This window comes from Kogia breviceps, chromosome 1 (genome assembly GCF_026419965.1).
Source record: "Kogia breviceps isolate mKogBre1 chromosome 1, mKogBre1 haplotype 1, whole genome shotgun sequence".
In the NCBI taxonomy this organism is placed as follows: domain Eukaryota; kingdom Metazoa; phylum Chordata; class Mammalia; order Artiodactyla; family Physeteridae; genus Kogia; species Kogia breviceps.
The window spans coordinates 72,829,324-73,117,681 of NC_081310.1; the positions used below are offsets into that span (position 1 = coordinate 72,829,324).

Below are 288,358 nucleotides of genomic sequence, written 5' to 3' on the forward strand. Positions count from 1 at the left end.
TGGGCACAGAGGGAAACAACCTCAACCAAATAAAGGCCATATACAAGAAACCCATAGCCAACATCATTCTCAATGATGAAAAAGTGAAAGCATTTCCTCTAAGACCAGGAACAAGACAAGGATGTCCACTTTCACCACTATTATTCAACATAGTTTTGGAAGTCCTAGCCACGGCAATCAGAGGATAAAAAGAAATTAAAGGAATACAAATTGGAAAAGAAGAAGTAAAACTGTCACTGTTTGCAGATGACATGATACTATACATAGAGAATCCTAAAGATGTCACCAGAAAACTACTAGAGCTAATCAATGAATTTGGTAAAGTTGCAGGATACAAAATTAATGCACAGAAATCTCTCACATCCCTATACACTAATGATGAAAAATCTGAAAGAGCAATTAAGAAAACACTCCCATTTACCATTGCAACAAAAAGAATAAAATACCTAGGAATAAACCTACCTAGGGAGACAAAAGACCTGTATGCAGAAAACTATAAGACACTGGCGAAAGAAATTAAAGATGATACAAACAGATGGAGAGATATACCATGTTCTTGGATTGGAAGAATCAACATTGTGAAAATGACTACTCAAAGCAATCTACAGATTCAATGCAATCCCTATCAAATTACCAATGGCATTTTTTACAGAACTAGAACAAAAAATCTTTGGGGTTAACTATTATATATAGAATAGATAAAACAATAAGGTCCTACTGTACAGCACAGGGAACTATATTCAATATCCTGTAATAAACCATAATGGAAAAGAATATGAAAAAGAACATAGGTAGGTGTAACTGAGTCACTTTGCTATACAGCAGTAATTAACACATTGTAAATTTAACAAAAGAAGCATTTATAAAGCACCTAGTGTGTATACACAACAACATGAGAAATATACAGAAGCAAGTATAGTAGGCTGAATAATGTCCCCCAAAGGTAACAGGAACCGGTAATATTACCTTATTTGGAAAAAGGATCTTGGCAGATGTGGTTAAATTAAGGATTTTGAGAGGAGGAAATTCTCCTGCATTATCCGGGTGGATCCTAAATGCAATTACATGTATCTTTATATTAATACCTGTACATGCTTATACAGGGAGGATGAGGAAGATTAGACACATACACACAGAGGACAAGGCAATGTGTAGATGTAGCAGAGAGATTTGAAGATACTGGCCTTGAAAACTGGATGATGCAACCACAAGCCAAGGAACGCTGCCAACCACTGGAAGCTGGAAGAGGCAAGGAACAGATTCTTCCTGAGAGCTTGTGGAGGAAACACGGCCCTGCAAACACCTTGATTTGGGTCCAGTGCTTCTTATTTCAGACTTCTGGCTCCAGAACTGTGAGAGAATAAATTTCTACTGCTTTAAGTCACCAAGTTTGTAATACTGTGTTACAGCAGCCACAGGAACTAATACATCTAATAACAGATTGGTAACAGCCCAACGATCTGGAACAGAGACAAGAATAGGGTGTGCTGACTTAAACACACACACAAATAAAACCAACAATACAGGGTGACAGGGTGAAATGTAATGTTGAAATGCATTAGTATCTTATGGTGTCGATGGCTTAGTTCCTGTGGAATCGTTGGTGGTCTTTCAATGCCTCTAACTCAGCACTAAAAGCTTACCTCACACATGACATCACTTGTAGTGACAAGACCCAGCACAGGACCAAGCAGAACCTCCTCAAGCTTAACAAAGACAAGAGTTGTGTTGGGGCTCTGGGAAGGAAACCATTCTCAGAAATATTGCTGGGACTGAAACTCTTGTCAGGAGTGAACAGAAAAGGAGTAAAGCTGACTTTTTGTTTGAAGTGCCCAGCTGGATAATGTGCAGGTCCAACAGCCTAGGGTAGAGCTGGAGGTTACCCAGCAACAGAGAGGCAAGTGGGCTCCGGGCGGGGTGACCTGGAGACTGAGGAACCCTGCTGAATGCTGGCAGGTTGTAGCTCTCTAGTTACCATCAGAGCCCTGAGGATAGTGATGATTTATTGTATCTTTAAAAGGTAAATATTATTTAATTGTAGAAAGGAAAGACTTGATTGAATTTCATTGGCACTATCAATAAGAACATGAGAAATGTTACCCTAGGTGATGAGAATGAGTAAATCCTCTCAGCATCACCTACCAAGATGACCAACAGAGGTACCCATGGAGGTCTGTGGGTGGACACTCAAAAGGTTGGGGAGGGCTTCCCTGGTGGCGCAGTGGTTGAGAGTCCGCCTGCCGATGCAGGAGACACGGGTTCGTGCCCCGGTCCGGGAAGATCCCACATGCCGCGGAGCAACTAAGCCCGTGAGCCATGGCCCCTGGGCCTGCGCGTCCGGAGCCTGTGCTCCGCAACGGGAGAGGCCACAACAGTGAGAGGCCCGCATACCACAAAAAAAAAAAAAAAAGGTTGGGGATATGTACTTCTCCCCCCAGATGCCTCTACCTCCCCTAAAGAATGATCCATTGTTAATACAATTAGCATCCATTCATCTTGTGATCCTTTGGTTTCTGGATTTAGGACAAGGACTCTGGCTATTGAATTTTCTGCTTAGACGTTGGAAAAGGCAAGGCTTCCATTCAGAACTCAGGAATGGTCCGTGGTACCTTCATAACGTACTTCAAGCAGTCCCAGATTGAGGTCTCTCTTAGCACAAGACTTGTCTCCATGACAGCTTAATTCCTGTTGCCCTCTGCTATTGAGAACAATGTGAGCTATTCCAGTGACCAGTATATTATACCACCTGTGCTTGTGATTGCGTAGCCTGAATTAACCTTCCTGTGATTTAGAACCTGATGGGTCTGAATTTCATTATAGATATGACTTCCACGCTCTTCTTCTCTGCTGGGGCACAGGAATTCACTTGGAGGGATGCTGTAATTACTATGTAGATTGCTTTCCTATCATTTGATTGAAACTTCAGGAAGAAGGAAGGTCATTAATGTAACTTCTTCTTCAATTTCTCATTTTAGGAAATCTGGAAGCAGAGCCAGGTATAATTCAGAATAATTCAGCCCACTGAGCCACTCTCCTTGGAAAGCATAAATAGAGCACAGAAGTTAGTTCTGAAATGGATTGTAACCACGAGTCAGAGAAATTCTCAAAAGACCCATTTCTTGGAAATAAATTTGCCAAATGGAGCAGGATCCACAGCTGCTCTTTAAGGTCTGTATTCCCCAGGGACTGTTCTCACAACCCCACCTGCTTTGTCACCCAGCCAGGGGTGCAAGTAGAGGGAGGCCTTTCTCCATCTCATGGCTGGTGTGAGGGGGGGCACTGCGGAGGTGAGTTTATGGGTCACCCTATGGTTCTCTTTAGAAAGAGAGCTGAAGTTTGTTGTCAGACCCACGAGGAGGAAAGCATGCATTTCCAATGCACTGTCCATGTCCTTCTGTCCCCAAAGCCCACTCAGCGTCAGCCACTAACAGTAAGTCAAGTCTGTAGAAGGCAAGAGATTCGTCAGGCCAATTCTCCACTGCAGCTTTTGGTCACAATACACTGAAGTGGGCATGGCACTGTGATTTCACTTCATTCTCCTCACCCAAGGATGATGTTAAGTACATTTACTGAAATATCAAGATAGAAAGAGATCAGAAAGAATCTAAATATCCAGTAACAAAAACTGGTTAAATAGAGTGCATCTACATAATGGGATACCATATAGCCAGTAAAAAAGAAAGAAGTTGGTTAACATACACTGATATTAAGTTACTTCAGAACACATTAAGTGAAAAAAGCAGGTTGCAGAAAGTATGTATAACAGGAACATTTTATGTAAATACGATACATCCTAGTACATTCATACAATTTTTTCTAGAATGTTCAAGAGTGTCAACAGTGGTTTCTTTTGGTGAGATAGAGATTTTTACTTTTATTTCTTTCTTTATATAATTTTTAATACTAAGCATATATTGCTCTTAACTTTATAACATTTTCCCCAAGTTTTCCTGGCCATCCCTCAGAGGATCTTTCCAGACTCTTCCTCTTGACTCCAGGGTGATCTTCTAGGGTTGTACACAAGCACCCAGCCCAGGGGACAAGTAGGGGCTGAAATTCAGCCTGAGGTGTCCTTGACTGGCTGTGAATCCCGGCACCAGGTTGCATACACACAGAGGCCCATCTTTTCCTAAGTCCCAAAATGCTACCATACGGGCTGGTGGCAGCTCTGCACAGCTCTTCATTTTACCTTTCACTGCTGGCAACTCTTTCTTTGTCACACAGTTTGATTTGGTTCTTGCTCCTAACCTGTCCCCCTCAACTTCAGACCATCCTTCACATCCTAGTCTCCTACCCCCTAGTCTAGGGCTCAGTCTAACTCCAGGCCCACCCACTGCCATGCCCAGCCCTGAACTCAAGCAGCATTCAGGGCTATAAAACTAGCTATGTACACAGAACTTTCTAGGGAGAAAGTTACCTGAAGCACAGGTGTGCCCAGGCACAGCGAGAATTGGGGGTCTGGAGCTCAGGTGGGACCGTTTGTGGCAGGCAGGTGTATGCGTGTGAGGACAGCAGAAGGGCTTGGGAGTGGCCGGAACATTGCTGGGGCCATCTGCGGGCTTCGAGCAGCTTGGCTGGGTGGCCTTGACTCACCTGAAATAAAGTCAGGCGAACATATTCATGTTGCCCCAACTTGTGCATGTGAATGTGCCAATATTTATCACTCACAAAGAGTCAGCTCTTAATCATCCACACAAATGGCAGTGAGCATTGGCACTTATCATTCAAAATAGCAGATGATCACAAAATGAGGGTTTTGGAGAGCTCTCCCTGGAATGTAATTGGTGATTCTTTTTAATGTAGATTTTTTCCCAGCATAGATTTGCTTGAATTACAATTAACTTGTGTTCTCTGTTTCATATCTACTGAATATAGTAGGACTGAAGGAAGATAGAGCAAAACTACCAGAGATTAAATAAATTAATCAGAGATTAAAGATTTGTTTTGGATGATCGGCATGGAAGGGCTGAGTTCACTCTATTTAAAAACATAGTTAGGTTTCTCTCTCTGTTTTAACATAGCAGCCTTTCTGCAAAACTAAATATTCAACCCAAGGTCAAAGAAGCATTTCTTCAAAGTGTTTTCTTATCTTTAATAAAATTCTTTTGTGTGTGTGGTATTAGCAAATATGATTTTAGAAAGCATCCAAAACCTTCTCTTATTTTAGTAGTAATCACTTGAATCTCTAATAAGTCAGCTTGAACCCACTTTCTCTGGTCTAATCTTCAGAGGGAAGCATCGCTGGCTTATGAACTTTTAGGATGTTGGCACTAGATAACACTAAGTAAGGCTTGCTGCATTGTGATAACTACAAACATAAACGGAACTTCACATTTTGCCTGTAGATTTTCAGGCTTAAGGTATCAGGAGAATGGGGTTTTCCAATACATTGATTACATGCTCTATCTGTGTGTGTGTGTATGTGTGTATACTCATCTTTTGTGATAGTTATACCTGATATAGAATATGGGCACATTTTATAAGGTTAACATATCCACAGACCAATACTGTTCCTCACATGACAGAATTAAATTCACATATTAATGAATGGGTCTATCAATATGACCCGTCCTCTAAAAAGTATAAAATAGATCATTGCTTTCTACAACTATCAGAGTATTGAGAAGCAGTAAGTTTTCCTTCTTTCTCTTTCATATTTTCATGGGGTCTCTACTGCCCCACACCCAGCAGTCTATTCACTACAAGTGACCCCAGAGTTTATACCTTGGGAAGGGATAAGCAGTGTCAGCCTAGCCCATATACAGGCACGTGATTCAAATACAGGCGGCAGCTTGGGGCTCACCAGATGAGCTTGTCAGGAGAGAAATGTCAATTTGAGCAGATGTGTTTTCTGTTTTTATAATACAGCTTAGAGAAATGGAATGGTTGTCATAGTGTAGGAGTTTTAGCAAGAGTTTTAAATTCAATAGAGAAGGAACCAAGAGGCACATAAACAAGCAAGGAATGAGAAAGGCATTGCAGAATTTAGCAAGAAACTGATGCTTCCCCCTCATCCTTTACTGAAAAGATTTTTAAGAAGCAGTGATAATAGCTCCAATTGCTGCCAGCAAATGCCATGCAAAGGCAACCAGAGTTATTTTTTTGATTAGAGGAGCCTGGCTTGTAACCAGCTTATTGTTTCATGCTTGAGAATAAGAATGGCAGAGTCAGGTTTGTCTGGGTTTACAGGCAGAATTGGCCACTTACTGGCTAGGTGACCTTGGACAAGAGGTCCATTTCCTTACCTATAAAATGGGGTTAATAATAGCACCTAATAAGGTGTCTAAGAGGATTATGGCTAATTATACATGTAAAGGATTTTGCATAGCACCTAAACACATAGAAAGTGCTCAATAAAAATTTACTCATCAATATGCATAAGTATTTGAAGACAGTATGTTCTCTTAAGTAGGCTAATCCACCTTGAATCTTTTTCAACAAATGCTCTTTTTGTAGGATATATACAAGAAAACGTCAATCAAGCCCAGGTGAAATGATCATAAATTCCAAATTAGTGGTGGCTTACATAAATGTGGTGTGGCTGTTTTCTATTATTTGTGTTAATACTTCCCTCCATTTGTATAGCTAATTGAGAGCTGAATGTAGTCTCCATAAAATGTTAGCGCTGTAATGCCCAAGTGGAACTTATTTAAGGAACAATTATGGCTAGAAAATGGTCTGTAAAAATAGCTCCCGTCCTTGCATCACATTGCTTGTTCCCAGCGGTGCCTTCAAGCCTTTCTGACAAACAGGCCTGCCCCTCCTGCAGACCCAGGAGTTTATTCTGTTTCACACGCCCCAACAAAACTGCCAGCTGAGGTCTAATTGCAGAACCTTCATTACCAGGGATGATTGATACTATAAAAAGAACCCAGCTGAATTTTTCACATCCTGCTGGGTGAGCACAAGGGCGGCTCTTCTGTTCCTGTGCCCCACGCCCCCCTCCACCACCACCACCACCCACCAGCAGTTTTCCTTGGTACCTGTGTGGTCTGGTCTCTGCAGGAAGCTCCTAGCAGTTGACAGATGTTACCTCCCTTCTGCTCGGATCCTCCCTCTGCAGAAGGCGGGCTGATGACCATGATAGGTAGGCCTGGCTTTCCTTCACAGCTGCAGACAGGATCTTCATTTCTTAACCTCCCTGCTTAAGTATCTTGCTTAAGGTCACCTGGAAGTGTGAGACCAGAGGAAGATGAGACATTTCTCCCGTCCCCGTAGGCCTTTGTGACAATGGGTGACTCTATCTGTAAATCAGCCTTTTCCAGTTACATTCTTTCTGTTAGTCCATCATTAAGCATGTGTAAACCTCCTACTCAGTGTTCAGTACTGAGTTAATGACAGTGAAGGGAGATATTCAGAAGCAAGGAGACACTAAGGAATTTAAAACCTAGTTGGAAGGCAGAATTAGGCAGGACTGCTCCTGCTTCAATAGCTAATATCCTTTTTTTTTTGGCGGTGCCCGGGCCTCTCACCGCTGTGGCCTCTCCCGTTGCAGAGCACAGGCTCCGGACGCGCAGGCTCAGCGGCCATGGCTCACGGGCCCAGCCGCTCCGCGGCATGTGGGATCCTCCCGGACCGGAGCACGAACCGTGTCCCCGGCATCGGCAGGTGGACTCTCAACCACTGCGCCACCAGGGAAGCCCTATAGCTAATAACTTTAAGAAGAGAGTGATTTATGCAAATTTTATATAAAGTTTATGAAAAACCATTTTTCCATCTGTGTGTGTGTTTGTGTGTGTCTGAGAGAGAGTGGGGGGGAGAGGACAGAGCACATCTATCAGTATATCTCGAAACAGAAGGACAGAAAAAGAAACGTCTGGAAGGATGTTCACTAAATAAGTTAAGTTGCATCTCTAAGACCTGCATAGCAAAATGCCTGAGAGTGTAGTCTCTGAAGACACGAGGTACATTTACATCCCAATTCTGCCACTGACTGTTACCTTGTCCATGTTATATTTAGCCACTCTGAGTTTCAGTTTTCTTAAAGCGGGATAGTAATTGTTGTAGCCCATAGAGTTCTCATCAGGATTAACTAGAGCATTGTGTAGTGCCTGGTGCCTGGCATTTCAATATAAGTGCTCAATAAATGTAACTGTTTACAGTGATAAGCAATTGAAAGAGAAGAGGATGGGAGGTGAAGCCTTAGAAAAGGCAAGACTTGAATGGGTCTCTGGAGAACAATGAAGATTTGGCTAGCTAGAAGGGAAGGCTGGAGGTGGGGATGTGGGTGTTTTCAGGGTTAGGGAAACATTCTGAGCAGGAGGCAGAGGCAGGAAGGAGCCTTATTTGTTCTCCAAGAAAGAGAAGGCTTGTGTGAAGTGAGAAACAAGGTTGCATAAAAAGGGGACCCGAGGTAGTGGAGGGCCTCAGGGATTTTAGGTGTTGTCCAATAGGGAAAAAAAAGCTCTTGAATGTATTTGAGCCACAAAGAATCTCATCAGTTTAGTGTGTCAGAAAATCACCCTGTCATTGAGATGAAAAGATGAAGTTAGAAGAGGAATAGAGGCAAGATGGTGGCTAAGATGGTGTGATTTTTAATTTTCCTTACTCCCCCCAACAAAAATAGGGATGACCACTAAGATAGCAAAACAGACAAGAAGCAAGCTACCAGACTGGAAGGCAGCAGAGGGAAGACAGTTGTAAGAGCCAGAAAACCTAGAGATTATTATTAAGTACTCACCCTCACAAGGAGGGGATTTCATAAAGGTGTAAGTTTCTTTTTTTTTTCTTTTTCTTTCTTTCTTTTTTTTTTTTTTTTTTTGGTGGTACGCGGGCCTCTCCCGTTTCAGAGCACAGGCTCCCAGGGGCCATGGTTCACGGGCCCAGCCGCTCCGTGGCATGTGGGATCTTCCCGAACTGGGGCACGAACCCGTGTCCCCTGCATCCGCAGGCGGATTCTCAACCACTGCGCCACCAGGGAAGCCCAAGGTGTAAGTTTGACAGACCCAGCTGAGACTGTAAGGGGGGCTTTCAGGCTCTAAACGGTTGTATAGTTGGCATGTGGCCAACTCCCCTTGAGAGGAAGAGTCAAAGTGAAGAACACTTTTCTACAAGATTTCAAAAGAGAAGTTCTCTGAATGGATCATTGCCCGCCCCAGCATTACTGAGAGAAAGGAAAATAGATTGTCAGGCCAGCAGAGAGGGCTGGTGCATTAATGTTATGTGAGTCTAGAAGCCTCGTGTGAGGAGGAGGAAATGGGTGGCCATGGGAGCAAGTTAGACCAAGGTGTCCCTTCCTCCTGCCTTCCTGTCAAGTAAGTAAAACTCTTGATAAAAACAAACAAACAAACAAACAGAAACAGTACCAAGGACAGAAGTATGGGGACTCAGACTATACGGACAAGATCGTCTTATGAGGAGGCAGCAATGGGAGATGGTCAAACCCAGACTCCGATCTATTGCTTCTCTTCCCTGGGGGGGCCATCTCTATCCTCCTTTAAATCAGCAGGAATGACACAATAAGAGGCTGAGTTGAGGCTTCTCTCCACCAAGGGCACATAAACAGACAAATAGCTGACACCTAGAAAGCAAAAGGAAATTGTAGAGAAAAGTACCCTGATAGCTGAGGAATGCAGCCATTAATAAAAGAAAGTAATAAACTGAATTATTCATACTAGATGGGATAGACAGTTTTAAAAAATTTCAATAGATATAATATATACAATCAAAGAGGGACAAATAGTATATTAACACGAATATAACAATTTTTTAAAAGATCAAGTAAACATATCAGGTAGGAAAAATATAACAGTTTAATTAAGGAATTAAAAGAGACAAAAAACAGAATGGATACAAACAAATTTGAACCAGTGAACAAAAGATTAGGTTGAGGAACTATCTCACAAGGCATCAGGAAGAAATAAAGTGAGGAAACATATACTAGAAAAGGTAAGAATAATGAAAGCAAAAAGTAGGGATTTTAACAGGAGTTCCAGAAGGAAAGAAAAAAGTAAACAGTGGGAGATGTGGTAGACTGTAGCACTATGCGGTCCCCAATGAACCATACCTCTCACATTGTAGGGATAGGCCCCCCTCTCACACTGATGCTGAGCTTGATCATGGGCTTTACTTTGACAAATGGGATATCAATAAAGCAAGTAGAGATGTAAGTACATATGCTCGGGGCACATGTGATCATGTGAATTACCCTGATTACTTTGACTAATGTAACATCAGTAAACTTGAAGCAAGCAGAGACTTAAGAAGCACTTGTGTACACTGTCCTGACCATGTGAGGAAGCCTATTCTAGCCTCCTTGAGGATGAAAGACCCCATGATGAGAGAGGCCTAGTCATCCCAGCTGTCCAGAAGAGCCTATTTCCCTGGATTCCCTTCAGCTGAAAGCAGACATAGGAGTTCGCCCCGTGAAACCAATAGAACCTCCCAGACAACTCAGAACCTTAAGAAATCAGTGTTGTTCTTTTAAGCCACTACGTTTTGGGGTAATTTATTATGCATGCAGCAATAGATAATTCATACAGGAGGTATAGATAAATAATGACCAAAAATTCCCAGGGTAAAAGATTTTGGACTGAAATTAAAAATATGAGACTGAAAGGCTGATACAGTGCAAAAAGGATAAGAAAAAAAATTATCTAAGATTTATAGTGGAAGGTAGTAACTTCAAATTCCAAAAGGCAATTCTAAGAGCATGTAGAAAGAGAATGTATATCTTACAAAACAACATGAATTCACTTGACATCAGATTTCTAAACTGTGACCCTGAAATCAGAAGTCAATGGAGTATTCTTTTCAAGGAGAAAAAAAGGACTTCTAACATAGAATTAAACTATCCCATTTAAACACGAGGATTCAATAAAGATATTCTTAGGTAAACAAGGCTACAGGAACTTTAACACACAAGACACACTCCTAAAAATATTCCTGGACCAAAAACTAATGGATTAAGTTAACAACTCAAAAAGTTAAATATAATAAATAAAAACATATATTTAAACAAGTATATATAATATATAAATATATATAATGAAGAAAAAATCTTTTATTTGAAAAAATTTATAAGGTAGACAAACTTCTGGCAAGAGTAATGAGAAAAAAAAGTGAGATGATAAAATAAATAAAACAGAATAATAAGGAAAAAATACCTAAAGACACATCAAGGATCTTAAACATAATTAGAGTGTCATGAAGATCTATATGCTAATAAATTTGACAACATAGATGAAATGGCAGTTGGGGGACTCCTCAGGCAAAATTATTGAGGCAAAGAAGAAATAGAAAATTGGGGGCGGCGGCGGAATGGGCTGGGGCAGGTCGCACTCGCTGCCTTCTCCCCTGAAGAGAGACGCGGGGGGAGGTGGGTGTGGACAGCGGCTCTGCGCTCTCCCCATCGCTCCGCTCGCGCCCCAGCGTAATGAGGGTCATCCCCTCCCCACAGCCGGCCCGGGATGGGGCGCGGGGGCACGGCTGATGCTGGCCCAGGATGGCTCAGACCTGTGAACTACCTAGAAGAAATTGTCTTCTGCCCTTTTCCAATCCAGTGAATTTAGATGCCCCTGAAGACAAGGACAGCCCTCTCGGTAATGGTGAATCCAATTTTTCTGAGCCACTTAATAGGTGTACTATGCAGTTACGGACTGCCAGTGAAAAATCCCAAAATGCTTATTGACAAGGTTCTCCATCTTGTTACATTCCGCTGTGGAGACTACAGGATTTGGCCTCCATGATCAATGAAGAGTATTTAAATGGGTCTGCTGATGGATCAGAATCCTTTCAGACCCTGAAAAATGTGATTCAAGAGCTCAGTCGCCAATTGTTTGCACTTCCCTGAGTCCTGGTGGTCCAACAGCACTTGCTATGAAACAGGAACCCTCTTGTAATAAATCCCCTGAACTCCAGGTGAAAGTAACAAAGACTATCAAGAATGGCTTTCTGCACTTTGAGAATTTTATTTGTCTGGATAATGCAGATGTAGATTCTGAAATGGACCCAGAACAGCCAGGCACAGAGGATGAGAGTATAGACATCTTTGAGGAAACTCAGACCAATGCCACCCGCAATTATGAACCTAAATCAGAGAATGGTGTAGACGTGGCCAGGGGAAATGAACAAGACAGCACACCAGACAGTAGACATGGTGCAGTCAAATCGCCATTCTTGCCATTAGCTCCTCAAACTGAAACACAGAAAAGTAAGCAAAGAAATGAAGTGGACGGTAGCAATGAAAAAGCAGCCCTTCTCCCAGCCCCCCTTTCACTAGGAGATACAACCATTACCATAGAAGAGCAATTAAACTCAATAAATTTATCTTTTCAGGATGATCCAGACTCCAGTACCAGTATTTTAGGAATCATGCTAGAATTACCTGGAACTTCATCATCATCTACTTCACAAGAATTGCCATTTGTAAGCAGTTTTTGGTACAACTTAAAAATATGCATAAATGTATATATATAAGCAACTTAAAGGGAAACTATAAAAACCAATTATAACTAATTGGTTTTTGGTTGTTTATCAGTTCACAGATGAAAGCCTATTGCTAATGATAAGCTCTTTGGGGAAATTTTAATTTGATTAAAAAAATTTTCCTCAATTGTATGAGTTTGGTTCTTTTTTGATTTTTCCCAGTTAACACTCCATTGAGGATTGGCTAAGAGTTAAACTTTTAAGGGCATTTGATTGAGTTCAGATTTAAATATTCAAGATGGAGGTATACATTTGTTTAGCTTTTTCTTTTTTAAGTGGGCTTGGCTTTGGTTTGCTGGTATTATGAGTACAGGTGAACCAGTTAATTACCTGGAGTCCTGTTTCTGCATAAGGCATGACTTATATTTTTAGTTGATGGGGTGACTTTTGCTGAAGGTTGAAATGCATTTTGGGTAAACATTTAGAGTAGCTAAGATGAGAAGGCCTTCTTGGACATCAGTCAGTATTTAAATTAGGCTAATTTTCCTGTACTACCTGTTGTACAGCATCCTATGCTTCAAGTAACTGCCACCATCAGAGTAGTCTCTTGAACCTTTCCTAGTTTTAAATTTTGAAGTGTATATAAATGTGTGGTATGGGTGTATGTGTATAGAAATGGAAAAAAAATGTAATTTGAGTTACTCAACAGTGCTACATACTACTGTTAGATTGTGGTAAATGATAAAGTATTTTAAAAGTTTGATCTTATGCAGAATTTTTTGACTATTCCTAGTTGGCTAAGTGATCAGTTAACTTTTCTTAGCCTCAGTTTAATCACCTTTAAAATCTGATTGTTTTAACTTGATTGTTAAAAGATTCCTTTCAGCTTTAAATATTTGATTCTGATTTTGTTTCTGTCCAGACACATTGTCATGGTCACCTGTAATGTCACCAAAGAGGATCCCATTTCCTCCCAACGTACCTCTGAAATATTATGTAAAGATTTAATCAGAGAAAATTTTATGGTGTGTGATGATAGTTTTGAGTGCATTAAACATTCATTTTACTGTAAAAAAGGAAAAGAAGAAATAGAAAATTGGAATCAAACACTATAAATTAAAATAGTCATCAAAAGCTCTCTACCTAAACACACACACACACAAGTAAATTTTACCAAACTTTCAAGGAATGAATAGTCACTATCATCAAAGATGTTCCAGAAAATTTTTAAAGGTTAAAAACTCCCTAACTCATTTTATGAAGCATATAGGAACCAGGTTCCAAAACTGGATAAGAAGTACAACAAATCTTCTATACCAGTAAGATCCAGCCGAAAAAATAATATAAGATACTATTTACAATAGCCAAAAAGCAATAAGGGAATCTAAGAATTAACCTAAGAAAAAGAACTTCACCAATAAAAAATTTAAACTCTATTAAATAACAAGTGAATTTGCATAAATGAAAAGATATGCCATGTTCATGGATGGGAAAATGCAAAATTATAAAGAAGTAATTCTCCCCCAAAACTATGTACCTAATATAATCTCAGTAGCACTTTCAAAATATTTTAAGATACTAAATGTTATATAGAATAAAGGTCAATAAGTAGTAAAGCAATTTTGAAAATAATGAATAAATGGCAAGAGGGAAGCATGAGAGGAGAGAAGTAGGAGAGGGCTCACTATATCAGATATTAAGTTTATAATATAAAGCTGTAACAACACTATCAACGGATGAATGGATAAAGATGATGTGGTATATATACATACAATGGAATATTAGCCATAAAAAAGAATGAAATAATGCCATTTGCAGCAACATGGATGGTCCTAGAGATTACCATACTAAGTGAAATCAGACAGAGAAAGACAAATATCATATGATATCACTTATATGTGGAATCTAAAAAAATGATACAAATGAACTTATTTACAAAACAGAAACAGACTCACAGACATAGAAAACAAACTTATGGTTAACAAAGAGGGAAGCGGGGGAGGGATAAATTGGGAGTTTGGGATTAACCTAAGAAAAAAGAACTTCACCAAGAAAAAATTTAAACACACTACTATATATAAAATAGATAAGCAACAAGGACCTGCTGTATGACACAGGGAACTATATTCAATATATTGTAACAATCCATAATGGAAAAGGATCTGAAAAAGAATAGATATATATGTGTGTGTGTGTATATATATATATATATATATATATATTCAGTTATATATATAACTGAATCACACTTTGCTGTATAGCTGAAACTATCACAACATTGTAAATCAACCATACATCGATAAAAATAATAAAAGATAAAGCTGTAACAATAAATATATTGATACACTGAAAAAAAAACTCAGTGAAGGTAGACTGGAAACAGTGGGACCAGTTGCAATCTTGGATGATTACAAAAGTGCAGGCAAAGAAGGATGAGGCCTGGCATTATCCTCGTGGAAGAGTAGTGGGAACAGCGGCAGGGGTGGCTATGAGGTATATGTCATAAAAATGTCGGGGGGGGTGCTTCCCTGGTGGCACAGTGGTTGAGAGTCTGCCTGCCGATGCAGGGGACACGGGTTCGTGCCCCGGTCTGGGAAGATCCCACATGCCACGGAGCGGCGGGGCCCTTGAGCCATGGCCACTGAGCCTGCGCGTCCGGAGCCTGTGCTCCGCAACGGGAGAGGCCACAGCGGTGAGAGACCCGCGTACCGCCAAAAAAAAAAAAAAAAAGTGTCAGGAGGGATTTCTGACTGGATGGATATGGGGGTTAAGGAAAAGAGAAGATCGGGTTGTGTGACAAGAGTTGAGCCTGGCTAGATAGACCAGGGATAGACTGTGTAGATCTTTTACAGGAAGTTAATCTCAGAAAGGTTAAGTTTAGGGGCAGCAGAGAGGATGATGAACCAGAATAGGAGGAGACCAGTTAGGCTAACTGGAGAAACACCCATTAAACTGTTACAATAGTCAGGTTGAAGGACTGAATGAAGACAGTGGGAATTGGAAGGAGAAGGGGGAATTAGAGACAGGAGATATTTTAAATGTTGAATCTGAGTGACTTGGTAGATTAGCTGAAAGTGGATGGTGAGGGAAGGGGGTGGTTCAAGGAAACTGAGTTGTCTAGCTTTGTTAGGAGGTAAGTGGCAGCAGCATTAACCAAGACAGGAAATTCGAGGCGCACTGTTTTTGCTAGAAATTAATCTAATTTTGAACATGGAAGTATGGATGCTTCCAATTACACATGTCCAGTAGGTAATTAGAAATGTAGGTTAGGGCTAAGGATATAGATTTGAGAATCACCAGAGTCTGGGAATGTAACTGAAGCCATAGATATGCCTAAGATTTCACAGAATATCAATATGGAAGGTAAATGTCAGGTGGTCGAGTTCTCCAGGAGTCTGTGGTCTAAAGGCGGAAATTAGTTCAGCCTTTCAGAGGTACAGGGAATGCTGGGAAAAGTGAGTCACATTTGGCGACTGCAAGATCACATCTGCTCTCTGTGGTGTGTTTTTCTCACTGACTGACAATCAGAACACAAAAAATATATGCAGCACATCAAACAGACAAATCCACTCTGCATGGATCTGCCTAAATATTTAGACAGCCAGGAAGTGACAGAAATTATTAAGAAATTGAAATTCCAATCACTAAAGGTGATCAGTGAAAGAGAAAACATCTCTCATTCCATCTCGACTGATGATCTCATTCATCATCAGACCAGTGGTTGATTTGTCACATCGAGAATGGGGAAAGGACAGTTCAACAAATGTGGAAGGTTCTCCATTTAACTGATTGTTTATACCTTATCCCTTAATTCTCCTTTGGTGAATTTTCTTCTTATGATGTCCCAACATGAAAGGGTAGCCTGAGGAAGTGAGCAAAGGGCAGGGCATAGGTAGGGTTAAAAGGATATTAAATTTGGCATCAGAAGATTGAGCTCAAGTTCCAGCTCCGCTGGTTCCTCCCTGTGAGACCCAGGCTCCCTGAACCTGTTCTTATCTATAAAATAAGAATATTAATTCCTGACATACCTACCTCACAGTGCACATGAGAGTCAAGAGCTAATGGATGCCAATTTTTGAATTGCATTCTTCTGGGTTCCAGGCTTCCTCAGTGGTCCCTCAGAAGCCACAACTCCAAGGGGGAGGGAGGGGAGGAATTATCCACATGGGCAGGGCTCTGATGTCTTCTGGTCTGGCTACCCCAGAGCTGCTCCACTTTTATCTGCTTTATATCATGAGGTGCCAGAGGACATTTTGTTTGAGACTATGTATCTACTGCTAAAAACATCCTTGAAACTCACCCATACATATGAAAGATCCACACATAAACATGAACTATTATCATTAGAGGGTTAAATTCACTGCCCTGGATAAATGTTGGATGAATAAGAACATGTATCTGAAATTAGCTTTTTGGATTATCTGTGCTCTGCAATTCTGGTATCCTCTCTTGAACTTCATTATCAGATAATTAAGAGTTCACTGTGTGTGAATTTTTATTATAATAATTATAACTTGGCTCCTAGTACTACCCTGAATTACATCTCCTATAACAACCCTGACTTATTTATCTTGATTACATCTGTGGACGGGGTGCTGAGCAGCTGGGCGAGGACTGTTACCATCTTCCATTTTCCTGGTTTAATCACGATTCCCCTTCCTGCAGCCCAGGAATTGTTAGGAAGAGGCAGTGTCCCAGCCTTTCCCCACTGCAGAGACACTATTCATGAGAGCAAACTGCCCCCCAACGCCCAGAGTTCCTGTGAGAGAACTCAATTTCCCTCCAAGTTTTGGCACATTATTGCGCACCATTAGACAAGGCACTATCACAAGGGAGGGTACCAAGGTTGAGAAGCAGAGCTTAGGTTTTCTGCAGGCAGATCATTAATGACTTCCCTCTGGTGTGTCTTAATAGGATTCCCAGGAGCTCAGGCTCTGAATGGTCTGTAGTGCTGATCTGCTGAGGGAAGGGAAATGGGTTAACAAAGGAAGAATTTCAGAGCTGCTCTAGTTTTCAAAAGAGCAGCATAAATCCTGATGGGTTTAGTGACCATGGAAGCCGGAGGTAGTTAATTATTATTCATGGGTAAGAATATCAAGTTACCCACAAGTCCCTCCTTTTCAGCAATAACATCCAAGAAACGCCAGTCAAAAATAAAGGGAACATGTAATTTAAGAAAGCTCTTAAATTCTTAATTATCTTAGCCTCTGAAGACGGCAGGCCTTTCAATCAACATCTCTCGAGGCAGTAGCTTTTGTAGTCAACTTTTTCAAAAATCTGCTTCCACCTCCTCAGGGATGTGTCACACAGCAGCTTGTTCTCTTCAAGTGTTGTTTTCTCTAATGCCACCTGGACATCTAGCCGGGACACCAGGAGGAAGCATTGCAGGTTTTTTTCCATTTCTTCTCAGCCAGAGAAAAGGGAGGATTGGAATAGTGTTTCCTAAAGTCATGTTCAAGGCCTAGGTGGCCTCTGTCACAGTAGGAAAATGAGAAAAGTTTTGGGTCTCTAAATGGGAAGCTAGGAGATCTTATGGAAGCTGAAGGGAAATTCCAGAATCCTTCACTGGCCCCAAGCTGGAGTAGGAAAGAGACGCAGAGCCCCGTTGGCCCCTAGAAGAGCCATAGGATCCCAGCTCCTATTAGCTTGTGAGGTGAGAACAATGATAACTGAAGGGTAGGGAGCAGAGAATATGGTCTACACATCAGAACTCATTTGGGAACTTCCAGAACCTTACCAGGAGATGCTGATTTCTTCCTCAGATAACAGAAGAACACAAGAATTGGCATATGAGCCCCAAACATGATCCACCCAGCCTAGAAGTTGCTTTATCATGAAAACTCCAGAGGTATACTAAGGGAAGACATGCTGGCCCCAAAGCCTCAAATCCCAAATGTTTTCAGTGTCCAGCATGAGCATCTCTAAGAGCAAAGTCTCCATAATACAGAAGAGCTCTTCTGCAGTGTGGCCAGAGGAGAGGAAAAGGAAGCGGGGAAGAAAACCAGTCTTTGTGGAAAATCTATTTTGTACAAGCCTCTCTGATAGGTGTCTTTACACTGAGCACCTTTAAGGCTCCCAACAACCTTACGAATTAGGTATTACTAATCCCAATTTTTTAAATGAGGGAACTGAGAATTGGAGAGGTCAGGCACTGTGTCCAAGGTCACATCAGTAATACAGGGTAGAATGGAGGAGTTTCTCTCTCTCATCCATTTCATTCAATTAACTAATTGCTAAATCCTATCAGTTCTGCTGCTTAACTGAGTCTCAGATCAGTCTCTGGTCTAACTGACCGGTCTTATTACGATGAGTCTAGTTCAGTCTGGACCATTGCAATGCCCACTTAACTGGTCTCCCTACTTGTCTCAATACCCCTGCCTGTCCCCCTGTCCCCACCTCTAGGCCCCCACGTCACCCTCCACTGGCCATATTTTCCCTTCTAAAATACAGAGCTGATCCTGTTACTCTATGCTTAGAAACCTTCCATGACTCTGACATCTACATGATAAAGACCAAACTCCTTTGTGTGACTTACGAGGCCCTCCATGGCCCGGCTCCTGCCAGCTCCTCCAGTCTCTTCTCTGGCCACACCTATTCTAACCTTAAACTCCACATATGTTAAATTTTCTTGCAATTCTCCAACATGCTGTTTCATGTCATGGTACGTGTCCCTGAACTAGGATGCCCTTACCACCTACCCTAGACTGTCTTGGTAAAGTCTATTTTCTCCTTTAAGTGCCAACTTGGAACATCATGTCCTTTGTGAAGCCCTGGTACCCACAGGCTTAGATGCTCTTCCTCCAGGGCAGTAACTTATAAACAGGTCCTTTATAGCAGTGATGACATTATATCATAATTGGCTTTTTAAGGATATGTCTGTATCCTCACTAGACTGAGCTTTTTGTGGACAGGGATTGTGTCTCTTCATCCATTTACCTCTTGTATTTAACAGTGTCTTGCCCATAGTAGGCACTAAATAAGAACTTGTCAAATAAAATGAATTGATTGATTAATGAGGGGAATCTTTAAAAACTCAGAGTAAAAAAAAATGAATAGATGAAATTTAAAAAAAACAGGTTATCTGACTCAAAAGCTGCACTATAAAGGAATTTTGAATCATTACTAAAATGTTATATTTCTTTTGTAAACACAGAAGGAACAAGAACAATAACTATAGAATATACTTGATATGTAAAATTTGAATTTAAAATAGACAAGGTAATATTATTACTCATTTCAATTTGCAGAGTACACACAGATCTGTGATAAATTACATCATGTAATATTTCATAGTTTTCAAAGGATACTTATATATTCTACTTCATTTGAACTTAATGGCAACCCATGGGGTAAAACAGAGGAGGTATTTACTAACCCCATTTTTCAGGTGAGGAAACTAAGGATCAAAGAAGAACTAAGGACACACCCAAAGTCATACAGAGGCAGAGAGAGAACAGAACCCAAGAATTCTGAATGCAAGTTTAGAATTCCTCCCTCCCTACGGGTGTCCTCTGATAGCAGGCTTTGATCATTTGACTGACAGTGAAAATGTACTATGATTTTCTAGTTTCCTATTCTGACAGATTTCTTTAATCCCTTTCAGACAATAGGCAATTGGGTCCCATGCCCCTCAAGACCCAAGGCAGCTAAATTCCTTCAGGGTCAAGATTCTACTCCCTTAATCTTCCTGGCAAACAATTGGCACTGTGATTGATTTGGTGGCCTCATTGTCTCAAGCTTTAGAGTCACCTTTCTGAAGACTGTGGCCAGAGAGGGTATAGGCAGGGCAAGGACAGAGCAAGGGTGGGAACAGAGAGCAGAGAGGTAGTGAAGGGATATAGAAGGAGGCAGACAGACCTAGGGTGTAAAAATTCTACCTCTACCTACTCACTTTTCCATATAGATGTCCAGTTATTCCAGCATCATCCAGTGAAAACACTTTTCTTTCCTCATTGGACTATTCATAGTGCCTTTGACTGTATAATTGGTCTATTCTTGGGTACTCTAGTTGGTTCCACTGATTTATTTTTCTTTCCTAATAGTACTTTGTCTTGATAGTGTAACTTTACTGTAAGTATTGAAGTCAGTGTAAGTCCTCAAACTTTGTTCTTTTTCCGCAATTCTTTGGGCAATCTAGGTTCTTTGTATATAGATGTGAGAGTTTGAGAATTTCTACAAAAAACCTTGGTGGGATTATGTTTGGAATTGCTCTGAATTGATAGATCAATATGGGGAGAATTGACATCTTAACAATATTGAGTCTTCCAATCCTTAAACATGGTACAGCTATACATTTATTTAGGTCCTTTAAAATTTCTCTTTTGTAGTTTCCAGTGCAGAAATCTGACACATCTTTTGTTAAATTTACTCCTAAGTATTATATGTTTTTGCTCTTATTGAAAATGGAGTTAGAGGTTTTTAACTTTTTTCATTTATCAGTTCTACCTACTGAGAGCAAATGTGAATTTACCTTGGGGTTAATAAAGCTTAAGCTTCAGAGTTCTCCCTTGCAAAGATCCTTTGCAAGATCTTTGGAAGTACCCTAGCAGTTTTATAATCATAATTTTGTATTGTTTTTCTTAAATAGGGCCCTTTCTTAAATTGTAAAAAATTCAGACCACACAAAGCTTAGATTTGTCCCCTGTATGATGGCAATGTCCTTGACTTCTCTTAGAGCCTCAGTCCTCTTATCTGTAACGTTGGGATAATGATACCTACCTCCTAGAATTATATTTTTTTATTGTGGTAAATGACATATAACACAATTTACAGTTTAAACCATTTTAAAGTGTACAGCCCAGTGGCATTAAGTACACAATGTTGTATAACCATTAACACTATCTATTTCCAAGAATTTTTCATTACCCCAACAGGAAGCTCTGTATCCATTAAGCAATAACTCCCCATTCTTCCCTCCTCCTAGCCTCTGGCAAACACCAATCAGTTTTCTGTCTCTGTGGGTTTGCCTGGCTTCTTTCACTTAACATAATGTTTTCAAGGTTTCTCCATGTTGTAGCACATATCAGTATTTCATTCCTTTTTATGGCTGAGTGATATTCCATTGCAACATACCACATTTTGTTTCACTGTCCATCTGTTTATATACATTTGGGTTGTTTCCGCCTTTTGGCTACTGTGAATAGTGTTGCTATGAACATTGGTGTATAAATTTTTGTTTAAATGCCTGTTTCCAATTCTTTTGGATATATACCCAGGAGTAGAATTGCTGGGTCATATGGTAATTCCGAGTTTAACTTGTTGAGGAAACACCAAACTGCTTTCCCTTGTAGGGTTGTTTTCAGGATCAAATTAACCAACACATTTGTACAGCTTTTAGTATAGTGCCTGGCACATAGGACTCAATAAATCACTGCTGAAAGATAAAATTCAAATTGTTCACAAGTTATCGGCAATAGAGTACATCTGCCGTAAAATACGTTATGTGTTGGAGGGAACAATTAGTCGCTGCTCTTCATCTTTTCAGGTGGAGGGGCCGCCATTAGAATAACATTCCAAGCCTTTGTTCCATCACTTTTCTTACCCCTTCCAGGAAAAGAGGAGTGACTTTCTATCTGGCAGACTAAACAGGGCATGCTTATGTCAGCCCATTTCACTCTTCCCTAGGGATCTACATGCTTGTAGGGAGCAGGTACTCAGTCTCCTGTACTCTGCCATAAGTTTTAAGGGGCAGGCCCCTGTAACAGATGTCTGAGGCTGTTCAGTTCTAAGGCTGCCATAGCAGGGTGGTGGGTAAACTTAATCTGGGTCATAGTACCAGCAAGCACACTTGCTAACAGACCTAAGCACCTTCTCCAAACACCTTCCTCATGAGTAATAAAGATTTTATTGTTGACTACTCAATCATAAAAAAGAATGAAATAATGCCATTTGCAGCAACAGGATGAACCTAGAGATTATCACACTAATTGAAATAAGTCAGACAGAGAAAGACAACTACCATATGATATCACTTATATGTGGAATCTAGAATATGACACCAATGAACTTATTTACAAAGCAGAAACAGACTCACAGACATAGAAAACAAACTTACGGTTACCAAAGGGGGAAGCTGTGGGGGGAGGGATAAATTAGGAGTTTGGGATTAGCAGATACACACTACGATGTATAAAATAGATAAACAACAAGGGCCTACTATATAGCACAGGTAACTATATTCAATATCCTGTAATAAACCATAATGGAAAAGAAACTGAAAAAGAATGTATATGTATAGCTGAATTACTTTGCTGTACACCAGAAACCAACACAACATTGTGAATCAACTATACTTCAATGAAATAAATAAAGAAAGAAAGATTTAATTTTTGATTTACATTTGCCTGACCCCCGTGTCACACAATTGGTTCTGACAGTGGAAAGGATAAGGGTATTACATACTGCTCCCCCCACCAAAAAACCCTGAACATATCCAGAAAAATTAACAGTCCTATTTCGAATTCCCATGTTCTTCTACCTCAAATATAAGTAGGTTAAAAGACAAACTTTAAATTGAGATCAAATATAATGAGTGATTATTGTGTTTTTTAGAGAGTTTTTTATTCTTGGAAAATTTGGAATTAAAATAGAAAGGCTTTGGACTATTGTGTGGTATTGTTATAGTAAACCTTGAGATAGAAAATGCTTTGCTTGCAATTCTTCATTGTGGAGAGACTTCATTTCAGAATCCCCATATTCTTAAATTAACAGCCTTGAGATGGTATTTGTTTTCATTTTTGCACTTAATAGGGCATAACATCACATTCATTCTTTTTTTTTTCTCCTGGGGTGAGTGTAGGATTGATAAGCAGTGAATGTTTTCTTTTTAATTCAATTCAATAAACATTTATTGAGCACCTGCTATGTGCCAGACACTGTGCCAGGCATTCTGGGGGAGGCCAAGATGAGTAACCTTCAGTTTCATACGCAAGGAGCTTTTAGTCTGGTGGCAGATGAAGGAAGATACTTACATAAGCAAACACATGGCAAAATTCAGCTGATCTGGCTTTAATGGGGTTTCAGCCATTTGGTTTAGATGATTAAAATCAAATATGTCACCAAAGGAAATTGGATTCAGAATTCTTATTTTATTACCTATTCCCATGTTGGTTATCCTCCCTTCTGTCAGGCTAAATTCCTCTCTCCCTTTGGAAAATGACATGTTTCCTATAGCTGCAAACATATCATGAACTATTCAGCAAACACTTTATTTTATCATTATGAACCATCCTTTAAGTAGCTTAATTGTTTAGTTTTTGCTGCTATTTCTCAAGTAGGTAGCAGGCAACATCAGGCTGATGAATGAACAAACTAATGAATAAATAGAATCCTCAGAAACCATGAATTTTAATTTCATCTCAGCTGTATCCCATACAAAATTCCTTTCTCCAAAGCCACCTCCCAGCTCACACTGTCTAAATTCACACGACAAGTAGATTGAAAGGAGTAGAACACAAAGTTATCCAGGGCGTCTATGTCTAGGCAAACCTAGGTATGAACATATCCTGAAGAACAAATATAGGTACAGTCAAGGCCCAAATGAGAAGCAGCTGTAGCTAAATGATTTAGGATGGGGCTTTGAAGCCAGACTGCTCAGGCTTGAATCTTGGCTATTTCACCTATTAGCTGTGTGATCTTGGGAAGGTAAGGTGACTTGATTTTTTCATCTGTAAAATAAGGATAATCACAGTGTCTGCTTAATAGGTTTGCTGTGAGGAATAAAAGTGAGTTAATATTTGTATGCAGGTGGACTGGCCCCTGGCACACGCTAAGGACCCAGGCACATCAGCTGAAACACAGTCACATGTGTGGAGGGATGAAAACACAGTCACAGAAGGAGGGACGAAAACAGTGCCCCCAAAGGACATGAAGAAGGCAGAATGAGGTGGAATGAAGTGAAACCAAAGAATGGGCAGAATGAAGGGAAAGTTATAAGATGGAAAAGAATATGAGGCAAATGCACGGCTCAGAGTGAGGTGATGATCCCATTGCAGAGTGGGGAAAGAAAGGAATGATGCCCTCCTGCTTCCTGTTCTATGTGATCTTGTGCAACTCACCTGACTTCCCTGCACCTCAGACTTTTTCTCTGCGAAACAGATGGGAGGCAGTAGAGTATAGTGGTTAAATACCAGCATCACCACTGACCAGCTATGTGACCTTGGGCAAGCCACTTGACCTCTCTGGGCCTTAGTTTCAACTGTTCCATGGGGATACTAATAGTTCTTACCTTATAGGTACTATGGGATCGGGAAGTGTGTATTTAACTTGAGGTCTCAGGATATGTTTGTATATAAAGGCATTTTATAAACTTTGAAGGGACCCACCCCAATAAATACTAGGAATTATTATGGCCTTCAAATTTATTTACCATTTTTCATTTTGAGAGCACTCTGGCCTAAACATTTTCTTTCTCTCATCATCCAACTGATTTTTGAAACTAATTGAGAATCTCGGTCAGTTAGAGAGATTTCATAGCTTCTCTCTCTCCTGTGGGCTGACTTCCTAGCTAATTCTCTCCCTTTGGATAGCTGTAAAAGCAAGAAGTACTGCCAGGACAGCTCTTATCAAAATATTTTAGCACTTCTGCATCTGGTCCTGGCCATAAAATAGAAGTGAAGAAACACTTATGTAAAGCTTTCAGAGCTGTGAAGGAAAAAGAGAGCTCTTATTTTATTGGCTCTGGTTTATATATCTCCAGGACAGGAAGGAAAAAAAATAACTTAAAAGATTTAAAGCAAAAAGGCATTCAGTGAAAGAAACTTAAAGATATGACATGAGCACCAGCAACTAAGATAAACAAGAGAGGAAAAAAGAGTGAATGTTGTTGAGTAAATTATCTTTCCCCTGGGCTCTGTTCAGCTTTGTGTACCAAGTAAACTAATGAGCTGGGCCTGTGGGAGAACTCAACAATCCATATGCTAACAAATCAGCTTTCCACACAATACTTCCCACCCTTGCCCAACTGCTGCGCTGGCCGCTCACATCCATACCAGCCAGTCTCCCGGGCCCCAAACCTCTTCCTCCTATTTTCTTTTGCAGCTTAATTCTTTCTCTCCCAACCCTTCTCATGATCAAACAGGAAACGGGTAAGACAGCATTCATTTAATATTTATTGGGCATCTACCATGTCCCAGACACTGAGCCAGGATCCGGGGTATGAAGATGAATAAGACAAAGCCCTGCACTCAGAGAGTTCCCTGAGTGATGGGAGAGACAAGTGCAATGCCCGTTGCAAGAACTAGCCTGGAGGGGGCGGTGGGAGATGTCCTGGGGGCACAGATGGGGTGTTATCACTCTCTCTGAAGGCCTTGGAAAGACAAAAGCTTTCACTTGGCATTTCTCATAACAATTGTCTTAGATAGTCCTCATATCCATTATGGGGAGGTACTGTTTTTATCACTTTATAGATGAGAGAACCAAGGTTCAATGTAATTAACTTACTTACTCAAGGTCACAAGTGACTGAATCTAAACATAACAGCAAGGCCTCTGTTTTTTCCAGCAACCTTATGTTGTTGGCATCAGACAGGATGATAATGCTGGTGAGATTCAGAGGAAAGGAGAACGGAAGGAAATCCTAGGTGAAATTGTGGGTAACACGTGGCAGAGAGGGAAGGTAATTGCATAAAACAGGGAAGAGTGAGCAGGAGATTATATGAAGAAAGAGAGAGGAAAATGATGGTGTGCTGAAGCCTGCTCTTACTGACTCTCACATTCAGGACTTTTTCTAGGTGGGTTGCCATACCTTTGGTAGCTTAATCTGCCATAGTGGGAGGGTCTGTAGAACAGAAATTGCCAAATGTTACAAATCAGCTCTTTTTTTCCCCCAGAGAAGCCAGTTTACCAGCACACCATTAGGAGGAAGCTATGAGAGAAAGAGTGAATGGTCATTGGAGAATTTACATGTACATGTCTTTGGCGGGGAAACTGAAGTCTCAAGTGATACACATCCCATCTGTTCACATACCTCTATTTCTAGCGATAAAGAAGAGAAAGCATGGAGAGTGTGTGTAAATGTTAACAGTCTGCTTTCCCCTCTTTAACACACTGCAATAGTCAGAATTACTTGGATTGTGACAGAAACCAAATTCAAACTACCTTGAGCAAAAAAGGGACATTTATTTGATCAGGTCCTCCAACCAGGAAGTCCAGGAAGGAGATGGCCTCTGGGATCCCTGAGAGTTAGGAAGTGTGTCAGTTGCCAGCTCTAGATCTTTTCCTCCCCCTCCATTTTCAGCTTTGCTCTGCGCGTTCACCTAATTCTTTCCAATTACACAGGGGGGTTCTATGCAGAGGAGGTGAGAGTAGGCGAAATCTAGAGTGGAAGTGGTCACAGATATTGTCAAGCTGGCATCATCCCTGCTTGGTGACCCCAGAGGATGGAGACAGTTTTTCCCATCCAGCATCCAGCTCTGTTGGGAACCACTGTGATAATCCTGGCTTAAGTCATATACCCATGTCTGGGACAGTCACTGTGGCCAGAGGAATGGGAGCCTGATTGGCTAGACCTAGGTGATGTGCGCATACCTGAGGCAAGAGAGAGTAAGGTTCTGTTTAGTAGACATACCTGGTTTGGGGTAGGTCAAGTGTCTGCAGTTACCAGAAGAAATGGGAAAGGTTAGTTAAGTGGACCAAATAAAAATATGTCCCCTCTACCTGCTAATCTTATTTTCATAAACATTAGCATTCTGGATCTTTAGGGTACTTAAATGAGGCTCTTATGCTACATGGGGCAAGGACACAATCATTTGACTTCAGGATTATTTCTCTATCAAAGTTGATTTCCAACTACACTTAGAACAAAACTCAAATCCCGTAAGGCCGTATAAAATCTGGCTGCTTGCCTACATCTGCATCTCTAACCTTCTTAACTATCACCCCAGAGCCACCCTGACCTCTTCTTCATTTACGTCGCTCCAGTTACACGGGCTTTCTTTCTGTTTCTACAGAAAGTCAAGTTCATTCCCATCTCCCAGATTTCTAAGCGTTGTTCTTTCTGCCAAAAATGTTCATCCCCTATGGCTGGCTCTTTCTCAGACCTCATCTCAAATATCACCTCTCAGAAGGACTTAACTATCATAGGTAAACTAGCTTTCCCCCCAACTCTAAACAGTTTCTGCCTCTATTCTTTCTTATTTCACTCGCATCTATCACCACCTCACACTTTCTTTTTCATTGATGATTTGTTTCCTTGTTAAGTAACTGTCCTCTCTCTACTAGAACGTAAGCTTAATCAGAGCAGGAACCATGTCTGTCTTATTCACTGTTATGTCCCCCTGCCCTGGCACAGTTCTTCATACAGAATAGTGCTAAATAAATATGTGTGGAATGAGAAAATGAATGAAATTGCATGTATTATGCTACTCTAACCAGCAGAATGAACTTAGGGCAAGAAAAGAGGTTCAAGCTTTGTGTGGTGTTAACTCAGTTACCTTGATACAAGCCCCTCCCATCCCTTGTCTTCTATCTTTATTTCTGCTCCACATAAACTGCTCAACAGTAAAAGATGCTCACTTTCTGACCAAATCTAATGATGTCTCTTTGATTCATTTCATCTTGATCTTTCTGCTGCCTTTGGCACCATTGCCCAACGACTTACTTGATTTTTCTCTTTCTAATTTCAAGTTCCACAACCTGATGCTACTTTCCTTCCACTCCTACCTCTTCTGCCCTTCCTCATCTCTCTTTTGCTGGATCCAAGTCTTCCCATTAATCCTGGACAGCCATCAAATCTCAGTCTGTTTTATTTGCGTATTTATCATCATGTGAACACAGTTCAGTCCAAAAGAAACTTCTAGAAGCCAAAAGATTTACAGGAACCAAAGCTCATTCAACCAAGTAAGAGCAGGAACCAGAATTCACCAGTGTTGTTGATATGAGCCTATAACAATTCTTCCAGGAACTTTAGTGTCGAAATCATTTATATACTGACTAGGAGCATTACTAGGAGAATATCAATCTAGTCACAAAATCTGATGTCAGAAGATATGACCTTAACGAAAAGAAAAAAAATCAGAGATGAGGACAAATATTTATGCCTAAAGTTCTACATCACAGTCTTATTCATAATAAGAAAACACTTGTGGGCTTCCCTGGTGGCGCAGTGGTTGGGAGTCCGCCTGCCGATGCAGGGGACGCGGGTTCGTGCCCCGGTCCGGGAGGGTCCCGCATGCCGCGGAGCGGCTGGGCCCGTGAGCCATGGCTGCTAGGCCTGCGCGTCCGGAGCCTGTGCTCCGCAACGGGAGAGGCCACAACAGTGAGAGGCCCGCATACCGAAAAAAAAAAAAAAAAAAAAACTTAAAAAAAAAATTAAAAAAAAGAAAACACTTGTAAGAAAAGCCAGTATTCAAAAAAAGGGGGAAGAAATAAAGATGTCTTTAAAATCAGATTTTTCAAAACATTTAATGCATGGGAAAATAATCATGTTATATTACTGAGTGAAAATGGAGGACACAAAAAATTTAAATATACATATACACATATATTTGGTATATGTATGTATACATCTATAACTGTAGATATAGATAGAGAAAACAAAGAAGGGTAGATTTATTTATGGGCGATTTTCAATTATGTTATTAGATGTTTTATACTTTTAAAATAGTTTCCAAACTGTCTACAATAAGCAAGTATGATTTTATGATGCCATTAATTTTTAAAAGAACAAATTACTACTTTTCTGTAAATACCTTTATACATTTTTTGCATATATGATATATTTCACAATGTAATTTTTTTTTTTTTTTTTGCGATACGCGGGCCTCTCACTGTTGTGGCCTCTCCCGTTGCGGAGCACAGGCTCCGGACGCGCAGGCTCAGCGGCCATGGCTCACAGGCCCAACCGCTTCGCGGCACGTGGGAACTTCCTGGACCGGGGCACGAACCCGTGTCTCCTGCATCGGCAGGCGGATTCTCAACCACTGCGCCCCCAGGGAAGCCCCACAATGTAACTTTTTAAAACTTGACTTTGGATCATTTGTGAGAAAATTTTTTTCCTTTTTTTAGTCTTTTTAAAAATGAAATATACATAAAGTTCTGCAGGACTATGCCGAACACACAAGTCAGGGGGTTGTCAGTCCTCATATAAACGGGGCAGAGTAACTATAACTACACTATGGCACATGCATCAAATGTCCAGGGTGTAAGGAGGAAGTGGCAGGGGAAAATACAGAATGAACTTTTAAAGTTTCTGTCAGTGAAGCTTGGTCTTGTTTAACTAATGAAGGAACTTGTTTGACAATAGTGGTTTCCTGAGTTTTGTAGGCAAGCTTCATGATGAGAAAACAACTGAAATTACAGATGATGGGATGGATATTTAAAAGACAAAAAGAGGGCTTCCCTAGTGGCGCGGTGGTTGAGAGTCCCCCTGCCGATGCAGGGTACACGGGTTCGTGCCCCGGTCCGGGAATATCCCACATGCCGCAGAGCGGCTGAGCCTGTGAGCCATGGCCACTGAGTCTGCGCGTCCGAAGCTTGTGCTCCGCAACGGGAGAGGCCACAACAGTGAGAGGCCCACGTACCGCGAAAAAAAAAAAAAAAGACAAAAAGAGCTGGTACGTAGAAAACGAGATGCTGATTCATAAGTTGAAATGCATAATTTAATTATTAGAGATAATCACTAAATCTATATCCACTAATGGAATAAAATACAAATTACATAGTCAGCACAATTTAGTGCTTTCAAGCTATGAGGATAATTCAAAACAATAAAGAACAGCTGCTTAGTTAATTGACCATTTCCATTTTTATTAATTGGAGAACTATATGGCAATCATTTAAATTGAAAAGAACTGTATTTGTTGGATAATACATTTAACCATTCCAGATACTTTCTTCAGTGAAATATTTATTTTCATTCTGTTATCAGATTATTTTTATTGTTGGGACTTTTCATGTTAAAAGCCCAAGCAGTACACAGCACCTCTGGTCCTCATTTTCTCATCAGAAAAATAAGGGTGTTGTAACGCTTGTTCTAATACTTCATTCCATGGCAGTGGGGCTACAGGACTTCACAAAGGTTTTACCTCATTTCTTGGAAGTTGATGCTACATAAGAGTGTGATTATCATCTGTATCTTTGGAGTTCCAAATTTTCTTAATCAAGCAGCCTTAGTGATCTTATTGATAAGCTTTATAATAAGCAAATATTGTACACTTGAACTTATAAAATATGTTTTAAAATTGTTTTACTTATTGGGTAGAGTTCCACATAATATTTTGTTGGGAAACAACATGGCTTTACTGTTTTTTTTTTTTTTTTTTGCGATACGCGGGCTTCTCACTGTTGTGGCCTCTCCCGTTGGGGAGCGCAGGCTCCGGATGCGCTGGCTCAGCGGCCCTGGCTCACAAGCCCAGCCGCTCCCCGGCATGTGGGATCTTCCCGGACCAGGGCACGAACCCGTGTCCCCTGCATCGGCAGGCGGGTTCTCAACCACTGTGCCACCAGGGAAGCCCTACTGTTTTAACAACAAAAAAAAATTTGAAAATTTATGAGCTAGAGGAGCTCAAAGCTGTGCTCAGCTTAGACTCTGAGATTATATACAAACAGCATCCCACCCTTCTGGTTTCAAAAAGTATTAGATCTAGGCCTTGCCCTAACCTGGCTCATCACCTTGAACTAATACCCTTGCAGGACCAGGGTCCATTCCCTACACTACTTTTCACTTTAGAAAAATCACTCAAACAATCTAATGGTCTCTTTGCACTTTTAAAACTGTCACACAAGGGAAGAAATTCATGTTATATCATTAGATTAAAAAAGCAGTCTACAAAGAAATATGAATACTTCCTTCCCACTTAATATAAATATATAGCAGAATCTAAGTAGATAAATGCTAGATAAATATAGGTAATATTATTTTTTACAGATCTTACAATGCAACATCACTATTCGAAGCACTTTGTGTATATTAACTCATGTTTTGCCCTCACTCTGAGGTGAATCATATTACTATTATTATCTTTATTTCATGCATGAGGAAACTGACATACAGCAACTAATTATATTACCTACCCAAGGTTATACAAACGCATAGAAAGAAATTTCTGAAAGTATTTGTTCCCAAAATTGTAAGACTATGGATAATGTTTGCACTTTTGCCTGTGTGTAATTTCTCAAAAATAATTTGTATTACTTATGTAACCAAAGGAGAGGTTGTCAGAGTTCCCATGCCCATTTTTCCTGGAGAAGCTCTCATGTGGAGTCTGAGTGATGGAAGAGGAACCCCTGGATCACAGACCCTGCTCTATTTGGGAATGGGGCAATGATCCATTAGGATTTGCAGACAGACCTTTGTTCTGCATAATGCAGGATGGTAGCAATTTTTATTTAGTTGGCAGGAAGTGGTTACGATAAAATGTCCTTGGAAAGAAAACTTGCTCATACAGGTTGGCTCTCTTTTACTAAGAGTGAGTCTTCAACCTGCCCTACCAGGCTGTCAGTGTCAGCCTCAGATAAGCCAGGCTTGCAGAAATTATGTCTTCATCTACTTGGCTGCTCAAGAATTGGGGATCTGGAGCCAGCTTGCGCCAGAATTGTGTTGAACTACTTATTTTTAATTGTATTTATTTGCTTTAAGTCTCTGTGTTTAATTTCTCCAATGAGACTGTGAATTCTTGGATGCCAGTGATGCTCTGGGACCTTATTTTTCCCAGAATGCATTGAGCAAAGAAGGTGTTTGATGAATGGTAGTTAAATTAAATAGAAGCATATATATATATATATATATATTTATATGTGTATGTAGATTTTGGCAATTTGGAATATTTATTTTCTGTATTAAACTAATGGGCAGAACATTGGTAAGTAAATTCATCACTTCAAGGTAATACCTTTTCAAAAAAAGACCACTTGGAAATGAGTTTTCTCACTGGGTTATGCCAGGTCACACTGTGGTGCTGTCAGCTACCTTAGCTACTACCTTAGCTACTGCAAAGGTGGACCCCTCTGATGCATGCTCAATCACCAAAAAACAGAAGGGTCCTTCTCTTCACATCCTCTTCTTCCCTTCGCCTTTCTGAATAATTCAGTCCTAAAGCCATCATGCAGGGCAAAGCAATGTAGACATCAGATGGGTGGCCTACTGTTGGGTGTCAGACTCAAGTAGGGTGAGAAGGGCGCTATTGAGGGAAAGGAGCAGCCAACATACTGGGGAGTTGATCAAATAAATAAATATATTAAAAATAATGAGAGCCAAGTTTCTCACTGTCATATAAGAGACTTAAAAATAAGGTAAAGGAGAAAGAGAATAAACACTGTGGTGTTGAATTGATATCAGAGGCATCAGTGTAAGCTCATAGATTTCAGTAAATATATATAGATATGGAAATCAATTCAAATGCGTATATTCATATACATATGTGTGTATATACTTATATATATACCTATTCTTTACCTAAATATTTTTCTGATATTTTTATATTTTCAATTCCACATTTGCTTTGTCTGGGATTTATTTTTGAGTACAGTGTAAGATGGAGTGCCACATTTTTTTGACCACATAACCAGCCAATTTCATCAACACTATTTATTGAATAATTCATCTTTCCTCATTGACCTGAGACACTTCCATTTCTATATTTTATGTTGACTGTAAACATCTTGAAAAGCAACTCTGATCGTCTCATTAATGATGGAGGAATGCTGACACAGCTCTACTTCTGACATCTTGGGTATCAATGGCCTATTTCCAACTGAGTGTCCAGAAGACATCCTTAAATTCAACACTTCCCAGACTAAACTGACCCTGTTTGTCCTCATGTATTCCTGACATTACCTAACTGCCCGGCAGACTCTCAACTGTGCACTCCCCTCTCACTTTTTGTCTCTTCCTCCTTTTCCTTTCCTCAGCAACTCTCAAGTTTAGATCATCAGCACTTCTCTCCTGAGCTATTACAACTGTTTCTAAATGCTTACCCCTTCTAAGTCACCCTTTGCACTGATTTCTGAATAATGAATACAAATAATGAATAAGTAAAACACAATATTAATAATAATCTGATCCTGTCCCTATAAAATGGCAACTCAAAAACCTTCAGTTTTGTGCACTGTCTTAATTAAACACCACAGTGGAACACTCAAGGCCGCCGTGATTGACATACCAGACACTTTCTTCTGCCTGACTTGCATTCTCATTACTCATACTAAGCTCTGGTGCTGGAATATGCCAAACACTTATCCCATTTTGTGTTGTTTCTTTTTCTCCCCCAGCCTGGAAAATCAAATCTCTTAAAAAAAAAATCTATTCTCTTTTAAGTTTCGGCTTAAACACAGCCCTCTTCCATGAAGTATTTCCCTAATCCTCCAGCTGAAAATCACTACTTCCCACTTGCCTCCAAGGCACTTTGTTTATGCTTATGTGATACTATGCATTTCTTTATGCCTCATAGGTAAGTACTATACACCTTAGTTTTCAGATCCAGATTCTAACCCCTGAAGGCAGGACCACATTTTTGTTACCTCTGACCTCTGCTTATAGCTAACAGTTTTAGCCCACTTCCTTTGGCAACTTGCTAATTGCACTATCTCCCTCCCTCCCTCCCTCCCTCCCTCCCTCCCTCCTTCCCTTCCTTCCTTCCTTCCTTCCGTCCTTCCTTCCTTCCTTCCTTCCTTCCCTCCTTCCTTCAATACTGATTTAATAAGTGGCAATTGCACACCAAGCACTATTCTAGCACTGGGGATATTGTGATTAATAAGACAAAGTTCTTGTCCTCATGGAACTTGCATTACACAAGGATTTGTATGTTATCCAACCATGACCCTATAACATAGGGGCTATTATTCTCCCCCTTTAAATTATTCCTCAAGAATGGCCACGTACTTGGTAAGTGGCAGAACTGAAATTCAAACTCAGGTCTGTGTGGTACCACTTGCCGCTAGCACCATAACTTGATGAAATATTTGGGGAACCGAAAGGTACCTCAAGACGATTAAATAAGATACCTCTTTAGGCACTGACCAGAGAGGAAAACAATTATGTGTCACTGTTGAAAAAGCCATGACCCCCTTTGCCATCTCTACATGCTCAGGAAGTAAAGAGAAACTGAGTTTTACACCCAAATTGGATCCTTGTTCTGAGGGCCCACATTGCTTTACTGCAGAAAATTGAACAGAAAGAAATTCCCATTTATTGAAGTAGAGGCATCTAAATACATACTTTACACTTAAAATCTTCACAAGAACTCTTCAAGGTAGATAGTGTTGTCTTAATTTTTATAGGTGGGGAAATAGACCAAGGAGGGAGCATTTAAATGGCAGTCCACAGTCACATAACTGTTTCTGGCGTTATGTTTTAAATAGAACTTTTATAAGTATATATATAGAGCTTGTATAAATTGAATCATATTTAAAATGTACATGGAAAAGTTTGCGATTTTAAGGACTTCTTTAAAAAGGAACATTATTCAATAAATGGTAACTGGATTTACTGATTTGCCAAAATAAGTTCCAGATGGATCAAAGATATATACATGTAAAACACAAAATCACAGACATCCTATAAGAACACATGGATGCATATTTTTGTGCTTCTAGAATGGGCAAGACTTTAGAAAATATAACACAAAACCCAGAAGTTGTAAAGGAAAGACTGATAAATTTGATTACATAAAAATTAGAGTTTTATATAGCAAACTTCATTCCCTTAAAAAGAAGGCAAAACATAGACCTCATCAAAGAACTACATAGGGGTTTGGAGCCCAAACCTGCTGCTAATACAGGACTGCATGGCCTGGCATGTCTTCTGTATATCAATCTTGCTTGACAACCTCAAGTGATAGTAGACGGCCAATAAAACAGGACTAGAGTCAGTATTCTACATCCTGAATTATTTGTTTCCTTCCAGTCGCAAGTTGCAACTAACTCACAATTTACTACTTGGGGGACTTTAATGTAGGAAAGTATATGATGTGCTGTCTGAGGCTTCGAAAATGGAAAGAATAAATGTGAAAGTGAAACATGTGGCCTGTTTGACAGTCAAGGCTGATTTGACAGATCTGAGTGACCACATCCCTAGAGCTCCTTGTCACTCCTTCCTGAAGAGGGGTCTCAGTCATAGAAGACAGAAGAAAAGCAAGAATGAAAAAGCAGGTGAAGTCTATTTGATTCCTGGTGGAACTGGATTTTCTGTACAAGGTACTACTTTGCTATTGTTTAAAATTGAAGTATAGTTGATTTACAAAGTTGTATTACTTTTAGGTGTACAGCAAAGTGGTTCAGTTAAATATATGTATATGTACCTATATATGTATATATTCTTTTTCAGATTCTTTTCCATTAAAGGTTATTATAAGATATTGAGTGTATATACTGTAGGTCCTTGTGGGTTATCTATTTTATATATAGTAGTGTGTATATGTTAATCCTAAATTCCCAATTTATCCCTCCCCTTCATTCCCCTTTGGTAACCGTAAGTTTGTTTTCTGTGTCTGTGAGTCTATTTCTGTTTATAAGTTCATTTGTATCATTTTTTTTGAGATTCCACATAAGTGATAACATATGATATTTTTAAAAGATATCTGTTGCAGGGAAGCTGTAACTGAATTTGTGACTTGCCTTAGGAAAATTATGGAATTTATTAATTTAGAAAACTAGGAGCTCAGAGGTTTATAGGGGAGTTTCTGTGTGTTTGTGTCCATTTGTATTGGCAAAATGCATATCCTCTATCAAGCTGTTTCTTCAGTATGACAAAACCTGAGCTTATTGCAGATGAGCAGTAGACTTTTTTGGTATAGCTATGCTTTTATTCTTCATCATCACTGAAGTTATTTTCTAATGAGACTTTTAGAATCATGCTGAAGCTTTGTGATAGGAAGATAGCTGTTTAGGGAGGCCATTGACCCATCCCAGCCTAGTCACTTTTGCTTTGTGTCAGAACCTCAGTGTTTGTGGTGTGTGCGTGTGTGTGTGTGTGTATGTGTGTATGTAAGAGAGTTTGAAGAGCAGCACGATCAAAGAGCAATAACACTTTGGGACTCAGGCAGCTTTGTGATGGTATATTCTTCACTGAGTGTTACCCTGGGAAGCTGGCTGAGGGAATCTTCTCCTTCCCACTTCAGAAAGGATTCCTGAGCTGTCACAGAACCCTGAGAATGAGACACAAGATAAGGAGGAGACGAGAGTAAGGTGGATCATCACACCTGGAACCTTGAATAAGAAGGCAAGGGAGAAGAGATTCTCTCTCTCCAAGCACGCATTATCAAGGTGGGCAGAGTCTGAGCACCAGCTTCATTAGTAAGCCAGAGAGGATGTGTACAAACACTCACAGGAATTAAGGGAAACTGCTACAGAATGGAACCCAGGGAAGACTGGACTTAGGGCAAATCAGCTAGGAGAGGGGCTGAGGGCAGGAAGAGTGTGATCTGAGTCACTGCAGTTTGGGTATAAATGTCCATGAAGCCTCACAGGTTGACGAAGTCTGAATATTGTTACATTTTAGGGTTCCTTCCAGGGTTTTATGAATCCTAATGCTGTACACGCATATAACAAGGACTAATTGTTCCTTCTAAGACCTAGAGTGAATTGGTATCTGGAAATAGCAGCGATACTGCAGGAGGCCTCAATAGGTGTGGATCTCAGTTTGTTTGTGAGTGCCAGTGAGTAGTGAGGAAGTTGAAATTACAAACACCTGCCAGTCTTCTCGAAAGATCCTGGAAAGGAATAAAGTGCTTGGCAAGTTTTTTGGAAAGGAAGAGAAAGAAAATGCAGCCTTGCTAGAGCTTAGTTATTTTGCATCCATTGGAGAGATGAGTATTGGAAAGTAGTCTTTTAGCCCTGTCCTCTCTACCTTGAATACTGAGTTTCTGTAGAGACTGAATTTCTTCCTGGATCAAGACAGGCAGTAAATGTCAGATATGACCAGAGTCCTTGGATAAAAGATCACCCAATGGATTTAAAACCTAAGCAGGTTACCTGCTGCCATAGGCACATACCAGCCCATGTTCTGGGACAGACAGGAGTAGAATCCATGGGGGGTGGGGGTGGGTGGAAGCAAAATGTGGTGTGTTCCTCAAGAGTATTACCACAGCATTGGGGGGAAAAATATTAAACTGCGGCTAGGGAAAACCACTTAGACACTGCAAAAATGGCAGGTGTCAGAAGTGAAATAGTAACAGCACCAAACACAGCTATGACAATAGCTCCCATTTACTGCTTACTTACTAAGTGTCAGGCATAGTGAGAAGCACTTGACAAGCATTACCTCATTTAGGAAATTGAGGAACTGTTAATGGAGAGGTTAGAAGCTTGACACTTGATGTTATAGATATCCTAAGTCATGTGCTATTTCAGTAAGTCTACCTAATGTTTGAGAACTCTTGAGCAGGTATTTGGAGGTGTTATCAACTGTAGAGTTACACAGGCAAAATTGCTAAATCATCGGTGAGCCAGAAAAGACAAAAAAAGCTTACTTATTAAAATTGGAGACCCTATGATGGCAATGAAGAAGGTATAGATCAAGCTCTGTGTGAAAAAGTAATTATCGGGGCTGCCTTGAGCAGAATGTGTCCATCAGAACTCTGACTGGCAGTGTAGGAACAGGTTCCTAATTCCCTCCAGCTGCCGAGACTAAGGACAGGAAGCAAGGGGTCACCCAAACCAACTGGGACAGCCATTGAACTACCAGGAAGGCAAAGTCCTGACTAGATCTAGGGCTCCTGAGAAGACCTACAGGTGGCCTCTTGCCAGTCACAAGGCTCAGTCTTCCAAGAAATAATGTGGGGAGCAGTGCTCAGAAAACTGCAAAACAAAAGTGCCCTTTAATGGGTTATTGGTGTAGGGAACGAGGCTACACGCAAGAACACTGATCAGGTAGAAAACCCATCGTTAGTATTCACAAGGTAAAAGCATCACAGAGAGTCAGACACAGCAAAGTGGCTAAGATATAAATTGGTCCTACTCCTCACAATAGCAGTCACTAGGCGTGCAGAGATTCAAGGGTATCAGAGTGGATGCAAAAGGAACAAGGGGGATTTGATGTTAAGTGGTGTGGGACAGAGGATCACAAGCAGTTATTTCCTCTCAGTCACTCCACGACCTATACCCGACTCGCCTCCTTTTACAAGAATTGGGTGGATTAGGATTATGTGGTTTTAGCATAAAGGTTTGACTTTACCCTCTTTGGAACTGTGAGTGCAAGGCTTGAATTTTTCTGAAGGAAAGGAAGAGGTAGGTGTGGATGGCAGTGTCTCTGTGCCTAAAACAAGAAGGTGGGACAAGGAGCGGCTGCATGGACTCAAACCTGCTCCAGTTTATTCAGAGGGATTGCTCTACACTGGGCAGCAGGCTGGAACAGAGATCCAGAAGTTTTCCCCAACCCCTGCAGACTGAAGCCTACCGAGACAGACTCAGGAGGAACCAAAGGCCTCTGCTCTTGAGGATGTTTCAACTGGTTCCCCAAGAATAAACTTAGAAATCTTAGAGAGTTTTGCTGCTGGGTGAAAAGAGAGGTTGAGGAGAATGTTACCCCCTAAGACCAAAATTTTTCTTCCTATAAATGGGACTGAGTGATCTTCAGGGAAAACAGCCAAAAAGAGAGCAGCATGAACCTTTTCCCTTTAGAGAAAAGTTTGCAAAGATTGCATTCCTTGGGATTAGTGAGATCATCTTGAAGAATTCTAAAGAAATGTCAAAGTCTTGAAGTCCTATGGCCTATATTCTTCCTCATGGCAGAAGAGGGAAGATGGGGTTAAAAAAAACACTATAGATTGTAGCAGCCCACTGTCCAGAATACTTGCCCTAGACTGCCTACTGGAACATCAGTGATTTTCAGTGTCTATTTGAAGAGAAGCTTGTCAAAACCCTATGACTAAAGGGACCTAAAAGAGACCATGACATAATCAGTGTATAATTTCAATTGGAGAAATTCAGAAGTAGAATGACTTGTGTCTAGACCTGGATGTTATTAACAAGCATGCTTTGAAAACTAACATATAATACCGTAAAGCAATAAGAAAATAACAAATGTTTATGGAGTGATTCTAGGCTATTATCTCCCAAACTTTAGCCATTCCCACGCTACCACCCTCAACATTTTTGCCATCTCTTTGTGCTTAACTTCACTTAATGTGTTTCTTTAAACCAATATGCACTTTAAACTTACATATACTCTTTTAAAGAAGAGACTTTATAACATGACTGTAAAAAAAAAAAGAAAACACTTGCCATAAATAGGAGGTAACAATAAAAACAAGTACTTATGTAATAGAAACCAAAACAATGCAAACATCTCCAGCTAGATACTACTGCATGCCAGAGGCTCTCAGCCTGAGGCCTGCTCTCTCTTTTGAAAGGGAGATTAGGAAGTGAGAGCTGTACAAGGACCAAATGGAAACTTTTCCCTTGAAGTAATCAGCAGGACTGAGAGAGAATTGGAAAGGGAATAACTTTCTCACTGTGTGATTCAGTGTCATTTAATGTCAGCATCTGGGTACTACTGATAATCCTCTCCCGTGCCACTTAAGCCCAAATCACAGTCTGTGTGCTGTGTACTTTGGGAAACACAGTTCTTGACCCTCCGAAGATGATGTAAACCTCATCCACCTTGAATGGAGTGGAAATACAGGTGGGAATCAGAGAAAGAAGGTATAAAAAAGTCTAGAAAACAGATTAGGAAAATTATGAGGCAGAAACAAGGCAGGAGCAAAAAATGAACCACGATAAGGCAAAATGTAAAAAGAAGTTGAGGGGATAACCTTATTTGAATGTAAACAAAGACGACTAACAAAAGGAAGAAGCAAAGCTCTTTTAAGCCTGAAAGTGGCTACCAAGTGACATCACATCCAACCAACATCCAACCAAGATAAGTATGAGAAGAAATTATCCAAATAAGCATGTGGATTAACTCTGTAGGCCATATCAACTGTCATTCATTGCCCTCTTTTCTTGAGGGGGAGTCGAGATGCTGTGGGCGAGATGGGCTACAGACCCCTCTGACTGCCCACGTTTTTTTGTTTTTTGGCCATGCTGCATGGCTTGTGGGAAATTAGTTCCCCGACCAGGGACTGAACCTGGGACCCAGGGGTAAAAGCACGGAGCCCTAGCCACTGGATCGCTAGGGAATTCCTTGCCCACTGTTACTTCACCACAGGAGGGAACTAGCTGGCTCAAGTAACAGGATGGACTGGCAAGTCAGGTATTTCAGCTACTTCAAAATGGGGGAGGGGGAAGGGTAAGCTGTGATGAAGTGAGAGAGTGGCATGGACATATATATACTACCAAATGTAGAATAGATAGCTAGTGGGAAGCAGCCGCATGGCACAGGGAGTTCAGCTCAGTGCTTTGTGACCACCTAGAGGGGTGGGATAGGGAGGGTGGGAGGGAGGGAGACGCAAGAGGGAAAAGATATGGGAACATATGTATATGTATAACTGATTCAGTTTGTTGTAAAGCAGAAACTAACACATCATTGTAAAGCAATTATACTCCAATAAAGATGTTAATAAACAAAAAACCAAAAAACGAACACATTCTTCATCTCTATCTTCCTCTCTTTCCCCCTCCCCCTGGGGAAAAACGGGAATTTGTCCAGCTGAATCTTACTTCTCAGATAGCTGTTTTGCATGTGGAATGTGAGTTGCTCATCACTTAATTTGTTTTTCTAGAAGGTAATAAAATGTAATTTATAACTGTAGGCTCAGTGGCCAGAGAGAGTAATAAAACTCCAAACCCACTGCATTGGTATTCAATACCTTTAGCCATTCCACTATATAATCTAGTTTATGGCACAGTAAAGATGGGTCACCTGGGGCTCCTATAGTTGACATTTATGCCTCGGAAAATAATTTCTAATGATTGGTGCAGGGTAAATAAATAGAAGACCAATAAAGCTCAAGGTAAAAGATATTTTTATATCATATCAGAAGCTACATGTATGCTAACTAACATAAAAGTGTTTTGTTGCTTTAAAAATTCCACCATCTGGGTTATAACAGTGACTCAACATAATAACCATAAATATGTAATAATATACTTAATATATACATAATATAAGAAGATACAAATATATATACATCTTTTTTGAAAGCTTCAGAATGGTATTTCTCAAATACTGTTCCAAATATGATTTTCTGAATTTTCAAAATTCCTTCCAATTTTGGTTTGTCCTTGCATTGACAGAATGAAGCAGAATGATAAGACTTCCTAGATTTTAATGGAAAATTTAAAAAATAATAGTTTACACTTGTGTAGTGCACTGCAGTCTGTAGAGTGTTTTCCCTACTGATCTTCACCGTGACCCTGTGAGGTAGGTAGACTGTACAGGGGAGTTGACTGGTCCAGCAGGGTTGAGTGACTTAAGCCCACACAGCCAGTAAATGAAACTGACATTCAAAATGAGCGTGGGGCTTCCCTGGTGGTGCAGTGGCTGAGAATCTGCCTGCCAATGCAGGGGATATGGGTTCGAGCCCTGATCTGGGAAGATCCCACACGCCGCGGAGCAACTAGGCCCGTGAGCCACAACTACTGAGCCTGCGCATCTGGAGCCTGTGCTCAACAAAAGAGGCCGCGATAGTGAGAGGCCCACGCACCGCGATGAAGAGTGGCCCCCGCTTGCCGCAACTAGAGAAAGCCCTCGCATAGAAACGAAGACCCAACACAGCAAAAATAAATAAATAAACTCCTACCCACCCCCCCACCACCAAAATGAGCATGGGTTGGGGCAGGTGCATTGCCAGGGGAGGAGAAGCTGTCTCCTCAGAGACCTCACAGGTGTCCTTATTATGAGTCAGCAAGTTGCAAGATCTGTCCCTAGCTTGTCAATGTCCCAGAATTTTGCTCTCAAAGTCAACTGAAGCACCTGCACCAAACCCAGAAGGGACCAAAGTCTACACCAAAAGGCTGGTTTATTTATTGTGAGAAACGTTACTACCATGTGAACCAAATAGCATGGAGGTGCTAGCGCACTGCAGTACCCTCTGCCTGTGGCAAATCATGAGGGATGACAAACTGCAATCATGGGGTTTGGTGATGGGTGTGAAGGGAGGGGAGGATGTTGAGAAACAGGCAAGGAGAAACATGTATTCACACGTACTCACACAATGTGCCCATCATGATTTCTAATTCCATTATTACCAGTATTTATTATCATCAACTGTCCCATTCTAGAAAGGAGGAAATTTAGACACAAAAAGTTTAATTAACTTCCCCAAAGTCACACAACTAGTATGAGAGACAGGATTCAAACCCAGGTCTATCTGCTTTCAAGACTCTTGAGCCTTCTAGAAGGGAATGTGGTAGTGATGATAAGGATGGTGGTGATGGTGGCAGAGCAGACAAGAAAGGAGAGGAGGTGAGGGAAGAATGAGAAAGGAGGCGAGGGGAGGAAAACAGGGAGATGGGGGAGAGGTAGTAGGGAGAAGAGGGAGAGCGAGAGAGTGAGAGAGAGAGACTCAAGAAAAAAAGGAAGAGGAAGAAAAAGAGACAGAGGGGAAAGTGAGGGAGGGTCAGGATATAGCCTCTAATTGAAGTAAATCTCAACATTTCCAGGGACACCTTACCGTAACCCAAGTGTGAGCAATCAGCAGGACAGGATCTAGAGAGTACAGCTCTGCTCCATTTGGGGAGTAGGGCTGTTCTTCTGGGGGCAGAGGTAGGTGAGGGAGTCAGGGGGAGAGCCAGGCAAGCATTGCAGCATGCAGTGCCAGGGTGCACTTCCTCCCATTTGGAGAGGACACTGGACTAATCAGCCATTTGGGGATTTGTAGAACGACCAATTACAAGAAGCAAATTGTAGCCCATATCTCATAGAAGTAACTGCACTGTATCACTAGACCGCTAATTTGGGATCTTGGCCTCACTGTTTATCTTCTACATTAAATGTCTTAACCACTTAAACTCTCTGAGCCTCAGTTTTCCCATCTGTAAAATGGAGCTAAAACTCCTTGCCTGACTTTCCTTATTGTACCTAGCATTTCAGAAGCAATTACCAAGTGCAAGCACTATGCTCAGTGTTCTCTCGACAGCACCACTGTTTTTAGTACTTAGAACAATCTTGTGATTCATAAAATAAATTACGATTTACTTGTTTTATAAATGATAAAGGCTTAGTGAGGCTAAGTATCTTGACTGAGGTAGGATTACTGTAGCTTTGTTATAAAAATCTCAAAGATTAGCTTAAGAGTTCTTTGATTCAAAGAGTAACTTAAAAAAAATTCTAGTCCGTGAGACCACTTGAACCTCACAAGGAGTAAAGCATTTGTTTGATTTCACTTCTAGGTACTCCCTCTCCAGATGGTGTTCTCACACTGGAGCCGAAGCACCTGCTCTGAATTACGGCAGATACAAGTGGGAAAAGAACTTCTCCTAGAGCAGGTTGGGGCCTACAAGCTTGCAGGGAGTAGGTCTCTTTATGAGTAAAACCCCCATGTTAAGGGTCAGGTTGATTTCCTTTAAGTCTAGCCTCCTCGAATGGCAGCATCAGTGAAGTTTTTAGTAGGACTCTTCATACAAAGTGGAAGACATTTAAATGATACCCTCCAAGTTGTAGCCCTCTCTAGAGGTGCCCTTTGATAGTAGAGAATGTCTGCCAGATAAGGAGTGGCTCAGGATTTGGATTTAAAGATTTCAAGAAAACTTCTTGAAATTACTTTTTAAAGAATGACATCAATATCCTATTACAACATATAATTTGATGACCAGTAATAGGGAACACATCTTTTCTCCTTTTGTAATTTTATAGCTTCCACATTAGTTTTTAGAGGTTTAAATATATCATCTCTTCAGGACCCTGTAGATTTTAATTATCAAAGCAGCTACATCTGTTTTTATACCAAAAGCAGAGTGACCTTATTTTATAATGGAAACAAAGCCCAAAGCTTGGTCCCAGCAGCAAGCAGCTAATAGGTCATTCCATAAAGATTTATATATACTTTGTGGACAGAGAAGAAGTTCAAGTAGGATAAGTCAAACTTACAGACTCACTTATCTTTAATCACTTTAGGTAAGTTAAGATTTACTTCAATTAGAGGCTTACAGCCTGGCTAAATGAGGTTTGTTTTTATGAAGACTCCCCAAAACACTGCCATTAAACAATTTAGAGAAGAGTAAATTCAGCAACTAATTTTAATATACCTGCAGGGGAAACAAAAACAACAACCACATTTTCTTTCGTTTTGGGATGGAGGTAGCTTCACTGTGGGTTAGAGAAACAGGCAGTATTTCATAATTGCATTTATACTCCTGCCATAAGAAAATACTCCTCCAAAGTGAAAGCAAAAACTTGGACAGAAATAGTTGGAGGTGGGTATGTGTGTAGGAGAGGATGAGGGCACTCTTTTATTACCTTTTGGATTCAGCAATAGTAATATCATCTATCTTTCAGCTCACTTTAACGCTGTGAAATTCTGGAGAAAAAAAAATCTGCATTTCAAATCCTCAGTCTCCACATCCCTATTGCCACACCTGCTATCCTCTTCCCTCAACAAAAAAAATCTGTTGCCAGTGCCTTTGCTATGATCCTTTCTTGTGTGGATTCTCTCTGGAATAACAGCTAAATCAGGAAAGACCTTGGCCACAGCTCACTGCATCGGTGACCACCTTGAGGCCAGCTAGGGATAGACAGTCTCAGACTCTGGCCAGTTGCTACAGATGTAATTGCTTTGAAAAGCAGGTTCTCGTCACCACTAACCTCATGCAGAAAAATGAAAATGGGAAACGCGGTGATATTCTATTCAGTTTCCTCCTGCTCATTCTAGGTAATAGAACCAAGGCAACGTAGGATTGGACTGAAACGAGGTTTTTCTTAGCAAAGAAACATTCCACATGCAGAATCAGTACAAAATGTGGTTTAGAGAGTATTCTCAAAACTATTAAAGGACCATTCTTCATCTTCCTATCAGTGAGGGTGGGGGTAAGGTGCAGTGGGAGGTGGGGTGGGTCATAAATGGTTGACACAGAGACTAAGCCACAATATTCTTGTTTGTGAAAATAGCATTCAAATGCATTTAAGCTTTACAAATTATAATGTGGTCATTATAGATAGAAGTATCCTTTAAGCATGTTTTGGATGAGATATGAGGAAACGAGGTTGTTATGATGTTTTGAGATCTCTTAGTTAAGACTATTAGAATTTTCTGCAAAATAGGATATCCTTCATCTGCCGTGTGAAGCCCAGAGCACCTATGCTCTGGAGGAGGGAGATCACGAGTGGCTGGGCCTCAAAGTGAGAAAGACACTCAGCACAAGTGGAATGGGAGTGACAGCTTGCTACCAGCTACAGTCCACATCATGTCCCTGACTCAGTGAACACATGTCCTGACTCAGTGAATACATGTCCCTAATAACCTGCCTTATTCCTGGCTCTCTTTCTCCCCCAAAGCTCATGCTGTTGGTTAATCGTCTCTTTCATCTGCCTGAGTGGCTGTGTCCCTCGGTGGGGGGAGCCTGCTGAGGACTGCATGCCTAAATAAATAGGGAGAGAGAGGAGTTACACCGGTGGAATCCTGCCATGAAATCACAGCATTCCCTTCACCATGGGAAGGGCAAGGGCCAGCCTCCCTACAGTTCAGATGTTATGCGAACTAGCAGTAAATATCACCCAGATTCGTCAGACTAAGAGAGATGCTGCTAAGCTCAGGGACCAGAAGAGCTCAGCCTCAGGAAACGACACCAGAATGAAATGGGAAATCAGGATGGAGACCAGATCTGCCCACCCAGTGGGGGAGAAGGCTAGCATCTGCTTTGTTTTGTTTTTTGACCTTGCTACGTGGCATGCAGGATCTTAGTTCTCTGACCAGGGATCAAATGCATGCCCCCTGCAGTGGAAGTGTGGAGTCTCAACCACTGACCACCAGGGAAATCCCAAGGCTAGCATCTGATAAGGCGGTTCAGTGCAGTGGTTATGAGTCCAAGCTGTGGGGTCTGAGAGTCTGGTTCCTACTAACCAACTGATCTTGGGCACATTTCTAAACCTTTACAGTTTCAACGGCAACCTTGAGTTCCTTAACTCTAACAAGGAAATAACTATTGTTCTGAGAATTACAAGAGATGTATGCATTGTCTGTAGTAAGCACTCATTAAATGCTAGATATTATCATCAAAGGCAAAACAGATTTGCAATACATGTAAGTCAAACCATTATACCATACACCTTAAACTTCTACAGTGTTGCATGTCAATTACATCTCAATAAAAATGGGGGAAAACTGAATAAATAAATAATAATACATTATTAAAAAAAAAAAAACAGACACAGATTTTTTCAAATGGCATCTGATGTGTGATTGGTGGTTCTTTTGTCCCTGACCCCGGGTTCTTGAATGGGGAAAAGGGGCACACTTAGCTGGGCTTTAAATTATGTCTTTCACTTCAGTTCTGCAAATGTTGACTTTGTGTTGGATTAATTTCTGTGCAGAGGAGCTGGTATGAAAGTAGGCCAAGCTCTCAGTTGGCCCTTTTTTCCTGCATGTGCTACCTGGCCTCTACAAGTTGTCTAATCAGTATTAATGAGTCAGAATTCATAAATGTCTACCTGAGAGAATGGCAGAGCAGAAACCTCTGACCTTTACATCCTGTCTCCCCTGTTTTCTGGGGTTTTGATAGTGACAATTATGGTCGTAACATCCATTTTTATTAAATAAGGAAAGACAAAATCAGGAAAATGAAAGTCTTGGGTGCACTTGGCTGTGCTGCTTTTCTAAACGTGTGTTAACTATTAATATTAACTTTGTTCTGGGCGCTGTGCCAGCTGTTTTCCTCATGCTCTATCCTTTAGTCATTGCAAGAACCTACGAGGAAGTAATCTTTACAACTTTCCTGAGGATCAGAGAAGTCAAGTAGCCTGCTCCAAGTTTCACAGTTGCAGGTGGCAGAGTCCTAATCCATCAATAGCTAGATCTAACTATCTATTTGCTCCTCAGATATTCTGGAGTGCTTGCTGTATAAATTCTGGAAGATAAGCCATGAGTCCATTCTCCAGCAGTATATAGAATAAAACCATTTGAAGGCAACCTTGTGCATAAATCTACCACCCCCCAACCCCCGCCAGTGCTTTTGACTCAATTTCCCCCTACATCTGCACCAAACAATAGGATGTCTATAAAGCTTGTACCTTCAGAGAAGCAGTAACTGCCTGAACCCTGGCTCTCCAGAAGTGGAGTGGCTGCCTGCAGGTGTGTATGTTTTTCACCCAGGCTGGAATCTTGGTTCCTCCTCAGGGAGCTCCAGAAATCCTCAGCCTAAGGTCGATGGCAGTGACGACGTGGAAGCTTTCTGTTCTGGAGAAGCGTCTTAAGGTTCATTACATGACCACATCCTGCCCCAGGAGATTCTCACTTAGTGGCTTAGGGAAGGGACAAGGCCTTGCAAATTTAAAAAAACCCAAAAACATAAAAACAACAACAACAATAAAAACACCTCCATAGGTGATTATGATTTACAGCTAGAAGTGAGAGCCCCTGGAATTGATTAATCAGATGGGAGTCATTAATATCTCTGGTTAACAGAAAAAGATAAAGAATGCCTGACACCAGTGATGGTGCGGATGATGATAATAATAATAAATAAATTAGTTGAATGAATGAATAAATGAATGCTTCAATGTAATCTTGGGATTTAAATGCTCCCAGACTATTTGGTTGTTTCATTAGAAATAAACATTTCCCTGCCTTTGCTGTGCCACAGTCACGTCAAGAGACCCAGCTGTTTTATGGAAAGTTACAACTTGGGACCTCTGTGTCCCTTACCCATCATTGACTTGCAGCTCTGTGCCCCTTGGTCCATCTTCCCTCCAGGTTTTATTCATATTGCTTCTCGGTGTTCTTTTTTCTATATTTATGCAGTGCTTCATTTGATTGCTTACTTTGGGGTTAGTGGTTGCTCCCCAGCTCTGCTTTCATCTTTATAAGGAATTTCTGCTTCTTCTGTTACATCAGCCTAAATGAACCTGATACCCAGAAGAGGCTGTGACTATCATTTTCCCCACTGCCTATAGGAATCCCTGGTAGACAAGAGAGGAGTCAGGAGAGAATTTCAGTTTAGATGCAGAGAACAACTTTGTATGAAAGAGCAAGACAGCCATTTGAGGGGTCTTCATTTTCCCCCAAGTCATAAAAATAAGGGGACACTGTGGATATTTTGCTGAAAAATGAGAGAAAGCACTAAAGACCTTTCCAAGTTCCTTGTTATTATTGATACATTAACATAATGATTAACATTGCTATTGTGAAAATGATACAATTAGTTTTTTTAGTTTTTTTTTTCTGTTGGGGGCTAATCCCATTTTCAAATCTTGATGTACTTGTAGAGGTAGTAGTAATTTCTGTGTAGTGTGTGTAAATCTTCAGCATTATTCACATCTACTGGCACATCAATTCCTTCCTTCCTTCCTTCTTTGCATATATATTTCCAGGAAGCACAAAGATTTGAAGAAAAAAACTACCACCAACACAAAAACAAAAATGAAAACCCCCTTCAACTTTAATACATATCTGGCTCAACTAGAAATATAAAGAACTATAATTTTATTGATGTGGCTTAATTTTTTTCATGCTGTTTAAAACTAACATGTTACTATAATTTTGAATAACATCAGAAAAGTGTAATGCATCTGTTCTTTCAACTTCTGTTATAGGGAAGAACCCTACATCTTGATAGTGGAATCTCTGATTTTAGCATTTCTGCAGCAAGACAGAGATGTCTATATAGCATGATGGTAACCAAATCAGGTTTTAGGTAGGGTGATACAGCAACTGGCCCTAAAGGAGAAGAGCCCTCTTCACTATTTTGCTTGCACTGCCCTTGAATGCAGACTGCAATTGAAGGAGCAATATTGTCTGAAGTGAACTTGAACATAATGGCTCATAATAAACAGCAGAATCCATGTATGAAATTTAGTGCAATATTAGCCCTCAAATAAGTGTTAACTTTAAAAATCAGACACAAGAAGGGTTTTGTCTTTTCAAAACATATCTTTGCCATCACTTGAGAGGCAATGCTAGAGTCACACATCTCATTGTGGCTCTATTCCTACCAGAAACCTTTTAGTCGGCAGACTCCCAAGCAGATTTCCCTTTAAGGCTCCAAAGGGTTTCTTGGCTGTTCAAGTAGTCCTGTTTCTGTATTATAGGCTCAAACTTCACTCCATGTATTAGAATATTAAATTGAAATTGCACAGCACCTTTGGAACTTTGAACCGCATTTGCATTTTGGAATGGCTGTAAAATAAATACAAAAGCTTAAAATTCATAATTGGAAATCTGTAAGTTCTTTAAACTTTTTTCATGCTTGAAGCTACTGAATAAAGTGTCTTTGGAAAAATAGCTCCTAATTTCCAGCATTTGTTAAGTAACCTCAGTTTGGTTGTATAATTTAACACCCCTCCCAACTTCAGTCAATGCAGAATCATTGTTCTCTGAAAGACAAACACACATTGTAAACCTGGAATTAGTTTAAGGTAATTAATAACAACCAGGAAAAGAAAGGGAGTTATGTGCCATGAAATCTATGACTGTAAAAATTCACAGGTCAACAGATTGGATTTCCTTGTTCTTAAGACCAGCTGTGCACTAAGGAAAGTCATGACTACTTTATTACTGTAGTAGTTAGGCAAATAGGTATGTCTGAAAATCCATTATGTACAAATATGAAAATTTACAATAAAAATATAAATAATCTTAAAGGACTATTATTATTATATGGAAAATAATTATTTAGAATATACACACATTTTTCTGATATTGTTAAAGTGTAATTTTCCCCCAGATGATTGAAACATTCCCTAAGCACCAATAGTTTAAAACAGAATACTTTTTGGTAGACATCTTTTAAAACTGATTTACATATTCCTTGTACATTGAATATAATTTAACTTTTTTTTTTTTTTTTTTTTTTTTTTTTTTGCGGTACGCAGGCCTCTCTCTGATGTGACCTCTCCCGTTGAGGAGCACAGGCTCCATACGCGCTGGCTCAGCGGCCATGGCTCACGGGCCCAGCCGCTCTGCGGCATGTGGGATCTTCCCGGACCAGGGCACGAACCCGCGTCCCCTGCATCGGCAGGCGGACTCTCAACCACTGCGCCACCAGGGAAGCCCTAATTTAACTTTTAAATGAACCAGTTTGAATGTCAAAATTGGGGGGTTGAGAGTTAAGTGGTATAACCAGAAACAAGGAAACAATATCTCTACCTTTCCCTACCTCCACCCCACCCCGCTCCCCCCACCTCCAGCAAAACCCTGCTCTTCCTCCTCACTGCTATGCATCAAGTCTTGTAGGGCACAGATATGGAGGCTATCTTTGATCCCCTCCCCTGCCATTCGATTAACAATGCTATCTGAACGTCCCTTGAAATGCCCACTCTTTTCCTTCACCAATGGCACCACTATAGTTCAGGCCATTAATATCTCTTAGCTAGAGGGTAGGAAGAGTTTTCTAAATGGTCTTCTTGCTTTTATGTGGTCTGACCACCCTGAAGTCCATTCTCCATTTTCTAGCCAGAGTGATCTTTATAAAAAAGGACAGCTCATCTAATCATTACTTTGTTTAGAATCCTTTAATGGCTTCCTATTACTCTCAGAATAAAACCCAACTCCTTAATGTGGCCTTCTTAGAGGCCCTTCATGATTCATTCCCTATTCCCTCTGTTTTTTCTGTTCTGCTTGATCGAGTTGTGTTTGATTGTTAAAATCTCCCACTCAGAGAGTGGGGTTGTCAGTTTCTCTTTGTAATTCTGGTGGTTTTTCTTTCTGTAATTGAAAGCTATGTAATTAGGTATATTTGACTTTTGGTATTGACCCTCTTTATTTGTATTAATACATTTGGTTTAAAAGACTTTTTTTGGTCTGATACTAATAATGCTTCATTGACGTTCTTTTTGACAGTATTTTGATAATTTCTTTTTTTATCCCTTTATATCCAATATTTCTGTGGTTTAGTTTTGTTTTTTGCTAGCGTTACATACCTGAATATTATTTTCAACCAGTCTGATAATCTGTCTTTTAATAAGTAATTTAAATCTGTTTAGTTATTGTGCTTGCTTATATTAGAATTTAATTCTACTATTCTATTTAATTTGTGTGTTTTGTTTGACGTGTCTTTTTCTTCTTTTTTCTCCTTTTCTGCCTTCTATTGAATGATCAGTTTTCCATATCAAATCTCCTCATCCCTTGCTACTCTTCTCTCTGCATGTTTAGAAGCTCTAGATCAGTTTTTTATTAATATAAAATATCTTATAGACAAAGTATTCAGACACAGTTATTATTTATATTCCTCTTCCAAACATGACAAAGACCTTAACATGTTTTAACTACCCTCTGTAACCATTTCCTTCCTTTTCTTTTAAACACTAAAGTAGCTATTATTATTTTTTATTGAAATATGGTTGATTTACAATAGTGTTAGTTTCAGGTATACAGCAAAGTGATTCAGTTATATATATGTATTTTTTCAGATTATTTTCCATTATAGGTTGTTATAAGATATTGAATATAGTTCCCTGTGTTATATAGTAAATACTTGTTGCTTATCTATTTTATGTATAGTAGCTTGTGTCTGTTAATCTCATACTCCTTAAGTAGTTACTTTTAGTTCTACCATCACATTTTGTTAATTTCTTCCCTCACTAGTATCTTTTGTATCTTATGCTTTCCCTCTGGGCTTAATTTTCTCATTGGGGGAAGTACATTCTTTAATAGTTCTTCTGGTGTAGGTCTGTGGGTGGAAAACTCCCTTGCCTTTTATGATTGAAAATGTCTTTGTTTTGCCCTCTCCCTGAAATGGCAGTTTATCTGGAAATCAAATTCTTGGTTGATAGTGTTCCATTCAATACTTGGAGAAAACTCAATTGTTTTCTTGTTTCTGTGGTTCCTTTTGAGAACTCTAGTTATAGTTCCCTTTGTAAATAATCATTGGTTTCCCTTTAGTAACTTGAGATTTTATCTTTATCGGTATGACTGTGTAGTTTCACTATAGTGAGAAAAGTGTTCGTTTACCCTTATTTACCTTGCTCAGTACATATGGTATTCTGATGTTTTGATTAGAAATCTTCAGTCATTTCTTTCTTCTTTTTTAAAGTATAGGTTATCCACTCTTCCTTTCAGTTTTTCCTTCTGGAACTCCTATGACATATGTTGAAGCCACTCAATATAACCCCATGAATCTGAATTACTTTTCACATTTTAAAATCTCTTTATTTTTCTATATTATGTTCTGGGTGAATTCTTCTCAGTGAATTCTTCTATACTATGTTCTGGGCAAATTACTTTTTCTCTTCAACTTTGGCCAACTCCAGGGTTAACCCCATGTATTGACTTTTAAAAAAATTTCAATGACCAGATTTTTATTTTCAAGATTTCTATCAGTTTTTTTGCCATATTTACCTTATTTACCTGTTCTTTATTCAGCTTATCTGTTTTCTAATTTCTTTTCTTTTTAAAATGAGTGCTATGCCTTCATTTATCACTTTGAGAATGCAAAAATATTAATTAAAAAAATCTTTGTCACACAGTACCATAGAGTTAATTTTATTTGGAGTAAGTTCATATTCTGAGTGTTCATTTTGTTGGCAATCTTTCTTAGTATTAGACATCTGAATGTCTTTGGAATTTGGTGGTCAGGCTCATTTTGAGTGGAAAGGTTCTATTTGTTTTTTTCTGTCTTATTTTAATTTAGTGTGCTTTTTTTTTTTTTTTTCCCTCTCACCCTCTCTGTGCTCACCCCTCCGGGCTCAGTGATTTTTGCTTCCACCTGCCTCACTGAACTTCCATTATGGAATTGGGACCACCGTTGGCATTTTGATGCTCCTTCCCCACGGTGATGTTGGGGATATTGCAGAACTAGACACTTGGCCAGCTGCTTGGCTTGGTTCCTGATTCCAAGGCTGGGTCTTTGCCCTTCTGCTTCCCTGGGCAGTGGGTTGGCATCAGTTTATTTTTGGCCTCCTCTCACAAGTTCCTGACTTTAAGAACTAAGCCTGGCTACTGTCCTCCACCCAGTTTGGAGCCTCTTTAGTTGCTGTCACCTTGCAAGAGACACAAATCTTGGCTTTCGAACTTTAGACATCAGTGGGCCTGTGGCTTCAGAGTTGCTAAGTGCTTTCTGTTTCAATTCCATTTCTGATCTATGAAAAGGGTTATTTTGTTTTTGAGTTTGGTTATGTCTTTTTGGCTTTCTCTTTCTATATTTTACCTATCATTACTATTTGTGTGAAGTAAAGTTTGTGGATCAGAGCATGACCTTACTGCACCAACTTGAGCAGAAATCTTTCTATGTTTACCCTTCTGGCTTTATCTCTCACCAACCCTCCCTTTACAATCTATGTTCTAGCCATAATTAATTATTTGAGAGGATCAATATACGTCTCGTCCCCCCCCCCACTGATTTTGAATGAAATAAAACATAGAGGATGGTCAAGTGAAGGTTTTAAAAAAATGTCAGCTCTGTTACAGATAAGCTAATAAAGAACAAGTTCCTAGATCTGTAATCCAAAAGGGCTATGATACTCTCAGCCAACTCTTAACCACCACAAAATTTAGCCTCAGAACAGCCCACCAAAGGGGAATGTTGGGTCTGCAAAGCACACGTTTACCCAAGATTGTTGCACTGGTCTGAGGCAGAAAGGGAACAAGAGAGTGAAACCTCAGTAACTGGCACTTTGTAATAGATTAGTTCCATCCAGTCAAGGACTATGAACCAATGAATGTAATGGTACTCACCAATCAAGTAACTCACTCCTTTGTGTGAAGGATAGTGGTGTAAGGAGCCAAAAGTTGTATTCTAGTGGAACACCCCACTACACACATCCCCACCATGGAAAAACGGGGCCGAGGGGAAGGAGTTGCCACTAACACGTGCCATGCTCTTTCCCCTTCCTGCCATCTCTTCACAAGTTCTTCCCACCTTCGTCACCTGCCAACTCCTACTCATCCTGATGCCTATAATAAAAACAAGAGTTAATATTTACTGAATTCCAACTATGGGGGAAGCACTATCATATACATTATCTCATTTAATTCTCATAACAACTTTATGAGGTATGTATTTTTATTTTAATCTTACAGATGAAGACACTAAGCATAAAGAAGTTTTCCAATGTTTCCAAGGTCACACAGGTAAATGGCAGGGCAGGGTTAGACCCAGGATTCTCTAGTTCCAGAGCCTAGATTCTTTTCATCATATGCAACTGCTTCCCATTTCATTTACCTTTTGATATCTAGAACACAGTATAGCCCTGGCAGAGAGTGGATGCTCAATAGTGTTTAATGAATGAATATATAAATCAGTGACACATATTGTCAAAATAACTGCCTTGAGTGGATTAAACACAAATGTAATATGATGATTTATAAAGAATGCTTAGCCCCTTTGGCATCAGATTGCTCTTTATAAAGGTGGATGTGGGCATCCAATTTTGAAGGGTTCTGTATGGGCTGCTAGGTTTGACCTACCTTTGCTGGCACTTCTGTTCAGCCCTTTCAATTTTAGGTCTTCTCCCCACTTTTGTCCCTGGCCCAAGCCTGTTGGTTGCCTGAAAGAGTGGGCTCCTCTGGTTCCCGATCCTTTACACTTGTGAAACTACAGGTGCTTCACATACTACAGGCAGCCACAGCACCTCCATGCAAAGACACGCTGTGTATTAGTCAAGACTTTACATTGCAAGCCACAGAAACTAATTCTGACTGCAAAAGAAATTTATAGGCTTGTGTAACTGAGAGGTTCAAAGGATGAACTAGCCTTAGATATGGCTGGGTTCAGAGCAGAAGCAGATTTACCATAAGCCCAGTGAAGCTGAAGCTTCTGGCTTCCTCATTGCTTGGCCCTGTCTTAGGCACTGGGAGAGAGTAATGTGTTTCCATAGTCATATGTTTTTCTAAAATTTAAAAATTTCACTTTCCCCCTTCAAGAATATTGGGGGTTTAGGGCCAGACAAGCTATTTATTGGAAGAGTAAAGCAGGGAAGTTTCTGGGTAAGTGGCAGGAAAAAGCAGCTGTGGATGCCTGTGCATATTCTGCTCCCTATGTTGGAACACCACCCTTCTTTCCTGCTGGTTAATTAAAGGCTCAGCTCAGGTGGCACTTGATCTAGGAACCTTCCTTGATGCATGCCCAATCTCCCTCCCCTCACTCTGGTGCCCTTTCAGTGAACCCATGAGCCCCTGGGGCTTTAGTCTAACAGCACTCTTCCCTGTCAGGTAATTGTCAGTGCTCATTTACCACCCCACACAAGACTTTGAGTTCACTAAGATAGGGATTCTGACTTCTCCAAACCTCTAGCACCTAGTAGAGGCTGTATCATACAGTAGCCCTTCAACAAATGTGTCTTTTATAAGCAAATGAGCCTCAAATACTTTGGCTCAGAGAGACAGGTGAAGATTTTTTGCTCTCCTGACTTAACATGGAGCTAAAGTGAGAGTTTCATAACATTGAACTTAGGTTATCCCTGACCTGTAGGAAAAAAGCTTTATAGAAGAATGCAAGAGTGGAAAGAGCAGGGCCAAAGCTTGGTGATTTTTCTACACATTTAGTGGTCATGTCTTTGGGATACTTTGGGAACCAGTTGAAACTAAGAAGGAACAAGTCATATAAGTAAATAAAAAGCCTCTTTTTGCATACCAGCTGTATTTTTTTTCTCTAGCATATGACTTCAGTTTCACTTAAAACAGAGCTAGATCGTGTGAGTGTGTGTAATAGGTGTTAAATTGTTTCAATAATAGGAAAGTTCACGTATGATTGAACAAATACAAATAACTTTTGCATTGTAATACATAAGTGTATCTCAGTAATGGTCCTATAAATCTGAAATACGTCAGGGTAGATTTTGTTTTGTTAGGAGTTGAACAATTCTTATTTCCTAAAATATTAATTAATTTACATGGATTTATAAAAGGGAAATTACCACTTTATCTGCCACTTTGGAATCTTGTCTACACCACTGATCAAAGCACAGCTACTCCTTGAAAATGAAATATTCTCTTTGTACTGTCTAGAATGAGATATGTCCCTGTTACACGTATATATGAAAAAAATATGTATATTTCATATACGTTCTGCTTTCTGTTGATTGCCCTCAGATGTGTTCATCTTGATACAACTGAGTCTACCTATTTGAAATCTGACCTTAACTTTCTCAAGTACCTCTTTAAAAATTATTGATTTAATTATAAAAGTAACACAAACAGAACACATGGGGAAAAACTATATATATTACCAACATCTTAACACAACAGCTATAATCTTTTTCAAATATTCTCTTTTAATTTTTTATATGCATTTTATGTACTTGTAATCATAATTTATGAATACATTTTTAACTTGCTTTTAAAAACCAACAAAACAATACTAATTCTTTTAAAACTCTTTTGAGAGGGACCTAGTCTCTAGAAGAGAATACACACACACACACACACACACACACACACACACACACACACACACATACTTTTTGATGCTGGTGTAGGATTATAATAACTGATAGCATCATCAAGGGCCTTAGAACTGCAGAATGCATTTGGACATCTGCAATAACCTCTAATTTAAATAATATTTTTACTCTCCTGAAGGAAAAATGAATTTTGCAAAACAGACAAGGGCAAGAAAGAGGAAAGGACACAGATAAGTCTTCTCCACTGGTTATGAGTTTGAGCCTGCCTAAGTTATGCTTGTCAACTAGCTTAAGGCAGGTTTCATGATCGATATTTCTGTGATTAACAATTTGGTGTCAACCTAGATAATATTTACCTTTCAAGGCTTATGTAACTTGCTATTTCATTCAGAGGTCAATATTTATTTCCCCTGATCTTTCCATGGAAATTAATGACCTCAGTAGTTGGAAACCCAAGTGTTTCTCTTCCTTTGGCTTACAGAGAGGCTCAGCATTAGAAACTTATTCATAAAATTGGCACACTTTATAAAGACACATTGGGAAGGCAGGGAATTTCTTATACCTACTTTTCACAAGTGTCCAACAAAAATTTCATTTTGGATTGGGCTGCCAGCCTGACTGGGTGAGAGGTGGCACTTAACATTTTTATGTCTTTATTTGGTGAATCAATGACAATGACTTTGGCATATGGTAGATAGTGAGATATGCAGAGCTTCTGGAAATACTGCAGACTGGAATTGTACTTCGAATTGTGCCAGTGAAGATGAGGATTTTTGCTTGATTTTTAACAAAGGCTGACCTTTTGTCCCTGCCGCTGAAGGGACTGCTCTCCAATTCCCAGTCATCACTAAGGACATGTAGAGGCACTGACATCTTAGTATCAAACAAGTGAGAATATCTGTGTATTACACAGAAAGTTTTTGGACTTAAATCACATGGTTCTTAGGATTATGGATAACAGAATCAACTCAGGGTGCTTTTATGCCTGAATTTAACCAACATTGTTGTCTTTCTGGATTTTAGCACCTTCTCGTTCATACTTATTATCCCTTTTATGGGAGGGGTAGTGGTGAGGAATATGATGATGGGAGAACATCTTCCAGAAACTGAACCACGAGGAAGCTGTTGTCCTGTAGGGACATATGGGCTGCTGTCAGAGACACCCCAGCCAGGAAACATAACCTGAAGGTCGCCATTTTATTCTTAACACAGAGGCTGGCACACGGTTGTTGCTCAGTAGAGATGACTCGAGCTTCGGGTGCCCAACGACGTGCACATGGGCTGCAAGGAAGAAGTTGGAGACTCAGTCGTTGAGCCTTAGGGACCAATGGTCCATAATTGAAGACACGATCTCCACAGAGAAATATTAAACGTTAACCTTGGCCGTCAGATCCCTTTAGTCCTAGTAACCCTTGGATTGCAGTGAAGCCTTCGGGACCTGAGCCTCCCCGCCCTCCCCGCCCCCAACCTCCCAAACGCCGGGTCAATCCCACGAACTGGCGATGCCGAAGCCTGGCACCGGTGAAGTTATCAGTGAAGCGCGAACGGTTGACCTTCTCCCATCACGTGCCCAGACGCCGGCTGCAGGACGCTTCCGGGGGGCGCGCAGCCGACGGGCGGGAGGCCGGGCGCTGGAGCCCGCAGCAGCAGCGCAAGGCCGGAGCGCGGGCCGGGCCGGGTGGGGCGGGGAAGAGGAGGGGGCGGGGGCGGTGGCGGCGGCGGGGCCGGGAGCGTGCGCGCGCACCTCACACTCCGCCGCCCGGGGACGCCCACTCGCGAGTCGGTGCCGGAGGCAGGCCCGAGCCCTCCGCCCCACCCCCGCACGCCGGCTCCCCTCAGGAGTGTGCCCAACGGGTGTCGGCAGTCGGCTGCTCCGCGCCCTCCGGCCTAGGGAGCCACGGGACGAGGACCGGGCTGCAGCCCCGCACCGCGTGGACGCGCTGCCTCTCCCGCAGCCGTCGCCGCCACCACCAGAGCGAGCGGCTGCGAGCAACCGGAGGTTGCGCGGCAGAGGCCCCCACGGCGGCCAGGGAGGAAGGAGACGCAGCTGACCTCTGCCCGCCCGAGGCGCAACTGCTCTCGCGAGCCCGGGGCCGCCGCCGCCCCCGGGCTGAGCGAGGAATGAGCAGACGCCTGCCCTGGGTTCTCGGACAGGGGGGCCGCGGCTTTGCTTCTTACCACGCCGTGGGGCCGCGGGGTCTCGGTCGCCGCGGCCGGGCGCGGCGGGGTCAGAGGCAGCCTCGCTGTGGGAGCCGGCGCCGGGGTTAACTTAACCGGCCGCCGAGAGGAGGAGGAGGAGCCGAGCGGGGGCGGCCGCCGCGCCTCCCCTCCCCCCCGCACACGCCGGGGCTTCTCAGTGGCCGCCGAGGAGGAAGTTCCGCTCTCTGACAGACCCGAGCGGTAGCGACAGCGGCCGCGGCTGGGAGGGCGCAGGTATTTTGGACGCGGATGCTCTTCGCGCCAGCCGTCGAGGGAACAGCGTCGGAGCTGTCGCCGGCCCCCGGGGACAGCGTCGGGAGGCGCGGGCGTCCGAGCCCTCCTTCCTGCTTTTCGCCCAGCGCCGCTGCTTCGGCTTCCCGGCGAGGCGGGTGACCGTTCTCCCGGTTGACTGACTTCAGAGGAGCCCCTTGTTTTTCCACCACTGAGGTTCAGATATTCTGCAATCGAAGCATCGGAGGAGCTCAGGTGAACCTTCTACAGCTCCTTGAATCACGTCAGGCTCCCTTTTGGGGCGGGAAACCACGTTGGAGCATCTCCCGGAGGTTCAGGAATGGAAGAACCCACCTTGCATCCTCTGTGTGGTGTTGCTTGTCTGATCTACCCTTAGGAATGAAGAGGAGACTTGTAATCACCCGGTGAGGTACTGAGAGCCAGATGGCAAAGAAAGTATCACAGGACTTAAACTAGTGATCGTTTGGGGGCCACACTCGTTTCTGCATGTAATTGGATGAGCGTGAAAGAGGTGCCCTATTGAAACGCACTGCAGTCCTTTAAGAGGAGGAAAATTGAGTTTCCCCATTTTTGCCAGGATTCTGAAAACTGTTCAATGTATCGTACATTTGATGTAAGATGAGAACTTTATAAAATATTCTGCCCAAGACCGTAAACGATGACTACCCCAGCGCTGCTACCCCTCTCTGGACGAAGGATACCACCTCTTAACCTGGGGCCGCCTTCCTTCCCACATCACAGGGCTACCTTGAGACTTTCTGAGAAGTTTATCCTCCTCCTTATTCTAAGTGCCTTCATCACCCTGTGTTTTGGGGCATTCTTCTTCCTTCCAGACTCTTCAAAGCACAAACGTTTTGATCTGGGTTTGGAAGATGTGTTAATTCCTCATGTAGATGCCGGCAAAGGGGCTAAAAACCCTGGAGTCTTCCTGATCCATGGACCAGATGAACATAGACACAGGTTTGTTTATTTCAGAAGCTCTGGTATTAACATTTGGCAGAGCAAGGTGTGGTTTATTGCATCAAATCTGTCATTTTTTGGCAGTAAAATGTAACTTTCCCTGAGTCGTGAGAGTTGTATTTTTTCACAGCTACTTAAATAGAATCATAAACTGGAAGGACACCTAGAGTCCCATCCAAAGTCCAGCTCCTTCCTTTTATGTAGGAGGAATGTTTGTGCTCAGGGGTGTTGTGTCTGATGTGAACAATTGGGAATGGAGCTATGAAGACTTAACCTGAAGAAATAGTGACATATGCTGCGCCTTCATTTATTAAGAATGTGTTGCATTCATTCATTGTGCCACCCTGTGAAATAGATCCATGGAATCCTGACATCTCTGGGTTTGTTCTCTCCCAGGGAGGGCCCTCATCTCTGGCTGGTAGTTAAAGCTCAGTAGTGAATCTTAGCTTTTTAGGAAGACAAACACAGGCACAATAGATGTGTTTTGGTGCTCTGTGTGGAATCAGTTAAGTTAAAGAGATCACTGAATCTTAAGGCACTCACTTTGTGACTCCTGTAGTCAAGGTTTGGTTATGTTTTAAAATTTAATTTTGCTGTTTTATTTTTTCTAAATGTGAAAGATGGAGTATATCGAATAACTCTTAGAATTTGCTTGATTAAAGGGTTCACATTCTTTAAAAATCAGTAAATCCGAAGTGAACTCTTGGGAGAATGTGGGCAAATTAGGATAAAATGGGAACTCTAGTTACAGTCTCTTTAAATCATTTATGTAATTTGTATCAAAAGAATCTGGGAAAGTAGTTTGCTTTCTTCAAACCTACAGTTTTCTTTTGTTTTTAACCTGCTAAACCTTTCCCCTTTTATCTCTATTTCTTAAAATAATTTTTGAACATATAAAAAATCATATGTTTTAGTTCTGTTCTCAACTGATGTTTTAACTTTTCATCATGCACGAGGTTTGGGAAAAAGCTCGTGTTCAAATGTTATCCTAAGTTAAATACTTTAGAAAAATGCACGGTTGTAATGAGAGCTGGTTTTTCCTTTTTCTCAGTCTAGTTAATTTGTTCTTTGCTTGCTGTTTCTTTGACTATGGGCTGAACCTTATGGAGTAATTACTGCTAAAATTGTTTCATATTCATCTGTAACCAAGTTAATTTGAAATTTTTGTCATCATTTTCAACTTCTGTACTGTTTTCATTTGTTTCTTTTATTTGCCCTTTGCTCTTTGTGACTTCAAGAAAAATCTGATATAATCTGTGAAATAACGTTGCTGAAAAATTAACACTGAAAGTACTGTTTTCCTTGAAAACCTTATTTCCCATGTTATTTATAATAAGTATTTAAAAAAATATGTTAAGACTGACTTTAGAGCTCTTTGAAGCCATGAATTAACTTTATTTAACTCTTATAAGTTGTCTGTCATATACTTAACAATTTACTTTATACTTTGTGTGGTCTAAAGGTTAAAAAATATGGCACTTTATAGTTTAAAAACATTCACATAGAAAAATTCTTCGTTAAGTGGAATTTAAATTTCAAATTTGAGTGAAAATACAGATACGTCCTTTTTTTCACATTTAAAAAAATCTGCTTAAATCTCTTAAAACAAGAATTCTAAAATTTACATAGCCCTTGAATACATATGCTTCTGTTTCGCTGTACAAGACTGTTGGATACTGTTGGATCCCTGAGTTTGTAGTGAGAGATTGGTTATTGAGTTCTCTTAACAAGGGGTGGTGAGTGAGCCAAATTCTGGGATTTGGGTAGTAAGAGTCTGGATAACAAGGGGTACATGTGAGAACTTATTCAAATCTATTTGGTTCCTGAGTTTTGGAAGGCAAGAATTCAGATAGAGTTCAGGTATTGAGGGATCCGTGTATTAACTTTGTGTGTATTTTATGTGGTTATGTAAGTTTATTTTTTTTTAACATCTTCATTGGAGTATAATTGTTTTACAGTGGTGTGTTAGTTTCTGCTGTATAACAAAGTGAATCAGCTATACATATACATAGAACCCCGTATTTCCTCCCTCTTGCGTCTCCCTCCCTCCCTGCCTATCCCACCCCTCTAGGTGGACACAAGCACCAAGCTGATCTCCCTGTGCTATGCAGCTGCTTCCCACTAGCTATCTGTTTTACATTTGGTAGTGTATATATGTCCATGCCACTCTCTCACTTCGTCCCAGCTTACCCTTCCCCCTCCCGTGTCCTCTAGTCCATTCTGTTATGTCTGTGTCTTTATTCCTGTCCTGCTCCTAGGTTCTTCAGAACCATTTTTTTTTTTTTAAGATACCATATATATGTGTTAGCATACAATATTTGTTTTTCTTTTTCTGATTCACTTCACTCTGTATGACAATCTCTAGGTCCATCCATCTCACTACAGATAACTCAGCTTTGTTTCTTTTTATGGCTGAGTAATATTCCATTGTGCATATGTGCCACATCTTCTTTATCATTCATCTGTTGATGGACACTTAGGTTGCTTCCATGTCCTGGCTATTATAAGTAGAGCTGCAATGAACACTGTGGTACATGACTCTTTTTGAATTATGATTTTCTCAGGGTATATGTCCAGTAGTGGGATTTCTGGGTCGTATGGTAGTTCTATTTTTAGTTTTTTAAGGAACCTCCATACTGTTGTCCATAGTGGCTGTATCAATTTACATTGCAAGAGGGTTCTCTTTTCTCCACACCATCTCCAGCATTTACTGTTTGTAGATTTTTTGATGATGGCCATTCTGACCGGTGTGAGGTGATACCTTACTGTAGTTTTGATTTGCATTTCTCTAACGATTAGTGATGTTGAGCATCCTTCCATGTGTTTGTTGGCAATCTGTATATCTTCTTTGGAGAAATGTCTATGTAGGTCTTTTGCCATTTTTGGACTGGGTTGTTTTTTTGATATTGAGCTGCATGAGCTGCTTGTATATTTTGGAGATTAATCCTTTGTCAGTTGCTTCGTTTGCAAATATTTTCTCCCATTCTGAGGGTTGTCTTTTCGTCTTGTTTATGTTTCCTTTGCTATGCAAAAGCTTTGAAGTTTCATGAGGTCCCATTTATTTATTTTTGTTTTTATTTCTGTTTCTCCAGGAGGTGGGTCAAAAAGGATCTTGCTGTGATTTATGTCAAAAAGTGTTCTTTCTATGTTTTCCTCTAAGAGTTTTATAGTGTATGGCCTTACATTTAGGTCATTAATCCATTTTGAGTTTATTTTTATGTATGGTGTTCGGGAGTGTTCTAACTTCATTCTTTTACGTGTAGCTGTCCAGTTTTCCCAGCACCACTTATTGAAGAGGCTGTCTTTTCTCCATTGTATATTCTTGCCTCCTTTATCAAAGATAAGGTGACCATATGTGTGTGGGTTTATCTCTGGGCTTTCTATCCTGTTCCATTGATCTATATTTCTGTTTTTGTGCCAGGACCATACTGTCTTGATTACTGTAGCTTTGTACAACAGTTTGAAGTCGGGGAGCCTTGATTCCACCAGCTCCGTTTTACTTTCTCAAGATTGCTTTGGCTATTCGGGGTCTTTGTGTTTCTATACAAATTGTGAAATTATTTTGTTCTACTGTGAAAAATGCCATTGGTAGTTTGATAGGGATTGCATTGAATATGTAGATTGCTTTGGGAATTATAGTCATTTTCACAATGTTGATTCTTCCAATCCAAGAGCATGGTATATCTCTCCATCTGTTTGTATCATCTTTAATTTCTTTCATCAGTGTCTTATAGTTTTCTGCATACAGGTCTTTTGTCTCCTTAGGTAAGTTTATTCCTAGGTATTTTATTCTTTTTGTTGCAGTGATAAATGGGAGAATTTCCTTAATTTCTCTTTCAGATTTTTCATCATTAGTGTATAGGAATGCAAGAGATTTCTGTACATTAGTTTTGTATCCTGCTACATTACCAAATTCATTGATTAGCTCTAGTAGTTTTCTGGTAGCATCTTTAGGATTCTCTATGTATAGTGTCATGTCATCTGCAAACAGTGACAGTTTTACTTCTTCTTTTCCAACTTGGATTCCTTTTATATGTTTTTCTTCTCTGAGTGCTGTGGCTAAAACTTCCAAGACTGTGTTGAATAATAGTGGTGAGCGTGGGCAACCTTGTCTTGTTCCTGATCTTAGTGGAAATGCTTTCAGTTTTTCACCATTGAGAACGATGTTGGCTGTGGGTTTGTCACATATGACCTTTATTATGTTGAGGTAAGTTCTCTCTATGCCTACTTTCTGGAGGGTTTTTATCATAAGTGGGTGTTGAATTTTGTCAGAAGCTTTTTCTGCATTTATTGAGATGATCCTATGGCTTTTCTCCTTCAATTTGTTAATATGGTTTATCACATTGATTGTTTTGTGTGTATTGAAGAATCCTTGCATTCCTGGGATAAACCCCACTTGATCATGGTGTCATGGTGTGTGGTCCTTTTAATGTGCTGTTGTATTCTGTTTGCTAGTATTTTTTTGAGGATTTTTGCATCTATGTTTATCAGTGATATTGGCCTGTAGTTTTTTCTTTTTTGTGACATCTTTGTCTGTTTTGGGTATCGGGGTGATGGTGGCCTCGTAAAATGAGTTTGGGAGTGTTCCTCCCTCTGCTATATTTTGGAAGAGTTTAAGAAGGATAGGCATTAGCTCTTCTCTAAATGTTTGATAGAATTGTGAATGCATCTGCTCCTGGGCTTTTGTTGGACGATTTAAAATCACAGTTTCGGGCTTCCCTGGTGGCGCAGTGGTTGAGAATCCGCCTGCCGATGCAGGAGACACGGGTTCGTGCCCTGGTCCGGGAAGATCCCACATGCCGCGGAGCAACTAAGCCCGTGAGCCATGGCCGCTGAGCCTGTGCGTCCGGAGCCTGTGCTCCGCAACGGGAGAGGCCACAACAGTGAGAGGCCCGCATACCGCAAAAAAAAAAAAAAAAAAAAAAAAAAAAAAAAAAAAAAAAAATAAATAAATAAATAAAATCACAGTTTCAATTGCAGTGCTTATGATTGGTCTGTTTATATTTTGTATTTCTTCCTGGTGCAGCCTCGGAAGGTTGTGCTTTTCTAAGAATTTGTCCTTTTCTTCCAGGGTGTCCATTTTATTGGCATATCGTTGCTTTCAGTAATCTCTCATGATCCTTTGTATTTCTGCGGTGTCAGTTGTTACTTCTCCTTTTTCATTTCTAATTCTATCGATTTGAGTCTTCTCACTTTTTTTCTTGATGATTCTGACTAATGGTTTATCAATTTTATTTATCTTCTCAAAGAACCAGCTTTTAGTTTTATTGATCTTTGCTGTTGTTTCCTTCATTTCTTTTTTATTTATTTATGATCTGGTCTTTATGATTTCTTTCCTAATGCTAACTTTGAGGGTTTTTTTGTTCTTTCTCTAATTGCTTTAGGTTAAGTTTAGGTTATTTGAGATGTTTCTTGTTTCTTGAGGTAGGATTGTATTGCTATAAACTTCCCTCTTAGAACTGCTTTTGCTGCATGCCATAGGTTTTGGGTCGTTGTGTTTTCATTGTCATTTGTTTCTGGGCATTTTTTGATTTCCTCTTAGATTTCTTTGGTGATCTCTTCGTTATTTAGTAGTGTATTGTTTAACCTCCCTGTGTTTATATTTTTTACAGATTTTTTCTTGTAATTGATATCTAGTGTCATAGGACTGTGGTCGGAAAAGATACTTAATACGATTTCAGTTTTCTTAAATTTACCAATGCTTGATTTGTGACCAAAGTTTGATCTATCCTGGGGAATGTTCCATGAGCCCTGAAGAAGAAAGTGTATTCTGTTTTTGGCTGGAATGTCCTATAAATATAAATTAAGTCCATTTTGTTTAATGTATCATTTAAAGCTTGTGTTTCCTTATTTATTTTCATTTTGGATGATCTGTCCTTTGGTGAAAGTGGGGTGTTAAAGTCCCATACTGTGATTGTGTTACTCTCAATTTCCCCTTTTATGGCTGTTAGCATTTGCCTTATGTATTGAAGTGCTCCTATGTTGGGTGCATAAATATTTACAATTGTTATATCTTCTTGGATTGATCCCTTGATCATTATGTAGTGACGTTTTTTGTCTCTTGTAATTGTTTTTATTTTAAAGTCTATTTTGTCTGATATGAGAATTGCTACACCAGCTTTCTTTTGATTTCTGTTTGCATGGAATATCTTTTTCCATCCCCTCACTTTCAGTCTGCATGTGTCCCTAGGTCTGAAGTGGCTCTCTTGTAGACAGCATATATCTGGGTCTTGTTTTTGTATCCATTCAGCCAGTCTGTGTATTTTGGTGGGAGCATTTAATCCTTACATGTAAGGTAGTTATCAATATGTATGTTCCTATTACCATTTTCTTAATTGGTTTGGGTTTGTTATTGTAGGTCTTTTCCTCCTCTATGTTTCCTGCCTAGAGAAGTTCCTTTAGTATTTGTTGTAAAGCTGGTTTGGTCGTGCTGAATTCTCTTAGCTTTTGCTTGTCTCTAAAGGTTTTAAGTTCTCTGTCGAATCTGAATGAGATCCGTGCTGGGTAGAGTAATCTTGGTTGTAGGTTTTTCCCTTTCATCCCTTTAAATATGTCCTGCCACTCTGTTCTGGCTTGTGGAGTTTCTGCTGAAAGATCAGCTGTTAACCTTATGGGGATTCCCTTGTATGTTATTTGTTGCTTTTTCCTTGCCGCTTTAAATATTTTTTCTTTGAATTTAGTTTTTGATAGTTTGATTAATATGTGTCTCTGTGTGTTTCTCCTTGGTTTTAACCTGTATGGGACTCTGCACTTCCTGCACTTGATTGGTGATTTCCTTTCCCATTTTAGGGACGTTTTCAACTATAATCTTTTCAAATATTTTCTCAGTTCTTTTCTTTTTCTCTTCTTTTTCTGCGACCCTGTAATTCGAATGTTGGTGCATGTAATGTTGTCCCAGAGGTCTCTGAGACTGTCCTTAATTCTTTTCATTCTTTTTTCTTTATTCTGCTCTGTGGTAGTTATTTGCATTACTTAATCTTCCAGATCACTTATCCTTTCTTCTGCCTCAGTTATTCTCGATTGATTTCTTCTAGAGAATTTTTAGTTTCATTTATAGTGTTGTTCATCATCGTTTGTTTGCTCTTTAGTTCTTCTAGGTCCTTGTTAAACATTTCTTGTATTTTCTCCATTCTATTTCCAAGATTTTGGATCATCTTTACTATCATTACTCTGAATTCTTTTTCAGGTAGACTGCCAATTTCTTCTTCATTTGTTTGGTCTGGTGGGTTTCTACCTTCCTCTTTTCAACCGCTGCATATTTCTGTGTCTTTTCATTTTGCTTAACTTACTGTGTTTGTGGTCTCTTTTTTTCAGGCAGGAGGTTCATAGTTCCCGTTGTTTTTGCTGTCTGCCCACAGTGGGTAAGGTTGGTTCAGTGGGTTGTGTAGGTTTCCTGGTGGAGGGGACTGGTGCCTGTGTTCTGGTGGATGAGGCTGGATCTTGTCTTTGTGGTGGGCAGGACCACGTCCAGTGGTGTGTTTTGGGGTGTCTGTGAACTTATTACAATTTTAGGTAGCCTCTGTGCTAATGGGTGGGGTTGTGTTCCTGTCTTGCTAATTGTTTGGCATAGGGGGTCCAGCACTGTAGCTTGCTGGTCGTTGAGTAGAGCTGGGTCAGCGTTGAGATAGAGATCTCTGGTAGTGCTTTTGCCGTTTGATATTCTGTGGAGCTGGGAGGTCTCTGGTGGACAAGTGTCCTGAACTTGGGTCTCCCACCTCAGAGGCTCAGGCCCAACACCTGGCTGGAGCATCAACACCCTGTCAGCCACACGGCTCAGAAGAAAAGGGAGGAAAAAAATTAAATAAGGAAAGTTAATAAATTTATTAAAATAAAAAATAAAAATATTTTTAAAATAAAATAAAACTAATAAAAAAAGAAGAGAGCTACCAAAGCAAAAAATAAAGCCACAAATGATAATAAGCACTAAAAACTGTACTAAAAAAAAAGAGAATCCTAGAACACATGGTAAAAGGAAAGCTATAGACAAAGTCACACAGAGAAGCATACACATACACTCTCACAAAAAGAGAAAAAGGATAAAAATGTATATAAAAAAGAAAAAGAGAGCAACCAAATCAATAAACAAATCTACCAATGATAATAAGCTCTAAATACTAAACCAAGATAAACATATAGCCAGAAACAAATTAGTTGCTGAAAGCAAACCCAAAGTCTATAGTTGCTCCCAAAGTCCACCTCCTCAATTTGGGATGATTTGTTGTCTATGCAGGTATTCCACAGATGCAGGGTACATCAAGTTGATTGTGGAGATTTATTCCGCTGCTCCTGAGGCTGCTGGGAGAAACTTCCCTTTCTCTTCTTTGTTTGCATGGTGCCCCGAGTTCAGCTTTGGATTTGGCCCCACCTCTGTGTGTAGTTTGCCTGAGGGCATCTGTTCCCACCCAGACAGGAGAGGGTTAAAGTAGCAGCTGATTAGGGGGCTCTGGCTCACTCAGGCGGGGAGAGGGAGGGGTACAGGGTGGGGTGAGCCTGCTGCTCCAGAGGCTGGCATGATGTTGCAGCAGCCTGAGGCGTGCCATGTGTTCTCTTGGGGAAGTTGTCCCTGCATCTGGCAGTGGCGGGCTGCACAGGCTCCCAGGAGGGGAGGTGTGGATAGTGACCTGTCCTGCACACAGGCTTCTTGGTGGCTGCAGTAGCAGCGTTAGCGTTTCATGCCCATCTCTGGAGTCCACGCTGATAGTTGTGGCTCGCGCCTGTCTCTGGAACTCATTTAGACCGTGCTGTGACTCCCCTCTCCTCGCGCATCCCAAAACAATGGTCTCTTGCCTCCTAGGCAGGTCCAGAGTTTCTCTCCCGACTCTGTCCAGGCTAGCTGTGGTGTAGCAGCCCCCTTCAGGTTGTGTTCATACAGCCAACCCCAGTCCTCTCCCTGGGATCTGACCTCTGAATCCCCAGCCTCAGCTCCCAGCCCCCACCTGCCCCAGCGGTTGAGCAGACAAGCCTCTCAGGCTGGTGATTCCTGGTTGGCGCTGATCCTGTGTGTGGTAATCTGTCCACTTTGCTCTCTGCACCCCTGTTGCTGCGTTCTCCTCCATGGCTCTGAAGCTTCCTCCCCGCCCACCTCCCGTCTTTGCTTGTGAAGGGGCTTCCTAGTGTGTGGAAACTTTTTCTCCTTCACAGCTGCCTCCCAAAGGTGCAGGTCCCTATTCTTTTGCCTCTGTTTTTCCTTTTTTCTTTTGCCCTACCCAGGTACATGTGGAGTTTCTTGCCTTTTGGGAAGTCTGAGGTCTTTTTCCAGCATTCAGTAGGTGTTCTGTAGGAGTTGTTCCACATGTAGATTTTTTTTTTTTTTTTTTTTTTTTTTGTGGTACGTGTGCCTCTCACTGTTGTGGCCTCTCCCGTTGCGGAGCACAGGCTCCGGACGTGCAGGCTCAGTGGCCATGGCTCACGGGCCTAGCTGCTCCGCGGCATGTGGGATCTTCCTGGGCGGGGGCACAAACCCGTGTCCCCTGCATCGGCAGGTGGATTCTGAACCACTGCACCACCAGGGAAGCCCAATGTATTTTTGATATATTTGTGGGGAGGAAGGTGATCTTCAAGTCTTACTTCTCTGCTATCTTGAAGGTGCCCCCCCTCGGTTTATTTTTATATCGATTGTCACCGTATCTGAAAACAGTATGTAGTTATAAGAATTCTTCTAATTTGATCAATGAAATATATTCCAAATTAGAGATCATTCCAATAAGACTACAATGTAAAACATTAATATATAAACATATTTAAAAATAATTCAGAAAGATAGCATTTTAACAGATACAGTTGGTACTAAGATCATGCTTAGTTTGGATGTGGGTCAAAGAACCATCTTTCTTAATTTGGAAAATACAACTTGATGATTTATCTTAATTTTATATGTGTGGAGAGGAGTGCAGGATAGAGGGATGAGGAACCTTACTTTGATAGAGAAGTAATGAAAAATAAATCATGGCCGTTATTTCTTACTCACAGTATTTAACAGATACTTGTTGAATTGGCTTTTCTTAATTAGTGTAGTTAGGTGCTTAAGCTCTGGAGTCAGACCCCGTGGATTTGTACCCTAGTTTGTCACTGGTTAGATGTGTGATTTTGAGCAAAGTTTTAAGCTCTATTCATAAGTTGCTTCCTGTGGATGATAGTGGCATCACTTTATAGATTGTTATATTGAATGAAATAGTACACGTGAAATGTTCAACGTAGTTCTTAGCATTTAGTAAATGCTCAATAAATATTAGTTATTATTATCATTAATTATAGTTTTAATTGAATATTTTAATTCTGAGTCTAGTTACCTTAAAATATTGTACATGTTCCTGAAAAGTTGGGTAGAGATTAACTAATATTTTAAAAGTACACCAGACCCTTATTGTCTAAAGGAATATTTTATAACTGAACTATTTAGCAACAAATGTTTATTTCATGTCTGCTGTGTATCAGGCCTGACTTTTATGGAGCTTCCCATCTTGTGGGAGGGGATGACAGGCATTAAATAAACAAATTTATTTTGTAGGTGTGATGAGTGTTATGAAGGTGTGCTCAGTGTTATCAGAGCACATAGTGATGTGTTTTAGCCTGTGGAGTGGGGGTCGCAGGGACAGGCAGTGGGAGTAGGGAAGGCTTCTTGTGGAAACAACTGCTGAGAAGCTTACAAGTAGGAGATTGCTAGGTCAGGTAGAGTTGTGGGGAAAAAAGTGGTCAAAGCCGAGGACACAACATGTGTGAGAGCCCTAAGTGGTACTGTTGTTGAACCCAAGTTATGTGCCTGATGTGCAGTGAGGGCAAACAAACCAAAACGTCAGAGTTTGGTGTGGAGAAAGGTTTATTGCAAGGGCCAATCAAGGAGAATGGTGACTCATGCTCAAAAGATCCGAACTCCCCAAAGATTTTGGGGGAAGAGTTTTTATAGGCAAAATTTCAGGGGAGAGCTGCAGGTGTGTGACCTACTTCTGATTGGTTGGTGGTGAGGTAACAGTGGTATTCTAGGAATTTCAATCATCAGCCTTCTGGTTCCAACCAGTTGGAGGTCCACATGCTTGTGCTCAGCCTGAAAATGCCACTCTCCACCTGGATGGGGGCCCTAGTTCCTGTAGAAGAACTCAGAGATATGTATGAGGTTGTTAAGCACAGCCCTGAGGAAGAACCAGGCCCCTGCCCCATCACTGCACTGTTGTTTCTTTCTGCTGTTCCCTCACTCCCCTAATTAGTAACTGAATCTGCCCTGTGGCACTTAGGAAAGGTCTTAGAGGTGGAAAGCCTTTTTCCTACAAACAAGAAACCAGAAGCAGAAAGGGTTTTGTGCCCTGGAGGTCCCCACGGGGTCCTGCTTGGTTTCAGTAACATTGAGGATCTGAGAAATATTCAGATTCAGTATGGCTGGTGTAGAGATTAGTGGTATGCGGCTAGGTGAAGAGACTAGATGACAGGTCAGAATCGGCCTCCTTATTGTTGGGAAAGTTTGAATGAGTTGCCAGCATTGACATATCAGGAAAATTTCACACAAAAGTCTGGATTTCGGGCTTCTCTTGAAAAATGAGAGGATATAACAACATCCAAGTCTGTATTTTCAGATGGCAATGCTCAGCTGGATCCAGGCAGCTGCTACTCCCTCTAGTGGGGCATGGACTCTTCATTTTATGCCACTCAATTAAGTTGCCTGATAAGTAAATTTAATGAATCAATATTTAACCTGGTTGTTGTTGAGTTTGGAATCCCTAGGCAGGATCCTGGAGAGTTTTTAGTCAAGTATTTTGATCTTTCTCTTAAGTACTATGGGAAGTCATTGAAGAGTTTTCATTAAAGCAAGGGAATGTCATAATCATTTAATATTTTTTAAAAATTTAAATAATTACTTTGGTTGCAGTATAAACAGTGGATTGGGGAGGAACAGGAGGAAATGTAGTGAAATCAGTTAGGAGAGCCTAGGTCACAGAAGATATTGGCTTAGACCACAGTGGTGAAAGTGGAGAAGGAGAGAAATTAGTGGAGAAAAATAGTTGATTCAAGAGATGTTAAACTGTTAAGTTTCACAGAAGTTGGTGGTTGATTGAATATGGGGGCTAAGGTAGGAGGAGGAGGTAGTCCAGGATAACTCCCAGTTTCTGGTTGACATGATTATGGATTACTAAGAAATATACACTATTTTTAAAAAATATATTTATTTAATTTATTTATTTTCCTTATTTTTTTTGGCTGCGTCGGGTCTTAGTTGCAACACACGGGATCTTTTTGTTGAGGCATGCGGGATCTTTTCGTTGTGGCTCGCGGTCTGCTCAGGTTTCTCTCTAGTTTTGGCATGTGGGTTTTCTCTCTGTAGTTGTGATGCGCAGGCTCCAGAGTGTGGGCTCCGTAGTTTGTGGCACGTGGGCTGTCTCGTTGAGGCGCGCAAGCTCAACAGTTGTGGCACACAGGCTTAGTTGCCCCATGGCATGTGGGATCTTAGTTCCCCAATCAGGGCTCGAACCCATGTCCCCTGCATTGGCAGGCAAGTCTTTACCACTGGACCATCATCAAAGTCCCAGAAATATCTGCTGTATTTAACTAATACTTTAATTTATGTAATTGTTATTACATGAATTTAAGATAAAGTATTTTCATGAGAAAACCTGTATGTTCCTTTCTGTTAAGTGGTTCATAAATAATCCAGAGTTTTCAAACAATATATATCTTTCAGATGATGACATAAAATGTATAGCTTGATGTTCATGACAGTCATGTTTAGCATCTGTGATTTTAAAGTAACCAAAACAGGTATTGGTTATAGTATACATGAATATTGTTATAAATATACAATGATACACATAAAGTATCATGTTCATAATTTGTGTACATAATAGACTTATCTAATAAGAATTTTACTTTTTTTTCCTGAAACAGGCCTGATAGTAACCCTTTATTCACAATAGTTTTATACATATATATATAAAATACATACGTACAATATATTGTCAGTGTATTATTTACATTTTCCTATTTCTGTGCCTACATTTAGTTTTCATTTATTACATTGATTTTATTTAAACCTTTCTAATTTGTAAAATGTAACTGTTATACAAAAATACATAAAAGAATAATCCATACTATAATAGATAGTATTTATATATAAATACTCATGCAAACCACCTCCCAGATTGAGAAAACAAACTGTCAGCACCCCAAAAGCCTCCAGATCATCACTTCCCAAACCAACCCTCCTCAGTATTTCCTGGCCCCATTTGTGTGTTTGACTTTTATGGTAATTACAACCGTGTGTTTCCCTATGGTTATACCACTAGGTAAACATCACTAAACAATATAGTTAAGATTTTCCTGTTTTAACTTTTAAATAAGTATATAAATGATGTATGTACTGTGTTTTGCCTTTTCTTGTGTGAAGGGGCTCAATATTGCTAAGATTCCATCATGTTGAAGTATGTGGTGGTAGTTTATTTTCATCACTATGTAACATTCTATTATATGAAAATATTACAGTTTACTTAATTCAGTCTCTTATTAATGGCCATTTGTGTTACTTTAAGTTGAGGATAATATAAACAATGTTTCTCTTAGAATTTCATTAATTTTCACTTTTGAAATTGACATTTGTTTTATATATTGGCATTATATAAATGGGCTTTGTGGTTTTGTTTTGTTTTTAAAATATTTAGTTGAACTGCCAGTAAGTTTCATCCTCCAGTCAGGATTTTGCAAGTATGAATTGAATACTTGAGGGTTGGTGTATGTTAACTTCTGATAGTTTCCTCAGATGTAAAGAGCATAGACTTTGTAGTTAGAAGAACTTAAAGTTGCATCTTGGTTCTACTAACCAGCTGTGTGACATAATCACTCTAAACCTGTGCTGGACATACGGTAGTCACTAATGTCATGTGGCTTTTGAACTTGACACCAGATTGTAGCATGCTTTGGTGAGAGTTTCTCAAGTTTTTCATGTCATGATTTGTGTTTTTTGCTTGATTCATTTTTGCTTTGTTTCAAGAGTAGAGATTTTATATCTCACTTTTGTGATTTTAGCTTTCTTATCATCTTTCCTCATTTCATCTCTCTTCCATGCCTCCCCCACCCCCACCCCACCCCACCCCACCCCACCCCACCCCGACCCTCATCTTGTTCTTTACTTAGGGCTTACTGCTCCTGTTTTAGGGAGGTCACACATTTTATCGTCTATGTCTGTGGGGCTTTCCTCTGTTATATATTTCCCCTAATTGGCTCATGGTTATTTTTCATACTTCCTTTTACTCAGGTGTGGATAATGTAAGATCAGTTTATACTTGACATTTATCAGTAATCTGTGGTGCAGATGTCTTTGTTGCTTTTTTGGGGGTTTACTTGCATATTGAGTGAATACCCTTTTCAACTCCATAGTTGGAGGACAAGTTGATTTGTATAGCTCTCAGTCTGTTTTCCTCTGTTCTAATATCTTTAGTCGTCTCAACTGTGGCACTAGAGTAGATTTCACAATTCTGAGTACAATTGGCATCATGGACAGCTACTGAGATTCTTCTTGTTCTGCCTCTTACCACCTAGAATACAGTTTTTCATTCTACTTCCCCCATCCTCCAGGAATTGTTCTCTGACATAGCCTAGCTAATTAAATAATAAGGAAAGAATTGGGAAGAGACTGTGGGGAAAGGAAAGTTGAACAGTGCTCTGACTACGTAAAGGTTTCTGTTCCATTTTATCATTGGGTGTCTGAGATAAGTTACAGTTGGGGTTGTGTAGTAGTTTGGATGTTTTTTGTTTCATGAGTAAGATATGGTTATAAGTTACTGAAGAATTCTTCCAGATTCTGACATGATGGCTCTTATTTCTTTGATAGTCTGAGTTTTTATTATTTTCTGCATCTTTCATAAGTATTAATAGTAATTTGGAAGAAGTTGTGTTTTGGGTCTGCTCATCAGATGACATTTTGTATACCCTTATTTAAAGTCTAATTTTGATCCTAAGCAAAGTGATAGTGACTTTGTTTTTATTTGTTCAGCATTATAAAATCACTGTTATAAAATCAGTATGTTTTTCACTCTTCTCAGAAATGAATAAAGTATTATGCTATGATTAAATTGCAGAATGCCAAGGTATGTCCTGATTTTCATGTTGGTCAGGAAGTGTTGGAAATTGCAGGAGATGACATACTGTTCAGTGCCCCAGAAGTTGAATGCTAATAGGTAAACTTTATTTATTGGATGAAGTCAAATGTTTTAAGGAAATAAAATTTGTTCAAACATATTGATAGTTTATTTGCTTTAAAGCTATAATAGCCTTTCCAAAATTTCTCTTGGGTTTCATAGCAAGTATTCTAGGGCTATGAAATATTTATTTTTATTTATTAATATTTCTTTTGATTTTTTTCTTATTAAAGTATCAAACATACAATCTCAGAATATTCCTTCTATATTATTAACATAGACTTATGTAGATTATGAAGCCTCTATAATATGTAGTCTAAGATTAGGTTTTATTTTTTATCATCATTTAGTATTATAAATCTAGAGTTACCTTGATTTGCTTTTAATCTTATTTCATAATAATGTTCTTTGATCTACAGCAGTCTTGTTAATATTAATTTACCCATTAGATTGCCCACATCCACAGATAGATTTATTCCCTTTCTTTTCCTACCTTTAGGTAATCTTTTTCCCATGTACTTTTATCTTTCTCATGTAATGTCTGTGACTGCATATTTATAATCATCTCCTTACTTATCTGTTGTTCCCAGTAGAACATGGGCTCCTTGAGGACAAATGACTGTTCTTTTAATTATTTTTGTATTTCCAATGCTTGAGGTACATTTGGCCCTTAATGAACGTATATATCTTTTTATTTTAAATTGAAGTATAGTTGGTTTACAGTGTTGTGTTTCTGGTATACAGCAAAGTGATTCAGTTATATATACATATGTTCATCTTCTTTTCTGTTGTGGTTTATTGCAGGATATTGAATATAGGTCCCTGTGTTATACAGTAGGACTGTGTTGCTTATCTGTTTTACATATAGTAGTTTGTATCTGCTAATCCCAAACTCCTTATTTATCCCTCCCTCACCCCCTTTCCTCTTTGGTAACCATGTTTATTTTCTATGTCTGTGAGTCTGTTTCTGTTGCGTAAATAAGTTCATTTGTGTTGTATTTTAGATTCCACATATAAGTGGTATCATACGATATTTGTCTTTCTCTTTCTGACTTACTTAGTATGATAATCTCTAGATTCGTCCATGTTGCTGCAAATGGCATTATTTCACTGTTTTTATGGTTGAGTAATACTCCATTGTGTAAATATACCACAGTTTCTTTATCCATTCATCTTTTTGATGGACATTTAGGTGGTTCCCATGTCTTGACTATTGTAAATAGTGCTGCCATGAGCATGGGGGTGCATGTATCTTTTCAAATTAGAGTTTTGTCCAGTTCTATTGCCAGGAGTGGGATTGCTGAATCATATGGCAGCTCTGTTTTTAAGCTCTATTTTTTAAGGAACATCCATACTGTTTTTCATAGTGGCTGCACCAATTTATATTCCCACCAGCAGGGTAGGAGGGTTCCCTTTTCTCCACACCCTCTCCAGCCTTTGTTATTTGTAGACCTTTTAATGATGGCCATTCTGACCAGTATGAGGTGGTACCTCATTGTAGTTTTGATTTACATTTCTCTAATAATTAGTGATATTGAGCATTTTTTCATATGCCTGTTAGCCATTTGTATGTCTTCTTTGGAGAAATGTCTGTTTAGGTAATCTACCCGTTTTTTGATTGGGTTCTTTGTTTTTTTGTTACTGAGTTGTATGAGCTGTTTGTATATTTTGGAAGTTAAGCCCTTGTCAGTCGCATCATATGCAAATATTTTCTCCTAGTGCATAGGTTGTCTTTTGTTTTGTTGGAGGTTTCCTTAACTGTGCAAAAGCTTATAAGTTTGATTGGGTCCCATTTGTTTATTTTTGCTTTTATTTCTGTTCCTTGGGAGACTGCCTTAAGAAAACATTGGTATGATTTATGTCAGAATGTTTTGCCTGTGTTCTCTTGTAGGAGTTTTATGGAGTCATGTTTTATATTTGTCTTTAAGCCATTTTGAGTTTATTTTTGTGTATGGTATGAGGGTGTGTTCTAACATTGATTTGCATGCGGCTGTCCAGCTTTTCCAACACCACTTGCTGAAGAGACTGTCTTTTCCATTGTATATTCTTGCCTCCTTTGTTGCAAATTAATTGACCATAGGTGTGTGGGTTTATTTCTGGGCTTTCTATTCTGTACCGTTGATCCATATGTCTGTTTTTGTGCCAATACCATGTTGTTTTGTTTTGTTTTTCATTTTTGGCCATGCCGCATGGCTTGTGTAGTTACCCTATCAGGGATTGAACCTGGGCCCTGGCAGTGAAAGCACCAAGTCCTAACCACTGGACTGCCAAGGAATTCCCAATACCATGCTGTTTTGATTGCTGTAGCTTTGTAGTGTTGTCTGAAGTTTGGGAGAGTTATGCCTCCAGCTTTGTTTTTTTTTCTGCAGGATTGCTTTGGCAATTTTGGGTCTTTTATGGTTCCATATAGATTTTAGAATTATTTGTTCTAGTTCTGTGGAAAATGTCATGGGTAATTTGACAGGGATCATATTAAGTTTGTAGATTGCTTTGGGTAGTATGGCCATTTTAACAGTATTAATTCTTCCAATCCAAAAGCATGGGATATTTTTCCTTTAGCAATGTTTTATAGTTCTCAGCATATAAGTCTTTCATCTCCTTGGTCAGGTTTATTCCTAAGTATTTTTTTTTTAATGCAATTTTGAAAGGGATTGGATTTTTAACTTTCCCTTAATGATATTTCATTGTGAGCATAAATGCAACTGATTTCTGTATATTAATCTTGTATCCTGCTCCCTTGCTGAATTTGTTTATCAGTTCTAGTAGATTTTTGTGGAGTCTTTAGGATTTTCTGTATATAGTAGCATGTCATCTGCATATAATGACACTTTTACCTCTTCTCTTCCAATTTGGATACCCTTTATTTCTTTTTATTGTCAGATTGTTGTGGCTAGGATTTCTAATACTATGTTGAATAGAAGAGGTGAACATGGGCATTCTTGTCTTATTCTGGATTTTAGCAGGAAGACTTGCAGCTTTTCACCATTGAGTATTACGTTAACTGTAGTTTTGTCATAAATAGCTTCTATTATGTTGAGATATGTTCCATCTCTACTTTGGTAAGAGCTTTTATCATGATTGGATGTTGAATTTTATTAAATGCTTTTTCTGTGTGTATTGAGATGATCATGTGATTTTTGTCTTTTGTTGATGTGGTGTATCACATTGATTGATTTGCATATGTTGGACCATCCATGTGAGCCTGGGATGAATCCAGCTTGATTGTGGTGTATGATCTTTTTAATGTTTTGTTGGATTTGGTTTGCTAATATTTTGTGGAGAATTTTTGCATCTATATTCATCAGAGACATTGGCCTTTAGATTTCTTTTTTGGTATTGTCTTTGTCTGGTTTTGGTATCAGGGTGATGGTGGCTTCATAGAATGACTTTCAGAGTGTTCGCTTCTCTTCAGTCTTTTGGAAGAGTTTAAGAAGGATCGGTATAAGTTCTTCTTTGTATGTTTGGTAGAATTCCCCATTGAAGCCATCTGGAAAAGTATATATCTTGAATAAACGATGTCCATGGCAAGGTGACAAATTCCACAAGAGAAGATATAAACAAAATGCTAGGAGGTATTGAGAGATATGATGCAAAAGTAGGACGAATGATGTCTTAAAGTGAGAAGGATACAGTCTTTGATAAAGGCTCTTTATTAAAAATAATTTTAAAAACTCAAGAATTATTCACATTTGCCCTTTCTAGAAAAAACTTTTTCATACACATGTATCTAAGGTATTTTGCATGTCCTCACATTGAATTTTTCCTTCTTTAGGAAAAAAAATAACAGTAGAGAGTATGTAATGAGTGTTTTCACATGTTTAACCTTTAGTCTTTACATCAGACCTGTAAGTTAGGTATTACTAATCTTAGTTTTACAAATATGAACACTTTAAAATTTAGATTGTGCCATAGTTGGAAAGTTGGCACCACAGAAGCTAAGCATCTACTTAAAATCTGTAGTACGTGGTAAACATTAATTTAATTGATTAACTGGGCAAATATTATGTTTACTATTGTTTGAAGGTTATAAAAATATTTAACTTATGGTTTAGGCTGACTACATATTCTTGGCTAGGAAAATCTTTGCTACTTTCTTTTTCCTTAATTGTGCAAATTCTGTCAGAAAACTTTGTTTTGATTGTCATTAAATTTTTGCTGGATTTTTTTCTCTTTTAGAACATGGTTATAATGAAGCATGGATGGAGATTTATTTATAGATTGGCTTTTAGGAGTTATTATAAAGCAAAATCCACTTTATAAGGCATTGATTCCAATGATTTATCTTGGAATTTTATGTAGTCCAGAAGGAAGGCATCATTGTATATTTAAAAGGGCATTGGGCTCAGTGTTAAGAGATAGGAGCTCTAGTTTCAGTGTTGTCCTTACTTGCTGGATGCATTTCATCAAGCTATTTAACTTCCTTTGTGCCTTATTTATGAAATGAAGAAATTGAATGAACCTTTAAAGATTCCTTCCAGCTCATGCATATGAAATACCAGTAATTTTATGAAGTAGGGACTGAAGAATGTGTAGTAATTTAGTTCAAGGCATTACAGATACTTTGAAAATAAAGTGCATACTAAATAGGAATTAGTGTCATTTCTATATATGAAAATTAAGATTAAAAAATCATTTTATAAATGACTAATTCATTTATATCATTATGATTATTTATATAATGAAATGTGTACCAATTTAAAGAGTGTAAATGACTGAAATGATGTTTTTATACATTCTTATTTCTCATAGGTTTAAAAGTGTAACTTACTGGACATTTTTTATACCAGCCTGAAAGTAATAGGTATATTTACAAAAGTATTTCCAGGTGTCATTTTGAGCTCAGTTAACAATTACATCTCTCATATAAAACTTTAGGATAGATTCTATGAAAAACAAGAGTGCTTGAGTAATTCAGGCCTCAGACCCTGTGAAGGCTCTTATTACCCCGATGCCAAATTTTCTTTAAGATTATAATTTCCTGACCTCAGTATTGAAAGATGCCATTGAAAGTGTCTGTTCTTTTGTTCTCCATATCTTAATAAGAGCTTTAGAGATAAGTTATATAAATAGTTTAAAAAAAAGGATGTGGAGTAATCTGGAGACTACAAACAACAATGTATTGTTTTTCCTTTTACATTTTTGACATTTACATATTTATAATATCAACCTTTGTTACTTGTGTAGATCTCTTGGTCTTTCCTTAGTGATATCACATTCACTTATTAAGCAAGTGTTTTTGGGTATGATGTAGCAAGCATTATACTAAGTATTGGGGTTATTGGAGAATATTACAGAGCATTAATTTTCCGTTGGACACTACTGAGAAAGTTAAGCCTTAGATTCAAATCTTAATATTGTCTTAAAGCATATATTATTATCTTTGGAGTCAGATTCTGAGGGTCTCAGAGATGTCTTTTCACCTAGGTGAGGCTGAAGTATATGCATTTAGGTCTTTGGTATTTTCTGAGTTCAGATAAGTTGTTACCTTACCTTTCTTCCTTTCTTTTTTCCTTAATATGCATTTATGTCATTAATTTATGCATTTCTGACATAGACAGGGTTATCAGGAAGTGAGATGCAATGTTCTGAAGCTTTCTTTAATAAGGAACCAGACCCTAGCATCTAAAATATGATGCCAATCATTGTGCTAAATTGAGATTTGGTACAATTATATGTATTTGTGTATCTAAAACTTTATGTTTAGCTCTATAGGGTTATATTGTAAGTTTATTTATAAAATTACATGTGTGTACATGACTTCTCTAATTACTTTGCAGTAAGGTGGCATCTGATATAAAGTTTATATCTTTTTGGTGTGTATAATAAATGTGAATTATTTTTTCTGTTAATTTGTGATGCCATTAATAAACATTTACCTTTTCATGACCTAAATTTTTTTCCTCCACTTAAAAAGATTAGTTATATTTAGGGTGCAGTGAACATTGATCGGCTGGCTCCTCTTGCACTTATACTGTTGGTGTAAGTGTAAATTAATAGAATTTTTGTGATGAACAATTTATTAATCAACTATTTTAGTAAATATCAACTACTTTAAAGTACATATTCTTTAATTTAGAAATTCTTCTAAGAACTTATTCTTGGAAAATCTTTACATCAGTGCACAAAGAAATGTTTAAGAATGTCCCCTGAAGCTATAACATGATATATTGTGAATGATCCAAATGTCTGAGAGAATTGGTTAAATAAAAGATAATATATCCCAGATTATAGAGACTTCTTTTTTTCTTTAAACCCCCTATGGATCTTTCCGATTACTCCCTAAAATAACACTATTTTAATAGATTTATAATAGCATACAATAGCATATTTTGATAGCTGGTATAAGTCCTCTTTATTATTATTATTTTTTAAAGTTATAAGCACACATAAAAATCTTAACAGCTAATATTGTCACTGTATCCACTATTTTAAATCTTAGCATTTTTCTATTTTAGCTGAAGATTACCCTTCTTGAGGTAAACCTCTAGCCTGAGTTTGACATTGTCTTTTTCAATACATGGTTTTGTACTTCTACTACATGTATATCGATGTAAATTATATATATCAATAAATATAAAATATATAATTATAATTGTATTGTCGTGCACGTTCTTAAACATTGTATATCTCATTCAGCAAGTTTTATTTAATTCAACATTTAAAAAATTATTTATATATATTAACATATCAGACTCTGGCTTAGTTATTTTATTCACTTACATATTCTATTGTATGATTAAACTTCAAATTATATATGCCCCTGTTGATAGTTTTTTTTAGGTTAATTCCATATTATTTACTGCAAAAACGTTCTTGTACATGTGTTCTTGGGCACATGTGTTTTTTCTCCAAGGTAAAAGCTTAGCAATAGAATTATTGAGTTGTAAAGTATATGCATCATTGTCTCCATAGTTTGTTGCTAAGTTAGTCTCTAAAGGGGTACCAGTTTACACTCCCATTTGCATCTTTGCAAACCATGGCATTGTTAAATTTTAAAAATCTTTAGCAATCTGATGCCAATTTTGGTTTTTAGTTCTCTGATTACTAGTGAGGTGGAATATTTTTTATTTATTGGTTGTTTGGGTTTCCTCATCTTTGAGTTGCTTGTTCATTTTTTTGCCAGTTTTTTTTGAGATTGTATTTCTTATTTGTAGGAATTATCTATACATTCTAGATGAGATGAATTCTTCATTAGTTATATGCATTACACATATCTCCTTGCAATGGATGTTGATTTTTAATTTTGTTTATGGTCTCTTTAGTTTTATAGAGGTTTTAGTGTGATTGAAATTCATTATATTTTCCTTTATGGTATTTTGCTTTTCGGATTTTTACATAGGGAATGCGTTTATACCCTGAAGTTACAGTCTTCTATATTTTCAATTTTGGTGGTTTTAAAGTTTTGTTTTTCACATCTAGGGATTTAATCTACTTGGTTTTGATTTTTGTGTATGATGAGTAGGGACTGAATTTATATTTATCCATATGGGTGTCCACTTTGTCCCTGTGCTACTTTTTGAAGAGTCTTTCCTTTCCTATGGGTGTGTAATGCCATTTCTGCCATTTAACAGTTTTTCATATTTCCATAGGTTTGTTTCTGGATTCTCTGTGTTCTTTTGTATATTTGTTGAACTAGCATAACATACTGTTTTAATAATAGTAAGCATAGGGGCTTCCCTGGTGGCGCAGTGGTTAAGAATCCGCCTGCCAGTTCAGGGAACATGGGTTCGAGCCCTGGTCCAGGACAATCCCACATGCTGCGGAGCAACTAAGCCTGTGTGCCACAACTTCTGAGCCTGTGCTTTAGAGCCCACAAGGTGCAACTACTGAAGCCCACGTGCCCAAACTACTGAAGTCTGTGTGCCTAGAGCCCGTGCTCCACAACAAGAGAAGCCATCGCAATGAGGAGCCTGCACGCTGCAGGAAAGAGTAGCCCCTGCTTGCTGCAACTAGAGAAAGCCTGCGTGCAGCAACAAAGACCCAACACAGCCAATAAATACATAAATAAATAAGTAAAATAAATCTTAAAAAAAATAAGTGTAGCTTTAGAAAGTCTTGATATTAGGAACTGCTTTGGACTGAATGTCTGTGTCCTCCCCAAATTCTTATGTTGAAATCCTGGTCTCCAATATGATGGTATTAAGAGATGGGACCTTTGGGAAGTAATTAGGTCATGAGGATTAAACCCTCATGAATGGGATTAGTGCCCTTATAAAAAAAGACATGAGAGAGCTTGCTTTCTCTCTCTCTGCTCTTAGTACCATTTGAGAAGTTGGCAGCCTGCAGCCTGGAAGAGGATTCTCACCAGAACCTGACCATATTGGCACACTGATCTTGGACTTCCAGCCTTCAGGAACTGTGAGAAATAAATTTTTGTGGTTTATAAGCCACTCAGTCTATAGTACTTTGTTATAGCAGCACAAACTGACTAAGAGATGTAGGGTGGGTTCTACCTCATTCTTTAAAATTGTGTTTGCCTTCTTGATTTTAAGCTGTCCCACAGTATTTATTTTTTTAATTGAGGTAAATTTTGCAAAACATAAAATTAACCATTTTAAAGTGAACAATTTAGTGGCATTTAATACATTCACAGTGTTGTGCAACCACCATCTCTGTCTAGTTCCAGAACATTTTCATATCCCAAAAGGTTACTCTAAACCCATTAAGGAGTTACTCCCCATTTGTTTCTGTCCACCATTCCCTGGCAAACCACCAATCTGCTTTCTGTTTCTAAGGATTTACTTATTCTTGTAAATATTATTACCTATGTGGTAAGTATTTCACATAAATGGAATCATGCTATGTAAGACCTTTTGTATCTAGCTTTTGCTTTTTTCACTTAGCATGATGTTTTTGAGACTCAGCCACACTGTAGCATGTATCAGTTCTTCATTCCTTATCTGTTACAGGTCTATGCAGATATTCTGTTTCTTCTTGAGTCAGTTTTGGTAATTTGTGCCATTCTAGGATTGTATCTGGTTTATCCAGGTTATCTAGTTTGTTGGTGTACAGTTGTTAATAGTACTCTCTTTTATTTATTTATTTATTTATTTTAAAAGATTTACGTTTTTGAAATTTATTTTTGGCTGCGTTGGGTCTTCGTTGCTGTGCGTGGGCTTTCTCTAGTTGTGGCAAGTGGGGGCTACTCTTAGTTGCAGTGCAACAGGCTTCTTCTTGCGGTGGCTTCTCTTGTTGCAGGGCAAGGTCTCTAGGCACACGGGCTTCAGTAGTTGTGGCTCGCAGGCTCTAGAGTGCAGGTTCAGCAGTTGTAGTGCATGGGCTTAGTTGCTCCGTGGCATGTGGAATCCTTCCAGACGAGGGATCGAACCTGTGTCCCCTGCACTGGCAAGAGGACTCCTAATCACCACGCTACCAGGGAAGTCCCTATAGAACTCTGTTTTAATCTTTTTTATTTTCGTAAAGTTGGTAGTGAGGTCCCCATTTTTATTTCTGATTTTATTTATTTGCTTCCCCTTTTTGCTTTGTCATTTAGCTAAAGGTTTGTCAAATTTGTTGATCTTTTCAAAGAACCATCATCTGTCTCTTTTTTTACTATTCTCTATTTTGTTTATCTCTATTCTGATCTTTATTGTTTTTTCCTTTTGCTAGCTTTGGGTTTAGTTTGCTCTTGTTTTTTTAGCTACTTAGGTGTAAAGTTACATTGTTAATTTGATACCTTCTTTTAAAATGTAGGTATTTACTGCTATGAATTTCTCTCTGAGCACTGCTTTTGTTGCATTCCATAATTCTTGGTATGTTGTGATTTTGTTTTCATTCTTCTTGTATTTTCTAATTTGCCATGTGATTTCTTTTTTGACCCATTGTTTGTTTAACACTGTGTTGTTTAATTTCTACATATTTTGAATTTTTATTTTTTTCTGCTATTGATTTCTAATTTCATTGTATTGTAATCAGTGATACTTTGTATGATTTAATCTCATTACATTTATTGATAATTAATTTGTGCCCTAATATATGGTTTATCTTAGAGAACGTTCCATGTGCATTTGAGAAGAATGTGGATTCTACTCTTGTTGGGTAGAGTGTTCTATATATGCTTTTTAGGTCTAGTGGGTTTTTATATTGTTCAAGTCTTCTCTTTCCATATTACTCTTCTGTCTAGATGTTCTAGCTGTTATTGAAAGTGGGGTATTGAAATCTCCAACTATTATTGTGGAATTGTCTGTTTTATTCCTACATTCCTATCAGCGATTGCTTGCTTCATATATTTTGGAGTTCTGTTGTTTAGTGTGTACATTAAAACATTTTTTTTAATTGGGGTATAGTTGCTTTACAATGTTGTGTTAATTTCTGCTGTACAGCAAAGTGAATCAGCTATACATATATATATATCCCCTCCTTTTTGGATTTCCTTCCCATTTAAGTCACCACAGAGCACTGAGTAGAGTTCTCTGAGCTATACAGCAGGTTCTCATTAGTTATCTATTTTATACATAGTAGTGTATATACGTCAATCCCAATCTCCCGGTTCGCCCCACCCTCCTCCCCCCTTGGTGTCCATACATTTGTTCTTTACGTCTGTGTCTTTATTTCTGCTTTGCAAATAGGTTCATCTGTGCCATTTTTCTAGATTCCACATATATGCGTTAATATATGATATTTGTTTTTCTCTTTCTGACTTACTTCAGTCCGTATTACAGTCTCTAGGTCTATCCATGTCTCTGCAGATGGCACAATTTCGTTCCTTCTTACGGCTGAGTAATATTCTATTGTATATATATACCACATCTTTATCCTTTTCTTTGTTAATGGACGTTTTGGTTGCTTCCATGTCCTGGCTATTGTAAATAGTGCTGTAATGAACATTGGGGTGCATATATCTTTTGGAATTATGGTTTTCTCTGGGTATATGCCCACGAGTGGGATTGCTGGGTCATATGATAGTTCTATTTTTAGTTTTTTAAGGAACCTCCATACTGTTCTCCATAGTGGCTATATCAATTTACATTCCCATCAAAAGTGTAACAGGGTTCCCTTTTCTCCACACCCTCTCTAGCATTTACTGTTTGTAGATTTTTTGATGGCCATTCTGATCATTGTAGTTTTGATTTGCATTTCTCTAATAATTAGTGATGTTGAAAATCTCTTTATGTGCCTGTTGATCATCTATATGTCTTCTTGGGAGAAATGTCTATTTAGGTCTTCTGCCTATTTTTTGATTACATTGTTTGTTCTTTTGATACTGAGCTGCATGAGCTCTTTGTATATTTTGGAGATTAATCCCTTGTCCATTGGTTCATTTGAAAATATTTTCTCCCATTATGAGGGCTGTCTTTTCATCTTGATTATGGTTTCCTTTGCTGTGTAGAAGCTTTTAAGTTTCATTAGGTCTCATTTGTTTATTTTTGTTTTTACTTTCATTACTCTAGGAGGTGGGTCAAAAAACATCTTGCTGTGGTTTATGTCAAAGAGTGCTCTGCCTGTGTTTTCCTCTTAAGAGTTTCATAGTGTCCAGCTTTACATTTAGGTCTTTAATCCATTTCAAGTTTATTTTTGTGTATGGTGTTAGGGAGTGTTCTAATTTCATACTTTTACATGTAGTTGTCCAGTTTTCCTAGCACCACTTATTGAAGAGGTTGTCTTTTCTCCATTGTATATTCTTGCCTCGTTTGTCATAGATTAGGTCATCATAGGTGTGTGGGTATATCTCTGGGCTTTTTATCCTGTTCCACTGATCTGTATTTCTGTTTTTCTGCCAGTACCATATTTGTCTTGATTACTGTAGCTTTGTAATATAGTCTGATGTCAGGGAACAGTATTCTTCCAGCTCCATTTTTCTTACTCAAGGTTGCTTTGGCTATTCAGGGTCTTTAGTGTTTCCATACAGATTGTAAAATTTTTCTTCTAATTCTGTGAAGAATGCCATTGGTCATTTGATAAAGATTTCACTGAATCTGTAGATTGCTTTGGGTGGTACAGTCATTTTCACAATATTGGTTCTTCCACTCCAAGAAAATGGTATATCTCTCAATCTGTTTGTGTCATCTTTGATTTCTTTCATTGGAAGCTTATAGTTTTCTGAGTACAGGTCTTTTACCTCCTTAGGTAGGTTTATTCCTAGGTATTTTATTCTTTTTGTTGCAGTGATAAATGGGGTTGTTTCCTTAATTTCATTTTCTGATCTTTTTTTGTTAGTGTATAGGAATGCAAGAGATTTCTGTGCATTAATTTTGTATCCTGCAACTTTACCAAATTCATTGATTAGCTCTAGTAGTTTTCTGGTGGCATCTTTAGGATTTTCTACGTATAGTATCATGTCATCTGCAAACAGTGACAGTTTTACTTCTTCTTTTCCAATTTGGATTCCTTTTATTTCTTTTCCTTCTCTGATTGCCGTGGATAGGACTTTCAAAACTGTTGAATAAGAGTGGCAAGAGTGGACATCCTTGTCTCATTCCTGATCTTAGTTTTTCACCATTAAGAATGATGTTTGCTGTGGATTTGTCATATATGGTCTTTATTATGTTGAGGTAGGTTCCCTCTGTGCCCACTTTCTGGAGTTTTTATCATAAATGGGTGTTGAATTTTGTCAAAAGCTTTTTCTGCATCTATTGAGATGATCATATGGTTTTTATTCTTCAATTTGTTAATATGGTGTCTCACATCGTTTGATTTGTGTATATTGAAGAATCCTTGCATCCTTTGGATAAATCCCACTTGATTATAGTGTGTAATCCTTTTAATGTGTTGTTGGATTCTGTTTGCTAGTATTGCGTTGAGGATTTTTGTGTCTGTGTTCATCGGTGATATTGCTCTGTAATTTTCCTTTTTGTGTGATATCTTTGTTTGGTTTTGGTATCAGGGTGATGGTGGCCTCGTAGAAGGAGCTTGGGAGTGCTCATCCCTCTAATTTTTTGGAAGAGTTTGAGGAAGTATTGTGTTACTTCTTCTCTAAATGTTTGACAGAATTTGCCTTTGAAGCCATCTGGTCCTGGACTTTGGTTTGTTGGAAGATTTTTAATCACAGTTTCAATTTCATTACTTGTGATTGGTCTGTTTATATTTTCTATTTCTTCCTGGTTCAGTCTTGGAAGGTTGTTCCTTACTAAGAATTTGTTCATTTCTTCCAGTTTGTCCATTTTATTGACATATAGTTGCTTGTAGTAGCATCTTATAATCCTTTGTATTTCTGCAGTTTCATTTGTAATCTCTCCTTCATTTCTAATTTTATTGATTTGAGTCCTCTCCCTTTTTTATTTATGAGTCTGGCTAAAGGTTTATCAATTTTGTTTATCTTTTCAAAGAACCAGCTTTTAGTTTCATTGATCTTTGCTATTGTTTTCTTCGTTTCTATTTCATTATTTCTGCACTGATTTTTATGATTTCTTTTCTTTTACTAATGTTGGATCTTGTTTGTTTTTCTTTTTCCAGTTGCTTTTGGTGTAAGGTTAGGTTGTTTATTTGAGATTTTTCTTCTTCCTTGAGGTAGGATTGTATTGTTATAAACTGCCCTCTTAGAACTGCTTTTGCTGCATCCCATAGGTTTTGGGTCATCGTGTTTTCATTGTCATTTGTTTTTTGGTATTTTTTGATTTTCTCTGATTTCTGCAGTGATCTCTTGGTTATTTAGTAGCATATTGTTTAGCCTCCATGTGTTTGTGTCTTTTACAGTTTTTTTTTTTTTTTCCTGTAATCGATTTCTAATCTCAGCATTGTGGTTGGAAAAGATGCTTGATACCATTTCAGTAGTTTTAAGTTTAGCAAGGCTTGATTTGTGACCCAAGATGTGAACTCTCCTGGAGAACGTTTAGTGTGCACTTGAGAAGGAAGTGTATTCTGCTGCTTTTGGATGGAATGTCCTATGAATATCAATTAAGTCTGTCTGTCTGGTCTAATGTGTCATTCAAAGCTTGTGTTTCCTTATTAATTTTGTCTGGGTGCTCTGTCCTTTGGTATAAATAAGGTGTTAAAGTCCCCCACAATTATTGTGTTACTGTCGATTTCCCCTTTTATGGTTGTTAGCCATTGCCTTATGTATTGAGTTGCTCCTGTGTTGGGTGCATAAATATTTACAGTTGTTATATCTTCTTGGATTGATCCCTCAGTCAGTATGTAGTGTCCTTTCTTTTCTTTTTAATAGTCTTTATTTTAAAGTTTATTTTATTTGATATGATTATTACTACTCCAGCTTTCTTTTACTTCCATTTGCATGGAATATGTTTTTCCACCCTGTCACTTTCAGTCTGTATGTGTCCTCAGGTTTGAAGTAGGTCTCTTGTAGACAGCATATATATCAGTCTTGTGTTTGTATCCATTCAGCCAGTCTGTGTCTTTTGACTGGAGCACTTCATCCATTTACATTTAAGGTAATTATTGATATGTATGTTCCTATTACCATTTTTAAAATTGTTTTGGGTGTGTTTTTTAGGTCCTTTTCTTCTCTTGTGTTTCCCCCCTAGAGAAGTTCCTTTAGCATTTGTTTGAAAGCTGCTTTGGTGGTGCTGAATTATTTTAACTTTTGCTTGTCTGTAAAGCTTTTGATTTTACCATCGAATCTGAATGCTGTCTTTGGTGGGTGGATTAATCTTGGTTGTAGGTTTTTCCTTACATCACTTTAAATATATTCTGCTACTCTCTTCTGGCCTGCAGACATTTTGCTGAAAAATCAGCCGATAACCTTATGGGGATTTCTTTGTGCTTTTCCTTTGCTTCTTTTAATAGTTTTTCTTTGAATTTAATCTTTGTTAGTTTGATTAATATGTTTCTTGGCATGTTTTTCCTTGGGTTTATCCTGTATGGGACTCTGCATTTCTTGGACTTGGGTGGCTATTTCCTTTACCGTGTTAGGGAAGTTTTTGACTATAATCTCTTCAAATATTTTCTCAGACCTTACCTCTTTCTCTTCTTCTTCAGGGCCCCCTATAATTTGAATGTTGGTGCCTTTAATGTTGTCACAGAGGTCTCTGAGACTGCCCTCATTTCTTTTCATTCTTTTTTCTTTATTCTGTTCCTCATCAGTTATTTCAGCCGTTCTATCTTCCAGCTCACTTATTCGTTCTTCTGGCTCATTTATTCTGCTGTTGATTCCTTCTAGTGTATTTCTCATTTCATTTATTGTGTTGTTCATCACTGTTTGTTTGTTCTTCAGTTCTTCTAGGTCCTTGTAAAACATTTCTTTTATTTTCTCGATTCGTGCTTCCATTGTATTTCCAAGATTTTGTATTTACTATCATTACTCTGATTTCTTTTTCAGGTAAATTGTCCAGTTGGCAAATGCTGTGTTCAGTCAGGTTCCAGGCTAGCAGAACAGAGTCTTTTGCACAGCAGGCAACCTTTCAATTACTCTTTCCTGATATTATATTCTTCTTGCGTGCCATCACTTGCTCATCTCTATATCACCAATGCTTGAAAAATAGCTGATGCTTCTTAAATGTCTTGAAAAGGACATCATAGAGACTTGAGGTGTTAGTCTGCCTCCTCAGTTCATGGCTGGCCAATTAGCTATGCCTTCCCTATTCTCAGTTTGTCAAGTCAGAGAGTCTGGATAAGATAGTAAATGCACAAAATAATCCATCTTTCTCTCAGTGTATATATTTTTATACTGTTGTGTCTTCTTGATGACTGGCCTCCATAAGTATCTTAGAGTTAGGTATCAAGATATGATCCTTCTACTTTCCAGTCTCCCTTTGGTACTGCCTGTTGGTTGAACCTAATAGGAAACCAGCTGACAAAAGGGAGAGATGTAATTTACAAAGTCTAAGACCCAGCATCGTGAAGGAGAGCATAGAAGAGTGAATTTGGAATTGAGGATTTGGGTTTACTTACTGATGCTACCTGGCTTCCTTGTTTTTAGTATGTGGACTTTAATTGGGTCTAGATGAATAGTCAGTGAAGCAGTCTATGAAGGGCCGCTTTATAGAATTGTAGTTGAATAGCTAGCACCTCACCTCAGGCAAAATTTAATGCCTGTTGGGATCCGCTGGAGAGCCTTGCAGTTTCCTTCAGGTGGTGGTTTTGAACTGGGTACATGATCCAAAGGACCTCTCGCCAGGAGCAACTGAGGTAGGTTCTCTCAGCTTGTGCTAGAAGTTATGGAAGTTACAGCAGTTCTCAACTCAGGTAGGTGAATAGCCTTTCAGGAGAGCAGGCTATATAGGTTAGTCCCTTGCTAGGTCCCAGGTCTCTTCCCAGATTCCTGAAAAATACCTTCTATATGAGTGAGTAGTAGTAAATAATAATTATTGGCTGGTTGACTACCTTCTCGCATTTTATCTTGTTCTCATTTATGCCATTTTCAAAATAACTTGGAGTTTTAAACATATAGGTGAGACTTCTCTATTTTTCAGTGGTATTGATGTGTCAGAATTTTCCATTGTACATTGGTTTAATTGCCTTAGCAAGAATTGAGAGGGTATGAGTCAAAGCTATGTGCTTAAGTCATAGTCCCAGAATACCTCTTCCATTTACATTAGAAAGAATTATAGGGGAGGAATCTTGGATACAAATAGTAGAAACCAACTGTAATGCATGCAAAAAAAAGGTATTTATTGGAAGGATATTGGCTTTCAGAATTGACCTAAAGTCTGGAGAACTAGGTTTAGAGTATAGTCAAGCATTAAAGGAAGTCACATATGCAGAACTATAGTGAAGGTTAAGGAGCAGTTAGTGTACCACTGTCAGTGCTGCTGGTCTCTGAACACTGGTTATGGCTTTGCTACCTCTGGATGCTAGATTCCTCCATTTCCTGAGTGATTTGTAAAACTGAGTTCTCATTTCTTTATATCACTTACCCTGGATCTGTAGTCCCAGCTAGAGCATATGATTACCTAAGAGTAGTCATAGATGCTTGCCTTGATGTTAGATGATAGAAAGATAAAATATCTTGAATCTTCTGGCTTCTATAGGAAGGGAAGGAATTTTGCTACCAATATACTGGTGAATTCCTGAATTTAAGTAGGGAATTACATGTAAACAGCTTAAGAAACATAAACTGAAAAGAACCCTAAGTTTTATTACAGTGACTTGTTTTATAGTTAGGGATGAGTTTCTTATCTGTGTTGTGCTATTTAGAAATGTAGATATAAATAGTCTTTCTGGACTCTACCTTTTCAGACCTTCTGTTCAGGGGTTTAAAACAGGAGCCGGTAATGCTCCCCTTAAAGGATTCTTGGAAACATGGGGGCATTTTTTGGTTGTCACGATGGGAAAGGTGGCACTATTGGCATTTAGTGTATGGGGGCCAAGAATGCTAACCATTCCACAGTGTCCTGGTAGTTGCACACAAAAAAGGTTTGAATTGTCTTGCCCAAAATGTCCATATTGCCTTTGAGAAATACTAGATTATATGGATTATTTTAATGAAGGGCTAAAAATTATTACTGGCCTCCTTTGCTTCATTGTCTTATACTGTAACTTGAGCATTATTTCTCACTTCTTTGCTTCGTGGTTCATTTCCTTACTTCAAGGGGCTTAATTCCTTAAAAAATTTTTTTAAACCTGGCTCTAATACTTTATAAAAAATTAACTCAGAGTGGCTCAGAGACCTAACGTATGAGCTAAAACTATGAAACCCTTATAAGTTACGGGAAAAGCTTCATGACATTGGATTTGGCAATGATTACTTGGATATGACATCAACAGCACAGGCAACAAAAGGAAAAAATATATAAGTTGGACTTCATTAAAATTAAAAATTGTTGTGCCACTGTTAGTTTGTGGACTGCAGGGCTTGAGCTGAGTGTCAGGGGCTGTCTTAGTCTGCTCAGACTGCCATAACAAAATGCCATAGCCAGGATGGCTTAAATAACAACCTTCTACCATTTTGGAGCCTGGAAAGTCCAAAATCAAGGCCTAACAGGATTTGGTTTCTGGTGAATACTCTCTTCCTGGCTTGCCGGTGGCTGCCTTCTTGCTGTGCCCTCAAATTGCTTTTCCTTTGTTCTTGTGGTGGCATGGGAGGGAGGCAGAGAAAGATCTATTTCTATCTTCCTCTTTTTATAAAGCCACTACCCATCATGAGGGTCTCACCTTTATGAGCTAGTCTAATCCTAATCACTTCCTAAAGGCCCATCTCCAAATACTAGGTCGGGGGTTAGAGTTTCAACATATGATTTTCTAGGGACACAAACATTTCATTTCGTTAGTATGAATTTTGAAGGACACATTTAGTTTAAGAGATAGTGTCTTAGGGAGAAAACAAATAAACCTATGTAGACCACAGAAACAAAATGTCAGTTTGAAGGGGGTCGGTTTGTCAGAGAAGGAGGGTGTGAGCCAATAAGACGAAAATTAGAGAAAGAAGAAGAAAATAAAAGTTCAAAACCAGAAAATGGGAAGGCAGAGCTTAGAGAAATTCCCTGGAACAAGGAGCGGTGGCTTCAGCCTTTGTTTTTGAGTCTTACTGCCTTAGGTGTAGGCAAAGGGTACTTGGTAAGGATACTTAAATTGAAATAGCTGCTTTGGGCCAGGAGCTGCACTGAAGCCTGAGTGGATAAGACTTTATTCCATAAGCAAATAATGAATAACGTAACAAAACCATTTTATAAAGAATATTTTAAATAAACTCTTTTTGTGTCTTGACAGATGATCTGTAGTGATGTTTTGTACTGATGATTTTTTATAATCAGTAGTCTAATATATTAGTGTTGTCTTTGGCATCTCTGCATTTAATGGTAACTTTTTGATGATCATAAATGATTTGGGGGGAGAGGATCTTCATTATAATCAGAAAACCATTCAACTTTCATCCTTTATACTTTTTTAGTCAATGAAAAGGACTACTTAAAATAACAAATCACCTAAGACCAAAAAACAGTGAAAGTCTTATAAAATATTGAAGCTGAAAGGAAGAAGGTGGGGAGGAGTTAGTATGCATGATAATTTCCTTTTCCTTTGAACTTTATACCCATTTTCAGTCCTGATTCATTGCAGAAAGGCCAGGCTTTGTTTTATATAGAACCTGCATACTGGGGTAGTGATTTTACTGTTTTTTATTATGTATTTTTAAACTCTAGCAAAACAATTTGAAGGTCTTATAAAGTTTATGATGTGTTTACATATATTGTTTAGTTATCTGTGTGTCTGCATTTATCTATGCTGAGATTTAAAAATAGTAAAGTATAGTTGATTTACAATATTGTGTTAGTTTCAGGTGTACAGAAAAGTGTTTCAGATACATACACACACATATTTCAGGTTCTTTTCCATTGTAGGTTATTACAAGATGTTGAATATAGTTCTTTGTGCTATATAGTAAATGCTTGTTGATTATCTATTTTATATATAGTAGTGTGTATCTGTTAATCCCACACTCCTAATTTATCTCTCCCACTTCACTTTGGTAATCATGTTTGTTTTCTATGTCTGGATGTGCTTAGATTTTAATCTCAGGCTATAGGTGATATCTGAGGGTGGAGAGAAGTGAATTGACAAAATGTGTTTTTGTTTTGTTTTTTTTGCCTTGAAAATATATTATAAAAATTGGCTTGGTTAAAAAAAATACATGAGAGAAACAACAATCAAAATGATCACATGAAGGAAACAGAAACTTGTTATACAGCCACTATATTTATTGTGGGCAGATGAAATAGTATGGTCAACATAGATGATCAGCTTGAAATAATATAGGGTCTGAGATACATAAAGAGAATTAAGGTGGTTCTCCATGTGATCATTCATTCATTCATCAAATATTTATTGAGTACTGTGTTTTAAACAGTAAGGATTAACAGAGTAACACAATGCTCTAAACTCAAAGAGCTTTAAGAAGCTCACAGGAAAATGATAAATAAGAAAATTTATAAGATTTATAAATAAAGGACTAAGGGAAGAGCGACCTCAGCATTATGGCTGCATCAGACATCCATCATCCCTCGTCACCGCACCCCCCCCAACAAAATTCTGGCATCCATTCATGTACAAAAATGCCTTTATGGGTACTATGGTACCCAACACCATACACCAAGGGACCCAGGAATAGTCTCACCCATCCATGCATTGGATAATAGACAGACCTTGGTCCCAGCTGTGGACCATGCAGCTTTGAACCAGCTCCAGCTTTTCTTGGCTGTGGTCTGGAACCTCTGGAGAACACTGACTTAGACAATCATCCATGGATTAGAGAGCCTTAGTGGACATCTGGATTTCCAGAGGAGAAGTTCTAACACTCTGTTAGAGAAAAAAAAAAAAAAAAGAAAGAAAAAAAAAGTTTGGATTCATTGGAGTGGGTAAAAGGAACAGCTTGACTTTACCAGTATGGCACAGCTTAGGGCCAAGAGAGCCTATTTCAACCTGTGGTTTCTCCCTCTGGGGAAAGGGAGAGCAGGTGAGTGAGCAACCAGCTTCCCTAGTTGTGCAGGATGCTGCCAAACAGGCTCATTTCTCTCAGCCTGTCCAGAGTGTTAAATTGTGAGCTCTATGACTGGGGGTGGGAAAAGAGTGGGATAGTGCAGATAGGACTCTTGGAGAACATTAAAGGGATGTGGATCCTATTAAATGCTTCATGGACTCCATCAAGAAGCCTGCCCTGAGTTGCCGGGAAAGCCTCACCTGTGGATTCCTCCACCTGGCTCACGGGCATCCCTAGCATCCCACATGTATCATTCACATACCCTCCCACTCTGCAGCCGGCTCTCTGTGTTCCTGAAAGTAGTGGTGAGAGCAAGCTTTGGAATTCTCCAATCTGTGTACCAGGGAGAGAACACAAACTTGAGCCATAGTGCCACCTTTGGGAAGACAAAAGAGAGGCTGTCAGCACTCGGTCTGGTGCATTGCAGGATTGAGAGAAAGCATACAAGCTTAAGAATTCTGCCACAAGAGGGAATAAGAAGCATGGAACAAGTGTATCCATAGAAGGTCTGAGAAAGCCCCAGAATCTCTAACAGGGCTGATGGAAGATATTTCTCCCCAGAAGGCAGTTAGTAAAGTCTGGAGGAGCTGACTGATACTTCAAATGTGAAGACAGCAACACAAAATTCTAAGGAACATGCAAAACCAAAGAAACATGACACCACCGAAGGATCACAGACTTTTAGTAACTGAACTCAACGACATGGAGATCTATAGTTACCTGATGAAGAATTCAAAAATAGCTGTTTTAAAGAAACTTGAGAAGATACAGACAATTCAACAAAATCATGAACACAATACAAACAAAATGTGAAGTTTGACAAAGAGCTAGAAATCATCAAAAAGAACCAAACAGAAATTTTGGAGCTGAAGAATTTAATGAATGAAAAGAAAAAGAAAAAAATGCAGTGGAGGGCATAAATGGACCAAGCAGAATAAAGAATCTGTGAAAGAGAAGACAGGAAACTTGAAATTATAGTCAGAGGAAAACAAATAAGAAATAATGAAAAAGAGTTAAGAAAGCCTGTGTGATCTAGGGGATGTGTTCAAAACCAATTAATGGATTTTGATATTCCAGAAGAAGTGAGGGAGAAGGGGAAAGAAAGCAGAAAGCTTATTTAATGAAATAGTGATTGGGGAGAGATTTCGATATTCAAGTTCATGAACCTCACAGGTCACCAAACAAACCAAACCTAAGGAGATCTTCTCTATGACATATTACAATAAAACTGCCAAAAGTCAAAGACAAAGAGAAACTAGAAATCTATAACAGGAGGAAAGCTTGGAAATTCACAAATATGTTGAAATTAACAACACATTCTTGAACAATCAGTGAGTCAAAGAAGAAAAACAAAGAGAAATTAAAAAAATATCTAGAAACAAATGAAAATGGAAGCACAACATACCAAAACCTGTGGGATTCTGTAAAAGCAGTTCTAGGATGGAAGATCTAGCAAAAAGCAGTTCTAGCAATGTAGTTTTCTACACTAAGAAGAAAGAAAGCTCTTAAATAAACAACCTAACTTCATACGTCAAGGGACTAAGAGAAAGAACAAACTAAGCTCAAAGTTAGCAGAAGGAAGGAAATATCAAAGAGCAGAGCAGAAATTGAGACCAGAAGAACAATAGAAAAGTAGACAAGATCAACAAAACTAAGAGCTGTTTTTTTTTTAAATAAACAAAATTGACAAATCTTTAGTTAGGCTAAGAAAAAAGACAGAGAACTAAAATAAAATCAGAAATGAAAGTGGAGACATTGCAACCAATACTGCAGAAATACAGAGGATCATAAGGGAGTACTGTGAGCAATTATACACCAACAAATTGGATAACCTATAAGACGTGGACACATTCCTGGAAACATAAAACTTACCAAGTCCAAATCATGAAGAAAGAGAAAATCTGAACAGTTCAATAATGAGTACAGTGATTGAATCAGTACTAAAAAACCTCCCAACAAGAAAAAGCCCAGGACCAGATGGTTTCACGTATGAACTCTAGCAAACAATTAAGGACGAATTAAGGCCAATCCTTCTCAAACTCTTCAAAAAGTTTAAGTGGAGACAATAATCCTAAACTCATTTAATGAGGCCAGCATTACCCTGCTATCAAAGCCAGATAAGGATACTAAAAGTAAAGAAAACTATAGGCTATTTGATGAATATAGATGCAGAAATTCTCAAGAAAGCATTAGCAAACAGAATTCAACATCACATTAAAAGGATCATACACCATGATCAAGCAGGATTTATCCCTGGGTTGCAAGGATGCCTCAAATACACCAATCAACACGTTAATAGAATGAAGCATAAAAAAATCATGTGATCATCTTTGTAGATGCAGAAAAAACATTTGGCAAAATACAACATCCTTTTATGATAACTCAGTAAGTTGGATAAAGAAGAAACATACCTCAACATAAAAGCCATATATGATAAAATAACAGCTAACATCATACTCAGTGGTGAAAGGTTGAGAGTTTTTTCTCTAAAATCACAAACAAGACAGGTACACGCACTTTCACCACTCCTATTCAACACAGTACTGACAGTTGTAGCCAGAGCAGTCAGGCAAGATAAAGAAATAAAAGACATCCAAATTGGAAAAGAGAAGTAAAATGTCTTTGTTTGCAGATAGTCTCCACCAAAAAACTGTTAAACTAATAATTGAATTCAGTAAAGTTGCAGGGTGTAAAATCAACATAGAGAAATTTGTTATGTTTTTATACAGCAACAACGAACTATTTGAAAAAGAAATAAAGCAGTCATATTCACAGTAGCATCAAAGACAATAAAATGTTTAGGAATAAATTTAACCAAGGAAGTATAAAATCTGTACACTGAAAGCAATAAGACTTTGATGAAAGAAGTTGGAGAAGATGCAAATAAATGGAAGATATCCCACATTCTTGGATTGGAAGAATTAATATTGTTAAAATTTCCATACACTCCCCTAAACCATCTATAGATTCAGTGCAACCTCTATCAAAATTCCAATGGCATTTTCCAAAGAACTAGAAAAAACAATTCTAAAATTATTATGGAAGCACAAAAGATCTTGAATAGCCACAGCAATCCTGAGAAAGAATAACAAAGCTAGAGGCATCACACTTCTTGCTTCAAACTATACTACCAGGCTATACTAATTAAAACAATATGGCCTTGGCATAAAAATAGATACATAGACCAATGGAACAGAATTGAGAGCCCAGCTAATATTTGACAAGGGAGCCAAGAATGTTCAGTGGGGAAAGATAAGTGTCTTCAATAAATGGTGTTGGGAAAATACCATTTCTGTTTTTTCATTAATTATTTTTTTGTCTGGTTCTGATATCAGAGTAATGTTGCCCTTATATGGTGAGTTGAAAGTATTCCCTCTTCAATTTTCTGAGTTTCTGTAAAACTGATGCTAATTCTTCCCTAAATATTTGGTAGAATTCACCAGTGAAACCATCTGAACTAGAATTTTCTTTGTGGAAAAGTTTTTGACTACACTTTCTATTTCTTTAATAGATATAGGCTATTTAGGTAATCTAGGTCTTCTTAAATTTACTTGAGTATTTTTTTATTTCTAACAAGGTATATAAATTGTTGAAATTTTGGTGTAATGTTGTTAGTGATAATCATTTACTATCATTTTAATATTGTAGGATTGTGGCTATGCTTCTTTCATTGTGTTATTGTGATTTGTGGCTTTTCTCCCCCTCGCCCTCTTATTAGTATTGTCAGAATTAATCAATTTTTTAAATCTCAAAGAACCAGCTTTTTTATTGCTTTTTCTCAATCTTCTGTTTTCTATTTTTTCACTTCTATCTTTATTATTTCCTTTATTCTGCTAATTTTAAGTTTAATTTTCTCTTTTTCTGTTTTCTTAGGTTAGAACTTGAGGTCCTTCAAGATCTTTTTTTCTTTCCTAATATAGATTGGTTAATACTATGACTTTCCTTCTAACCTTTCTTCTTTTTTTATATAGGCATTTAGTGCTATGAATTTTCCTTTAAGGATTCCTTTAGCTTCATCCACAAAATTTTGATGTTTCCATTTTCTTTTAGTTTAAGGCACTTTCTAATCCCACAAAAATAGCTTTATTGAGGTGTAATTCATGTACCATACAGTCACCCACTTGTACTACACAATTCAGTGATTTTTAGTATATGCATATTATATGCAACCATCACTACAGTCATTTAATTTTACTTTAGATTTTTCTTTGACCTATGATTATTGATAAGTGTATTACTTAGTTTCCAAGTACAGTTGACTCTTGAACAACATGGTTTGAACAGTACAGGTCCACTGATACTTTTTTTTTTTTAAATAGTAAAAATATTACAGTACTACATGATTCGATTCAAGGTTGGTTGAATCCAAGGACGCAGAATGCGTATAGAGAAACCATATGTATGGAGGGTTGACTCTTAAGTTATATGCAGATTTTTGACTGCACAGAGGTTTGGGACCCCTAACTCCCTTGTTCAAGGGCCACCTGTATTTAGAGATTATTCAGATATTTAGAGATTATTCAGATACCTTCATGTTATTGATTTCCACTTTAATTCTATTGTAGCAAAAAACATACTTTGTATGGTTTGAATCCTTTTAAATTTATTGACTTGTTTTACTGCTCAGAGAATGGTCTATATTGGTAAACGTTCTGTTTGCATTTGAACGAAATGTGTATTTTGCTGTTTGGGTAGTGTGTTTTTTAAATGTCAGGTCAAGTTGATTGATTTTTTTTTTTAATGTCTTTGCTGATTTTCTTCCTACTTCTTTTATGAATTATTGAGTGAAGGGTACTGAATATACCTATCACATTGTGGGTTTGTCTACTTTTCCTTTTATTTCTGTCAGTTTTACTTCATATATTTCAACTGTATTAGATATGTAATGTTTAGCATTGTTTTATTCTCTTGCTGCTTTATTGACTGTTGTTATAAAACCCTTTTAATCTCTGCTCTGAAAGGTAATGTTTCATATCAATATAAGTTGCTCCCACTTTTTATTAAACATCTTTATTGAGGTTTTCTTCACATACCATAAAATTCACCCATATAAGTGAACAGTTAGGTTGGAGCATTAGCTGCCTCCAGTAGGTTGATGATTTCCAAATCCATGTCTTCAGACCTGGACGTCTTAACCTGTGTGCTTTGCTGACCTTTTAAACTTAGCGTGTCTAAAAACCATACTTAATAATTCTTTCTTACTCTTTACCTTTATTCCAAGTCACCTGTCCTCTAGTCTCTGTCTAGTTAATGGTACTCTTTTTTATTTAGTCACTATAGTGAAAACCTATCATCCTTAAGTTCTTTTCCGTTTCACGTTTAATCATTTACCTAAACTTACTTACTGGTCTTGACTTTCTAAGGTCACTGATATTTGGTTCTTCTTCTCCATATCTACTCTAGATGGATTTTATTAGTTTTTGGTCATTTTTTGCCTGGGTGGCTGCTGTGATCACCTAACTCCCTTTCATACTGCCAGCCTTGTATCATCTCCCTTTCTACCTCCTCCCCTAAGTCAATCCTGAGGAGGTGTTTTTCTGAAGATTTAAGTACAGGTATGCCATTTTTAATTAGAAGTACTTTAATGGTTTGCTTTTGTCCTCAGGTTGCAACACAAGCTCTATTCATGATTGAGCTTTTGTCTTCTCTGTCTTCCTTATTACACCCAGTCTATGCTACTGCACCCTTCTCCACCCTGCATACTATACCCTAGTGGCCCTACCAACTTATTTCCTAACTGGTGTATTGTGTCGCTTCTTCCATATCTTTGTACACTATCCCTTCTCTACTTAGTATGTCCTTATATTCTTGATCTGCCTGGCAAACTTGTTTTTTTCCTTTTAATTTCTATTTGAAGATCATGCCTTTCTAATGCCATTTCCTATGTAAATCTGTTTTCAGGTTGTACTCGTGTGCTTATTAAAAAATGCCTATGGTGTTAGATACCTCTTCTATCTAACTTGTGGTCCCCTGGTACCTCACCTGTAGTTATTTACTTCCTCTGCTGTGATCTTCCTGTTTGGTGCTTACTTTGTTTACATATTATTAGATTGTGAACTCCTGTGGGCAAATAATGCGTCTTATTTTTCTTATATTCCCTGCATGTAGCTCAATGCCACTCACATTTGGTAAATATTTGTTGATTATCATTGAGTTAGGCTGAAGTTAATTCAATGACTGATAACTATTTAACCTGAAATTACCATTAATTCAAACTAAAATCCCCTAAAACCTAAGTTAGATTAATCTGTAACAGCTCTTTACGTAAATAAAATCTTTTAATAGACACATAAATGACCTGTATCTAACTAAATTTAAGATAGAGACAGTGAGTTTGTGTTGATGGTTCATCAACTGCTTTATTAAAGTGGGAACACTAAAGAAGTTGGTATTTTGTGTGAGCTACATGACCAGAGTAATTGGATTTGGTGTAGAAGCTGAGGGTCAGTGAATTTCTCTGTGCTTCACCTTGAATTGCTTTCATCCTCTTTCAGGTGGCTGACAATTACTCCTATTGAGAAACAGTTGGACTTTTCTATTAACATGTTTTCTTAAGAATGGGATTCACTCTTACAGAATTTGTGAGCCCAAGTGTGATAGAATTTGTGTTGTTTGGTTCTTAACTATAAATCAGTACACCAGAAGAATACATGATTTTGCTTAAAAGGGTAAGGTAACATTCAGAAAGTCCTTTGTTATTTATATGACAATGTTATTCTGTGCAAATGGGATATATTAATTTGCTATTGCAAATCATCTTAAGACTGTATTTGTGAACAACTCCCTTATAATGGTTGATACCTCTTGGTTACTTTGAGTTTAAAGAGTTATTCATGACGTTGAAGGAGTGACATTTCTCTTTGGAAGGGCTTAATTCCTTTAGGCACTTGCTGCTGAGCTCTGTAGAATACTGTTATTTGAGTATTTTCTGTACTGGTTGCTCACTTTGCTATAGTTGTTTCCTAAAACCATTCTTGGCCTATACTTGTACATAGTAGCTATTTACATAACTGTTTCAACTATTTTTGTTGTGCTTTCCTGGATCCTCTGAAATATCTTTAGGGTGTTATTAAAATTTAGGGTGTTTGAAGGTTATTTAGTATCTAACCTTGTTATTAAAAGCAAGGGCCATTGTATGGGCATTGTCTTATCTTTTAAAAGATAGAATTACATTGTTGATTTATTCAGCATTTTTAAAAAAGTCACTTCATAGGGGCTTTGGTGAGTTTTCATAGAATTTGGAGATTAGTAAGAGTCAATTTAGTAAAATTCCCTTATAATGGTTGAGGGCAGTTAATATATGCCAAAGTCTTTAAGGGCTCTCATGTTTCTTAAATCTAGGTCAAAGAACGGGGCCTGGAAATCTTAGCAGTGAAATAATGGATGTGAATGAAAGCTGATGTAAAAAGTGTTTCTATTGATATGAGGAAAGAATGTTATCAACAGAAGTTTAAATGCTTGGAGACTAGAAAGATGAGACCCAATGAGTAGGAAGAGAAGGAGATTACTGAGGACCTTCTGTCTGTTAGATAGTTTCTTTCCCTGCCTTGTTGTACTTTTATTTATAATAATTTGTAGATTCTTTGGATTTTCTATATAAAAAGCATGTTATACAAGGCATTTTTTTGGAACTTTAATTTTTTTCTTACATATATATATATATTTAAAAATTTATTTTTGGCTGCATTGGGTATTCGCTGCTGCACGTGAGGGACTTTCTCTAGTTGCAGCGAGCAGGGGCCACTCCTCATTGTGGTGCGCAGGCCTCTCATTGTGGTGGCCTCTCCTGTTGTGGAGCACGGGCTCTAGGTGTGAGGGCCTCAGTAGTTGTGCCGAGTGGGCTCAGTAGTTGTGGCTCATGGGCCCAGCCGCTCCGTAGCATGTGGGATCCTCCCGGACCAGGGCTCAAACCCGTGTCTCCTGCATTGACAGGCAGATTCCTAACCACTGCGCCACCAGGGGAGCCCTTTTTCTTATATTTTAATCTTACTTTCGTCTCTTGTTTTACTTTGCTGGCTAGAAGTACAATCAGATAGAAGTGTGATAGTGAGCATCCTTATTTGTTTCTCTCATTTTGAAGGAAATGATTCTAAAGTTTCACTATGAGGAATGATATTTGCTGTAGGTATTGCAAGATATCTTTTATTAGATTGAAGTTCTCTTTTTCTCCTTTGCTGTAGAGTTTTAAGAATGGGTGTTGAATTTTGTCACTTTTCTGTTTCTACTTTGTACAGTTTTTCTTTAAATGTGGATAGAATTTTCTGATGTTAAACTAGTCTCACTTCTGGGATAAGTCCAATTAGTTATGATGAATTTTTTTTTCCATTTTTTAAATGTTACTGATAACTTTGCTAATATTAAAAAAAAATCTGTGTTCATGAATGAGCTTAGCCTGTGATTGTCCTTATTCCATGGTAATCATTCAGTTCTGTTTTGAGCATGTTAAATTAGAGGTGTTTGACAATGTCTTACATGATGTTAGATATTTGGATCTGGAGTACTTAGTAACGTGGAAAAGGCTGACTATGAATATTTTGATATAATAGCTGAGGAAATACAGCTGGATGATGTTGAGTAGGAAGGTATATAGAGCAAGAACAGAAATGAGGATGGAATACAACATTTTGGGGGTGCATCGATGATGGTAAAGCCAATAATTAGAGGCTTGTTGGAAAGGCAGGTGTGAGAGAGAGGGAGTTCAAAGGAAGGAAAAACTTAGCTATCGGTTTTTAACTGTGGTGGATAGAAGAGATGTGAGGTTAGAGAAAGTGGAAACAGCAAATGTAGTACTCTTTGAAAAAGTATCATGGTAAAAGGAAGGAGGGGGCCACCAATGAAGGTAGAGCTGGAGGCAGTTTTGAGGGAAGTTTTTATTTATGTAATTTTATAAGGGTGGATGAGACTTCATGTTTGTAGGTGAAGAGTAAAACTCTAGTAAAGAAGGATGCAGTGAATATAAAAGGGAAATGTATATTCACCTAAGTCTTTGCCAAACAATATTTCAATGTAATTTTATCTATTATTCTATAATCTAGGATTGTATTTGTCTTTCAGATTGTTTCCAAACATGATTTATTTAAACACTGTAATTGGAGAAGGAAATCTTTTACTTGGTTAGTTTATTTCTGGCAAATCAGCCCTCAGATACTAACGAGAGTCTCAGGGAAAGAGAACATCTAGGGTGGAGAGTGGCTCAGTAAAGACTAGGTCATTCACCAGCCATAAAAATCACAAAATAATAGTGGCTTAAGCTTAAACAAAGTAGAAGTCTGTTTCTGATCTATAGGGCAGTTTCAATTAGGGAAGCTGAAAAATAGAATTTTTATTTTGCAGGAGCATATGCTTAGCTTAAAATTGTGGGCTCTAAGACTAAGGAGGAAGGGAGCAAGATATTGAGAGAAAGGTATCAGTGGCTACACAGTAGAGACAATCTCTTAAATAAAATTCATCTTTTAGTGTGAAAGGCAGTACTTGCATAGTTTAAGAAGTCAAAATGCACGTGTTTGTACCTAGGCTCTCTACTTAATAGCTCTGTGACCCTGAGCAAATTCCTTTTTCTCTTTGTGCTTTAGTGTTTCCCTAATGAGATGGAGAACAGTGTTAAATATAAGGTGCCTCATAAATTGGTATGAGAATTAAATAAGATAATCTAAGTAGTTGACTAAGTCAGTGCCTGGTATATCTAACCCAACAACAATTATTAGTTTTGTCATTTGCCTTTGATTTTCAAGGATCAAGGGTGTGTGGAAGGAAAAAACAAAACCAAAACAAAATGAGACAACAACAACAACTAAAAAAAAACCCCAAATGTAATATTACTTATGGGATATCAAAAAGTAATTTAACTATTACACATAGGATATAATTGAAAAAGTAATTTCAAATCTCATGAGAACCTGTAGATTTAAGATTAGATTTATTTTTGGAAGCCTTGGATGGTACCCAGAGTTAGCCAAACTGCAAAGTTTGAGGGCACAGTCCTTCGCAAGACCACCCTTACTTTGGATACCACCTGAAATTTCAGGGGACTCCCAAAGCCACCCTCAGGTTTGATAATTTGCTAGGGCTCACAAAACTCACTGAAAGTTATCACACTCATGAAAGGATTATAGATTACAGAGAAAGGATGGAGTTTAAAATCAGCCAAGGGAAAGAAGCACATAGGATAAATTCCAGGAAGGTTCCAAATGTGGAGCTTTTGGTTTCCTCTTCTTGTAAAGTCAGGACATTACTCTCCCAGCATCAATGTGTGACAGTATGTGTTGCCACGCACCTAAGCTCACGTGAGCTTTGGCGTCCAGAGTTTTCAAGGCATGATAAATTGATTTCCCATGTAGTTGAACTCAGTCTCCATGTTGGCTCATACTTTTAGACCCAGAACCCTTACCCTAAGCTGTATCGTTGGATTTTTTTTAGCATAGCTAGCCCCCACCCTAGGACTATTGGATGTAGCCAACCCCATCCTAAAATCTGGTGTGGCCAGCACCCACCATAAACAAGGACACTTCTATGAAGTTTGACAGATTACCTCCCAGAAGCTGAGGACAAGGCCAGACTTCTCTTTGGGCAAGGCCAAATTCTTTACTACATAGAAAGATATAAGGCACTGATGAAAAGCAAGAGACATTTGCATATGAAAGTTCAACATGATTATCTGTTGAAGATATCAAAGTTAAAAAAAAAATCTTAAAAACATGTAAGTAAAAGAAAGATCATTCAGGTGAAAATAAACATCCAAAACATTTGATCCAGCTGGTGTAATTTAAAATCTAGAAATTTGGGCACTAAAACAAAATTTGAGGAGCTCCTTGAAAAGAGATCAAAATGAAAATAAAAATTTGAGATATATAGGGGAAAAAACTAGAAAGAAAACTCATGGTGCTACTAAATGATTATTGTGGAAAGATGTTCTTAAGGAAGAAAGGAAAAGCAGGAATAAAGTGCATTCTTTGGTAAGTTGTGGGGATTGCTGCATTCACTTGTAATTTGAAACAAAGAGGTTGGAGGATTTGATATAATTAATGGTTTATGTTTGTATAGAAGATTACAATTTTGTTAAATACTTGTACTTACATTGGATAAGTGTAGCCAAGTGTATTAGGATAGTATTATTTGTTTTCCTATTTTTATTGAAGAAAGTACTGGTGTTAGAGGTTTTTGAGTGATTTGTGCCAGGTTGCTGAGTGAGTTTGGGTCAGAGCTGGAACTGGAATCCTTGTTTCCTGACTTTTTGCTTAAGTACTTCTACTTCAAGTACTTTTTTCCCAACTACAAAATGATTCTTCTTGGATCTGTTCTCTAGGCCTAGGCACAATGTTTTCTGTTGGTAAGGAGGGGGAGGGGGATTGGAAGGCGATTGGGTGGTACCTACCTGTATTTACCTTGGTTATCTTATCTAAGACTTTATTCAGCACCTGTCTGCTGCTGATGCCCTCATCTGCCTGTCTCCTGAACAGATCAGCCTAGGATTATCCTTGGATGCACACTGGGGCCAACCTTGGCTCCTCTCTGCCATACTTTTTTTATATCCAGTCTGTCTGCAGGCCCTAGGGACTTCTTCTTGCTACTCGAATGACCTTGTTTGTCCCTGACTCTCTGGCTCTGCTGTGATTCCTCTTCTTTTCTCTGTTTTCCTCATCAGCACCTTTTCACAGCAAGGTATCCAATTTTCTTTTTCTCTAAATATTTAACATTTTATTTTAAATACTAGGCTGTGAATTGATTTTTTTCTCTCTTGATATACAGTTCTGTGATTTTCAGCACATGTTCACATTTGTGTAACCACTGAAATAGGATATATAACAATGCTATAATCCAGAAAAACTGACCTGTATTATTCCCTTATAGTTAACCTCTCCCCTTATCCATAACTTGTGTCATCCACTAATATAGTCATCATCCCTCTATTTTTGTCTTTTTGAGAATGTCAAGTAAAAGGAATCATATAGAATGTAACTTGAGACTGTCTCCTTTCACTGACATAATACCTTTGAAATGCATTCAAGTTGTGTGTACGAATAGTTTCTTTTTATTGCTGAGTAGTAGTCCCATAGTGTGGCTATACCACAGTATAAACAGTGGTTTGTTTAACCATTTACTTGTTGAAAGACATAAGGGTTGCTTCCAGTTTTTGCCTGTTATGAGTAAAGCTGCTATAAACATTTTTGTATAGGATGCCCCCCTCCCAATTTTTGAAATTGTGGTAAAATATGCATAACATAAAATTTACCATCTTAACTATTTTTACTTGTACAGTTCAGTGGTATTAAATACATTCATATTGTTGTGCAACTGTCACCACTATCCATCTCCAGAACTCTTTTCACCTTGCTAAACTGAAACTCTATACCCATTAAACAATAACTGCCAATTTTTTCTTTTCTCCCAGCCTCTTGCAACCACCATTCTACTTTCTGTCTCTATGATTTTGACTACCCTAAGAATCTCATATAATTGGTATCATATAGTATTTGTCTTTTTGTAACTGGCTTGTGTATAGGTTTTTGTGTGAACATAAGCCTTAATTTCTCTGGGATAAATTTCCAGGGTAATTGCAGGATTCTGTGATAGTTACATGTTTAGTTTTTAAAGAAACTGCTAAACTTTTCCAAAGTGACTATACTGTTTTACAATCTCGCCAGTAATGTTGTAAGTCCAGAGTTTAAATTCAATTTCTGGAGAGGTAAGTTTGGTGACCTCCTTAGAGTCTCAGTCATCATTGGATGATTTGGAAAATAGTAACTACCACTCCTGTATCCGTTCACGTGGATTGGGGTGGAGGTGGAGAAAAGATTCAGGGCTGGGTAGAAACACAGTAGGTATCTACAGCAGTAGTAGTTTACAAACCTATATGCACACCAGAATCATCAGAGGAGCTCTTAATAATACAAATTATGGGTCTCGTAGAGACCTGCTAAATTGGAATCTGTATTTTTAACAAGGGCTCAAGAGAATTTTAAGTGGTCATGTTCACATCAGTTGTACCATTGTGTTATAAGATCTATGGAATTTCCAAAATTTTAGAAGTGTATGATGTATATTTAACAAAAAATTTCCCATCCTCTTATCTTTTCTGCTTCTCTCTCTTTCTTTGACCCTATGTTTATGTTTTGTCCCCTCTTCACATCAGCTTATGAAATGCTGTTATTTATTTATTTACTTAAGCTTTTTTCTTTATTTTTAATTGAAATGTAGTTGATTTACAATGTTGTGGTAGTTTCTGGTGTACAGCAAAATGATTCTCTTATACATATATATATTCTTTTTCATATTGTTTTCCATTATGGTTTATTATAGGATATTGAATATAGTTCTCTGTATTATACTGTAGGACTTTGTTGTTTTTTGGTCCCCTCTTGATACTTACTTCTATTTTTTATTTTCTCTCCCCCATCTAGTTTTTCACTGGTCTCTCTTTTCTCTCTCTCTCTCTCTCTCTGTCTTTTTCTCCCTCATGTGTCTGCTAATAAGTTATTGATTGCTATTTTCTGTTTTCACTTGGCCCTTAAATTGTAACTTTCTAGGTTCCCTTTTTCTCCACTGTGTGAGGTGGTTGCTCTTCAGCATCTAGAGCTCATTTTCTTTCTCATACTAAGATATATTTATCCTCTTCTTCAGGCAGGTAGATCCAAGTCTCTCTCATGGATCATTCTTTTTAATGGCAGGAGTAGAAAACAACTATCAGGGTTTGGTGGAGGAAACTTTAAGTTTTATGTTTATTTTTCTCCTCTTCTTATAGGGAAGAAGAAGAACGTTTGAGAAATAAAATTCGAGCTGATCATGAGAAGGCCCTGGAAGAAGCAAAAGAAAAATTAAAAAAGTCAAGAGAGGAAATCCGAGCAGAAATACAGACAGAGAAAAATAAGGTAGTCCAAGAAATGAAGACACAAGAGAGAAAGCCACTGCCAGCAGTTCCTGTACCAAACCTTATAGGAACACATGGTGGAGACCCAGAAGATAATGACCTAAGAGAGAAAAGGGACAAAATTAAAGAGGTAATAAGCTGAGATTTGTGATATGGGGTGGTTATGGATATGGATATGTGTTTGACTAGATTTAAATGATCTGTCTATCTATCTATCTATCTATCTATCTATCTATCTATCTATCTATCGGGCTGGCCAAAGGTTCCTTTGGTTTTTAAGTAAAAAAAAAAAGACACATTTTTCATTTTCACCAAGAACTTTATTGAATAATGTATTCACCGTTTTGTTCCACTACCTTCTGCCATTTTTCAGGCAACTTCATAATTCCATTTTCCAAAAACTTTTTATCTTTTTGAGCAAAGAACTATTCCAGGTGCTTTTTATAGTCTTACGGGGAATTGAAATTTTTTTCCATTAAGAGAATCGTGTATAGACTTAAATAAATGGAAATCGGAAGGTGCAATGTCTGGTGAACACGGTGGATGGATCAGAACTTCCCAGCCAAGCTGTAACAGTTTTTGCCTGGTCATCAAAGAAGCATGTGGTCTTGGGTTATCCTGATTGAAGACTATGCATTTTCTGTTGACTAATTCCGGATGCTTTTTGTTGAGTGCTGCTTTCAGTTGGTCAAATTGGGAGCAGTACTTGTTGGAATTAATCATTTGGTTTTCCAGAAGGAGCTCATAATAGAGGACTCCCTTCCAATCCCACCATATACACAACGTCACCTTCTTTGGATGAAGACCGGCCTTTGGTGTGGTTGGTGGTGGTTCATTTTGCTTGTCCCATGATCTCTTCCATTCCACATTACTGTACAGTATCCACTTTTCATCGCCCATCACAATTTGTTTTCAAAACAGAACATTTTCATTATGTTTAAGTAGAGAATTACTATGCAGAAATATGGTCAAGAAGTTTTTTTTTGCGCTTAACTTATGTGGAACCCAGACATCAAAGCGATGAACATAACCAAGCTGGTGCAAATGATTTTCAATGCTTGATTTGGATATTTTGAGTATGTCGGCTATCTCCTGTGTGGTATAACATTGATTGTTCTCAGTTAATGTCTCGATTTGATTGCCATTAACTTCAACTGGTCTACCCAACCGTGGAGCATCGTCCAGCGAGAAATCTCCGACATGAACTTCACAAACCACTTTTGACATGTTTGATCAGTCACAGCACCTTCTCCATACACTGCACAAATCTTTTTTTGTGTTTCAGTTGCATTTTTACTTTTCTTGAAATAAGGCATTATATGCCCAAAATGTTGCTTTATTTCTTCCATCTTCAATATTAAAATGGTTGCACAAAAATTCACCAGTTTTGTTTTGTTTTTTTAATGCACACTGATATGAGATCTGTCACAATACAACCTAATAAAATTGTTTGGAATGAAGTTAAAGACAACTAAGTGCTACTAGAGCCATCTTACAGAAAAAACTGAATGAATCTTTTGGCCACCCAACCCAATATCTGCATCTATGGTGTCATATTTTGATCTTGTTTGTTTTGAGGTCAAAATTGTAGTTCAGTTTGCAAGTTGTCAGTAAGAGCTAAAACTCTTAATATCGATTATAATTATAGAATACTTAAAATTTTTGATATAATGTTGTTTGGACAGTTACATTACTCACCCTGTGTTCAGAGATCTTTTGATGTTCAGTATTTTATAAATAATGTAGGATAGATCCATAACAATTTATCATTTAATAAGAAATTTCTTAAGTGTTTAGTTACTAGGAACTCTTGCTAGATATTATGTAAATCTTCTCATAAACATGTTTCTGAAGAGTTAGCATTATGTCTGCCATCTTTCAAGGAACGCATTGTGATACCACTTAACCATACTGCAGATTAAGAACACATCCTTCCAAAGAGTCTCAATGGATTGAGGAGAAGGGAAGGATTGATTTCAACATTTTTGAAATTTCTTTTGGTCTCAGAAGTCTGTCAATTATTTGGAGATAAAGAGAGTACCCGAGGGAGAGGAAATCTAATGAATATTTTAGTAGAACTTTGTTAATTAGAACTCCTGCTAATTCTGGGTGGAGTTTGTAGTTGTACTGCTTATGAAGAAAAAGACTTTGTTAGAGTGTAATGGCATCAACAATATTTCATATCTATTCATCATAAAATAAGACAGTAAGTTTAGTTCAAATAGATATCTATTTGGATATATTCTAGTAATGAATATGGAAGATTTGCAGGTATTTTAAGTGTGGCCTTATGAATTGGTATAAAATATGTCCTCACCTTTGGATTCTATGTTTTATACTCAGGCTGCTTGAGACACTTTCTTTGGACAGTGTTGAGGACTTTGATACATTTCTTTTCAGATGCCTGACCTTTTTTTAGATGTCATTAGAATTTATTGAAATACTGTCTGATGTACATAATAATTCAGATAGGTAACAGTGTTAGGTAACAGTGTGTGTTGAGAGGACCCAAGACCACCCACAGGCTCAGTAATTCACTGGGAGTACTCACAGAACTTAGCAAAACTGTTGCATTCATGGTTTTGGTGTATTCAGCTGAAAATATACAGATTAAAATCAATAGAAAAGGCACATAGGACAAAGTCCAGTAGAGACCAGGTGCAAACTCCTAGTTGTCCTCTCCCAGTGGAATGATACGGATAGCGCTTAATTCTTCCAGAAATGATTTGTGGCAATGTGCACAGTGTATTGCCAACCAGGGAAGTTCACCCGAGCCTTGGTGTCCAGATTTTTTATCAAGAGTTCATTATGTAGGGTTGGCTAATCTTAGTTCTTCAGCCCCTCCAGAGATCATGCTGATACTGTGTGGTTCAAGGTCCCCATCATAAATCACGTTTTAGCATAAAACTATCTGACGTGGCCCAAGGCTTCAGGTAAACAAAGATACTCTTAACAGGCAGGATAATAAAGGTTTAGAGGTTATTTTCCAGGAGTCTGGTACAGGCCAGACCTTTTTTGAGGATGTGCAGGGTTTGGACAACCCAGACCTGCTAAGTGAATCCTATAGAGCATACCATATTATCCAGGGTTCTTTTAAATTAACATAAAACATATTAAGAATCCCTGTGTAGGCTCCTGTTAAACATTATGGTAACTGACTTAGTAAGCAGAGAAAGTTGGGATCTAAGCCTGCAGGGGAAGAAGCTAACAAGAGGCAAGGTGATGTGAATACCTGTAGAATATTTGAAAGTATCAAGAGTTAGAAACACCATTTACCTCTGAAGGCAGGGGTATAAAATAGAGCTGGAAAAGGATTATTTGAAAGCTTTTAAAGGAGCTCTTAACCTAGATCCCTAATTCTCTAGCCTAAGCATCCTAGCTGCTGTCCTCCCTTCCCCAAAAGAAGACCAAAAGTTTACTTTTGGATGGATGAATTATGGAAGATCTAGATTTTGGGAATACCAAGTATGGCTGAGGGGAAAGGGCAGAGGTCATTCTAAAAAGTGAAGTGGCCATAAAAAGAAAATAAACGAAATTGAGATATTTGTAGTGAGGTGGATGGACCTAGAGTCTGTCATACAAAGTGAAGTAAGTCAGAAAGAGAAAAACAATTACCGTATGCTAACACATATATATGGAATCTAACAACAACGACAACAAAAGTGGTCATGAAGAATCTAGAGGCAAGATGGGAGTAAAGACACAGAACTACTAGAGAATGGAGTTGAGGATACAGGGAGGGGGAAGGGTAAGCTGGGACAAAGTGAGAGAGTGGCATGGACATATATACACTACCAAACGTAAAACAGATAGCTAGTGGGAAGCAGCTGCATAGCACAGGGAGATCAGCTCGGTGCTTTGTGATCAACTGGGGGGTGGGATAGGGAGGGTGGGAGGGAGGGAGACGCAAGAGGGAAGAGATATGGGGACATATGTATATGTATAACTGATTCACTTTGTTATAAAGCAGAAACTAACACACCATTGTAAAGCAATTATACTCCAATAAAGATGTTTAAAAAAAAAAAGTGAAGCGAGTGGTGGGGTTGGAGGGAATTAAGTGAAAAATGGATTCCGAATATTGAGACTTTATCCGGCTCAACTCTTCAAATTCTGGCAGCCAGGTCTATTTTCAATAAGCAGGAAAATGAAGGACTTCTGTCTGGAGAGACTTGACTGGCCCAAGAGGAAAGACCTAGTCTATTCCTCAGTGAAACACCCCTGGGTTTCATCTGAGCTCCCTAAGCTGAGGCTCAGTCAACAAGTCTTGCCTCTTCACTGACAGCCTTTGATTATCTTGAAAGTGCTTCACTCATATGTGAAGAGCAAACCACGGATCACCAGACATGTAAGGAAAGTTTCTCACATGAGACAAATGGAAGAAAGGAATTTAGAGGATACAGAAACCATACAGGGAGCAGAATACATATATCAAAAAAGAATTAATATCTTTAGGATGCCAAAAAATTAAATTCATGAAATGAGAATAAGTTATAAAAAGGAACATTTACAGAATAAGAAAGAGTTCTTGGAAATTAAAGATATTGATACATTAAAAAATTCAGTCGAAGAGTTGGAAGATAAAATTGAGCAAATCTCTTGGAAGGACAAAAGATTAAGAAAACAAGAAAAATGATAAGATCAATCTGGAACATCTAACAAGTGATTAATTAGGAGTTTTGGAAAAAGAACAGGGAAAATAGAGGGGAAGAAGTCAAAGAAACAATTCAAAGTTTCCTACTGAAATTTTAGAAAAAGAGGCATAAAAAACGGATCCTAAAAGTTTACAGAGAAGAAAATAGTTTCACGCAAAAGATTTGGATTGTACATAGTGTCACATTAGATTCCTCAACAATAATATTAGAAATTGGAAGAGAAAGGAGCTAAGGTTTAGGAAGAATTATATATTCAGCCAAATTATGAATCAAATCTGAGGGTAAAGATATTTTTAGATGTTTTCTCAGATTGCTACTGGACAATATGCTTCAGCATAAAAATAGGAAGATAAGCGATTTTGGAAACAGGATCTGTCACTAGAGAGAGAAAGGAAGGTCAGTCTCAGGATTGTGAAAAAGGGGATCAGCAGGATGATAGCTGTGCTTCAGGTTGAGAGAATGGAAGGTCCAGGTTAGAGTCAGGAGGATAGAGAGCCTCAGGAAGGATTTATCAGAGAATAAAATGGAACTGATGATTTATCTGATGTGTTTAATTATATTGAGACAAATTTTGAAACTCAAGTATAATTTGGAAGTAAATTAATAATTGTTACATTTAAAACTACATCAACAAAAATACCCACCAAACTTCAGACCAGTAGTTAACAGCAGGGAAAACAAAAGTTGAACAAATAATATAGTAATTGTAAGAAAAACATGTTGTTAACTACATTGGAAGGATGTGAGCCAGAGAATATATGTGGGGAAGTTTATGTGGAGGTGAGCTGATAGTGTATATGAAAGCTAAATTATCTTAGCTATAGAGGAATATAGTAAATAGCTAAAACTTTTTTTAAAATCAAGAAATAGCACTAAAAAATGTACTTAGAAATACAGTGGTAAATAGAAAAACAGGTGAAAGAGTTTAAGTAATTGGCTCAGGAAAGTGGAAGGAAAGGAAAGCAGCAAAGATAGGACAGACTATTAGATTTTTTAAAAATTCAACTTTATTGAGACATAATTTATGTACAATAAAATGTATTTATTTTAAGAGTATAGCTTGATGAGTTTTGACAAATGTATATACTTGTGTAACAACAGTGGAGATCAAGCTGTGAATAGGTCCATAATCTCAAAATGGTTTATTTGTGCCCCTCTTCTGTCAGTCTACTCCATTGGCCCCAGGCAACTGCTGGTCTGCTTTTAATCATTATAGATAAGATTTGTCTTTTCTAGGGTTTTAGTGAAATGAAATCATCAGGTATGTGATATTTTGTTTCTGGGCTTTGGCTCAGCAAAAATCTCAGTTTTTGAGATTTTGAGATTCATCTATGTATATTGCAATAAAGGTACTTTTTTTTTCTTTGTAGTATTCCATTGTATGGCTATACTATGATTTGTTTTATTCATTCACCTGTTGAACATTTGTTCAACCTTTGGTCCAGTTTTTGGCTATTATGAATAAAGTTGCTATGTACATTTGTGTACAACTCTTTTTGTGGGCATATGTTTTAGTTTTAGTTTTGACATTTCAGTCTGTGATCTGTTGTGAGTTAATTTTTTTTGTTTATTGTGTGAAGTAAAGGTTGTGCTTCATTTTCTCCCCATAGGGCTTTTTAGTGTTCCCGCATTATTTGTTGAAAAGATTATCCTTTTTTGATTGAATTACCTTGGCACTTTTGTTCAAAATCAATTGACAAAATCAACAGATGTTGAGTCTCTTTCATGTTTTTTGATGCTAGTATAAACGGATTTTTTTTGGAATTTCCATTTCTGTTCATTACTAGCATATAGAAATATAATTTATTTTAGTTTGCTGAACTTGTATCTTATTTACTGAAGTCATCTTCTAGTTTTAGTGACTTTTTATTTTAAGATTGCTTAGGATTTTCCTTGTACATAGTCATGTCATCTGTGAATAGAGGTACTTTTCCTTTTTGATTTTGATGCCTATTATTTCTTCTTCTTATTGCCATGGCTAGGACTTTCAGTACATTGTTGAAAAGAAGTGGTGAGAATAGATGTACTTGATTTTTTCTCAACTTTAGGAGTAAGGTCTTCTACCATTAAGTATGATGTTAGCTGTAGGGTTTTTTTTGAAGATGCCCTTAATTAAGTTGAGGATGTTGCCTTGTAGTTGTAGTTTACTGAAAGTTTTTTTCATGAATTGATGTTGAATTTTGTCAAGTGTTTTCTCTACATCTAAAATGATGATTTTTTTCTTTTTATTCTGTTAACATGGTGAATTATAGTGATGGGTTTTTGAATGTTAAATTAGACTTATATTCCTGGGTTAAATTGCACTTGGTCATTGTGTAGTATCTTTATATATTGTCACTTTTTGTTAAGGAATTTTGCATCTGTGCTTTTGAGATATATTGGTTTTTAATTCTCTTGTAATGTCTTTGCCTAGTTTTGGTGTCTGAGTAATGCGGGCTGCAAAAAACAAGTTGATAAATGTTTTAATGAATATTATGTTTGATATACCATAGGCTACTATTACATAATTCAACTAATATATAATTAAATACTCTGCTATTGTGTAGCTTAGTACTCCCTGGCTTGTAAGAAACTCAGTTCAAACTAACTGATATAAAAATATTTTTTAGCTTAGGGGCTCTGAATTAGAGCTTCAGGTTTGGCTGAATCCAAGTCTGTAGATGTTATTGTGAATAATATGCATGTCTCTTTCTGTTTTCTTTTGTTATTTAGTTTCTACATGTTGGGAGAGAGTTAGACCCCCATCAGCTCCAGGATTATATATTACATAGATCTTGAGATTGCAAAATGAGAATCCCTCTGTCTGCTGGTGTCTATAAAAATATGTATGAAAGGACTTGATTGCCTTTACTTGAGTCACATGTACTCAGTCACTTTGTGTAGGTCAGGGGTTGGCAAACTACAACCTGCTGGCCAAATTCTGACTGCTGCCTATTTTATAAAAATACAGGGCTTACCTGGTGGTGCAGTGGTTGAGAGTCCGCCTGCCGATGCAGGGGACACGGGTTCGTGCCCTGGTCCGGGAGGATCCCACATGCTGCGGAGTGGCTGGGCCCGTGAGCCATGGCCGCTGAGCCTGCGCGTCCAGAGCCTGTGCTCTGCAATGGGAGAGGCCACAACAGTGAGAGGCCTGCCTAGCACAAAAAAAAAAAAAAAAAAAATACAGTTTAATTGGAACCCAGTCATGCTCATTTATTTATGTATTGTCTAGGGCTGCTTTTATTTTTTAAAAATACAGTTTAATTGGAGCCCAGTCATGGCCATTTGTTTATGTATTGTCTAGGGCTACTTTTATGCTGCAACAGCCAAGTTTAGTAGTTGCTATACATAATTATGGACTTCAAAGCTTAAAATATTTACTTTATAGGAAGAGTTTGCTGATCTTTGGTCTAAAGGTTATGGATACTCTAGCTAGGCTGTGTTAATTGGTTGTGGAATCAGAGCCGCTTTTTGACAGCTTTGTCATAATCACAGTGAGGGAAGGAGAGCTGTTTCCAAAAGGATTGGCAGTTCCTAAAAGTAAAGAATGCCATATAGACACCTTTCTCCCCAATAAAAACAGTTTTTGTATTACAACTCATTTTTTGTTCTGTTCTGTAGACTTAAGGTAAACATGATTATGTGTGTTTTCACACTGATACAGGTGTTAATAGAATAATATACTAAAGTAGGAGATACAGGAGAATGTGTAAGGATATAGTAATACAATCTCTAAATTATGTGAAATATAAAGATAACAGTCTGAAAAATATAAATTGATGGGTTATAATTTTTCCTTTCTCAGATGATGAAACATGCTTGGGATAATTACAGGATATATGGATGGGGACATAATGAACTGAGACCTATTGCAAGGAAAGGACACTCCACTAATATATTTGGTAAGTTTACTTTTTTTTTTGAATTTTATTTTATTTATTTTTTTATACAGCAGGTTTTCATTAGTTACCCATTTTATACACATCAGTGTATATTATGTCAATCCCAGTCTCCCAATTCATCACACCCCCCCGCCACCCCACCACTTTCTCCGCTTGGTGTCCATACATTTGTTCTCTACATCTGTGTATCAATTTCTTCCCTGCAAACCAGTTCATCTGTACCATTTTTCTAGGTTCCACATATATGCGTTAGTATACGATATTTGTTTTTCTTTTTCTGACTTACTTTACTCTCTATGACAGTCTCTAGATCTATTCATGTCTCTACAAATGACCCAATTTCATTCCTTTTTATGCCTGAGTAATATTCCATTCCATATATATACCACATCTTCATTATCTATTCGTCTGTCGATGGGCATTTAGGTTGCTTCCATGTCCTAGCTGTTGTAAATAGTGCTGCAATGAACATTGGGGTGCACATTGTCTTTTTGAATAATGGTTTTCTCAGGGTATATGCCCAGTAGTGGGATTGCTGGGTCATATGGTAATTCTATTTTTAGTTTTTTAAGGAACATCCATACTGTTCTCCATAGTGGCTGTATCAATTTACATCCCCACCAACAGTGCAAGAGGGTTCCCTTTTCTCCAGACCCTCTCCAGCATTTGTTGTTTGTAGATTTTCTGATGAAGCCCATTGTAACTGGTGTGAGGTGATACCTCATTGTAGTTTTGATTTACATTTCTCTAATAATTAGTGATGTTGAGCAGCTTTTTATATGCTTCTTGGCCATCTGTATGTCTTCTTTGGAGAAATGTCTATTTAGGTCTTCTGCCCATTTTTGGATTGGGTTGTTTGTCTTTTCAATATTGAGCTGCATGAGCTGTTTATATATTTTGGAGATTAATCCTTTGTCCATTGATTCATTTGCAAATATTTTCTCCCATTCTGAGGGTTATCTTTTCATCTTGTTTGTAATTTCCTTTGCTGTGCGAAAGCTTTTAAGTTTCATTAGGTCCCATTTGTTTATTTTTGTTTTTATTTCCATTACTCTAGAAGGTGAGTCAAAAAAGAACTTGCTGTGATTTATGTCAAAGAGTGTTCTTCCTATGTTTGCCTATAAAAGTTTAATAGTGTCCGGTCTTACATTTAGGTCTGTAATCCATTTTGAGTTTATTTTTGTGTATGGTGTTAGGGAGTGTTCTAATTTCATTCTTTTACATGTAGCTGTCCAGTTCTCCCAGCACCACTTATTGAAAAGGCTGTCTTTTCTCCATTGTATATCCTTGCCTCCTTTGTCATAGATTAGTTGACCATAGGTGTGTGGGTTTATCTCTGAACTTTCTATCCTGTTCCATTGATCTATATTTCTGTTTTTCTGCCAGTACCATATTTGTCTTGATTACTGTAGCTTTGTAGTATAGTCTGAAGTCAGGGAGCCTGATTCCTCCAGCTCTGTTTTTTTCCCTCAAGACTGCTTTGGCTATTTGGGGTCTTTTGTATCTCCATACCAATTTTAAGATTTTTTTGTTCTAGTTCTGTAAAAAAATGCCATTGGTAATTTGATAGGGATTGAATTGAATCTGTAGATTGCTTTGGGTAGTATAGTCATTTTCACAATGTTGATTCTTCTAATTCAAGAACATGGTATATCTCTGCATCTGTTTGTTTCATCTTTAATTTCTTTCATCAGTGTCTTATAGTTTTCTGCATACAGGTCTTTTGTCTCCCTAGGTAGGTTTATTCCTGGGCATTTTATTCTTTTTGTTGTAATTGTAAATGGGAGTGTTTCCTTAATTTCTCTTTCAGATTTTTCATCATTAGTGTATAGGAATGCAAGAGATTTCTGTGCATTAATTTTGTATTCTGCAACTTTACCAAATTCATTGATCAGCTCTAGTAGTTTTCTGGTGGCATCCTTAGGATTCTCTGCAAACAGTGACAGTTTTACTTCTTCTTTTCCAATTGTGTTCCTTGTTTTTTCTTTTTCTTCTCTGATTGCTGTGGCTTGGACTTCCAAAACTATGTTGAATAATAGTGGTGAGAGAGGACATCCTTGTCTTGTTCTTGATCTTAGAGGAAATGCTTTCAGTTTTTCACCATTGAGAATGATATTTGCTGGGGTTTTGTCATACATGGCCTTTATTATGTTGAGGTAGATTCCCTCTATGCCCACTTGCTGGAAAGTTTTTATCATAAATGGGTGTTGAATTTTGTCAAAAGCTTTTTCTGCATCTATTGAGATGATCATATGGTTTTTCCTCTTCAGTTTGGTAATATGGTGTATCACATTGATTGATTTGCATACATTGAAGAATCCTTGTATCCCTGGGATAAATTTCACTTGATCTTGGTGTATGATCCTTTTAATGTGTTGTTGGATTCTGTTTACTAGTGTTCTGTAGAGGATTTTTGCATCTGTGTTCATCAGTGATATTGGTCTGTAATTTTCTTTTTTTTTTAGCATCTTTGTCTGGTTTTGGTATCAGGTTGATGGTGGCCTCATAGAATGAGTTTGGGAGTGTTCCTCCCTCTGCTATTTTTTGGAAAAGTTTGAGAAGGATGGGTGTTAGCTCGTCTATAAATGTTTGATAGAATATCATCTGTGGGGGCTTCCCTGGTGGCGCAGTGGTTGAGAGTCCGCCTGCCGCAGGGGACATGGGTTCGCGACACGGGTTCGTGCCCCGGTCCGGGAAGATCCCACATGCCACAGAGCGGCTGGGCCCGTGAGCCATGGCTGCTGGGCCTGCGCGTCCGGAGCCTGTGCTCCGCAACGGGAGAGGCCACAACAGTGAGAGGCCCGCGTACTGAAAAAAAAAGAAAAAAAAGAAAAAAAAGAATTCACCTGTGAAGCCATGTGGTCCTGGACTTTTGTTTGTTGGAAGATTTTAAATCACAGTTTCCATTTCATTACTTGTGATTGGTCTGTTCATATTTTCTTTCTTCCTGGTTCAGTCTTGGAAGGTTATACCTTTCTAAGGATTTGTCCTTTTCTTCCAGGTTGTCCATTTTATTGGCATACAGTTGCTTGTAGTAGTCTCTTAGGATGCTTTGTATTTCTGTGGTGTCTGTTGTAACTTCTTTTTTATTTCCAATTTTATTGATTTGAGTCCTCTCCCTCTTTTTCTTGATTAGTCTGGCTAATGGTATATCAATTTTGTTTATCTTCTCAAAGAACCAGCTTTTAGTTCATTGATCATTGCCTTTGTTTCCTTTGTTTCTATTTCATTTATTTCTGCTCTGATCTTTATAATTTCTTTCCTTTTGGTAACTTTGGGTTTTATTTGTTCTTCCTCTAGTTCCTTTAGGTGTAAGGTTAGATTGTTTATTTGAGATTTTTCTTGTTTCTTGAGGTAGGCTTGTATTGCTATAAACTTCCCTCTTAGAACTGCTTTTGCTGCATCCCATAGGTTTTGGATCATCATGTTTTCATTGTCATTTGTCTCTAGGTATATTTTGATTTCTTCAGTGATCTCTTGGTTATTTAGTAATGTATTATTTAGCCTCCATGTGTTTGTGCTTTTTATGTTGTTTCCCTGTAATTGATTTCTAATCTCATAGCGTTGTCGTCAGAAAAGATGCTTGATATGATTTCAATTTTCTTAAATTTACTGAGCCTTGATTTGTGATCCAAGATGTGATCTGTCCTGGAGAAGGTTCCGTGTGCACTTGAGAAGAAAGTGTAATCTGTTTTTGGATGGAATGTCCTATAGATATCAATTAAATCTGTCTAGTCTGTTGTGTAATTTAAAAATTGTGTTTCCTTATTAATTTTCTGTTTGGATGATCTGTCCATTGGTGTAAGTGAGGTTTTAAAGTCCCCCAGTATTATTATGTTACTGTCGATTTACCCTTTTATAGTTGTTAGCAGTTGCCTTAGGTATTGAGGTGCTGCTATGTTGGGTGCATATATATTTATAATTGTTATATCTTCTTCTTGGATTGATCCCTTGATCATTATGTAGTGTCCTTCCTTGTCTCTTGTAACATTCTTTATTTTAAAGTCTATTTTATCTGATATGAGTATTGCTAGTCCAGCTTTCTTTTGATTTCCATATGCATGGAATATCTTTTTCCATCCCATCACTTTGAGTCTGTATGTGTCCCTAGGTCTGAAGTGGGTCCTTTGCAGACAGTATATATATGGGTCTTGTTTTTGTATCCATTCAGCAACTCTGTGTCTTTTGGTTGGAGAATTTAATCCATTGATGTTTAAGGTAATTATCAATATGTATGTTCCTATTACCATTTTCTTAATTGTTTTGGGTTTGTTATTGTACATCTTTCCTTGTGTTTCCTGCCTAGAAAAGTTCCTTTAGCATTTGTTGTAAAGCTGGTTTGGTGGTGCTGAATTCAGTTAGCTTTTGCTTGTCTTTAAAGCTTTTGATTTCTCCATCGAATCTGAATGAGATCCTTGCTGGGTAGAATCATCTTGGTTGTCGGTTCTTCCCTTTCATCACTTTAAATATGCCCTGCCACTCCCTTCTGGCTTGTAGAGTTTCTGCTGAGAAATCAGCAGTTGACCTTATCGGGGTTCCCTTGTATGTTATTTGTCCTTTTTCCCTTGCTGCTTTCAGTAATTTTCCTTGTCTTTAACTTTTATCAGTTTGATTACTATGTGTCTCGGCGTGTTTCTCCTTGGGTTTATCCTGTATGGGACTCTCTGCGCTTCCTGGACTTGATTGACTATTTCCTTTCCCATTTTAGGGAAGTTTTTGACTACAATCTCTTCAAACATTTTCTCGGGTCCTTTCTCTCTCTCTTCTCCTTCTGTGACCCCTATAATGCTAATGTTGTTGCGTTTAATGTTGTTCCAGAGGTCTCTTAGGCTATCTTCATTTCTTTTCATTCTTTTTTCTTTATTCTGTTCCTCAGCAGTGAAATCCACCATTCTGTCTTCCAGGTCACTTATCCGTTCTTCTGCCTCAGTTATTCTGCTCTTGATTCCTTCTGGTGTATTTTTCATTTCAGTTAGTCTGTTGTTCATCTCTGTTTGTTTGTTCTTTAATTCTTCTAGGTCTTTGTTAAACATTTCTTGCATCTTCTCGATATTTGCCTCCATTCTTTTTCCAAGGTCCTGGACCATCTTCACTATCATTAATCTGAATTCTTTTTCTGGAAGGTTGCCTATCTCCACTTCATTTAGTTGTTTTTCTGGGGTTTTATCTTGTTCCTTCATCTGGTACATAGCCATCTGCCTTTTCATCTTGTCTATCTTTCTGTTAATGTGGTTTTTCTTCTACAGGCTGCAGGATTGTAGTTCTTGTTTCTACTGTCTGCTGTCTGGTTGATGTGGCTATCTAAGAGGATTGTACAAGTTTCCTGATGGGAGGGACTGGTGGTGGGTAGAGCTGGCTGTTGTTCTCTTGTTTACTTTTTCTAACTACTGTTTTCATTTTAAAAGTAGGATCTAACTTTTTAGATACTTTCTAAAACCTGAGTACAGTAGTCCCCTCTTATCTAAGGTTTTGGTTTCTCTCTGCAGTACTCAGTTACCTATAGTAAACCTTGGTCTGAAAATATTAAATGGAAAATTTCAGAAATAATTCATAATTTTAAATTGTGTATCTTTCTGAGTAGCATGATGAATCTTACACCATCCTGCTCCCTCCAGCCTGGGGTGTGAACCATCCCTTTGTCCTACTTGTTAGTCACTTTGTAGCCATGTGGATTATGTGATCAACTGTGGAGATATTGCAGTGCTTGTGTTCAGGTGACCCTTATTTTACTTAATAATAGCCCCAAAGTACAAGAGTAGTGATGCCAGCAATTTGGATTTGTTAAAGAGAAGCTGTAAGTGCTTCCTTTAAGTCAGGGGTTCCCAACCCCTGGGCTGAATACCAGTACCTGTTAGGGACTAGGCCGCACAGCAGGAGTGAGAGGCGGGAAAGCAAATGAAGCTTCATCTGCCGCTCTCCGTAGCTCACATTACTGCCTGAACAATCCCCCCTCACCCCCTGCTCCCTGTGGAAAAATTGTCTTCCATGCAACTGGTCCCTGGTGCTAAAAAGGTTGGGGACCACTGCTTTAAGTGAAAAGATGAAAGTTCTTGACTTAATAAAGAAAGAAAAATAAAATCGTATATTGATGGATCTAAGGTAAACATTAATGTTTTATTTGTGAAATTGTGAGGAAGGAAATCTATGCTAGTTTTGCTGTTATACCTTAAACTGTACAAGTTATGGCCACAGTGCAATAAGTGCTTAGTTAAGATGGAAAAGGCATTACATTTGTACAATAAGATCTTTTAAGGAAGAGAGAAAGAGACCACATTCACATAACTTTTATTACAGTAAATTATTATAATTTTTCTGTTTTATTATTAGTTACTGTTGTTAATCTCATACTGTGCCTCATTTATAAATTAAACTTTATCATTTGTATGTGTGTATAGGAGAAAAAACATAGTATATATAGAGCTCGGTACTATCCAGGCTTTCAAGCGTCCACTGGGGGTCTTGAGCTGAATCCCCTGTGGAGAAGGGGGAATTGTTGTATTTCTGTGGAACTATAATTTGAAGCAACATGTATTTTTTGGCAAGTTTCAGTCAAGATTTAGTTATAGTTGCTTTTGAAAACACAGATGTGATAGATTTTCTATTAACAGACAGATGTTTTAGTCATTTATTTGAGTATTTTGAAGATTTTTCTGCATTGTTTTACTTTAAGGAAGGGAGGTACCTATTTGTAATTTTTTATCTTCAGCTCAATACCAATTCTGATACTTGCACATTTTAGAGGAGGAGAAAAGGGATGGGAAATTCCAGTAGTGCTATCTATGTATGTTAAAAAAAAAAAAAAGTAACATGCCCAAGGTGACTCATTCAGTAAATTGAGTGAATTATATTTTACATTCGTAGTTCCAAGGGAAAAATTAACGTGTGTGTGTCTGGATGGAGGTATCGGGAAGAGGTTTTTTTTTGGCTGCGTTGGGTCTTTGCTGTGCATGGGCTTTCTCTAGTTGCGGCGAGCAGGGGCTACTCTTTGTTGCAGTGTGTGGGCTTCTCTGGTTGTGGAGCACGGGCTCCAGGCATGTGGGCTTCAGTAGTTGAAGCATGCAGGCTCAGTAGTTGTGGCATGCAGGCTCTAGAGCTCAGGCTCAGTAGTTGTGGCACACAGGCTTAGTTGCTCCGTGGCATGTGGAACCTTCTTGGACCGGGGATTGAACCTGTGTCCCCTGCATTGGCAGGCAGATTCTTAACCACTGCGCCATGAGGGAAGCACCTGGGGAAGAGCTTTGTTTAACTTGGGTTTGTTCTTTTTACTTCTGTTGAGTTCAGTTCACTTGTTAAACTTATCAGTTGAAAAGAGTAAGTTAACTTACTTAACGTTTACTTACTCCAAGGATAAGTCTTGAGAATTACCAAGTTGTTCTTTATAGTCTACACTTCTTTCCCCCATTTTAGATGCTTCTTGATGTGATAGATTTCTTTTAAATAACAGTAGGTGAAAGCAAGAAAATATTAATGGGGCAGAAAGCACATACGTTAGTCATATGCAGTGCAATCATCTTTACTAATTGTAATGCAACACCACAGTAATCCAAGTAACATTTTTTAAAAATTGTGACTCTGGAAGAATTTTTCTAGCACTATGATTTCTCTTATAATTTGTTTGATACTTGATTGTTTTCTGTTCAAAAAAGAAAATGACTGAAAAGATCATTTCTCCTGGGTTTGAGAAATGTTGGGATGGAGGAATAATGGAAAAAAATTTTCCTTTAGGTAATCAGAGACACCAGAGATCTCATATATGACAATTAATTTAGTGGCTATCACTTAATGAAATAGAGTTTATTTCTTCAGCAGAGGTTATAGAGTGTTCTGAAGAGTTCCTGTTGCTTTGTGGATGCCACAATGAGACATTAGAGTATCAGTGTCTCACAATGAGACATTAGTGAGACATCAATGTATTAATGAGAGCTTATATTTAGTGATTAATTAAAATTAGATCCTCTCTGCAAGTAACCATCCCTTTATATTAAACTCAGTAGTAAACTCTGAGCCCTTTTAAAAAATTGGAATATGAACATGTATCAAACATGAATTGGATGTTAATTTTCTGCTTGGTTTTTTTTTTTTTTTTGCGGTACGCGGGCCTCTCACGGCCGTGGCCTCTCCCGCCGCGGAGCACAGGCTCCGGACGCGCAGGCTCAGCGGCCATGGCTCACGGGCTCAGTCGCTCCGCGGCATGTGGGATCTTCCCGGACCGGGGCACGAACCCGTGTCTCCTGCATCGGCAGGCGGACTCTCAACCACTGCGCCACCAGGGAAGCCCTCTGCTTGGTTTTTTAAACCTTATTTCTCAGAACATTTAATGTAGTAACATTTATCAGATAGATACTGGTCCTAGACAAGGTAGTAGGTAAATAATATACATTTATTTTATTTAGTCATTGCAATAACTATGTAAGGAAAGACTATTTGCTGAATTTAAACCCAGATAACTTCTTAAAATTTTATTCCTTATAAGTCAATATAAATCATTTCTTTTAGGGAGCAAAAGGAATGTTTCCTAAATGAATGTGATTCTGTTAAAATCCTGAGTAAGTTTTGATTTAATGTTTTTCTTTTAAAAAATAATAGCATTTATTTTTTTAGGAAAGGTGGTTTTAATTTGTGGAACTTTTGTCAAACTTCTTCAAAAGTGACCTTTGTAGATCACTATTTAGTTAGGTTGTTAAATGATGACCAGGGCAGTGGCAGCTTCAGATTATTGTCAGGTGAGTTATTGTCAGCTGCTCATTAGGATCATTAAGCTGATTTACTGGGTAAACAAAGTTATTTGTGAGGTCATAGAAATTAAAGGAGCTTAGAGATTGAAAGGGTGACTTTACAAAATGAGCCTTTTAACTCATTAATAGAGCAGAAGCAATATTTTGTCAGTTTTGGTCCTCCATTTCTGAGGGATCATCTTGTAATGCGTAGCAATTAAGTATTTTCCAATAAAAAGTTGTACCTTTTTACTGAGTCATGAGGTCAGTTATTTGCTGTAGAGATTCTGTGATTGGGTTTGTGAATAAACTGTATTTTCCTTTAGAACAATAGTCACATACACATTATTAGTAGCAACATCTGTAGTATTTATATAATGCATATTGTGGTGGACTAAGTCTTGTCCCCATCAATTCACATGTTGAAACTCTACCTTCCAATGTGACTGTATTTGGAGATAGAGCCTTGAAGAGGTAATTAAGATTGAACGAGGGACCCTAATCAGATAGGGCTGGTACCCTTAAAAGAAGAGGGAGAAACACCCAAGCTCTCTCTCCCCCTGTACATGCACCAAAGAAAGGCCATATGGGTATGATATAGTAAGAAGGTGGACATCTGCAAGCCAAGAGGAAGGCATTCCTCTAAAAACTGGAAGCTTGATCTTGGTCTTCAAACCTACAGCACTGTGAGAAAATAAATTTTTGTTGTTTAAGCATCTTAGTGGATGGTGTTTTGTTATGGCAGCCTGAGCAGATTAATAAACATGCTATATGCCAAGGACTGATTTAAGTGATTTATGTGCACTATGAGACAGGTACTATTATTATTGTTCCCATTTTACAGATGAGGAAACTGAAGCAGAGTTAGGGTTAACTAACTTATTCAAGGTTGCACAACTAGTAAATAATGTAGCCAGAATTTGATTACAGGCAGCTTAGTGCTAAGGTTCATGCTTCTAATTGATATTTTGTTCTGCTCCAGTAAACTTTAAAGATAGAAAAAAATTAATACCAGCACATGGGAAAAATCCATTATGACAAAATTACAGTGAAGTGGTAGAAAAGTGAAAATGCAATCTGTTGTTATTTTCAGTAGTCAAAATTAGTTGCTTATACTTTTAGAAAAATTTTTGAGTGGTTACATTTTTTTCCCAGCCAAATAATCTAAGTGGGAATGGATCCTTTATTGTTTATTTTGTCTTATAGTTTTAGACATGTAGTTAGTTTATTAAAGGATTAATAAAAAAGAGTTTGACTCTTTTTCCTACTTGCTCTGTTCCTTTTCTGCATCTCATATTCTTGCTAGTGAGTATGATTTGAGATTTTTTTTAAAAAATCTGTTTTTAACCTTTTTATTTAAATAGAATAAGTCTAAGGAAGGAGTCATAGTTCTGATTGTCTCATTTGACCTCCCAAATTCAGTATGTCTTTACAGAATCAGAATCTTAAGAGTTGGGAGGAACTTTAAAAGTCTAGTCTATTACTATAGGAACATATTGGCAGGTATTGATTGAACTCTTACAATATTCTAGATTATAAGGAAAACAATTTAAAATGTGTCCATTTCCTGTCTCTTAGCCTTGATTATTAAAACATTATTTTATATGGTAACTGAAATCATATTCCTCTGACTTTTGTCTGGTTTGTCCTTGGCATCAGAGGATTCTTTATGTACAGATAACAGAAGATCCATTTCAAAATGGCTTAAACTAAAAAAGAATTTAATCGGCTCAATGATGTTCTAGAGTAGATCTGGTACCAGCTAAGCTTTTTTCTTTATCTCTTTCCTCTGTTTTCCTCTTTGTGTTTGTATCTTCAGGCTGGCTTCATAGAGGGATGGCTACAGCAACTTGAAGCTTCATATCTTCCTACTAACACATCTATAGAAAAGAGAACACTGTAGAGAAGAGAGCACTTGGTTTTCTCAGAAACCACCTTGTTTCTTGTTTATGTGGGTCTTGTGTCCAGCCTTGACCCAAAAGCTATACCCAGAGGGTTAGGATAGATTCCTTTGGTTTTGCCTAGTTAGGGCTCAGCCCTGGAGCTTGTGAGTGGGAAGAGGAAAATGTTGATGGACATAAGTTATCACTGGTAATAATTTTTCCAGCAGTGATTAATAGTCACAATGAATTATTTTTACTTAGATATCCTGGAGAATTGAAAGATTTTTGTTAGGAATAGATCTTTTTGCATTTAAAAGAATTTTGATTTGGAGCAGAATGTTACTTGATCTTACTATGCTTTTTGAAGTGAGCCTTTTATTTTCAGTGTATGTGGGTATGTATAAATTCTTCTTGATATTTATAACTTGCTAATGATCTCTAATATTTTGTTGAGGATTTTGCATTCATATTTTGGAAAGGATATTGTTTTGTATTTTTCTTGAACTGTCGTTGTCTTGTTTCAGTATCAGTGTAATATTGGCCTAATAAAATGAGTTTGGAAGTGTTCTCTGCTCTTCATTTTTCTGGAAAAGATTGTGTACTGTTGGTTTTATATTTTTCTCAAGTTTTTGATATAAGTTGCCAGTGAAACCAACTGCATCTGGAACTTTTTTTTCTGGGAGGTTTTTAAAGTACAACTTCAGTTTATTTCACATCCTCTATAAGGGCCATTTGGTTTATCTGTTTTACCTTGGGTTAGTTTTGGTAGTTGATGATTTTGAGGAATTGGTCTATTTCATCTAAGCTACTGATTTTGTGTGCATAGAGTTGTTTGGAGTATTATCTTGTTACCTTTTGAATATATGTGGTAGCTGTAGTTAAAACCCTCTTTCATTCCTAATATTGGTAATTTATGTTGTTTTTTTCTTTGTGCTGCTAGAAGTTTATCAATTTTATTGATATTTTCAAAGAAGCAGCTTTTGGTTTCATTGATCTTCTGTATATTTTCTTTATGTTTTAAATTCTTTGATTTCTGCTCTTTGTTATTTCCACTCTTCTGCATGATTTGGGTTGATTTTGTTCTTGCTTTCCTAGTTTCCTGAAATAGAAGCTTGGATTACAGGTTCATGATCCCCTTCTCCAGTGTAAGCATTTAGTGCCATAAATTTTCTGCCAAGTGGTGCTTTAGCTGCATCTGAAAGATTTTGATATGTTGTGTTTTCATTTTTATTCAATTCCGTATGTTTTAAAACTTCCCTTGAGTAAGTTGTTTAATTGCTAAATGCTTAGAGATTTTCCTTTTCTCTTTCTGTGACTGATTTCTAATTTAGTTCCATTATGGTCAGAGAATATACTTTGTGTGATTACAATTCTTCTAAACTATTTAAGGTTTACTTTTTGACCCAGAATATGGCCTGTCTTGGTGAATGTTCCATTGGTGCTTGAAAAGAATGTTTATATGTGTAGTGACTGTTATTGGCTGTAGAATGTTCTGTTAATGTCAGTTAGATCTCATTAGTTTATGGGGTTGTTCAGGCTTCGTCTGTTCTTGCTGATTTTCTATATAGTAGTTCTGTCAATTACTGAGAGAGGGGTGTTGAAGTTCCCAACTCTAATATTGGATTTCGTTCTTACAACTTTCAATTCTGTCAGCTTTTGCTTTATATATTTTGAGGTACTCTTGTTAGGTGCTTACACATTTAGGATAATTATATTTCCTTGGTAGGACCACCAAAGCCCTAATACCAAAACCAGACAATGATATTACAATAAAAGGGAACTATCGACCAATGTTCCTCATGAACATGGACACAAAAATCTTTGACCAAATTAGATTTATCTTAGTAAATCTAATTCAGCAATATGTAAAAAGAATAATACCTCATGACCAAGTGGGGTTTATCCGAGGAATGTGTGGTTGGTTTAACATTTGGAAATTAGTCAATATAATTGAAGATATTAAGGGACTAAAAGAGGAAAATTTTTTGAGCATCTCAGATGCTGATAAAACATTTAACAACACTCAATATCCATCCATAATAAAAACTCTCAGCAAACTTGGACTGGAAGGGAACTTTTTTAGCCTGATAAAGAGTATTAAAACACACCCACTCACCCCCACACACAAGAAAATTCTAGGGAATCTACCAAACAACAATAAAAAAGTACTAGAATGAAAACAAATTTAGTAATGGGGCCATATTATACAAGTTTGATATACAAAATAAATTATATTTCTAGATACTAGCAATAAACAGTTTTAAGTACAATTTTAAAATAATATTATTTGCAGTAGCATAAAAATATGAAGTATATGTGGATGAATTTAACAAACTGTGCAAAGTCTGTACACTGAAAACTGATTTTTGAAAGAAATTTAAAAGGACTTAAAGGAGAGAGATGCCTTTATGAGTTGGAATACTTGGTATTGTTGAGATGTTAGTTCTCTTGAAATTCATATTTAGATTTAAAGCAATCTAAGTAAAATTGACCTTTCCACATAAATTGATAGGCTGATTCTAAAATTTGTATGAAAATACAAAGCATGTACAATAATCAAAATAATTTTTAAAAAAGAACAAAGTTGAAGGATTTAAACTACTTGATTCCAAGATTTACTGTAAAGCTTCAGTAATGAGGACAGTATGGTTTTAGCATAAAGATAGACATAGAGATCACTGGAAAAGAATAGAAATAGAACTGCACATACATTTTTAATTGATTTTCAACAAGAGTGTTTTCAGTGGGTTATAGGTAAGTCTTTCCAATAAGTGGTATTGGGTCAGTTATATATTCATGTAGAAAAATAAAAACCTTGACTCTTCAACATCATATACAAAAATGAACTTGAAATGAATCATAGATCTAAACATAAAAACTAAAAGTATAAAACTTCCAGTAAAAAATATTTGAGAAAATCTTTGTGACCTTGAGGTGAGCAAAGAGTTTTTAGAATACAAAAGGAATAAACCATTAAGGAAAAAAAATTGATAAATTGGACTTCATGAAAATAAAAAAATTCTGCTTTCCAGAAGACATTAAGGAAATGAAAAAGCAAGCCCCAGAATTGGAGAAAATATTTGTGATACATGTATAAGGATGTATTCAGAATTTATCAGTAATTCACCAATAATTTACCAAAGAAAGTAAATGAATAGCCAATAAGCACATCAGTCACCAGGGAAATTAAAATTCAAACCACAATGCAAAATCCTACATACCCAGTAGAATGAATAAAATTAAAAAGACCAACAATGTCAAATACTGAGAAAGATGATGGAATAACTAGACCTCTCATACATTGCTGCTGGTAGTATACGGTGGTACACTGTGGAGAGCAGTTTGTCAGTCTCTCATAAAGTTAAACACAAACTTACTATACCCACCAGCAAGCCTAATCCTAAATATTTCCAGGATGCTCACGAGTGAGATCAGATAATAGTTTTATTTTTCTTACTAAGTTACATTTTTGCATCAATGGTATGCAGAATTCGTTAAGTTGAATTTTAAGCTTTCTTTTCCTATGTTCTATCAAAATTTATGTCGAAGTTATCATCCTTAAAATTAAAGTAGAATTTATTCTATGAAACTTCTAGAGTGTGATACTGTGTAGCTCTTTGAAAATTTCTGTTTCCTGTTTCTTGGTGTGCTTATCTAGATTTTCTATTTCCTTTTTCATAAGTCAAAATAATACCTATTTTCTTAGAAAATTGTCAGTTCCACTCATTTTCAAATTTATTGGGAAGATATGGCTAAATTAGGCTTTTAAAAAAATAGTTTTCTTAATTTCCTTTGTATCTGCCTTTTAATATACTCTCAGTTCCTTTTTTTGTGTTTCTATATTCACATGACTACTTTTAAAAAATCAGTTGGTCCTAGATTTACTGTATAGTTCTTTTCATAGAACCATCTCTTGAATTTATTATTTTGACAGTTTTCTTTATTCCTAATTCATTTATTTCTTTACCTTTTCTGACTCTTCTACTTTGTTGCTCAAGTTTATCATTCCTTTTCCTATTTTCTTAGTAGAACATTTTCATTTGTTCTTATTAAGTAGTATACAATTTTTAAGTTATGAGTTTTTCTCAGAGAACTGGTTCAGTTGACTCCTATGTTCTCATAATAAATCTTTATTAATGTTTTATATATTCTGTTGTGTCATATTTTAATTCTTATTTGACCCAAGGGTAGTTTTAGACCCTTTAATTTTTTCCAGTTGAAACCTTGAGTTGTCTAGGTAAACACTCACAGTGATAGCCAGTAATTTCAGTTTTGCCTTTTTCTTCTTTGTGCTGTTTAGCTTGTGGCACAGACCTCTCCTTGTGGAACCAACTAGAATTGGTATAAATATGTGGGTCAGACCTTTTTCCATTTCAGAGTAGTCAGCACCTTAGAGGAGCATGCACTTACAGAGCTAAATAAATAACTAGAGAACTGAGAATAACTACCTATAAAAATTGAAATAAGAACAAAAACAGGGACTCCTAAGGATTTAAAATAAGGATGATAAATATTGTTGGCAAAATACAAAAATAAAAAGAGGTACATATTTAGTTCAGATGATTATGCAAGAGATAGGGATATATGGGTGACTAAATGGCTTGATAAAATTTTTATCTTAATTAAAAGCTGAGGAACAAGAAAAGCAAAAGGAAAGTATGTCTGTAATAACCCAGTTAATATCAACATGAAGGGAACTGAGTGGTGAGAAGACCAAGGGATTTATCAGAGTATGGTGTAGTACTTGTTTTATTAGTGGGAAGATATGCTTCTTGATAAGTTGAAGAAATTATTAGGAGCACATGAATAAGAAAATGTGATGTACGTTGAGGACAGTCATTATAAGAACAAATTTGTATAGCCTTAAACCGTCACAAGAAAACACTATTTATTTAGGAGAAAAAGGAATGGAATTAAAAAGGAAAGAAAAGAAGGAATACTAAATGGAAAATGTGAACCTAAGTAGTGTTGAATGCTGACTCCTAAAATATCACCAAGATAACTTGATAAGACAAAGCTGAGTTTAATGCTTACCATGGTAAGGGAGATCACTACCTCGCCAGAGCCATAGTAAGCCTGTCAGATGGGGAAGGACAAAGTTGAGATATATATTGAGATTTTTTTTGTTTGTTTTGTTTTGCGGTACGCAGGCCTCTCACTGTTGTGGCCTCTCCCGTTGCGGAGCACAGGCTCTGGATGCACAGGCTCAGCGGCCATGGCTTACGGGCCCAGCCGCTCCGCGGCATGTGGGATCTTCCCGGACCGGGGCACGAACCCGTGTCCCCTGCATCGTCAGGAGGACTCTCAACCACTGCGCCACCAGGGAAGCCCTATTGAGATTTTAAGTTTTGTTTAACAAGGGCCTTTCAGTTGGAGAGTTATGGTTGATTATGGCTTGGTTGTGATTGGGTAAGGATCATGATATAATAGTTTTGGATTGGTGGGTGGAGAATTTAGAGGCAAGAGGTTTAGAGTTTTAGAGTGTTAGCCATCATTTGATACTTTCTGTTAAAGAGTTAGTTGATGGATCTTTCAAGAAGTTCCTGGAATGAACAATAACTTATTTTGCAGCTTCTCTCTTTCTGAGCGAGAGTTTCCTGGAAGAGTAAACTAATGTTAATGAAGACAGTATATCAGTAAAGTCATGTTAATGTAGACAATAAGCTGAGTGGGTGATTTTCATTCTCAGAAGGTAGAAATAATAGTTGAATTCCTGGGGTTAGGGAGGACCCAGCTGCTCCATGTTATTTGTTCTTTTACTACACTACTAGATTTGTCTTGCTAGTATCTTATTCAGGATTTTTGCAGTTATATTCATTAGTAAGATTGGCCTGTTCTGTTTTCTTGTGATTACAAGTATCTGTTTTTGGTATCAGTTAGGCAAGCTTTGTTGAATTAGTTCCTCCCTCCCTGAAACATTTTCTTTTAAGATCAAGATGATCTCTTTCTTAAAGATGGGTAGATCTTACTATTTTGATTTTCCCTGCTCACATTTTATTTTATGACTCTTTAAAAATATGTTCTACTGCTTTTTGATTGTTAAGGACTATTATAGTTTATATTCCACCACGGTTATATAGCCTTGTTAAACTTTTGTTATTATTTTAAGTATATTTTTTGCCCTTTCTATGAATTTGTACCAAAAGAGCATGGTTCCTGGTTGTCTTATGACTTAGCTTATCATCTTGAACCACCTTCCCCATTTCTTAAATTAATCCTCTTTTTTTTCCCCCCAATCTATCTCAGTTAAGTAGATACATATCTCATTTTCTGACCAGGAAGAAAATTAAGGAGAATTATAATTTTAGTTTTCCTTTATCTTCCTATTAGTTATCAATGTGTCATCTTTAGGAAAATGTTTTAAACAATGTATATTATCTATTCTTATAGAAAAGTGAACCATGTTGGGTATTTTTTTTCATCCATATATTTCTACTGTGATTTACTTTTTAAAAAAAATAAATTTATTTATTTATTTTTATTTGTGGCTGCATTGGGTCTTCATTGCTGCGTGCGGGCTTTCTCTAGTTGCAGCGAGCAGGGGCTACTCTTGGTTGTGGTGTGTGGGCTTCTCATTGCTGTGGCTTCTCTTGTTGCAGAGCACAGGGGTTAGGCTCACAGGCTTCAGTAGTTGTTGCACACGGGCCCAGTAGTTGTGACTCTAGAGTGCAGGCTCAGTAGTTGTGGCTCCCGGGCTTAGTTGCTCCACGGCATGTGGAATCTTCCCAGACCAGGGCTCGAACCCATGTCCCCTGCATTGGCAGGCGGATTCTTAACCACTGTGCCACCAGGGAAGTCCTGATTTACTTTTTAAATATAAAAAATTAAAATAGACCTTTTATGAAGGGCATCTTTTTAATGACATTTTCCCCCCATATATAGGAAGTTCACAAATGGGTGCTACTATAGTAGATGCTTTGGATACCCTTTATATTATGGGACTTCATGATGAATTCCGAGATGGGCAAAAATGGATCGAAAACAACCTTGATTTCAGCGTGGTGAGTATACAATTCATAATTTATTCCATTGACTATGAAAAGACACTGTAACAATAGTTTTGAGTGTTATACTAGCAGTTTAAGGAAATCCTAAGTCCCCCTTCTTCTTTTGCGATTGTCAGTTGTTCAATTTTTGCATAAAATAAACACCCTTTCTCACCATTTTCCTTTTCCTTTTCTTACCCTTATCATTTAAGGTAATGTGTTGCATGTGTTAAGATAAGAGTTAGGGAAAAAAAGCACATTGAATTAGAAACATCAGGAAACTATAAATTACTTTATAAATATTAAGTGTTTTATTATTTTTTAAACAAATAATGATTTGGTACAGTTTTTAAAAAAAATCTATTTTTTTAAATTGAAGTATAGTTGATTTACAGTGTTGTGGATTTGGCACAGTTTTGAAGAGCCTTCATAGTTAGGCGCATGCTCATCCTTCCAGCATTTTGACATAGTTGTTAAGTAGTGCTGCTTAGGTTTGAAGCCCAGCACAGCCACAATTCTTGTGCTACTTGGGACACCTACCTATAAGTAAGTGCTACTTATTCTTTCTAAACCTGTCATAAAATTGCTATCCTATTGCAATATTGTGAGGATTATTTGAAATAATCTGGTACATATTCATTGTTCAGTAAATGTTAGCAGTTATTTTCATTGTTACCAGTTTTCACCTAAAAGATGTGTGGACTATTTTGTCATTTTAATTTTCGTCTTTCATGATATTTTTACTTGCTGTTCCTTCTGAGTGTAGTGAGAAGCCACTCCTTATGTGTTTTTCTCTTTGGCAAACTCTGTATCATTCAAATTGTGATTTAAATCCACAATGATTTCTTCTCTGATGCCTTTCCTGATGCTAATCAGGCAAAAACTGATTACTTTCTTTTATATTATTTTAGCATTTTGGACATAGCTCAGAACAGTTTTTATTATCAGGTTTAGGTTTGGCTGTGAATGACAGAAAATCTAGTATAAAATAGCTTAAACAAGATACATGTTTATTTCTCTTTCATGCAAGTAAAGTACAAAGATAAACAGTTTAGGGCTGGTTTGGGTAGCTCCTCAATGACCAAGGACCTAGGATCCTTTGTCTTATTATTCTGTCAACTTCAGTATAAAGCTTCAACCTCATGGTACAAGATGAGTCCTCAAGATAAGGTGGATAAACCTTCCAGTTGCATAAAGGAGGAAGGGATAGAGAAAAGATATGTGACTGCTCAGAATTTGTTTACCCCATTTTTGCTTGTATATTATTGAGTGAATCTAACTCATGTGGCCCCACCTTACTGTAACAGGGGATTGAGAAATGCAGGTTGTTTTCCCCTGTATAGTTATGTAGCTCTTAGAGATTATGTACTTAAAGGTCATGAAGATATATTCTTGTATTTAATTCTAAATGTTTTAAAGTTTTGCTTTTGCATTTAAGTCTTTAGTCCTTATATAGTTGTTTGTGGGTGGGTTAAGATAGGCAACTGTCAATTGATCCTAGCACATTTATTTCTCTGCTATTTATACATGCCACATTAGTCATGTATTAGTTATATTAGTCTATTCTTTTCTACTGGCTTTTCTCTTTATCCCTACATCAATATTTTAGTAGTCTAAATATTTATTATAGTCTTAACTATTTTTATAAGAAAAGCTTAATATCTATAGCTGAATCTTGGTATCTGATCTTATTCTACTAGGAAATTATCTTAGCAATTCTCAGTTCTTTGTTCTTTTAAGCTCTGGAAAAACTGTGTTGAAATTTTGATGAGGATTACATTCAATTTATACATTAATTTGGAGAGAATTGGCATTTGTGAGTCTCAAATACTCCTGTTTGTTAACATGGCAGCTTTATTATGCCTAATAATTTGTTGGTATATCATTGTGTCAGTTGGCTCAATCAAGAACCAGAACTGTACAGTTTTTTAAATTAGAGGATTTAGTGTTTAGAATTGTTAACCAAGTAATGGGGCACTGAAAAGACAGAAAGAGAACACGGTGGTATTACAAGAGGTAGTAACTACAATAAATGGCTGCCATGCCTGGAACTGTGAGAACAATGGGGAGAGATTGAGATCATTAAAATTTACTAGCTTGAGACTCTATTTTTAATACCTTAGGAGTTCTTAAAAGGGACTTCTCAGAGCTGGGACTTAGACTTCTGAGGAGGGGGTACCTAGTTAGAGCTTGGTATCTCTAAAGGGCACAAGGAGGCTAATTTGGGGAATGTGTCTGTGGCAGGGGAACTGTAACCTGGAACCAACTGCCACCGCCAGGGTGAAGAACCATGGCTGGTTTGACACTGTCAGAAACTAGAAGTAGACTGGAAGGAATAAGTTCCTTTTTCTTCCTTCAGCTTTGTATTATCTTTGTAGAACCTTCTATCATCAGCACGGCTTATAAGGAAACCAGATGCATTTGAAGAGTTCTACTTTCAGTATACCGAAGTAGAGTGTGGAAGGATGGATTTGAAGCTGAGAAAAAATAGCTTAATAATCAGCACAGTCATTTTCCATTCTTTCACTTTTACCCTTTCTGTGTTATATGTTTTACCTGTATATTTTACATACAGTGCATATTTAGATTTTGTTATTTTTATCTAGTCTTGGAGTCTTTTAACTGTTAAGCTTGAAATATTTACATTTAGTGTAACATATTTTTAGAGTTGAATTTTTAATCATTGTTTTACTACCTGTATCATTATTGTACTTCTCATTTGCCTTTATTTTCTGTCTATCTTATTTGGATTAAATTACTTCATGTCTCTTTTTCCCTCTACTAGTTTGACTTTATACTTTGAATTTCCATTCATTTTGGGGTTACCCTTAAAATTTTAATAGGTATACTTACAAAAGTTTAAAATTAATCATTTTCTCTATCCTTCTTCTGAAAAACATAAGGATCTTAGAATGCTTTAATTTAGCTCATCTCACTCTTGTCTTATGTGTAATTGTTGTCTAGTTGGTCCCAACTTGTATTTGAAACTTCCAAATTAAGTAATGAATAAATAAATAAATATATTTATTGAGTGCCTTCTCTGTGACAGACACTGTTCTAAATCTATGGATACAGGAATGAACAAAACAGAGTCTTATCTCTAGTTTATACCAGTTTCTATTCTAGTTTGAGGAGAAAAGTAATAAATACATATTCAAGATACATTGAATATAGCATGTCAGATAGTGATAAGTGCTTACTCTTAAAGAAGAGTAAGTAGGATTGGAGTAAGCGGTGGTGAGAGGTTGCTATTTTATATCCATTGGATATTGAAGGTAACGTTTCTGAGAAGAGACCCAAGGGAAGCCATGTGGATATGAGAGAGCCAAGCTTTATCCTAATAGATATTATAGCTGAGTATAGAATTAGAGGTTGATGATTATTTTCTCTTAACCTTTTAAAGATACAGTTCTATTGTCTTCCTGTTTCTGTTATGCTATTGAAAAGTATTCTATCAGTTTAATATTTAAAAGGTAATCTGTCTTTTTTCCCCTTGTTTTAATATTTTCTTTTTTTGCTTTGTTGTTCTATAATTCCATTACCATTCTTTATTTAGACTATTCTATTCCTTAAAGGACTCATGTTTTATCAGTCTGAGGACTTTTGTTTTCATCATTTTAGGAAGATTCTCAGTCATTTCTCCTGTGAATAATGCCTCTCCCTCAGTATCTCCCTTCTCTCCCTCTAGAAACTTTTCTTATCTTCTGTTTCTTGTGAGGGAAGGTATGAATTTTACAAATAAGAATTATATAATATTCAGATGATGGTAAGTGTTAATTGGGGAAATAGTACAGGGTAAGGAATATTAGTGATGAGGGATTACTTCACAATTTTTTATTGTGTGGTCAGAAAAACTTTCTAAGTGAAATTTGCTCAGAGATCTGCAGGTAAAGTATAAAGACTGACACAGAAGTGAGTTTGACAGTTCTCAAACAGCAGGTAGACCCATTGGGTAATAATAAAGTGAGTCAGAGGGACATTGGTAGGAGATGATGTCAGAGAGGTTGTGGGGAATCAGATTATGTTGGGTCTAGTAAGTCATTTTACTCTGAGTATAACCAGAAGTCATTGTAAGGTTTTGCACAGAGTAGTAACCTTTGCTAACTTAAGATTTAAAAGGTTCACCGCTGTAACTGTATGGTGCTGAATAAGTAGAGTGCTGAGAAGAGGGTAAGGATGAAGTCAGGGAAAATGGTTAGATGGTATTATTGTTCTAGTGAGTGGAGAGAGGCCCTCTCTCCCTCTTTTCCTTCCTCTCTATATTTAGTGAATGTCTACTATGTACCCTGCAGTATGCTATATATTGGGAAAATATGAAGTAGTATAAACCACTTTGCTTTCGAGGATGGGGTAGGATAACAGTTATGTTATTAAAAAATTACATTATATTATGAAAATTCTATATTAGAGAATTATGCTTGTGTTAGCAAATGATGTCTTCTGCCTATGAATGTTGGAAAGACTTCAGGGTAATATATATTTCCTTTTAATTTTTACTTAAAAATTAATTATGAATGTTATTTTTCTGTTAGTCAATTTTGTATATTCTGTGGATTCTTTGGTTATTTTCTTTGCCACTTCTAATTTCTTTCCATGCATTAGAATCTTCTTCAGCAATATCTTTATCCGTATCTAAATACAAACCTATAGACTCTGTGGTAGGGTTATTAATACTGCTATACTTGTGGCAAATTTCGTTCTGTTGTTTGCCTTTTAATTTTGTTCATGATTTTTTTTTCTTATAGGTAATTTTCATTATGGGGAAATTCAAGGCCTTCTATCATCATTTGTTATCAATGCTATTGATTTTATGCTTACAAAGTACCTGCTTTCTCAAGGAAGTATAGATATATTGTCACATTTTTTTCTACTTTTTAATTTCAGTTTTCTTCTGTATTTACTTCTAAATCATTTGGATTTCATATATATACGAAATTTATGTATATATATATGAAATGAGTATCCAAATTAAATTCTTACCTAGGAGTCAGTTTTTTCAACATTATTAATTGAAAAATCTATCATCTTGCCATTATTTTTTGGTACCTCCTTTAACATTGATTAAGTTACATATACTAGAAAAACATTTAAAATTCATGAGGAGAGATAGAAGTAAAAATGGACATTATAGTGTAGTGATTAGAACAGAAAGGGACCAGTAGAGAGAACACTATTCGAAAATTCAAGAAGTAGAGGCTTTCATGAGGGAGAATAGTCAATAGCATCAAATACCTTGATAATTTCACAATAATATGTAAGGCACATGAAAATGGCCCATTGGTTATGGCAATTAGGAAGCTGTGCTGACAGCAGTAGAGGAGTTTCAGTAACATTAACAAGTGGGAGGTGAGATTGCAGTTGCATGAGAAACGAGGACATAGAACGTGGAAAAAAACATTCTCCCCAGCATGTTTGTGAGAAACATATGAAGGATTGAAGATATTTTGAAACCTTTACAGCTTTATGTACATGTGAATATTTTCATTATGTTTTTACAGAATTCAGAGGTGTCTGTGTTTGAAGTCAACATTCGATTTATTGGAGGCCTACTTGCAGCATATTACCTTTCAGGAGAGGAGGTGAGCAAAATCAAGTGATATGTTGTTTGGGGGGAAAAGGGTTATGAATGGAATTTAGTAAAATGAAAGATTTCCCTAGCATCATGTCATCTTTTTATTTTTTAAATAAATTTATTTATTTATTTTTATTTTTGGCTGCGTTGGGTCTTCGTTGCTGTGTGCGGGCTTTCTCTAGTTGCGGCGAGTGGGGGCTACTCTTCATTGCGGTGCGCAGGCTCCTCATTGTGGTGGCTTCTCTTGTTGCAGAACATGGGCTCTAGGCATGCGGGCTTCAGTAGTTGCAGCATGTGGGCTCAGTAGTTGTGGCTCGTGGGCTCTAGAGTGTAGCCTCAGTATTTGTGGTGCACGGGCTTAGTTGCTCAGCGGCATGTGCTATCTTCCCGGACCAGGGATTGAACCTGTGTCCCCTGCATTGGCAGGCGGATTCTTAACCACTGCACCACCAGGGAAGCCCCATGCCGTCTCTTTAAATTGTTTAGTATTGAACTAATCTACAGGTTTGCTGAAATAACTAGATCTTCAGGTAGAGCTCTGTTTCTTGGGAATAATGATTTTTCCATTTTGAGAATCTCAGTGAAACAAATTCATCACAGATCCTAGCATTATATACACTGTCTCCTCTGTAGGAGTTATCCTTCCAGGATTTGCCATTGCAATTAATTACATGGTTGAAACAAAAGTAGAAAATATATTAATAAGATTAGAATTAAGGAGTGAATCAGTAAGAATGAATATGGATCCTCCTAAGTCCAAAAATTAATTAATAAAACTGCCTATTTAGAAATTGAGTGCAATTTATTGCTGTAAATTAAAACAAAACAAAACAACAACTCTGCATTCTCCATTATGGAAGTCTTGGTGTAATACACACAGACACTCTTGAGACTTACGGTGATGGGGAAGTGGGTGTAGGAAATGCTTTTTACTACTCAGATGGGTTAAAGAGTGGGGTTGGAGAGTGCGAGAAAGAGAAGCTAAAGGAAGAGCTTATAGTCATTTCTGTTTTGTTTTCTGAGAAACTACTTGGCACATAGATTTAATATATTTGTTGGTCTAATTGATTGTAAGATAGCTTTGTAAATTTAAGAAAACTCACTTTTTATTATATGTATTGTAAAGATGGATTTTTATATTGTCTTCAGTTTTTATTTTTTGTGTTTAACTTTAAAGTAGTCATTTTTAGGATTGTTTTTCCCCTTATGGCTTCTAGATTTTGGTCTTTAGAAAGCCTTCCCTATGACTGTATCATTACAAAACAAATATTTCCGCTTTTCTTCTGGATTTTTATGATTTTATATGCTTATATTTAATTATTTCATCTATCTTTGTGTGCTTTTGTGTGTAAAGAGTGAGATACCCATGTAAGACTTTTTCTGTAGAAGAAATATGTTTGAAGATGATGGTATTTAATATGTAATATTAGATAAATAACATTGATCTTACTTAATATATGATTTTACTGTCAGCCTTTACTATGTAATTTGATTATACCTCCAACCTATCTTTCAATTGTCAGAACACTTCAGTTCCCATTTAATAAAATAAAAGGTTTATACTCTCACAAAGAGGTTTTCAAACTTCAGTGTGTTTCAGGGTCACATAGTGTGTTTTATAAAAATGAAGGTTCCAAGCCCTGCTCACAGGACCGAAATTCAGTTGGTTTGAGGTGGAAACCATTACTTATGGTTTTAATAAAGTACTCTGTGTTAAAGGTGATTTTGGAGATGCTGGTTCTATACTTTGAGAAACTCTGACCTAGCTTTTATGAATAAAATCATTGTAAATTAATCAATAGGATATTTTGGTCAGGTTTATTGAGGTATTATATAGAGTAAAGTTCACCCACTTTAGTGTATACTTCTTTGAGTTTTGAGAGTGCATACAATCTAGTAAGCACCAGCACAAGTAAGATATAGAATTCTATCATCCCAGAAAATTCCCTTTTACCATTTTACAGTTACCCCTCATGCTATCACCAGCCTCTGGTAACGACTGATCTGTTTTCTCTTCGTACAGTAAGGAGTACTGGCTTCTTTCATGTAGCACAATGCATTTGAGATTTATTCATGTATTTAGTAATTCATTCCTTTTTATTGCTGTATGGTATTCCATTGTGTGGCTCTAACAGTTTATCCATTCACCAATGGATTGGTTTTTAGTTTTGGAGATTCTGAATAAAGCTGCTATAAATATTTGCATTAGGATTTTGTGGGATCATAAATTTTTATTTCTCTTGGGTAACTATCTAGAAGTGGGATTGCTGGATCAAATGGTAAGTAAACTTTGGAAGAACTCCCCAGACTTTTTCAAATAGTTGCCTTCCATCATGACCAGTACTTGGTATTGAGAGTTGTTTTATTATTTTTAGCTATTCTAATAGGTGTGTATTAGTAGCTCATTGTGGTTTTATTTTACTTTTCTCTAATGACAAACCATGTTGAGCACCTTTTCATGTGCTTATTTGTCATTCATATATCTTCTTTAATTGTTCAGTCTTTGGCCATCAATTTTTTTTTGTTTTCTCATTACTGAATGTTGAGAGTTTTTTGTATATTCTGGACATAGGACTTTTATAGCCTATGTGTTTGCAAATATTTTCTCTCTGTTTTTGGCTTTTCAGTGACTTAACAGTATCTTTTGAAGAACTGACGTTACATCTTGAAGTAGTCCAGTTTATCAGTTTCATCTTTTATGGTTCATATGTTTGGTATTTTATTTACAAAGTGTTGCCTAATCCAAGGTCACAAAGATTTTCTCTTGTTTTTTTTCTAAATGTATTATAGTTTTATTTTACTATAATTTTAAATCTATAATCCATTTTGAGTTAAATTCTATATGCTGTGAGGTAGAGGTTGAGATTCATTTCTTTCCATATGGATATCCAAAAATTCTAGCACCATTCATTGAAAAGACTAGTCTTTCTCTATTTAACTGACTTTGCACCTTTGTTGGAAGCAGTTGACCATATATGAAATCAACTGACCAAATGTGGGTATACCTCTAGACTCTGTTGTTGATCTGTGTGTCCGTCCTTTTGCTGTTACCACATTGTGTTCATAATTTGGCTTTATGAAATTGAAATCATGGTCTTTATGGTCTCGTAATCAGGTTGTGTGAGTCCTCCAACTTTGTTCCCCTTCAAAATTGTTTTGGCTATTCTAGTTTTATTTTCTATATAAATTATAGAATCAGTTTCCTGATTTCTATAAATTCTTACTGGGATTTTGATTAGGATTATATTGAGTCTATCAGTAAGTTTAGGGAAAATTGATATCTTCCAATCCATGAACATAGCATATCTCTTCCTTTATTTAGTTCTTTAATTTTGTTCATTGGTGTTTCTAGTTTTTACACATCTTATACATATTTTGATGGATTTGTACCTATTTCATATTTTTGATGCTATTAAAAGTGGTACTGTATATTTTATTTCAATTGCTCATTGTATATATGCTGCCAGTATATATAAATACAATTGCTTTAAAAAACCTTTTAATAAAGACTTAAATTTTCAGCTGGCTCAAGACATTTTGTTTTTCTCTAGATAACTTTTCTGATACTATCATTTATTTTTTAAAATGTGCTAAAATGTACATAACATAAAAGAATAACATTCACATTGTTGTGTACTATGCAGTTGATTTTTATATTGACCTTGTGGCCTGAGATTATCATAAATTTACTAGTTAATTCTAGTCACTTTTAAATGGATTTTAATAGATTCTTTGGGAATTTCTTTGTAACTAATCATGTCATCAGTGAACAGAGATGTTTTATTTCTCTATATAGAGAAAAGTTTTATTTGTATAGTTCTTTTATTTCTTTTTCTTGCCTTATCACATTTCCCAGAACCTTCACTAAATACACAGTTAAATGGGAGTGGTGAGAGTGGATCCTTGCCTGGTTCCTGATATCAGGGGAAGAGCATTCAGTTTTTCACCATTAAACATAATGTTAGCCATAGGGTTTTTTGTTGTTTTGTAGATGCCCTTTATCATCTTGAAGAAGTTCCTTGCTACTCCTCTATTTGCTGAGGTTTTTAAAATCATGAATGGATGTTGAATGTTGTCAAATGTTTTTATGGCATTTAATTAGATGATTATATGGTGTTTCTTCTTTATCTGTTGATAATGTGAATTATGCTGGTTTTTTTTTTTTTTTTGGCTGCGTTGGGTCTTTGTTGCTGTGTGCAGGCTTTCTCTAGTTGTGGAGAGTGGGGGCTGCTCTCCCTTGCATGGGCTTCTCATTGTCGTGGCTTCTCCTGCTGCAGAGCATAGGCTCTAGGTGTGCAGGCTTCAGTAGTTGCGGCACACGAGCTTAGTTGCTCTGTGGCATGTGGGATCTTCCTGGACCAGGGCTCGAACCCATGTCTCCTACATTGGCAGGTGGATTCTTAACCACTGCACCACCAGGGAAACCCATGCTGGTTGGTCTTTGACCATGAAACCAACCTTGCATTTTTGGGAAGAAACCCCACTTGGTCATGGTGTATTATCCTTTTTAAATATTGCTGGGATTGATTTGATAATGTATTGTTGAGAATTTTTTTGTATCTGTGTTCATATGGGATATTGATTTATAGTTAATATATTTTTGTGTATGTGTGTTTTGTATAAGTGTAATACTGACCTTGTAAAATGAGTTCGGAAGTGTTTCTTCTTTTTTTCCATTGGAGAAGTTTGTGTATAATTGGTATTATTTCTTCCTTAAATGTTTGGTAGAATTTCCCAGTGAAGCCACATGGGGTTGGAGTTTTTTGTTTTTGTTTTTCTCACTAAGTTTTAAAATGCATGTATTCAGTTTCTTTGGTAGATATAACACTGTTCAGGTTATTTATTCTTGAGTGGCATTTGTAGTTTGTGTGGCTTTTGTTGTTTGTGTATTTCAGGGAATTTGTTTCCTCTAAATTGTGGACATAAAGTTGTTTGTGTTACTTTGTTATTATCCTCTTTATATCTGTAGGGTCTTTAGTAATGTTCCCCATTTCATCTTCTCTTTTGTTGTCTGGCTACAAGTGTATTAATATTTTTATTTCAAAGAACTAGATTTTGTTTCATTGATTTTTCTCTATTTTTGTGTATTCAATTTTATTAATTTTTTGTTTTTATCTTTACTTACATCTTGCTTTGGGGTTAAGTTGCACGTCTTTCCCCATTTTTTTTCTTGTTTTTTTCCATTTCCTTATGGTTGGAGCTTGTTAGCTCATTAATATGACACATTTTCTTATTTTATTTTATTGATTTATTTTTATCTTATTTTTTATTGAAGTATAGTTGACTTAAAATATTCTATTAGTTTCAGATGTATACATAGTAATACAATATTTTCATAGCATATACTTCATACAGAGTTATTTTAAGATATTGACTGTATTCCCTGTGCTGTACATCTTTGTAACTTATTTTTTCCCAGTAGTTTGTAAGCATTAATATCATAGATTTGTTTCTCAGTCTTTCTTTAACTGCATCCTGTGAATTTTGATATGTTATGTTGTTATTTTCCTTTAATTCAAAATATTTTCTAATTTCTCTTCTTCCTTCTTGATTGCTGAGTTATTTAGAAGTATGCTTTTTTTTTTTTTTTTTTTTTTTTTTGTGGTACGCGGGCCTCTCACTGTTGTGGCCTCTCCCATTGCGGGGCACAGGCTCCAGACGCGCAGGCCCAGCGGCCATGGCTCACGGGCCCAGCCGCTCCGCGGCACGTGGGATCCTCCTGGACCGGGGCACGAACCCGCATCCCCTGCATCGGCAGGCGGACTCCCAACCACTGCACCACCAGGGAACCCCCGAAGTATGCTGTTTAATTTCCAAATATTTGAGGATTTTCCAGATAGCATTCTATTATTAGTTTCTAGTTTAATTGTTTAATTGGCAGTGAATAAAGAGCAAATTTATTGAATTTTTTGATGTTTTTTTCATGGGCTAGAATATCGTCTATCAAAAAGAATGTATGCTTGAAAACATGTGTATTCTGCTGTGGTTGGGTTAAAATGTCAATTAGGTCAAGCTAGATAATAGTGTTGCTTGATCTTCTGTAGTTTTACTAATTTTCTGTTTACTTGTTCTGTCAAATACTAAGTTGAGGAGTTTTGAAGCCTCCAGCTATAATTATGGATTTGTCTGTTTCTCCTTTCAGTCCTATCAGTTTTTACTTTATGTATTTTGGAGATCTGTTCTTAGGTATGTACATATTTAGGATTGTTATGTCTTCTTGGTGAATTTGTTTTTATATTGTTTTAAAATTTTTCTCTTTATCTCTGTTCATATTGTCTGTTCTTTAGTTTGTCTGATACTGTTATAGTCAATCTGACTTTCTTTCAGGTGGTATCACATGTTATATCTTTTAATGTATGTGATCTACTTTTAAGCCTATTGAAGGCTTTTTAAAAATTGGGGTATAATTGCTTTACAGTGTTATGTTAGTTTCTGCTGTACAGCAAAGTGAATTAGCTATATGTATACATATATCCCCTCTTTTTTGGATTTTCTTCCCATTTAGGTCACCACAGAGCATTGAGTAGAGTTCCCTGTGCTATACAGCAGGTTCTCATTAGTTATCTATTTTATACATAGTAGTGTATATATGTCAATCCTAATCTCCCAATTCATACCACCCCCCCATTCCCGTCTTGGTGTCCATATGTTTGTTCTCAACGTCTGTGTCTCTATTTCTGCCTTGCAAACAGGTTCATTTTTACCATTTTTCTAGATTCCATATATGCGTCAATATACGATATTTGTTTTTCTCTTTCTGACTTACTTCACTCTGTATGACAGTCTCTCGGTCCATCCTCATCTCTACAAATAACCCAATTTCATTCTTTTTTATGGCTGAGTAATATTCCATTTTATATATGTACTACATCTTCTTTATCCATTCATCTGTCGATGGACATTTATTTAGGTTGCTTCCATGACCTGGCTATTGTAAATAGTGCTGCAGTGAACATTGGCGTGCATGTGTCTTTTTGAATTACAGTTTTCTCAGGGTATATGCCCAGTAGTGGGATTGCTGGATCATTATTGAAGGCATTTTGCATCTCTGTTTTACCTTGATTTTTAAAGTTTTTATTTCTAATACTTCATTTGACCTTTACAGTTTTCATTTCTCTGCTAAAATTCCTCGTCTTCATGTATGTTTTCCACCATATCCACTAGGTCTTTTAACATAGTAATTATAGTCATTTAAAATTCTTTGTGATTATTTCAACCTCATTAAGCCTGATTTGTCACTTGCTTTGTCTCTAGAAAGTGGATTAATTTTTCTTGCTTTCTTAAGTATTTAATAATTTTTTATTTAATGCAAAATATCATGTATGGATGGGACAGTGAAGACTGAGTTTAATAATACTTATGCCTGGAATAGCATGACTGTGCTATTAGTATTAGGAGCTGAGTCAGTTAGTCTGAGTTGAACCAGGTTTGGGTTTTTTATTGCTAAAGTTACCTACAAAGTACCACTGGCTTCAAATTCCTCTAACACTACCTTGTAATTAGAGTGGCGCCCTGTTTTGCAGGCAAGTTTTTCTTAATGCTCTTGCTCTACTGTCCACTTTAGGCATTCCCTGTATGCCTGTGCCTCAGAGAGGGTCTGCCTCTACACCCTGTTCCTTTCCCAGCCATGAACTGCTGTTACTTGCTACTCCATGCTTTTTCATATTTACCAGGTTAAACATTATATGATGTCTTTGAGATAGAGTTTTTTTTTCTTACTTTCATGCCTGTCTGACTATGTAGAGGAAATACTAAATTGTTTGTGTGTAGTTGACTAATTTGCATACCAAAAAGTATATGATTCAAAATTACCTATGAACAGCTTATGAAAGAGAAGTGTCAGCGTCTGCCATTTCATTAGGCTCCTTATCTGAAGGTTGAAGCAAAATGTTGAAATTTTGGTTGCTCTTGTCATTGGAAAACCCTGAAATGCTGAAAAAGTATACAATGTTACCAGTATTTCCATTTTTGCAGTTTTAACTCCTCAGACTTCAGGAAGAAACATTTTGAAGTGAAGGGAAGCACAGGTACTTTGGAGCTAGAGGTTTGAGTCTCTATTCTGCCTCCGTTTCATAAAAATATTTGTCAAGCTTTTTATCTTCTGTAATTTAAGTTTCCTCATTTATAAAAAACGAGAGGGTTCACCTGAGAGTTGTTGGGGGGATTAAATTATGTGAAGGTGCCTAACGATATCACCTGACTCAATAGATACTACTTTACTTTTTTTTCCTCTTCCTTTGACTTTTTTCCTGTGTGGTAAATCCTTCTACTTATTTAAAAATGGATAAGTTAATTCTTAGGATAGAGTCTACTCTACTAAAAAGCAGAGAGAACGTTTTACTTTTCTGACTGTATCATACAGTCAGATTTCACTGACCATTTTACTTTTCTACTTGATCATTTTACATTGAAAGCTCTGATCCATATGTATTCCAGGAAACAAAAAATAAATCCCTGAAATCTGCTAAAAATAAATAAAACACTGAATATAAGATTATTCTAATACTGGATCGCCAATAAATTCCTATGTCTCACATAAGACAGAAGATTAACTATAATTTATAACATGGCAAAACGCCTTTCTTATATTTAGATAGAGTGTAACTAGAATAAAGAACATTTTATATGCATTCATTATATGCCATCCTAACAAAGTGTTCCTCTGTCCTGTGATTTATTAATATTATAAATGTGAATATTTAAAATAAATAGCCTTGTTCTGAGAAAATATTATAAAGGTTTTTTAATATGAGTATTTTAAAATGAGTATTTTCTCATTTTTTAATGGTTATCAAAGTGGCATCCCTTCCTGAGTAAGATAACAATGTAATTTATGTGGATAAATGCATCTGAAATCTGTCATAAAATAGAGAAATCGTTATGTGCAGTTTAATACATTTCACAGAATATAAACACAAAATAAAAGAAACAACAACAGCAAACTTTTTCTTTACTAAAACACAATTGTATACTTCATTGCCTGTAGGTAAGATCGTTTCTGAATAAGTTAAGGGATATTTTCTTTTTTACTTTTGGCTGCGTTGGGTCTTCATTGCTCTGCATGGGCTTTTTCTAGTTGTGACGAGCGGGAGCTACTCTTTGTTGCGGTGCGCGGCCATCTCATTGCAGTGGCTTCTCTTGTTGTGGAGCATGGGCTCTAGGCATGTGGGCTTCAGTAGTTGTGGCGTGTAGGCTCAGTAGTTGTGGTGCACAGGCTTAGTTGCTCTGTGGCATGTGGGATCCTCCTGGACCAGGGATTGAACCCGCGTCCCCTGCATTGGCAGGCAGATTCCTATCCACTGCGCTACCAGGCAAGTCCCAGGGGTATTTTCTAAGGCAAATAGAGTTTCCCTTTTTTGCCCTAAAGTTCTGAATAAAAAAAGAGAAATGTTACAGTGTTAATTTTTCCTGACTTAAATATTAGCCATTATTGTCCTTATTGCACTAATTTTCATTTTATTTTTGCTTCAGAAGTTACTGCAATTTTCCATGAAAATTTGACCTCTGCATTTTCTGTAGATGTGTTGGTAATTGGATAAAACATTCCACGAAGCCTTGCTGACCTAGATACCATTTTAAATATACTCTCCAACATTTCATCTTAAATGTGTGAGTTCATCTACACATTTGTATACATTCATACATGTTTAAAGTCACAGTACTAATACAAATTCACAGTTGATTATGATTATGATTACTGGTTTGATCAGAAGTTAGAGTTTACCACATGATCATACCAGTAGATGCAGAAGAAGCATTTGATAAAATTCAATATCCATTCATGATAAAAACTCTCACCAAAATGAGTATAGAGGGAACATATCTCAACATAATAAAAGCCATTTATGACAAAGCCACAGTCAACATAATACTCAATGGCAAAAAGCTGAAAGCCTTCCTGCTAAATGCTGGAACAAGACAAGGATGCCCACTCTCACCACTTCTATTCAACATAGTATTGGAAGTCCTAGCCACAGCAGTCAGACAAGAAAAAGAAACACAAGGTATCCAAATTGGAAGGAAAGAGGTAAAATTGTCATTATATGCAGGTGACATGATACTCTATAGAGAACCCTAAAGTATCCACACAAAATCTATTAGAACTAATAAATGAATTCAGCAAGGCAGCAGGATACAAGATTAATATACAGAAATCTATTGTATTTCTTTACACTAACAGTGAAATATCAGAAAGAGAAGGTAAAAAAATCCTGTTTAAAATCATGTCAGAAGACAGAGTTCAGGGCTACCACAGGTGCTAGAGATTTAGGGGTAAAATCCAGGACAGGAGGGAGCCACAGAGGAGAAGCCCCAAATTCGCATGCATGAAACTGTGTATTTACACCACTTTGTTTTATTTCCCTATGTTTATCAAGCTATACCATAATTTTCTGCCTGAAATAGACTCTCACCCTTCCACATTCTCTGCCTGGTAAAGAACATAAAAGTTCAAAGTTTGTTTATTTTAAGCAACTCTATTGAATGAAGTTAATTTATATACAATAAAATGTACCCACTTTAAATGTATAGTATCTAATTAAATACATTTAAATTTTAACAAATGTTTGGTATGCTGTTGGAGAGAATACAAACAATACAAACTTTTTGGAAAATGATTTAGCTTGTGTCAAGTAAACGTTTAAAATTTAAAATTCTATGACCCATTAACCCACTTCTAGGAATGTATTATCTAAAAGTAACAACGTGGATACATAAGGTATACTCAAGGATTTTTTTCATTGCATTAGTGTTTATATTATCCAATGTTTGAAAACATGTAGTAGGCCAGTGTTTGCAAAGACCTGAATATTCATCTGGGGGCATGGTTGAATAAATTGATACATCTACTACTATAGAATACTGTACAACTATGAACATAAGTTTGATATATTTCAACCAGTAAACATAGGCTTGATATATTTAGTTACAAAAGCAAGTTATAGACCAATAGCTTGTGTGTGTGTGTGTGTGTGTGTGTGTGTGTTTCCATTCATCCAGTCAGTTAGCCATTGCAGTATTTGGGGCAAATAATAATAGCAACTTGGACTAAGATGGGTTGTAGAGATGAGAGAGATAAATGATATCAAGGAAGATAAATTCAAAAGGATTGGGTGATATTTTGCAGGGGGAAATGAGGCAGAAGGAGGAGTTGGTCCTGCCTCCCGTTTTCTGGGTTTTGGTACTAGACTGATGGTGGGGCAGTTACTAGATATTGAAAACTTTAAGAATACTGGATTGGGAGGGGAATCTCATCAGTTTGTTTCAGGTGTTTTGAATTTGAGGGGATTTTGCTATATTTAAGTAGAAATAAGTAGTAGACATATATAATGGATCTGGTACTCACCAGAAAGGTGTTGACTGGTGATATAAATTTGGGAGTCATTTGCTTTGCTGATAATTGAAAACAGGCACACATGAACTTGCTCAGGGAGACAATTTAGAAAAGGAAGAGGAGACCTAGAATCAACCCTCAAGAAGCACAACATTAAAGATCAAGTATGAGGAGGATGAGTCAATGAAGGAGGCAGGGAGATTGTAGTATTATTGAATACAAGGGAAGTATTTTAAGGAGGAACTGGTTAATAATGTCTGAAAATGCTCTTTGCTCAAATGTGTGGGTAATCCTTAGCAAGATCCCTTTAAGTAAAATGATGGGAGCAGAAACTAGGTTGAAATAGGTGGAGTAGTGAGTGGTAGGAGAGGAAATGGATATAGTAAATTAGGCAGTTTTGTAACAATTGGAAAGGTATGATACTATGTTAGTAGCAGGAAATGAAAGAATAAAAATGCAATTACTTAAAAATTGTGTTTGTACAGAAAAAAAGAGGATGGTAATATATCAAAATATTTAATAGTATTTGATTCAGAATAGAGGAACTGGTGTGATTTAAATTTTTTTCCTTTTCCTGTTTTAAATAAGCAAATATTTAATAATAGGTAATAAGAAAATATGGATTATTTATTATTTAATAGGTAACAAGAAAATATGGATTTGATTTATAAGAGACAGAAACCATGCCAGTTATTTGAACAGAGAGAATTTCATATAAAGAGTTATTAACTGGGTATAAAGTTAACTAGGAAAGTGCTAGATTAAAAAGAATACTCTAAGGTATCATGGAGGTGGCTCCTACAGGAAGCAACCATGGCTGAGGGAATATGGGCAAGGGGTTTTAATTACTGAAACTTCGAAACTTCAGAGGAAGGACTCTACATAGCTGAAACTCAGACCTCTGATGAAAATGTGCTGGCAGGTGTCTTTGGAGTAAGGATTGAGGGTGATGAAGCTGGTTCTGCAAGTGTTGGAAAAACTACAAAGTGGATTCAGCTGCTGCTACAGGAAGGTGCTTCTGTTACTGCTGATGTGGAAGGTTCAGGAAAGCCATCCACTATGGGGCCTGAGCATCTCTGCACACTTTTGCTGGAAATACCAAGAATATAAGCCCCTGACTGCTCTTTTCCCAGGTCATCAGGCTTATGCTTACAGGGCTGAATTAATGTCTTACCCTGGACAAATAGGCTTGCATTCATTTAGTATGAAAGAGATTCTCCAAACTCAGTGTTCTTCTGTAAGGCAACCCACTGTATGTGCAGGAATCCATCATGGGCCCTTTGGGTCATCTCTCTGCGACTTAGGTGGGGGTAAGGGTGGGACGTGTACGACCAATGGAAGTAAACTTGAAGCTTTGGCTGCTACTTTGCCATGAATAATGTAGTCTTTTTATCTCTGACACAATAGTCTTCTGTCTTCTGCCAATATTCATGAAACTGTGGCAGGCTAACTTGTTAGCAAGTAGAATAAAATCTAAGATTTCATCATGAGTTATGAAATATTGTTTGCAGGCTCATTATGAGTGGGAGATGTGTTTCTACCTCTGTGTTAACCAGCAGTTTTGTAGTATCCCTCACCTGGTCCTAAGGAACACCTGTCTAGCCTTTAAGGGTGCCCCTGTTCATGGTGATAATGAAAATTCATCTAGAATGCAGTATAGAGAGCCAAAGGGAGAATAAGAAAAAGAGTTGAGAGATATAAAATAGATTGAGAAATATTAATGTTTATTAGGAGTCTCAGATGAGTTTAATGGAATAAATAATAGAGAATCAATACTTGAAAAAAATATCAAGAATAAGGAGGAAATACTAAAAGCTACCAAAGAAAAAGGGCTGATTACTTACAAAAGAATGACAGCTAACAGCAGAGTTCTCCACAGCAATAGAAGCCAGAAGACATTGGAATAATATCTTTATACTGCTGAGATAAAATAACTGCCAGTGCAGAATTTTATATTAGCCAAATGATCATTCAAGAGGGAGGACAGAGTTGTGCAATAAATTTATAAAACATTTTAAAGAATTATTGACTATAAAATTATGATTAAATAATGCACAGTATAAAATATGTCTATGTCTATATCTGTATTTATATCTAGTATAATGAAATGGTAAAGCAAGTACATGAACTTGAGCTGCACTACCTGGGTTTAAATTCAGACTTACCACTGTATGACCTTGGGCAAGTTAACTTCTCTGTTTTATACCTCAGTTTCAACCCTGTAAAATGGGAGTAACAATAATACTTACCTCATTGGGTTGTTGTGGGGATTAAATGGATTAATGTATATGCTTGCCATTATCATCATTATCATCATCATTAACCCAACATTTTTGTAGAATATTGTAAAGAGTCCTTAAAACTTTTATATATTAACATTGAATATCTCAGGGAGATGGGGTTGGTATGGAGGAGAGAAGATAATTTACTTGTTTACTTTAAATTGAGTACACTTTGGCTTCTTAAATTAATTCATTCAACACTTGTTGAGCATGTTGAATACACTAGGCACTCTTTTAGGTACTAAGAGTACAACAGATTCTGAATACAAGAAAAAAATTCCTGTTCAACCATGGCTTACATTCTGCTGTGAGGCTAAAAGACAATAAACAAGGTATATATGGGAGAGAGAGTGTGTGTATACACACACTTACATACACATATATACACTGTTGGTAATAAGTGCTCAGGAGAAAAATAAAGCATGGAAGGGGATAAGGGGTTTTTAATTTCAAATAGGATGATCAGGGAGTGCATGTGAACATAACATTTGTGTAAAGAGCTGCAGGAGATATGAGAGAGCCTTGAGGATTTTGTTTATAAGAGCATTTAGTTGAAAGGAACAGCAAATGAAAGTTAAAGTTAGTGAAGAAAAAGCATAACTGGCATTCTCAGAGAATAACAAAAGAGGTTAGTGGGGCTGAAGAAGGTTACTGGAGCAGGGAGAAAGGGAGTGAGGCCACAGAAGTAATAGATTTATTTGGAAAAAAAAAATGTTTTGTAGCCTTTTAACGAGCTGTGGCTTTTACTCTGAATGAGATGGGAAGTCATTTGAGTGTTATGAACTCTTCACTTCTATTTTACATTCTAACTCTACTAGGTTGAAAACAGATTATTACTTTAGTAAATACTCCAATTAAAAAAGAGCAACTAAAAGTGTACGTGGATTCTAATATCACTTCCCTCCTCAAGAATCCACAGTGCTTCTGTGTTATCTGTTGTGTTACCGTAAGTTTCATTGCTTATGTTTTAAAGCTCTTCATAGTCTTGCCATGTTTCACCTGTTTATTCCCATTTCTTCCAATTCTTCCAGACCTAGGTAATTCTTCTAGTTCTAATTTTTCTAAACCTAGGACCAGTTTTAGGATAGTTCCATTACTTACAATTTGTTCTGGTAAAAATAACTGGAAGATTTTACATCATGGACAATGAATATATAAAAGTTTTTTTTCTATAAATAAATGTTTTGGAAATCTTCATTTAAGTGTTGTTGAAGCTCTTAAATTATTTACATGTGTAAATAATTGGTTCACTTTCATCATCTTATTAGTCAAGAGTCCTAGTTGCAGAAAACAATGTTTTATCTAGTGATTTATAAGAAGGTACTGACCAGCTAACAGAATCGTTGTGAGGGCCATAAAATCAGATATTTTTGTTACATTGCTTGGAAACATGCAGGCAGGAGAAATGCTCAAGCATGCCATGTGGCTTTCATGGTATGATCCAGCTCCATTCCCTCTGTTGCCCACATGTTATCTTTGAAGCTAGGCACCAGTCACTGGAACTTCTGTCAGAGCTACCACAGAAGATTCAGACACTGTCACCACCGTGCTTGAAAGATCACTGCTTCAGATTATTTACTTCTTCCTTCCAAATATTGCATATTTATGTATACTCAGCAATGCCTAGGCCTTTTCTCGAACTTTAGCTGGAGTGGAGTCTGGGAAATGTTATGTATAGTTATCCTTCCTCTGCAATGTATGAAGGTATGCTTGAAAGATTTGAGTGAGTGTTGAGTATCTACCACATTCATAATTTTAAAAATGAAAATAAAAATGACAATGGAGTATCCTTTTTCAATTATCAGATTAGCAGCAATCAAAAGTTTGACAACTTTTATGTTAACAAAAATACAGGGAAACAGCTGGTCACAAATTCTGGTAGAAATAGAAATTTGTGAAATGTGTAGAGAACAAATTGACATTAACTATTAAAATTACAAATAAATGTACCCATAGATTCAGTAATTCCACTCTTGGAATTTATCATACAGAGTCACATAGTTTGGAAACATATGTCTAGCAATAGGAGACTGACTAAATAAATTACAGTATGATCTATACAGGGGAAATTCTGTAGCCACTAAAGAGAAGGATGTGGAATGATTTGGAAACATCTCCAAGGTACAATAAATGAAAGAAGCAAATTGAGCATAGAGTATATGATATTCTGTGTTTGAAAGACAGACAAAGACATGTGTGTATAAACTGTAATAGAATTTCTATTTCTGAGAAATGGAAAATGAGGATTTGATGTGACATGCTAGGAGCCATGTATACCATAAAACTGATTTAGCACAAAATATTTACTAGATATTTGAGAAATCGATAGCTATTTGCATTGTATCAATAGAAGGAACTGTGTGGTCAAGAGATAGGACTTGAAAAAGGACTTATGTTTTACTTTGATACTTTTTGGATTTTATATTATTTGCCTGCATTGCATACTAACTAATTTGTTTTAAATTAGCTACTGCTGTTGTCTGCCAAACTATGTTTCTGCAAATAAGGAGTGTAAGGCTGTGGTATATTTATCATTAAAGGTTTTGTATATTCCTGAATAAATTAAGAATTCTATATAAGGAATTTTTTCTCAATGACATGAGGGTGGTGTTTTCTTTTTGGGTCGTGTACTATAATTGGTTACTATATATGTTAACTGACATAGGAAGTTGAAAATTAGAAAATGTGTCGCTAATTACTTCTGGAAGTGAAATGAGAATGCTTTCTATTTAGAGAAAGCTTATGTTTATAAGTTAATTTACCATTTTGAATATTAGTTTTATATGTAAAATATATGATACAAAAATATGTGATTAACAAGTACATAGCATTAATATTAGTTCTTAGATAAGAACTTAATCCCTTTGTCCTCATGGTAAAGCATGAGGTAAAGAAGCAATACTCTTTACTGTATAATGTAATTTCTCTTTACTAACATAAATGTTAATACAGAGAGAACTGAGTTTTCCATTTGCTTTTCTGAATTAATGGAATGAGTATGAGAAAATTATTAAAACTTTTACCTTAAATTGTTACATTTTTCACTGGTATTTTTGTGTTAACGTAAGTATTCAAGGAAATGGTAAATTGTAGATATATGAGAATATCTAATTAAAAGTTCTGCTGAGTTTTTCCTTATTTAAGGAACCTTGCAAAACATCTTAACGTCATATTGCTTTGTCTACTTGCACATACTCCTGTCTAATTTATACCCCCAATAATGTTGGTATGCTTTGTTAATATAATGTCAACTTAGAACTTTGATCTAGTCCTGGCTTTCAACTACTTACTTATTTGAAAAATATAATAATATTTTAACAAAAATACTTGACTTCAATGAAAAGATGGAACCTTAAATGTCCAATGAATTTGAAATTAATTTGAGAGAGGATAGATTTGGGGCATATAGAAGAACATGCCACTTTTCCTAGTAGGATATTATGACCTAATCTCAGTTTTGAGTCTATAAGTCAGTAGTCTCCAAAATGAGGTACACAAATTTGTTGGTATATGCTAAGAATATTAGAAATCTTATTATATATGTCTTGGTTATAGTACATGGTTTTGAAAGTTTGAGAGCCATTGATATTTAGGCAATTTATTGTTTTATGTACCAAAAACAGCAGCAGCTGGGACCAAGGGGTGAAGCATTTATAACTCATAAAATAAACTTGGAATGTGACCATAAACATTTTCTTTCCTTTTAATAAATGTGGCTGAACCTTAATGGAGAATGTTGAGATATTAACAAGCTTATAGTAATTCAAGGGCATTTATCCATATTGGGTTGCATCTCTTTCTTTTGTTTTAATATTTGAACTAAGCTTGTATACCATGGATGAAGATTTCATAGCCTAGTGTTTTCTCTCAGACTTTTTTGCCAGTTGAAAATACAGATAATATCAACACCAAAACCATGTCCTTCCCTTTCAATTAATTGCAGTTTCTGGCCATTTCACGATTGGGTAGCTTTTTCCTCAGTATCCATCCACTTTACAAGCATTTTCTCTGATTGCTATATGCTCTGTGGTACCAAAAGAGATGCCATTTTTTTCCCTCATACTTTCATGTATCCACTACATTGTGGTGTGCATCCTATAAGTGACCAGGAAATATTATTGACAACAGTAATTTCATAATTTATGAATGTTCATGTTTTTATCTCAGATATTCAAGATTAAAGCAGTCCAATTGGCTGAGAAACTCCTTCCTGCCTTTAACACACCTACGGGGATTCCTTGGGCAATGGTGAATCTGAAAAGGTAAATTCTATTTTTATGTGGTTATTCCTGTTCTAAATAAATTAGATTAACTGATTTTTTGACCCTTTAAAAAGGTATTAGAAATTTCTAATGATCAGCCCCCACCATACTTTTTAAGACTTAAACTGTTTTTCTCTTCATATGTCCAGAAGCATATTTCTTTAAAACATTGTCTGACTTTTAAAATATGTTCTTTACTTTGAAACAGTTTACTTGCCATAACCATATTCCAGTTTCTACTGCTTGTTTCTCTAAGTCTAGATTTCTGTCTCTTACAAAATAGTTGTTTCTTTATGATTTTCTTTTTCATTTCCATTTAGTGCTGTAATGGATTCAAAGTGCTTTCCCTCTTTTGTTTTATGTACACGACGTGTTGATCTTTTTCTAAGTCAAAATGGAACACAGTATACCTTAAAATCAGGGCTTCCTATTGCTGAACGTCTTACTGATGATAAGGGAAGACATAATTCCTGACGTTGACTGTAGGGTCCTTTTTACAATATTTACACTGTTGAAGTTCAAAGTGAGGCATGATTCTGTGACAGCTTTATTTGGGAAAACTAATCTATTTTAGTCATTTATTTTTAATGGAGAACTTTATAAAGTTTTAATTTTCGCTGAGAAATCAGTATTTAATACTGAACATGACATCTAACTTTACTATTCTTTGATGTCATGCAATATATATAATGTAAACTCCCTGTTTGTTAGGAAAAAGCTAGCTAGAGTTCCAGACCAACCTCCACAAAAGGATGTGGTCACATACCTGTTCTCTGTCCTTAGTTTCATGATAGATTTTCTGATGTTTCCTTCAGTAGCATTGTCAGAGTGATATCACATAACTTTCTTAGATAATAAGAATTTTAACTTAATTAGCTTACGATTTAAGTCTGAGAGGAAGAAAGACTGCAGGATATTATTATTATTATTATTATTTGTCTATATAGAAAATAACCGAAAACTCCAGCATTGCAGTACTTCAAACTTAGATTGAGATGAAAATAGAAGGGCTTTCAAGGACCATGTCTTGAACATAAGTTTAATTTTCATGTTGTTTCTTTGTATATATTCATACACATACATATTTTACTTGGGTTTATAGATCACAGATGTAATTATTTACCTATTTTTTAAAGGTTTTTGTTTTTGATTGAGTTCTACATGTGTCTCACAAACAGACTTTCTTCCAATCTTGCTGTCTGAAAGCCAACTCAAGTTAATAATCTAACATTATTTATCTCCTACAATATGATATATAGCATACAGAGCACAAACATAGATACTGGTGGAGCTTTTAACATTTTTTATGGTTTGTTTGGATACTTGCTTTTCTACTTCTTATTTTTCTCACTCAACGAAATCTCATAGAAATACTCTTCCAGGTCATGCCACAGAACTTTCAATCAATCTTTGTGATGCCTACATAGTGGAATATAGGATATATTATAATATATAGGTTATACCATAATTTGTTTAATCATTCCATATCAGTGGTATTTGTTTATTTCCATTATTTTGCTACCATAAACATTGTTACAATAGCATCCTGTTATATGTGTCTTTGTTTAGTGGGGAATTTTCTCTGAAAATGATTCTTAGGAATATGATTGCTGTATCAAAGGTCATACATATGTCTCTTTTATCTTTGTGGGATAGATTCCCAAGTGTGGAATTGCTGGATCAAAGCATATATGTATTTTTAAATTTAGTAGTTACTCCCCAGATGTTTTCCAAAAGGCTGTAGGTCATCATATTTCCATCACCAATGTGTGAGAGTACCAAAATGTCTACAAGTGTATGTTGTGTTTAATTTTCAAGAGATTGATGGCTATAAAGTGTTACTATTGTTATTTTTATTTGTATTTTCTGCTTAGTGAATTTGAGCATCTTTTTATAAATTTGTTGAACATCAAAATTTGTTTTTTGTGAATTGTCTGTTCCTAGTGTTGATTGGATTGTTTGTCTTTTTCTAGTTAGTTTATAAAAGAGCCTTGTAGATTATAGAATTATTTCTTTCTTCCCTGTTCTACTACTTGTTTGTTATCTTTATTTATAATAATTTTTCATTCCTAAGTTTTAGATGTTTATATATTCAAATATATCCTCTATAACTTCGGGGTTTTCAATCTTGGTTAAAAAGATTGTCTTCACCTATATTTTATAGTCTTCTGGATTTCCATAAAATGTTTTTATAATACTGCTTTTTAAAAAAAATCATCAAATATGATGTTGGCTGTAGATTTTTTAATCAATTGCCTTTAGCAGATTGAGGAAGTTTTTTTCTCAAGATAAACTGTTAAAATAACTTAGAATAAAATTATTCAAAAACTCATTAGATTCTATTCTTACTAGGCTCTTTGTGAGGTGTTTTCACAATCTTAAATGTCATTTAATTTCCTAACAACCATGTGAACTAGGTATCATGAATTCTCACATTATGGATAAGGAAACTGAGTCTCACAGAAAGCAAATATCTTTTTTTTTTTTGTGGTAAAAGTCACATAATAAAAAACATAACTATTTAAACCATATTTAACTGTATAGTTCAGTGGCACACATTGTTGTACAACTCTTATCATCCATCTCCCGAATTCTTCACCTTCCTAAACTGAAACTCTGTCCCTCTTAAACACTAACTCCCCATTCCCCCTCCCCAATCCCCACCACTGGCCCCTGATATCTACTAGTATACTTTCTGACTCTATGAATTTGACTTTTCTAGGTACCTCATATAAGTGGAATCAAACAGTATTTGTCTGCACCTAATGTATATTGGAATGCATTTTTAAGGTTAACTTGATATATGTCCTGCAAACTTGGTACCTTCTTTTTTTTTCTTCCCCTGTGCTATACAGTAGGTACTCACCAGCCATTTACTTCATACATAGTAGTGTACACATGTCAATCCCAATCTCCCAGTCCATCCTACCCTCCCCCACTTGGTGTCCATACATTTGTTCTCTACATCTGTGTCTCTGTTTCTGCTTTGCAAATAGGTTCATTTTTCTCAATTCCACATATGTGCGTTAATATATGATATTTGTTTTTCTCTTTCTGACTTCACTCTGTATGACAGTCTCTAGGTCTATCCATGTCTCTGCCAACGGCACAATCTCATTCCTTTTTAAGGCTGAGTAATATTACATTGTATATATATATGTACCACATCTTCTTTATCCATTCCTCTGTTGATGGACATTTAGGTTGCTCCCATGTCCTGGTTATTGTAAATAGTGCTGCAGTGAACACTGGGGTGCATGTATCTTTTGGAATTATGGTTTTCTCTAGGTATATGCCCAGGAGTGGGACTCCTGGGTCAGAGAAGGCAAATATCTTGCTCAAGGTCCTACAGTTAATTAATGGCAGGACTAGGAGCCTATGTGCTACATCAGTAGTTAAGATTAGTATCCTTATCTTCTACATCTATTTCAGCTCCTCTACCAAATCATGCATTACTCTATTCTGCTTACACTTTAGTGGTAATTCTAAGATATGGTTCTTGTGTCTAAAAAAGCTCATAATTATTCCATACTTGTCATTTGACTTACCTAATTTAATATTTATCTAGGTGATACAGAGTTTAAAAAGTCAGCTAGTGCTAAAAGGTCTAAAACCAATAACATCAATCCTTCTATGAGAGAAAGATTTATATTTTTTACTTACTCCTAAAAGTAGAAAAGACCTTAGAGAATGGTTTAGAGTTCTAGTAGGAATAACCTGTGAACTCTGCTACTTGAATAATTAATCTAGACTTCCAGTTCCAGCCATGGAATAGCTTATATCAGGTTAACTCTCCCACTGAAAACAGTCATAAAAGGTCAGCAAGATGGTTTGAAGGGATTAGAGAGCAACTAACTAAGGGAGGACCCAAGGGGCTGTGATCCTAAGAGAAGGTCATCTCCGTAGAAACACAGGCTTTACCCTCGAAGGCATATTCTAAATTATGGTGCAGGGCAATTGAAGTCAGGCATAAGGTAGTGGTCATTTAGGGCAAAGAAGACTATGGTCAGGTCTTGGAGCTGCCAGAATGGCTGAGATATGAGGGACAAGTGTCTCAAGACAGGAAGGAATTGCAGAGGAAAAGCCCCAAAATTTATGTACAAATTTTCCTCAAATTGTTGGCTGATTCTATACCTGTACATGCACGGGGACTCAAAAAAACTAGATAACAGCATTTGGAAGCTAATTTAACAGCTACATGGCACTGGCGAGACAGAGGTTAGTGTTTAATTTAAGCCTGCCAAGGTGGAGGGCCCTGTGAGGCTGTCTGTAAAATAAAAAGTGAAAAACCTTGTTTAGAATTTAGTATTTTGAGATGTTTAAATGCACTATGAATGAAACTTTCATTTGGGACTTTGGGACAGAAGTTTTTACATGGAAATGGGATTTTGTGTTTATACTTGACTTTGCTATAATCCATTCACCATGCTGACGCCTAGGTAATCTTTCTAAATGGTATGCTTTATTCTTTAAATATTATGTTACATTCCTTAAAATTCTCCATGATGTTCCATCATACTTAAAATAAAAAAAACTTTAAATTTCACCATAGCCTACAGAATTTCTGCACAGTCTGGATTTTACCTAGCTTTCTAACATCATTCTGTATCATTCACTTCCCCTTCCTGAGCTCCAGCCACACTAGCCAACTTTTTCCTCAGGGCCATTGCGTTTGCTATTTCCTCTGCTGGGAATTCTCTTCTTTCATATCTGTTCATCACTAGCTCCTTCTCATCATTCAGGTCTCAGTTTAAATTGTGTCATTTTAGAAACTCTTTGAACATTATACATAAAGTCTTCGAACTCATTTTCCATCACTAGTACTCAGTATTCTACCACTCTATTTAATTTTCTTCATAACAATTATCACTATTAAAATGGTCTTACTTATTATGGGAACAGGAATGTTATATGTCAGGTTCACTACTATATATCCCAGATAATACTAGGCACTTAATATTTGCGAAATGAATGACTGTCCTACATAATTACTGTATCCATATTTCTTCCTTGATTCTCATGTCTAGCTTCAAAAAAATGTTACTGGCATTCGCCTATCATAATTTCAAAAACAATACAAAAATAGCACCAAAAAATTAATGAACTTTCAGCAAGGTAGTGACATAGCCTGATATCTATTTTAATGTTTTCTCAACACATAAATAAAACATATCAAATTGAATTGCCAGTATACAAGTAGATATAAAGGGGAAAGTTTAACAAGTACTTGATACTGGGGAGACAGAGGTTAGTGTTTAAAGCTGCCAAGGTGAAGGGCCCTTGATAAACACCCCAGGCTTTCAGCTGAGATCCCAGAGGGCCACTTCCTAGAGCGAGAGGTAAAACTGAAATAGACTACCTTTAACAAAGCCTAAAACCAAGGTCATCTGCCTATACTCAACTTATGTTTGAGAGGAAACTTAACCTTCTGAGAAAGAAGATAACATCCAAAAAGTCTACACTTTTTCATTTATATAGTTTGGCTTCCAATAAAAATTTATCAGGCAGGCTGAAAAAACAGAAAAAAAAGTAAGAAGATACCCTAGACATATATCTGCACAAATGAAATGTACACAAGATTATTCACTATAAAAGTTTTCATAATAGCAAAATATTAGAAATTTGTCAAAGGACCACTATAGAGGATTGATTAAATAAGTTATGTCTATTCATATAACATAGTAGTTTTCATACAGGCACTATGAGCATTTGAGGCAGGATATTTCTTTATCAGGATACTGTCATGTTACATCTTTGGCCCCTGCACAATAACTGTAAGTTGCACTTTCAAGGTTTGAAACGACTCAAATGCTCTCACACATTTTCATATGCCTCTGGTGTGAGACATTTCAATTGAAAATCATTAATGTCATGGAATTCTGTGCATCTATTAAAAAAATAAAATGAGAAAGTTGTTTATGAACTGATATGGAACGCCTACTGAGGTACATCTTAATAGTAAAATCTGGCATACAGAGCAGTAAGTATACTTTGCTATGTTGTGTTTAAGAAAGGAGGAAAATAAGAATATATATTTGGATTGCTTATATATGCATAGAAATTTCTGTACTTATACATAAGCTAATGAATGATTATATTGGGGGCCTGTAAGGGGAAGAGAGATGAGAATGGGGTGAAATATATTTAATGTGTACATTAATGTGTACATTGTTTTGATTTTTAGAACATGTGGATATTCTATTAACAATAATTTTAAAATAATAAAATTTTAGATATAAGTAATCTATTGTTTGAGATAATTTCTAAGAGATATATTTAAAATTTATGTATTCGTTAAAAAAATGTTTCATTTTTTTCCCAATCCTGTCTCCTTTTACCTTTTCTTTCATTCAGTGGAGTAGGGCGAAACTGGGGCTGGGCATCTGCAGGTAGCAGCATTCTTGCTGAATTTGGTACACTACATATGGAGTTTGTCCACCTCAGCTACTTGACAGGAAACCCGATTTACTACAAAAAGGTTAGTTTTCTTGCCTTCTTTCTTTGTTATACCCCAAAGATTTGATTAATGCTTAGGAAATGTTTGCCTTTAAAAAATTATGTAAAGAAATGTCCCTTCTATTTAGAACATATTTAAAATATTTACTGTTATTTGAGAAGATATAGCCACTAGTAAGTTTTTTTAAAATTCCATTACTATCTCTGTTTAGCGTTGTGCTGAAGTTCCTAGTCAGCATGGCAAGATGAGACAAACAAAATGAACAAAATGGTAAAGAAGAATTGAAAAGGAAGAAAGAAAACAGTAACTGTTCACAGATTAGATGATTACCTAAAATATTAAGATAATCTACATATAAATTATTAGAAATAAGAGCTTAATTTATATTTTAAATAAAAGGTCATATAAATATTAAAAATCAGAATTTCTCTGTACCAGCTACAGCAGGCAAGAAAGTATCATTTATAAAAACATATCTTATGTGGTAGGATAAAAGTATAAGTTTCCCACAAATCTAACAAAAGATAAACAAAGTTCAAAACTATTAAGTGACATTAAAGATGACCTAAATAAATCGAGAGATGTATTATGTTCATGTATAGGAAAACAATATCATAAAAATTTCAGTCATCTCCAGATTGATCTATAGCATCAGTTCAATGCCAATCAATTCCCCAATGCCTTTTTTTTTTAATGGAACTTGACTGTACACTTCTAGCATTTAAATAGAAGAGAAACATTCAAAATATTCCTGAAGAAAAACATGTTGGGTGGGTTTGTATTACCCAGTTATCAACACTAACAGTATAGTTAGTGCACAGAGACAAGTAAGACTGATGAACAGAATAAATAGCCCTTAAACAGACTCACATATTTATGGAAATGTTGTAACAATGGTAGCATTGTAGATTATAACAATTCTAGGAGCATTAATGGTTTAAATTTAAAAGACAAAATCTAATAAAGTTGAAAATACATATATTCTATAACCTAGCAATTCCACTCTTTGGTATGTACATTTATATCATATACATAAAAACATTGTTTATATTAGCAATTTATATGATAAGATTTAATACAGCAGTGAAAATAAATTAATTATGGTCACATTCATCAATCAAAAGAGTATAATACAACTTTTATAAAGTTTAAAGAAGCAGAGCTGAATAAAATATCGTTTAGGGATTCAAAAGTGATTTTAATAGAATCAGGATGATGATGAACATAAAATTCAGAGCTGTGATGATATCTAGGACAAGGGCAGTGGTATGTGAATGGGCAGCAGTAAACAGAACAGCAAAGGTTATGAAGTGTTGTATTTCTTAAATTGAGGTGTGAGTAGAATCTATATATATATTCCTTTCTGTGTAAGAAATATTTCATCAACTGAGAAGAATTTTCAGTTAAAGATAGCAAAATGGAGCCAGATCACAGAATTTTCCCTTTGCTGATTAAATGAACAATAACAGTGAAAATAATAAAGACCAGCAAAAATTCATCAATAACAATGTAAGAAGGAAAGGCTGTAGCCTCATGTCATAAACTTGTGATGGCAAAAAAAAAAAAAAAAAAAAAAAAAGGAAAACATTTCTGCTATGATACTTAAGTCTGTTTCCCACCCTATCTTGAATCCTTACTGGGCAGAGAAAGAAAGTCAACAAATTCCTGGTATTCCCTATTAATCTTACAGGGGAGACCAGTGCGTAGGGTATCCAGTATATAATTCCCACAGCACGAGAGGGGTTCTCACCTTCCATCCTTTGTGAGTGCAGAGGCTTCAGGAAATGAGCTAGTACACTAATACGCCAAACCTCAAAGTGTACCCAGAAGGGGAGAATATCCCCGCACACACACAGTAGGAAGGAATTTGAGGACAATTCAGCTATACTCTATCAAACCAAAGTTCAGGTCAGAGCTGACCCAGTTAAATGTGAGCAAGATGAAAAAGAAAGCATGGCAGTTATACAGACATACTGCAGGAAGCAAAATCAGGGCAGTAAATAGCATGGAAAAGACTGATAAAGAACCCAGTTTGAAATTTTAAAGGTCTCTGTGAGCAATTCATACTATAATAGAGATTGAATTCAGTAAAATTAGAACTCAAAACCAAAATAAAACAGTAAAATACAAGAAAATTGTAGAGCTAAAGAAACAAATTGAGGCCTTACATAATATATTTCTGTAAAATAAATAAATGAAAAATAACAAATAACTTGTACATAGTTGAAAACTGAATTACTGACATGGAATAAAATCAAGAGATAACCAGTGAAAGTGGGGAAAAACATAAGGAGATGAAAAAGATGATAAATTTGTAAAACAGAGATAATCTAACCTATGGTGTTTTTTTTTAAATTTTTGGCTGTGTTGGGTCTTCGTTGCTGTGTGTGGGCTTTCTCTAGTTGTGGCAAGTGGGGGCTACTCTTTGTTGCAGTGCATGGGCTTCTCATTGTGGTGGCATCTCTTGTGGAGCCTGGGCTCTAGGTGCGTGGGCTTCGGTAGTTGTGGTGCGTGGGCTCAGTAGTTGTAGCACACCGGCTCTAGAGTGCAGGCTCAGTAGTTGTGGCGCATGGGCTTAGTTGCTCTGTGGCACGTGGGATCTTCCTGGGCCAGGGCTCAAACCCATGTCCCCTGCATTGGCAGGCGGATTCTTAACCACTGCACCACCAGGGAAGTCCTTTATGGTAATTCTTAAGTGGAGGATCTAACCCATAGAACTCACCTAAAAGCAACAAAAAGGAGAAACAGAACTATGAACTTCATTTTTAACAAAATTAGGAGATACTTGATACTTCATGTAACAAAATAGGAAGAAAGGTTGGCATAAGCAATCAAGGTCAGAGAGAGGTTTGGGTAACTGAGGAGAGGATATTGGTGGCTACAGATTTCAAAAATAAAAAGCTAATAGAGCTGTTCTCTAGATTAAGTGGTACATCTTGAGGTACAAAACCAAATCCTCATTAGCAGCTATGAGAACAGGATCACAGACCGATGGTGGATGCTTCTTTGGACCCCACTAAATATGATGTGTTGAGAAGCTAGAAAAACAGAATTCAGTTAGGAATCTCACTAACAAGCTGTATTTGTGCCCATACACTTTGGTGAGGGAAGAGAATGAATGACAGATTCTCTATTATGTGTAGTGATGCATTGCTAGTTTCAGTTGCCTGAGGAGAAGCAAAGGCTTAAAAAAGCACATTCACATTTGGACTCTACTTATCCTTTTATGTCAAAGCTCATGTGAATTGCTGGTTCAAGAAGAACAGTAATGAGTAAGTCATCAAAAAAGAACATGTATAGAATTTACACAAAAATATTACCAGAAAAAAAAGAAGGAAAAAATGTGAAAAATAAATGATGGCAAAAAATGCTTATCAGAAAATAGCAATTGAAGACCTGGACCAAACATCACCATGAGAGAGAAGATAATGAAGCTCTATTCTCTATGAAACAAGAATATAAGATGTGGGCTTCCCTGGTGGCGCAGTGGTTGAGAATCCGCCTGCCGATGCAGGAGACACGGGTTCGTGCCCTGGTCCGGGAAGATCCCACATGCCGCGGAGCACCTAAGCCCGTGAGCCATGGCCGCTAGGCCTGCGCGTCCGGAGCCTGTGCTCCGCAACGGGAGAGGCCACAACAGTGAGAGGCCCGCATACCACAAAAAAAAAAAAAAAAAAAAAAAAAAAAGAATATAAGATGTGATATCATTAATAAAATGTAAGAAAAAATTAAGTTATTGTCAAAATGAAGGGCAAAAGGGAAGCAATACAAAGAAAGCATTCATATATAGTAAGAGACTTAGAAGACAAAATTGAGACAGGCTAGTAAACGTATGGGAATGAAAAGGTAGATAAAAAGATTTAGAAAGGAAATAATAGATGTAGAAGAGAAGCAGAGAAGATTCAATGTATGCATAATTTTCAGGAGACAAAAGAACGCTGATTTTTTTCGTCTTTCATAACAACATCATCCTGAACTGACTAAACCTGGTTCATGGAATTATTCAGATTGAGATTGTTGTACATAGAGTTGGTCTCAAACATGAAAGAACACAGGTAATAAGCATCCCTGATCACATTCCTAAAACTGCATGATGACAGAATCCAGCTGAGTGAAAGATGATTGGGAACTTTGTGTTAAAAGGATTGTTATAATGCTCAAGTCCAGAAAATAGTGAAGTATATATAAGGTCCTATGAAAAAGAAAATGTTTCCCCAAGTCATTTATACCAATTAAGTTATCCTTCAGATGAGAAGATAACATTCTTAAATAAGAATACAAGAAATGGAATACCTTTGTGCTTACTTTTTTTTTTTTTTTTGTTACGCGGGCCTCTCACTGTTGTGGCCTCTCCCTCTGCAGAGCAACAGGCTCTGGACGTGCAGGCTCAGCGGCCATGGCTTACAGGCCTGGCTGCTCCGCGGCATGTGGGATCTTCCCGGACTGGGGCACGAACCCACGTCCCCTGCATCGGCATGCGGACTCTCAACCACTGCGCCACCAGGGAAGCCCGTGTGCTTTCTTTTTTTTTAAGCACTTAAAAAATCCATCATCCAATCTAGAGATGAATCAAAACAAAGTCCCTGGGAAAGTCTCTAGCTTCTTAATATGTTTCATGATTTTTTCCCCCCTTAACTTCAGGATGTCTTTTAGGAATTAGAAGTTTAGAAATTTTAGAAATATAGGGATATCTATTATGGGATCAATATTTAAAGTTCAGCAATTTAGTTTTACTTTATTTACTTTTTCATCTCTTAACTTCAGAGTGGTTTCATACTTTTTTATTACAAATGTCCTATTATGATTATATTTCTATGAAATTATTTCTGTTTTTATGTTTAGTTATGCACACATTGAATATGTCTGGAATGATGTTTATCACCGATGTTTCTGATGCCTATTTCTGGATAGTACAATGTTGGAATTTAAATTGGTTTCCGTCTGTGCTCTTTTCTTTGTATTTTTATTTCTTGACTTTTAAATAATGCTCATATTTCATCTTATAAAAATAATGAGTCATTAGAAGCCATTCCTTACCATCTCTCTCTCTCTCTCTCTCTCTCTCTCTCTCTCTCTCACACACACACACACACACACACACACACACACACACACACAAGATTGGGGGGTGGGATGGCAGTGTAGGCTCTGAGTGAGGAGAAAAACAAAGCCCAGATTAATATAAAACCTTAATGATTTTTTTTCATTAATTGCATTCTTAATTTTATTTTGCTTAGGTCATGCACATTCGGAAACTACTTCAGAAAATGGATCGTCCAAATGGTCTTTATCCAAATTATTTGAATCCACGAACAGGTCGCTGGGGTCAGTGTAAGTATTTCTATTACAACTGATGCTTTGTTGAAAGATTGAAACTTGTGCTTGATGTACTGATAAATATACTACATATAGTGTTAGAAACCTCAGTATATAACTGTGATCTGCTAGTACTGTTACCTTTGGCAAGTTTCTAATCTCTTGTAGCTTCAAGTTTTCTACTTGTAAAATGGAAACATGAATTTCCTCTCACAGGAGTATTTTATTTCGTGTATGTGTAAGTACTTTGCTAAAATATAGTGTGACATTTGTGAAGGGTTGTACTTTTAAGCCCTTATTTGTAAACTGTATCTTCATGTAAATAAGAGCATTGCTTGATATAAGTATATAGTAACGGAATATGAAGAACAGTTGAGCATGTTAAATGACTAGAAAATGGGGTGATTGCTCTTGGACAGGCCATGTCTGGCCATTCATTTTAAAAGAAGGTATCAGTGTCTGTTATTTACTAGGCTCTTGAATGAGACTGGAGATAGGGAAAGAATATATAGGACTTGGTCTGAATTCAGGCAGCTCTCAGGCTAGCAGGCAGGGTAGGCAGACACACTTAGAAGTAGTTGAAATATAATGTGATAGATGTTGTATTGATAGTAGAGGAACGTACCAATTGTTAGGTGAGACTATGGTAGAAGTGATTTCCTCTGTCTCAGGAGACATTGTTTTGTTTGGGGAGGGGGTGATTTTCTTATTAGAGTTTTAGAATTGATCTTTGAAGGAATTGATTTTTTAAAAACAGTAAATAATAAATGTTTTCTGTTCATGAAAAAAACAAAACACAAATGGACAATATACAGATGTTCATATTTAATCCTAAAAGTGGTGCTAATGAGGATGATACATGGAGACAACATAGTGTAACAGTACACTCTTTCTGTATAGACTACTTTACTAGAATGTACAAAGACTGCCATCTGTAGTGCCATATTTGTAGCATCTCCATAATCTGGTCATCAGAGACCTTTTTCCCACTGTCTTCCCACTTCACCAAGTCCCTAATCAATTCAATGAAGCTTTTAAACAGAAGACATTGTTCTTTATCTATTAAATCTATAAAGAAAATGGACACATCCCTGTATCCAGTGCTTCAAAAAGTATTAAAATTTGTATGACCTTTGAACTAGTGACTCATTTCTAAGCATTTATTCCAAAGAAATTTTCATATATATATATATATATATATATATATATATATATATATATATATAGAGAGAGAGAGAGAGAGAGAGAGAGAGAGAGATAAGTATAGATATATATACACACACACACAGCACATATATATGTATATATAGAGAGGTAATTTACAATTTTGGAGTTATTTATAATAGGGATAATTTGGAAACATTCTAAAGCACTCCACAGAAAGTCCAATGGAACTTTCTATGATGATGAAAATGTTCTATTTCTGTCCTATCTAATATAGTAGTGGTTATTAGCATGTGGTTATTGAGCACTGGAAATGTTGTTAGTATGGTTGTGGAACTGCATTTTAAATCTTATTTACTTTTAATTAATTTAAATTTAATTAGCTATTTGTGACTAGAACTTACCACATTGGACAGTGCAGTTTTTAAACATCCTATGAAAGAGATTTGGTTAAATTATAATCCCTCCAGATCTGATATACAATATAGTCATTAAAAGTTATGTTATAGAATACTTGACATAAATAAATATGAAATATCTAGAAAGATATTGAGAAAAAGAGAGAAAACAAATACCACAAGGATAGAAACCAAAGTGTTTTTTACCTGTGGGTTTTTACTGAATGTTTGTTTCTGTTTTCTTCTTTTGTTTACCTCTATTAATCTAAATTTGATAATGGACATGTATTACTTTTGAAGTAAGATTAAAAACATTTTAAAATAAGAAGATGCTATTTTCCACACCAAAATCTTAGAATACTGGAAAAAATAAATCACTGTTTGAGAATTGCCAGCCTTTGAAATGACCAGCAGTATCTCACTGATGGCATCTTAATTATTAAAGTTTTAACTCTTTCTCTTCATCATATGGTGTTGTGAAAACTAGATAGCCACATGAAAAAGAATGAAGTTGGGCCCTTACCTTTATCAGATACAAAACTTAACTCACAATGCACCCAAGACCCTAAATTTAAGGACCAAAACTATAAAACTCTTAGAAGAGGGACAAATCTTCATGACTTTGGATTTGGGAGTGACTTCTTCAAAAGCATAGGGAACAATAGAAAAAATAGATAAATTGGACTTCATTAAAATTAGAAACTTTTATGCATCAAAGGATATTGTCATGAGATTGAAAGACAACCCACAGAATGAGAGTTTATTTGCAAATAAATGAGAGTTAATATTTGCAAATCATATATCTGATAAGGGCTTAATATCCAGAATATATAAAGACCTTCTAAAACTCAACAGCAAAAAGACAAACACTCAATTAAAAAATGGGTAAAGGACTTGAATAGGTATTTCTCCAAAGAAAATATTCAAATGGAAAATAAACACATGAAAAAAATGCTCAGCATCTTTAGTTATTAGGGGAATGCAATTAAAAGCATAATGAGATATCACTTCACACCTACCAGGATGACTGTAATCAAAAGGACAGATAGTGAGTGTTGGTGAGGATGTATGGAGAAATTGGAACCCTCTCCAATTCTAGTGGGAATGTAAAATGGTGTAGCCACTGTGAAAAACAGTTTGGTGGTTTCACAATAAGTTGAACATAGAATTCCATATGATCCAGCAGTTCAACTCCTAGGTATCTACCCAAAAGATTTGAAAGCAAGGACTCAAACAGATACTTGTATGCCAGTGTTCACAACAACATTATTTGCAATACCGAAACGTAGAAACAACCAAAGAGTCCAACAGATGGATAAACAAAATGTGATATATACATACAATGGAATATTATTTAGTTATAGAAAGGAATAAAGTTCAGATACATGCTACAACATCAATGAACCTTGAAAATATTATGCTAAAATGAAAAACGCCAGTTGCAAAAGGACAAATATTGTATAATCCCAGTTACATCAGATATCTAGAGTAGTCAAATTTAGAGACAGAAAGTGGATTGGAGGTTACCAGAAGCTTGGGTGGGAGGAGAATGGAGAGTTATTGCTTAATAGGTACAGAGTTTCTGTTTGGGATGATGAAAAAGTTTTGGAAATAATGACAATGTTTGTACCACATTGTGAATGTAATTAATGCCACTGAATAGTACACTTAAAAAATGGTAAAAATAGCAATGTTCATGTTATATGTATATATTTTACCACAATAAAAAATTGCAGTAAAAACCAATTCTTTCATTCATACTTGTTTTTTACAACAAAACAAATCCAGATGACTTCTTTAGAGTATGTTCACTCTCAGCATTTATTAATTTTGAGAATGTTATAAAAAGAACTATTTACTTGTTGTTTTGACAAGAGGTCTTTAAAATTCTAGGGGAGCTATCCTGATTTCCCTTTAGCAGCTGCAGTCCTTTTAAATTGTCCAATTTGTTCCTTTTAGTGTTTTTGTATATTTTGTATCAGCTTCTGAAAAGTATACCAAATTCCATTATTATCTTTGAGCAATATACATCTGTCATAACTATAAATAGTCTACAAAACAAACAGTGAATTGAACTGAAATTTAACAATTCAGCTTTGGCTAACTGTATTATAATTAGAGTAATGATAATGTCTGTGACATGCACACAGCAATCACAGAGAATAGTTATGGTAATTACCTTCAGGAAAAGTACTTGGCAACAGATATAAAAGGATATAGTAAGCATCCTAGATTTAAGGCACATCATTAATTTTTTTTTTACTTTATTTTTTCACTAGTTTTCAAAGTACAATACTTAGCCTATGCCATTTAATGACTTAAGTGAAGAAAATATAGGAAATTTATCATTACTGATTCACTAAATTTTATACTACTGATTTAAAAACTGAAAAAAGCAAGAATGGGTATAATATTTGGAGTTAGAAGACTAATTCAGGCTTTCCTGCTTAATAATTTAGATAAGTTATTTAACCTCATGCCTTTGTTTCTTCATCTGTTCTAATTGTACTTATTTTAATAAGACAGTTGTGTGGGTCATATTTATGAGATAATAAATATATTTGAAAATGCTTCATAAACTATAACACATGATACAAATATTAATTTTTATTCTAGAATTTCTTGTAAGAATACTTCAAGAATTAACTTCTTAGAAACCTGCCATTAACTTCATGACATGCTAAGACAGATCATATGAACCACTGATATTTAGTAATACTTTATGATGTGTTATCAATTTCTGAATTTCAAAAGGACCTTGGAGTGACATGGTTCATCAGATTTGACATCTAGACAGGCATGGTTCAGTGGTTCAAATAAGAGAGTCAGACTGCTGGGTGATAAATTCCGTAGTTAACCAAGGATTGCAGGCTTCTGCTGTGTATTTATTTATAAAGCATATAAACTTCCACTGGAACAAGAGTCTAGAAGAGCTGGAGAGAGCCTGTCAGGCAGGACTGAGACTACATCCTATAACCTAAGTAACCTGTAACTAAATCTGTAATCCCTAGCAATATTTAAAATATCTAAAAATCATTTCCCCTAAACCGTGATGCCAAAGACTTTTGCCTTTTCCATCTTTTTCTCGTTACTTCACCTACTTTAATTTTGTTATGTTTTCTTCTTTATGTTTTCTTTTCCTGCTCATTTATTAATCCTTAGATCTACAACATATCCAGAAATATATGTTTGAGACCAAAGTGCAAAATTTAAAAATGCCCTACGTGTTATTTTAATGACTTTTACAAGTGTCATGCTCCTAAGTACCATTTGTGTCCTTTGATCACTTGATACATTCTCTCTGAGTAAACTCCATTATGGCTCAAATACATTTTTATAAATCCCGATTTTATAACTCCCAAAGTTATACCCCCAACTTATTTCTCTCTGGATTTCCACATGTTTGTTATATACATTTAGCTATCCAGCTAGTCCCTCAAATTCAGCATGCCCAAGATTCACACTCCTTCCACTTTAAGCCATTTCCCTCTCTAGTATTCCCAGTTTCAGTGAAGAGCACCACTGTTCACTCATTTGTCTCAGCAAGAAATTGAGACATCATCCATGATTTCTCTTTCTCCATTCTTTCCGTAAACACCTGATACATATCAAACCAAAAGAGTGTGGTAGAGTCAAGAAAAATTAGAGTATTTTAAGATATTAATAATAAGAGGTAGTTTCAGTTGAAGGGTAGAAGTTGATAAACCAAGAGGGGGATTCCTGGAAAGGAAGCAGAGTGGTTAGTGTCCAGAGCCAGATGGAGTGTATAGAGAAGGAACATTTCTTCCTCTTTAACAGGCAAAGGGAATAGATAAATTGATAGATGGGGATATAGAAAGTTGAAAAATACATTTTTGGGGTGAATGATCTGTATTTTTTATGTGAATTTGAAGGCTTGGTTGTCTGCTGAGAGTAAGGAAGAAGGTAGAGCTGTAGAGGTCTTTTGAAGAAGAGATTTCAAAAATCTGCTTTAGGGAATGGGAAAGAGCACTAATCAAGGGGTCATAGAAAAGTTGACAAGCAATGCTGAGGTTCTCATTGGTGGTGAAAATTGTGAATTTGGGGATAATAGTAGAGTAGACTGACAGGTGGGCTGATGTTTTAGTGGTTGCGTGCAATAGGTGAACAGTGGAGCGAGGATCCTGAATGGTTGGACAAGAGGATCACCTGTTGCTTCCTTTCCTAACCAGCCTAGACTGCACAGGATCCAAAATAGTGTGAGAATACATGAGTACATTTAGTCTTCTGTGTTACCTTTCCTACAAATCCCAATACTTGTATCAATGTAGCCATGTACCTTCGCATTCATCTACAGAGTTAGCTGAGCATTGCTGATGAAAATCATCAGTAATACAGGGTAAAATCACTATAAATTTATAATTTCCAATTCTAACTGGATCACCAGTACCCCTCACAACTCTAACTTTGATCAGTTTACTTTCTTATTCTTTATCCACCTTAAGTCTTCTGTATAAACCTCCTATCCATCCTCATCTCTCTTTTGACTGTTTCTTTATTTTCAATTTCCTGGGCAGTTTTAGTTTAGGTATATCTTAAGTAAAAAAATATTTATATAGATTAATAAAATAAAAATTCTAAAAATTCCTGTGTGAGAGTCTCAGTTTATTTTAAAAGATGAGTTTAATTTAATTTGTTGATGTTACTGATAGGTTTGGGCTGATTCCAAATATCCTTTTTATTTTGTTTACTTGCTTTTGTAAAAACAGTTTTATTAAGGTAAAATTGACATAAAATGTACATAATAAAGTATACAATTTGATAAGCTTTAAAATAAGTATACACTTATGAAAACCATCACCACAATCAAAATAATGAACATATCACCCCAAAAGATTTCCTCATACCCCGTTATGATTTTTTCTTCACTCCCTTTCTCACTCCTTCCTCGAGCAACCACTGATCTGCTTTCTGTCATTACAGATAGGTTTGTATTTTCTACAACTTTATATAAATGCAATCCTTTATATGTACTTTTAATTTTTGTCTGGCTTCTTTCACTCAGCATTATTATTTTGAAATTCATCCATGTGTGTATATCCGTAGATCCGAGTACAATTCCACTTTGTGGAATACCACAATTTGTTTATCCATTCACCTGTTGGTGGACATCTGGGTTATTTTCACTTTGGGGCTGTTACAAATAAAGTGCTTTGAACATTCACACACAGCCTTCTAGTGGACATGTGTTCTTCTTTCTCATGAGTAAATATCCAAGAATGGAATGTTTGTATCATATGGTAGGTGTTTATGTTTATCTTTTTAAGAAACTGCCAAATTGTTTTCCAAAGTGGATGTACCATTTTACATTCCCATCCATAGTGTTCTTCCACGTAATCGCCAATACATGAAAAAGACTATTAAATATGTGAAATACCACATCCAGGAGAAAAAGATATCCTAGAAAATTGGATACATATTTGAGGAGAGTGATTATGGTATACTCCTACTGGACTAAATTTGAAGTATGTTGGAAATATGGCTGTCACTATAATGTTTAAATTATTGGTCTTAATATAGTCATTGTAATTAAAAAACATTATTTTTTATCCTCTGTCTTCTCTTTCTTCCACCTCCATCCTCTCTTTTCTCTTTTGTTGCAGATCATACATCAGTTGGTGGGCTAGGAGACAGTTTTTATGAGTACTTACTAAAAGCATGGTTGATGTCAGATAAAACAGATCATGAGGCCAGAAAAATGTATGATGATGCTATTGAGGTAATTATGATCAAAACATTTACCTAATTAACATATTGAATATATGATGTATTTGATAGAAATTGATGAGCATCTGTACATATTATATACATTCCTTAGAGTTTGCTGGTATTTTAATAAAATAGTCATATTAAGTTTTTCTTTATTGTGGCACTTTAAAGAAATTGTTGAAGAATTTAGTGTAACATATTTATGTATGAAAATTTATCCTTAATTACTTGTAGCTATTTTCTACAGAGACTGGAAAAGCTAACTTCACATACTTTTCCATAAACATTTCTTTTTTGAAATGACCCATTAAACCTTGAGAACCTTATGGGTAAATAATAAGGACAAAACACTTTAATAGTACTTTTTACATGCCAGGAACTGTTCTGACCCCTGTTCTGACCCCTTTTACATATGTGAAATCATTTTATCTTCTCTACCATTTTACACATGAGGACCTTAAGGTACAGAGAGGATAAGTAACTTGCTAAAGGTCGCATAGCTTAGTTAGTGATGGAGCCTGGAACTCGAGTCTAGATCCAAAGCCTATGCTCTTAACCACTATTCTGTATTGTTTTATATTTATATAACCCTGTATCACAGTGTAAAAGTTTAAAATTGGAACAAGTTTCATTCTTGGAAACACTTATATGTGATACCTCCAAGTGGAAACTGTGAAATAGAAAAGTGATTTAATCACTTTGTAAATTATTTGCTTTCTGATCTAGTATAAACCCCTATCCCTTTAATAATTTAATCACTTTTAAAAATTGTGTATTTTGTATGTAACACCATTTCTGACTCTAGCCAGTGATCCATACTCAAAGTTACAGTTGTTTTGTCTTTAAGTTAAACCAAGGATCTTATTACCCATTTATATCCTTACTTTTTGAGGAACTAATCCCTATAGTTGTTTATAAAAATGCACAGGAGTTGAACTAATATGTGGCATTATAGTGCTTCGCTCATTGTAGGCGTTCAATAAATGTTTCTTGAAGGAGTGTGTTGACTAATAAATTGGACTAAATTGATGGGTAATCAGGAATCTCTACTTTAGTATGTGACTTCTAAAATTCTTTATGAAGACTTATATTTTGAAAAGTTGGAGAATTTTATTCTGTTATTAAACTTTAAACCTAGAAATTTTTATGATGCAAGAAAAGTCATTATCTAGGAAGAATGTAATAATTTTAGAATTGCAATGTTGAAAATAGCCACCCTTAGTCATTCCCACTGGTCTGTTGGTTCCTTGAAGACAGACTAATTTATTATTGTCTAGCATGACCTGAAACAATAGGTATTCAATAAGTATTTGATAAATTAATGACTGTATTTACTATTTTTAGTTTTGAGAAAGTGTGACATGTCATATACCATGTAATCAGTTTTTCTTCGTAGTTTGCTGCTTTCTTGTAATATTTTGAATCTAAAACCATTTTCCCTTATTTTGCATAATGTTTCCTAAAGGAAAAAGAATATGACATTTGTCATTGCTTTTTTAAAAATTTATTTATTCTTATTATTTATTTTATACATATTAGTGTATATATATCAATCTCAATCTCCCAATTCATCCTCCCCCCACCCCCCTGCTGCTTTCCCCCCTTGGTGTCCATACGTTCTCTACATCTGTATCTCTATTTCTGCCTTGCAAACTGGTTCATCTGTACTGTCATTGCTTTTTAAATCATATATACTTTGAAAAGCATGATACCTGTTTTGAAAGTTAATCTCATAAATTAAAATTATTTTCCATGAATCATCTGCTATATATGTGTCCTAAAAATCTTTCTATATTTGTTTTCTGTGTCCCGTTTTTATTAGTTCTTAAGTCTAAAATGAGCACCTACTAAGTGTGCTTAAATAACCAGTTGGCTAACTTTCATTTTGAGACATGTATGCAGTTTTTGCAATGTTAATTATCTTCGATGACTGTTAATTCTGTTAGGAGACAGAGTATATACAAATTGTAAAATAAATGACACGTCGTATGCACAGAAGAGATAGGAATGATTATGAATTTTAAGATCCATTCTAGTTTGAGATAAGTCATTTTTAAAATTTGTCTTTCTGAACTAATATATTTAAATTATTCGGTCCTCATCTTACCTTCCTCTACACTTATGGCTACCCATATTCCTGGTTCCTACATCTTAGCTTTCTTTTTAAAAATTATGTAGTTATGGGTTTTATATTCTGATCAAGTTTATATTTAGTCTTTATTTAAAGTAATGAAGAAAAATTATACCTTTTTAAAGGTCCCTTTGGAGCAAGAAATTAATGCCACTATTTATGAGGATTTGTTTAACACTTTTTTTTTTTGTGGTATGCGGGCCTCTCACTGTTGTGGCCTCTCCCGTTGTGGAGCACAGGCTCCGGACGCACAGGCTCAGCGGCTATGGCTCATGGGCCTATCCGCTCTGCGGCATGTGGGATCTTCCCGGACCGGGACACGAACCTGTGTCCCCTTCATCGGCAGGCGGACTGGCAACCACTGTGCCACCAGGGAAGCCCTGTTTAACACTTTTTAATAGAAGAGCAATAATATTACTCTTAACTGCCATTCAAAAATTTTTATGTAAGTTGAACTCTTAGACATTTGTCTTAATTTTACTGAGAGAAGGGAGCCGTATAAGAAATTTCAGGGGTCTGTAAGTGAATTGTTGGTAAAAAGTTTACCCACATGTTAGATGCAGAGAGGTCCACAAAGATGAAAAACATTGTCCCTTTACTCAAAAAACTAATGTTTTTATTTGTGCTTCATAGTACTATGGTTAAAATAAAACAACAATAAACATTTATAATCCAATGGTAGTCCCTTATTATTATGCTTATCAGCTACCCCTTCTTCCTCTAACAGGTCAAATACAATTATCAAAGAGTACCATTTATTTATAAAATGACTTATTAATTGAACAGTTGTTGAATGCATACTACACTTATAGGGTTTGTGGAGTGTAAGATGATGAATAAGGCGTAGTCCTGTGTTTCTGTAGAACAAACATTATTGTGATAAAGAATATAGAATAAATTTTTCAAAAGCTGATTGTTATTGAGCTTGTCAGAAAACAGCCCACAATAAAAATGTGAGTTGAGTCTTATTACTTTTTATTATCAGAAAAGTATAGTATTTAATTATGTATAATAATTTCTACCAAAGAGAACTGAATTAATGCAATTCCTTATACTTTTACAAAGAAGTACCTCTAAAGGTAGAGAATTATTCTTTAGCCCCTCTGAGCAAAGTCTAAGAACATGGTCGAAAGGAACAAAGCTCTTAAACTTTTTCATTTTTAAAATGAAATGTGATGATTGTTGGACTCTACTTCGTGTTATATTCAGGTTTAATGTAAAATATTTATCTTTCTATTCCCACTGCTTTAAGGAAAGTTGACATTTCAGAAGAAGTAAAATTGACATTGCCTCATGGCCTCTCTTAACCCTGGCACAGCATCCAAAACAAATGCCTAAGTTTGTGAAGTAAGGGACTAAGGAGTTAAGTTTGAACTTTAAACTGTTTTTCTAAGTTTTATAACGTATAATGTATCTCACCTAATATGCCTTTTTAAAACACTTTGACAAGATGTATAGTTGCATGAAAAAGAAACCATTTTAACTGATTATCAAAATCACATTTTTCTGATTAACTTTCTGATTAACTTCCTATTCACTTTTTGTTGTATGAAATAGAAAATAAACTGGTAGAGCCTCTGGGTTATAACTTGTCATCCTGACCTCAATTGACTGATTATTATGAATTTCATTTAGAGCAAGAAGAAAAAACCTGTAATATGGGTAGTGTTGTGTTGAAAGGTAATCTTGAGGCCAGTCTCCTCTCTTCCACCTTGTATCATTATAGTTGTGATTTGGATATTTATTCAAGATTATGTGTAAGTTGATTGCTCACTCCCAAACTTAATTATTGTAAATTAAATCTTCCAGTTTGGGAAAGTTACAGCTTTGTAGAATTTAATATTACCAAGGTTTTGTGTGAGAAGGATGTAGTAAGTTTGAATACTAACACTTGTCCTCTAAAATTTTGAATATCTACTCTTTCTTATAGGCTATAGAAAAACATCTTATTAGGAAGTCTCGGGGAGGTCTTACCTTTATTGGAGAATGGAAGAACGGACACTTGGAAAAGAAGATGGGGCATTTGGCCTGCTTCGCTGGGGGAATGTTTGTACTAGGAGCAGATGGTTCTAGAATGGATCAAGCTGGACATTATTTAGAGCTAGGAGCGGAAATTGCACGTACATGTCATGAGTCATATGACAGAACTGGTAAGAATATTATTAATGCTAATTACTTAGTCTAAAATAATTTCTAAGATAAAAATATGTCCAGGAATTAGAAGGGAAATATATAGGCAGTTTTCACTTCAAAATAATTTATTCTGACACAGTAAATCATTTTCTTAAAAACATGAATTTTAATTCTGAAAATAATGTTCCTGCATCTTTTTAAAAATTATTTTTCTGAATTCTGTTTTTGTTAATAAAGATTTTGAAGAAGTTGTTTTAAAGACAATAGGTAGGGCTTTTAGGGATGTATGGGCTAACGTTTATTTTAATATAGAAGAATCCATTTCATCCATTTATTTCAGCTTCTGTAAAATCAGTTGTTTAAAAGAATACAGAGTTGATTTAGGTTACATGCCTTGCCTATAAAGATATTAGTTACACTGAGTGTATAATTGGTATCTAGATAACTAGTAGTTTGTCTCTTGGTCAGTTGACCAATAATTTTAAGTTGTTTGTGCCTTTAAAAAGAACCTCTTATGTTGCTTTAGGCAAATATGTGATATTTCTGGGCTTCAGTGTCCTTACCTAAAAAAATGAGACAATTCTCAGTTTTACAGGTGACAAAAATTGGTTCCTGGGGGCACAAAATATCTTTAAATATAAAGCATACGCGCACACACACACACACACACACACACACACACACACACATAGTCATAGATAGTTAAACAGTATATATTTGTTAATAATATTTCATGGAAGGAGAAGGCAATTAGGTTTAAATAAAAGCCTGGAGAATAGGGTTGAGAAACACTGGACTAGGTCTTCCAAGTTTTTCTCTGGCTTTAAAAATGTATTTAAAAAAATATTATTATTATTTTATTTATTTATTTTTGGCTGCATTGGGTCTTCGTTGCTGTGCTTGGGCTTTCTCTAGTTGTGGCGATGTGGCGAGCAGGGGCTACTCTTCGTTGCGGTGCGTGGGCTTCTCATTGTGGTGGCTTCTCTTGTAGCAGAGCATGGGCATTAGGCATGCAGGCTTCAGTAGTTGTGGCATACGGGTTCAGTAGTTGTGGCTCGCGGGCTCTATAGAGCACAGGCTCTGTGGTTGTGGCTCATGGGCTTAGTTGCTCCGTGGCATGTGGGATCTTCCCGGACCAGGGCTTGAACCTGTGTCCCCTGCATTGGCAGGCAGAATCTTAACCACTGCTCCACCAGGGAGGTTCCCAAAATGTATGTTTCTATATGAAATAACGGAAAATGAGTTCCCTGAAAAACTAAAAACCAGCAATTTCTGATTGTGATTTCAGAAGTTGAATTGTTGCTTTAGTTAAATAACTGAATTTATGTTTTAGGGTTAATTTATCATCAGGTACCATGAAACAAATATGGTTGGCTTAAAATTTATCTTAGTTCATAAATCTGTCAAGTTATTTTTATATAATAAAGAATTGAATTTGTGGTGAAATTGACCCTTCACTTCTCTCAGTAATTAAATCAAGGATTCCATTTCATGACAAAATGTAACTAAGTCAAAGGGACATTGAAGCAGATGTTATTTTGTGGTGGTTTAAGTTAGTATATAATACATCCAAAGTCTGTTATCTAAGTTACAGATAGAAGTTAAAATATATTGTCATGGGCTTCCCTGGTGGCACAGTGGTTGAGAATCCGCCTGCTGATGCAGGGGACATGTGTTCATGCCCCGGTCCGGGAAGATCCCACATGCCGCGGAGCGGCTGAGCCCGTGAGCCATGGCCACTGAGCCTGTGTGTCCGGAGCCTGTGCTCCACAGCAGGAGAGGCCACAACAGTGAGAGGCCCGCGTACCACCACCAAATATATATATATATATATATATATATATATATATATATATATATATATATATAGTCATGATGTTGATATAGAATATCAAATATATACTTAAAGCTGAAATAAGTAAAACATTGAGGACCAGAGTGGATATTAAGTGTTTGTACTAGGACCCATGATAATAAGACTTGTTGTTATGAAGCTTTTGACCACAAATCAAATACTAGATCTAAAATAGTAGCATTTCATGCAACAGACATATTAAAATATGGTATATTACGGTTATTATATTAATCATTCACTCCATTAAACATGGAGCACATATTATGTGCCAGGCATTATGCTGGATTCTTACAGGTTGAAGTGTGAACAAGATATCTTCCCTGCCTTTGAGAAATTCATAGAATACCAGAGTTACGAAAGGATTCCCTATATTTCTGACTTTCACATTTCTTAATGCTTATATGAAACACTGATATTATGAAAAGAACATGTGAACTAGGATGCAAAAATCCCGTGTTTCACTATTTATTATCTATGAGCTTTAGGCAAATCATTTAGCCTTCCTAAAGCCTCAGTTGCTCCATCTGCAAAAAATTGGGATAATAATACCTACGCTGTCTTCCTCAGAATGTTGTGAGTACAAATGAAAAATTTAAAAATGCAGTCTCTGGTTGTTGCTGTCATGCTTGTTCTGACATCATTTTCACATTGCCAGTCAATGAACCTGTGACCCTCTTTGCCATCGTATGCCCCAAAAGATTACTATTTGATTTATATCCTATATTTTCACATCTTTCACTGTTTTTACTTATCTTTAATCTCACCTTAGATCCTTTAATTAAGAAGTGCAAGTCTAGTTTTGCTTACTTCCCACCATTACATCTTCTGCTGTATTTTCTTATAGCTATGCTATAATTTTTGGCAAACTTGTTTAAAAATATATTCACTTCTTAGCAGTTATTTGGGCTAAATTCATACAATAATTACTGCCTTGGGATTTCACTTCAGTTTGTTGGAATTATAATTCACATTATTTCAAACTCTGGTATTCTTCATATATTCCACTTACTGATAAACATGGCCTGCTGCTTAATACTTAGCTGGGTTTGTAGGAAATGTTGCTGAATGTTTTCATGAGACTGAGCAGTAACTTACTGGTAGTTAAACATTATTATGCCTACATGGGAAGCTAGATTGGTACATTGTTTTAGTTTATTCTGAGGTAAAATGCAAAATTAATGCCAAACCAGATCTTAGACTTCCAAAATATAGTACCTTCTTGATCTGGGTTTCTAGATTGAAAACAAAAATTGCTGAACATCATTAAAATAATGACTATTATATAACTTAATTTATTTCATATTGAAATTGGATAACACCTTTCTTAGACTGCATACTATCACATTTTTGGGGGAAATTTAATCTCTTTAGATACATATAACGTGTCCAATGGACAAAACATCCATTGAACATGGAGTAATGGACATATTTTAAGAGTTTCTACAACTATTTTTTCCTTAAGAGAAGTTAGTAGGAGGGAAGGATACAGGAAAATAGTTTAAGTTCTTTCCTTACTATTAACCCATTCAAACTGTATTCAGATTGCCTGTCCCAGAATATTCCTCATGCTTTTTAGCTTTTGTTGAATTTCTTTTGTTGACTTAAGTGTACTTATTTTTCCATTTCTACAGATTCTACCTATCTTGGAGGACTCATGAATTTTTTTTTCCCATGACTTTACAAACTAATCTGTGCCTTCTTTAAAATTATCTTTTATTTTCTTACAAATGACTTTTATCACATTTGATATTTTACTTCAATTTTTTCTTTGTGCATGTGTCTTTCCTTTACCTACATTATATGATTTTTGTATCCTCTAGAGTTCTTTTTACCTAGACACTAAGTTATTTATGATTTTGACTCAATTTTTACTTGTTGGATTCATTATTTTCCTTTTAGAAATGACATATCAAATATAAGTGGGAAATTTAAGACAGGGAGTAGAAATTAAGTACAAGGTAGAATGTTATGAAATTATTTTTTTACAGCATTGCGTAGACAAAAGAGCACCTAAGAAATAATGCCCTCAGAAACATGAAAGCAATGATTTGACAAAAATAATAGATGTGGTATGTATATATTACATGTCACATACCAATGGTATGTGGTATGTATATATTATATACTGCATACCAATGGATGTGACTTGTGTGTTTTTTACTCACCAGCTCCTTACAGAACAAATATGTTATCTTTCTGGTATGTTTTATTTGTGAAGTTATAAATGACTGATCAGTGAAATAAAATTTTTAGTAAGATGTCTAAAATATTAGTTCCATGCAGCCAATATCTACTTCAATTCAGGTGATATCATTATAATTACAGAAGTTATCTAATTTAAAGTTAGCCTTAAGAGTATCATTTGAAAACTCTGTATGATCAATTAACACTCATAGTCTTTGAGAAAAGAAAAACAAGAAATCCAGACAAAATGACTTATCTTACTATTTAGTGGATTACCATCATCTCAGTGCTTATGATGTTTGACTTTTATTATTTTTAAAGCATTTATTAAATGACAGATATATTTGATTGTATGCCAGACCTTGTCAATAAGCTGAGTAGAAGTTTTCTTACAAAACATTGATAATTTCTTAGTTAGTCCTAACCTCAAATCCCATTGAGGAGGTGGTCAGAGCTGTATGAGCACACATAAAGTTTAGCATGTAATTTCAGAGGCTTCTTTGGCACACCATTAATCTCCCTCTTCCAAAGCCTACCGTAGAGTTCATGATCCTCAGGTTAAAAACCCCTGCTTAAGTTCTGCTTTAGTTCTCCAAGACTTAACAGTAAACAAACTGTGGGTGTTAACTCTTCTGGATCACATGCCTTGTTTTTAATAGAGCTATCTACCATCACTGTAGTGTTTCTGGTTTTGTGTTTTTTCTTGGGGGTGGAGAGTGGTACAAAATGCTTTATTTTCACCTTCTTTGAATTGTGATTATTTGGAGTTTATGGCATCACCCTTGTAATGCTAAAATTTGGCTGCTGCAACACATGTCATGCCAACAACTATGGCATGATTTTGTTTATGGTATAGTTCTTACTCTCCCTTTTCTGAGAAAATATAAAAGTGTCCAGCATTTCTTGAAAGAGGCGAGAGACTTTGAAACTGTTTGCCACTGGTACAAACTAGTAAAAAGAAAGAAAGATGGCAGCTGAGAGTGGTAATTGTGTGTGACTCCAGCACCCCAGTGGAGGATGGTTTTATACTGCCAGGTTTAGGGTGCTGGGTGTGATTAGAAAGAGGTTCTTAAAAAGCCTTTCATGTAGTGCTATATTCCAGCCTGAATGGAAGTCATATCATTTAAGGAGTATTATGTAATGTTGAAATATATGTGTTATGGCCATGTTTTAAAATTTTTTTAATTTTTATTTAACTATAGTTGATATACAATACTGTGTTAGTTTCAAGTGTTTATCCAAACTGATAAATAGGCAATTTACTGATGAAATTCTTAGTGGTTGGCGTTTTGAACCTCTTCCTAGCTGTATATACAGACGCTACAGGCAAAGAGAGATGATTTTTAAAACTGGTTTAAGTTTTAAAAATGTATTGTTTCTTACTGTGGTATGCTTTAAAAGGTTAGGGACTAACTAAATCTAATTCAAAATCAGAGCTCTAAAATGTTTTCTTATATGTATGTGTTATATTAAAAGGACTTTTAAATTGTCTTGACTTTTAAAAAAATAATTGTGCACAACCGTTACCTGTCTCATTTGATTTTGGACCAAAACAGAATATATGATGTGTTTATGTCTAGCTTGGCATTTGTTTCCAAAGGATTACTAGACTTTTGTCAGTTTAGTTAGATACAGCAGTATGTTGATGTACATTATTTATGAGAAATATTTTATGTCAGAATAATAGGAATATTTGTAAGAAAATCAAATGCAGATCTTTTAAAATCACTGATTTTGCAAAACAGCAACAATAAAAATAAGACAAACAACAAAACAACTTTACTTCATGCTGCATTCTTTCAGGGGGAGGAAAAAACTCTGGCAAACAAACACAAATGGTTTATTGTGTTCATTTATTTCTTTTGTCATGTTACAGCATTAAAGCTAGGTCCTGAATCATTCAAGTTTGATGGTGCAGTAGAGGCTGTGGCAGTTCGGCAGGCTGAAAAGTATTACATCCTACGTCCAGAAGTAATTGAAACCTATTGGTACCTGTGGCGATTCACTCATGATCCAAGATATAGGGAGTGGGGCTGGGAAGCAGCACTGGTAAATAAGCCAATATTTCACTTTATGTGCAAGAGTGTTCAATTAAGCCTCCTGTAGTGCCATGTATCCTCATCCATGTTACCTCATGTTCAGTAACTATAGGGCTACTTTCATTTTTTTGATGGAAAAACTGTTTGTTTCTTAAGCAGTAGAAGTAAACCTTAAAATCCAGTTTAGTTTTCTATTAGAACCATTTTCCTCCTAGTATTCACTCATTATTCTTACTGAATAACTAAAGGAGTCATTTAAATGGCAGTTTTTCACTATGATTATAAAATTTCTATACTTGCCTATTAATGCTTAACCTTTGGGGGAAAAATAAAATCACTGTGAAATTGCCCAGATTCACAGCCTGGGTAGATTAACCCCCATTCACTTCAGCTTGTGTTCAGAGTAATTCCTTAGTGGCACCATAAGAAGGACTAGTGAATTTTTAAAAATTTTCTACATTGAAAGACAAAAAAACCCCAACACACTCTCTCTTTCTCTCTCCATATATATATGTGTGTGTGTATATGTGTGTGTGTGTATTTGAAGTGAGGAATTTTTAATGGTTAGTAAAATAAGCAAATTGTTTACTCATAAAATGCTAGCCTTTCAGAGAATTCCATTGTCATCAGTACCTGGGAGGAAGAGAAATCATTAGTGTTTTCATGAAAGTATAGCTTATCACTGGGAGTGAGGAGGTGTTTTATTCTTTAAGACATACTAATTATGATAAGTAGTACTAATTATGATGGATATTCATATTCAAATTGTTTAGCTTAAACTTGCACTCTAGATAGAATTAGGACATTCGAATGGTGAGGTAAGTAGTGTTAGTAAATTGCTCAGACAAGAATGTGCAAGATGTGTTTTAGGGTAGAATATAGACCAATTTATGTAAAAAGGTTTCACAGGGGCAACTCAAGAGAGAGAGAAGTTTGGAGCCATTATATAGATGTCCTTACATGCCAGATCAAGGCATGAATACTTTACTCAGTGCTTCAGGAATAACACACAGATACTTAGTTTTCTCAGTTAATATATAAGTGTTTCTCATTTGGCAGTTGGGGATTAAAAGTCCTTTGCCTGTCTAAAAAACCCCTCAGATCTTGTTTTTCCTCACTATCTCCTACCCACCAAAGCTCCCTAACTTTAAGAATCCATTATGGGACTACTAAAGGTTTTTGAAAGGGGAAGGAACTACTGAAGACTTTTTGGTGGGGAGTAACAAAGCAAAAGGATCTGATTATAATCTGCAAATTGGTGGGGTTTGGAGACCACTGTGATAATCTAGGAATAATGTGATAAAGACAAACTAAGGTGAGGACACTTATGTGTCATTTGTCATTCAGACATAGATGGTCCTTATGGAGTTTAACAGTAAGAGAATATTAATGGAAACAAGGCAGTTATGAATACAGAGCAGGAACAGATGAAGCATTTATTGATGCTGCTTTTCTCTGACTACCTGGGTCCAAAATTGGAAACACAGCTACTAGTGAAACTCTCTGTGCAGGAGGGTTCTGCAGCAGTTGAGAGATAGACAAAATGCTGGCACAGTGGTTTGAGAATAGGACACACACACATACACACACACACACTTCTGTTGTGTAGCAATGGCTTTTACTAACGCTTACATATAACAAGCAATATTTTATATAGGGGAAATAGGTAAAGTAATCCAATGAATATGACTTGAATGTCCACTAATATGTAATGCTTCTTATTTAGAGGAATATGGGAGATGTATCTGAATCATGTGGGGCAGGGAGGTGAGAGATGGTGGCAGAAATGCATCTTCTCATTGGGAAACACTAAAGGATAATTTATCCTTTTCCTAAGGTTCTTTTTTTTCCTCTGCGCCTTCTTAAAGGTTTGAGAAGCTCAAACTTTAACCCATATCTGTCCATATTTGAATTACAGAGTTAAAATTTTGCTTCTATAGCCTATATGGACACACACAAACTCTGAAGAACAACAACTGAAATAATTATACTTAAAATACAAGTTTCAAAAGTATGACATGATGAGAAGGGGGTACAGTGTGGAGACAAAAGAGAAGAACTCACATCTTAAATAGAATTTTCCTTCCTTCCCACCACTGGCTCCCATGTTGGGTTTAAAGAAAGAAAAGGGAAGACAAGCTGGGATAGAATAGTGGTATCTCATGTCTTCTGTAGCTTTAACTATTCCAATTTACATCTTCAGATTTCCAAACTTGAATATGTTATGCATGAAAACATGCCTTTGAGAAATGTCTCTAAATGGCTTAAAGATTAGTCATGCCTCCCTGATACTTTCACAGTATCCTTAAACTGCTCTGATGTTCTACAGTGGGAATGATGCATGATCATTGTGAAGAATATGTGTTTAAAAACGTATTCATGTAAATTGATACAGCCACTGTGGAGAACAGTATGGAGGTACCTTAAAAAACTAAAAATAGAACTACTATATGACCCAGGAATCCCACTACTGAGCATATACCCTGAGAAAACCATAATTCAAAAAGAGACATGTACCACAATGTTCATTGCAGCACTGTTTACAATAGCCAGGACATGGAAGCAACTTAAGTGTCCATTGATAGATGAATGGATAAAGATGTGACACATATATACAATGGAATATTACTCAGCCATAAAAAGAAACGAAATTGAGTTATTTGTAGTAAGGTGGATGGACCTAGAGTCTGTCACACAGAGTGAAGTAAGTCAGAGAAAAACAAATACCATATGCTAATACATTTATATGGAATCTAAAAAAAAACGTTTTTGAAGAACCTAAGGGCAGGACAGGAATAAAGACACAGACGTAGAGAATGGACTTGAGGACATGGGGAGGGGGATGGGTAAGCTGGGACGAAGTGAGAGAGTGGCATGGACATATATACACTACCAAATGTAAAATAGATAGCTAGTGGGAAGCAGCCACATAGCACAGGGAGATCAGCTCGGTGCTTTGTGACCACCTAGAGGGGTGGGATAGGGAGAGTGTGAGGGAGGGGATATGGGATGTAGCTATACATATAGCTGATTCACTTTGTTATAAAGCAGAAACTAACACACCATTGTAAAGCAATTATACTCCAATAAAGATGTAAAACAAAATGTTTAAAATAATTAGATAGAGAAAAGTACCAAACCTTTGGTAAGGAGACTTTAAAAACCAAGTTGTGATCAAAATGGAACTATATAAAAGTTAACAATTTGATTAAATAAACACTTTTAGTGTTAATTAGCTTTTCATTAGAAAGGAGGAAGACCAGACAAGTAAAACCTTATTCTGAAACTGTCAAATTCTTATAGAGATCTCTGTAAACTTTTGACTGTGGTTCCTTAACTTGTCCTTCCAAGTTTGAAACTCTATGGAATTGACTCTTCTTGTCTCATCTCTTTCACAGGCTATTGAAAAGTATTGCCGAGTCAATGGTGGATTTTCTGGTGTGAAGGATGTATATTCCTCTACTCCTACACATGATGATGTACAGCAGAGCTTCTTTCTTGCTGAAACATTAAAGTAAGTAGATGCCTTAAAAATTTTTTTTTTTGTAGGCGGGTTTTACTCTGTGGTCCCTACATGATGAATTATGACTATGTGATGTTACACTAAACTTTATTACAAAAATCTTTTTATGTAACTGAGTCTTCAATTTTTAGCTACATCTCATGAAGGCATTTTGTCTAATAAGAGTACCTTTATTTTGTATTTAGCTCTTTACTATGCATTAGAATCACCTAGAAGACTTCTTAAAATACAAATTACCAGGCCATACCCAGTTTCTGATTCAGTAGGTCTAGGGTGGACCCTAAGAATTTACATTTCTGACAAACTCCCAGGTGGTACGGATGATGCTCGTCCTGGGATCACACCTCAACTCCCTGTTGTAGCTAATGGAATCTGTTAGGAACAATCATAGAGTTTTGATGGTTACTAGAGGGTGTATGACCATAGCCACTCATCCTCCCAATGAGGTTTCCTGTAAAGATATCTATATAAAGGGAATAATTGAAAAGAAAAAAGACAGCATTATTATTTGGGCTTATACTCAAAATCCCAGGCAGAATTTTATAAACTTTCCTGGAAGAAGGTGGAGACCTTAAATATGTCTACTTCCCAAAAACCCTGCAAAGTAAGGTCCTTAATACCTTCTTTTAAATTTCACATTTCTATTTCCAGTCAGTCTCTACCTGAATGCCTCATAAACAGTCACTACATTTGTTCCAAAAAATGTTATTTCCAGACATTGTTCAGGTTATTTGAGGATATATCAGTAGGCAAAAGGGAAAACAATTCTCAGTGTCTTGGACTTTACATTCTAGTATATTTCTAGCTTACATTCTGGTGTGTTATGGTTTAAATGTACATGTCTCAAACTATGTTTCTTATCCTAAATGGCAGTCTTACTCCAATTGTTCTTTTATTATCCCTGGTATTTTTATTTTCCTACCTTCTCAGCTTGTACGTTATGATTATTTCTTTTTTTCTCATTCTAATATATCACTTTCTTGTTATATCATTTCTTTATTTTGCCCACTCATTTCCGTATCTGTAGTTGACCCTAGACCAAACCCTTATTTTGCTGAGATGGTTTAGTCAGTTCCCTACCTCCAGTCATTTCTTGTATTTGTTTATCCTGTGTGATTAGGCTTGAGACTGTAGATAGTTGAAAGAGCACTGGACTGGAAGATAAAACCGCAGGAGCTTTAGTTATACACTGCTACAACCTAGCTGAATGAACATGTCAAAATAAAACTTCCTTGCTTTCAGTCTTCATAGTTGTCAACTGTGGAATTTGACCCAAATTGTGTAAGATCTCTCTCATTTTAAATCTTTTTTTTACTGTTTTTTAAGCCCAGAAAAATCGTAAGAATAGTACAATTGTATCTTTCACCTAGATTTACCTTTTGTTAATTTTTGCTGCATTCCCGTATCCCCATGTATATGTATACATAGACACAGTTCTACTTGTTTGCTTATTTATTTATTTGCTTTATAATTTGAGAGTTACCAGCATTCTGTTATTTACCCAGGAGTTTTTAGGAAAAGGGCATAATCTTACACTATCACAGTACAGTTATCATGCTTGTGAAACTTAACATTCATACAATACTGCTGCTTAATATATAGTCCATTTTCAAATTTCTCAATTGTTCTAATAATATACTTTATAACTTTTTTTTTGAACCCCAACCCAGGGTCCAATAAAGGATCAATTGTTGCATTTGCTTGTCATGTTTCTTTAGTCTACTTTAATCTAGAACAAAGTTTCCTTATTCTTCTTTTGTCTTTTATGACATTGACATTAAGTATTCAGGCTAGTTGTTTTGAAGAATGCCGCTCAATTTAGATATTTGTGATTGTTTCCTTATGATCAGATTTAGGTTAAACATTTTTGGCATGAATATTATATAAATGATGTGGCCTCATTTCATTTCATAAAGAGGCACATGATAATGGTTTAACTCATTGATGATTTTAAATTTGATCATAAGGTTAGATTTGATTATAAGGTCATGTAAAGAATCTTTTTTCTTTTTGTAATAAGTGATCTGTGGAGTGATAACTTTGAGACTGTGTGAATATCCTTTTTCCAACAGTCTTTCTCACTCAGTGTTATTAGCATCTTTCCTGAGCATCTTGCCTGAATTGAATATTACTATGGTAGTGGTAAAATGCTGATTTTGAGGCCTCCTCTAGTCTTAGAAATTACTTGATTTTCAACATTCATATACCATTTTCTTCATGTCACTCTTCTGCTCAAAAGCTCCAATGTTTCATTCATCTCTAGCTTCATTTCTCACTTCTTTTCTTTATATATTCTATCCTTAAACCAAGTTAATCTATCTATTTATCTATCTATCTATAATTGGTTCCTTTGAATTTCATTGTCTATTTCATATTTCTTTGGCTCTGGCAGGAATGCCTTTATTCTTTCTATCAGTTAATGCCCCTCTCTAAATAAAGTTCAGATCTTACCTCTTGCAGGTTGGCTTTCATAATTAATTCTCAAATGCCTCCTCAGTACACACCTTGAGCACTTTAGCACATGGGGTAGGGCTGCAAATACATATGTGCCATGCTGCTTTTCCCCTTGCAGTATATGGAATATCACCAGTTGACCTTGGTACTTTTCCCTGCCAAGTTCAGGAAGAATCCTTCTCAATGCAATATTCTAGGTAACCAGTTATATATATACACACACAAACAAATACATTTGGATCAATAAAAGTAGAAAAAGTCAAAGGAAGAATCATACAGGTATTTATAACAAAACCTAGGCTAAGAAATTTATCACAGTTGAGCACTACATTCATTTCACCTCAGCTCAATTGTTACATCTTTATTTGAAGGTCTGATAAATTAAGAAAAGTGTGCATGTTGAGGATACATTTCAGTCAGTTTTTTTGGAGTTTATATATGTCAGGTATTAAATGGCTAAGAAAAATCACAGCTTAGTTGGAAACATAGTCTTCTTAATGAATTTATTATTAAAAGAAAAGAGAAATACATAAAATTAAGACAAGTTTACCACCATGGTGTGTCTGCTTTCACTGGTATCAGAATCTCCAGGGCAGAAGTTGTTTTGCATTTGTGTACCTGTCTCTGTATCTTGCTTGTGTGCTTTTTTCCCCCCTTCCTATCTTAAAATTCAAAATTTGAATATAATGGCAAAAACTATTCTGGAAAACTATATATATAAGAATATGTCAAGACTTTTATATAGTGAAAGCTATGGAAAAAAATGTACATGGATGTTTATTGAAGTTATAAAAATAAAGAGTTACTATATGTTCAATATTAGTTGAAAGGTTAAATAAATTATGGCACATCCACAATGAGTATTATGGAACCAATAGCAATTATAGACTCGTCACAGTATAATGTTAAGTAAGCTATTAAGTGCACATATACATATATAGATGCACATCTTAGTATTATTTCAATAACATCAAAATGTATACTGTGATTTAGCTTAATTGGTGTTATTCTTTTAAATCCATTTCTGGTTTTGCTTTTGTAATCAGGTAAAAAATGTTTTAAAATAAATTAAACTGCAGTCACATTTTCCTGTCTCAAATTCATTGGCTGTCTTTGTGCCTAGAATCAAAAGACATTTTATGAGCTGCAAAAAAAATTTAGAGATCCAACATACGCCACTGCAACCCATCCCTCCCCTCTACACGTAGACATTCCCAATGCTAAAAATCTCTTTACAACATACATAATATTTTGTCATAAAGTCTTTTATTAATCTCTAGTTAACAGGCAGCTCACTGCCTCATAAGGCTAACCCATTACATTGTTCAGAAGCTTTCATTGTTAGAAATATCTTTCTTATATTGAGTTAAAATCTGCTTCACTGTGCATTCCATTCAGTGATCCATACTTTACCATTTGGAAATACGGAGTCTTCTACATGGATGTTAACTAAAAATACTTGTATTCATCAGGCTAAAGGTGACAAGTTTCTGTACTATTTCTTTCCGATACCAGTCTGGTTGACTTCTCTGGAGATGATTCCATGGTTTTCTAGACTGAACACTGCATTTAAGATGTGAATAAACCAGTGCAGAGTACCAATTGCTAATTTGGTCTTTATACCTTCATCAAAGCAAAATACTATTGTATTCTGTTTTCTGGTAGCCCTGTCAACATAGCTTGAAATTTTGATATAGGTCTTTTTTTTTTTAACATGAACTAAGATAATTATTTTCTATCTTACATTGGTATGATTAGCTTTTATGAAATTTATTACATTTTACCTTTATCCATTATTAAATCTTATTTTGTTAGCTTTAACATACTCTAATTTATTGAAATTTTTTTGAACTCTTGAGTTTTTCATTTAATGTATTAGCTATTCTAGCTTTGTGTCACAGATTTAATAGGTATGTCTTGGGCTTCCCTGGTGGCGCAGTGGTTGAGAATCTGCCTGCCGATGCAGGAGACACGGGTTCGTGCCCCGGTCTGGGAAGATCCCACATGCCGCGGAGCAACTAAGCCCGTGAGCCATGGCCGCTAGGCCTGCGCGTCCGGAGCCTGTGCTCCGCAACGGGAGAGGCCACAACAGTGAGAGGCCCACATACCGCAAAAAAAAAAAAATAAAAATAAAAAAAAATAAAAAAATAGGTATGTCTTTTCTGTATGTACCCAAATTAATCAAACATTAAAGACATCTAACCTATGTATTCTTAACCAGTTCATACTTATCTATCTTTTCCCAACTCTCCCTTAATAGCTTTGTGATGTTGGACAAGTTACTTAATTTCTCTAGCTCAGTTTCATCATCTGTAAAAGAGGAATTACTAATAAGGGCTTGTTATGGGGATTAATATAGCAAAGCCCTTAGAATTATACCTGGCACAAAATACAAGATAGCAGGTATAAAGTCACTATAGGACAGTAGGGCAGGGAGCTGGGGAAAAAAGGTAGACGTGAAGCAATGGAGAACAAGGACAAGCTAGAACTCACAAGGACCAACAATCCCACATATGTGTCTCACTGCCTCCAGCGTTGATAAACAGGTGACTTGCAGAAGTAGCTGGCACCTTCTGCCCTGGGGCTAAACATGCCTGGCCTGGGAATTGGAGAAATTGAGGAGGAGCTCCAACAGGAACTGCAGAAATTGCAGGTCTGGCAGCTGCCCCACACCTCCGAGGTGAGCCAGGTAATCACTGACAACATGCATAACTTTAACAGCATGTGGCGACCCTACACTGCCCCTCAGAGCATTATGGCTCCTGTTTTACTTCAGCCTCCACATCACATGCGTATGTTTTTGTAGCCAACCCTAACCCGGAATCAGAGAAAGTAATTCTGACAAATGTAGTTTCAGCTTAGCTATGCTGACAAAGTATACAATCACCACAGGAGACAGGTCCCTCCAGATAGTGAAAAATGTTATAACCTACTTTATATCATATGGTATACAGTATTTGTATATAAAAGAGATCATTTTAAAAGTATTATAAAGCTATACTAATTAAAAGGGTTTAGTAGTAGTACCAGAATAAATGGAACAGTGGAACAGGATACAGTTTGGAAATAGGCCCACTTATATGTGGAAATGTTATCTTTGAAAAATGGCAGTTCAGATCATTGAGGAAAAATTAAATAATTTAATAAAGGAAGTTAGAAAAATTATCCATTAGAAAAAAAACTGGATTCCTGTAAATAACTAAAACTGATCTTATAGAACATAGCTTTAAATATTAAAAATGAAATAAATTCCTGAAAAAATTTGGAAGTCTTTTTTTCTCCCAACTCTGGGGGTGAAGATGGCATGACACAAAACCCAGAAACCATAGAAGAAAAATATTTGAATGTTTAACTACAGAAAAATGGACATCTGTAAGAAAAAAAAAAAGAACATTAAACAAAGTAAGACAGATGACACACTGGGAAAATATATTTGCAATACATTTGATAGTGGGTACATTTTCTTCAAATATGAAATTATTAAGGAATAAGTATTAAGTTAAAATAAGTAAAGACAGTTCACTGCAAAATACAGAGGGAAAATACCATAAATACATGAAAAATAAATATTTGACCCACTCATAAAGAAATGAAATAAAATGAATAATCAAATACCATGTTTCACTATCAGATTACTTAAGATTTTAAAAGTTTGCAATCTGGTGTTAACAAGGATGTGTGGATCCAGTCACTTCTAAACACTGGAAGTGAGAATGTATGTTGTTTGATGTGAGTGGTGAAATCTGTAAAAGAACCTACTGAAATATTAAGAGCACATTAATTTTGCTTCAGTAATCCTACTTCTAGAAGTTACCCTACAGGTATACTTCCCCAGGTGAGAAAGATGGATAAAAAAGATTGCTCCTTACTTCCATATTGTTTATATTCTTTGCTCTTATACTGAATAATTAAGATTAAGTGCTGCATGTACCTTTTTAGGCACATCTCCTGTTACACCACTTTCCCCATGCATTTATTTGATCCATACCTGCCTACTGTACATTTTCACTTATGTGTTTTTACTCTTGCTTTCCCTTCTGCATGAAATTTATCATTCCTTTTTTTAATCACTTACAAAATCCTATTACTTTGCCAAGGTCTAGCTCAAATATCACTATCTCTGTGAGTCCTCTCCAACACTAAGACAGAATTAAGCCATTTTTAAGTAGACTTACAATACTTCCTTTGTTCTGATAGTCTACGTGAAATGTTAATATCCTCAATGCTTAGTTTCATGTTTGGGATAGAGTATACATACATTCAACAGATGTTTGTTGAACTGTACAGAATTAAAAGCATAGCACTTGTCATGTTAAAATTATTCATATAAACATCTATCTCCTCTGTCTTGTGTAGGTCCTCAGAAATGAAGGCTAATGTTGTTGTTTTTAATATAGATATTTTTAAAAGTGTAAAAACAGTATGTGGATATAGCAAAATGAATTAAGTAGTATGGAACAGAAAAAATGAAAAATAAAAGTTTCTCTGTATTTCACATCTACTTTCACTTCCCAAAGATAACTACAGTTGACCCTTGAATAACAGAGGTTCAACTGTGCAAATCCACTTATATACAGATTATTTTCAGTAAACTTATTGGAAAGTTTTTGGAGATTTGTGACAATTTGAAAGAATATGCAGGTGAACTGAGTGGTCTAGAAATATTGAAAAAATTAAGGAAAAAGTCAGGTATATCATGAATTCATAAAATATATGTACATACTGGTCCATTTTACCATTTACTGCCATAAAATATACGCAGATCTATTATTAAATGTTAAAATTTCTCAAGACTTACACAAACACTTAGACTATAGATGGCAAAATTTGGATCTAGTGATTTCAGTATATGCTTAAAATGCCTAGTGATGGACCAGTCCCTCCCATCAGGAAACTTACACAAGCCTCTTAGATAGCCTCATCCACCAGAGGGCAGACAGCAGAAACAAAAAGAACTACAATCCTGCAGCCTGTGGAACAAAAACCACAGTCACAGAAAGATAGACAAGATGAAAAGGCAGAGGGCTATGAAGGAACAAGTTAAAACCCCAGTAAAACAACAAAATGAAGTGGAGATAGGCAACCTTCCAGAAAAAGAATTCAGAATAATGATAGTGAAGATGATCCAGGGCCTTGGAAAAAGAATGGAGGCAAAGATCAAGAAGATGCAAGAAAGGTTTAACAAAGACCTAGAAGAATTAAAGAACAAACAAACAGAGATGAACAATACAATAACTGAAATGAAAACTACACTAGAAGGAATCAATAGCAGAATAACTGAGGCAGAAGAATGGATAAGTGACCTGGAAGACAGAATGGTGGAATTCACTGCTGCAGAACAGAAGAAAAAAGAATGAAAAGAAATGAAGACAGCCTAAGAGACCTCTGGGACAACATTAAACGCAGCAACATTCGCATTATAGGGGTCCCAGAAAGAGAAGAGAGAGAGAAAGGACCAGAGAAAATATTTAAAGAGACTATAGTTGAAAACTTCCGTAACATGGGAAAGGAAATAGCCACCCAAGTCCAGGAAGTGCAGAGAGTCCCATACAGGATAAACCCAAGGAGAAACACGCCGAGACACACAGTAATCAAATTGGCAAAAATAAAAGACAAAGAAAAATTATTGAAAGCAGCAAGGGAAAAATGACAAATAACATACAAGGGAACTCCCATAAGGTTAACAGCTGATTTATCAGCAGAAACTCTACAAGCCAGAAGGGAGTGGCATGATATACTTAAAGTGATGAAAGGGAAGAACCTACAACCAAGATTACCCTAACTGGCAAAGATCTCATTCAGATTTGATGGAGAAATCAAAAGCTTTACAGACAAGCAAAAGCTAAGAGAATTCAGCACCACCAAACCAGCTCTACAACAAATGCTAAAGGAACTTCTCTAAGTGGGAAACACAAGAGAAGAAAAGGACCTACAAAAACAAACCCAAAACAATTAAGAAAATAAATGGTCATAGGAACATACATATTGATAATTACCTTAAACATGAATGGATTAAATGCTCCAACCAAAAGACACAGGCTTTCTGAGTGGCTACAAAAACAAGACCCATATATATATATATATTTATATATATATATATATATGCTGTCTACAAGAGACCCAGTTCAGACCTAGGGACACATACAGACTGAAAGTGAGGGGATGGAAAAAGATCTTCCATGCAAATGGAAATCAAAAGAAAGCTGGAGTAGCAATGCTCATATCAGATAAAATAGACTTTAAAACAAAGAATGTTACAAGAGAGAAGGAAGGACACTACATAATGTTCAAGGGATCAATCCAAGAAGAAGATAGAACAATTATAAATATATATGCACCCAACATAGGAGCACCTCAATACATAAGGCAACTGCTAACAGCTATAAGAGAGGAAATAGACAGTAACACAATAATAGTGGGGGACTTTAATGCCTCACTTACACAAATGGACAGATTATCCAAAATGAAAATAAGGAAACAGAAGATTTAAATGACACAATAGACCAGATAGATTTAACTGATATTTATAGGACATTCAATCCAAAAACAGCAGCTTACACTTTCTTTTCAACTATGCATGGAATATTCTCCAGGACAGATCACATCTTGGGTCACACATCAAGCCTCAGTAAATTTAAGAAAGTTGAAATCATATGAAGCATCTTTTCTGAGCACAACGGTATGAAATTAGAAATGAATCACAGGGAAAAAAACGTAAAAACACAAACACATGGAGGCTAAACAATACATTACTAAATAACCAAGAGATCACTGAAGAAATCAAAGAGGAAATCAAAAAATACCTAGAGACACGTGACAATGAAAACACGATGATCCAAAACCTATGGGATATAGCAAAAGCCGTTCTAAGAGGGAAGTCTATAGCTATACAAGCCTACCTCAAGAAACAAGAAAAAATCTCAATAAACTATCTAACCTTACATCTAAAGGAACTGGAGAAAGAAGTACAAACAAAACCCAAAGTTAGCAGAAGGAAAGGAATCATAAAAATCAGATCAGAAATGAATGAAATATAAACAAAGAAACCAATAACAAAGATCAATAAAACTAAAAGCTGCTTCTTTGAGAAGATAAACAAAATTGATAAACCATTAACCAGACTCATCAGGAAAAAGAGGGAGAGGACTCAAATCAATAAAATCAGAAATGAAAAAGGAGAAGTTACAACAGACACCACGGAAATGCAAAGCATCCTAAGATACTACTACAAGCAACTCTATGCCAATAAAATGGACAACGTGGAAGAAATGGACAAATTCTTAGAAAGGTATAACCTTCCAAGACTGAACCAGGAAGAAATAGAAAATATGAACAGACCAATCACAAGCAATGAAATTGAAACTTTAAAAATCGTCCAAGAAACAAAAGTCCAGGACCAGATGGCTTCATAGGGGAATTGTATTAGACATTTATAGACGAGCTAGCACCCATCCTTCTCAAACTCATCCAAAAAATTGCAGAGGAAGGAACACTCCCAAACTCATTCTATGAGGCCACCATCACCCTGATAACAAAACCAGACAAAGATACTACAAAAAAAGAAAATTCCAGACCCATATCACTGATGAATATAGATTCAAAAATCCTCAACAAAACACCAGCAAACAGAATCCAACAACACATTAAAAGGATCATACACCATGATCAAGTGGGATTTATCCCAGGGATGCAAGGATTCTTCAATATACACAAATCAGTCAGTGTGATACACCATATTAACAAATTGAAGAATAAAACCATATGATCATCTCACTAAATGCAGAAAAAGCTTTTGCACAAAATTCAACACCCATTTATGATAAAAACTCTCCAGAAAGTGGGCATAGAGGGAACCTACCTCAACATAATAAAGGCCATATACGACAATCCCACAGCCAACATCTTTCTCAATGATGAAAAACTGAAAGCATTTCCTCTAAGATCAGGAACAAGACAAGGCTGTCCACTCTCACCACTCTTATTCAACATAGTTTTGGAAGTCCTAGCCATAGCAGTCAGAGAAGAAAAAGAAATAAAAGGAATACAAATTGTAAAAGAAGAAGTAAAACTGTCACTGTTTGCAGATGACATGATACTATACATAGAGAATCCTAAAGATGTCACCAGAAAACTACTAGAGCTAATCAATGAATTTGGTAAAGTTGCAGGATACAAAATTAATGCACAGAAATCTCTCACATCCCTATACATTAATGATGAAAAATCTGAAAGAGCAATTAAGAAAACACTCCTATTTACCACTGCAACAAAAAGAATAAAATATCTAGGAATAAACCTACCTAGGGTGACAAAGGACCTGTACGCAGAAAACTATAAGACACTGATGAAAGAAATTAAAGATGATGCCAACAGATGGAGAGATATACCATGTTCTTGGATTGGAAGAATCAATATTGTGAAAATGTCTATACTACTCAAAGCAATTTACAGATTCAGTGCAATCCCTATCAAATGACCAATGGCATTTTTTACAGAACTAGAACAAAAAATCTTAAAATTTGTATGGAGACACAAAAGACCCCGAATAGCCAAAGCAGTCTTGAGGGAAAAAAACGGAGCAGGAGGAATCAGACTCCCTGACTTCAGACTGTACTACAAAGCTACAGTAATCAAGACAATATGATACTGGCACAAAAGCAGAAACATAGATCGATGGAACAAGATAGAAAGCCCAGAGATAAACCCACGCACCTATGGTCAACTCATCTGTGACAAAGGAGGCAAGGTTATACAATGGAGAAAACACAGTCTCTTCAATAAGTGGTGCTGGGAAAACTGGACAGCTACATGTAAAAGAACGAAATTATAACACTCCCTAACCAAACACAAAAATAAACTCAAAATGGATTAGAGACTTAAATGTAACACCGGACACTATAAAACTCTTAGAGGAAAATGTAGGCAGAATACTCTTTGACGTAAATCACAGCAAGATCTTTTTTGACTCACCTCCTAGAGTAATGGAAATAAAAACAAAAATAAACAAATAGGACCTAATGAATCTTCAAAGCTTTTGCACAGCAAAGAAAGCCATAAACAAGACGAAAAGTCAACCCTCAGAATGGGAGAAAACATTTGCAAATGGATCAATGGACAAAGGATTAGTTTCCAAAATATATAAACAGCTTATGCAGCTCAATATTAAAGAAACAGACAACCCAATCCAAAAATGGGCAGAAGACCTAAATAGACATTTCTCCAAAGAAGGCATACAGATGGCCAAGAAGCACATGAAAAGTTGCTCAACATCAATAATTATTAGAGAAGTGAAAATCAAAACTACAATGAGGTGTCACTTCACATCAGTTAGAATGGGCATCATCAGAAAATCTACAAACAACAAATGTTGGAGAGGGTGTGGAGAAAAGGGAACCCTCTTGCACTGTTGGTGGGAATGTAAATTGATATAGCCACTATGGAGAACAGTATGGAGGTTCCTTTAAGAACTAAAAATAGAATTACCATATGACCCAGCAATCCCACTACCGGGCGTATACCCAGAGAAAACCATAATTCAAAAAGACACATGCACCCCAATGTTCATTGCAGCACTATTTCTAATAGCCAGGTCATGGAAGCAGCCTAAGTGCCCATCAACAGATGAATGGATAAAGAAGATGTGGTACATATATACAATGGAATATTACTCAGCCATAAAAAGGAACGAAATTGGGTTATTTGTTGTGATGTGCTGGTTCTAGGGACTGTCATACAGGGTGAAGTAAGTCAGAAAGAGAAAAGCAAATATCGTATATTAACGCATGTATGTGGAACCTAGAAAAATGGTACAGGTGAACCGGTTTGCAGGGCAGAATTTGAGACACAGATGTAGAGAACAAACATATGGACACCAAGGGGGGAAAGCTGCGGTGGGCTGGGGATGGTGGTGTGATGAATTGGGATTGACATGTATACACTGATGTGTATAAAATTGATGACTAATAAGAACCTAATGAATAAAAAAGTAAAATAAAATTCAAAAATTAAAAAAAATTCCTAGTCATGCTAATCATTTCCACGTGAGCAGTTCATCTCTCTAGTATATTGTGTATTAAGAAAAGAGCTATCTCTCACTGTTTTTAAGTATTTTTTCATCATGTTTAGTGTAATGCTGTAAATCTTGAATAGCACCATGGGAGCCCTACAAAGTGCCACTAGTGATGCTGGACATATTCCTAAGAAGCAGAGAAAAGTCATGACGTTGACATTTCAAGAAAAAGTTGAATTGCTTGATATGTACCGTAGATTGAGGTCTGCAGCTGGGTTTTCTCACGACTGCATGATAGATGAATCCAGTGTAAGGACGAGTGTGGAAAAAAAAAAGAAAAAGAAATTCATGAAGCCATCACTGCAGCTACACCAGCAGGCACAAAAACCTTGCACTTTTTGCAAAATACCTTTTTATCTTGCATTGAAAATGCAGCTTTTTATGTGGGTGCAGGATTGCAAGGCATTCCTATAGACTCTAATATGATTTGAGAAAAAGCAAAGTCATTATATGACAACTTAAAGCAAAAGGAAGGTGAAGGATTTAATGCCTGTAAAGAATAGTTTGCTAATTTTAGAAAGAGATTTGGCCTAAAAAATGTTTAAAAAAATGTTAAAAAACACAACAGGAGGGCTTCCCTGGTGGCGCAGTGGTTGAGAGTCCGCCTGCCGATGCGGGGGACGCGGGTTCGTGCCCCGGTCCGGGAGGATCCCACATGCCGCGGAGCGGCTGGGCCCGTGAGCCATGGCCGCTGGGCCTGCGCGTCCGGAGCCTGTGCTCCGCAACGGGAGAGGCCGCAACAGTGAGAGGCCCGCATATCACAAAAAAAAAAAAAAAAAAAAAAAAAAACACAACAGGAGAAGCAGCTTCTGCTGCAGCAGAGGAGTTCCCAGACACCATTAAGAAAATCGTTGGGGAGAAAGAATATCTGCCTAAACAGGTTTTAATGCAGACAAAAATTCCCTCTTATGGGAAAAAAAAATGCCACAGAGGACATTTATTAGTAAAGAAGAGAAGTAAGCACCAGGATTTAAGGCAGGAAGGGATAGGCTAACTCTACTGTTTTGTGCAAATGCAGTTGGGTTTATCATAAGAGCTGCCCTTATCTCCAAAGCTGCTAATTAACCCTTGAGCCTTGAGGGGAAAAGACAAACACCAGCAGCACGTCTTTTGGTTGTGTTATACAGTAAAAAGGCCTGAAGGAGAACCCTTTTTCTGAATTTGTTCCATTGTTGCTTTGTCCCTGAAGTCAGGAAGTACCTTGCCAGTAGGAGACTGCCTTTTAGGAAAGCAGTGGGGAGGGTGGTGGTGGTGTGAAGAATTGGGAGATTGGGATTGACATATGTACACTAATATGTATAAAATGGATAACTAATAAGAACCTGCTGTATAAAAAAAAATAAAATTAAAAAAAAAGAGACCGCCTTTTAGAGTTCTTTCATTATTGGACAACACCCCTGGCCCCCTAGAACCTCAGAGTTCACCACCAAAGGCGTCAAAGTGGCCTACTTGCCTCCAAACACAACATCTCTAATTCAGCCTCTAGATCTGTGGAAGAGAACCGCAACAGAGAAAACATCATGAAAGTCTGGAAGGATTACACCACTGAATATGCCATCGTTATTAAAGAAAAAGCCATTAAATTCTTTTGGAGGAAACTGTGTCCAGATGTGCATAACTTCACAGGATTTACAACAGAGCCAGTCAAGGAAATCATGAAAGAGACTGTGGATATGGCAAAACAGGGAGGAGGTGAAGGGTTTCAAGATACGGATCTTGGAGGAATTTAAGAGCTATTAGACACCACACCAGAGGAATTAACAAAAGATGAGCACTTCCAAACCAGTGACAGATGATGAGGAAGAAGACATGGAAGAAGCAGTGCCAGAAAACAGATGGACCTTAGACAATCTGGCAGGAAGGTTCCGATTATTCAGGACTGCTTTTGACTTCTTTTATGACATGGACCTTCTATGATATGGGCACTGAAACTAAAGCAAACAGTGGAGGAAGGATTGGAGCCACATAGAAACATATTTGGAGAAATGAAAAAGCAAAATAGTCAGAATTTATGATGTCTTTCCATAAAGCTGTACTGAGTGTGCCTGCCTCTCCTGCCTCCCCTTCCACCTCTGAGACGGCAAGACCAACCTCCTCTCTTCCACTTCCTCCTCAGCCTACTCAACATGAAGATGATGAGGATGGAGACCTTTCTGATGGTGGTTCACTTAATGATTAGATCGTCATGTGCACTTAATAAACTTATCTGTTGTGCATGTGTGTGAGTGTCTCCGTGTGAAAATCTAATAACTATATGGCAAGAACCATATGGAATGAGATGTTTTTGTGTCATCATCATCGTTTAAGTATTCATTGTGTAAAACATCATGTGCAAGACTTGTACTGCATTCCCACCAACAGTACACAAGGGTTTCCTTTTCTCCACATCTTCACCAACACTTGTTATCTCTTGTCTTTTTGATAATAGTGTTTGAAACAGGTGTGAGGTGGTATCTCATTGTGGGTTTTTTTTTGTTTGTTTGTTTGTTTGTTTTTTCCCGGTACGCGGGCCTCTCACTGCTGTGGCCTCTCCCGTTGCAGAGTACAGGCTCCGGACGTGCAGGCTCAGCCACCATGGCTCACGGGCCTAGCCACTCCGCAGCATGTGGGATCTTCCCAGACCGGGGCACGAACCCGTGTCCCCTGCATTGGCAGGTGGACTCACAACCACTGCGCCACCAGGGAAGCCCTCATTGTGGTTTTGATTTTCATTTCCCTGAAGATTAGTGATGGTGAACATCTTTACATGTATGAGCTGTTGGCCATTTGTGTGTCTTTTGGGGAAAATGTTCAATTTCTCTGCCCATTTTTTAATTGGGTTGTTTGGTTTTTAGCTATTGAGTTGTGTTAGTTCTTTATATATTTTGGATATTAACCCCTGTCAGATATATGATTTGCAGCTATTTTCTCCCATTCTATAGGTTGCCTGTTCATTTTTTGGATTGTTTCTTTTGCTGTGCAGAAGCTTTTTAGTTTGATGTAGTTCCACTTATTTATTTTTGCCTTTGTTGCTTGTGCTTTTGGTGTCATATCCAAAAAATCGTTGCCAAGACCCATGTCAAGGAGCTCTTTCTCTGTTTTCTTCTAGGAGTTTTACAGTTTCAGGTCTTAAGTAGCTTCTGATTGTATCACTTTATCATTTCTAACTGTATTTTTTAAAGCATTCCTGATTTTCCTATATAAAATTTCAGTTTGTCCCCTTATTCCCTCATTTTCTCTTACTTTAATTTTTGCCATAGCACCTTTCTTCTAACATACTGTATAATTTCCTTAGGCATATAAGAATATATGCCTTAGAATACAAACTCCACGGGGGCGGTGATATTTGTATATTTTAGTTATTGTTTTATCCCCAGCATCAGTGTTGGAGCCACACATAGTTGTTTCAGTATTAAATATTTGTGGAGTAAAGGATTGCATCATTTGATTCTGAGAGAGAGCTAAAAACCAGCAATTTTATAAGATCTTATAAAAATGGGAGTGGGAAGGAGAAGAGAATAATAGAACTATTTTATTTCCTGCTTGAGGCTCAGGGCTTGAACTCAGAGTTCAGTTAGTGCTAGAATATAGCTAATAATGAGTGGGTCAATAAATTAATAAAGCAAGAAGGAAAGGCACAAGGCAAGATGTGAAAAGTGGAGGAGTCAGAGCAGTTGATCTGTTTTCAATAGAGAGTCAAGGGTTCAGATGCCCACATGAAGGAGAAAAGCAGAAACAGTACAAACTGGTGCTAGAAGTTACAAAATTGGTAAACCTAGGGCAGTGGTTCTTAAACTTGAACATGCATCAGAATCACCTGGAAACCTTCTTAAAATAGATTGCTGAGCTCCATTGCCAAAGTTTCTGATTAGAAGGTCTAGAGTGGGGTCTGAGAATTTTCATTTGTAACAAGTTCCCAAGTGATGCTGATGCTGCTGGTCTGGAGGATCACACTTTGAGACCACTGACACCTGTGACTCAGTAAACCACTTATGGAAGCAATTAGGGATCAAGGAATTACCTATACTGACAAGGAATAGCTAGTATACCATGAGGTCAGGTGGGCAAATCATGGCTATATTTATGTGGTCCAGTCTCCTCAAATGGTATACTGAAGGTATACCATATTTTTTAATCCCTCTTAGGACTTACCACAGTGTCACTGCAATCCACATATTAGACACTAGGGGACACACACACAGAGTGAATTTCACTTGTGCTGTTTAATAAGTATTTTTTTCAGTTTGCAAGCTGTGTACTTTGAAATATCCTTGCCAGTTTTCTTTTGCTGCAGTAGAGGGAGCTACAATTCAAATTGTACTTATGTAGCAGTAACACATAATAAGTTTTCCTTTTCCATCATTCTTTTTTTCTTAACTTTAAAAATTGACATATATACACTATTGATACTATGTATGAAATACATAACTAATGAGAACCTACTGTATAGCACAAGGAAATCTACTCAGTGTTATGTGGTGACCTAAATGAGAAGGAAATCCAAAAAAGAGGGGTATATGTATGTGTGTAGCTGATTCACTTTGCTGTACAGCAGAAACTAACACAACATTGTAAAGCAACTATATGCCAATAAAAAATTAATGAATAAAAAGCAAATTAAATAAAAATTGGCTTTATTTAAGTAATAAATTTGTGAGAGAGGAAGAATCAATGAGCTAGATTATTGGGGTAAGGATTCTTGGACAGGAAAAAATAGTTCAAGAGGGAAGACTCAAAAAAACAAAGCCACTATTCTCTTCCATTTATCTTTTAAAAAAATCTTTTATCTTATCTGTAATTGTATCCTAAAGTTAACTTTCTACCATGAGAGGACTGTTTTTCCAGCTGGATGATAAAAGAGCATTAAATCTCCTGTTCTCTGCTATTCTCTGCTCACTTACCCCTGAAGCCTGGTTTATAGACTAAGTCAAGTCAAAAGTATTTATTAAGGAGCTGTTCTCATCTCAGAATTGTGTTATTTGATAATTAAAGTGTATGAAACATATACTCTACTTATTAGCTTGCAGTGTAGTTAAGAAAGCTCCTACTTCTAGCCATGAGCAAACTCAATAAAAGTACAAAGTATATATATAGTGCTAAATAGAATATAAATGTTTTGGAAATTCAGAGAAAGGAACTTTGGTGTGAGCTAGAGTAGTTATGAAAAAAGATTGAAATGATGCTAAGTGATACATAAGATGTTAATAGGTGATATAAAGCAGAAAGTCACTTCATGAAAAGACGGATCTAGCTTGAGAAAATAAATGCTACCTTTCTTTAAAAATACAGTAAGAAAATTATCCTGACTAAAGAATATTCAGTAGAAGTAATGGTACATTGGATTCTAGAATCAAAATCAGGGAAGCAACAATATGAATGAACATTGAGGACCTTATGTGAAGTGAAATAAGCCAGTCACAAAAAGACAAATAGTTATGATTCCACTTACATGAAGTATCTATAATCAGATTCATAGAAAAAGAAAGTAAAAGGTGGTTATCAGGTGCTGGGGGAGGAGAAAAAGGGAAGTTGTTGTTTAAAGGGTGTAGAGTTTCAGTTTTGCAAGATGAAAAAGTTTTGAAGATATGTTTCACAATAATGTGAATATACATAACACCACTGAATTTTAAAATGGTTAAGATGGTAAATTTATATTCTGTGTTTTTACCACAATAAAACACAAGAGAATCAATGGCATGCTACAAAGGGAATTGTAAGATAAAATGCCAAAGCATCTGTACTTTAACTCCAACCCCTAAAGCTTACCTGGAATGTAGTGAAAGGAAAACAAATATGACTGAGAGAGCCCCAAAGGGAGAAAAGTAACTTGTTATTTTAAATGATTGCAAGGATCCAAAGAAATTACACATCAAGGTACTACAACAAATATGATTTTGTAATCAGTATTAATGTTCTTTCAGGAATGATGGAGAGAAACACAACAGAATAGATATATAATTTTAAAGAAGGGAAAAGTTGGATTGAGAAAAATAAAAATAGATGAACTTAATGTCCATTTTCACAAAATTTGAGAAAGCCATGGTATGAAGTCTTTAGAGAAGAATCAGTGATCATGAAGAGCCAGAAAGGGTTCCTAAGAACAAGTTCTTGTTGGATAAATTCTAATGATCTTTTTGAATCGGGTTAATAATAGAGGGTAAGGGATTCCATGAACATAGTTACATAGTGTTCAGCAAATCATTTGACAAAGTATTTCAAAATGGAAGAGTAGGTCTTTTGCTTCCTCCAAGCTGGAATACCAGGGATCATATTTACCATTCCTCTTGAAACACACAGATAAACTGTGTTTGAAACAATGCTTTTCAAAACACTGGACAAAAGGCAATGAAGGACTGTAATCTCTGAGAGATGGGACACAAGCCAGGTGAACCCTGTGTTTGTCCCAGCTTGCTGTCTTGATAGAGTTTCCAGTCCACTGCACAGGAAGGGGAACCTGAGGCAGAGTGTAACAGATTCCTTGAGGAGATGGAGCTGTGATTCCAAGGAAACTAAGATAGCTAGTGTTCACAGGAGAGTACTAGAGAGGAGACAGCTGCACAGAGATGCCAGGAAAACCCCCTAGAGTGTTCAGCAGAATGAAGGAACTACCTGAATTGAGGGAAGGACTCATCTGTGAGGGATTAAAGGGAACAGTTTATGGTAATCACATAGGACCAGGAATAGTGTCTGGTTTCAGTAGCCTGACTGGAAAAACTCCTAATTTATGGGGCACCAAGTAGAGAATTCAGGAAAGTCCTGCCTCAGTAGAGGTGGATAATCTACAAAAATATCTAGCAACCAACGAGGTAAAATCCATAATGTCTGGCATCCACTCAAAGATATCATGTATGCAAAGAAGGAGGAAAACAGGACCTATCATGAAAATAATCAATTGAAACTAACTTTGAACTCATATAGATGTTAGAATTAGCAGACGACATTAAAACAGTTATTATAACTATATTCTATACATTCAAAACGTTAAGTAGAGACATGGAAGATATACAAACACAAATAAAACTTCTAGAAATGAAAACTGCAGTGTCTGAATTGGAAAATAAATATACCAAATAGGATTAATAGCAGATTAGACATTGCAGAAGAAAAGATTAGTGAACTAGAAGACATAGCAATAGAAATCCAAATGAAACAAAAACAAAAGAATCTTATAAAAATGAAAAGAGCATCAGTAAACTGTGTAACAACTGCACGTAGCTTAAAATATATGAAATTGGAGCCTCTGAAGGAGAGGACAGAAATATGGATGAAAAAACAAATCAGCCACACTCTTTCCAAGCTTGATGTAAACACCATATTCACAGATCCAAGAAGCTGAATAAACTTCAAGGACAAGAAACGTGAAGAATACTTCGCCCAAGGCACATTGTACTCAAATTGCTCAAAGATAGTGATAAAGAAAAAAATCTTAAAAGCAACCAGAGGGAAAACACAAGTTAGGCAAAAAGGAGCAAATATAAGAATGACATCAGAGTTCTCATTAGAAACAAGACTAATATCCCTCTGAATATAACTATAAAATAACTACACAAGATTTTTACAAATCAGATCTACAACATAGTAGTTAATACATCATGACCCAAATGGGTTTATTCCATGTATGGAGGCTTCATTTAACATTGGAAAAATCAATCAGTGAACTGTAAAAGAAAAACCATATGATCACCTAAATAGACAGAAAAATCATTTGACTAAATCCAATATCCATTCCTGGTAAAACTCTTAGCAAACAAAAAACAGAAAGGAACTTCCTTAACCTGAAAAAGGGCATATATGAAGAACATATATCTAGCATCATACTGAAAAACTAAAATCCTCCTAAGTTCCTTTAAGGTCAGAAACAAGACATGGATGTCTGTTTGCTTCACTTCTATTTAGCATTGTATTGGAGGTTCTCCAGTGTAGCCAGACAAGAAAAAGAAATAAAAGACATCCAGATTAGAAAGAAAGAAGTAAGCTACTTTTTTTTTTTTTTTTGTAGAGGATAATTGTTCTCTATGAAAATCCTATGGAGTTTCTCAAAAAGTTACTAGAACTAATAAGTGAATTTAGCAAGGTTACAGATAGAAGATTAACATATTAGAGTCAATTGTATATACTAGCAGTGAACAATCAGAAATTGAAACTGAAAAAATTGCCACTTATAAATATTGAAATATTTAGGGATAAATCTTGCCAAAACACATAAAAGACCTGTACACTGAAAACTAAAAATCATTGCTGAGAGAAATTAAAGACCTAAATAAATGGAGAGATTAACTTTGTTTATGGTTCTGAGAATTCAGTATTGTTAATTCTTCCTCAATTGTTCTACAGTTACACAATCCCGGTCAAAATCCCTGGGGGCTTTTTTGGGTAGAAATTAATAAGCTCTTTCTAAATTTCATATGAGAATGTAAAGAACCTGGAATAACCAAAACAAGTTTGAAAAAGAACAAAGTTGAAAGCCTAATACTATGTGATTTCAAGACCTATTATAAAGCTATCATAATCAAAACACTGTGGTACTGGTGTAATAGGTAATAATAATTGATAGCCAAATATATGAAAAAAATGGGGGGGAATTGATTTTTGACAAAGGTACAAAGAGATGCAATGCAGTGCAATGCAATGAGAAATGATAGGCTTTTCAACAAAAGGTGCTAGAATAATTGGATTTCTGTATGCATATACAAAAATCAACTCAAAATGGATTATAGACCTAAATTTAAAACCTAAAAATATACAACTTTTAATAGAAAACATAGGAGAAAATCTTTGTGACCTTTGGCTAGGCAAAGATTTCTTAGATATTATACCAAGCATAATCCATAAAAGAACAAATTGATCAATTGGTCTAAAATTTAAAAACATAAGCTCTTTGGAACAAACGTATGGACACCGAGGGGGGAAAGTGGCGGGGGGTGGGGGTGGTGTGATTAATTGGGAGATTGGGATTGACATGTATACACTGATGTGTATAAAATGGATGACTAATAAGAAAATAAATAAACATTTTTAAAAGAAAACATAAGCTCTTTGAAAGACATTTGAAAGGAAGTGAAGTAAAATGATGAAAAGTCAAGTCACAGACTGGAATCTTTGTAAAGTATATATCTGATAAAGGACTTGTTTCTAGGTTATATAATAAATTCTCAAAACTCAAGAATAAGATAATATGCAACCAGTTTAAAACCAGGCAAAAGGGTTAACAGATACGTCACTTATATCTTCAAAGAAGATGGAAGGATGGCACATAAGCTCATGAAAAAGTGCTCAACATCATTAGCATAAATTAAAGCTACAATGTGATACCACTACACGCCTATTAGAATGTCAGAATTTACCCACACCTGAAGATATGTCTCTTTAATTTCTGGAGTTTGGACTTTTTGTGTGGAGATACAATGCATGGAGCATCTTATAATTCTGAGGAGAAAGTCAAGAAAGTCATGGAGATTCTGATTACTGGGGAAAAAATTAGAAACAAAATCTCCTGCCTTTACAAATGTAGCAGAGAAAGAAAACATTTTTATTGTTGAATAAGCATTAAGCCAGACTACAGTTTCCATCACAGGCAGATTGCAAAGACAGAAAGAAATCTTACCTTTCTATATAACCGGGCAGATAACATCAGTTACATACATGTTCTGAAGATAAATGATAATTTATCCTTCTGTAAAAGTACAGTTGACTCTTTTTTTTTTCTTTTCTTTCTTTCTTTATTTTTTATTTATTTATTTTTGGCTGTGTTGGTCTTTGTTGCTGCATGTGGGCTTTCTCTAGTTGTGGCAAATGGGCTACTCTTCACTGCAGTGCGTGGGCTACTCATTGTGGTGGCTGTTGAGGAGCATGGGCTCTAGGCGCTTAGGCTTCAGTAGTTACGGCTTGCAGACTCTAGAGAACAGGCTCAGTAGTTGTGGCACATGGGCTTAGTTGTTCTGCAGCATGTGGGATCTTCCCGGACCAGGGCTCGAACCCATGTCCCCTGCATTGGCAGGCGGATTCTTAACCACTGTGCCACCAGGGAAGCCCTACAGTTGACTCGTGAGCAACACAGGTTTGAACTGCATGAGTTCACTTATACGTGGATATTTATCAATAGTAAATATTGGGTTGGCCAAAAAGTTCCTTCTGTTTTTAAGTAAAAATAAAAGACAGTTTTCATTTTCACCAATAACTTTATTGAACAGCATATTCACTGTTTTGTTCCACTACCTTCTGCCATTTTTCAGGCAGCTTCATAATTCCATCTTCCCAAAACTTTTAATCTTTTTTTTGAGCAAAGAACTATTCCAGGTGCCTTTTACAGTCTTCCAGGGAATTGAAATTTTTTTCATTAAGAGAATTTGTAAAGACCAAAGTAAATGGACATTGGAAGGTGCAATGTCTGGTGAATATGACGAATGAATCAGAACTTCCCAGCCAAGCTGTAACAATTTTTGCCTGGTCATCAAAGAAATATGCAGTCTTGGGTTATCATGATGCAGGATTATGCGTTTTCTGTTGACTAATTCCGGATGCTTTTAATCAAGTGCTGCTTTCAGTTGGTCTAATTGGGAGCAGTACTTGTTGGAATTAATCGTTTGGTTTTCCGGAAGGAGCTCATAATAGAGCTCCCTTCCAATCCACCATATAAACAACATCACCTTTGGATGAAGTCTAGCCTTTGGTGTGGTTGGTGGTGGTTCATTTCGCTTGTCCCACGATCTCTTCCATTCCACATTATTGTACAGTATCCACTTTTCATTGCCCATCACAGTTTGTTTTAAAAATGGAACATTTTCATGACATTTAAGTAGAGAATCAAATGTGGAAATGTGGTCAAGAAGTTTTTTTTCGTTTAACTTATGTGGAACCCAGATGTCAAAGTGATTAACATAACCAAGCTGGTGTAAATGATTTTCAACACTTGATTTGGCTATGTTGAGTATGTTGGCTATCTCCCACGTGGTATAACGTTGATTGTTATATTTCAGTTAATGTCTTGATTTGATTGTTATCAACTTCAACTGGTCTACCCAACCATGGAGCATTATCCAGCAAGAAATCTCCAACATGAAACTTCACAAACCGTTTTTGACATGTTTGATCCATCACAGCACCTTCTCCATACACTGCACAAATCTTTTTCTGTGTTTCAGTTGCGTTTTCATCTTTCTTGAAATGATAAAGCATATGCTGAAAATGTTGCTTTTTTCTTCAATCTTCAATATAAAAATGGCTACACAAAATTCACCAATTTTGATTTTTTTTTTAAAAATGCACGCTGATATGACAGCTGTCACAATACAATCTAACAAAATTGTTTTGAATGAAGTTAAAGACAACTAAGGGCTCCTAGAGCCATATTATGGAAAAATCCGAACAACCTTTTTGGCTAATCCAGTACTACCGTAGTATGCAGTCTGAGGTTGGTTGAATCCATGGATGTGGAGGAACTAGGAATACAGAGGACCCAGGGATACTGTACTCGAATTAACCCCCACGTAGTTTAGGGATCGGGGTACTTTCTTGACAACACCATTTGCTATACATGGTACATTTTAAATTCACATGGTGATTGGGGTGGCCATCTGTGTTAATTGCCTTTATCCAGTGGAAAATTAATACTTCTGTATTTATGACAAAGGGGTAATCAGAGCTTATTGAAAGGTACCTAAGCTAACCTCCCACAGTGACAGATTGGGGTGCTATCTTCCTTGATGTTTATATTTCAAAGGCACGGCTCCCAGGCCTTTTAAGAAAAACATTCCTGGATTGTAAAGCTGGCAAGAGGTTTACAAAGCTTTTTAAAAAATTTTACAGGGACTTCCCTGGTGGCGCAGTGGTTGAGAGTCTGCCTGCCGATGCAGGGGACAGGGGTTCGTGCCCTGGTCCGGGAGGATCCCACATGCCACAGAGCGGCTGGGCCCGTGAGCCATGGCCGCTGAGCCTGCGCGTCCGGAGCCTGTGCTCCGCAACGGGAGAGGCCACAACAGTGAGAGGCCTGCGTACTGCAAAAAAAAAGCATTTGAATCCACAATACACCCACATTTGTTTCAAAATTTTTTCTTCCCCACCCTTTCCCGCCAAAAAACAACTTTAAGCTTTGAGAAAAGATGTGGGGAAAGGCAGAGAGGGGCAGATCTTTTGGAGAGGTTAATAATTGTATATTTTAATGTATCATCTTTTAGAATATAATTTCCACTGTCTTTAATTTTATTTCTAACCAGTCTATTCTAAGACATTATTTAAACATTAGGAGTATAAATGAAATGGAAGGTTTAAGTAAATTATTTTTCAAACAATCTGAGGTTTTATTATGAGTTACTTATAGTCCCTAATGCAAGCCTTTAGCATTGTAACATCTATCCATAATACCCTGGACATTGCCACTGCTAGTTGTGAAAAAGAACAGACAAGTTGGCAAGGCTCATTTGATAAACATAAAGGATTAAGTAAAGAACATATTAGTTTGGTAGTTGGTTCTTTTAGCCTTACCATTTCTCCATAGACACTTAAATGTTTCTCCTCAGATTTTGTTGACTGTTCTTTCCGTAAAACTTTCCTATTTGGTGGTTACTGCCAACACTTACGTTGAGATGACTTCTGGCACCATCACCTCCTCTGAATGTCTTTGTAGATAAGAGAAAGATAAAAGAGATGTATGTAAAAAAAAAAAAAAAGAGAGATGTATGTGAGCAGCATTTAAAAATAGCTCTAAAAAGTCAGCATGACATCCAGTAAAACTGAAGTACTAAATAGCACCTTTTTATATACGTACAGGCCTTTGTCAATGCCATTTGTCATCTATTATATCTAACTTTGAACTATAGTTTTAAAGAATCCTTATTAGAGGAAAAAACATCTAATAATCTGATAGCTAATTTAGATTAGACTTCACTCAACTTTCACAGCAAAGATCACACTTCTCCAATTGTTCTATTTTTAAAATCCAAGTTAAAAATCTTAAATTTAAGTCAGTAGTAGTGTACCATGTCCTTGACATGAATTGTTTAGCTATATTACTGTACTTTTAAACATTTATTTTGTTATAAATTTTAAAATATATCTGAATATCTATAGTCTAGCCTCTGCTCTCTAGGGATTGTTTGACTCTCCAAGAAGTAGTTAGTCTTATTCCAAACCCCTGCTTAAGGTCCAGAGGTGTCCTAAGGAGGGTAGACATGGAAGTTGTATTAGTTTCCTAGGGCTGCCATAACAAATTACCACAAATTTGGTGGCATTACAGAAATTCTATTCTCTCACAGCTCTGGAGGCCAGAAGTCTGAAATCATTTTCTTCTGAAGGTGTTCCTTGGATGGTGGGAGCTTAACTTCAGTCTTTGCCTCTGCCTTCACATGACTTTCGTCCCTATATGTCTCTGGGTCCAAATCTCTCTCTCCTTTCTCTTGTAAAGGTAGAAGTCATTGGATTTAGGACCCATCCTAAATCCAGGATGATTTCCTCTTGAGATCCTTGACTAATTATATCCCCAAAGACCCTATTTCCAAATAAAGTCACATTCTGAGGCTCCAGATGGACATGAATTGGGAGGGTATGGGGACTGTTCAACCCACTACAGTAGTATTAAGATTATTTTTTAAATGATTGTTTAAAAATAATAATACCACTTTCTGTTATCTAAAACTTACACAATCACTATCTTACTGATTTTTATAACTTGTGTGTTTATGTGAGGTACTTCTATAGCATCCCCAATGGAAAGGAATCATTTTGCAGGAAACTGCATTTTCTCTCTATTCCTTCACTTACTTCTCTCCCAAATAGTGATGAGATTAGAATGAGCCTGATACATTTGCCCACATTTAACCAAGAGACATGGAACTGCACAGAACATAGCTCTCCTGGACATATTTGTTCCCTGAACACAAAGAGCTTGTGCTTCTGATCTCCATACAGTAAGCTGACCCATCAGAGTCTCCTGCTATGTGCATCCAAGTCTTTTCAGTTCTAGCTTCTCTGCCTATAACCTGGTGAATAAATCAGTCAAGCAGATCTCAAGGTCTAGGATCAAAGTGAAATTAGAAGCACTGTCACTCTCCATTCCAGCTTTACTAGTTATAAAGTTGATAAGCAACCCTCCTTTACCCCAGTGCTGTGTTTTTACTCTGTCATCCAGAACTATAACAGTAAGCAGAAAAGATATTAATGTGCCTATTTTACAAATTGGGCTTCCCTGGTGAGTGTTCCTTAGGTAACCAGATGGGACAAAGTGAACAGAAAGGTGCTTCTCCTTACAGAATGGCTTTCCTCTCTGTGTGGTGGAGTCACTCTTCATCTTCACACTCTGGGGGCGAGGATTCCCATGATTAAAAACTCCAAGGTCGGGGCTTCCCTGGTGATGCAGTGGTTGAGAGTCCGCCTGCCGATGCAGGGGACACAGGTTCGTGCCCTGGTCCAGGAAGATCCCACATGCCGCAGAGTGGCTGGGCCCGTGAGCCATGGCCACTGAGCCTGTGCATCTGGAGCCTGTGCTCCACAATGAGAGAGGCCACAACAGTGAGAGGCCCGCATACCACACACACAAAAAAAATTAAATAAATAAAATAAAATAAAGTAAGTTTAGCTAAAATATTGTAAAGGGATTCTTCACCAAAGCCTAGTAAGGCCCAGCCATTGCTAAGATCAAGAGTTAGAACCCAGATTTCCTGACTCTGTATAGCTGTTTCTTTAAGCTTACTTTGATGACCCTGTAATAGAATTTAGATTAGAATTTGCCCAATTATAGTATATAATATTCTTACCTATAATGGTAAGAATCATTTTGTAAACTATCAGTTTTAATTTCTAAGTTACCACTGTGGCCTGCAGTGTTTATGGAAAGGTATAAACATATGCCTTCATATAAACAATGCTATTACCTATTGGACTTCTCTGGTGGCACAGTGGTTAAGAATTTGCCTGCCAATGCGGGGGACATGGGTTTGAGCCCTGGCCCAGGGAGATCCCATATGCCACAGAGCAACTGAGCCTGCACTCTAGAGCCCGCAAGCCACAACTACTGGAGCCCGCATGCCCTAGAGCCCATATGCTGCAACTACTGACCACGCATGCTGCAACTACTGAAGCCCGCACACCTAGAGCCTGTGCTTCACAAAAAGAGAAGCCACTGCAATGAGAAGCCCACACACCACAACAAAGAGTAGCCCCCGCTCGCCACAACCAGGGAAAGCCCGTGCACAGCAGCAAAGACCCAATGCAGCCAAAAAACCGAAAAAACAATGCTATTACCTATTAAGCGAGACTAATTATTAAACCTCCTGTAAATCCATAATGTTTCTGAAACCTTTATTTAAGTTTGCATTACCTGCTCCAAGAACTGCAAAAACTAATGTATTAGGAGTATGTGAAAGTGCTTGCTGTGTCCAAATAATGTGCTTTACTTGTTCCTGCAGTGTTTATGAATAAATATAGATTAATTAATTTCTAGTTATACTATGAGGTCTCTAAGCTGCCAAAACATATGATTGACATTATATCTGATTTTTAAAAGAAGGTCTCTAAAAAAATTCTGAATTGGTTTGTTTTATGCCATTTTACAGTTTGTTGTTTTATGTGTTTCAGGCAGGTATATGGGATTTGCTTTTTAACTGCCTTATTTCAGAGGTCTAGTTGTTCATCTTACTGGATTTTCTTATGCACTCTTCTGGAATATTTTGTGTTTCTAATCATTTGAATGGATGAGGTTCATTTTCTGGTGTGTTTTTCATCAAAGCTGCTCAAAATAGGTCATGGGTGTCCTCTGCCATTATAACTGAGATCACTTGATCTTCTTGTTGAATTCTAATTGAAACTTATTTTCTCCTTTTATTTTCAGATACTTGTATCTTCTGTTCTCCAGTGATGACCTTTTACCTTTAGACCACTGGGTATTTAATACAGAGGCTCACCCTCTGCCTGTGTTACATTTAGCCAATACCACACTTTCAAGAAATCCTGCTGTTCGATGAAAGCAGCTCCAGAAAGACCATTCTCACCTGTGTTTTGTTTACATGGACCACTACAGAAATTAGTCTGGAGAGGGGCCTTTTGAAAACCTGGACCTCTTAAGTCAACATGGCAGGGTGAAACGTGACTATTCCCCGCAAGACTTTTCAACTTGTAGATGTTTCAACTTTGAAATGATTCCATTTTATACCTGACCAAAACATATTCTGGTGTGTGTAGGACAGAGACCTGATGTGCTTTGATTCTTAATGAGATGGTCACGTGAGAAATCATGCCTGTTACTGCTTATTGCTTTTAGAGTCCTGGAATCTGAAGGCTAGATTTCCTGAGAATAAGCCAAGAATGTGGAGCACCTTTCAGGAGTTGGAGATGGCCTTTGGAACCAATTATATATTTGTTTCCTCCCAAAGTGGAGCAGCTCTCAAGTCAAAATATTTACACATTGTTTATCCCTTTTTTCTCCATTTTTAATAACAGAATGAATTAAAATAAATAAGAACAAAAGAACAGTGTAACTGCATCAGCAACAAGAAGACTGAAAAAGGAAACAGAATACCTATCCCTGTCTGAATTTTCAAGTTTCGTATTAGATGACCAGACTGGCAACCATTTCAAATCTCAGTCTATCTATTCCATTGAAATTCCTTGGTTAAATTTGTTTTCTCTGGAGTCATGATCTCACAAAGAATACTCTTCAAGTCTTTGTCTCCATATGGAATCATTGAAACTGCTATTTATCATAACCACTACTTACGAGCCTGGGTTTGGGATTTTGTGCATGTTGTTCAGTCTAGTGTTGGTAGCATGACAAAAAGTGGGGAAAATGCCGCAGTTTGTTGCCTTGAAACCTGTTCTAAGAGAAAGCCTTGGTTTTGTTGGTAGGAGATTATTTTTCCAAAGCAGCAAATCTACCAAGTAAATTTTATCTACTTTAACCTCATTATAAACTTAGTAAAATCCCTCAATTTACAACTCTCTTTATGTGGCTTGGCAAAATTCACTATACTGTCATGCAGCTCTGAATTTACCTTGATGAGGCAAATTACTTTTACAATTTACTAAATCAAAAACAAAATATAGTGAAACTTCCTTAATTATTTTTGGGACAGGGGATCCTTTATTATCCCATTAGATGAGGGAGCTTTTCACAAATATTTTATGTAAAAAATAAATTCAACTTTTTTTTCTCCAAGGGTATTTACAGAAATTCAAAGAATTAATCAGAATAGCTTCAAAATAATTTTTAGTGATTAAATGTGGTATAATTAATTATATTATGCTAAACATGGGATATATCTAAGGGGCTTTCTCTTACCATCAATAGATTTTGCAATATTTCTTTTTAAAGAAATTATGATTTCTCTATATTGGGAGGGGAATAATTTAAATTTTATCAAGAACTGTAAGATAAATATCTAAGACAATAAATTTTCTGTCCCTTGAATTTATGTCGCAGTGCAAGACACTTTTTCTTCCTTACCTTTAATACAGACAGCTTCCATTGACAGTAATAGTTGGGAGTAGTATTATTAGTCTAGTATTTACTCTGAATTTGAAGATTTCATGAAACAGTGTGCAGGAAGCCCACCTTAGAGTTCTGAAGGCTTATTTTCTTATTTTGTTTACTCTTTTATTAGGATGTGGTAGATTTAAATTGGAAAAAGATTTAATAAATTAATATAATTAAATATTTTTTAAGGGTGATCATCTTATATCACACATAGTCAAGCAGTCCTCAGTTCAGCAAATGATCCATAAATGATAACCACCTCAAGATTTTCAGTATACATAGAAAGTAAGGATGTAGAGCCAGTTGCATTATTTAAATCTTTAGGAGAGTTAAATTTTAGTACATATTTTGAGACCATAATACCTTTTACTAGTTGAAAAATTAAAATTTTTAAATGAAAAGTATAGATGACTAACTTTAGAAGAGAAAGGGGAAAGTATTTTGTTCTCAAAAAATGTTAGCTTTCCTCCTAAAAATAGCAGAAGCCCACTTATGAGTCACTAAAAAGAATGAAAAACTTGACTTGGCAAAAGACCCAGAATAGCTGTAGAGCTGGCAGTGAACCCTCCCTCACTTCGTTTAGAAGAATGCTGAGTAAAGGGGCCTTCTTGGTTCCCCAAGAACTTCTCAAGGAATGAGAAGACAGAACCCCTGCCCCAAGTGCTCTGTTTGTGTTTCTCGGATGACTGGAGCTCGGGAAAAAAGTGTACAGGCATGGCCAGTTCTGGTACAAGCAAAAAGCTTGAGGGGGACAAAGGAAGAGTCTTCTTCATCATCTCCCTACCTTCCTTGTGAGAAGACTAGAGCTTATGAGTATGCTTCCTTTTTTGTTGTTTTTTCTTTTCTGAATACCAAAGGCAATTAAATTTAAGTCAGCTACAAATGACTTGCCAGTGTCATGTTTTATTTTTGTTATAGATTAAAAAAATTATTTTCTCCAATATCCATCCTTATTCCATAGTATCCCATATTCTGCTTAGTTTCCAAGAACATACTTTACTTTGTTCTGTCCTTTACAGTCCTTTGCATTTTGTAGACCTTATTACTCAGGTTAAATACTCATTACATTTATAAGACCTTCTGCAAAGAGCCCAGAAATGCTCCTTTCCAGGTGCCTCCTCAAAAGCAGACACATTACTTCGTGCCTTCGGCACAGATGTGCAGGGTAGATAGATCATTTGGTATATGAGAAAAAAGAATAGAGATGCTGAACACCCCCTCTACCTTCTATATTTATTTTTCTTTTAGAGTTTTAGGATCATACTTTTTGGTTCAAACCAGTATAAAGTTGTTAAAACCAAGAGAATGTGGTCCCAATCAAAAAGAAGTCTTGGTGCAGAAAAGTAAGTACCCAGTCACAGGGTTCTTACTTTCTTGTGGGTTGCACAGATGTGCTGTTTTATGTCTCTCTGACACCAACTTATTCTTGTCTTTGAGCAGATGTTTATATGTAAAAGCAAAACCTGGATATTGAAGGAATATATTCCTTCTGTGGAATATTGACCCTGATTCTCTATGATGTCTTGTAGGACAACCCAGGTCTTCACTTGGTAGATTTTAACCAAGCAGTTTAAAATTTGATCATTAACTTCTCATCTCCATTCTCCATTGCCAAAGTCTTTGTCAAAACTACAAATTTGTTGCTAAACTGTTGTGCTTGCCATTCTCATCATGGAGTTTCTCCTTAGGCCTGGATTTCTTTGAATGAATGAGTGAGTGAATGAGAGGGTGAGTGAATAAACACAGGGTACCTATTATGTGCCAAGCGTTGTGCTAGGTACTTTCAAGTATTAGAACATTTTGTGATTCCAGTGGCATTTTCTGTATAAGAGTTGTTCATACCGTTTTAAGTGTTTTCCAGTATGATTCATGTTACAAAATCCTTAATTTTGTATTTCATTTAAATTAAATAAGGAAAGAAATGGTTTATAATATATTTTAAACAATGTGTTACTATATAATACTAACAGCTATAATTGTAGTTAATAACTAAAGTCTCTTGGAAAATGTCAAGGAAATAGTTGATTTCTGATGCAACTTTAACTAAAATATCTACTTTAGAAATAAAAACATTCTTATTTTGCTATTATCACTTTAACTACGTAATTAAAAGTTAATGTTTTATAGAAATGCTGGTTATTTTATATTCAAAAATTTTGTCACATAATTCATGGTAAAATTTGCAGTTGTGAATTGTTCATGCTCTGCTATGGTTCCTAGTAATGGTCCCATGCTGTTAAATATAAAGAAAAATATACTGAAATATTTCCGAGTTGCTAATAACAGTTCCTAGTAATGGTATCTTGAGTTCTTATTTTTCTTTAGGTTTCCTTACCCACTAATTGGCTAGCTCATATTTTATCCACTCTTTACGTAGATACATACATAAATACAGTTGTACGCAGAGATTTTTTAATACTGTCTCTGTCTGCTAATTAACAAACACGGTTGTTAACGCGTTTTGGCTGCACAAATTCTAAGCAGAATATTTGAGGAACCAAATATGTTCTGGAGATATTTTAATGTACTTACTTGGTTCAGGAACGTTGGTGAAGATGGTTTTCTTTTCCTTCAGCTCATTCAGATCACACTCTTTGTGATCTATAATGGATCAGCAAGCTTCCTCCAGAGGGCTAGATGATAAATATTTTAGGCTTTGTGAGCCATGCAGTCTCTATCTTTACTACTCAGTTCTGCTGTTGAACTGTGAAAACAAGTATAGACAATATATAAAGGAAGGGCTGTGGCTGTGTTCCAATAAAACTTTATTTACAAAAACATGGAGGGCTAGATTTAGCCCATGGATCATAGTTGTTAACCCTTGATCCCAATTTAAATTTGTATAAGACCCTATAATCTTTGATATGCATCTTTTATCTGTGTTTTGAGTACATAATTCATTTTTAAAGCAAAAAAAAAAGATGTGTGTATGTATGATTGTATGTATCAGTGTAACCTAAAGCTATATATTTTGTTGTCTTGAAAACAGCTATACTCTACTGGAGTCTGTTCAGGTTTCAATATGGTACAACTGTCTTGAAAGAGGCATTTTTTTGTTCATGAGGTATGCTATCAGCCCTTATCCTTGCCTTGTCATTTAATGCCACAATTCCAGAGTCTGTGTAAAAGGAAGGGTCTCTGTGGTGTCAAAATAGTATATTTGCTCCAAGTTCTGCCTGCTCATTGACCTTTGGACCAACGACTCTGGATTGCTGGAGCTGCAAAAATTCCTCCACTTGAATACTCGTAGAGCCCTATGACAAGAATATGATAGAATTTCTGACCTTTGTGCTAAAGAAACCAATCTCTTGGAAAAATTTTAAGCAGCCGGAAAAATAGGTTATGTGCTTCAGTTGCCATTTGGCAACCACTATTACTTTTTTAGAGTGCAGAAAGGTACTGCCCTTATTACCTCTACAACAGCCTAAATCTGAGGAGTGCAGAGAAAAGATGTATCCAAAAGAAGAGTTCCCCTTCCTCTTCTTGCACTTGCCTCAAATTCTTTTCAAGTCAATAGCATTATTTCAGAATGTCAGTGTGCATCATATTTAAATTAAAGCATCCTCAGCCTTAGCCTTTTAACTGTTTAACAACTAATCCATTTTAAACTTTGAGCACAGCAGAACTCATGAAATTACACGACACCATATTGCTAGTATGTATGTATGTACATTGCAGTGCACCAATCATCCTGATAATAGCTTTTTCACGAAGAAGTTTATCAAATATTTCATTGTATTTGGAAATTCTAGAGGAGGGGAAGCCTGTACTCAGAGTGATAGGGGAGCACATGTTATAAATGAGCTACCTTTCTAGGTCCAGCATACTATACAGATGGCTTCAGCTCAGTGTGAACGTTAAGTGTGAGTACACAAACACACCCACATACATACATGTTAATATGCAGAGGATTTTAAACAATTTGAACGCTACAGAATTCTACTGCAAATTGCATACCAGAAAACTCCATGGAGATAAGCTCAGCTCTTCTTTTGAAAAGTTATTTTTTAGAAAACTTAGAAATTAGTTTTTGTTTGGATTAACTGAATAAAGCATCCCCAATTTTAATACTGGATTTGGAAGTTGAAATGCCGTTCCTCAATCTTACTGGTCTCAAATTCAGTAGTATAATTTTTCCCTAAACTAATAAGAGGGGCAAGTATAACCTCCTAAATCGGTACCCACTGGCCACTCCTGAACTGATTTCCAGTTATGTCCTCCATATGTAATTTTTATAAATTAAAGGTAGTATTGTATATTAAAGATTAAATAAAGATGTTCTTTAAGTGAAAAGTCTGTTTAGCCTTCATTTATACCCAGGATGACAATACAGTTCAATCTTCTTGTTTTCAGAACAACTTTGGCTTTTACAGTAACTGGTAATCTTCAGTCTCCCACATTCAGAGAGTATTTCTTTTGGTTCAGCTAATCTTCACATTCCTTGATGTTATAGAAAGATGAAGAGATTACTTAAAGGGTAATTTTCATGCCATCTGATTTTAAGAAAACAAACTATAGGCCTGTGTGACAATCTTATAGTATGACTGTGCCTGTTATCTCTAAGACCTAGTCTAATCCAACCTCTGAGACCATCAAGCTTAAAAATTGCCTTGGGACTTCCCTGGTAGCACAGTGGATAGGACTCCGCACTCTCAATGCAGGGGACCCAGGTTCTACCCCTGGTCAGGGAACTAGATCCCACTAGATCTTAATTGTGCATGCCGCAATTAAGAGTTCGCATGCTGCAACTAAGGAGCCTGAGTGCTGCAAATAAGACCCGGTGCAACCAAATAAATAATAAGTAAATAAATATTTTTTAAAATTGCCTTAGTCACTGGATCTCATTCTGCCACATTAAAATCTGACCTGACCCTAAGCATTCTTAAGTGATTCTTGAGCAAAAATAGGCCTAAGGGGCTTGAGGAATAGGATCAGCTAAACTATAGGTAGTGGTTTAATCTATTGATACTGTAAAGCACAGGATATTTAAAACTCTGTACCCATGGAGTGTCAAATAGGGTAGTAGTAAAGCCCAAAATAACAACCAATTTACATCATTGAGGTCTGCTTCTTCCTGGCACAGTAGATTTTAACTTGATCAAAATTTTAAACTAGGAAATTTAAATTATAGATGTATCAAAATTAATTATGGACTTATCTTTTCAGAAGCAACTAAAACAGGACCAGATAAAAGAATAAGATCTCTGAGTGACTGTAATGTGATAAAATCTGGGCCTCTGTCTGCCAGTTATCTGAAATTTTCGTCATTATTTTATTGGGTTACAAAACACTGTCAACATGCAAATAGCAATCATGTTAAGAGTATGGGTTCATGGAAACAGTAAATTGGTGATTGCCAGGGCCTGGTGGGTGGGGAAGATGGGGAGATGTTGGTCAAAGGGTACAAACTTCCATTTGTAAGATAAACAAGTTCTAGGGATGTAATGTGCAGTATGATGGCTCTAGTTAACACTATCGTATACTAGAAAGTTGCTAAGAGTAGGTATTAAATGTTCTCACCATACACACTCCAAAAACGTATGTGAGGTGATGAATGTGTTAACTAACCTTATTGTAATCATTGTACAATACATACATATATCAAATCATATACACCTTCAATCTACATCATGTTATGCCAATTGTATCTCAGTAAGGCTGTAAAAAAAAAAAAAAAAAAGATTGCGAGTTCAGATGGTGAGAGACTGTACCTTGTTAGCTGACCTAACAAATTTCGTAATTTTTTTGTGTGATAAAATATAACTTAAAATTTTCTATTTTAACCATATTTGTGTACAACCCAGTGGCATTAATAATTACATTAGGGCTTCCCTGGTGGCACAGTGGTTGAGAGTCCGCCTGCCGATGCAGGGGACACGGGTTCGTGCCCTGGTCCGGGAAGATCCCACGTGCCGCGGAGCGGCTGGGTCCGTGAGCCATGGCCGCTGAGCCTGCGCGTCCGGAGCCTGTGCTCCGCAATGGGAGAGGCCACAGCAGTGAGAGGCCCGCGTACCAAAAAAAAAAAAAAAAAAAAGAAATTACATTAACAATGTTGTGCAACCAACATCACTATCTATTTCCAAAACTTTTTCATCACTGCAAACAATCTCTGTAACCATTAAGCAATAATTCTCCATTCTCTCCTTCCCTCAAGAAAATTTCAATTTCTTAACCCGAAGAAAATCTTAATTTTTTTGTCTGTAAAAGGAAGATAATACCGAATTTTTAGGAGAACTAAATAAGAAAAAATCCATGTACTGGACTGAAATTAGCTCACAAACAGCAAATAGTTGCTGTTTTTTAAATTATTTTCATTAGTAGCAGATTGGAGTAAAAATTCCAAAAGAAATAGAAAAGAATTAATAAAGAGGGGAAAGGCAGTAAAGAACCAAGAAAATTATGTAGTTCTACCTCCTTGTTTTATATGTAAGGAAATTGAAACAAAAGGGCATAAAGTGAAGGCATTAGATGATTTCTAAAGTGGTTTTGCAGTTTTCATCATTCATGACTTCATGAAGTGTTTCATGCAGTTTTGTTATTGTTATTAGTGACATGCAAATATATTAATATATATGAACTAATCAGTTTAAAAACTGTACAGTAGAAGTTACTTTTTGTTAAAACACGTACACAACACCAACAAATAAATACACTGAAAGTTAACAGCAATTATCTTTCTTTGGCAAGGATATAAGAGAATTACTTTTTGCCATTTGCTTTTTTAAATTAACTTTATTGAGGTATGATTTACATAAAATAAAACTTTCCCATTGTAAGTGGGAATATCGGTGATGTTTAGTGAGCTACACAACCCTCCCACAATCCACAAAGATCCTGCATGCCCATTGGCAGATGGTTTCTGTTCCTATCCCAGCCCTTGGCAACCACTAATCTGCGTTTTGTCTTATAGATTTGCCTTTTCTGGACATTTCATATAAATGGCATCCTATGTATACAGTCTTTTGCATCTGGCTTCTTTAACCTAACATAGGGTTTTCAAGCTGTATCTGTGCTGTAGCAAGTATCAAGAGTATGTTCCTTTTTATTGCTGAAAACATTTCATTTCCATGGATATACCATATTTTGTTTATCCATTCCTCAATTAATAGACATTTTGGTTTCCACTCTTTGGCTATTGTGAACAATGCTGTTGTGAACCTTTCATACAAGTCTTTGTGTTGACATGTTTTCATTTCTCTTGTGTATGTACCTACCTAAAGGTTGGAAATGCTGGATAATATGACAAAGTTATGTGTAACTTTTAAAGAAATTTCCATACAGTCTTTCAAAGTGACTGATTTTACATATGCACCAGCAATGTACAAGGGTTAGAGTACCAGTTTCTCCACATCCCCACCAATATTTGTTACTGTCTTTTCTATAGCCATTCTAGTGGGTGTGAAGTTGTATCTGAATACGGCTTTCATCTGCATTTCCCTAATGACTGATGATGTTGAGTCTATGCTATTAGCTGTGCATATGTCTTTGGTAAAATGTCTATTCAAATATTTTGCCCATTTTAAAAAAGTGGACTGTCTTATTGAGTTGTAAGAGTTCTTTATATATTCTGTATTTATTTTCTCTAAGATTGTGGGTTTGTCATCTTACAATATTTGTTAATGCTCTATTTTGAGTGCAAAATACTCTGATTTTGATAAAGTGTAATTTAACTATTTTCTTTTATGGATTTTCCTTTTTTGGCCTAATCCAAGGTCACAAAGACCTTAGACCTATGTTTTCTTCTAAAAGTTTTATAGTTTTAGCTCTTACATTTAGGTGTATGATTCATTTTGAATTAATTTCTCATGTATGATAAATGTCTAAAGTCATTTTTGCATGTAGGTATCTAATTATCCCAATACTATTAATGTTTGCTGAAAAGGCTGTCCCTTCCCTATCAAATTGCTTTGGCACATTTGCAAAATATCAATTGATCATAAATGTAAGGTTTTATTTCTGGATTCTTAATTTTGTTCCTTGATCTATGTCTTTCCTTATGCCAATACCACATTATGTTGACTACTGTTGCTCTAGAGCAGTGGTTCTCAATAAAGGGATAATTTTGCCCTGCATCCCCCAATGTCTGAAGACATGTTTGATTGTCATGACCTGGGGGGGGGGGGATGGTGCTATTGGCATCTAGTGGATGGAGGTCAGGAACAAGAGACAGTATTTATTAGCTACATTATTTCCCCCTGAAAATAGGTCACTCTCCTGTTTCTTTGTATATCTTATATTTCTTTAAATTGAAAACTGGACATTTTAGGTAATACTGTAGCAACTCTGGATTCTGATCTGATCTCCTCCACCCAGGGAGGTGGTGATTGTTGCTACTGCCATTTTTCTGTTTTTTTGTTTAGTGATTTCCCTGGACTAATTCTATAGAGATCACCTTTCCTGGGGTGTATGACCACTGATATCTCTGCTCAGTGTTGTATGTTTTAAATCTTATTTATATTTTTAAATACGTCTTCCTAGGAGTAAGCCCTGCATCAGCATAGCTTAGTGATCAGCCAGTGATTTGTCAGAAGTTGTGCTCAAATATCTTTAGCCAGTAAGGGCTTCCACCCTTTGCCAGTGGATCTGTGTGTAGGTGGTGGAACACATTCAAACTGTGTGCATCTTACAAGTTCATGTAGCTTTTATTTTACCTTGGGCCCTCACTAGTGATAACTGCCTGGGTCTGAGTCCTCACATTCAGCCAGGAATGTATACAGATAGCTAGGGCTCTCTCTAGTCTCCCCTGAATATATATTCTGCCTTGCTCTTGCTTGCAGCCTTCCAAACCACCAGGGACATGTGGCAAGGTGCACCATGTTTGTGTCATTCCATGGACCTATCTCCCTGTTAAATTTCTGGCCAGTCTGCCAACTGTTGCTTGTCCCAACCAGAACCAAAACCTCAGGCTAGCTACATTGATCTTTCCAGTTCTTTTGCCACTGAGATTGCTATTTCTAACAATGCCCAGGAGAATGGAATTTTTCTGCACTCGCTCCCCTCCAGCTTGTCCTGCCTGGGAGAACTGCCATGCTGATGGAGCTGGAAAGACATGGGAGCAGCCCTAGGCTGAAATACTGCAGACGCACTGTTCTTACCCAAAGGTCAATAATTTTTCTTGAATAAATGCTTCTGATTTCTTGTATGTCTTTGCTCAATTTCTAGAAAGTTCGTCTATGTTATTCCTTTGGGGGAAGAGATTTGCTCCTCACTCTGCCATTTGCCATTCCAGGAATAAGTAGAAGATGGATGGATGGATGGATATTTTTATTGACATTCTTTGTAAATGCCTCTAGAAATTTTAGCTTTAAAGCCTTGCTCTTCCCACCTGAAAGGACTTTATCCACTTCTATCAAAATTCTACTCATTTTTTTGTGTTCTCATGTAATGAAACTTTTACAGAACCTTCCCCAACTTTCCTAACTTTGAGCGATTTATTCCATTGTACATCCATTGTTCTTGTTCTTAAATTTCTTATGATTTATCACATACTACCTTACATTTATGTGTGAACATGACTTTATGTCCCCTACTAGCTTGTCAGACGTTTAAGGACATAGTATGGTAGTCATCTTTTAACCCACTTAACAACTTATATATCTGTCGAATAAGCACCCATTTCTCAGACCTCAGTACTCTCCACCAGATCAGGCTACTCCATTTAAGGGTCCATTTCTCTTGATTTGGAGTTTTCTTGCAGCCAAACTTTATCAAAGCCTATACACTAAGAAAAGTCTAAACATTCGAAAAGGGATATGTCATGTATTGTGTCCTTTTTATGCAAATGTGGGAAATACACAGTGCAGCTGGTGCACAGACTATCAGAAGGGCCTAGTGGGAGGAACAGGGATCTTCGACTTAGTCAGGAGTCCAAAATTGTAGTCTATTATCTTCCTCTGAATGATTGTAGGGCCTTAGTCAAGTTATTCAACTTCTCTGGACCTCCGTGTATTTTCTATAAAATGAGGAACCTGGACTAGAAAATTTGCATGTGATTCATGAGATAATTAATATGGTTATTATATAGCACACACATTTATTGAACTTTTACCTTCTGTTTCCAGAAGCTCTAGTACGCTTCAAGTATACAGAAATCAAAATAAAATCTCCATCCCCAAACAGGGATTGGCCTGCTTAATATTGTGACAAATGCTCTAAGAGAGGAATGGACTCCATATTATAGGGGCAGAGTAGGAGGAGCATCTCATCAAGCTTAGGGTAGGTTTGGGAGGGGAGAAGATAATCAAGAAAGATTCTTCAAGAACCAGACATTCGAACTGAATTTCACAAGGAAGTAGAGTTTGAAGGTAAGGGGGAATGAGCTATTTGATAAGGCACAGATACCTGAAGAAGGAAGGGATATGAGATCCAAAGCACAGGTAGGAAGACTAGCCTTGAACTTGAGAAAGTACACCCATTTCACTGAGACCCATAAAACAGTCCTCTCATGCAGTCCTTTTCAAGCCCTGAGATTGCATTGTCCATGAGCCAGGGTGGGCCAATAGGGGCACCCACCAAGATCCCAGGAGTGGCTGTCCCTTCTGAAAGTCTAGTTTCAGTCATCCGCCAATATCAAGGAACCCATGAGATACACAGAATGAATGTTATTTAGGGAGAGGTTAAGGGAGTCCCCTGGAAATATCTTTCAAAAATACTCATCAAAACTTTGGATGACTCCAAAACAAATTAGCATGGGCACAGTATTTTGAAACAGTTCAGCAGTAAGTAGCCAGAAATGTATGCCACCACAGGGTGCTAATCTCAAAAATTTTTCTTTTTAATCTTCAGCTATTTGAAGCCTGGGAGGCTTGAGATGCAGTGAAACCTCTTGCTTAAGTTTTTCAACACACCCTGACGTTGATTAATGGACAGATGCCACAGCTCTTGGCTGCTCAGGAAAACCTGTTACTAAGAAATTGCTGGGACCTACAGCAGCCTCAGCACAGGGTTCCGCCCACCCCTCGGCTCATGCCCCACTGAAACCAAGTCAGTAATGAAATGTTTGCCAAACAGAAGACAAATATTGCCTAAAAAAGACTTTTCCATTTCTTTCCTAATATGACCTCCCTTCCTTTAAAGGCTTTGAACTAATAGGTAAGACTTATTAGAAGATGAAAAACATCTCATACCAGAAGATAGACCTAGAAAAATTCTAATTTAAACCCTACGAATGATTTTAGCTCACGTAGACAATCGATATGTTGTGAAATAGTGCATTTAATGACACTTTATAAGTCAAATTCAAATTGCTCGCAGTTATTTATACAACTCTGCTTAAGTCCTTTTGGAATTATTTTTTCTTTAAACATTTATTGAACATCTATGTGTCAAGAATCGTGCAAGGCACTGAAGATACAGAGCCAACTTTGACACTTAACTTGTGGATCTGCTGGGCTAGAAGAAGATAGATTGGCAAGCCAAAAATTATGTTTTCCAGTAAAGGTGTGTACCAAATGCTCCCAGAGTTTAGAAAAGAGAAACTGCTGCTGGTGGGGAGGCAGGAGGATGTGACAGCAACACAATTACTGATAACCAGCCCTGATCAAGTCTTCCCCGTCTGTGAAGCCTGGGGAAGTGAGTTTTCTAAGCAAAGACTAGGTTTGAGGGCTGGGTTTGTACCTTTTGGAGCAGGCAGAGCTACTTGGTGGTGAAGAAAGAATGCCGAGGAACCCAACCATCCTCACTCGAGCTTTCAGAGAGGAAGCATCTGACTGAACTTTGGGGAATGAGAAGTTTGTTGGACGTGGCAGGAGTCCAGTTGCAAGACACAAGGGAAAGTCATTCTAGGAAAAGGAATATGATCTTCAATATGATCATATTTAAGATGCTGAGGCAAGGTGGGATTACACTTTAGAGCAACCAGTCCTTCCAGGCAGAGCTGCATGACATGTTTGCATGAGCTGGGGGGAGTAGAAGGGGAGGGGACCCAAGACGTGACAGGGGCCCAGTCACCTGAAACCTTGTGTCTGCTGCAGAGAGTTTGGCTTTTACGCTGAGTGAGATAGAAGCCCCTGGAAGACTGAGCAAGGCTCAGTGTGATCAGCTCTGTGCTTGTAGGGTCCTCTGGCTTCTGTGTGGAGAACAGATTGTTGAGGGACAGTTTAGAGGCTACCGAAATAATCTGAGTGAGGAATGGTGGTGACTCAGACCAGTGGCGAGGACGGTGATTGGGTCTATAATTTGAAGGTAAAGCTGACGTGATCTGTTCGTGGGTGGGGGTGAATGTGAAAGAGAGAAAGGGCAAGGTTGACTGCAGAGTTTCTGACCTGAGCACCCGGGAGAATGGAGTTACCACTTACCGAATGGGAATGATTAATATTTAGGAGGGGTGAAATTAGAAATTTGTTCTTGAACATGTGAATTTTGCAATTCCTGCTAGGGCAAAGCTGCAGAAAGCTCGAGGCACAGGCTTGGAGACTGGATGGGAACCAGGGACTCAGGAAGCCAGGACACAGAAACCCCTGGGCAGGAGGCCACTGTCAGACACAGCCTCCATCGTGGGACTATTGCAGACCTGTTCTTAGTGGCCCCTTGCTTTGCAGCCTCATGTGAGGTTGGAAGTTTGCGTTTGGTGAACAGTGGAGAAGGGTCCGATTCCTTTTTCTGGCTGGCAGGGGCAAGGAGCTTTCTGTCCATCGAGAATCATGTAGTAGGGGTTTCCCTAAAATTTGGAAGTTCTAAGTGCCGGCAAGAAACAACAACAGAAAAGACAGATATTCTGTAAAGTCAAACACTAGGGATTCAAATCCCAGGTCTGGTGCGTATTCACTTGGTGACCACGAGCCACAAATCCAACATGTCTAAGTCTCAATCTTCTCATCTGAAAAATGGGATAATAATACCTCTCACAGGGTGGTTGGGAGGATTAAATAGCTTGTCCCACATGGCACCACTAGGCCAGACCAGCTGAGGTTCAGACCAGCCTTGCTTCCTGAACAGCTGTCCTGCTGGATGGGAGCCCAGACCAAGGAGTCGGGACTTCACTCAGAGACCCACCACTTGGCTCCAGCCTTGCTCAACAACTCCCAGTCTACCAACGCTTTTATAGGTAGAGGGTGGTTGCCGTACATCCTGTGATGACTATAAATCCCTCTATAATCCAGGCTCTCCTCATTCAGATTAACAATAATGCCCTTGTATCCCAAGCCCCTCTAAAATGTCAGGCACCCTGCTAATCGCATTGCAAACATCATCTCATATAATCCTCCTAACAGCATGAGGTAGGTACTATGATCACTCCCACTTTCAGATGAGGAAACAGCCTCAGAGAGGCTAAGTAGCTTCCCCGTGGTCATTTGAAATGAGAACGTATACTCCTGACCGCTAGCCATACCACCTCTGACACGGGCTGATGGAGTCCACCTGCGGACCCAGCGCTGGCCACTTTAGCTTAAGCAGGAAGCCAACCTTCCCTGAGAGCCCACTGGAAAAGGTAGAGGGATCCTGCAGTTCCCTTCAGAGTTGGGTGGGCCCCTTCTTCCCCATCTTGGTCCAAGCGTGCTGCTAGGCCTGGGTGAGTCCAGCTGGAGCACTGGGTTGCCCACGGGGATCTGCACCTAACAGATCTCAGAAGCCTGGCCAGCCTCCGCCCTCAAGGGCTCACTGGGGTGCCCTGTGGTCCTGAGGTTCCTCCCTGTTCGGGCTGTGACTTACAGGAGCTGTGCTGCCCAGGGTCCCTGAAGAGCTCAGGAATGAGGAGAGGACTAGGCACCGCTGGAAGCTTCCAAGGCTTGTCAAAGATACTCTCTTGAAGAGGGCACCCATGTGTGACACAGTGTGTGCCATTGCCTTTGGGCATTCAGGGCCCAGCACACTTCAGACCAAATACTGGGAAACGCAGCCCTGTTTGTGGAGGACAGGAGGGAAGCAACTCACACCTGGCTCCAGCGGAGATGGCACGTTCCATTTCATGAAACAAGAAGCACAAAATGAAACATTCTGAAGGTTGGGTGTTTTTCCACTTGGCAAACATCTATGATTTATAGGGCAGATGTTACTCGTCGCTCACTCTAGTCCTTTTCTTCTTCCTCCACCCACACTCCCTGTCAGCCCAGCTCAGGCTGAGGGCCTAGATAAGCTGTACACACTCAGCTCACAAGGTCTTGCCCCCTTGGTGGAGGAACCAAGGGAGACCGCATGGAGAGGAGAACGCCCGACTTCACCCAGAGCCTGCCCCTAGGCTCCTAGGCCAGCAAAGTTTCTTAAAAGTAAGAACAGAGAGGCAGGGTCCTCCTTGGCCCCTCCAGGACCCAGGAGATGCCAGAAGGGACCTCGGTTTCCTGGTTTCCCAGCAATATCAGGAGAGCAGAGGATGCAAAGGGCAAAACCACCCAGCCATGTTAGCCGCAGACTGAGTTTCCCATAGCTTTCTCCTTCTTGGGCTTGAGAACCACCAGTCTCCTCCTAAAATAAACTAGAATTTTTTAAAAAAAATCTAGCTTTAATGGGTCCTAGATACTGTCCTTGAAGATAATTTGCTAATTAGGAAACCAAAAAAGGAAAGAAAATGGGAGACAGAGGAAGCTCTTTTAAAAATTCATTCATGCAACTTTTGTTTATTTACAAAGCACATTCAGGAATCATTAGTGCCAAGTTACTGGAGTGTTTACAAAGATTAGGTATATTTAGCCCCTACCCTTAAGGACCTATCACTATATTGTCATTTCAACTTTGTTCTCAGGATGCTTTGAATCAGGAAAATTGCCCTGGAAAGGGCTTCATTCCATCTAGGCTTCTTGTCAGTAAAATTTAAATCTGGGTTTTTAGGCAAAAGTGACTCAGCTAACAATTAGGCTAAAGACATTTTTAATTAGAGTTAGCTGAGTCAATATGGGTTTAATTCAACTGAGCAAGCACTGAGTGAGCGTCCGTTATATGGCAGGTACTAGGCTAGGCACCAGGGGTGTGGAGGTGAATAAGATACAGTCCCTGTTCTCAAGAAGGTCACAGTCTAAATATATCCCAACTACAAGGTGAATTACATGCCATAAAAAGGCATGACATGCTGTGGGCAGAGAGAGTAAAACCATGTGGATGGAAATTCTGAACAAGTTGGCCTTAGACAGTTAAAACAGCCCTCCTCAATTCTGCACCCTCTTCTATCTGTCCTATCCTCTTTTTCTCTTCCCAGCCAAGTCCATTTATGTAATCATTCAACCAGAGATTCACCAAATATTTATGTCCAGGCACCATTCTAGACCAGGGATGCAGCAACGAGTAACACAGATAAAGGCCTAACAATTTGCATACATTCCAGTAGGGAAGGGATGGGTAACAGATACCAACAAGTGAATAAATAAATATATCATCATGTCAGTGATGATGAGTGCTGTAAATTAAAACAGGGTGGAGGAGATAAATAGTACAAATGGGGAAGGCATGTGTATTCCATCTCAAATACAGTGTTAGAGAAGGCTTTTCTGAGGTGGGGACTTTTGAGCAAAGACCTGAATGAAGTGGCAGACAAGCCTGGGAGCTCTGGGGGAGGAGTACTCCAGGCGGAGGAAAGGGCAGAGGTAGAAACATATTTGAGTGCCAGGTGGCAGGAGCATCATGAATGAGCAGAACAATAGCAAAGGAATGAGGATGGAGACGAGGCAAGCGGGGACCAGGTCTGGAAGGGCCACACCAGGAGGTGGGATCATGTTCTAAGGGTGATGGGAAGCCACTGGAGGATTTGGATAGGGACTCAGATGATCAGATTTGTGTTTTTAAGAAATGCTTATGACTGTGGGGTTGAGAATAAACTGTAGAATGTCAAGAGGGGAAGCCAGGAGGACTTGTGAAATCTTTTCAATTTGAGAAACAAAAATAGAGTTGACCTTTCTGATATAGGGAAATAGCAAGAGGAGTAATGCTGGGGCGGGGGACTTCCAGGCCTTAAGTTTGGACGTGGAAAGTGTAAAAGGCTGTTAGATAGCTGAGTGGAGATACAGAGAAGGCAGCTGGGATACTTGGACCTGAACTTCAAGGAGCAGGTTAAATAAAAAGAAATCCATGTCTAAACGTACTGTAGTGAAATGACAAAACATCCAAGATGGGGAGAAGACCTTGAAAGCAGCCAGAAAGAGAAGACAGATCACTTGCAAAGGACAGTTAGGATGACACTAGCTTCTCAACAGAACAATAGAAGCCAGAAGTTGGACCATGAAGGGTTGAGTGAAAATAGCTGTCAACTTGGATTTGTGTACTTCTCGAAAAGTGTTGTTCAAGAATAAGGGCAAATTATATATCGGAAACAAAATTGAGAGCATTTACCACCAGGAGAACTATTCTAAAGAATACAATTCAAGGAAGAAAGTGATGTCAACAGGATGGTATGATGTACAAGGCAAAATGGGAAGCACATAAATGGTAACTATATCAATAAACTCAAAAATGTCTTTGCTGAGTTACAAAATATTCTAAACAGCACTATGTGAGTTCAGAGAGGGAGGAAGAGAGCTGAATTCTAGGAGAGGAAGGAAGATGTAGTTCAACCTTAAGACTTTAGGTTAAATATGTATGGTAAACTTTGAAGGTAACCACTGAAAGACCAGAAATAGCACACAAACATTCCAAATGTGTAAAGAGAGAGAAAAAAAGAAACAAAGGAAATAACTTGATGAATTTTTTTAAAAGGCAAAAATGGAGAAAAACAGAAATTATCAGGTTAAAATAAAACCGTGATAGGCTATTAATGCCAGGCAAGACTAAATGATAAGGACATGGAAAAGTTAAGTGCCCCCATTGAGGGGTTTAACATAAGAGAGTGACTCATCAGACTTGTGCTTTAGAAAGATGAGACTGCCTGGACCATGGAGTGTGGACTAAGGGACGAGACAGGAAGCCGGAATAACCATTAGGAAGCTTCACCATCATCTAGGCTGGGAATGATGAATGCCCAAGCTGAGGCTCTGGCAGCGACAGCAGGGATAGGCAGGGTGAGCGGGGGAGATGAAAAAGACACGTCAGTTATCCTAAGATAAAGCCCCAAATGGCCATGCCCTTAAAGTCAGAATGACAGCCTCGGGCCTCTGATCTCAAACAGGGACACATAAGCCCTTGTGCCGAAACCAGACCTGAATTCTGAGCTCAACGTCAAGGCCTCCGGAACTGTGAGCAGCTGACCCTTTTTCACTTACAAGTGACACCGTTAGTGCTCTAAGCAGCCTGGGCCTTCTAATCCTGCTGTTGAGGGAGGAGGTTGTCAAATTGTCACATTGAAACCCCGTCTCTGGAATTGTCATTTGAGACTCTGCTCTCTGAAAAACTAGAAAAACACTGGAGGAGAGAGAAACACACACACACACACACACACACACACACACACACACACACACACACACAGAGTATCTTAGAACTACCAGCGCTAATGTTATCGCAGTAAGATTTCCTCCCTCTCGAACAAAACTTGGATGATATCAAAAACCCTGCTCTCACAAGTCCTTCACACTTCACCATGTGAGGAGATCTTATTATTTTATTAAGCTGGACGTGTTATTATGTCTCACATTTCCTCTTACTGGTGAGGAGACACCAACCTAGAAATTGATGTGGCTTGCCCAGGATCATTCAATGGTCAGTGGCAAAGCTGAGAATGGAAACCAGCTTGTCTGGTGTGGAGCCAACTTTTTCTGCTGTCAGGTGTGAGAGCTTGTTTTTGTGGTGAGAGGGAGCAGTGGAAGGGAAACTGGGCAACTCCAGACGATATTTCCACCCAGCCCCACCCACTAGTCTTTCTTCTTTGGTTTGTGTGTTTTTCCAACAAAGAAGGAAAATTTTTAGATAAATATAAAACCTGGCATTTAGGTTTTCACAGATTTCTCAGTTCAAGAGGCTTTTAAAAGGCAATTCCTGCGGGGTGGCGGGCACAACATCCAACTAATAGCAGTTCCTGAGAGAGGAAATAGAGGAGAAAAATCATCAAAGAAATAACGATAATTTTTTCAAACTAAAAAACATGAACTTATGCATTGAAAGGATTCTGAGTGCCCATCACAAAAGATGAAAATAGACTACATATGTGAAACTGTGACATTTCTGAACGCTGTGAACAAAGAAAAAATCTGAAGAGCTTCTAAAGAGGGTCAGTTGCATAGAAGTCAGATAAAAAGGATCAGAAACAGAATAGGTTTAGATTTCTCAATAGTAACCCCGGAAGCAAGAACATATAGAACATTACTTTCAATATTCTGTGGGAAAATTATTTCCAACCCAGAATTTTATATTTGGTCAAACTATCAAGCAAGAGGCTAAAATAAAGAAAGACATTTTCAGACAAGCAAGGTCTTAAACATTTACCACCTAATAACAGATGCTGAAGAATAGCAAGCTAAAATTGGTAATTGGCTGAAGCCAAAAATCCCCATTATTGAATGAACTTCTGAGACACATGACTAAACCAGAAATTTTATTTTTAGAGTTGACTTAGTAATATAATTTTATTATTAAACATTTTAGAGGTCAAGTTTTAAAGTTTTGTATTATAATGCAAGAATGATATTTTGTCAGCACATCAAGATGCTAGATTACTCCTATGATCATTATATATGTCATACAAACAGATGCTCACTTTTAACTGAGGTTTCTTAGAAGAGCAGCTATTTTTATTGACTCCTCTCCAGCACAGGGTACCCCCGATGGTAATGATGCTCCCAACATATTAATCTTTTCTTTTCTCTGTTGTAACTAAGGTACTGCTTATTTCAAGTCCTATTTGAAAATCTGGTTGCTGATGAAGATGTCATTTGATTGAAGCAGTCCTGCAAAATGAAGTTTTGCACTGTTGGGATATTTTCATACGGAAACTTCAGATTTTTGTTCTCACTTAAATTTGTATTTCTTTAAACCTGGGATAATCAAGTATGGAAATGAAGTAACATAACTGGGTTTCAGAATCTTCTACAAATTTTCATCTGGGGAATTCCCTGGCAATCCAGTGGTTAGGACTCGATGCTCTCACTGCCAGAGCCCAGGGTTTGATCCCTGGTCAGAGAACTAAGATCCCACAAGCTGCATGACGTGGCCAAAAAATAAAAAAAAATAATAAAATAAAGGTAAACAAAGATGATGGAGTTTTGAAGTTGTTAAAAAAATTTTTCATCTGGATCTAAGATTTTATTGCATGCACACCAATTGCAGCATCTTTCCTAGAGAAGGATGAAAAGAGGATTTCAACAGATATAATTTAAGAAAAGGCTGCCCTCTCAAGGTCCATTATTTTGGTTATTTTCTGGCAGATTCCAGCAAATGAATTATTTCGTTGCAACTAACTTTTGGGTATTAGCAAATCCCACCAACTTAGTATTATTACCTGGCAGACAATATTAAGTCATTTAAAAAAGTCAAGTCTTTTTTTTCTGCGGTACGCGGGCCTCTCCCTGTTGTGGCCTCTCCCGTTGCGGAGCACAGGCTCCGGACGCGCAGGCTCAGCGGCCATGGCTCACGGGCCCAGCTGCTCTGTGGCATGTGGGATCCTCCCGGACCGGGGCACGAACCCGTGTCCCCTGCATCGGCAGGCGGATTCTCAACCACTGTGCCACCAGGGAAGCCCAAGTCATTTTTAATATGTAATAGCTGCAGTTCCAACTTGTTTGACCATCTCATATCAATAAATGGCAGATCAATTTCAAAGTCACATAGTTTCTCTTTTACAGAAGAAGAATGATGAAAATGGCCCACTATCTTTTTGCTTCAGCCTGGAATTCTGTTCAAATATACTGTTATAATTCTTAATACACAACTTAAGGAGGTACACGACATTTTTTGCTTGTAATTTCTTCACTTTGATTTTTCTATTGTCAGTCTAAAGATTGGTTTTCTATTCTGTGCATATGTCTTCTATCAGTTTCACCATTCTCTTGGTGAGACTGCCTTTTACTACCCCCACTCCCTGGTCTTACTCCTTGGTAAGCATTCATCATTAATCCATTGTGGTGACAATCTCTAAAAAACAAACTCTTATGCTTGGTTCTGCTTATCTAAATGACTGAAGTACAGGTTACAGAAGTAGCACACTGAATAACATTATGAAAATTTATACTTCCAGTAATGGTGGGATGGTTTGTTGCAGATCAACTTTCCCACCAAGAAAAAGTATAAAAGCTAGACAAAATACAAAAATGCATCTCTTTGAAGGCATCAGAGAGCTAGATACAAGGTACGTGGGACTTGAGTGGCCAGATCCCTGAGAGAAGAAAGATGCATCGAGATGAACCCTGTATTCTGCAGTGCTTTTCTTTGGAGACATTTGCCAATTTAGGAGCAGCACAGAACTGAGAAGCTAGGGAGCTGAACAGAGCTTTCCGTAGTCTAAAAAAGCTGAGGAAAAAAAGATGTGAGTCCTGGGATTACCAAGAACAGGCCATAATAAACACCCCAGATTTCCCATTAGGACCCCCAAGAGCCTGACTCTGGGAGACAGGGTAAACCAGAAATAGATGGTGCTCACAGAAGACTGAAACCCAACCTTGAAGCAGTACAACCCCACACTGGATTAATAGAACCTGTCCTTCCTCTAACTCTATCAGAGAGCAAAAGTAACTCCCCTCCAGAGGAATATAACATCATCCAGAGCCTCAAATCTGCTCTACAGTTTTTTACACATAACAGTCACCATTCAATACCAGGCAAGATAGAAAATAGAACCATGTAACTAAAATCCAAGAGAAAAAAAACCTTACAATATAAACAGTCTCACAGATGATCCAGGTATTGGAGTTTATCAGACATGATTTTTAAAATAATTGATTAATATTTTTAAGAAAAAACGACAATATGGAGAATTTTACCAGAGATCTGGAACCTATAAAAACAGTCACATGGATGGTGCTCTGTGGTGACCTAAATGGGAATGAAATCCAAAAAAGAGGGGATATATATATACATATAGCTGATTCACTTTGCTGTACAGCAGAAACTGACACAACAGTGTAAAGTAACTATATACCAATAAAAAAATAGAGTCAAATGGAAGTTACAGGAGTAAAAAATAAAATAATTGAAACTAAGCATTACACAGATTAACTGCAGATTAAATACAGCAGAAGAGAGAAGTCATGACTAGGAAGACAGGTTAATAGAAAATATCCATACTGAAGTGCAAAGAGTGAGAAAAAAAGATGGAAAACATAAAGAAGAGTATGAGATATATGTGAAACAGTGAAAGTTCTAATATAAATGCAACTAGAGTCTCAGAAGGAGAGAAGAAAGAGAATGGGACAGAAGCAATATTTTAAGAGCCACTAGCCAAGAATTTTCTAAAATTCAGACAACAGATTTAAAAGTTCTATGAAATCCAAGTAGCATAGATACAAAGACTAGATACATCAGAATGAAAATTCCAAGAATCAAAGACAAAAGCAGTCAGAGGGGAAAAAAATACATCTTCAAAAGAGCAACAAAAATACCAATAGCTGACTTTTCAACAAAAGCCATGGAAGATAGGAGATACTGGCATGATATTGGTAAAGTGTTGAAGAGAAAATAACTGGAAACCTAGAATATCCTTCAAAAATGTATATGAGATAAAGACATTTTCTGGCGGACAAAGCCTGGGAGAATTTGCTGCTGTACTAAAACAGATGTTTCTTTAGGAAAAAGAAAAATTATCCCATATGGAAGCCTGGGAATGCAGGAGGAATGGAGAGTAATGGTCAGGGTACATAAATGGGTAAATATGAATGAATAGTGACTGTATTAAACAGCAATCATTTCTTGTTGGGTTGAAAATACATGTATATTTAAAATACAAAAAGCAAGAGGAAGTAAAGGGAATTATAATGTTTAAGTCCTTATCTTATGAAAAGAAAAAAAACACCAGTTTCCTTTTACTACTACTACTCACACCAATACCTGTGGTTACCAAATGTGTGGATTTTTTTTTCACACCAACCAATTCTCCAACACCAGCTGGGTGTCCTACAACTTGATTCTGTTCTCATTCTATCTACATGGAGTTAGCATCAGACCCGACATGTTAAGGGCTCAGCCTCACAAGACTATCCCCACTGCATATGCCAGTTCACAACTGTGGGTCCCCAGGTTACCCACATGTCTGCCTGACTTGGCCATAAATGAAGAGTTCCCAAGACCCTGTCCTCAGGTTCAATAATTTGCTATAAGAGCTCACAGAACTCAGGAGAACACTTATGTTTACCTGTTTATTACATAATAAAGGATATGATAAAGGATGCAGATGAATAGCCAGATGAAGAGATACATGAAGAGGTCCAGAATGGCCCTGAGAGCAGGAGCTTCTGTCTCTGTGGAGTTGGGGTATGCCACCCTCCCAGCACATAAATGTCTTCACCAACCTAGAAGCTCTCTGAACCATGTAGATTTCTATGGATGCTTCACCATGTAGGCGTAATTGATTATAAACTCAATCTCCAGCCCCTCTTTTCTCCCTGGAGGAGGGGATTGGGGCTGAAATTTCCAAGCTTCTAATCATTGGTTGGTCTTTCTGGTGACAAGCCTCCATCCTGAAGCTATCCAGGAACCCACCAAGAGTCACCTCATTAGAACAAAAGATGCTCCTATCACCCAGGAAATTCCAAGGGGTTTAGGAGATCTCTGTCAGGAACCAAAAATCAAAGACCAAATATTAGGACAAAAGATGTTCCTAGCACCTTTATCACTTAGGAAATTATAAAGAGTTTTAGGAGCACTGACCAGGAGCTGGGGATGAAGACCAAAATTTATCTCTCTTATTATATCACAATATTATACCATATGTGGGAATTGGTAAAGTACTAATTTATGGTGGACTTTAATAAGTCAAAGACACCTGTTGTGAATTCAAAGGGTAATCATGAAAAGAAAAATAAAAGCTAATGGAGCGGAAGAAAGAAATAATTAATAAAAAATCTTGATTAACATAATAGAAGACAGGAGAGAAAAAGCCACATAGATCAGGTGAGACAAAACACAAATGATGAGATGACATTTTAATCCAAATGCTTCAACAATTACATTAAATATAAATGAACTAAATGCTGCAATTAAAAGCAGATATTGTCAGCAAGAAGTAAAAAACAAAAAACTAAGTTATATGATGCTGTCAAGGGATTCAGTTGAAATATAAGGATAAGAAATGTTAAAAACAATAAAATGGATTAAGGTACACCATGGAAATACTAATCAAAAGTAAGCATATATCAGAAATATTACTGATAATATTGCCTTTTCTGCATAGCAGATATTAGGAGTAAGTTTTCTAATATCATAGTTTTTTTTTTACCTGGAATTCATAGCTTGAACAAATCTCAAAAATACATCATGTTTAATTACTGAAGATTAATGGCATTCTATTCAGTTCTTTTATCGAGTATATTGTTTACGTTTTTAACCTCCTAGGACTCAAAACTATGAAAAACTATCTTAAAGCACTCTTGTGATGTCTATTACTTTGAAATCTGATCAGTGAGAAGAAAATATGTTTTGTTTACCTCATATTTTTCCTGAAAACTTTCTTTTTTATACATTATTTATATACTGTATTTAGACAGATGATGGTTTATCATGGATGATGTTGTACATGGTTTTGGAGTTTTTCTCTTTCTTATGGAATGTTGAGGGGACAAAGTACATCCTCACAAGCTGTGACAAATTTTACTGAAATATCTTTGGCCTAAATGGAATTAAGTGACACAAAGCTAAAAATAGTTCTTGAAATTTGTTAGTTTTGTGAATGCTAGTATATCAAATGATTCTATAATGATTCGAGTCATGCTATAATCTAAACTCTATTATTCTCTTCTATAGTATTTAGCTTTTTATTAACATTTTTGGTTCAGAAATTTCTCCCTATAGTTATTTTTCTAACCCACTCTTTTTTTTTTTTTTTTTTTTGCGGTACGCGTGCCTCTCACTGTTGTGGCCTCTCCCGTTGCGGAGCACAGGCTCCGGACGCACAGCCTCAGCGGCCATGGCTCACGGGCCCAGCCGCTCCGCGGCATGTGGGATCTTCCCAGACCGGGGCACGAACCCGTGTCCCTTGCATCGGCAAGTGGACTCTTAACCACTGTGCCACCAGGGAAGCCCTACTCTTTCTTACACTTCATATCAATTGACAATCTGTTTCCTATATCTTTAACTATTTGAATTTTTTTTGGCCATGCCGTACACACCTTGCAGGATCTTAGTTCCCCCACCATTGAACCTGGGCCCTCGGCAGTGAAAGCGCAGAGTCCTAACCACTGGACCTCCCTATTTGAATATTTAAAATAATTGTTATTGTATGCAAAATTATTCATTAATTATGGTAGTATTTCAAGTTTGCAATAATATTTATATTCAACTAATGTGTAGAATTAACACACAAGGAGGTTCTCTCTCCAAAACACATCAAAAATGATTACTTATATTTGAAGGTGAATATTCTAATATTAACAGTAATTTGGATGGCATGACTTATCATATTGCTGACATTTTTGCACTAATTATGTATGGTAGTTACTCTCAAGGTCGCATGATTATTGATTATTACAAACTCATGAATGCAAGAAATTATGTTGAAGTATGCATTTGGCTCTTTAGCCTTTTTTTTTTTTAACATCTTTATTGGAGTATAATTGCTTTACAGTGGTGTGTTAGTTTCTGCTTTATAACAAAGTGAATCAGCTATACATATACATATATCCCCATATCTCTTCCCTCTTGCATCTATCTCCCTCCCACCCACCTTATCCCACCCCTTTAGACGGTCACAAAACACCGAGCTGATCTCCCTGTGCTATGCGGCTTCTTCCCACTAGCTATCTATTTTATATTTGGTAGTGTATATATGTCCATGCCACTCTCTCACTTTGTCCCAGCTTATCCTTCCCCTTCCCCGTGTCCTCAAGTCCATTCTCTAGGTCTGTGTCTCTATTCCTGTCTTTGGCCTTTTTAAGGCCGAGGCTTCATAGCAAGGCCAAAATTGAACTAGTATGCACCCTATGCATACTATGCCCCATTTCTTAGGCAGTCTTCTATCAAAACAAAGGTGTAAACCAAGAAAGAAGAAAACCTGAGATTCAGGAGACAGGAGTTCCAACTTGAGAAAGGGAGGAAGAAAGTCTCCAAATTATGGTGAAAGGAGATTTTAGGACAATAGTTGTGCAACAGGTATAGCTAGCGGCCAGTCCCAAACAGAACAGGTCAGGAGGATCCAGAGGCAGAGCTCCAGGAAGTGGAAATTGATAGAAAACCTGATGGGTTTGACTGTTCAAGGGAATTTTAGATGGACAGATGAGAGCTGGGCTTGCATTCAGTAATAAGTATATGGAAAACTGTATCAGACACAAACTCTGTGAGCCTCTTCTGGCTATTCCCGCCGCTGGGCCAACTAGCCAGATCCCAGAGTTTGTCTCCTTCCATCACTTCCAGTGTTGGATGAAACACCACACCACAGGGTGTGGGATCTGGTATCCCAAGTAGGCAGCCCACTAAGGAGCTGGATAATGCAATCTGGAAGTACAAGAGAGTAAATCCACAGGGGGCGAATGTTACCAAATGAGAAACCAGAGGGAAGAAGGAGCCAGACACATAAATTCTCTCTTCTTCTTTTCCATAGAGGACGCTGGGCATGGCTCATCTGGAGAAATGGCAGGTGCAAGTGAACATACCTGCTGAGCAACCTGCTCTGTCTCTTAGTGGCTCTTTTGTTGCCAAGCCTGATAACATATCACTTTGCATTGCTTCCCATCTTTCCTTGTCTCCCTTCCTTTCCCCTCATCCTCACCCACCTGGATCTGCATCTCCCAAAGGAGGTTTATACACTTTAATCCCTAGTGCAGACTCTGCTTTTTGGAGGACTTAGCCTAAGATTAAAACTGAACAAATGACTCAACAAGAAACTTCAACAAAAACTAAAAGTAGTACAAGGAAGGGAAAATAATACTAGTATAGCACATGGCTCAGTCATAACATTATGAATACTAAATATCCAACAAAATTTGAGATACAGCTGCACTGGAAGGATGGTCGGGGAAGAGATACCAGTATGTGTAGTAGTGGTGGTTAAAGAGACCTAAATTCTCATCTTCTGATGGGAAACAATTAGACTGAAAAATCTGAAAAACTGAAAAAAAAAACCAAAACAACTAATAGAATTGAAAAATGATAAACCTCTTGGTAAAGGGAAATGGGGAATTGAAGACAATTCGTTTTTATCATACTGAATTATTTGACTCTTCAATCATTTACCTTTATAACTTCAATTTTAAAAGATACATTTAAAAATACATCCCAGGGCTTCCCTGGTGGCGCAGTGGTTGAGAATCCGCCTGCCGATGCAGGGGACACGGGTTCGTGCCCCGGTCCGGGAAGATCCCACATGCTGCAGAGCGGCTGGGCCCGTGAGCCATGGCCGCTGAGCCTGCGCGTCTGGAGCCTGTGCTCCGCAGCGGGAGAGGCCACAACAGTGAGAGGCCTGCGTACCTCAAAAAACAAACAAACAAACAAACAAAAAAACATCCCAAATTCAGGAGTGTGGTTTTGTTGTTGTTCCCTATAAAATCAAATCAGGGTAAATATGTGTTTAACTTTTAAAGAAACATCCAGTTTTCTGGAGTAATGGTACAATTTTTTATTCCCTCTAGCACATGAGACTTTTCCCCATGATGCCTCCTCAAAGGTATGGCCACCTCTTCAGAACTTCATGGCAAACGGCGGTAGGTAGGGAGAGTCTGGTGGGCCCTGCGTCCATCTGCAGTGATGCTTATGAGCCCCAGACTGGCGCTGTGTGGCCCTCACCCCAAGGCCACACTTGGCATCAAACACCAGGCTTCCACCCGCCCTTGTGCCTTGCAGGCATCAAGCTGCTTGCCAACTCTGGCAGCCAAGCCAATTCAGAAGCTAAACAAAGGCAGGGGACAGAGGAACTTGGAAGCAGTCTGTATAATGAGAGCTTATGTGCCAGCTAAGAAGCCTCACAGTTCCTCAGGATGGTGTTGTTCAGGCTGATGTCCAGGACAGTGTTTTCCAGTACAAATTCCATGTGCGAGGGGGAGAATTGTGTTAGACTGGGAGACACCAACTGTGGAACGGGAGAATGATCGCTTATGATGCACCCACTAAGTGCCAGGTGCCCTGCTGGGTATTTTATGTGCATTGTCTCTGAGCCCCACTTAACTCTGCAGGGTAAGCTTTGTTCCACTTTGCAGATGAGGACCTGAGATTCAGAGAGGTTAAGGAACTGGCCCAAAGGCACACAGCACTAAGTGGGGAATCAGGATCCATCTACCTGCAGAGTCCCATGTTTCTCCACTAACATTCCTCTGGCCCCTTACCAGAAAGAGACCTCAAGTGGGCAGCTGCGGGAGGTTGAGAGCTACCAGTTAGTGTGGAGGTTCCCAAGGAAAAGTGTCCCAGAATCTGTTTGCTCTCAGATCACTGCCACACGACTGGGCTACAGGATAACTTGCCCCACAGGAACACCTGGAAAGCTTCAGCAGATGGCCTTCCCCAACATCATCATCGTCGTCGTCGTCATTACGGTCGTCGTGCTGCCCAGCTTGACAACTGATGAAACCCTTGCACGTCCCTTCTTGGATTCGAACTTACGACACCCCGGGCAGGAGGAGTTATTACTCTGCCCATTTTGCAGATGAACAAAATGAAACTCAGAAATCCTTTCTCCTGGAACCCTCCTTTCTAGGGAGCTACCTTCGGGCCACAGAGCTCTCAGGGCAGCCCCTCTGAGGGATGGGGTGGGAAGGCAGGGAGCAGGCTCCCTCCCCATCCTGGGCAGTAAGGGGCCCTGCCAAATACTTGTGGGCGAGTCCTCACCCGGGTGAGGGAGGAAGAAGGCAGGCCGAGTGCATTACTGAGCATTTGAACTCAGCCTCAGAACAGCAAATATTGATTCAAGAAGCTGCCCAAAGGAGCTGACATTTTTATAGTCAACAAATAAAGCCGAGCCCCTCCCAGCCCCCCTTCGTCAAAGGCCCTTTCTCCCCACAGCTGCCAGGGCACGTTTCTGTCATCAGAACCTGGGAAGAGGAGGAAGAACCAGTGGGAAATGTCCACAGGGCCCTGGCTGACGTCACCACTTCACCTTTGGAGAGAATGAGGAGCCCCAGGCCCCAGGGGTGGGAACTCAGGGAACCAGCCAGCCAGCTGGCCCCACAGGTGCCGGAGTCTCTCTGGGTAGAGAGAACCCGGCACTAGAGCCTCCAGAGACAAAAGCCACGCCTCCCACGCGCAGCTTCCTCCTGTGGCTGCTCTTGGGCTGCTTACCACAGCTCGGGGCCCTCATTTACAAGGGAGGAACTGAGGCCCGGAAAGATAACTGGGTAAACAGCGAGAGGACAGCGAGATCTGCCCAGGTCTTCCGCTTCAAGGCAGCGGGGAGGGTCAGCTCTCACCAGGCTGGAAATGAGAGGTGATCAGCCCTCTTGGCTCTGCCTATGTGACCCAGAGCCTGGCATTCACGCGCCTGCCCTCCTGCTTCGCTCAGGAAGGTCCGTCTACCTCCATCCCTCCCCTCCCGAACCCTTATGCACCACCCATCATTCAGGGCCTTGCTCACCTGTCACCGCTTCAGGACATCCTCCCAGCTCCCACTCCCCTCCCCCCACCTCGAGGCGGCAGAAATCACTGCTCTTTCCTCAGTGCTCCTGAAGCACAGGCTTGCTTCCTGTCTTGTTCCGCTTACGCTGTTTCACTCTGGGCGGCTCCTTCCTCAGAACGGTCTCTTAGTCCTTCCAGGCCAAGAGCAACAGGAACAGGAGCTGTGCTTGATCCTTTCCCGTTGCCCCAAAAGAGCTCAGAAAAGGGCTGGGCATTTGAAAGATGCTCCATCAGTGCCTGGGGAATTGAATCAGATCAATCTCATACTCAGGCACCACTAAGAAACCCTCGGAGCAAATTTAGCTGTATCTGGACTCAGGAAGGAAGCAGACAAGCCCCAGGTAGGCCCACCGTAGAAGGGAGGCTTAAGCCCTTTGTTCCTTTACTTGTCACCTTGCCACTCAGCTTCCCTTCATCCATCCATCCATCACCTGCGTTGAGCATCTGCTCTGGGTCAGGCCCTGGTTGGGTGCTGGGAAGGCGTGGGGAGGAGGGGTGATGGTACATAGCTCTGCGCTCATCTGGAGCTTCTGGGCACGCCAGGGTACATGGCCTAGGGAACACAGGAGGCCTTTCCTCTCCCATGCTGGTCTGTGGGCCAGTCTGTGAGCCGTGGCTCTAGAGACTGTAGCTTTTGGACTTCATGGAATCAAGGGCAGCCCTTCTCAGAACCAGCCCAGGCGGAACTGTAGAGTAGGCTGTGGTCCTCACTACTGCTATTCACCAAAGGCTCTCCACCTTCTAGGCACGTGGTAGGATTAGATTTCCAGGTCCCCTATGGTTGGGTGGAGGCATGGAGCTAGTTCAGGGCAGAAGTGGCACAGACCCCTTCTAAGATGCATATCTCATCACCTGCATGAGACCCTCAAGGACCCTCTTTTCTCCTGAGTAGGCCCGGAGGCCATCCAGGGACCAGTAGTGGGGCAGCCCTGCTACCCTCCACACCTGATGTGTCCAAGGCAACTGCCCCATGTGTCACCATTTCTCCAGGCAGCAGGAAGGGGACAGAGGGCGTGCAGCTGGTCTTTAGGGAAGTGACTTAGAGTTGTTTTTGTTGACATCTCTCAGCCTAAACTGTCACATGGTCACACATCCCACAGTGGCTCCTGGGAAATGTAGTTTCTAGTGCAGAAGCCTCGTGCCCTGCTGAAACTCAGTGAGGTTTATTATCCAAATGGAAAAGGCAGCATGGATGCTTGGGGCAGTTAGTGGTCTTTGACTCACTGTCCCACTGTAAACAGCTCCTGGCTCTCCTCCACAGGCCCTGGCTGCCCACAGCCCACCCCCGAGCTGGCTGGACATGGGGACCGCTCCTCATCCTTCCGGCTCTGAATGACCTGGTGCAAAACACATCTCTTCCAGGCCTTCCTTTTCCTCATTTGTAAAAGAAGTGTTTTCAACCAGTGATCACTGAGGTTCCTCCCAGCACTGACATTTGATGACTAGTGGTTTGGGGCGAGTTATTTAACCTCTCCAGATTTCCATTTCCTCATCTAGAAAATAGAGATAAAAATAGTTCTTACCTCAGAGGGTTGCTGCGAAATCATCTAGGGTTATGCCTGACATATAAGAAATAATCCATAAGCGTCTGCTATAATCAAAATACTCTGAGTTCCGCTTGTCAGCTCCTTAGAAAGAATCTGATGAACTTGCTCATGCTGAGAGGCCTAATACAGGGTCAGTGAGTATTTGGCACAAGTGCTGCCATTACTCTCTCTCTGTAACAGACATCACCAATCAACCAGGATATTCTCTGGATGAGCCAGGGTGCAGCCCTTCCACAGCCCCCATTCGATCCAAGGCCCCGTCCCCTCCTTCGGGAAGCCTTCCTGCTTCAACCCCACGCGTGTTCCAAAAACAGCCTACACATATCCTGTCGTGGCTTTTTTTTAGGCTGAGTTGTGATTTTTCCTTTTTTTTGTCGGTGCCCCGGCTAGACTGTGAGTTCCATGAGGCAGGGACTGCAATCGGTCTCTCAAAGGTCTAGCCTGATGCCTGGAACATTGTATATGTTAAAAAAGGAATCCTCGATCCTGTGGCTGGCGAGTGGGGGAGAAGTTTGGGGGACGGGCAGTGGGCCGTAGGACTGCCTCACTGATGACCATATTCCCTGTCTCTGGAAGCCCCGGCAGGAGCTGTGGGGCGGGTCTCCCCAGCCAGATCTCCCCTGCAGGGCTGGCCGGACACTTCTGAGGGAGCTGGGCCAGCCAGCACACAGGGGGCTGGGAGGAGGCCAACAGACAAGCGGGCCTCCAAGACCGCTCAGAGGAAGCTGCCCCCCCCAGGGTGCACAGGTGTCCGCCTGCGCCTCAGGCTCCAGGCTCCAGGGCACTTCCAACTTAACGACTAATGGACCTGGAGGAGCTCAGACACCTGCTTTCTGCTTTCACAGACCACGCCCAGCATCACCTTGGTGACAGGACGGAGAATGGGCAGGGGAGGTCAGGGGCAGGAGAGGGCCAGGGAGAGGGCTAGCCATCTGCCTGGTTAGCCTGGAAGGGTGCTGACTGCAGGGCTCAGGCAGGCCGGATGGGACAGCAGCCACAGCTGTGCTGCGGGGAGAGCTCATAGACAGGCAGAGGCATGGCAACTCAGCACCCACCGGTTCCCAGTCCTGGCACAGGACCACGCGGCGCCACCTGACTTCTGGACGTGGGTCCCAGGGGAAACAGTATGTGATCTGAGGGGCCGGGAAGTCCCATGTGTAACCACGTATCTACCCTCTGGCCTGTGACAGGCCCTGAATTGCCAGAATCAGGAGGAAGCCAGGTCGCCTTACGAAGAATACCTCTTGGCCGCCCAATCTATCATTGCAGCCATTTTATAGATAAGGAACCTGAGGCTTGGGACGGCTGACTCCCAGAGGTCACATAATTTGGAAATGAGGTCACATACCTCCAGGCATAGGGCTTGTCTCTCCTTCCCGCAGGCCTCTGCAGTGAGGACTCGTTCCTCAGGCAGTCCTTGATGCCACTGTCCTGCAGCAGAACAGATCTGATGGGCAAGGGTCACCAAAGGATAACTAACAATTATTAAATATTTAACATTTTCTGTCCCTGATCTCAGGTGATCCAAACAGCACCTGGGCCAGGGGCTGGGGATCAAGATAGGAGCAAACCACGGACCCTGACCTCCAGGACTTTGGAACGGGAGGTGGACTCAGAACTGCCGTGTAGTGGTGCCTGTGGAGTGTTCAATGACGAGCTGGTGGCTTCTCCACTGGCAGCCTTGCGTAAGTAAGAATAATCACACATACATACATACGCCTGTTATACGGGGAGAAATGTGTTAAACTCCATTTGTGGGCTCTCCCTTCACCCCTACCTCTGCCATGCCTGCCACCAGCCCTCTCCGGGCTCAGCCAGTGCCGTCCATTGCTTCTGGGAGGGTTAGGATTGTTCCAACAGGAACCGTACATGGCCCCTGGAAGAGAGGTGCCAGCCGTACCCCTAGGCTTGGCTCAGGGCTTCTGACCCTGCGTGGCAACCCCTCAACTTCAATGACCCAAGATACCTCGGCAAGTTACTCATCTTCCTGAGCCCCTAGTTTCTCATTTTGTGAAGTGGGGTCAGGATTCCACTTTGCCTGGAACGTCCTGTGTCCTCATCTGTACTTATTCCTCAGAACAGATTGCTAGAAGTGGGAGTCCTGGATCAAAGAGCATCAGCACTTTTAAGGCTGGTGCTGCATGTTGCCAAATGGTTATCCAGAGAGATTGTGTCAGTTGAGAATTCCGCCAGCAGTAGGTGAAAGCACTTCTTTCCCTGCATCCTCTTCAACATGGAGAGTTAGCTTTTCCAGAGTGTTTCCAGTTTGATGGGTAAAAAAGGCATCCACCCTGTGATTAAGCATGCTGTGCTGGTTTAAGTTCAGGTTCTAGGGGCAGACTGATGGGTATAGTCCCGGCCCCGCCCCTAGGGCCATACGGCCCTGTTCACACTAGGCCATACTCCTTGGCCTCGGTTTCTTCATCTGTAGGATGGGGTTACATTGTGGAATTGTCATGAGAATTAACTACCTTAATGTAAGCTATGTGGAGCATGGTAGGTGCTTAATAAATGTATCATCTCTACTTCTTTGGCTAGCGGTAAAGTTGAACTTTCATATTTCTTATCTTTCTTCTCTGACAGATAATGTGTTGGTTGTTTGTCCACTCTTCTATTGCAGTACAGGACTTTTTCTTACTGATCTTTTAATAAGCCTTTATCTTAAGTTAATTGCATGAATAAGTTAATTACATGAACACTAGGTCCTCTAATTTTTAATTCCAGATGACCATCACCTGCGAGCTTATAAAACTTAAATCCATCTCAGTGGGTGAGGCCTGGTTGTTAGCGTTCCCGAGGCCATTCTCCTAGGTAGCCAAGGGCTGGGATATGGTGGTCTAGTTTTGTATCATCATCTGCTTGCTAATTTTGTTTTATATGTAGCTTGAGATTCAGAAGTTTAAATGTTATGTGTGCAGCCATGTTCATCTTTCTTTTCCTTTATGATTTCTTCAGTATCTTTCATGTTTAAGGGGTTCCTCTTGTTTCTCCTGGTTTGCCTTTCCCATTCAGATGGTCACGTGTGTCTTCTGTTTCTGCAGTGGCTGCACTTCTCACTTCCTGTGTGATCTTGGCAGGGTGCTGGACCCTTCTGGGCTTCTGTTTCCCCAAAATGAGGGGGGTTGGGCTAAATCAGACTTTCCCAAAGGCATCCGAGATGCTTTGTGGATAAAAGGTTTCCTGGCCAATAAGTTTGGAAAATGCACATTATGTCAAAAGTTCTGAGAAACAGCACAGAAAAGCAGGGTGACCCAGCAGTTTCTCTCCTGGGTATATGCCCAAGAAAACTGAAAACATGTCCACACAGAACTTGTACACAAATGTTCGTAGTGGCATTGTTCATAATAGTTAAGCAGTGAATACAATCCGATGTCCAGGAACTGATGAATGAATAACCAAAATATCCACACAATGGAATATTATTCAGTCATAAAAAGGAATGAAGTGCTGATTCATGCTCAGCATAAACAAACCTTGAAAACATTATGCCAAAGGAAAGAAGCCAGTCATGAAAAGCCATGTAGTATAATTCCAGTTCTATAGAGACAGAAAGTAGATTATTGGTTGCCCTGGGCAGAGGGGCCTGGGGGGAAATGGGGAATGACTGTTGATGGGCACAGGCTTTTCTGGGGGGTGAGAAGAAAGTTCTAAAGTTAGACTGCATTGATGGGGAACAACTCTGTGAATACACTAAAAACCACTGAACCGTACAGTTTAAAGGAATATGTCTTATGACATGGGGATTGTGTTGCATAAAGCTGTTAAGAAAGAAATGAACAGAAAGGGAAGGAAAGAAAAAGAAAGGAAGAGAAGAGAAAAGAAAAGGAAAGAAAAGAAAGGTTAGGACCTTGGAAGAGCTGGGTGCTTCCCAACATTGTGTCCACCTATTCCCAGGACCTGGAGCAAAAAATTTTTTTAAACCTTTTCAACCCTTAGTTTCCTCCTCTGAAAAGCATGGCTCAGAGCACGACTCTGCATTGTGCAGATGAAAAAGACACTTCCACGTCTGCTCCTTGCAGCGTCTCCAGGAAGAGGCGGAAGCCAGAGAAACGAAATCTGAAGCCCCGCGAGGCTGGCTTGCCTAGGTTCACATAGCCACTAAGTGGTGTGGTGTCGGGATTTGAATTTGTTTCTCTCAGGCTGGGCACTTGGAATGACGCTGGCCCAGCTGGGCTCATGGGCTGCAGAGAGATCTGCAGCAATAATGCAGAGTGTGCTCTGAGAGCCGAAGGGGGCTCTACAGACGGGGTGAGTGCTAGCCAGTGAGGATGGAAGAGGTGTGTCGGGGAGAGCCACACCTGTACCCACTTCCCCTGAGGCTGGAACAGCCTTGTCCCAGCCTGCAGGCCCTGAGCTTTGTGTTCCTTCTTATTGAAATGGAAGGCTAGGCCTTATCTCATGGCAGCTGGTGGGAGCTCCTAGTAATGGCAGCCCCTCCTTTGAGTGCTTACCGGGTGGCCTGCACTCTGCTGGACTCAGGGCCTCGCTGGGCTAAGCCTCGGGAGAGCCTGTGAGTTCAGTGTGGTCACCCTCTTTCACAGAGGAGCAAACCAGCCGTCGTGCCACTGTTAAACAGTCCTTGAAGAGATGATTAAAGGCTATATAATATTCTGTCTTAGGCATGTACCTCCTTTCACTGTTTCTCTAGTATTTGACATTTGTTCCTATTTTATTTTAAAATGCAAACAACGCTATGATGGGCAAACTTACATATAAATTTTTGTGCACCTCTCTGCTTATTTCCTTGAGGTCGATGCCTGGAAGAGGAATTACCAGGTGAAAGGGTATGAACTCATTTACTGTTCTTCGTGTGTTGCCAGGCGGCTTTCCAGAAAAGAAAGGCTGAGACATCCACATTCCCACGAGCAGCATTGGCCATGCCAGTGGGGGTAGATTAGTAACCAGCTTGGGCGTCTGTTCTCTCTCGTCCATTTGGATGATCCCCTGAAAACTGACCTTATCTCACACTTGTTAAAACTTATCTTAACTAGTAACTGGAAATACTCAATTCCATGAATCTATTCTATAGGTTTATGGAAATCCCCAGGGCACCTTCCCAGGGACGCCTAATTGGTAAAGTAGATAATCAATCAAGAGGGAGTTGATTTATTATCTCCCCCTCCTGCTGACAGTCTCCTATCAGAAACTTCGTGCTGAGATCTCAGGTGCCATCTGCTACTTGAAAATGCCAGTCCTCGTGAGAAGTACGGGACTTTGAGTCTGTTGTCTTCCAACCAGTCAATCATAACAATTCCTAACGTGTATTGACTATTTACTCAATAAGCTGTGTGTATTAAGTAATTAATCCTGATAGCAATCCTAGGAGATTGACCTTATTATTGTGCCCATGTCAACAGGGGGATGAGGAAATGAAGGCACAGAAAGGTCAAGTAACATGTCTAAGGTCACACAGTGAGTAAGTAGGTGGTAGATTAGGGATTTGATTCCAGACAGTCTGACTCTACAGACCATACCCTCACCCGGCACAATGTACTGCTGCTGTACTCTCTGGTGATGGGCAACAGGTACTACTTGGTCAACCAGTCTTGAATTGGTGGGAGGGTACAGAGACCTGAGACCCCATGGCTGGGGCCAGCTTCTGGTCAGCCCCTGTGAGAACAGCACTGACAGGGAGATTCAGCAACACCTGAGACCACCTAGTGAGGTGTTGGTATCCAGCAGAGGAGGCAAGGTACACAAAACAGGTGGCCAGTGGTTTGTATCCATTTTCCTTTGCGTTCAGTGGAAGAGGATGTTTCCTTGTACCTCTTCCTTGGCTACCAAGAGTGACCGGTACTAAGGATCGATGTAGCCACCAAGACTCTCCAGGGTCCTGCCTAGCTGTGCCCACTGCCTTCTGCCCCCTTCCCAGCAGGGCTGTGAGGAGTGCGCTGTGTGGGCACGTGTGTGCCAGTGTGTGTTGCTTGTGGTCACCTCCTGGTTTGCTGAAGCAGCGTTGAGCCCCGGGCCTGGCCTGGGGAGGAGGTGCTGTGCTGCCCTGGCATGGCACTGGGCATGGCGTGTGCTCAGAGAGGTGACATAGCCGGGAGGGGCCTGATGGGGGCCTGGAGAGTGAAGAGATGGCTCAGTAAAGGCCTCAGCCCACCTCTTCCACGAGTTCCCACTGCACTCTGGGGCCCTGCTGCTGGTCCGCCGCCACGTCCCCCGTGGTAAGTAGTTGACAAATGTTAGATGGAGGCAGGTGCACTATGAACAGAGGCTTCAAGTTTTTGGTGTTAGGAAAATAGACATAAAGGCCAGGAAGGGAAAGAAGAAAAGAGCCGTGAAGGGAAGTGACGTGAGATGCTATGTGTTGGAGCCTGCTTGCCGGGAAGAGCTCAGAGGATGCGCCGGCTGAAGGACGGGGTGTGAGCCACGCAGGAGGGCTGTGCGAGGAGGGTGTGGGCTGTGGTGAGAGAAGAGGCTGGAAACAGGGATGGGGGCCATGTGGGAATCCCCCATTGCGGGGTGCATCTCAACTGCCGGGAGGGCTTGTTAAAACACAGGCTGCCCGGCTGCACCCCCCAGGGTCTCTGATTCAGTAGGTCTGGGTTTGGGCCGACAGTCTGCATGTCTAGCCATTCCTACTGACAGCTAGCTGCACAGCGCTGAGCTCCACCTTCCTGCTGCCTCGGGACACCCTGGCCCTGCATCCCAGGCTGAGCCTGGAGCTCAGAAGCATCACCACCGGGGAGCTTCACCCTGTCAGCACATGAGGCTGCCTCGAGTGATGGGGACGGATGAGGCAGGAGGCCGCCCTGTGGTTTCCTGCCCACACGCAGTCACATCTGTTTTCCTCCAGAAGCGAGGTCCTTGCATGAGCACACAGTGGAAACGAGACGTCAAGAGCAGCACGAAGTAGGGCCCCAACGAGGCATTGTGCCACCACGCTGCCTCACCAGAAACAAGGTGGGCTTTTCTCACCTGTCTCCATGTTGCCTGCAGATGGCTGCGGATGCCCGCGGCGGGCTGGGTTTGGAGGAAGGCCAGGAGGTGAGGCTTCAGAACCAGAGACTCCTTCCATAAGGAGACTCCTGAGAGATGCTGGACAAAGCGTACACAATCACATGCTCCGGGATGAGAAAACCAAGTCAAATGCCCATCCCTGAAAGGGAACCCACCGGCCACTGAGATGCCAGTCTGCAACCCCCGAGCTGTGGGGGAGGGGAGCAGGCGTCCTCAGAGTGAGGACTTAGGGAAGCAGAGGTGAGACTAGAAGAAGCAGTGCGCGTGTAGAACGGGTTCAAGACCCACCTCTGCGGCTTAGGAGTAAGCAGCATCAACCAAGTTACTGAACTCTGAAACTATGAAACCCGCATTTGTACAGCCAGCATACTGAAAGCGTTCAATTCAGTAGGTCGGGGTGGAGACAACAGGGGATGAAATGCATGTGGAACACTCCTGGTGCCCTGATGGGTCTTGTTCGGGGCCAGGGAAGTCCCCGCATGGGAGTCTGTGCCTGGCCCAGGCCTCCTCCTGGGCGGCAGGTCTCAGGAGGTCCCGAGCCAGGCTGCAAACCCGGCGGCAGAGCAGCCCGACGGCAGCTGCTGCCTTTGATCTGTCAGCCTTCCCTTCAGGAGAGGGCACGGCTCACAGACTCTAACCACTGAGCCTTCCTGTGCTCCTGCGTGCGTTTCTCAAGAGCTCAACCCTGCAGGCCCCACCTGCCCTGATCCAGCCCTGGCCTGGGATGCTGCGGGGAAGGAGAGTCGTCAGAGATTCCTTTAGGCCAGAGTTTCTCAAACTTGAGTGTGCCTCTGAATCACCTGGGGGCTTGTTAACAGACTATGGGGCCCACTCCCAGAGGTTCTGACTCAGTGGGTCTGGAGTGGGGCGTGAGAGTCTGCATTTCTAACCAGTTCCAGGGTGATTCACACTTTGAGGACGACTGTGTCAGGCTCATCTCTGCCAGGCCTTCTCCCGATTCCACCCAACACGGTGCTGGGGCCTGGCACCGTTCGCACCCGACGTCACTGGCGAGGGGCTCACAGGAACCTGTGCTGGCTGGTGACTGCTGTGTGGCTCCGTGTGCAGGCCCCCAATACCTACTGTCATGGCAGAGGCTGATTTCTGTTCCTGGTCTGGCCCACAGGCCTCTGTCCTTCTACCATTTCTCCCCAAAGCAGATCTACGTCCTTAGCCCTTGGCTCCAGAAGGGTACCCAAACCTGGACTGAGTTCAGGGGCTCCTTGCCCCTGGGAGAGAAGGAACTTGTTTGTTCCTCTTCCCTTTGCCTTTTGCTTAGGACACAGCTCTGTCAGCCTTTCAGGCCTCTCCCTGGGCCCCTCCCCACGTTCACCCCAGGATGGCCTCTATCCTCTCAGGGCCACCCTCCTGCGTCTCTGAGGCCCCAGGCCTTCCCCCCACATCCCCCTCACCACGCACATACCTCACTGGCCGTAGGCTTGACCTCGCTTGGCTCTGTGGTTGGCCAGGGCCCCTGGTCCGGAGCTTTCCTTCGGCCCCACGAAGGGGGCAGTAAGGGAAGGGCCAAAAGCTCAAGATTGTGTTGGTCCTGGTGGGAAATGCTTGCCTCCTGTGGATCTACCTACAAAGTATGTATGAAGCAATTACTTAACAAAGGGAAAGGCAATAAAGGAGCTCAATAAATATTTTTTGAATAAGGGAACACAAATCTACTCTCCATGCTGCACACTCAAAAACGCCTCTGATGAAAAAGCACTTTGATTCTGGGAGCCCTGCAGGTGTGCGTACAAAGCCCTTGAGTGCTGACCCCGAATGGGAAATGGGAGACCCTAGGCAGGAAATTTCTCTGGCACCATGATTTCTAGTGAGTCCCGTGGCAACTGGTGTGCCAGGCTAAAAACTTCTACACACCCCAAAAAGGGACCTGGGGATGATACACTTGGGAAGCAGTGAGTGACAAAGTGTCAGCTGGTCCCTGTACTAGGGAGACTTCTCCGAGCCTGGATCAGGGAGGGGCTTGCTCAGGCCTTGAGGACAATATCCCAGGCTCATTGGCTCCGAGGTCCGTCTGCTGGATACCTGTCTGGGAACCTGGGGGAAGATAAATATGGGGGCCGGAATGAAGGCAATTTTTATTTCCTAACAGCTCCATAGGCACCAGTATTTGTGCCCAATGAAGGACAGGGTTTCCTTTCCTTCCAGGCTCCCACCAGCAAGGCCAGAGGGAGGCACTACCCTCACCCACGACTCCCAAAAAGGTAAGTGCTGAGGACCATGAATAACCTGATAACCTGGGGTCAGAGGTCTCCTCATATACACATGCACACACCCGAGCTCTGGTTGTTGGCTGGCTGGCTGGCAAAATGAATGGGTGGATGGTTTTCAGTCTCTGCATGTTTGACAGCCCCAGTGCTGAAACAGATGTTTCCTTGGCAGTCCCCAAACCAAAAGCCCATTGACTCAACTTGCTTTGGCCAACTCAGCCCTGAGCCCTAGGGAGTATGGACAGGGAGGGTGATACTATTCCTCCAGAGGCTAAGATCTTGGCATCCTTGGCCTGGTTTAACTGTGCTCAGGCTGCTATGACAAAAATATCACAGACTCGGTGGCTTAAACAACACACGTTTATTTCTCGCGGTTCTGGAGGCAGGGAAGTCCAAGAGCAAGGTGCTGGCTGACTCTGCCTGGTGGAGCCCACTTCCTGGTTCCTAGTCAGCTGTCTTCTCGCCGTGGCCTCACATAGTACAAGTGGCGAGGGAGCTCTCCAGAGTTTCTTTCACAGGAGCACTAATTCCGTTCCTGAGCTTTATACCCTCAGGACCCAATCACCTCCCAAACACCATCTCCTTGGGGGTTAGGTTTTTACCATATGAATTTGCGGGCACACACACACATTTAGTCTCTAGCACTCTACCAGCTCCATCCAGGGCAACCGTTCAGTCTGGTCATCCAGGCCTTCCAGAAGCACACAGATGATTATACAGATGGACGGACGGGGGGTCAGCACTGTCCTTTACGGGGGTCGCTCAAGCCTTGATTTGCCATTTACTCCTGTGAGACCTCGGCAACCACTTAAGCCCTCCGGCCCTCGTTGCCTCACCTCCCTGCCACCCTCGGGGGGCTGCTAGTGAGACGGAACGTGGTCATGTGTGGACACCTGTAAGGTCCGTGGAGAGTGCCACACGCCGTGCAGACGTCAGGGGCTGTGACTGTGGTCATGCAGCTGGTGAATCACAGCCACAGGGATCTGTCATCTTCAGGCTGGAAGTGAGGTCTCCTTGGCTCCCTTGTGCTCCAGTCGCCCTTGGCTCAGAGCCCCACTGCAGCCACTGTCCTTTCCTTGGGCTGACCCTACTTCCACCCCAGGCCCCTACCAGACTTACTCACCTTGGCCTGGGGGAAACAGCACCTTTTGTGCCTGGAGTCCCAGGCCATCTCTTGGCTTCTGGACAAAGCAACCCATTTTCAGCTGCTGCCACTCCACTCACCCCATCCCCTTCCTGGCTCCTCTCATCCAGTGACCTTCCTCACAGCGGCCCCCTCCTTCCTTCGCCTCTGAGGTGGCACTGACCCTGGGAACAGAAAGACCTCGGTTCTGCCACGTTCGCATTGGGCAATGACTCACCCGGTCTGTGACCCATTTTCCCTGCCTGTGAACAAGGACCCTGGCTCCCTGCAGGTTGCAGTGAAGATAAAGCAATGACATCTGTGATGTGATGGCTTAGTGCCCAAATCATGGCATTTGCTCAAGAAATGTGAGGTTTCCTCTCCTCTCCAAGTGCACCACAGGCTCTGCTCTCAGAGTCTCTGAAGTGAGGCTCCCCAGGCCCCCACCAGAGGCGCACACAGATAAAGCCTGAAGGGCCTCTTCTAGTCAAGCTCATTCAAGGAAGCTGAGTCTGAGTTGAGGAGGAGAGGAGTCTGAGTTGCTCATCAGCCTTTTTCTGCCGTCTTTTCTTGCCCCTGAAGACAGAGGCGGCTGACAGTGTCCAGGCTTAGGGCTGCTGGCCCACACCGCATCCGGAGCCCTCGGAGTCAGGTAGAGGGGGAGAGAGTCTGGAATCCACACGACTAACAGCGGGCCTTGACCGGCCCCTCCTTACACATCATCTTGGGACAGGTGAACCCCAGAGACAGGGTTGGCCCAGACCAAATCCACAGTGAAATTGGCTGGGCCCTGCCCCTTCAGCACGGGGGACGTCCACTGCTGCAGACAGCTTCAGATTCCTTGGACGTGGTTCAGCGGGAATCAGCTCCATTTAATCTCCATGCACCGTGCACCGAGCACCTCCTCAGTACCTCCTAGGGATGCGAGGATGAGTAGAGCACAATTCCTGCCCTCCGGGGGGCTGCCAGCACAGGTGATGAGGAAGATGCTGACAAGCAACATCTACACCAGCGGTGCTCCACCTGCAGACGTCTATAAGGAGACTGATGCCTGGGCCCACCCAGAACGCAGAACGCAGGCACATGCAAGCACGCACGCACTGGACACCAGCTCTGCCCTGTCCACAGCGCCTGGCCTGTGGCTCCTCCAACCCTGTACCAGGTCTTCTGGGCACGCTCCTGCCTCTAGGTTTCTGTTGTCTGGGACACTCTTTTATGATGTCAGATTTATTGGGGTATATAATTTATATAAGTAGGAGCCACAGTTTTTAAGTATACAGTGCAGTGAGTTTGGACAAATGTATACAACTGCATAGCCTCCTGCCACAGCCAAGATATAGAACATTTCCCCACCGCACGAAGTTCCCTCAGTTATCCAACAGCTGGCTCCCTCCCTCCTTGGGTCCTGTTTAAATCGCCACCAGCATTTGATCCCTCTGCCCTGCTTAAAACTTCTCCCCAGCACCAAACATCTTGTGTACACGTATATACTTACATATGCATCTTATGTACTCTCCATCCCGTACATGATTTTTCTGTTTGGTTTGCTGTTGTATTCCCGGTGCTCAGGAATTAGAGCTCAGAATCCCCAGTCCAGAGAGAGAGAGATAACAGAGATGGGGGGAGGGCTGTGGGAACAATGGGGGTGCCTCCCTCAGCAGGGGGGACAGACCTAGAGGGCGGCAGGTGGAAAAAGGAGGAAAGGACGTTGTCATCTGAGCATCAGAGGTCGTATGGTGGGAATGATGAGAAGTGGCTGGAGAGGTGAGCAGAGAGCATCAGGTCTGCTGGACAGGGAGTTTCTCACGCATTTGACCCCCTACCTTATTCCCCAAAGCAGCCTCCTCCAGAGGAGGATCGATAAGGGAGACTTTTAAACAGGGTCTGATCCACATGTTAACGGGGACTGTCCAGGTGTATCTCAGGGGCAAGGCTGGAAGAGCGACAGCCCCACAGGCTGGCCCCTCGGAGCTGGGAGGGAGGTGATGGTGGCTGAGATTGGGCCTGGGCGGTGGGTGGGAGAGGAGAGAATTCAGTGACGGCAGCAGTTGGTGGCAGTGGTGTGAGGGTGGTCAGTTGTGCTGGGGGCCACGAGGCAGACTTGGAGCTTGGACTTGATGCCCCTGGCATTACGGTCCCGATGGAGTCAGTCCTGGGACTGGAGCAGTGCAGAGTGTTCTTAGGAGATGGGGTTTCAGTCCCCACAATATTCCTAGCTTGAGAGGGGCATCCGTGGGCTGTTCTTCTGCCTGGAACCCCCTGGGCTAGGGGTCACGCCTGGCTCAGTTTCTCCTCCAGGGCCGCTCCTCCTCGGCTCTTAGCCTGCGAGTGCCAACCTCTCAGCTCTGGCCACACTCTGCCTTTTCATTCTTCATGCTGCTGGTGCTTCAGATTACCACCGGCCGGGATGGCTTTCTCACTGCAGGACACCAGTGGGTGACTTCTGAGCCCCTCTGGAAGCTTCCTTCTGACTCACCCTTCCAGAGGCCGGGTATGTCCTGATACTTCCATGAGGCTGTGTGATGTTTGGGACTTTGTCTTGATGTCCATCTTAGACATTCAGCCCCTCAGAGGGCTTGAGCTAGGACTTTAGATTTGCTTTGCCAGGGAGGTGTGAAGGATTAGTTGAAAGATGTTGTTGTTGCTTTCCATGTCAGCAAATTTTAGCTGAGGCTTCACTCCGTGCTTAGCTCTGTGACAGGAGCTGGGGATGTGGAGATGGATAAGACACACTCATTGCCCCGAGCACAGCAAGGGAAGATGACATATGAGCCAATAAACCACAACAAAGAGAGGTACATAGATATAGAGCACACTGTGGGGCATCTCAAGAGGCTGTGATTGAATATGGGAGGGAGTGTTCAGTGAAAGCCTCCTAGAGGAGGTGACATTTGAGCTGGGTTTTGAAGGATAAATAGGAGTTCACTCATGGTGCATACTAGGGAAGGCTGGCAGGTATTCCAGCAGAAAGAAAAGTTTCTGCAGGGCCTGGAGGACTGTAGATCCATGATGGGTACAGAGCTAGGATCATTGATAAAGTCCTTGCTGGGTTGCTGGGGTGACCAAGCGTGACTGCGGGGAGGAAGACGTTCATCTTGGAGAGCGGCGTGGGCAAAATCCTTCACTGACTGCTTTCAGCCTCAAATTATGTCTGATTGGCATTCGCTGGCATTCTGACCCTGCCATCCTTTCCCCGTGGCCTTCTCTTGTCTTTCCTCTAACTCCCCTGTCTCCCTCTGGGTTTGCCCCTTCTATGATGGTCTGGGAGTGGGTGCGAGATACTGCGGGATCCTCCCGGCCACACAGCAGGGTCTAGAGCTGCTCCAGCAGCTCGTGGAGAGGCGAGAAGCAGGGCAGGGACTCCTGCAGGCAGCTGATGCCCAGGGAACTAGTGGGGATCTGTCTGTGGGTGACAGGACCCCAGCTTTGAAGGGCAATCTCCCCACCTGCTCACTGGTCACCACGTGGGGCTCACAGCAGGGCTCTATCTCGGAGGGCACCTGGGATCCCAGTAGGAGGGCTGCTCAGAACCAGGCATAGGAAACAGGGCAGAGAAGATGGAGCCAAGCCCATGGGGTAGGGCAGAGGCAGAGGCAGAGGCAGTTAGGGATGCCTGCTCTGGGCAGCAGCATGGGGGCTCAGAGGGCTACATGGGAGCCCGCAGCTGCCAGGTGGGGCTGAGCCCGTTGCTAGAAGACCTTCCTCTGATGTAGACACCTTCGTCAGGCTGGAGCCAATAGTTAGGAAGGAAAACCAGCTCCATTACCTTGGGAAGGGAGGTGCTTCACATTTTTGACTGTTTTCCTTCCTAGAATGTTGAAGGCTTGGCAGGTGTGAGAAGCTGCTGTTTCACCTTGATCCCTAGTATTTATCTGGGGCTTTCCCTGTGCCAGGCACTGAGCTATGTGTTTTGAAAACCCTGCCTCATTTAATCTTCATATTCGCTGCGCTCCGCGTGGGAGGTGCTGTTATCATCCCTATTTGGAGACGAGAAACCGCAGCTCAGGGCGGTTAGACGGGACCAGGGCCGAGAAACTAAGTGCCGGTGAGACTGGCAGCTGTGTCCCGGACCACCACACGGTTCCTCCTTATCCCCCGGGCACAGAGCCGTGCCCACACCGTGTGCCTGCCCCGCCCCACTCTGCTCCCCACTCCCCCCGAAGCGTGTGCTTTGGGGGATGGGCTGGATGGGTCCCTGCCGTGGGTGGGACAGCCGGGCTGCTCTGCGCTCGCTCGGCAAGCCATCCTGTGCCGCCTCTCCCCTCCCCCCAGCTCAGCGGAGGCCCAGCCTGGGCGTCTGTACATTGGGTTGGCCCTCCTGGGGCTGAGAAGCCACCGGAGGCTGAGTCACGGAGATTTCCTTGGGATTAACGCTCCTCTGAGGTCCATGGTACCTGGTTGTGGCAGAGGCAGTTGGCTCTTCCAGCCAAGCACTAATCCTAGTGAAATACTTGGTATTTCCAGTCATTCCAGCTGGAATTAAACTTAAATCAAGCCCCAGAAAGCACAGCCAGGAGAATGTGAGTTGAGTTGCCAAAGAAACCAGGCATCCGGCCTGCTCAGACACTGGGATCCCTTCTCAGGGCCGGGGGACCATTCATACCCCGAGAGCAGGAGGGGCGGAGACCAGAGCAGCACACATGGCACTGCCCACCCAGGCACCTCCCTCCCTCGGCCTGCCTGTCTGGCGTGTCCTCATGTCCCTGTAAACTACCACGTGGTCAGATGACAGCCTCTCAGCCAGGCTGACTGAGGCAGCAGGGGTCAGAGCTGGGTCTAACCTGACTCGGCAGCGATCACGGCCCCTCCGCCCAGTGTCACACGATCAGCGATGGTGGCAGGGGGGCAGCCCAGGTTGGCGGTTGGAGCAGGGGCACCGGAGCTGGTGCCTGAGCCTGACTCCCCTGCCCACTGGGTGACCACTAACGCGTGACCCTCTGGGCCTGAGTTCTCCTGTTTGGAAAAACAAGACAATGGGCCCCTCAGCGGGTGATTGTGAGTGTTCAGTGGGTTAGTACAGATGAAGAGCTTGGAACTGTGCCTGGCATATTGAAGCACTGTGTGCTTCCATGATTCTCTGGGCCTCGGTTTCCTCAGCTGCATCTTGCAGGGCTTGACCACCACGGGCCCTCATGTTCTGTCGTGTTCTCTGGCTGTGACCAAGGCTCCGCCCCCAGAAGAGCACTTACCCTCCAGGGGAGGAATTGGCTGGACAGACAGCATTAGATGTTCCACAAGCCACACCCTGTCCAGTGGCTGTGCCTGCGTGGAGTGTATGTATGTGTGCATATTTGTGTATACGTGTGTTTATTTGTGGACATGTGCATGTGTGTGTGTGTGGGTATGTGTGTACACATATATACAGGTATATTGTGTAGGTGTGTATATGTATGTGTGTGTTCGTGTGGATACGTATGTGTGTCTCTGTATATGTGTATAGGTGTCTGTGTGTATATGTGTGTACATGTGTGCGTGCAGGTACATGGGTATATGTGTGTTTGTGTACAGGTATGTATGTATGTGTTTTGCGTATTGTATACATGTGCATGTGATGTGGGCGTGTGATATATACATGTGGGCATGTGTGTGCACATGTGTATACGTGTATCCAGGCAGGGAGCACAGAGAGCCAGCCCACTTGGTTCTTTGTTGAAACTCAGGTGGGACTGTGGCCCTGACCTCATCTCAAACCTGCCTGCTCTCAAACCTGTCTGAGTGTGCAGTGGAGGTGACACGAACCCAAGAAGGAGGGATGGAGGGGTGGGGTAGAAAGTGAAGGTGGGGTGGAGGGCAAGAGTGTCTTAACCAAAGAAATCCAGCAGGATTTAGAGTGGAGGAGCTGAAGAGTGAAAGTGAGGCCAGTTACTCTGGTTGGCAGTATGCTCTAAGCTCTGCGGCTCTCATGTTGTAGACCAGGAAGGTAAAGCTCAGAGAGGTCGAGGAAACTGCCTGAGGTTGTCAGTGGTCGAGCCAGGACCTGGGCTGTTCGGTAGGAAAAGGCCCACAGACAGGCACCATCACTGGACCCTCCCTCTGCACGTCTCCAGGCCAGGGTGGCGGTTGGTGTCCCCAAAGTGCTAGACGACATGTCCCCAGCTTGGTGTAGGGGAGGGATTGCTAAGGAGGAGAAGACACCAGGGCATTTCTATTCTAGTTCGGTTTACAGGGTGTATCTTTGGTCAGGTCAAGTCAACTTTCTGAGCCTCAGTTTGCACATCTGTCATATGGGGCCGCTACCCCACCCTGGCCTCATAGGAAGAAGCTGTGTAGTGCTGGGGTTGAAAGTACAGCCTTTGGCGCCCTCGGGGTGAATCCCAGACCTGACCCTTAGCAGCTGTGTGACTTTGGGCCAGTCAACCTCTCAGCCTCAGGTTTCTTACACATACAGTGGGGATAACAGTGGTTGCTACATCATGGGGCTGGTGTGAGTGTTAAAGAACGCCTATAAAGCACTTAGAACAACACCTGGCACAAGGCAGAGGCAGTAAAAGTTAATTACTTTTTTTTTTAAGTTAATTACTTTCGCCATTGCGATTATTTCTTAAGGTTGTTAGGAGAACAAAAGAGGCTTGCTCAGAGGAGACTGCTGAGCTGTGAACAGACCTGCTGGAAGGGAGGTAGACAATATTGACATACAATACGAAATAACATGGTAGTTTGCACTCATTCACACCCTCCTTCCCTTTGGGAGAAATGTTCATTCTCACCTCACTGACTTTGGACTTGACCATGTAATACAATTCAGCCCACGGAACGTGAATAAATAAATATGGTGATGTATTCCAGGTCTCAGCAGAAGTTTAGAGAGAGTTTCCATCATTGCACTTGCTTGAGAAGTGTGTCAGAAGAATGCACTGACCAGCGGGGGAAGCTCCTACAGCCTAGGCCCTGGGATGAGGGGTTGTGGGGTGGAGCCAGTGGAGCCATAGCCGACAGCCTCCCACAGGTGATGTGAGTGCGAAGGAGATGTGTGTGGTTGTGAGCCCCCGAGACACTGGGGTTGCTTGCTACCGCAGCCAAACTGACACAGTATTGAGAAGAAGAGGGGTTGGAATATTACTCAGCCATAAAAAGGAATGAAATCTTGCCATCGGCAACAACACGGATGGACCTAGAGGGTATTATTCCAAGTGAAATGAGACAGAGAAAGACAAATACTGTATGATTTCACTCACATGTGGAATCTAACAAAACAAATGAACAAACATAACCAAACAGAAACAAGAGTCATAGACACAGAGAACAAACAGGTGCTTGCCAGAGGGGAGGGGGATGGGGAGGAGGAGAGAAATAGGTGATGGAGATTAAGAGGTACAGACCTGCAGTTACAAAATAAATGAGTCACAGGGCTGAAATGTACAGTGCGGGGAATATACTCAATTATTATGTAATATCTTTGTATGGTGACATGTTGTAACTAGACTTATCGTGGTGATCATTTTGAAATGTATATAAATATCAAATCACTATGCTGTACACCAGGAACTAACATAGTGTTGTAGGTCAATGACACTTCAAAAACAAACCAATAAACTCATAGAAAATGAGATCAGGTTTGTGGCTACCAGAGACAGGTGGGGGGCTTGGGGGAAGGGAATAAGATGAAGGTGGTCAAAGGTACAAACTTCCAGTTATAAGATAAATAAGTACTAGGGATGTAAGGCACAACATGACAAGGATCATTAACACCACTGTATGTTTTAAATGAAAGCTGTCGACAGAGTAAATCCTAAGAGTTCTCATCACAAAGAAAACACTTTTTTTTTCCTATTTCTTTTTTTTTTTTTTTTTTTTTGTGGTACGGGGGCCTCTCACCGCTGTGGGCTCTACCGTTGTGGAGCACAGGCTCTGGACGCGCAGGCCCAGCGGCCATGGCCCACGGGCCCAGCCACTCCGTGGCACGCGGGACCCTCCCGGACCGGGGCACGAACCTGTGTCCCCTGCATTGGCAGGCGGACCCTCAACCACTGCGCCACCAGGGAAGTCCCTTTCCTATTTCTTTAATGTTGTATCTGTATAAGAGGGATGATCACCAAACCTACTGTGGTAATCGTTTCATGATCTATGTAAGTCAAATCATTATGTTGTGCACCTTAAACTCATACAGTGCTGTACGTCAATTCTATCTCAATAAAACTGGGAAAAGAAGGGGGAAGAGGAGGAGGGGAGGAGGAGGGGGAAGAGGGGAGGGGGAGGGGCTCTAAGGAGGTGTCCGGCTGCCTTGAGAGAGGAGAGGTGCCGGGTCTTGGAGGCTGAAGTCAAGGAGGGGGTTGAAGTAGACAAAACACATGCACACGCAGGTGTGCACAGGCCTACACTCACGTGAAACACGAGGAAACCCTCCACATCGTCTGCCCTTTATTTCCCTAAGAGCCTGTACTACTCAGCAGGTCCCTGGAGCCGGCTAGCTTTCCCACAGGGTCTTCTCGCCCCCCAACCCTACCCCAGGGGCTCCTCCCTTGCTCCTGCCCTTGGTTCCTGGATCGTTCTCATCAGAAAGCCCAAGAACCCTTTGCATTGGCTCCTGTTTTGTTTGCCTTCACTCATGCCATCCTGTTGTGGATGAGAAGGAAGCAGGCCAACACCAGCTGCTGCCACAGACCAAGGGAAACATTTCCCGGCCTCCGGTTGGATGTGGTTCCCTTCCCGTGGGTCTCCCTTCCAGAGCCAGATCTGTAAACTTGGGGAGCAAATGGTGTGTTACCACGCTCTGTCCGGTCCAGGAGTGGTCTTTCTCAGAGAGGACCAGAGAGGGAGCGGGCTGAGGTCTCTGCCGTGCTGCCTGCCCTCTGGCCGCAGGAGTCCTCCCGAGAGGCACAGAGGGGCTGGCAGACACCACCATCTTGCTTTTAGGAAGAGGGGCTGCTCATACATTCTGACTTCACTGGTCTGGGAAAGTTTTCCATTTGGAGAGCTTTCCATCCAGGAGGCAAAGCAAACATCTGGTCACATAGTTCTCTTTCTCCCTGCCAGCCTTTCCACTCAGGGATTGCAGGCATTTGTTCTAACATTTTTAAATTTTTCTCCATACCATCTAGCTAAGCGTTCTATCTCCCCTCCCATCCAGGGAAGCCATTCACAGCCCCTCTCCCCTTGTGTCTGCTCCTGGCCCTGACGGGAATTTTCCTGTGGCTTTCTGTGGTCTCCAATCCTGCAATTTGCCACCCAGTACTTGCAGGCTCTCCCTGCACTGAAGATTTTCCGAGCAAATCTTGGTCTAGTGTGGTCGCTCTGGGTAATCATCACAGGAGGCCTTAAAGAAGCCTCCTCTGTAGGCTGGTGGCCCCCCAGCTCATGGCAGCTCATGGCAGCTCATGGCAGCTTTGTCCTGCATTTGGTGCTCTTGGGATGCAAGGACCAGGCGCATGCTTGGGCAACCTCCTGCATCGCCGGCAGAGCAGTGAGCTGGGATGAAGCTCGGGCTGCCTCAGCAGGGCTTCAGCACAGTGGCCTGTGGTCCCCCTGATGCTGCATCATCTCTTCTCTGCTCCTGTGTCTTCATCATCCTTGCAACTCGGCTTGTCTTGGCTGCTGCCTCCATGGCTCCTACCCGCCATCTTTCTTTCCTCTCGTCTCCATCTCATATGCTTCTGATCGCTCATGCCGTCTCGTGCTTTGTGGCGTCTGCTTACTGCCATCCCTCGTGGGGTCTCTCAGCTCTGCTGCCCTCTACTGGCTGGATCCACCTCCATGTGACTGCTGTCAAACTTCCTGAGAGGCCCCCAGCCCACCTTGCACCACAACCCTGGCTTCTCAGCTCCTCAGAGACACCAAACTCTGTGTCCTCTGCGAATCTACAAGCTCCATGCGACCGGAGCTGGCCATTTTGGTCCCCACGGTGCCTGAATGGTGCTCAGCACGTGTAGGCATATACAATGGACATTTTTGAGTGGCTAAGTGAGCAATACAGTCACACAATCGATGTGACTGGAGGGAGAAATCATGGGTACCCGTGAGAAGCAGAGGAGGAGGCAGGCATGGCCGGACTGAAGGCGGCGGGGCGGGAGAGAGGCTGAAGGGGGGTCAGGTCAGACTCTGAGGCCTCGGATGCCAGACTCCAAGTCTGGGCCTGACCCTGTCACCTGCAGCTGGGGCTGCAGCGTCTTGCAGAGGAAGGAGCATGAATGATTCAGGAGGAGGCCTTTGGCAGCCACCAGAGGATGGATTGAAGCATGAGAAACCCGGAAGCTGGGAGACAGGTTGGGACACTTTGGAAATATGCTGGGCCCCCCTCTCTGTCACTTACTAGCTTGCTGAGCATGGCTAATCACTTCTGATCTCTGCACCTCAGTTTCCTGATCTGTTCCACAGGAATAATAGCATCCTAGTTGGGGTGATTCCCTAAGATAATGCAGGCAGAGGGCACAGCACAATGCCCCCTATAGGAATACTCAGTCCTCTGGAAAATAGTAACAACTCCTTTGTAGCTAACATTATTGTAAAAGAATAATATGTTAGTTACACAAACCGGCACCTGGAAGGATTCACGCTTAAAGATTTAGGCACAAGAGCTCAGCTGCAGAACGGGGCTCCCAAGAGAGTGCAAACACCTGTGTCTGGGGTCTCAGGGAGGTCGCTGAAGCCTGCCCCTCGGGCCAGCGTGGCTGAAAGACTGGGGTGTAGAAGCTGCTGGGGTGGTGAACCAGATTCAGCTGTGAGGAGCTGGACAGCAGAGGTGACAGAGGTGGCAGTGGGGGTGGTGATGCCTTCTGATACAGCGTCTCCCTGCTCCTTGGCTACGCCTCCGAGAAAGCATGCGAGGGAGGCAGCAGGTGAAGCCATTGCCCAGAGCACGGAACTGGGGCTGGCTGAAGATGCTTGCCACCTGGTGTCCCTGTCCGCAGGCAGAGCAGTGACACAGCCGTGCCCAGTGACCGAAGCAGTAGGTTCTGTCGGCAGGAGATGTTTCTAAGGCTCGCTTTTGAGTGGAACGGTCCCACACTTCTGCAGAGCATCTCCACTCCGCCCTGGTTTCTGCAACACCGGGCTCACCTCGCAGTGGGTCCCGAATCAGCATTACGTTGCATCTGTATGACACCGGGGCTTGGGGAGGGAGGGGACAGCTGTGACTGAGGTGAGCCAAGAGCAAGCCTGGGCCTGCTGCTCCTAAGCAGCGGGTGCTGGGCTGTTCCTGAGCTCCTCTGAACTTCCTTTCGTGCATCTAAAGATGAAGATGCTACTTGTCAAGTCCTTAGTTTGAAAGTTCAGTCAAGGTGAGCTGGTTATGAAAATTCATGAAAAACCTGTCACATCGATGATCTCATTGCACCCTCACGGTAAAGCTGCAGTAGGTATGAGGCAGTCATCACTATCCATATTTTCAGAGGAAACAGAGGTTCAGAGGGTTATGGAGCTGGCTGGATGGCGCATAAGCCCAGGTCTTTCCACCTCGAAGCTGGAGCACAGTTCCCCAGGCTAGGGGGCCCCAAAGAGGCCCTCTGGCTGCTTAAGGTTCAGACGGTGTGAGGTAGGTGAGAGGTGATGTCCCCCCAGACAGTGGCCTGAGGAGCATTTATAAAGCTGGGACTAGGAGGGCGGAGGCCATGCCCCCTGCCCGCAGCTTCTAATGGAAGCCGCTGCACTCACGTCCCTCAGGAGAAAAGGAGCAATGCAGCTCACCCTGGGTGAATGGTGGAAACTTCTCGGGGGGGGGGGGGGAGTCTGCTTCCCTCCAGGCCACAGCATTAAGCTCCAAGAAAGGAGGTGGAAAGGGGATGCACCCAGAGCCGCCCAGGAGGTGTCTGGAGGACACCCTGCCCTTGAAAATTCTAGAAAGGCATTGCTCTTCAATAGTGGCCAGCTCCGGAGCTGGATGGCCTAGATTCGAATCCTTTCTCCCGGTTTACCAGCCTTGTGGCCTTGACACGTCATTTAATCTCTCACATCAGTTTTTCCATGTGGAACAAAAGATCCTCCCTCTAGGAAACAGCCCTTGGTACAGCTGCTGGCGCATTAAACAAATGTGAGCTACTGTTAGGAATATCGTTACTGTCAACTCCTGCAGCCTCTCCTCCTTTTCAGCTGTTACTTCTCCACAGCTTAGAGCCAGACCCAGCCAGGAACAAATAGGCACAAGGGTGAGTGTGGAGAAGAGGCAAATCCAACAAAAGAGTCAGGCCAGCTTCATTTCCAGAGCTCTGTAATCCGCCCTCTCCCCGACCCTGCAGAGCCTCTCCTTTCATCAGTGTGACCCATGGAAAGCTGGCCAGATGAAGGGACAAGCCAGGTCAAGCCCTCACCCTCTGACTGACATTGCCAAGTGCCATCTTGGAAACGATGGCCATTAAGAATCTGGCCCTGCTCTCCTGGACGTGCACCACAGGGCAGGGGCATGGTGGGTGGCACAAACCCATGGCTGCTCTGCCATCCCCTCAGAGCCGTGTCTCCTCTACACAATGCCAGAGAAGCAGGGTCTCTGTCAGCACAGTGGCCAAAGGCACAGGTCAGGCCCAAAGCGTGGGTGCCCAGAGGAGCTGTCCACTCTTCCTCTCACCATCCTGGCGCCAGGAAGACTTGGCTAAGGGCCTCGGTGCTGGAAACTACGTCCTCATCTTGGGCTTCCTCCATGACCACCAACTCCGCTCTGCTTGGATGGCTGCCCTGCAGATTGGTTTAGTGCAAAACAAATAGAAATGCATTTTGTATTGGATCATTGGCAACAAGGATGGATTCTAACTGCCCTCTGGCCTGTTAAACTGGAACCAAGACCAAGCGTCATTCTACGGAAACATGAAGGTCAGCTCACCCAGACACACAGACTCTACGTTAGAAGGTAAGGGACTGGGGAATGACCCCCTAGCTGTGTGGATGGGACAAACTCAGAGACACTTGCCCAAGGTTACACAGCAAGGAAGCCAGGTCTCTGAACCCTCCCCACCCAGGTCCCCAGCTGGGTTGTGTGGCATAGCCACAATTCTTGGGTGTCTGCCAGGGCTTTAGGCTTAATGAGGTAGAAGCTGGCTTACCCTGAATTCTAATGATTAGAAATGCCTTTTCGGGAATTCTCAGCTACCATGATAATCACTATTCATAATAAGGACAACAGAGCTTTGGAAGATTTTAATGTAACTTTCTAATGCTGAACAGCCAATTATTTTTAGCTGAGTTTGGGAGTGGCCAGACGCTCTGTATAAAGTAAATATTCTCAAATATTAATGTATATACAATCAGCCAAACAACTGATTCGTACCATCTCTCAGTGAGCCCAGATATTTGACCACACAGAATATCTTATTTCTCCAAAAGCTGGATACCAGTTCCTGGAATACTACTTAAAAAACCAGAAGTCTGAGACCTAAGAGTACTCAGGGTGGCTGCACAGTTGGGATGTCAGCACAGGAGACAGGCTTCCTGCTGACAGGTGGTCTGTTTGGGGGTCATGGGGTAGACCACGGACCAGGCAATGGAGAACTGGGCTTCCAGGCCAAGGGCTTGGCCAGTTGAGAGAGAAGGGAGGAGGGTGTGAGTGTGCCTGGGGTGAGAGTGTGTTAGGATTGCCTTGTTTACCAATGATGATTCTGAATGGAGCAGCCAAGGGTGGCGTTTCTTCAGGACATTAGAGTTACCATTCATTCCTGCAACATGTCCCTTAATAAGTACAGCTCTACAAGTGAGATTTCAGTCAGACTCTATCAATCACCCATGTCCACCCTTCCCAAGCATTTGAGAGCAGCAACTCACTTCATTTATTATTCCTAATGCCCCAATGACGTTGATAGGATTGTTCCCATTTCTCAGAAGAGGAAACTGAGGCACAGAGAGATTAGAGTGCACCAAAGGCCACAGAGCATGCAAGTGGCAGAGCCAGACTATGAAACCGAGCTTACCTGACACCCAAACCTTCCTCTTAGACCAGGTTTCTTTAGATGTGGTCCATGATCTTCTGGATCAGAACTACTAGGGGTGCTTGTCAAGATCAAAGACCCCTGAGTCCCACCTCAGAGCTATAGAATAGGAGCCTCGGGGGTTGGGATATGGGAAAGTGCCTTTTAAACAAGTACCCCAGGGGGTTCCAATGGTCTCAAAGTTTGAAGAACAATATCCTAAATAAAGGAGCAAAGTTAATGCCCACAGATGGGATGCCCTATCCAGGCATTTCAGGTCAAGATGCCAGGGATGGGCTTCCTCCCAGAAGCTCAGCTGATTCCAATCTGAGAGACACACCTCTTCTCCAGGTGACTGACAGCAGATCTGATCCCACCCTGCAAGGTGACCCTCCCTTTCCTCACAGAGGGCAGCCTTGTCCCCAGGGTAGGTCCTCCGTGCTGGTTCAGTACAGTGACCAGAGCATCTTCTGCCATGCAGTTACACTGGGTCATCCCTCACTGCTGCGACATTCAGTTATCCAGGCTGCCCCAGACCCCACCAGCAAGAACGAGGGAGAGGGGTCGCCTCACCCTGTGTACGTGAATACGAACAAGACGGCTCGGAAACAGAGTTCTAAACACTGGGGCAGGAAACCTGCACCCACAGGCCAGGCCGCGGCAGCATCTCACCCTGGGCTTCAGCCACTGTGTACAGATCAGGGCCAACGTGGTTACAAAACCTCGGTACTGTCTGCAAGCACCAGGCCTGTGATTATTTCAGGCTCTTTCATACAGAAACAAGCCCTTTGGGAGATAGGTTAAGACAGCTGCCAGGCCCTCATAGCATAATCGCTCTAGTTCTGGGGGTGGCACCAGCTTGATGGGAAAGGATATTTGGCCTGGGATGGAGCAGCCCGAAAACAAGACAATGAGGGCTTCCCTGGTGGCGCAGTGGTTGAGAGTCCTCCTGCCGATGCAGGGGACGCGGGTTCGTGCCCCGGTCCGGGAAGATCCCACGTGCCGCGGAGCGGCTGGGCCCGTGAGCCATGGCCGCTGCGCCTGCGCGTCCGGAGCCTGAGCTCCGCAACGGGAGAGGCCACAACAGTGAGAGGCCCGCGTACCACAAAAAAAAAAAAAAAAAAAAAAAAAAGAAGACAATGAGAAAGTAGGGGAGGAAGCAGCCCTGGGCAAGGAACCCACACTGGTGACAGCTGTGTCACACTGCTGTCCCTGAAGCTGGTTGCCCCATCCAGCTGCACGACCTCAGTCTCTTGGCCCCCCTCTGCTGTCCCTTGAGCACCTGTGCCTGTGATCCCATCCCTGTGACCTCAGCTGAGAGCACCTGGGCCAGGGAGGCCACCAGAGGGAAGGCGCCCACATGGTGACTGCTGATGCCAACCTGCCCCTCAGATTCTCCCTCTGGGAGTTTGAATTTTAAATAACAGAGGAGTTGGGAATTTGTGGGGGCAGAAGACTCTAGAAAAACGAGTAGCCAAGTCTCATGACTTAACAGAAATCATGAATATACTTCTGAAGGGCAATGAGGAACATGGGTCGCTAGAGCCACACTGATGTGTTAGTTCCCACACTAGCACACCCAGGTGTGGGTCTTGGGTGCCGTGAGGTCAGCTCTCCCCATGTCGGGGGTCTCTGCGTGATGCCTGTCTCCTCAGGACCCCAGCAACTCTCCATCTGAAGCTTAGAGAGCTTATTCGGTCTCACCCTCAGGGGGTGCACTTTCCAGCTCTATTCCCTGTTGCAGTGGCGGTTGGTGGACTTGGGCTCCAGAAAGAGGAAAGGAACAGTATTGACACCAAGGCACTAAGGTGCGACAGGCACTTTCCCACGTCGCGTGGGTAATTTTCTGTAACCCTCACAGTCTCTCTGAGAGACGGGAGGGCGTCCCTATTTACGGATGAACAACGTGAGGCCCAGCAGAATGAACAACACGGTATCTTAGACCCCTGGACCCACGCTGTCTGCACACTCAGCCCCGCTCTTGACATGCCGACCAGCATGGACGGCCCTGTTTCTCTGCTGCAGTCTCTACACTTAAAACCAAAGCCAAACCCAAACACACGTAGGTGTCTTTCCTGAAGGCCCTTGAGGCCACCTGACAGATGGCTCCTGCGTCATCTCTGAGGGCAGGCGGGCTTCCCTGCAGGAGAATGCTCTGCTCCAGGCCCCTTGCTGCTCAAGCAGAGAACCCGGCTCGTGTCTCTGCCAATGGCAGCACGCCTGGCTGGAGGGGACCCTGGACATCCCTCCTCCTTTGTCAGGAGAGGAACCTGAGTCCCAGGGAGGCGAAGTCTCTTGGACTGTCTCTAACTGACACTTTTGGAAAAATTCCTATTTGCCACACAAACTGCACGGTACATCCATTAGCTCGTTTAATCCTTGCAACATCCAGAGGCTAGAGGTCCTCTTATTATCACCATCTTGTTATCTTGAGATAAGGAAGCTGAGGCTTAGCAAGGTCAAAGAGCTCTCCCAGAGAGACAGCCAGAGCTTGAACCCAGCAAGTCTGATCTGGGAGCCCATCCTTCTAACCATCAGATGAGTCCTGCCCCTCGGCCTGCCACATTTGTCCTGCTGCAGAGAAGTCGGCTTAAATGATCCCCACGATACATTTGGTACTGTCCTTCGAGGCCCGCATGTTCCTTTACGCTTGAGAAGCTTCAATTGTTGAGACTGAAGTATCTGATGCTTGGAAACTATGCAGTCGAAGAGGGAAGGAGTGTTTTATTTGGAAAGAAAGACTAGTATAGGAAATGCCTATGTGGAAGGTTTGGAAGTGAAGGTGATAGAAAATCAGGATTGATTATCCTTAAATTGTCAGATTTGACACTCTTTGGTCAACATGACAGTCCTACTTTTTGTATCTGACAGTATCTGAGTTGGAAAAAAGTTATTTAATTATATCAGACGCTCTGGTTGCTAAGTATCAGAAAAACAGTTAAATTGGCTAAAACACAGGGAGTCATGGGCTTCTGGAAGAGAAGAACTAGGTGGCAGTGTGGTCTTCTGGCTTGTCTGTCCTTGAATCTTTGGCTCTGATCTTGCTGGAGTATAGATTTCATCACACATCAGCTTCTCTCACGGCAGCAAAGTGACAACAATCATCCCAGGACTCACATCTACACATCATCCTGTCCAGAAAGAGATGCACATCTGTGGCTTCCCTTCCTCCAGCCACTGAACATGAGCTTGAGATAACTTCTCATCCCTGACTGGTCAAGGGCAAGGGGTGGAATTACACTGATGGGATTAGGCCCATCATTAGGACACAGGGGTGTCCAAATCAGTTCTACTCAAGCAACATGGCAGCTCCCCAATTGGGGAAGGAGAACTGGATGCCGGGCACCAGCCTAGAATGTCCACTACATACATTTTCCCATTAGCTCTTCACTTTTAAGCAAGGAACATCAATTACTTTATGCCATCCCTAGTGTTAGCTTCTAGCCTTTCCCCATGATTGGCTAAACTTCATTTGCTATAATTCCCAATATCTACCAATTAAAAAGTAAGTATTATTACTTACTCTCCATTTCATAGACTGAAAAGACAAGGGCACCTGGCAATCATGTTTTATAAATCTTGACAGATAAATAAAATTATACTCTTCTACTGAAAATCACAAAGCTTTAAACTTCCACTCTTCCTTGCAAATGACATGACAAATATTACTAGTGTGGTCTGTCAACCAGATACTCTCCATTCCCCTGACATGACCTGGGCTTGGCCCAGGGGTCCTGGACAATACCAGCAGGGACCCCCTGGCCATCAGCAGGCCCATGAGGCAGTCAGAGGCAGGGAAGCCCACAGTCCAGCTGGAGCCATCCTCCCCAAACCAAGAAAATGGCCCTTTGACCCCTCTAGGTTCCTTCAGGCTCTATAATTTTCTAGTGTAGAATCTGCCTTACACTGTCGTATGATTTAGGCAAGGAAACTAGTGATAATAAATTTGATCTCATAATCCAGTGGGACCCCCTCTTCTGAACCTCACAGGAAAAGAGTAGTACAGTGGTTCTCAAACTTCTTGGTCTCAAGAGTCCTTCACAGGACCCACCTGAAGACACGGAGGAACTTTTGTCTATGTGAGTTATGTCTATCTGTATTGACTGTATTAGAAACTCAAACTGAGAAAGTTTTAAAACACAGAACATTCCAATAACCTGAATGATGTCATCCCATGTCATGCAGCCTCTGGAAGCTTCACAGGGTACCCGTGAGAGGATGAGAATTCAAAAGGCAAATGATGACTTAGTATTATCATCAACGTAATTTTGATGGCAGACTCACTGGAATAGAAAATAGATTTTGAGAAAGGGGGTTTTTGAATCAGACTGCCTGGGTTCAAACGCTGGCTTCACCATTTAACCTTTTTATATCTCAATTTCTGTGTGAGTTAATTTTTCCATGCCTGTTTCTTCAGCTTGAAAATGGGGCTAATAATGTGACCTGCCTCATGGGGCTGTTGGGAGATTAAATGATATAAATACCTATAAAGCACTTAGAACAGGCCGGGATAGTAAACATTATTAATAAATATTAGCTACTACTGGCTGAAAATATTAGCTTTTATTACTCACTCACTATTGTTGGTGTAGACCGCCGTGCCTTCCCCGGTGGGGCTGGTCCCTGTGCCTGGTTTAAGACACTGGTGTTGGGCCTCTAAGCACCCCGTGCAGCTACAGCCTCCTGGGGGCCAGTCTGCTTGGATTCCGCCTTGATCCCCAGCACTGGGTCTTACGACGTGGAGGAGGCCACACGGGCCGAAGAACTCAACAGCTGTCTCTGCCTCAAAGGACCCCATAGAGGGGTCAGAGCTAGCAGACAGGGCTCCTAGCTCACCGTGTTGAAGGCGACACCACAAAGCAACGATTCACTCTTTCGCTGTGGTCCAGGCGGGAATGAACTCAGAACATTGCACGTCCTAGAGCTGCAATCCTAGAAATTCAAAACCAATCATCGCGTGCATAAAGGCACTTAGGAAATTGTGTTGCACAGTTTCCATCTGTCCATCCAGACTCTCCCGCCACCCTTCTAACTCCCGGCTCTGCGTCCTGAGGAGGATGCCTTCCGGTGGCTGCACCCGCCTGCCTTCCTGCCTTCTGCTTGAGTCGCGACACAGGGAGGCCCAGGCAGGAGGGCAGAGGGCAGGAGGCACGAGCAGTCAGGCGGTTTTCCTCTGGCTCTTTCCCTGCTGGGGGCACACTGTTGTTCGGCCAGAGGCTCCTAGCTGCAGTGAGGCGCCCCAGGTTCTGGGAACCTCTGCCTTCTCACCTCTTCAGGCGTAGCGTGGAAATGGCTCACTGCTTGCTGCTAGTCCTCCAGAGCTGCCCATCCCTTGTGAAGATTTCTCAGGGCTTCCCTGGTGGCGCAGTGGTTGAGAGTCCGCCTGCCGATGCAGGGGGCGCGGGTTCGTGCCTCGGTCCGGGAAGATCCCACATGCCGCGGAGCAGCCATGGCCGCTGAGCCTGCGCGTCCGGAGCCTGTGCTCCGCGACGGGAGAGGCCACAACAGTGAGAGGCCCGCGTACCGCAAAAAAAAAACAAAAGACTTCCCTGGAACTTCCCATGACTAGATAAATGGTCCCTTCATCAAGCTCTTCTCAGTAGCCATGATTGAGTGTACCATCTCTTTCCTCTGGGACCCTGACTGAAGCAGGGACAGAATACGCGTGTGTGTGTGTGTGTGTGTGCGTGTGTGTGTGTATTCATACACACACTAGTGTGGAAGGATAAGCACCAAAGTATTTACAGAATTGTTGCTGTGGGATCAGGGATCAGTAATGACTTCTTTCTTCCTTTTGCTTCCCTGCACTTTCTGATTTTTATACAACGCAACATGTGTTATTTATGTTTAAAAATTGTGTCTGAAATGAAGATTCACAGATTTATTGGATCCAGTTGTTTCTATCTAGGAGGGTGGGGCTTGGGGGAGCCTAGAAGCCCTCAAATTCAGATCCTTCAGGGGCAGACCTGGGCCCTGATCCACTTTGATGGAAAGAAACTAAAGACACTGGCCAATACCCACTAGATCAGATGTTGTGAGGATTAGTGAGGTAAACCCGTCTGCAGCTTGGAATTCTTAATGTGATTAAAAAGAAAATAAGAGGCCCATTATCATTTCTTGGCTTTGGAAGGGCCCTTTAACCTTGGCTGCCTCAAATCTTGCTGCCATCCTGACAGTGTTATAACCAGGCCAGATGAAGAGTAGAAGCAAGAGGGCAGGGCTTCCATGGGGCAGGAGGATGGCTCAGCCTGGTGGTCTTCAAGCTTCAGCATACATAGAACCATCTGAGGATGTGCTAAATGCAGATTCTAAGGCACCTCCCCAATAGGGCCAAGATGGGGCCCAGGGATCTGGATTTTATAGTTGGCTCTCCTCCACTCCCACACACATACACATCATGAGGAATAGAGGTAACTCGGCCAGTGAGTTTGCGGCACAGGTCCCGCCTCCTTTGGTCTCTCATTCCTAAGACTCAGTGAGCAGAGGAAGGGAGAAGGGGAAGAGGAGGAGGAGAGCTGGGTAGTGCTTAAGGGCAGTCAGGCCCAAACCAACCTGGTCATCACCAGGAGGAAACCCACAAGCGGGACGTGGAATCGCCTGGGCGATTAGTACTCTGGAAACCACGGGGACCCACTGGAGGCTTTGACTGATGCCGTGTTCTTTTCCATTTCTTCTCTGATTACATTGATCCTGTACTTTTGCTGATGTTGTGACAGTCTAATTATAGACTTCTCGGCTGCTGAGCAAACAGTCGTCCCCTCTCGGTAAATCCGCCTGTTATACAAGCGCCAGCTCTGGGACACTGTCAGTATATACAGCCAACCCCCTGATGTGCTGGGCAGCCGCGTCACATACCCTTTACCTCCTTCATGACACTGTTGGAGCTGGAGGTGCTGGAGGTAAGCCAGGCTGGGTCCTTTTTTATTTCCTTTGTTAACAGATGGGGAAACTGAGGCCCAGAGCAGTGGATAAAGTAACGCAGAGCTAGGAATGAAACCTGAGACTTGGGGAAGGGTGGGTGATGTGTTCAAGGTGCTTTCCTTCCTTCCTCCTCCCTCCCTCCCTCCCTCCCACTTTCCTTCCTTTCTTTTCTTTTTTAAAAATTTTTTTGGTTGCATTGGGTCTTTGTTGCTGTTTGCGGGCTTTCTCTTGTTGTGGTGAGAGGGGGCTACTCTTCATTGCAGTATGCGGGCTTCTCATTGCGGTGGCTTCTCTTGTGGTGGAGCATGGGACATAGAGCGCATGGGCTTCTGTAGTTGCGGCTCATGGGCTCTAAAGCACAGGCTCAGTAGTTGTGGTGCACAGGCTCTAGGGTGCATGGACTTCAGTAGTTGTGGCTCGCGGGCTCTAGAGCACAGGCTCAGTAGTTGTGGCATGTGGGCTCTAGAGCACAGGCTCAGTAGTTGTGGTTCACGGTCTAAGTTGCTCCACAGGCATGTGATATCTTCCAGGACCAGGGATTGAACCCGTGTCCCCTGCATTGGCAGGTGGATTCTTAACCACTGCACCACCAGGGAGGTCCCCTTCCTTCCTTCCTTTTACCAAACATCATTCACTCGGTATCTATTTGAAGAATTTTGAAGAGGAAAAGTATCACCTGGCCAAACAGTAGAGTGTACAGGCAAGGTGAAGCTAGCCTGGCTGGCCTCCATCCTCAAAGCTTCTCAAGAATCCATTTCCTGGTTCTCCAACTTGTAAGCTTCAGAAACTTGTCTGGATCTGTGTCCCAGGGCTAGATGGATCAAAGAATGCTTATTCATTCAATCAATGCTCACAAGAGACAGATGTAAAGACTGGAAGGAAGAGGCACATGTTCTGGCCATCCAGCATCTGAACCTCTTTCCTCTGTTTGGAGAATTCCCTTCCTTAAGAGGTAGAGCCCACTCTGCAGAGTTAAAACTCTGAGTTAAATCACATAACCTGATTTTTGAGCCTTCTTTGCAACCAGGGCTTGGGCACATGATCTGGGCTCTGCTGATCAGATGTTCCCACCCAGATTTTGGATCAGAAGCTAGCGATGGGACACAAACATTCTACTTATCAATGGGTGGCGGCAGTGGTGGGAGTGGCGATTACATCGCTTCCAGAGGTGGCAGCAGCAACGCGCATTGCCTACATCTGTGGTGATGTCATGGCATCTTCCCTGGACCCGTTCTACGGTACTATTTTTAAGCCTTGTTCCTGGTAGCACAGCCAACTGGTCAAGTTCTCTAGCCATCCTGCTGATTCTGTGGGATCCCCAATATTTTAAAAATAAATTCCATCTTTCTTAAATCATCCAGAGTCATTTTTGATTGCTTGCAACTGAAAATCTAGACTAATATGTGGCCTGGAAGACAATGTTTGAGGTCCCCTGGGAGGTGAGGTAGACATTCCTAGCAGGGAGGCATGCTCTTCCTCTGGTAATCTGTGTGGAAATGACGGGAGTCTCTTCGCCAACAGGCACAGACTCCTGTGCTGGGAGTTTCAGGTGTTATGGCGGCTGGCGAGACAGACGTCCGGGACCTAAATGTAAGGCAGGTTCAGAATGGACCCAGTGATTGGTCATGAGATATGAAATGATCAGTTAACAATTTACACTTTCATGGAATTCCTTTTCCCTGAAGGGAGATTTGAAAACTTCAGTCCTCAGATAAGAGATCCAGAGCCCCAGAAGTGAAGGCAGCCATAGCAAGGTGTTGAGAATTTACCCTCCTCTGCTCCAATCTGACTTGCTTGCCAAGTTCTTCTAACAGAAAGAGAGAAAAGGGCCCAGGGTTGGCAAAGAGATAAATCCTGTGAACAGGGCAACTGTTCTCACATGCATTCACTACCTCATTTGATCAGCACACACCTCCACGAAGCAGGGAGGCCAGTTATCATTCCCATTTGTCGATTAGGGAGCTGAGACTCAGAGGGGCTAAGCCATTTGACAGGGATACCAGCCATCTGACTAAACCCTACATCCTTTCTCAAGTGACACTGTTAGGGTGGTGGGAGGAAGGGTATCTAGAGATACTACTTCAGAGGGGTGAGGTCAGCCCTACTCATCTTTGGCATCCTCATTTCTCTGGCAGTGCCACCATCACCCCCTTCCCCTTTCTGGCCCCCCATCTTGCTTCATGCTGCCTCCGTGCCCCAGTGCTTCCACTGCCACGTCGTGCTTGAGCCTGCTGTCATAGCTGTGCCCAAAGATGCAGCCCTCTCCCTCCTCCCATAAAACTCACACCTTCTTACTCCAAACCTAGCTCTCATTCTGCAACACCCAAGAAAAATATTGGTCTAAAGAAGCCTGAAAAGAGACAGGGATTTACTGGCGAGAGTTCGAGGTGGTAAGTGGAAAGCTGAGTCATGCCTTGGCCCCCCCTAGAGACTTGTGAGGATGTAGAAAATGCCACTGTTTTAAAACGGGTCTGCCAGTGCTGTGGTGTTCCTTAGTTTCTTGATCTGTGTGCTAGTGACAAGTTTGTTCAGTTTGTGAAAATTTACTGAGCTGTGCTCTGATGATCTGTGTACTTCTCTATATGTCAATAAGCAACAATAAAAACTTAAAAATCATTTTAAGACAAGATATTTAGATAAGGGCATTTTAATAAATGCTTACCAAGGTGATTCACCTTGGGATAAAGTAATACAAATACTTAAGACTTAAGAAAACTGATAAATGAGGATAACTGGGCACTATAAAAAAGGTATTTCTTGCCTTCAAAAAGAGGATTAACGAAAGAATTTCCTAAGTATTTATATTAAATCCTATTGAGACATAAAACTTCTTCAGTGCCATGGTGACAGTTGAGTCATGCCTGCATTTTAAAGACTATTTTCTCCCTCTTCATTCCTTTTCTCAGCTTTCCTAGGTAAAGATCAGTGGATCAAAGCAAAGGTCTTTAAATCATTTTGAATTGGCAAGGAAGGCTCCAGTAATCTCGGAAAGACAGTTTCAATATCTGGTCCATGTCCCATGGGCAGTACCTGATGACTTCTTGAGTCTCCTTCCAGTTCCAAGAGGCCACATGGGGTAGAAAGAACTGTGTATTTAAAAAAATAAAACAAAACAAACAAAAAAATGGAAATTAAATTCTATAAAAGTCAAGTAATGCCCCAGGAATAAAAAGGGGCTCAAAGAAAAATATATACACACATACGAATAAGGAATTCCTCTTCTGGCTCTTGGCTCTCCCCTCCTCCCTACCACAAAATTGCCTAAGGGTCAGGACACTGAACAAAATTTGACCTAAGCAAAGGTAGAACTAAATCAGGCTAGATCAAATTCTAGGTAAGAATTTCTGACCCGTGTTCTACCCTGAGGCTGCTTGCGCTAATGGTATCCATGACATACCGAAAAAGTAGAAATGGTCCTAGGGCCAATGTAATGTAATCATTTGTATTCATCTTATTGTGATTATGTACCCTGGATTTTTCTGGACAATCTGGATTTTAAGTAACTGGTCATTTTGTTTTCTTAACCGAATTTTTCATTTAATAAATATCCATTCATTCATTCAACAAAACTACTTGAGAGTGGTGCTGAGCTAATTGGATATTGTATGGGAAAAAACAAATCTTGACCCCAGACTGCACCACAAAATTAATTTGAGATGAATCATAGACCTAAATGTGAAAGTTAAGGCAACCAAGTTCCTAGAAGGAAATGAAGGAGAGGACCTCTATGGCCTTAAGCTGGGCAAAGATTTCTTAAACAGAACATTAAAAGTGCTAGTCATAAAAGATAAGATTAATAAATTATTAGATGTCATTAAAATTAAGAATTTCTGTTTATCAAAAGATAACATCAAGAGAATGAAAAGAAAGCCACAGACTGGGAGAAGGTATCTGTAAGACGTATTTTGGACAAAGGACTCATCCATGATGTGTAAAGAATTCTCACAGATCATTAAGACAGAAAACACCCGAGAAATAGGCAAAAGACTTGAACAGGTATTTCACTAAAAGGGTATCAAAATGGCCAAAAAGCATATGAAAAGTTGCTCAACATCATTATCAGAGAAATGTAAATATAAATCACAATGAACTATACAACCCCATTTTTAAATGGAAAAGACTGACAATATCAGCCCTGGCAAACATGTGAAGCAAACAGAAATCTCACGTCACTGGAATATAAATCATTATGCCACTTTGGAAAAATGTTTCGCAGTATACTTACAGCTTAATATGTGTATACTCTATGAGCCAGTGAGTCCAATCCTTGGGTATAAACCCAACATAAATGGATGTATTTCCACCAAAAGACATATATAAGAATGTTTGTAGGTCAGAGGGTAAAAAGGTTCAGAATAAGTTCTGGGGATCTAATGTACAGCATGGTGACTATAGTTAATAATACTGTATTATATACTTGAAATTTAATCTTTATCATTCTCACCGTACCCCACCCCCATCCCCAAACACACACACACAAAAGGTAATTATGTAAGGTGATGGATATGTTAATTATTAGCTTCACAAGGTACACGTATATCAAAACAATATGTTGTACACTTTAAATATATACAATTTTTGTTAAGTATACCTCAGTAAAGCTGGTAAAAAGGATTGTTTGTAGCAGCTTCATTCATGATAAGCAAAAACCTGATGCAACTCAAACATCCACCAGTGGAATGAGTACATAAACTATTGAATATTTACGTAATGAAATAATACACAGCAATGGAAAAGAATGAACCATGTTATATGCAACCACATGGATGAATTTCATAGACACACTGTTGAGTGAAAGAAGCTAGACACAAAAATGCACATACTATGTAATTCATCCACAACGAGTTCAAACACTGGTGATAGAGGTGAGAAGAGTGGTTACCTTTGTGGGACACTGGATGGGAAGGGGCACGAGGAAGCTGGAGACGTTCTATGTCTTGATCTGGGTGGCAGCTACATGGGGATACACATATGTAGAAATTCATTGTTCTGTACACAAAGCACTTTACCCAATTTGTACCTCAAAAACAAAAAGTTAAAAAAAAATTAGACCATCTATCCTGATCCCTACAAGCATTCACACTGATATCCTATCTCATTAATATTCCAGGGGACCTCCCTCTCCCCAGGGAAAGCATATATTTGAGAACTTTATCCTGGCAGACATTGAGAACTCCATTTATTTCAGGCAGGGATGGAAGGGGCTGGATAGAGAACTACTTCATCTAGGAAGTAATCTTTCCTGCCACAACCTAATAGAAGATCACTACAAGCTCTATAAATGTTTATTGATAAATAATAACAACTACAACTTGATATAAATAAGTCACCACACACTTTATATCAGGCACTGCACTAATAGCTTTCCATTTTCTTATTTATTACTTCTATAACCCT

The 288,358-nt window shown here is 39.1% G+C and overlaps 1 protein-coding gene, 1 long non-coding RNA gene and 1 pseudogene across 3 annotated transcripts; 2 read left to right on the forward strand and 1 right to left on the reverse strand.

The window, feature by feature from the left end:
- Positions 1-11,443: 11,443 nt before the first annotated feature.
- LOC131742959 (histone-lysine N-methyltransferase, H3 lysine-36 specific pseudogene) lies at positions 11,444-12,426 on the forward strand (annotated as a pseudogene).
- Positions 12,427-48,800: 36,374 nt separating this feature from the next.
- On the reverse strand, positions 48,801-54,220 carry LOC131743019 (uncharacterized). The gene is made up of 3 exons (XR_009331677.2): positions 54,002-54,220; positions 52,290-52,405; positions 48,801-49,507 (listed from the first exon to the last, which is right to left on the reverse strand). It is a non-coding gene; the product is annotated as an uncharacterized lncRNA (long non-coding RNA).
- Positions 54,221-58,387: 4,167 nt separating this feature from the next.
- On the forward strand, positions 58,388-224,733 carry MAN1A2 (mannosidase alpha class 1A member 2). Of its 2 annotated transcripts, none has more exons than XM_059041343.2 (13): positions 58,388-60,078; positions 109,241-109,496; positions 117,806-117,902; positions 135,382-135,500; positions 140,984-141,064; positions 158,839-158,933; positions 165,288-165,411; positions 170,628-170,721; positions 177,890-178,005; positions 182,057-182,276; positions 188,175-188,347; positions 191,736-191,851; positions 220,183-224,733. In XM_059041343.2, exons 1-13 carry the CDS (start codon positions 59,777-59,779, stop codon positions 220,313-220,315), a joined length of 1,926 nt encoding a protein of 641 aa, XP_058897326.1. In that variant the 5' UTR covers positions 58,388-59,776; the 3' UTR covers positions 220,316-224,733. The 2 variants fall into 2 exon arrangements, with proteins under 2 accessions (XP_058897326.1, XP_066890147.1); XM_067034046.1 differs by lacking the exon at positions 220,183-224,733 and adding an exon at positions 196,848-196,994 and having other exon boundaries at positions 58,422-60,078.
- Positions 224,734-288,358: the final 63,625 nt, after the last annotated feature.

Excerpts from the sequence above, each read along its gene's own strand:
- MAN1A2 (XM_059041343.2), top strand. The coding sequence starts at position 59,777 with ATGACTACCCCAGCGCTGCTACCCCTCTCTGGACGAAGGATACCACCT. Across the intron at positions 178,006-182,056 it reads TGTATGATGATGCTATTGAG|GCTATAGAAAAACATCTTAT; the intron begins GTAATTATGATC and ends TCTTTCTTATAG. Across the intron at positions 182,277-188,174 it reads TGAGTCATATGACAGAACTG|CATTAAAGCTAGGTCCTGAA; the intron begins GTAAGAATATTA and ends GTCATGTTACAG.